Source organism: Solea solea, chromosome 12 (assembly GCF_958295425.1).
Source record: "Solea solea chromosome 12, fSolSol10.1, whole genome shotgun sequence".
NCBI classification, from domain to species: domain Eukaryota; kingdom Metazoa; phylum Chordata; class Actinopteri; order Pleuronectiformes; family Soleidae; genus Solea; species Solea solea.
In genome coordinates this window covers 13,017,151-13,300,168 of record NC_081145.1, presented here as the reverse complement: position 1 = coordinate 13,300,168, position 283,018 = coordinate 13,017,151, and the positions used below count along the sequence as shown (strand labels likewise).

At 41.1% G+C, this 283,018-nt stretch overlaps 21 protein-coding genes and 2 long non-coding RNA genes across 52 annotated transcripts; 15 read left to right on the top strand and 8 right to left on the bottom strand.

Moving 5' to 3' along the window:
• Nucleotides 1–6,691: 6,691 nt before the first annotated feature.
• pidd1 (p53-induced death domain protein 1) lies at nt 6,692–13,822 on the bottom strand. The gene is made up of 15 exons (XM_058644315.1): nt 12,837–13,822; nt 12,236–12,646; nt 11,896–12,048; nt 11,744–11,795; nt 11,438–11,639; nt 11,190–11,339; nt 10,913–11,086; nt 10,545–10,692; nt 10,325–10,460; nt 10,087–10,237; nt 9,667–9,790; nt 9,444–9,559; nt 8,840–8,947; nt 8,432–8,628; nt 6,692–7,708 (listed from the first exon to the last, which is right to left on the bottom strand). Exons 1-15 carry the CDS (start codon nt 13,465–13,467, stop codon nt 7,462–7,464), a joined length of 3,000 nt encoding a protein of 999 aa, XP_058500298.1. The 5' UTR covers nt 13,468–13,822; the 3' UTR covers nt 6,692–7,461.
• Nucleotides 13,823–16,193: 2,371 nt separating this feature from the next.
• On the top strand, nt 16,194–24,924 carry pnpla2 (patatin-like phospholipase domain containing 2). Its single transcript, XM_058646472.1, has 9 exons — nt 16,194–16,691; nt 18,542–18,774; nt 19,359–19,424; nt 20,785–20,994; nt 21,378–21,438; nt 21,799–21,978; nt 22,522–22,654; nt 22,878–23,009; nt 23,315–24,924. The coding sequence occupies exons 1-9, from the start codon at nt 16,505–16,507 to the stop codon at nt 23,628–23,630; spliced, it is 1,518 nt and encodes a 505-aa protein (XP_058502455.1). The 5' UTR covers nt 16,194–16,504; the 3' UTR covers nt 23,631–24,924.
• Nucleotides 24,925–26,405: 1,481 nt separating this feature from the next.
• zmp:0000001167 (protein phosphatase 1 regulatory subunit 12A) lies at nt 26,406–41,460 on the top strand. 6 transcript variants are annotated; one of them, XM_058646593.1, is made up of 25 exons: nt 26,406–26,756; nt 30,602–30,732; nt 30,849–30,967; nt 31,864–32,020; nt 32,179–32,323; nt 32,421–32,495; nt 32,619–32,698; nt 34,051–34,256; nt 34,394–34,503; nt 34,602–34,796; nt 35,227–35,309; nt 35,432–35,521; nt 35,675–35,776; nt 35,883–35,984; nt 36,266–36,356; nt 36,467–36,598; nt 36,690–36,792; nt 36,902–36,996; nt 37,110–37,169; nt 37,246–37,268; nt 37,378–37,441; nt 37,571–37,675; nt 38,580–38,630; nt 38,832–38,882; nt 40,161–41,460. In XM_058646593.1, the coding sequence occupies exons 1-25, from the start codon at nt 26,481–26,483 to the stop codon at nt 40,245–40,247; spliced, it is 2,733 nt and encodes a 910-aa protein (XP_058502576.1). In that variant the 5' UTR covers nt 26,406–26,480; the 3' UTR covers nt 40,248–41,460. The 6 variants fall into 6 exon arrangements, with proteins under 6 accessions (XP_058502576.1, XP_058502578.1, XP_058502579.1 ...); XM_058646595.1 differs by lacking the exon at nt 38,832–38,882 and adding an exon at nt 39,147–39,192 and having other exon boundaries at nt 34,599–34,796; XM_058646594.1 differs by having other exon boundaries at nt 26,407–26,756; nt 34,075–34,256; nt 34,599–34,796.
• A 2,040-nt stretch (nt 41,461–43,500) lies between these two features.
• Nucleotides 43,501–49,831, top strand: pgghg (protein-glucosylgalactosylhydroxylysine glucosidase). Of its 3 annotated transcripts, none has more exons than XM_058646604.1 (14): nt 43,501–43,716; nt 44,596–44,879; nt 44,950–45,160; nt 45,245–45,680; nt 45,785–45,904; nt 46,595–46,726; nt 46,805–46,916; nt 47,218–47,290; nt 47,377–47,513; nt 47,605–47,738; nt 48,509–48,604; nt 48,704–48,801; nt 48,884–49,107; nt 49,580–49,831. In XM_058646604.1, the coding sequence occupies exons 2-14, from the start codon at nt 44,636–44,638 to the stop codon at nt 49,654–49,656; spliced, it is 2,094 nt and encodes a 697-aa protein (XP_058502587.1). In that variant the 5' UTR covers nt 43,501–43,716; nt 44,596–44,635; the 3' UTR covers nt 49,657–49,831. The 3 variants fall into 3 exon arrangements, with proteins under 3 accessions (XP_058502587.1, XP_058502585.1, XP_058502586.1); XM_058646602.1 differs by having other exon boundaries at nt 44,578–44,879; XM_058646603.1 differs by having other exon boundaries at nt 43,501–44,525.
• Nucleotides 49,832–50,678: 847 nt separating this feature from the next.
• On the top strand, nt 50,679–61,129 carry incenp (inner centromere protein). Of its 3 annotated transcripts, none has more exons than XM_058646600.1 (21): nt 50,679–50,875; nt 52,057–52,205; nt 52,326–52,436; nt 52,522–53,135; nt 53,248–53,290; nt 53,613–53,682; nt 53,785–53,911; nt 54,021–54,060; nt 54,207–54,294; nt 54,432–54,572; nt 55,251–55,268; nt 57,346–57,455; nt 57,566–57,686; nt 57,897–58,007; nt 58,113–58,267; nt 58,404–58,524; nt 58,673–58,759; nt 59,278–59,316; nt 59,461–59,520; nt 59,822–59,975; nt 60,592–61,129. In XM_058646600.1, the coding sequence occupies exons 2-21, from the start codon at nt 52,066–52,068 to the stop codon at nt 60,765–60,767; spliced, it is 2,526 nt and encodes an 841-aa protein (XP_058502583.1). In that variant the 5' UTR covers nt 50,679–50,875; nt 52,057–52,065; the 3' UTR covers nt 60,768–61,129. The 3 variants fall into 3 exon arrangements, with proteins under 3 accessions (XP_058502583.1, XP_058502582.1, XP_058502584.1); XM_058646599.1 differs by having other exon boundaries at nt 50,680–50,875; nt 59,458–59,520; XM_058646601.1 differs by lacking the exon at nt 55,251–55,268 and having other exon boundaries at nt 50,681–50,875; nt 59,458–59,520.
• A 587-nt stretch (nt 61,130–61,716) lies between these two features.
• fth1b (ferritin, heavy polypeptide 1b) lies at nt 61,717–63,187 on the top strand. The gene is made up of 4 exons (XM_058644340.1): nt 61,717–61,910; nt 62,004–62,150; nt 62,361–62,486; nt 62,650–63,187. Exons 1-4 carry the CDS (start codon nt 61,809–61,811, stop codon nt 62,806–62,808), a joined length of 534 nt encoding a protein of 177 aa, XP_058500323.1. The 5' UTR covers nt 61,717–61,808; the 3' UTR covers nt 62,809–63,187.
• Nucleotides 63,188–63,379: 192 nt separating this feature from the next.
• best1 (bestrophin 1) lies at nt 63,380–67,179 on the bottom strand. The gene is made up of 10 exons (XM_058644339.1): nt 67,112–67,179; nt 66,587–66,887; nt 66,415–66,509; nt 66,090–66,323; nt 65,660–65,814; nt 65,467–65,544; nt 65,182–65,334; nt 65,000–65,080; nt 64,762–64,913; nt 63,380–64,670 (listed from the first exon to the last, which is right to left on the bottom strand). The coding sequence occupies exons 2-10, from the start codon at nt 66,736–66,738 to the stop codon at nt 63,611–63,613; spliced, it is 2,160 nt and encodes a 719-aa protein (XP_058500322.1). The 5' UTR covers nt 66,739–66,887; nt 67,112–67,179; the 3' UTR covers nt 63,380–63,610.
• Nucleotides 67,180–67,636: 457 nt separating this feature from the next.
• On the top strand, nt 67,637–77,696 carry rab3il1 (RAB3A interacting protein (rabin3)-like 1). Of its 5 annotated transcripts, XM_058644944.1 has the most exons (13): nt 67,637–67,742; nt 67,978–68,307; nt 72,091–72,268; nt 72,390–72,485; nt 73,436–73,513; nt 73,725–73,961; nt 74,157–74,276; nt 75,342–75,470; nt 75,555–75,667; nt 75,900–75,923; nt 76,244–76,343; nt 76,431–76,497; nt 76,638–77,696. In XM_058644944.1, the coding sequence occupies exons 2-13, from the start codon at nt 68,090–68,092 to the stop codon at nt 76,721–76,723; spliced, it is 1,446 nt and encodes a 481-aa protein (XP_058500927.1). In that variant the 5' UTR covers nt 67,637–67,742; nt 67,978–68,089; the 3' UTR covers nt 76,724–77,696. The 5 variants fall into 5 exon arrangements, with proteins under 5 accessions (XP_058500927.1, XP_058500928.1, XP_058500929.1 ...); XM_058644945.1 differs by lacking the exon at nt 75,900–75,923; XM_058644946.1 differs by lacking the exon at nt 74,157–74,276 and having other exon boundaries at nt 67,639–67,742.
• Nucleotides 77,697–78,170: 474 nt separating this feature from the next.
• epx (eosinophil peroxidase) lies at nt 78,171–84,437 on the bottom strand. The gene is made up of 17 exons (XM_058644921.1): nt 84,220–84,437; nt 84,052–84,145; nt 83,878–83,968; nt 83,609–83,784; nt 83,201–83,333; nt 82,979–83,108; nt 82,698–82,904; nt 82,160–82,526; nt 81,688–81,848; nt 81,339–81,597; nt 80,910–81,080; nt 80,091–80,328; nt 79,596–79,807; nt 79,348–79,512; nt 78,845–78,928; nt 78,617–78,713; nt 78,171–78,328 (listed from the first exon to the last, which is right to left on the bottom strand). The coding sequence occupies exons 1-17, from the start codon at nt 84,235–84,237 to the stop codon at nt 78,271–78,273; spliced, it is 2,661 nt and encodes an 886-aa protein (XP_058500904.1). The 5' UTR covers nt 84,238–84,437; the 3' UTR covers nt 78,171–78,270.
• Nucleotides 84,438–86,359: 1,922 nt separating this feature from the next.
• On the top strand, nt 86,360–89,334 carry LOC131469707 (uncharacterized). Its single transcript, XR_009241828.1, has 3 exons — nt 86,360–86,776; nt 88,106–88,179; nt 88,641–89,334. It is a non-coding gene; the product is annotated as an uncharacterized LOC131469707 (long non-coding RNA).
• Nucleotides 89,335–90,422: 1,088 nt separating this feature from the next.
• Nucleotides 90,423–97,365, top strand: LOC131469706 (uncharacterized). Its single transcript, XR_009241827.1, has 6 exons — nt 90,423–92,125; nt 92,229–93,009; nt 93,733–93,810; nt 94,323–96,718; nt 96,818–96,999; nt 97,092–97,365. It is a non-coding gene; the product is annotated as an uncharacterized LOC131469706 (long non-coding RNA).
• A 1,086-nt stretch (nt 97,366–98,451) lies between these two features.
• hps5 (HPS5 biogenesis of lysosomal organelles complex 2 subunit 2) lies at nt 98,452–110,204 on the bottom strand. Its single transcript, XM_058644909.1, has 23 exons — nt 110,007–110,204; nt 108,384–108,513; nt 107,559–107,669; nt 107,366–107,430; nt 106,994–107,186; nt 106,467–106,597; nt 105,904–106,122; nt 105,747–105,818; nt 105,538–105,626; nt 105,214–105,392; nt 104,942–105,100; nt 104,081–104,240; nt 103,222–103,339; nt 102,741–102,881; nt 102,247–102,315; nt 101,587–102,155; nt 101,314–101,434; nt 101,081–101,230; nt 100,874–100,993; nt 100,476–100,589; nt 100,260–100,366; nt 99,559–99,850; nt 98,452–98,834 (listed from the first exon to the last, which is right to left on the bottom strand). The coding sequence occupies exons 2-23, from the start codon at nt 108,489–108,491 to the stop codon at nt 98,774–98,776; spliced, it is 3,348 nt and encodes a 1,115-aa protein (XP_058500892.1). The 5' UTR covers nt 108,492–108,513; nt 110,007–110,204; the 3' UTR covers nt 98,452–98,773.
• Nucleotides 110,205–110,706: 502 nt separating this feature from the next.
• gtf2h1 (general transcription factor IIH, polypeptide 1) lies at nt 110,707–116,242 on the bottom strand. Its single transcript, XM_058644941.1, has 15 exons — nt 116,053–116,242; nt 115,503–115,671; nt 115,205–115,397; nt 114,289–114,454; nt 114,063–114,156; nt 113,753–113,902; nt 113,563–113,642; nt 113,324–113,457; nt 113,152–113,239; nt 112,974–113,062; nt 112,681–112,798; nt 112,388–112,478; nt 112,032–112,147; nt 111,545–111,637; nt 110,707–111,458 (listed from the first exon to the last, which is right to left on the bottom strand). Exons 2-15 carry the CDS (start codon nt 115,654–115,656, stop codon nt 111,372–111,374), a joined length of 1,653 nt encoding a protein of 550 aa, XP_058500924.1. The 5' UTR covers nt 115,657–115,671; nt 116,053–116,242; the 3' UTR covers nt 110,707–111,371.
• A 1,293-nt stretch (nt 116,243–117,535) lies between these two features.
• On the top strand, nt 117,536–122,945 carry saal1 (serum amyloid A-like 1). 2 transcript variants are annotated; one of them, XM_058644952.1, is made up of 13 exons: nt 117,536–117,695; nt 118,812–119,008; nt 119,111–119,212; nt 119,766–119,849; nt 119,975–120,054; nt 120,150–120,209; nt 120,284–120,399; nt 120,518–120,680; nt 121,177–121,259; nt 121,355–121,540; nt 121,818–121,969; nt 122,073–122,165; nt 122,657–122,945. In XM_058644952.1, the coding sequence occupies exons 1-13, from the start codon at nt 117,692–117,694 to the stop codon at nt 122,729–122,731; spliced, it is 1,395 nt and encodes a 464-aa protein (XP_058500935.1). In that variant the 5' UTR covers nt 117,536–117,691; the 3' UTR covers nt 122,732–122,945. The 2 variants fall into 2 exon arrangements, with proteins under 2 accessions (XP_058500935.1, XP_058500936.1); XM_058644953.1 differs by lacking the exon at nt 117,536–117,695 and having other exon boundaries at nt 118,879–119,012.
• Nucleotides 122,946–131,628: 8,683 nt separating this feature from the next.
• tph1a (tryptophan hydroxylase 1 (tryptophan 5-monooxygenase) a) lies at nt 131,629–137,533 on the top strand. 3 transcript variants are annotated; one of them, XM_058644949.1, is made up of 11 exons: nt 131,629–131,788; nt 134,033–134,161; nt 134,298–134,481; nt 134,574–134,674; nt 134,772–134,839; nt 134,940–135,136; nt 135,509–135,644; nt 135,737–135,863; nt 135,960–136,055; nt 136,316–136,449; nt 136,561–137,533. In XM_058644949.1, exons 1-11 carry the CDS (start codon nt 131,699–131,701, stop codon nt 136,733–136,735), a joined length of 1,437 nt encoding a protein of 478 aa, XP_058500932.1. In that variant the 5' UTR covers nt 131,629–131,698; the 3' UTR covers nt 136,736–137,533. The 3 variants fall into 3 exon arrangements, with proteins under 3 accessions (XP_058500932.1, XP_058500934.1, XP_058500933.1); XM_058644950.1 differs by lacking the exon at nt 131,629–131,788 and adding an exon at nt 132,549–132,858; XM_058644951.1 differs by lacking the exon at nt 134,033–134,161.
• Nucleotides 137,534–137,920: 387 nt separating this feature from the next.
• On the top strand, nt 137,921–146,959 carry sergef (secretion regulating guanine nucleotide exchange factor). 2 transcript variants are annotated; one of them, XM_058644954.1, is made up of 11 exons: nt 137,921–138,013; nt 138,251–138,389; nt 139,126–139,278; nt 140,226–140,320; nt 140,422–140,482; nt 140,565–140,678; nt 140,766–140,828; nt 141,299–141,457; nt 141,681–141,847; nt 143,688–143,724; nt 145,918–146,959. In XM_058644954.1, exons 1-11 carry the CDS (start codon nt 137,972–137,974, stop codon nt 146,070–146,072), a joined length of 1,185 nt encoding a protein of 394 aa, XP_058500937.1. In that variant the 5' UTR covers nt 137,921–137,971; the 3' UTR covers nt 146,073–146,959. The 2 variants fall into 2 exon arrangements, with proteins under 2 accessions (XP_058500937.1, XP_058500938.1); XM_058644955.1 differs by having other exon boundaries at nt 137,938–138,013; nt 138,135–138,389.
• Nucleotides 146,960–148,448: 1,489 nt separating this feature from the next.
• kcnc1b (potassium voltage-gated channel, Shaw-related subfamily, member 1b) lies at nt 148,449–158,585 on the bottom strand. Of its 4 annotated transcripts, XM_058644937.1 has the most exons (5): nt 158,497–158,585; nt 157,697–158,407; nt 152,816–153,731; nt 152,207–152,380; nt 149,045–151,158 (listed from the first exon to the last, which is right to left on the bottom strand). In XM_058644937.1, the coding sequence occupies exons 2-5, from the start codon at nt 158,255–158,257 to the stop codon at nt 151,019–151,021; spliced, it is 1,791 nt and encodes a 596-aa protein (XP_058500920.1). In that variant the 5' UTR covers nt 158,258–158,407; nt 158,497–158,585; the 3' UTR covers nt 149,045–151,018. The 4 variants fall into 4 exon arrangements, with proteins under 4 accessions (XP_058500921.1, XP_058500920.1, XP_058500919.1 ...); XM_058644938.1 differs by lacking the exon at nt 149,045–151,158 and adding an exon at nt 148,449–148,558 and having other exon boundaries at nt 157,697–158,525; XM_058644936.1 differs by having other exon boundaries at nt 157,697–158,525.
• On the top strand, nt 156,494–169,930 carry LOC131469696 (CD81 antigen-like). Of its 2 annotated transcripts, none has more exons than XM_058644965.1 (8): nt 156,494–156,517; nt 162,214–162,328; nt 167,087–167,184; nt 167,303–167,377; nt 167,722–167,835; nt 168,023–168,121; nt 168,832–168,915; nt 169,064–169,930. In XM_058644965.1, the coding sequence occupies exons 1-8, from the start codon at nt 156,512–156,514 to the stop codon at nt 169,127–169,129; spliced, it is 657 nt and encodes a 218-aa protein (XP_058500948.1). In that variant the 5' UTR covers nt 156,494–156,511; the 3' UTR covers nt 169,130–169,930. The 2 variants fall into 2 exon arrangements, with proteins under 2 accessions (XP_058500948.1, XP_058500947.1); XM_058644964.1 differs by lacking the exon at nt 156,494–156,517 and adding an exon at nt 160,342–160,539.
• A 5,697-nt stretch (nt 169,931–175,627) lies between these two features.
• pkp3a (plakophilin 3a) lies at nt 175,628–188,833 on the top strand. The gene is made up of 13 exons (XM_058644922.1): nt 175,628–175,956; nt 179,434–179,525; nt 179,929–180,662; nt 181,698–181,821; nt 182,597–182,801; nt 184,011–184,185; nt 184,486–184,603; nt 184,712–184,876; nt 184,987–185,169; nt 185,260–185,413; nt 186,090–186,285; nt 186,476–186,563; nt 187,699–188,833. Exons 1-13 carry the CDS (start codon nt 175,734–175,736, stop codon nt 187,738–187,740), a joined length of 2,499 nt encoding a protein of 832 aa, XP_058500905.1. The 5' UTR covers nt 175,628–175,733; the 3' UTR covers nt 187,741–188,833.
• Nucleotides 188,834–189,329: 496 nt separating this feature from the next.
• On the bottom strand, nt 189,330–195,269 carry sigirr (single immunoglobulin and toll-interleukin 1 receptor (TIR) domain). Its single transcript, XM_058644942.1, has 10 exons — nt 195,017–195,269; nt 193,369–193,641; nt 192,541–192,748; nt 192,309–192,436; nt 191,924–192,064; nt 191,678–191,821; nt 191,399–191,501; nt 191,114–191,264; nt 190,433–190,610; nt 189,330–189,769 (listed from the first exon to the last, which is right to left on the bottom strand). The coding sequence occupies exons 1-10, from the start codon at nt 195,087–195,089 to the stop codon at nt 189,600–189,602; spliced, it is 1,569 nt and encodes a 522-aa protein (XP_058500925.1). The 5' UTR covers nt 195,090–195,269; the 3' UTR covers nt 189,330–189,599.
• A 947-nt stretch (nt 195,270–196,216) lies between these two features.
• Nucleotides 196,217–209,036, bottom strand: LOC131469677 (anoctamin-9). Of its 3 annotated transcripts, XM_058644925.1 has the most exons (25): nt 208,819–209,036; nt 208,549–208,619; nt 207,782–207,856; nt 207,553–207,675; nt 207,319–207,455; nt 206,952–207,001; nt 205,963–206,021; nt 205,431–205,510; nt 204,689–204,823; nt 204,508–204,601; nt 204,360–204,420; nt 203,404–203,486; nt 203,186–203,290; nt 202,898–203,062; nt 202,787–202,823; nt 200,838–200,949; nt 200,134–200,191; nt 199,913–200,010; nt 199,609–199,805; nt 199,377–199,529; nt 198,820–198,967; nt 198,610–198,732; nt 198,410–198,503; nt 198,182–198,294; nt 196,217–196,780 (listed from the first exon to the last, which is right to left on the bottom strand). In XM_058644925.1, the coding sequence occupies exons 2-25, from the start codon at nt 208,567–208,569 to the stop codon at nt 196,765–196,767; spliced, it is 2,337 nt and encodes a 778-aa protein (XP_058500908.1). In that variant the 5' UTR covers nt 208,570–208,619; nt 208,819–209,036; the 3' UTR covers nt 196,217–196,764. The 3 variants fall into 3 exon arrangements, with proteins under 3 accessions (XP_058500908.1, XP_058500906.1, XP_058500909.1); XM_058644923.1 differs by having other exon boundaries at nt 208,549–209,036; XM_058644926.1 differs by lacking the exons at nt 207,553–207,675; nt 207,782–207,856 and having other exon boundaries at nt 207,319–207,507; nt 208,549–209,035.
• A 2,681-nt stretch (nt 209,037–211,717) lies between these two features.
• Nucleotides 211,718–230,221, top strand: ano5a (anoctamin 5a). 7 transcript variants are annotated; one of them, XM_058644916.1, is made up of 22 exons: nt 211,718–211,970; nt 215,112–215,179; nt 216,140–216,247; nt 216,466–216,507; nt 219,523–219,630; nt 220,525–220,593; nt 220,708–220,992; nt 221,205–221,324; nt 221,506–221,621; nt 221,712–221,846; nt 221,946–222,051; nt 222,176–222,236; nt 222,525–222,676; nt 222,948–223,028; nt 224,486–224,714; nt 224,859–225,037; nt 225,156–225,253; nt 225,786–225,916; nt 226,496–226,701; nt 226,799–226,998; nt 227,425–227,530; nt 228,308–230,221. In XM_058644916.1, the coding sequence occupies exons 1-22, from the start codon at nt 211,901–211,903 to the stop codon at nt 228,536–228,538; spliced, it is 2,901 nt and encodes a 966-aa protein (XP_058500899.1). In that variant the 5' UTR covers nt 211,718–211,900; the 3' UTR covers nt 228,539–230,221. The 7 variants fall into 7 exon arrangements, with proteins under 7 accessions (XP_058500899.1, XP_058500898.1, XP_058500897.1 ...); XM_058644915.1 differs by lacking the exon at nt 222,948–223,028 and adding an exon at nt 223,410–223,484 and having other exon boundaries at nt 216,110–216,247; XM_058644914.1 differs by having other exon boundaries at nt 216,110–216,247.
• A 4,920-nt stretch (nt 230,222–235,141) lies between these two features.
• Nucleotides 235,142–282,767, top strand: LOC131469996 (mucin-2-like). The gene is made up of 50 exons (XM_058645478.1): nt 235,142–235,217; nt 235,320–235,575; nt 235,680–235,794; nt 236,152–236,242; nt 236,325–236,458; nt 236,559–236,772; nt 236,986–237,111; nt 237,193–237,307; nt 237,397–237,538; nt 237,653–237,766; nt 237,859–237,931; nt 238,041–238,178; nt 238,624–238,788; nt 239,562–239,656; nt 239,747–239,873; nt 239,995–240,250; nt 240,409–240,562; nt 240,774–240,925; nt 241,044–241,182; nt 241,611–241,721; nt 241,851–242,030; nt 242,214–242,450; nt 242,534–242,690; nt 242,939–243,067; nt 244,962–245,533; nt 252,977–253,027; nt 262,490–262,867; nt 266,810–266,947; nt 271,457–271,744; nt 273,290–274,627; nt 275,333–275,380; nt 277,289–278,189; nt 278,285–278,475; nt 278,581–278,755; nt 278,862–279,109; nt 279,297–279,480; nt 279,565–279,781; nt 279,884–280,059; nt 280,209–280,278; nt 280,432–280,532; nt 280,621–280,652; nt 280,745–280,922; nt 281,045–281,149; nt 281,233–281,273; nt 281,365–281,487; nt 281,639–281,737; nt 281,821–281,949; nt 282,036–282,075; nt 282,169–282,292; nt 282,426–282,767. Exons 1-50 carry the CDS (start codon nt 235,142–235,144, stop codon nt 282,634–282,636), a joined length of 9,654 nt encoding a protein of 3,217 aa, XP_058501461.1. The 3' UTR covers nt 282,637–282,767.
• Nucleotides 282,768–283,018: the final 251 nt, after the last annotated feature.

The window sequence follows — 283,018 nt, the reverse complement described above, 5'->3', positions numbered from 1 at the left end:
ATGACAAGGTTCAATATCGAAAGAAATGGTACACTACGTTAAATACACCGCAGAAGCAAGCCAATATTTACACCCGAATAAGTCGGATCAGATGGTTAGAACCACGACTGCAGATTTTTTTTAAATTCTGATTTTTGTCAATAACTTCTTGGTCTATAAAATACCAGAAAACAGTGGATTGTTTGTCCTATTCACTGCCGTACATGTTGCATAAGAGTACGTTTTTTTTAGTGTGACTTATGAAGTGCAGTCAGAAAACTGCTGTGACACCAACTTTGGTGGTGAGTTCACTCCCCCCACTGTGGAACCTACATATTATAGAAACTGATCAAAACTCCAGGGTATACATCTAAAACATGCTGGTAAGTGTAGTGTATATAGGGCAAAACTGTCATGTAAGTTTACTGATGGTTGGGGTCTATGAGAAAACTGAGTTAGTAGCCCTGCAGGTCAACAGCATTTGTCTCATAACCAACACTAAACTCAGAGACCTTCAGATTACGAGCATCACGTGACACAAATTACAAGCAGCAAAAAAACTCATAAATCCTGGAATGAGGGAATGTCAATGATTTAAGTTTTGACAAAATGAATCAGGCTGACAGATGCTTATCAGAAAATGCCTGTCAATTATTGATAGGGATGTATGCAGACAATACATTGGCCTTAGAAAACCACATTCATCATGGTTAGGCAACATCTATCTCCCTTAAAACAGAGCTTTAGCCATCACTGTAGAAGGATAACATTCTACATCACAGATCTATAATCGCCTGCAACATCTGTGTGCCACATGTGTCCTTCATGTTTTATGCATAACCTCTTTCAGACTGGGACTGGAATCATTCTCCTTTCTGCCGTACGCTAAAACAACAAATTAGTGCAAAAAAGACGCAACCTATTTTTGGTACAGTAAAAAAAATGCCTTCAGAAAGAGAAGATGCTTCCCATTTCCCCTTTCACTCTCTCCACCCCCTCCCTCCACCAATCACAACCTGCCTCTGCGTGTGCAACCTGCCTCCTCCTCTCTTCTCCTCGCCAGCCCTCCCCCATCACTTCCCACAGTCACGAGTCACGACTCACAAACACAGCTTTTCCTCCTCAGGTCTTTGCTGACTGGTGTTTTTTTTTTTTTTTCCCTGGTGAAGTGAATATGCGTACATTCACGTGACACCAATGTCACAAAATCCTCGGCTTCAAAAAGAATGCACAGCGTGCGCAGGATTCAAAGAACTGTGTTTGGGCAGGAATACAGCTGTGGGCTGGTGTGTTTGGTTTGGATGGCCCTTGCTGGCTGCTCCAGCGGTGCAGGAGGAGAGAGGGCGTCAGAGCAGCGAGCCGCCTCTCTTCTCACCTCGCAGCTCACCTCCATTTCTCATCTCCCCCTGACTGTTCCTCGACCTTGCTGTTTTTTTCACCGAGCAGAAACCCTGAGCACACATATTCATATTGCCGCACGTTTCCCTATTTCCTGTTGCTGACTTCCTTTTGAAAATGCACTGAACACGTTGCTAACACCACAGTCAGCAACCTCTATTCTCTTTAAACCACAGTCTACAAAATTAATAAATGTAATGTAATTATTTCAGTCCATTTACACCATACAAATGTGTCTTCTCAGGGAGATTTGTTTCACCATCAGTCACAGCTTGACTGCAGTGACTCGTCATGATAAATGTGTCCTGGTGAGTAATGTCCACAGCATAGTGGCATCACTTATCAGCCAAGTTTTCAAACTCCAGATCAAAGTGACAACTAGAGCTGCAACTAACGATTATTTTCATAATTGATTAATCTGTCGATTATTTTCTCGATTCATCTGTGAATCGTTCGGGGCATAAAATATCAGAAAACCTTAAAAAACATTGATCGGTGTTGGTCAAACCTGGAAATGATGATGTTCTCAAATGTCTTGTTTTGTCCACAAACCAAAGTGATTCACTTTTAATGAGATCTTTTTTATCTAGAGCAAAGAAATATTCACATTTAAGAAGCTTAAACAATCAGAAATCTTGTTTTAATCATGAAAAAAACTTGAAAAATTGTTTCAGCTCTAGTGACAACACTTAGAATCAGAAAACATCTTTCAGCATCTGTTGGTGCTTAAATGAGAGATTCTTTCCAGATATAAAGACATTATGAACAACAGGTTTCTACAGCTATTCTTCTTAGGACACTGCACTGACTTCCTTTCATTTCGACAGCCAAAAAAAAGCATTATCCTGAACCTCAGCCATCACTAGTTCATGTCTAACCCTTACATTAGCTAGTCAATGTTTTGGTCCCCAGTACTGGTCCTGGGTTAATGCCAGAAAAGAGGTAACAAATACGAGTACACACAACACACACACACACACACACACACAGTGTGTACCTTTAAAGCAGATAAGGACAGATGAGTAAACAATAGACATGGTGATTGTGAAACGTGTCTGACACGAGGAACCTTGACCCCAAAACGTGAACCAGCCAATGGATTCACTTGATTAAAGATATGTCTAAGTCCGGACACCAGCGCGCAGATAACAGCTCTGTTCTGACCCTTGTTCATCATTACAACTTGAACAACAGCGCAATGAACGCACACTGACACCATGTCACTGAGCTACATACACATACTCTACGTGTACTCGCACAAAGTTGGGACAGAGGGTTCACAGAAGTAAGATTTACAATGTAACAAACACAAGAAGATGAAACTGTTCTTTGCTATCTTGTTTTTGTAGCGAGTAAATATTCAGTTTATTTTAAACTATATATGAGGGATATGAGGGATTTTTAGACTCACAAACACACACATTAAGTACACATCCTGCATTTAGTAACATTTGCCTTTTCAACTTCTTCTATCAATAAATAGAGAAATATTAGTCTGTCTTTTTGCAGTGCGAAGGATTCTGTATTACCCTGATTTGCACGGGGATGAGGATTTTATTATTATTACTCTTTCATGACATATATTACAGGTTATGACAACACACAACACATGTTGCTTTGTGCGGTTATCCCCACAGACCATTACTTGCTGACTAAACTAAGCTAAACTACACTTGACTATCAAGAGGCACATTTTGAACGGGCACTGCACTACAACTTGTACGTAACTTGTAATTTTTCGCTGTTATGTACAGTTAGTCGGGATGTTCTCTAAAACAAAGCCTCAAACAAATAAATTATTCAAATCTAAAATACGAAACACCTGTAGACAGATCCACACTACAACAATATGCAAACCCCATCCCTTCATTGAAATCCGCCAGAGAAAATTTGACCTTGTCCATCACAACTTCCTGGCAGCCTCTGCCCTTGAGTGCCAAACAGAGTACACTGAGTTTGGTGACTGGACAGAGGAGGACACGATTTAGGGGGACAGCACAGTGAGAGTGCACTGTGGTTGCACTCAACTCACATGACTGTGGCTGTTTTTACCATCTGTGTCACATGAAATGGTTTGATAAACACACCACGAACTGATCACCGAGTGTTGTCTTTGAGCTGCAAGAGCACAGAGACTAGTTCTGTCCACTGGTGATTACGTCCTAGATCCATTATCCACACAAATTGATTGTCCTCGTGATTTTGTTGCATCTGGGTTTTAAATAGTTCTCTCCACTCGCAGTAGTATGTGTGCTCGCAACATTCCCAACAGCTGCTGTGGAACTCTCATTTTGTCCCCTTTTAAAATCACGCATCATAAGATGCGGTTTATTTTAGGATTTTTACAGCAGGGCGGAAACAAGGGATGAAATTTGTGGTGTCGCACATAAATCTGATTACTATTCCCTCTTCCCTACAGCATCTGGATTATAAACCTAATACCTATTTATGAAAGCTCACTCAGAATATCCATTTACAACAACTCGAGTGAGAGTTATGCTCTAGATACAGCAGCTTTTCCACTACAGGGGCTAAACTCTAGAGTTGATATTCTGTACACAGAGGTGGTGTAGAGTTTAGTCCCTCCTCTGACACCACAATTATCCCCGATGGCCCAGTTACTTAAGTCACCTGGGGTTTTTTTCTTTTGTATTTCCGTCTTTGCTTTCCTACACCCATGATAAGCGAATAATACGGCCACTGTATTTGACATTCCCTTTGAGAAACAGCCAAATGTAGCATTAAGGCATTTAGTTACAGTTTCGCACAGCATCTAGCTAGCAGCAAAGGTTATACGACCTTTTAAATCCAGCTAACGTGTGCCAGCGACATTTTGCAGTCCTTGCCTCTGGGATTTTTAGCTATGTGTCTGCTGTCCGATATGCAAAATGAGGATGCTTTTTCCCAATCTAAAGTAGAGCAATATTTTCAGCGTTACAGCAAGGTACAACATTTCAGCTGGAAAGCACCAGAAGAGATACCTTACACCCAAGAATAGTTCACCTCATCAATTATTTCAAGGCTGCAGGAATGCTTTATTGTATTCACTGCTTGGCCTAATAATGGCCTACATTCTATACACTAATGTGACTGTGGAAAAAGAAAACACTTCAGTTCAACGTCCCCTTTTTGTGCGCTTTAAAGCAGAAACCGGGTCCAGACTCACAGATGGGCCCAACAAGAGATTGAGGGTTTGATTGTTTGGGAAACACCTCTTTTAGCAGTGGGGGAAAGATAAAATAAATATCCTCTAATTAGCATAAGCAAGACAAGAGGTGTCTCTTTTGCATGTTCAGCAGTAGTGAACTGCACATGTGAGTCATTTTAATGAATGAAAAGGGAAGTTGGTGCAGTCCAGAGGGTTTACACTCCACAACCATGATGGTGACAACTACACTGAGCGGTCATGAGTATGAGTTACACAATGATTCCTTTATTCTATTGTGTTCTTAACTATTTGTATTAACTAACAGTTGAATGGGAGTTGTACCTAATAAAGTGGCCGATGAGTAAACAGCCTCAATGCTGAGCCTATACAGAACACCGGCAGGAGGCGGCTGCTGTGTCCGCTCACAGGTCTGGAGGAAATGATGTATCGCATATTGCGATAACTAACAGAAACAATGATACATTTCTAACGCAGACAGTCACATATATAAGATACTTATATAGTGATATAAGATACAAGAACACATTATTGAAAATGTTTCCCTACCGGCGCGCGCGACTGTTTTGCGGCGATATGACAAACCATACTGACGACACGTAGAACGGCTTTTCATTCGTGAATCCAGCCGTGATTACATCACATTTCCACTCACATTATCTGTCAGGCCTGTGCGTTAAAACACGTTCACATAACGGAACTTGAATGTGTCGCCTCCCTCACAACCGTCTCTCACGAGCATCATTTCGTTTCATGTCACCTCAATAACATTTCCATTTCTTTTCCTTTTTTTTTATCTCCAACAGAAATGAAACCCGATGTGTCGCTTTCATGCACAATAACGCATTTACTACATCCCGTTATGTTACATACCACACAGAGGCGTCTCCGCTGCTGTCTGTCCTGGTGAGGCTGAAGAGTCAAATCAAAGCCGTTACTCTGTGCGTGCGTGAGTGAGTGAGTGAGTGTGTATCTGTGTGACAGCAGTAGCTAACCTACCGGCGTTACTAGCAGCAGAGTCCAGTGGAGGGAGGCAGAGGAGGTGAGGGTGACGAAAGACGAGAGGAGGGAAGGAGGGGGGGAGAGAGAGCCTGGCTGGCAATGGGTGAGGGAAAAAAAAAGTATAACACATTAGAGAAAGGAGGCCACTAGTGGTAAGTAGTAGAAGTGCAGAAATATCTTTGAGCAGTGGCTGTCTAGGGGGCGGGGCTTAAGAGGCACGTCATCGTGACGATTCATCTCAACACTATGACCTTGAATTTTGAACATCATTCTAAGCTATAGTGGCTGCTGCTCACTGCTGTATGGATCTATTTTATGAGAGCAGATTGTTGTGCGTATCTGCAATTATCTCTGAAATACATTTTCCAATTTTGGAATCAAGAAAGAACCTACATTTTTTTATTACAGTTTTTGTGCAGCTTGTGTATGAAACTGAAAATGTATTAACACAATGTTTTTTAAAAGACCTTGAACATACACGCGTAATTTAATCAATAATATTGACGTTCCAATTAATCTCTAATAATGATAATATTGACCAGTGGTTCCCAAAGATTTCAGTCCCATTTCCCTTCAGACAACCGACCTCCAGCCATGCACCCTCCAAGGTTATTATAGTTAAACTAAATGAAATAACAAAAACTGAAATAAAAACTAAAAACTCCTCCTTAAAAATAAAGCGATAATTTACTGAAACTAAATTGTGTGTTTACAAAATTAACTAAATTTGTTGTAAAAATGTGCTTAGTTTTTGTCTATTTATTTCATATATAAGGCTTTTGGGTTCATATGAAGTGTATTTATTATTTTTAGCTGTATATTATTGCCGCGGCAATTTACCAAGGGTGCACCTGCGGCACAGATCTGTGCTGTGTGAGTACTAAGAAAATGGCATCTTCTGTTGGGTTTTTATGACAATACTAATTGTATGACCTTTCTAAATCTTGCACCTGGCAAATACTCCATATTTAAAAAAAAAACTAAAATAGCAACTAACTCATTTTAAAAACAAAAACCTATTATAACACTGGTATCCCCTACTCCCACAAACTTGTGCCTGTTGTCCTGCATGGCACCTTAAAGACTGCTTTACAGAGTTTGGTTTAAAAAAAAAAAACAGGAACTTAATCAAACACAGGAAAAAAATAAACTTTTTCACATCGGTTTTACTCTATAGACAGATTCATACAATGAAATAAAGAGACATCATGTGTCACTGAGTTGGTGCTGCAGCTAAACTGGTTGCTCAGTGACCACAGGCGCGCAAGGAAGAAATTTAATAAACCATTATTAAGACTGTCACACAGTTTCCAGTGTTCTGCTCTATCTCTTCCCGGTCCTGAATCAATATGCATGAATTAAAGGGAGGCTATTTTGCACGGAAATGTTGAATTGTGGATAAAATCTTTATGTTAGAAATAAATAGGATTGATGGTTTATTAATGGACAACTGATGATCTAATTGATTAAACTAAAAAGAAATGCTGGTAAGTCAACATTTCCCTTGCTATGTCTCAGCCTTGTCTTGATTATGAGCTACTCAATAAAACTAAAGTATGATACAGTCACCTGCTATCTCCTACATTTGGCTTGCCTTCAGTATTTTAATAAAACATTATGTCACATAATTATTTCTGCTCCTGGCAGAAATACGCTGCTACATTTTGGTCTTACATACAAAGATAATACAAAAAACGTGTAAAGAGGGGAACGGAGTGACAGGATATCATCCTCAGATGTCCGTCCATTTTTCTTGTTGTTCTCCAGGTTTATGAAAGGTGCTGCCAGCTGGTAGCTGACAATCATAACTACAGAGTTTTGTATTCCCAGACAGTTGTTGCAACAGCAGGATGAAATGATGGGGCGCATTCTAAACAAACGGATCGCTCAAGTGTAAGACAGCCATCTGTAACCAGCTACGGCTCAGCTGCTGCCGAGTTTTCTTCGAGGGATGAGCTCTCTGCTTCCAGGCCCAGTCTCCGCAGAGACTGCGAGTACTTTCTCCGTCCTATACTGACTATATCCTCAATCTCATCCGCAATGTCTCTCCTGCCACTCTCCATCATAGCGGCCACCAGCTTTGATACTACCCCAGGTCCCGTATTACTTTGTCCCCGAGCCCAGTGGAACAGCATGTCCAGCACCAACGCTGCCAGGTTGTCCCTAGTGGGAGAGTGAAGGACATACACAAGACATTTTACCACACGTCTCCAGCTGCAGTGATCAACAAAACCTGCAAAACAGATTATATACACATAGATTTTTACATGATGCATCACTTCTCCTTCTCCTCCATGATGAGTAACGAGAGGTTTTCTGAGCATTAGGAGAAGGGGGAGGGACACATGAGCATCAGTCTGTGTGTAATCTCCTGCAGTGTCCCAGATGGCTTAGTGATGGCTGACAGTGCAGATTAAAACAATCAAAATTATCCACCAATTCTCTCCCACTGCAGGTTTGTTTTCCTTCTGTCACGCATCTCTCTCCCTGTGGTTCCTGAGAGGCTTTGGCTGTGCCAACACGTGTGCATGCACTGATTACATCATTTACTCATGTAGACGCCCTCTGCTGCCGTTAGACACATGTCACACTCCCCTGGGTATTGTTTTATTCATGTTCACTCGCGTTTTCCCTCTTAGGAGGATCATGTTTCACATAAGTTGTTCAAAATCCTCTTTATTTAATCTCTGAATTTAAAGAAACCATATATGCATGGTTCCATTTGATATCATGGATCCACGTGATAGTTTGTCAGTGTGGTGAATTAATCTTAAATGTAACTCATATTATGATACAATGTGAAAAAACAATTACAAATGAACCCATAGGGTTGTTGAGTTCGGTTGTGGAATTTTGACTGAACACAATGCAGTTTGTCATGCCAACCTGTGCTTATACTGAATGCGGTCCAACTCCTGGTAGCTTAAGCCAAGGTTCATGCCAATAACACGCCAGTCCTGTCCTATCTGAAGAGAAATTGACAGCAGGTTGGCTTCTGTCAGATAGCCGCTCTCCGGGTCACCCAGGTTCAGAGGAGGATGCTGGAGCTCTTCGGTGCAGTAGCTATTGTCCAAGTTTAAGGCCTATGACAAAAACAGAAGAAAGATAATATATGTCAGTTTTGGTGTTATTTAGAGGTAGGGGTTCAACAAATCCTATTCTGAAACTGTAGGGATATGAATTAATATGTAATGGCAAGGTATACAACTGCTCCATTCTGATTTATACTGTATGTTGTTCAAAAAGACAAAAATATCTCAGATATCACGTGAAATGTGGGGGGATTCCACTAACAGGAAGTCTTAGTGGTAAAGTTGCAAGCCACTGGCTATCATTTCCTTTCCTCTTTCGCACCACTTCCTCTGGCAGGTGGCTGGGAATCTCCCCTCTATAAAATGATACCTGTAACAGAGGTACAGTACATGGCATATTGTCACTGTGCCATTCAAACAAACTGAACTGATACATGGGAGGAAAATAAGAACTGGCTGTGAGCCTGACAGCCATTGAGAACACTGAGTTTACAGAGTAACCGCAGACAGATATATCTACTGAATGGCACACAATGCAATACATTGCTGTTCACTGAAGTATTGTATTGATAGCTGTTTTATTATTATTAGACATAAAAATCTAACAAACACTGTCTGTGTATAATGCATACAATTCAAATTAACTTCTGGGAATTCTCTAAAATGTGATATGGAATGAAGCAACACATGTCTAAATTTGTAACCAACAATTATATATGAATAATATGAATATGCATTTCTGTACAAAGATGTGCAATATGAACAGTCTATAGCTTGTTTTTACCCTAGCACGTTGTCCTTATATCACGAATATCTAAGATTCACAATATGAACAAAAAAAAACATTTTCTGCTGAATATACTTACTTGTCCCCTCACTGGTCCCTTCTGTCCTTCTGTTGGACAGATGTACACTTCCTTCAGGTTCTTCAGACTGGAGTAAAACATGAAACAAAGTCGTCCCTGCACACAGTCTGGTCTGTCTGGAGAAACCAGTTGAATTTGATCATAAGATTCGCATTACAAATCAAAATGATGATGATAAATCACACAACAGGCACAAGAGGAAATCCCATAGAGGACGTCAGACCTGTGCTGATGTCTAGGCCCCTTTCAAAGCCGGCAAAGAACTGTTCTCCTTCGAGTAAGTCACAGAGTTCTGAAGGCTGAGGTCCATCATACTGCTCTGACAAAGACTGTATTCTGCCTTCCACCTAGGCAGAAATAATAGTGCTCAAAGTCAGGGGGAGATTATTTTTTATATTGACAAATTTACTTAACACTTAATGCAAATGCTTTTTTAGAATGTATAGTCTTCTTGAAATAAAAAAGATACAAATACCAATTGTTTTTAAGGGTCAATACTGATACTTAATTACCTTTTTTTTTACATGTTAACCACTAGATGTCATAGCATTACCATGAAGCATCAAGAAATTAACCTTTTTGTAAACCTTTCAGCATCTCACTTACACTACAAATCCCAGCAATAAGAAGGGGAAATGCCAACCTTGTTAACAGGTAAACACTGCAGCAAAACCTGTGAAGGGTCAGTTTTCCGCTGGAGGACAAGAAACTGGACTTTAAACTGCTTCAGTCTTTGATAGACCTTCCTGGCCACCCCACTAACATAGCACCGAGTGGTGTACCACAGCCAGTACCTGCAATGGTTGACACAAAGCTGTGATGATGCAAGTCTGAATATATGAATCCAACGTATATTGTGAGGCTGTGGAACTGAAACTCACCAGGAGAAATGTGTTATATAGAAAATGGCATACACATGGGTGATGTGGAGTGACACCTGTGTTGTGATGTCAGTCCAGGTTTGGGCAGTGGGGTCTCCATGAAGCAGATGCAAACAGGTCATATCAACTGTATGGCCTGCAAAAGCATCAGACTGTTATTAATACATGCTGATATTTCCCTTTCATACATTTGTAGAAAAATAAAGATGGTGTAGTGAACCTGTGACTCCAGGTGGCAAAGGAATCTGGACTTTGACAGGCTGCAGGAAATGTGTGTTGGGAGACTGGGAGAGGCAGAGGAGAGGGCTGACTCTGGCCTGAGGATCACCACACAGTGTTTGTACCTCTGACACAGACACCTCCAGCACCTGCAGAAAGGACGACAACATGAAGAATCAGAATCTCTTTATTGACATTGCTCAATACATAAATCAAATAAAATACATAGAGGTATTGTTACGATCAGCCATGTATTGCACAGCATAGAATCATGGGAGTTCCTATAAAATGTACTAGGTTTTAAGCCTTTAAGACCAATGATCCCATGCTGACAAACCAATGTGAACCTACTCTACTCATCGTGCCTACCTGTAAATTTATGGTGCGTGTCTGCACTGTGCAGTCTGGAGGAAAATGGAGCTTGACTCCAGGGTCAGAGCTGGAAACCAGCAGGGCTCCAGTAGGTGTAACTGAGCAAGTGTCCTTCACGAGACGGGATACTGCCATAAACCAGGAGAACTGGCTTACGGAGCAGCACGCCAGCTACAGGAGTAACAGGTGATTTATTTTTAAAATGTACATTCGCAAAGCCAACGGGTAAAAACTTGATGATGCAGACTGTAATAGTATGTTGTTGTTTTTTTACCCTGGCGAGATGACCTCCAGGGTGACTGCTATGGCTCTCGCTCCCCCTCCTGAGATTAGTGGGCAGAGTGATCCATGAATGTCCATCAAACTTGCGCACAACCACCTCTTTTCTTTTTGTTCGATGGTATGGCACACAAACCTCCACAGGCTGTTGGGGGTTTTAAGTTTGAGTAAATTTACATTATGCACAGGCAGAAAAAAAACAGTGTGCTTATAGATGTGAATATGCCATTAATGTGAACGCACCATAAGAAATTTGATTCCATGTGGCCGAAGCTCAAGAGGACGACTCAGTAGGATGTCATGCTCCTCCAACCACACCCACTTTCTCTCTGGCCTTTTCTCAATCCATTCCAGTCTTGTGGTTGTCACCACACAGCCTGGGGGGAACAGCAGCTCAGCCCCCCCTGGGAGAAACACATGACATCCAGCAGACGATACACAGAAACTAAAGAGCAAAAGAAGAACATCTTTAGTCTAAACCTAATCAAAATGCACCAACTAACAATACACTGACGAGAATGACAAGATATTTTGTTAGTGGCACTGTACCTGTGTTGATTAAATCCAAGGTGCAACTCTGGGATTGATGTTTCAGGTCGATCTGGTAAGAAAACCAATAATGTAACTGAGACTAAATCACATACAGCATTTATAGAATGACTTTACAATAAAAATTATTTGAACAGTTTGTCTCTACTCACCAGGTGTAGGAGACAAAGGTGGAGGGGTTCGCGGTTGTCCCAAAGGATTGTCACGCTTATCGATTTTCAGCCGAGGCAGTTCGTTTAGGCAGTCTGGGATCAGACGGAGTTCATTGCTGTAGATAACAAGCTCTCTGAGCGAAAGGAGAGAACCTGGGCAACAATAATGCATTAATAATGTTCACTTCAAACAAGAACTCAAATGAAGTTATTCCAACATTATGTTGTTGTTATCTATTCTTGAGTGTATTGACACTGAGAGAAACTGAGAAGCCTTGGCAGAGATTCTCTAGTTGTCACTTGTTTTTCCTGAAACACCAACAAACCCCATCATCCTTACCCATGGTCTCTGGCAGCTGTTTCAACTTGTTGTAGGACAGTTCTAGCTTAACAAGCTCCACCAGGGAACCGATTTCATCCGGTAGATGCTGGAGGCAATTATGTGAAACATCCAGAGTGTGAAGTGCTTTCAGCTGACCCACACTTGCAGGCAGAGAAACAAGCTCATTTCCCAGGAGGGAGAGGTAGCTGAGAGAGGGGAACAGGCCTATATCAGGAGGCAGAGCTGTGAGGCGGTTGTGACAGAGGAGCAAGGATGTCAGCGTGGAAATGCTGAGCAGGGAGGATGGCAGACAGGTGAGCTGGTTGAAGGAGAGATCCAGGTGCACGAGATGAGAAAGGGAGGAAAAATCTCTGGGCAAAGTGGTGAGTAAGCCAGGCAGAGGATCACCTCTGTCGTAAAAGCAGTGTCCTTTAAAGAGAGAGAAAAGTTAAGTCAGGAGCAAACCAAAACACAGAGATGAATACCAGATTATCACATATTCAACATGTACTGCAACAAACTTTTTATTGTGAAATATTTAATTGCTAACAACAACAACAAAAAAACACATTTCTACCAACAATCATCTGATACCACTGTAAATTAATGGGAAAAATACCCCTTATAGCCAGTGAGCGCAGCTCTGTCAGATGAGGCAGAACATCCAGGGCACCGTCCAGCCCTGCTTTATCTTCAGAGCCCAGTCTCAGGTACTGGAGGCTGCTCAGCTGCTCTGGGATGGATGTCCACAGCAGGGACAGTGCAGCTGCTCCTCCCAGGTACACATCCAGGGACAGCCTGGTGTCAGTCAACACAGCTGAGAGCTCCACAGAGGGAGGCAAGGGAGGAGTTAGGGATAAGACAGAAGAAGAGGACGAAGATGAGGAAACATTGTTACGATGGTGGTTGGAAGATAAGTATGAGGCAGAGGAGAGGCTGGATATGGAGGGCGCACAGGTGTCCATGAGGCTGATGGGAGACACAGATGGAGCAGGTGAGGTCTCCTCCATCTCTGGACCCAGGACCTCCATTCTGCCTTCAGCTATCACATCACCTAGTTCAGTCTTCTTCTTTAGTTTGTCCTGATCCTGATGAAGTTCTGTACAGAAACTCACAACCAAAGTGTCCACAGAAGTCTCTGGCACTCCAGCATGGGATGTTGGCATTTCCACCTCTTCATCCTCGGACCCGTCTGCCTGTTCTCCATCCTCTTCATCAGGGACTGTTCCTTTAGCTCTGCTTCTGTCCATTGAAGCCACTGTTTCTCACCGTCACCTGCTGCGGGTCCACGAATGTCCGAAAGCTTCTCTTTCCGCATGGTTTGTCTAAAACATTCTGTCAATATACGTTCACTATCACTACAGCCAGACAGAGTTAAAAACAGATAAGAAAACTACAATAGCTATTAGCGAACCAAAACTATGACATGGCCTCGCCATTTATGTAAACGTTAGTTATTTAATTACATATCTGGACTGTGCGGTTCAATTACTATCACTACTCCGTGACTAGTTTTAATGACAAGCTACTGGAATAACTTAAAACGAGTACTATTGACCTGTCTCTCCCTCCTCTGTGTTACTTCCTGACTGATTTTGAAGAAAAACGTTTGCGTCACAATTGCTCGTTTGCTTTTCTCACAGCGTCCACCGGTTCAAGACGGGCGGAGTCTAATCCCCCATTATATCACGTTTAAACAAAACAAGCCCCGCCTGCCTGGCTGTTGTTTTGTGTAAGACCGAGCGATACGATGCTCGCGCCGCCAAAATTTCAATTTAGGGCGGGACCGTTGTGCTGAACGTGTCACTGATGTCAGTCCCTGATCGGCCACTTAGCGGCGCTGTTTACACTAACATTATTACAACCAAGAGCAGTTATGTGTGATATTGTATAATTTTCACTTTTCTTATCTTTTAGACACCGCCTTTTGAAGTTGAACCGCATATTGGTATATTTACTCATTGATCGTGGTTTTTTTTGATTGTCTTTTACTCAGATTAAGGCAATGACAGGGGTTCTATGGAATAAATTAAATTGTGATTGTAATCCTGATTCTGATTGTATTTGTACTTGGGCTTTCTGACAGAGGAACATTAAATAAAAGGATTAAGAAAAAAATTGATAAGGACATTATTTGTCCTTATTCCATATGTATGTATGAATGAATTAATGTATGTATGTATGTATGTATTTTTTCCTCATTATTTAGAACCTCTAATTATAATTTTGAATACATTCTTGCCTCAAAGCCACATTTATGGTCACTGAGTATCTTGGAATTTTGGAGAATTTTGTCACTTAATGAGCTTGTATTTGTCACTGAATGTCAGTGTGTCATGGTATAGAATAGACGCAAAAAAGACAAGTTGTTTTGACAGATGAGCTCTTTGAGGACTCGTATTGTGTCACAGCTAATAACTGCAGAATGTGACCGCTTGCTTTTCAATTCTGTGAAGAGCTTATTCGTGGAAGACATTCATAAAAACATGTTCTTGTTATTGTTGAATGCTTTACACACAAGAGACTCAGCGATTGCATCACTATTTCTTGATAAAAAGCTACAAATAAGCCAGAAATGTACATCTTTGTTTATATCAGGACATATTTCCCCCTTTATTAATCAGTTTCTCAAATCTACAATGGTACAGGCTCGTTCTAGGAAAACGTTGCAAGACCAGAACAATAAGTCAGCCAGTGTTGCAGAGTTGGAAAATCTATTGTGAGTCCCAATAGGGCCTAGTTTAGTACAGCCTATTACAGTATGTAGGGTATTAAGAGACCCTACACACTGTATTAACTGCATCTGTCTCTAAATTTAGAATGACTTTATTAGTATTTAACAGTTCTTTACACGATTGCACATTAAAAGTGGCTTATGTTGGTCCAAGCATGCACTGCTTTTGAGAGTTAAATAATAAAAGCTTCTGGTTCATGGGTACATGGCACTTTTCACAGTATGGGTGCCAGCTGTTTCAACATTTAATGAGCTAAATTGTAATGTACATGTAGTACAGATAATATACAACATTCACTTCTTAGCAAAATGACATTTTCACATATCCACAGTCATTTTCCCTCCATTACTGTGTTTCTTATAGCAGATGTCTTTAACTCAGCTGTAGATATACACAACTAAATTATTACTAATTAAATTCTGAATGTCATAATTCCAGGAGATTTCATGACATCACATCATGTCGACATGTTATAATCAAAGGTCGAAGCATCTGCTGCCAATAGTTATTTGATTAGTCCATAAACTGAACACACTTTTTGACTCTACTGCATTCAGAACTCACCACCGTCTGCTTTATTCTCAGGTCAAATGTCCTTTTCCCCACTCGTTGTAGTATTCATTGGTTTACACTCATCTATAAAACTCTCCTCTGACATTATATCTTATAAAACATATATCTTAGTCTACTGCTGCATCCTGTATAGCACACGGTCTTCACACTATCAAACTACACATCCCAAAACCAAGTCTTGCTTTGGACAAAAATCCTTTTTATGACAAAAAACACTGAAACTGGATGGGTTTTTCTTATTTTTTTTATCTCTTTTTTCTTTATCTGTTTTTATCTCTTTTTGTCTCTGCTTTTAAATGTTGTCTAAAGGCTTAATGACATATGTAACGGTTTAACCACAATTTGACACTGTTTTAAGTTTCTAAAGACTTAATATACATGTGAGTCACTGTTTTAACGTGTTAAATAAACATACATGGAATTGTTACTAGTTATACTTTAGATTGAATTATCTGTAAAGACAAACACTAATGTTGTTAGATGTTTTTATTGTTGACCAAAGGAGTCACTGGATAGTGACAGATATCGGCCATAGGTGGCGCTCATTGACTTTATATAGTTGTTTCTCAGCGTCGCCTCTTGAGATTGGTCACGTCATCAACTTCTTCCTTTCTGATTGGTCAATGTATTCAACGACGTTGACTGTGTTTGGTTAAATGTGTGTAACTCTGCGCCTCCTCCAGCACACCACGGGGAAGTGTGTAAAACAACAACAACAACCCACAGTTTGGTTTCACCTCGAGGTCATTTCCGTATTGTTATGTAATTCAAGCGACTTTAACCTGCAGCGAAAAACGTCACTTGTGCCGTTAGCTTCAACCTAAAACAGCTAGCACGAAACGTTATAGAGACAGTCATGTAGAGAGAGACTACACCGGAGATAACGTGAAGTGAAACGTGGTTAGCTGTAGTCGTAAATACAGAGTTCGTGATACATCGATAACCCACGCGTTCACATTATCTGCGGACTGTCACCGGTATGTTTCCGTTAGACTCGCCGTGGAACATCTCCTTTGCGGGATGCGGCTTCCTGGGGATCTACCACGTCGGTGTGGCCAGCTGTCTGCTGGAGCAGGCTCCCTTTCTGGTGCACCATGCCAGGCACATCTACGGAGCATCAGCTGGAGCTCTTACTGCCACTGCTTTGGTCACCGGAGTCTGTCTCGGTTTGTACTTTTTAATGTCCTCTGGGTGTGTGTGTGCGCGCGCGCGTTCTTGTATGTATCTTTGTCAAGACCAAAAAACCTAGAAACGTTATGGACTGAGGACATTTTGGGAAAGAGATGACATTTTGTCTGGTCCTCACGCTCTGTCAGCCTTAAAGGGTTTTAGGGTTAGGGTTAGGTATTTAGCTCTGATGGTTAAGGTAAGGGTTAGGCATTTAGTTGTGATGGTTAAGGTAAGGTTGTCTTATTGTGTCTAAGACCTCTCTACGAATGTGTGTGTTCCAATAGTCAAGTCACGTCATATTTATTTATGTTGCATAATTATTTAAAACTACAGGGGTTGAGCTTCTGTCCTTTATAAAAGCAAATAGGCAAAAATGAGACTAAAGTTAAGACAATGTACAATTTAACACATTTAAAACTGTGACATACGATCAGATCAGCCTCTAGATTAACAGCAAGATGTCAGGAGCAGACACAGGGGCTGAATATGGGGATAAGAGATCAGGAAAATATTAATATGTAAACAAAACTATTTAGTGCTTTTAAGTGCTATAATTTTGGATTAAACTCTATACATGACTGGCAACAAGTGCAACTGTCTGGCTGCATTTTGAACCATTGGTAATGTGGAGATGGTTTAAATCAGGGGTCACCAACCTTTTTGAGACCGAGAGCTACCTGAAGGGTAGAGAATAATATGGAGGGCTACCATATTAACATTTTATGCAATTTACCATTGAAATTATGAATATTATGCATTTAATTGCATACACATTAAATCCAGTGCTTACTCCTAATGATTATCACAGTTTTTATAAATAATATCAACACATTTTACTCAGTGATCATTTGGATACATGCAAGTGAGGTGAAGTGAAATGAGCCCACGGGCACCTCGCTGGCTGCTCGCGGGCTACCAAGTGCCCGCGGGCACCACGTTGGTGACCACTGGTTTAAATCATACACCAAGAGTTGCAATAATCAGACCTAGAGGAGATGTTTTCTTTTAGGTAAATAATGTCTTTGATTTGGCTTTATTCTTAACTGATGAAAGCTACAATTCACAACACAAGAAACCAGTTTATCAAAACTGAGAGTCAAGGAGAGTTGTTGAGAGTTATTATAGAGGGGATAAACTGAAAATCATTAAGACTAACACGGCTTATACTGTACATCTGCAAGATGTTCGCCGTCTGCATCTTGATTTTTAGGTGTATCTATTTTATCACGTATTTTGCATTGTATTCACTTTATTCACTTATTAAACCGAGTAATGTCAGTTGCAGTGCAGAGAATAAACAAAATAGAGTAAAATGTACTGAAAACCTGGTCATTGTTCATCCTCTGGTGTTTACATAAACCATTTTGACCCAGGTTTATGTCGCTCTTCAAAATGATAACCAGCTTTTTCTCATGAAATAATGCTGCTTTAAACTAGAGCTGCCCAGCATGGAGAAAAAAAACAAAAAGCATAATGTGATTATTTTTGACACATTTTTTTTACATTTTACCTTCATTGTCATTTTCACAGAAATAAATCTAAATGATGATGAACAAACAACATGTTGCCTGATTTGAGGGTCAAGATTTTGGCTCCTGGGGAAACCTCTGCAACACCGCAGTTACCTTTTCATAATTCTGATTTGTACACACATATATTCATTTAATAGTGTCTCTTAATTTGGATATTGCACCTGATCACACTGCAGTTTCAAGTACTTTGTGATTAGTTGTGCAGCCTTACTTTAAACAGGCAACATTCTTCTATCCTCTGGATTACAATGTAACAGAAACAGTGTAGCCGATTGAAATAATTTCACACTGACTGATACTTAGTGTTTTTACAGGAGAGGCTGGTGCCAGCATCATCGATGTTTCCAAGGAGGCAAGAAAGAGATTCCTTGGACCCATGCATCCCTCCTTCAATCTGGTGAAGATTGTGCGTCACATGCTGCGCCGCACTCTGCCGGCTGATTGTCACCAACGGGCCAGTGGGAGGTTAGGGATCTCTCTCACTCGTGTGGCAGATGGAGAAAATGTCCTGGTATCTCATTACAACAACAAGGAGGAGCTAGTACAGGTGTGCACTATGCTCTATATTTTTCACAGTGCAGAGGAAGACAGGCTTGTACCAGACTTGTATTTATACCAGAACACTACTAATATGATAAAAAATGATAAAACGGTGATAAAACGTTTAGAAAAAATAATTGTGATGATGAAGGATATGATTGATGATTATAAAACAAAAACAAATTGTTAATTATTTGGCTGAAAGCAAGAAAAACCCCACCTCCAAATCAGTGGAGTTTGAACAACAACAAAGTTTGGAAGATAAAAATATGGGTTGGGGGAAAAAGAAGTATTTTCTGACAATGTCATTATTATGTATTTACTTACTTGAAAAATTAACTTTGCAATTGGTAGAATAAAAACTTTATTTACAATAATGTAACCATATTGACCAGCCATAATATGTGATTATATTGTGTCATTCAATTTTAATGTTTACAGGGTGATTGTTTTCATTTCACTCTTTTCCTTGTTTATGTCTTTATTCAGTATTTTTTTCACAACGTTTGAGCTTAATTCCATGTATGAGAGCTGTATATTATGTCATTAAATGATCTTATATTATTATTCATTTTCTTTTTTCTTAAACAGGCGTGTGTCTGCAGTGCCTACATCCCGGTGTATTGTGGCTTTATACCTCCTACTTTGCAAGGAGTGGTGAGTACATTTACTACGATTCCAGCTTTGCTCTACTGAATGTTCTCCATTTTTTTTTGTTTTGTTGATGTTACTTCTGGCTATTTGTTTCTGTATCTGCCCCTGTCAGAGCCCTCCCTTCCTCAAGAACATGTTTGTTCTTAATGGAACATGTGGAAACGATAAATTATACAATTCCTCTAGACAATTCCTCAGTGTTTGCCTGAGGTCTCACACTAAAGAAGGAAGTAGCACTTGTGTACTTTGCTGGACATGTTTCTAGCACAAAGGTTTTCTGGGTAATGTCATTGGGCAACACCAGCTCTCCCACCCTTCCTCTGTGCCCTTTGTGATGGGTTTTAACAGTTCACTTGTGTTTGTGTGTATGTAGGGCATGTGACCAAAATTTAAGAGGGCAGATCCAGTTGGGACCATGTTGGCTCACGCTTTAAAGTTGTTTTGTCCACGTCTGTCATCAGTGGCTTTAATTCCAAAAAAACCTCTGTTTTGTTTGTTTTCACACTGTGTGCTTCCACATACTGGGTGTAAAAGTTCAGAAGCTCCAATAAGAACGAACACTTATCGATATGGAGGACATGATGTCATGTTTCAAAGGATTGACTGTCAATATTTAGCAAACAAAACAAAATCCATTGGAACTTTTAATGATTTGGGGTGATGCATGCTTTATCTCAACCTGTTTGTTTTAAAACAAATAAGTTGGGAAATGGCCCTGGAATGTTCTCAACACTAGATCCGATGTAGGTTATCAGTCATTAGTGACAAAATGTTTAGACCCACCAGTAAATATAAGGCACACAAAAACCAAAATATGAAGACTATAATCCAGCCAGGTTTTTGATTAAAGTTAACCAGTCAGTTGATTCACTTGATTATTAGGGAAGGTACAACACCACTGATACTCATTACCTCTGACTAATTTATTACTAACAACAAAATAAGTCAAGGAATCATCAATTCAATTTTCATATTTTGTTTTTAGTGCTACATTTGTTAAAAATCGGTTCTATTTACTAGTTTATTTGTTTTAGATGACTGTAATGCCCTCTGTGCTGACATTAACCAGATTTATCTTGCTCGCTTGCAGCTTGTTCAAAGCACAGCTACAAGAAACAATATGCAGGAACACATTTACCCCCATTCTGGCCTCCTTCCACTGGCTTCTATTCCACTCTAGAATTATTTTGAACATTTTATTGTTTGTTTTTAATAGTTTTTAAATGGTTTAGCACCTCAGTGCCTCTTTGCACCTTTTACCTCCTCAACGTAATCGAGGTCAGCTGCATCTGTTAGTCCCAGAGGCGATGGTGCCTTTTCAGTAGTAGCTTGTTTTAATATTTACTTTTCTTTTATCATTCAGCGGTATGTCGATGGAGGGATCTCGGACAACCTGCCTCAGTATGAGCTGAAGAACACCATCACTGTGTCCCCTTTCTGCGGAGAGAGCGACATCTGTCCCCGAGACACTTCGACCAACATACACGAGCTGCGATTCACCAACACGAGCATCCAGTTCACTCTCTCAAACCTCTACAGAATCTCCAGAGCACTGTTCCCCCCAGATCCAATGGTAGGTTTACAACACACACACACACATACAGAGAGTCTTGTTTCCATGACTTCAGAGGACATTACATTGACTTAACCAACCTTAACCATAACTTCTAGTGGCCTAACCCTAATTCATCCACAACATGTCTTCATCTTAAAATTTTATAAAAAATGTGTCCCCATAAGAAAGACCGGTCCACATAATATGACTGTGTAGACAGATGTAGGTCCCCATAGCATAAGTAATACTTGGAACACACACACACACACACACACACACACACACACACAGACAGACACACACGGAGAGAGAGACAAATTGATTAGCTCAGTTAAACTGGAGTGAACTCTGTGGACTCCTCTGACTCATGACAGATGAATTGTGGCTTGTTTTGAATGCAGGTTATGAAGTCCATGTGTAAACAAGGATACAAAGATGCTCTGCACTTTTTGAAGAAAAACGGTAAGGACCTGTGGTTTGTTGTTTATGTTCTAACCTTCTCCAGTGTTCTCTTTAGGAAAAAACCTGGTCAATGTTAACCTAAATTGTTTTTCCAACCACTGGCTGGAAAATATTCCTGCTAGTGAATCACACTGATATGCTATCAGAACACGATAGTGTGTAACCAGATCAATACATTTCTTTAGATTAGGCTTGTATTCTTCCTAATCCTTAATCTTGTTGGTGATGTGTCTGTTTTTTAAACTTCTTGTTATGGCTTTATTTCAGTATTTTCAATACTAAGCTCTTCATTGGCATGTAATAGCAAACTGTGTTATAACTAATTTCACATTTAAAAGAACATATTTGCTTTCTTTGCAGGTTTAGTTAATTTCAATGGACCCCTCAGAGACAGAGCTCTGCTTGGTAGTAGAGAAGAAAATGATTTAAAAGAGGAGAAGGAAGCAGACGACACAAGTGACAAAGAGGAAGACGAGACCAGTTCCAGTTCCTCCGTAGAGGATCATTTCTTTGACCGCCTCCCACCAACCCTGCACAAAGGTAAAAGCAGACAGAACATCATTAGCATAAATAAAGCAACATTTAAGAGCTAATCAAGGAATTTATGAACATGATCACAGTGACCACAAGAAGTGCTTTGTCACACATGACATGTTTGAAAGGTCAAACGATTTGACACAACAGATCATTTTAAAGTGTACTTCACCAGTATAATCATCATAGGCATCATAATGATAAGCTTACAAGCAATAACCTCTGACTTCTGTCTATAAATGCAAGTCTGTTGGTCTGTTTACTGCAGAAATACCCAACAAGCTTAGAAATGCAAGAGAACGTGTGCTGGTGCTGCACTAGAGATGTTCAATGGTTTAATTTGTGTTCTCATTCAAATCATTTGAGAGTTTTTTTCCCCCACTTCCTACTAAAACTATTTTTCTTTTTCTTTTTCTTTTATTTGAATTAACGCATAATCAACTTGATATGTTGCACCAGTTTCTGTTTTAGTTTTGAATAGTTCTGCTTGGAAAACCTGTCAGTAGTTATGGTAACTGCCTCTAAGATAGTTTCTGCTTCCCTCTGTAGCTCTGGTTGAGGCCTGCATGGAGAGGAGAAGCCTAATGGAGTCGCTAAGCAACCTGCTTCCCGTTAGGATGGCCTCAGCCATGATGCTCCCCTACACTCTCCCTCTGGAGTCTGCTCTGTCCTTGACTGTCAGGTGACTATATATCTATACATATATCTATACAATTATGTCATATATATATATATATATATATATATGACATAATTTCCCACGTACATACTTTGAGATGCACTCCAAAAGTATTGCATCATAGTGATAGCATTACAACCTAGCTGACTAAACTGCACTGGAATTTGCAATTAGGTAATTCAAATGGCACAAAATACTGACTTGCAGCTGTGTATCTCATGTGTAGACTTCTGGAGTGGCTGCCAGACGTTCAAGATGATGTCGGATGGATTCGAGAGCAGCTATTGAAAGTCCTGCAACATCTTCTTCGCCAGGCTTCCCAAAGCATTTCTCAGAACGTCTTTGTTGAGATGAAATGGTATGAGAGTTTCACTTCTTGATTGTGACTAGCAAAAGCAGACAGTACTGGTACACAGACTTAAATCATTTCATCATATATGCATCCACATAACTAACTGAAGTTGTGAGAAACGCCTAAGATGTCCTTTACTGTGAACCTCTAAATGGAAATCACAATTTCACCTATATATATTTAGGCTGTCACTACACTTGACTTGTTTAGGTCACAGTCACACTCTCTCTGCTATAATAATAATTAGGGCTAATTAAGAATTATAATTAGTTGCTGTTTCAATAATAATCACCGATGTTTTTTTCCTCCAGGTTTTCCTGTCAGTTGGAGCTGCGACGTAACCAATCCCTTCCATCCAGCTTTAGCTCCACCAGCCTGTTTCCCACCTGGGTGAATAGGAGAAGTCCTTCTGTCCAGAATATCCTCACGTATCTCGACCAGTACAGGAACCAGCTGACGTCAGGAGTTCTGTGTATAAACACGGACCTGCAAAGCTTCTTGACAAACAGTTCGATGTTAACATGTAAGAGTTCTCCCATGCTCTCCACAGAGGGCCGCACAATGCAAGGAGGTCGTTTCAGTGTCCCACTTGCTGCTGCTGACGCAGAAGATGTCATCAGCTTTTAAGGGCTTTTTTTAAGGGCTTTTCATGGGTTTCTGCTGCAAATGCTTTATCTCTGAGGTTGAGGTTCAGATCCAAGAAGTACTCAAATCTCCCAAGACAAATTCGGAACTCTAATAAGTCATTTTGTACAGTATACAGAAATGGTAGTTATTTACCATATTAATTAGTGTATAAAGTATTTTCTTAAGCTTTTTGCGTTATCATTTAACTACAGTAAAATCAGTAGGTCTACAGAAGAGCGGTTACATTTAGCAGATGGACTCATGTAGAGTCATGTACAAACTTGAATTACTAACAAAAATGTGCACTGCAAGCAGCATGTTTCAAACATTAGTGTGAATGTTTTTAGTGGAATGTAGTCAGACGTCAGACATGTAGTTAAACAGCGTCTCTGCTCCCGCTGGTTATGAACCTCTCAAGTCAGGAAGTGAAGGATTATGTTTGTTACAGGTAGTTACTCACTAGTGTTACTCACTATCCCACTCATCTTTTACTGGTGCCAATCCCTGCTCCCAGCTGGCAGGTGATTGGTGCACCCTGCACAGGTCACCGTCCATCACAGGGCCACATAGAGACAAACAACCATCCACTCTCACACCTATGGTGAATTTAGAGTGTCCAATTTGCCAAATCCCCAAATCTGCATGTTTTTGAGCCGTGGGATGAAACCGGAGAACCCGGAGAAAACCCGTGCACACACATGGAGAACATGCAAACTCCATGCAGGGTCGTGAACCCAGAGTGCCAACCACTACACCAACCGTGTGGCCAAATTATTCCATGTATTATTATGCACATTTCAATGCATTTTGTGAACACTGTCTAAATGTTTTCAGGTTTGTACTGAATGTGTGCATTGTTGCACTTATTTATATTAGAAACACAAGCTTGTTTTCTTCTTTTCTCCTCAATCATTGAAATGTGTTTCTATTATCTTGATTCACTTGTATGCAAGTTCCAGTGCTTTCAGTTTTATATTTAAAAAAATATATAAATATAACATTTTATTGTACAATCATTTTGATGTAATTACATATTAGTTTGTAATTACGGAATGTGCGATTCTTTTTATTGATCAACGATTGATCAGTTTAATCTCACTTTGACTTTTGTTCGGAGTCACTGTATGACTTCAGACAAGTTGAACTATTGTTGTTGTACTTTGTACAGAAGAAATTTTGACTATATGATAAAGCTCCAACTTGTGCCTTATATGAAACATTTGCTAAGTTAATTTAAAACGTTATTGCTGGCAGTGTTTATTTGATAATTAAATAAAATTACAGTTGAAATGCAGCTTCTGGGTGTTCTTTTATTGCAGTGTATTCCCAGAGATTAGTTATAGTCCTCACATTACCTAGAAAAACAGTGACTTACAATGGAAAGAGCACACAGGACAGACAACAGTACACACGCTTAAACAGTGATCAAACTGTGCAGTCTATTGTCTAATATCCACGGTTGATTTCTGAGTCATTTAGAACACACATAATGCTGCAGGATACAGATGGGACACTAACAAAACTGAATTGTAATATGTTAGTATGTTAATTTTATTTTTGGAAAGCCCTTTGTCAAAACACTGTGATGAGATGAAACAATTTCTACAATAATCCCAATCATGGATCTTTGATGTGTCTAATCACTTAATGTGTTGATACATATATAGAAGATACAGACTGAGCAGCACAGCAAGAGCTTCATATGCATCGTTTTATTTAGGTCACTTTTGACTCAATTTTGCACCCATATTTTCATCTCTCTCTCTCTCCTCTTTATGTATTTATTTATTTCTTGAAGTGTTGTTTTGGAGAGCATGTTTGTTAGTTTTTTTACTTAGCTCCTGAAGGTTAGATACTATGTGGGCTACTATAAATATTTAAAAGATGATGTTATGCACTCTGTTTGTTTGTTTGCTTATCTTGTAAATTGCTTATAGTGTAGTTTATGACTGACATTAAATAGTATAAATATATGCTAAAGAGACACATCCCTCCCATTTGTAAATGTATTTTTTAAATTTCAAAATTGCATTGAAATGTCTATAAATCAAATTTTAATACACAGGACAAGGTGGTATATGACCCTAGAAGGTTTTCAGTTGCTGGTATTTGCAGGTGACAGGGATCACGACCAAATGTTTACACCCACCATATTTGGCAAACATCAAGGACAAACCAAAATATTGGGCCTGGCCTATTTTTTAAAGAACATAATCTTTTGACTAAGGTTTAACAGTCAGTTCATTTTACTGATTATTCCTTTGCTTTGTTTTCAGAGATACACTTGCCAACTGTTCCATTCACTAGTTTATTTGCTCAATAATTATTTGTATAATTATTAATAAAATATAATAATTATTTATTTATTAATCAACTTTAATGATCAGTTTAGTGGGTACTTTTATTGTTTTATTGTGATAATTCCTAACACTAGAAGTTAAATTAGATACTAGAAATATTATACTTTCTAACACACAACAAAGAACATAAGTACAAAACAAACAAACTTCAAAGCATTGGTTGCAAGTGCTCATGTTATTATTATTTTATATATATTTTTTATTCTTTTTTGTTATTTTATTGCAAATGTGGTGTTTCCCTATGCATACAAAACTACTATGTGTTTTAAATAATTAATTAAATAAAAACATAAATAAGAACTATGCCTGCCTCTGAAAGGAAAATGTCCGAGCAGCACTTGAAGTGCTCAGTTAAAGGTTCTCTCTGAAGTTCACTGCTTCCGTGTGTCTCCACCAGGGGGCGCAGCAGGGGGGAGAGGCTCAATCCAAACCTCAGACCCTGCCTCTCTTCGCACCATGAGCTGAGTCTGTCCGGGACAGACCAGGGAAGATGGCGGCCACTGACCATTCCCGGTCCGAAGCTGCCAAACAGCGACGGCAGGATCAGCTGCAGCGATGGTTTGGCTCGGACACGGATCGGACGGAATCGGAGGCCCGGGAACACTCGAGCGGCCCCGCGACGCGGCGGACGAAAGTCCGCTTCGCTCAAGGAGCCGTGTTTATGGCCGCCTGCTCGTCTGGCGACCGGGAGGAGGTGGCAGCGCTGCTGCGGCAGGGAGCTGACATCAACCACGCCAACATAGACGGACTGACAGCGCTGCACCAGGTAAACACTTCAACTTACATTTGTACTTAGCAACTGTGTTAAATAGTTGAACGATAAACTTGGGAGTTAACCGTTGAGTTGCTGCTCACTCAAACTAGCGGCAGAAAATGTCCCCGACGGTGTAGACGAGTAGTTAATGTGAGCGTTCCCGCTGCTTTTAACGGAGCTGCTTCTGTGGATGAAGCCGAACTTAATAATGAAGCTGAGGGAGCTGCAGTAGACCGTGTGTGTGTGGTCAGTCTGTGCGGGGTTTTTAAGTCTGTTTGCAGGGGAACTTTCTTCTCTCAGCAGCAGCAGCAGCAGACGACAGTGAAGGCATCACCTCAGCGTCTGTGTGTCATTTTTAAACTTGGATGTAGAAAGTGCTTGGCAGGCCCGTGACACAGTCTCCGGTTTGGAGACGCAGAAAAACACTTGGTCATTGATTTCGGGGAGTTTTTTTTCTTTCTTTTCTTTTTAACGTCTGATCACCAAGTTTTGTAATTTTGGATCTCGTGGAGGAGAAGAAAATGGATCGCGCAGACATCTACCAGTATGAACAGAAAAAAAACAACTGTCACAAAGACCGATTCATCTCAGGTTTTTTTAATTGCAGTTTATGCCCCAAATAGGCTGCACTCCAGAGCATGATGTAGCCTTAATGCACCTCCCTCTCCTTCACTTTAAAGTCATAACACAGTGGAGCAGCAGTCTGGACAACATCACTGTCACACAAGCCCTCAGTGATGCACTGTTTCCTTTGCTTTTATGATACTGCCACGTAGGGATGGGCCGATGCAATATTCAGTCTTGGTATCAGACCGATGCTGATCAAAAAAAAGAAAGTAAAATCGAATGTCATCCAAAGTCCTTAAATATCATCTCAACAAGTGGCAACTGCATTTAGTAGTAGTTTCCTGGAAACATCATCATCAGGGGTGGGTCAAAATATCTATTTGGTGATGTATCATTGTCCTCCCTCGTGCAATACGATAATCATATACGCCAGGGAAAATATCGAGGTTTTTAACTAATGAATTAAGGCACTCTAAAGTTAACAGTCCCTGCCAGATTCACTCGCTGGACGTCGCTACTTTCATGTGTCCTGACGGTGGTGATGCTCAAATGAATCGGGGAAACTTGGATAGAAGTTGCATGGCTGAAAAAGAGGGAGTTTACGGCGGGATAATACTGGAGAAAGATACGTTAAGAGATGCCCCATCCACGTTCAATACATAGATTCTCTATGTTGTGAATAAATCAAGAAATCTTGACGTTTTGTTTTCTTCAGTTAGACCGATGTATTGTGATATTATTGGTATCGTGGACCATGTATCGTGTATCATATCGTGAGGCACCCTGTGACTCCCACCCCTAATAGATCATCGTGTCTTGAAGAAGACCTAAAACTAGAGATTGAGACCATTAACGTCTCAGGAAAATATGAACTGACTTCATGAATCAAGTGAGAAGTAGCGTCATTTTCGCATAGACTAAAGGGAATTATTTTTGCAACTTGTGGACTTGCCCCCTAGTGGTTATTGAATATATTTTAATTTTAGTATCAGACATGATGAATCGGTATCAAACCTTCCTTACTGTTTTAGGACTGATCCAACACTGACATCTAAGGATACTTGTCGTGTCGACATAAAAGACATTGAGTTAATCATTTTCCAGTCCAGTGGAGCTGAATGGCGGCTGCACTGATCAGAGATCATGCTCAAAGATGGTTGGTGTTTTCCTCCTAATTGAAGCTAAGTCAGTGTGTCAGTTGAAGTTTCTTTCCCATGACCAGTTCAGATGAGTGAGTAAGCGCGTTCCTGCCTGGATGTAGATGATAAATGTGTCCTCCTCTGGTCCATCCATGTGTTGGATCATGCACCCAGTGTGGTCTCTCTCCTGCCCTCCATCCCTCTCTCCCCTGTTGCTCGTTGGTTGCCTGGTAACCAGAATTAAATATAGGCCCACACTCTCCAAACTTTCCATCCTCTGCATCCAAAGCCCTTTTGTCTTCGCCACTACTCTTTCTCTCTCCTTGGCCCCTCCTCCTCCTCTTCCTCTTCCCTGCATCTCTCCTTCTCCTTCTCCTTCTCCTTGCCAATTCCCAATGGAGGGGACTTTAGGGATTTTGGATGAAGAAATGGAAAACATTCCTCAAACAGCACAAACTGCTGTTTGTCAAAGGGCATTTCCACAATGAGTCATTGATGACCCAGTGAAGCAGTCTGCTGGGAGGCTGTATGTGCACCCTGTTAGCGCACTGGGTGCAAGCAATGCCCTCTGTTCATTCATTCATCAGCATGGAGCACCCACTTGTTTCAAAGAGCTCCCCCTTTCGCTGAGAGTGAAGCCCCGCTTTTTTTGACTTGCGCCTACCAGCTTCATCTCTGGCTCTTACGATGACAGTGCTTTTGTTGTTGTTGTTGTTGTTGTTGTTGTTAAGACCTCACTTCCTGACTAATTACCTCACATTATGAAGGAGGAAGGAGACTCGCAGCAGCTTTGAGATTAGTTCATTTAGCCCAAAAGTAAAGCTTCTTAAGTGGCTGAAGACAGACCTGATGGTCAGGGTTCTGTGCACAGTGTGCAGGTATAAGCACTCGCTGCTGTGACGTCCTATGATATGATAATGACTCATGACTGTTTAGAAAATAACAGTATGTTAATGACATACAACAAAATAAATAGTGAGTCATCCGTGTTCTTGCTTATGCCAGCACAAACTAAGCTTTGTTGTGTGTAAAAATGAACATGTAAGTAAGCTGAAAAATCTCGTCAGTCGTCAGTCTGTCGATCAGCTGGTCCACCATTTTGGTCCCGGCTGTACGAATGGCCATGTGTTTATTTTTAAATGATTAATTTATTTGCGGAGCAAAAATCGAGGGCTGCAAGAGTTAATCGATTAGTAATGGAGTAAGCGTACTCTTTTGACAGTGGTTTCTCAAAATATAAAACTTTTCTTTCACTGTCCTAAATGTGAATATTTTGTGTTTGCCTTGCTCCAATGAGAGTAAACTGAATGTTTTTGGTTTGTGGTCGTCATTTTGAGGTTTTTGGAAAGACCAATCGGCATTTTTAACCATTTGCTGACAGTTGTAGACTAACATATCAAGTGGTTGTTTGAGAAAATAATCAATTAATTAATTCACACTAAACGTATCCATTTGCTGCAGCTATAGAATAAGTGGCTTTGGTAATATTCTTATTTTTTGTTTTTTGGTTATTTGTGGTTTTGAATGACAAGTCTCAGCAACCCTTATTTCCCATTACTTTATTTACTTTATTTATTTATTTTCTGGTTCCATCTGCATGTTAGTATATCACTTTGTGCAATACTTTGGTTGTGTATGTGTTGTATTGTCAATATTTGTTATTCATACAGCTGCTAACTGTAACTGTTTTTTTTAACTACTGCAGAGATCATCTGGCAACCTTTTTTTTTTATTTTTTAATATCATTGTCTTCCATTCACAATATGATGGTAACGTAATGCAGATGATGTTTTTTTTTTTTCCCCCTCATAAATGTATGTTTATATTAAAGCAGCATATAGTGCCTTGAGGTTCTCATGGAACTCATTTTGGATCACGTCGAGGTCTTTGCGACACCAGCCTCAGGACAAGCAGTTAAACAGATGACTGTTCACTCACACCACAAAAACAACTGTTTTGGAAAGCACTGGAGGGCCTTTTGTAGCCCAATTAACAGCAGGAGCTTATAACAAGTAGACACAGTAGTCATTGTCTTTTTTTTTTTCTTTCTTTTTATTGTACACTAACTGGACAAGTCTGGTGTCTAGTGGAGGCTCTCCTCACTAATGCCAAACAGCAAACAGAGCAATATCATGCTGTGTCCCTCTGCAGGCCTGCATTGATGAAAATGCAGAGATGGTCCAGTTTCTGGTGGAGAACGGAAGTGACATCAATAGAGGAGACAACGAGGGTTGGACTCCTCTGCACGCTGCAGCGTCCTGTGGCTTCATCCAGATCACGAAGTGAGTGTTGACCGTCACTGACGTCACGATGTATATGCCCAGTATAGTGTGTGTCTGTGTGGTTTTCTGGTTTTACAGCTGCCACCTGACCACGTCGCTTGTTATTCTCTTTGTAGATACCTGATAGAGCACGGCGCTCACGTTGGAGCAGTGAACAGTGAAGGTGAGCTTCCTCTAGATGTGGCCACAGAAGACGTCATGGAGAGACTTCTCAAAGGCGAAATCAAAAAACAAGGTGAGGACTTGCTGTGTTCCCCACACTCACATCATCTCTCCAGCCTACAATTCCACATAGCGTCTTGTCTAGGTAGCAGAGATGAAACTATGGTCTTTATAATATGATAATTACAACATATAACATGTCGTCATCATCATAACTGTGAGAATATTACAGCATTCAAGGCTGAAGATTGAACTAATTTTCTTATGTTACCCACAGGTTTTCTTTTTTTATATGGTTATACATCAATATTTCTGGCTTTTGATGGTATCTAGGGTTTGGGGTATCGATGGTTCAAAGTATTTAAATATGTCACCATTGGCACAAGAAAAACAAGAATGTTTTTAATGTTTACATCTATAGAAAAGAAGCAATTACTGTACTAGGAGGCCGAGGAACCAGCATTTAGTAGTAGTTCTCTTCAACTTTGCCACAATAACACAAGGAGCCTCATGCATCAATAGTGTATAAACACAAAAATGCTGCGTATGCTTACTCTCACGCACGCGACAAGATGTACAAAAATTGGTGAAACTTTGTGGACCGCAGCGCAAACTCTCGAGCTGCCGTGTGAAGTTGTGGAGCAATCTCTTCTCTGGCTCTGGCAGGTGATGACGCTGCCATATTAAGCTCTGAAACTCATCTCAGTGTTTCAAAAATAAGATTTTCAATCTGATACACCATGTAGGTTTGATCATATGTGGTAAAGCAGCAGAGAGTTTGACTTTGAAATAAATTACACAGTGATGTTAATAGACACACACATGTATCTCCCTTTGAGAATTAAGAACATGATAATAAAGGAGTTATCATCACAATGTCTTTCAACAAACGTGAAGACAGTTGCCAAAATAAAGTTATGGAATAATAGCTGCACACTCACCCACTGTGTGTTCATGTGTGTGGCGCAGGTATCGACGTGGACAAGGCCAGAAAGGAGGAGGAGAGGATCATGCTCCAGGATGCCATGGTGATGCTGGACAGAGGTGGTACTCTCACACCTCACCCAAACACCAAGGCAACCGCTCTGCACGTCTCTGCGGCCAAAGGCTACATTGAAGTCCTGAAGTGAGCTTCGGTCCACACACACTGCAGTGGCAGCTTGTTAGCTTTTGTTATACATTCACCTGTGAGTGTTTTTTTTTTTGGTGCCACATGAAGTCAAAGAAGCATCATTCATCCCCTCTCTCTGTCCTCCTCTCTTCCCCACATATGTCATTGTTCAGGGTGCTGTTACAGTGTAGGGTTGACGTGGACAGCAGGGACACTGATGGCTGGACACCCCTCCATGCAGCGGCTCACTGGGGGCAGGAGGAGGTGTGCGCCCTGCTCGCTGACCACTTCTGTGACATGGGTGCCGTCAACAATGTGGTGAGCGGGAGACAAAGGACCTTTCCTTGGCATTACGCCTGTGACTGATACCGTTGCTTGTGCCATGACTGAAAATACAATGCAAATGTCCTTGTAGGGCCAAACACCTCTAGATGTTGCCGATGAGAACCTCGTGGACGCTCTGGAGGAGCTTCAGAAGAAACAGAATGCTGTGAGTCTGCCTCCACACACAGGCACCTCAACAATTTCCCTCCGTTAGATAAACCTGATGTGATTGATCGCGTTACAGTGGCAAACGTTCTCTGTGTTTATGTGTGTTTATATTCTTCTTCAGTTACGCAGCGAGAAGGAGAAGCAGGCTCCTGTTATTGAGACCAGCCCACCGATCTCCATGGTACCAGTTCGTCCGCGCAGGTCAGTGCCAGTGTGTTGGGGTGTTTGTGTGTGTGTGTGTGTGTGTTTGGGCACAAGCAATGCTGTTCCTCAGCTGATTCCCAGCAATCCCATTTGTCTGCATGCAGTTTTGATGTTAACAGTCCCCGGTAAAATCCACAGTCAAGCTGGGTATGTTTAAAATATCTAAAAGCTTAGCACGCTGTTGGCCAAATGGTTACAGTGCATGCCAGATAACTGCAACGTCCAAGGTTCGATTCGTGCTCTGAACCGATGCTATATGTTGTACCCGTCATCGCTCCCCTTGTTTTGTCTTTAATTATACCAAAATATCCTAAAAATATATAAACGTTTTCCTCAGAATAAAGTAAGGCGGGTATTTACTTGAGGGGTACTCAAGTAAATACTTGATAAATTAAATTAAATTAAATTCAACCCAAACCAAATATTGCTATAAATCAGACCAGCTCGGTGATATAAAATATTTTTCTACATAAGTCACAGTGGCTTGATACAACAAGACCAGCAACAGTAACCACATAATGATAATGTGAGTTCCAACTTTAATTAATTTATTTTAGGCTTTTGAGTTTACTGTGTGTTCAAAACAAGATAAATTAAAAACATGCAGTGAGCAAACAAACATACATTTTTGAGGGCATATTCAAAGTACATATAACGCAATACGTCATAAAATGTGAAGATAATGATCAAGTACAGAATATATTGCATGCATTGAGTACATGGTATAGAATGTGGGCACAGCAATTGTATTCTGCTTGTGTGGGTGCTGCTGCTATTTTATCCCTGTGGTTTTTTTTTTGCGTCGCCACATGTGAAGACGAGACTGTTGGAGCTGTAAAACTAAGGCTACATCCACATTACTCAGTTTCATTGGAAATGCATAAATTCTGTCCACATTTACCATGACAGGAAAAAAAAAATGTTTGCAATGACGACACAGTTTCACCTCCTAATAGGCCATGACTGGACTGTAAAGGAAAAGCTTAAAACTGCCGCAGTTTCGCCTCGTCGTTGGTCTAGTAACATAAGCGTAGCAACACTACGCAAATAACTGCAGAGTAGAGAGTCAACTGTACCTAAAAGTGACATTAATGGATGCAATGGTCATCTTGTCATTTACAAATAAAAACTGAGTAGTATGGATGCAGCCTAAATGATCTAGACAGAACCTGTTTAGTGTTAGGTGTGATAAAGCAGCAGTTCAACACATGGCATCACACCCCACTGATGCATTGATTGTTGCATGCTGGCTCTAATTGGCTGCACATGGAATGATTGCCCTCCACTGATCAGCTCCCTGCATGCCACCTGTTGTTCCACCCCCCACCACCTTGGCCCCGCCCCTGCAGGACTTCTATCTCTCGTATGAGCAGTAAGGAGAAGATCTGCCTCCATGAGCGGGAGAAGCACCCTCCCCCTGCCCTGCAGAGCAGTCCAGCTGAGGACGAGGAGGAGGAAGGCCAGACGGGTCCGAATCAACCTCAGAGCCAGCCGAAGGCCTCCAGCAGCTCCAGCTCAGAGGAGGAGAGTGAATCTGAGAGTGATGCCGAGTCAGGTGAGAGGAGCTGCCGCACCTTCTAATACAGAGAGGACATCTGCGTTGTTGCTGCTCATCAAGATCCGAGAAGCAACATGCTGTAAGACCTCGTGGTTGGATTTCCTTGATTTCTCAAAGCTTTTGTGCGTTTGCAGAGAAAGCAAAAAACCGAGAGATCATAAACAACTTGAACAACAAACGCAACACCACCAGCCTGCTTCCTACCTCCATGTCAACGAGCACCACTTCAGGCCAAGTGAAAAAGGTCATATCAAGAGAGATGTTACGAAGAAAAATGTCTGTATTTGTTCCATAAGAATAGAGGACAACAAAGGTGCTGACTTATTATTGGCTGTGTAGCAGGAACCAAGCAAACCCGCAGTCACCGAGGCCCCGGTCTCCTGGAGAACATCTCTGAGGAAGGCAGGCAGCTCGGTGACTCTCGGCTCAGCTGGACTGTCCGACCCCATCCAGGACCCCAGCAGACCTGCAGAGGTGGGACTGGGCATGACCCGCTCAGCCTCCAGTCCTCGCCTCAGCTCTGTGGTGGACACCAAGGTACAAACCGCAGGCGCTTACATTTAAGCTCTATATGAATCTAGCTTCAAGTACAGTCTACATTAACTGGGTGAGCCTTGGTCCACATCCCCAGAGATTTGCTTTGTATTTCAGCATGTGTGTACAATCTCTCATTCCATTTTAGTCGTTTGGATGTCCTTGTTTTCTATGAACACAGTTGTAGATGTTTGGGTACCAGTGGACTTCCTCACATAACCTCAAGCAAGTTTCCATGGTTACCTTCTTGGAAAGTATTGTGTCAAAGGGAGCATATGATTCGCACATTCGACTGTTTAACTTTACTACTCTACAGCACCTCCAATAAATTGGATTGGCTTTTTCAGTCATCTGCAGAAATTGGTCGCATGTACGACCTCTACGGACACTGTGACCCGGCCCTAAATGAACTAAGCGCACCATTTGCTTTCAGGAGCCGAGGCTCGCTCGGGTGCCACCAATTCCATCCCGGAGACTGTTTAGTATTCCGGACAGCAGTCCTGACAACTCCAACAGGTGGGCCTGTGCTTCATCATGTACTTGTGCACTTCTTGTGAAACCAGAATCTGTTTTGTGCTGCACTGCACTTGTGCTCCCATCACCCTGTGTGTGTGTGTGTGTGTCTTTCTCCCACTCAGTTGGCTAAGCCGTAGCTCCTCTTACACTCGGCGGCTTCATAGTCAAACAGGAAATGATCTCAGTAGCTCCACCCCTTATTTGCTTCACAGGTCAGTCATGCTGCTCACTGCTTGTCTTGTATGTGTTTGCACTGCTGTTTTTGCAGCATCATAGTTTAGTCAATTCCCCTCCCGAGCTGTGAATACTAATCGTGTGGTTGTGAAAAAAGCCTTTTCTTTTAAGTTCTTTTTTCTTGTTTCTAGCTCATCGTATGGAAAGAGACTGGATGACCCCACCTTGACCTCATCTAGCATAGGAACAAGTTCTGCGGGACTTAGCCGTTTAAATAACATCCTGGCACAGAGGTGCGTCATTTTTCTATCCTACACTTTTAGGAAAGTTTGTCTGGAACATTTTCCTCATTAATTTAATAGATCTGATAACCAGCTCTCTCTTCTCTTTGTCTTAAAGACATCCTCAGGACCAGACAGAAAAGAAGGATCAGTCTGCCGTCACCGTGTCCAACTCTCAGAGCACGACCACAAGTGAACAGGAGACCAAACAGAGGCGCAAGTAAGCTTTCAGTATTTGGTATATTTAGTATACTTATGTATTACTGAAGGGGTGATGTTTAAAAGCCTAAGCTTTATTATATTACACACTGAGTCTTTTACATTGAAGTATGTCTTATTTATGTTGGATGCTTCTTTTGACATGTTTTGAATACATTTTTAAGAGAACTGTTTTGGCAGACTGCAGAAATCATAGTTCTTTCTTTTCAGCCGTTAATGTATCTTGTTGAAAGGTTAATTTTGTGTAGTTTTGTGGCTCAGACTTTGATTTGACTCCTGCAGGTCTTATCTGACACCAGTGCGGGATGAAGAAGCAGAGGCGCAGAGAAAGGCTCGTTCCCGACACGCGAGGCAATCTCGCCGCTCGACTCAGGTACAAACATCACCTGCTCACGAGGAGGAAGCTTCCTGCTCTCAAGTCTTCTAATGCTGTTCGTCAAGCGCCGTCCTTGAAACGCTCTCTCCTTTTCCCTTTCTGTGAAGGGGGTGACCCTAACAGACCTGCAGGAAGCAGAGAAGACGATGAATACCATGAAGACGGACAACAAAGGGAGAGAGAAGAAGGAGGAGGAAGAGAAGGAGAAGGAAGCAAAAGCCAAGAAGGCAGAGGAGGGGGTGAGGGCCATGTTTTCAGTTACAGCCCCATCTTGGTTGTGCTTATATAATGTCACATGACATCACATAGCAGATGCTACTTCATTCACAGGAAGTGAGCTGGAGGTCCCGTATCGCCAGCCTACAGAAGTCGGACCTGCTGGGACTCACACAGCCCGCTGGCACTCCTCGGCCTCAGGCGTCCGACAGGAGAGGCACGTGCCACCACTTGCACTTTATCTTATTGCACTAAAATGAAATGTAGAACTCGTCAGTGTCGTGGCGGTTGAAGTATTTGACTTGTGCTGTCTGCCGTCGTTGCAGATGTTGAGGTGGAGAGTGAGACCATGCGATGGGCCAGAGAGCGCAGGGAGAAGAGGCAAGCTCGGGCCAGGAGGAAGGCACAGAGAACCGGGGAGGTAAACACTGAAGAGAAAATCTGTAGCGATAAAAGGAGTAGCAGATGAACAAGAACAAAGTTGGGAGGAAAAACAAAACCAGCTAAATTGTAACTCTTATGTTCTGCTTGCAGAGTGATGACAACGATCCCAGTGGAGAGGAAGAGTTCTCAGGCAGTGGACTGGATCCACAGGTGTGTGAATCTAATGCAAGTTTATGTCAAATCTCTAAAAACGTGACCTGTAACTGTGTGTTGTTTTCGTTTACAGATAGACCAGCACTTGAGTTCCAGGTATGAATCCGGCCTTTGACCCATTTGACTCACCACCTTTTTTTTCATTCTGTCAGCACAGTTTGTGTGATAGCAGTATCTCTGACCTTTGAACTCCTCATCCACTCAGGTCGGTTGCATCCTGCAATGACCGCACCCAGAGAGGAGAATCCGAGACCAAGGATTTTAAGAAGGTTGGCAGACAGACGGGGGTTGTTGTTGTTGTTGTTGTTGTTGTTGTTGTTGTTGTTGTTGAGGTCCCGGTCTGTTACTTTGTCCCAGTTATTTATTGCTTTTGTGTTGTTTTTTTTGTGCCGTGTCAGTTGTTTGAGGAGGTTTCCAGGGAAAACAACCAGCTCCAGTCTCAGCTGCAGGACACCCAGCGGGTCATCAGTCAGACCAGGTTGGACCTGGAAAAGGCTACACAGGTGACATTACACTAGGAGGCACTGAGTGAAACACACACACACACGTACAGACAAAAGGAGGAGTTTTTAAATGGTCACTTTAAAGGTTCTGTTGCTGTGTGGCATCTGTTCTTCTGCTCACTTGTCAGATTATCAACCCAAACCCTGTTCTATTCCTCAATACTGTCTTTGAAGACTTATTGTAAGTCTCTTTGGGTAAAAGCGTCTGCCAAATGACATGTAATGTGATGAAGATTCCCACCTCCAGATGAAAGATGTTTGCTAACATCTGCCACGACTTGATCTCCTTTTAAAGCAACACTGTATAACGTTTGCAGCAGCAACACAATGAGCCCATTTGTGATGACTTCTTAGTTGGTGCTTTGTTCCCACTTCATATCCACCGAATGACACCACAGCTCAGAGCGCGGCTCAGGCTGCATTTTTCTGTTCTCACCTGAGCCAAACCCAACCTGTCCTGAATTCTTGGCTTGAGCCTGAAAACCAAACGCGACACAGTTAGAGTACGCCGAAGCCTCGTCTGTCACAGTGGTTGTAGCCCATGTTTAAAGCGCCAAACGTTATCGTTACCTCCAGAAGGAAAGCAAGAGAACAAACCCGACTTAGATCAGTATCATCAGTCCAACGAGGTCTGATATGAGCCGAGGGTATTTTTAGCAAACTACTAACACAGTGTACCATTGCTAACCTTATTAACTATTTGTGCTGCTGTTACTGTGTTTGTAATAATACGATTGTGAGAGATGAGCAAAGGTTTTTCAGAGCAAAACATACACAGATCCATATCACAGGTTGTGTTATCGATTGTTCGCGTACACGCCTTTTTTAGTTCTAATTGAATCCTGTTGCTGTGGTGACAATGTTGACAGTAGTTGTAATAATTTTGTTTTGTTCCGTCCAATAGAGACAGGAGCGTTTCACTGACTGTTCAGCCCTGCTGGAGCTGGAGAGAAAGGTAACACTTCTCTGCCGATGATGTTCTTTTGAAGCTTCACCTGCCTCACGACTGCCACTTCTGCTGTGTGTTGAGGCTCTCTCCTCCCACACGCTCTCTCCTCACATGTGTGTCACTCAACTGTTGTGGTCTTTTCACTCTTCTTCTTCTTCTTCTTCTCCTGTCTGCTCCCCACCCTCCCTCACGTTTCCCTGGCATCAGGACCGGAGGATGTTGGAGCGGCGAATGGCAGAGCTGGAGGAGGAGCTAAAGGTGAGAAGAAGTAGTGAACGAATCGTCACGGCCACAGACACTGTGCATGTCTCCCGCTTGATTAGCTTGGCTGTAGCTTGTGCAGATCAGCGTTGTGGTCCAGGCAGATCCTGAGAGCGTTTTTTTTAACAGCAGTACATCCTCCCCACTGTATCATCTTCATTACATCCATTAAGATAATTTCTCTGCTGTCAAAGCATGTTTTCTGCCCAACAAGACGCATAACTATTTCAAACGTTATTGTTATTATTGTTTTTACTCTAGGTCAAGCATGTCCAAAGTCCGGCCCGCGGGCCAATCACGGCCCTCGGTGAGATTTTTTTACGGCCCGCAGCTTCGGTTTTATAATGTATTATTTATGGTCAGGGAGGGACACAAAATCTGCCTCGGTCATGTGTCGCCCCCATTAGCTCAGCTGGGAAGGAGTTGCGAAACCAGAGTCCCGGGTTTGAAACCCACCTGTGACAGACAGATACATTGACTCATCTCATATTATGTTATTTGACTAGAGATGTGAAAGAAAGGCAAATCTGGCCCTCGTTTAAAAAAGGTTTGGACACCCCTGCTCTTGATAATAGTTATGGTAATGAGAGCAAGTAGGTCGTATCAGGATCAGATTTTCAGTTCAGTGATTCAAATTTAGATTCAAGAAGCTCTGTAAAAGGGGCACTGGACGTAACAAATGAATTCTCTTCTATGTGCTTTGTTTTTGTATTGTTTTTTTAACATCTCACCAAAGAGAGAGATGCTGTCTAAAGGTCCAGTGTGCAAGAATGAATAAATATTAGTGTTAAAGCCTGTGTTCCATTCACAAGTCCTGATTACGTTCTGTAATATACATATATATATATATATATATATAGAGAGAGAGAGAGATAGATATATATGTGTGTATGTGTATATATGTATATACGTATGTGTGTATATATATATATATATATGTATATGTGTATATATATATATATATAAACGTGTGTGTATATATGTATATATATATACGTGTGTGTGTGTGTGTATATATATGTATGTGTGTATATATATATGTATGTATGTATATATATATATATGTATGTGTATATGTGTATGTATATATATATGTATGTGTATATGTATATGTATATATATATAGTGTATGTGTATATATATATATATATATAGTGTATGTGTATATATATATATATATTTAAAATTCTAGAACGCAACACAAGTTCTTAATTGAACTTACTTCTGCTTTTATGTGTTGACACGTTGTAATGTGAACTTAACTTTTACCACCAGGTTCTGGTGGACCTGAGGGCAGACAACCAGCGTCTCAAAGATGAAAATGGAGCACTGATCCGTGTCATCAGTAAACTCTCCAAATAGATGTGGCGAGGGTGAGCGAGAGAGAGAGAGAGAGAGAGAGAGCGAGAGACGAGAAGAGCAGGGAACCCCCCTCCCCCTTCCCCATCCCTCCCTCCTTTCACACATTCCTCCTAGTGCCAAAGAGTGAGAGGGGGGAGAGGAGCAGCAGAACGTTTATGAGCACCACGAGTTGACTTGGATTGTGATGCCTCTCTGTGAACAGCTGGAGTGGCCTTTGTGTGCCTTAATGCCCGTTTGCCACGGGAAGACAAGGCTCCAAGGCGCTCGGCTTTGGACAGAGGCTCCAACAGCAGCAGCATGAGATTTGAAAACAGCCAAAATACCCACAGCTGGTGGAACACACACAAAAAAACCCACATCATCTACTACGACTATGCATCAGGGGAACCCAAACATGCACACACATTCCTATGCGTGCATCACATACTTCCTCAATGCACATTCCACTGAGCGCACAAGGCAGCTTGGGCCTTAAAGCTCCCACTTTGTGTTTGTTGTTTTGTTTTTCTTGTGATCACACTCAAGTCTCACACTCACAAATTTACCCCACTCACAGTCCAAAGCGAGTGTGTCGAGCAGTGAGGGTGTTGGAGTATCGTTTTAAAAACTCAGCTCTGATTCATGTCTCGCTCCTGGCGTTCGGTGTCATCGCGGCGCGTCATCACAAGTCCATGAAGCTCTGTTGGGTTGTTTTATTTCCACATGCAAGTGTTTGAACCCACCTACCTCTCCACCTATGCACTTCCCCACATACTTTTTTAATGTTTGTGACCACAGACACACTCCATGCTCTTAGGTCATGTGACCTCAGCACTTTACTCTCTGCAAAGCAATAACAGATCGGCGGGGCTTTGCCCGTCCTCCAGACAAACGAGGTCAGAGCAGCACCTTCTCACTTGGTAAAAGTTACCCAGAGCCGAACGGTTTAAAAGTCATTGCACAATTATAAAATTAGCTGTTCTGTCAAAGCCTATTATGCTCTGAATGGTTTTTTTTCTTAATTATCATTGATAAGATATTATTTTTCATACTTTTTTCATTGTCAGTTCCTCTTGCAATGAAGTATAGATATATATTACACATGTATAAATGTTAGTCTTGAATAATAACCCTAATGAAGTAAAGTTCCATGTAGCCTTTTTTCCACATGTTGGGTTTCTAATATATTAAATGGATGTCTGCACCCCAATAAAAAAAAAAATGTGTGTTTGTAGCTTGAATGGCTGGTTACTAAGGAAATGTTATCCACTTAAGTCATATTGGTTCTTTTAAGATACCAAACTAATGTCATATCCATCCTCACCACTGACGCTTGCTCAGGTTTCTGGCTTCTTAGTAACATGTGGCGACTGATGGAGTCATCAAATTGCTCACTTGTGTGATGTCTTGGTTTTTTCTGCCTCGTCCTCACTCTGTTGCACAGTATACTGTCAGTAGTGTAGTGTAGTGTAGTCAGTCGCTCTATTTTCTGGTAGCCAGATGTTTTGCATCACAGGGGAAAGAGGACGAGAACAGCTGCTACACTGAGATGCTCACACAGAGGAAACGGGGCAACACAAATGTATTAACAGTATGTTTGGACTGTAACATGATCTGCTGCTGCTCCCAGGTGGACTGTACATCACGAGTGGTTTGACTGATATATTTGCCCTTACATATGTGGGATGAGTGTTCAGTGGGCGTCTGTCTGTAGGAATTCTGGAGCCGTCTGAGCTCCTGACCAGTTGAACTCAAGTTAACACCAGTCATCCATCTGTTTGTCTCATCTGAGAGAAGAGAGATGGACCACTGTCCTGCAGTGGAGAAGCACTGACAACAAGCTGAGCTCCTAATAAGGAAGGGCAGGCTGACGGAGGCACTCTCTCTGTAAATATCCCTTAGGTCTGAGAAAGACAGAGGAAGGGAGCTGGGGAGGAAGAGGGAAGCGGATGGATTGCAGCCTTATATGGACAAAGCACTGCTTTTCCCAAGGTTTGTGGCTCTGACCCACAGTATGACGCCAGATGCTGAACAACCAGCTCCTCAGCACCACCAAGAGGTGAAACGAAAGTAATGCCACGGTTTTAGTGAAACTCTGGTCTCTCTCCATTACTGTTATTTTCCTCATATTTATAAGTACAAGTTTTTTTTAAAAAAACACAAAACAAACTTCAGACAATATTCCTGTAATCAGAGCTGCTCAAATCTGGATTACCAACAAGTAGAAATCTGCTCAAGAGCCCTGGATCCTCAGGAGACCAACACACTCTATGTGTCTTATTACTTTGTGGTTCAATTCAATTCAATTCAATTCAATTAATTAAATGATCAATTGAAATTTTGTTGTTAATAAGCACTTAAATACAACAAATACTGACCCTGTGACATCATTAAAGTGGTATTTTGTTTTCAGTATAACAGTTGGCATGCCAACACAATACAAATGTATTTATTTTCAAACTATATATTGTATATAATTAAAGTGTTGGGGGGGGGGTTCATACTAAAGCAGCACATTATTACAAAAGAACAGAATTTTAAGCAAAGAATAGTAATCAAAAAATAAAATATGTATGTTTTAAGTCTGTTATTATTTCTCCAGCTCAGAAATGCATAGTTCTGTGATACTGTAATTAATAGTGTTAGGGGTTTTGACTGAAGTAAATAAGGACTTTGTTGCACAATGAACATTTTATTTCAGGTTGGATTAAAGAAAACACTTTCTGCTGTCTGGTCTGCCTCCTGAACACTCTGAAAGTTAAACCCCAAACATCTGTGGCCAGAATAATGTTGCGCATTATTCATTTGATCATTTATCATCAACTACTGGCACACTCTCTCTGCCTCTTGTGTTGTATAATCTACAAAATCAAGATGCCCTGTCATTTTAATTCCTCCTGTGTGAACGCACAAAGCAACTGGTGAGCAGACGACAGATGACATGATTTAGGTTGGAGAGAATGACGTGATATTTCTTGGAAAGTGAGGATGAACATGTAAACACTCTCACTGTGACCTGCAGAGTATTTTAACTGTCTCGGCCAAAGTGTTCCAGGTATTTAACCACATTCATAATGATAAAAAAATAAACCTTAAATCTAGAGTTGACACCACTGACGTCACACGTACAGTAATGTGCTTCATATTTCACTAAAACCATGTGTGCTTCATGGAAGTGGCTTAGTCTACTGATCTGATTTATATTGACTTAATCTATGCCATGTTTTACAGCAGACCAAGAATCCAACCCGGTTTTTCTGTGCAGCACAGGATTTTGGGACCTCCTCCTCCTTCTGTTTTTCGATCAAACGTGACTACTCTTGTAGAAAAACTTTGACTTTGATTAAATATGAAGTGAAATAAAGTCGAGAACATGAGATAGTCTTTACAGGCTTAACTGTAAAGAAAAGGCGGTTTGGGGACTCCTGCTGACTGTGTTTTTTTCCAGCATTTCTCTTTGAGGCAGAAACTGATGATTCTTCCTGCTCATGTGAGGGTGAAACATTCCCATTAGTGTCCGACTGTGTGTCCGACTTCTAATTCTGTACATTAATGTATTATTTAAGCCAATGAATGCTTTAAAGTTACTCAGTAAATTGAGACATTGTTAATTCGCAACGGGTTTCAGTCCATTAACTTTCTTTTTCCTGCTCTTGTGTATTTTTGTTCAGTGACTGGTTCAGGGTTGGGTTTGTTGTTATTTGCAATTTGCAGTAGGATGGCACAAAAGTGTTAAAGTACACAATCTACTAATAATCTTACCAGCAACATGTGAATAGAGTGAGTGTGTGTGTGTGTGTGTACACGTCTTTAGTAGCCTGTGTGGACCAATTGTCAAGTAAGCCTATCTTTGTGAGGACACTTTGGTCCACACAATTTAACACACTTTTTGAGGATTAACGCCTGGTTTTAGGGTTAGGTTTAGAACTGGGTAAAGTTAGGGTTAGGGTTAGGCATTCAGTTGTGATGGTTAAAGTTTAGGTTGAGGTAAGGGGCTAGGGAAGGCATTGAGTGGCCACACAAAGAATGCAAAACCAGCATGTGTGTGTGTGTGTGTCATTCCAAAGTAATCTAAAATCTGTCAGCAGAGCATGATGTTGTACAAAACAACAACATCAGGAAACGCTCTCGGGAGAGTGCAAACCTCAGGCGCGGCCGCTGGAATCCCAAATCCTGAATCCTGAATCCGGGTCTGGATCCTGGTCAACAGAATGTTTCCCTTTGCCACAACATTTAGATTTACGCTGCTCACAATCACACAGACAAACATGGGGCAAAAACACAACCTCCTTGGGGGAGGTAAATATCGTTTGAACCTGCTTTAAAGTTGTAAATGTTTTCACCCGTACAGTGAGCAATATAATTGCAGCTTCAGCTGACAGAGCTCCTGGGACCCTCCTCTCCTCATCATGTCCCGTGATGCAGACCCTTACATCTTCTCCAGTGACACCCTACCCAGTGACCTGCGCTTCCTCCCTCCTCTGGCCAATGGGCTCCTGGGCTGGAGGGTGTACGACAATATCATGCACATGGGTGGTGTGTATAATGGCGAGGCAGGACGTTGTCACAGAGCAGACGTCCCCTGTCCTCTGGCTGCTAAAATGGAGTCAAAGGATCCTGCTCAACATGCCTACAGCTTGGACACACACACAGGTGATCTCTTTGTTGCTGCTGATGTGCCGTAAACCAGCATGGATGTTGACTGTCTCCTCCTCTCATCCAGGCATTTTTACACACACTCTGAGCTCAGCCGCTGTAACTGCCACACAGACTTTGTATTCCCATCGCTACTACCCCAACCTGATGGTGATGGAGATTTTGCTGGTGCGGCAGATGACAGCAACAGAGCCAGTAACTGTAAACCTGGTCAGTGCATTCACACCTGAGAGCAAAGACATTGCTTTTGAGTCTGGTCCTGATTACAGAGGAGGGAGGTATGGTTAATAAAACACAGGGGAAATGCTTACATTTTTGAAGCTACTTAGTGCAAGTGTGATGTTTTACATCTTCACCCTTAGGTACATCAAAGGTCAGGCAGCCTCTGCTGAGTACCCTGGTGGATTATGTCCCACAGTACACCTTATCTGGATCCCCATACCTGAGACTCTGACTCTGCTACCAGAACGGAGCCAGTCTCGCTGGGGCTTCATCCTGATTGCAGACAATAGTTTTGACTCTGCAAAGGCCAAATTTGATGAGGCACTGAATCTGATGGACACTGGCAACATGCTTCTGTCTCACGAGAAGGCCTGGAAGGAGCTGTGGCTCCAGAGCAAGGTGGAGGTGACAGGGTCAGACAGCCTCTGCAGGGCTCTGATTGGCTGCCTCTTCTACCTCCTCAGTGCCTTCCCCTCCATACATGACACATCCAGCAGTTTTGGTGGGGTCAGTCCTGGTGGGCTGTCTAACGGTGGAGATGGCCAGGACTACTGGGGCCATGTTTTCTGGGACCAGGTAAGGCTGGTGGCAGTTTTATCTCTTTAAGCATACAGCATGTTTTTGTTTTTCACACATATGATGATAATGTACCACACAATGCCTCTGCTGCCCTGTGACAGGACATATGGATGTATCCTGGAATAGCCCTTTTCTACCCCAAGTTAGCCCGGGCTGTGCTGGAGTACAGGGTGCGGACCATAGATGGTGCAAAAGACAATGCCCAAAAGCAGGGATACAAGGTATAAAGACCTGTGGTACACTCCTGTGTCCACATCATAGCATTTAGTATTAGATGCACATATTTCTTTTAAACAAAAACATTCATTTTAATGTGTGTAGAAACACATTTTCAGTTCACAGTGTCGATTTTGAAACTGTTACATTTAAAAAAAAACGAGCAAATAAATATTTATTATTATTATTATCAGTATGTACAATAAGTGTCCCAGCAACATGATCATACCATAAGCAGACTATGCAATACAAGTACAAATCACTGTTCTGTATATTTTAAACCAAAAGTAATTCAGCAGTTACCTGTAATGTTGTATAAACAGCACATTTGCCTCAATGGGCTCTCATTTTGACAGGTTACAGAATCAATAATCACAGGTGTAAATAATCAAGTTAATGATGTCTGAGTTCTGTTGTTTGTGTGTGTGTGTGTGTGTACTTGTATTTGTTACCTCTTGAGGACCATTTCTACCATGAACACTGAACTTATCAGAACCAGTAGTCAGAGACCAGACCCAGAATTTCTGGGGAACTGGTTAAGTTAGGGAAAAGATTTGAATTGTGGTTAGATTAAGGTTAGGCATTAACTGGTGTGTGTGTGTGTGTGTGTGTGTGTGTGTGTGTGTGTGTGTGTGTGTGTGTGTGTTCTTATAGATTATATCAATAACAATGAAAGTGTATCTGTGTCTTTACAGGGATTAAAGTTCCCATGGGAAAGTGCTGTGTCAGGGAGGGAGGTGTGTCCAGAGGACATTTATGGAAATCAGGAGATTCACATTAATGGAGATGTCACCCTGGCTTTTCAGCACTATCTCTACCTCACTGAGGTATACTCCTTTCTCCTCTTTCACCATTGTAGTACGTCACAAAGTACGGTGATATGATAACCGAGCCTTTTGTTGCAGGACCTGTCCATGTTTAGAGAAGGACATGGCAGCGATGTGATATATGGCGTGGCAGATTACTGGGTTTCTCGAGCAACATGGAAACCTGAGGACCAGAAATATCACCTACTAGGTGAAAAGTGTTATTAGTAAGACAGTCAATACACAGAATTTATTCAGGTGGACATTGTTGACATTGAAACATGTGCTGTATTTACCTGTGGTAAAAATCACCATATTTCATTGTCATTTAAGATATAAAGATTTTTTTTTTAATAAATTAATTTTATTTTTTAACTTGATTTTATCCATGTTTCAAATACCTTAAGACATTACATCATTTGTTGTTAGCTTAGAAGCAAAACTGCTGATCATAGTCACATTGATATTATCTGTAAAATATGATGAAGCATTTTCACTTTTGTGCTTTTCAGGTGTAATGCCGCCTGATGAGTATTATTACAACGTCGACAACTCTGTGTACACTAACACGGTGGCCAAATTCAGGTACGAGTACTGGAATGTTTCCCAACAGTGCATATTAATCCCTGAATATTAGGTTTACAAAAAGTTCCATAAGCTATATTTGTCAGTCTGCAGTTTGCTGGCGAGTTGGCCGATCTCCTTCAACACACTGCACCAAAGGAATGGAAAGAAGTGGCAGAACACATGAAGATACCATTTGACCAAGAATCTGAGTATCACCCCGAGTTTGACGGCTATATTAAAGGTTACATTCTGTATCTTTTTGGCACTGGTCTACAGAACTTAACGAAAGTGCTCCTGGCTTCATGACAGTCTGTCTTTTGGATCCCTCACAGGTCATCCAGTGAAGCAGGCAGACACAGTAATGTTGGGCTACCCTCTTGGATTGCAAATGTCTAAACAAGTCAGAAGAAATGATCTTGAGGCGTACGAGCCAGTGACAGACCCTCAAGGACCGGCGATGACATGGGTAAGAGACAGCATGTCGTGTGGTTTGCAAAAAACTGATGTAAACCTCAACGAGAGGTTTACTGTGCTGTCAAAATACACTTTAAGTTATACAATTATCTTGGGAAATGGTATTTTACGTATAAAAAATTGATAAGCAATAGAAGCCTTGCTCTGTTTAATACTGTTATGGTTTTACTAACATAACCCTACTCAGTTACTCAGCTATAGTAGGATATTGCATGAATTATTTTGACATCATGGATACAAACTGCTGATACATCACATTATAAGTGACACCTGTGGCCACAGAGACATACACCGATCTTGCCTTAAATCAAATGTATGAAAAGTAAATACACTTGTTTTGAAGCGAATTTGTCTCTACTAATGTCAGAGATGTTTGTGATAAAGAGGAAGCTGTTGTGTATCCATTATAACACTTTTCATATTCTCACCAAGGCTTTTTTTGTTTGTTTTAAATTGAACCTGTAACCGGTATCTTTAAATGTGGTGAGACTTCAGCATTACTTACATCAATGTAGAGAAGCATGAAATGAAAATGAAACACCTTTGAATTTGTACATTTACACTGAGTAAATGTTCTCATTTCCTTTCCTTCAACGTTAGTGGGTGAAATAATAATTAAAAACATAAGGCGCCTTATTATTTACTTATTGCTAATGGTACAGATAATTAGCTTTATTTTACACTGGTTATGAAGGCCTGGTGTTGCTTATTTATTAATTAGTATGTGTTTGCACCAATGCTTTTACATCTTTCCACTGTAAGGGTATGTTTGCGATCGGCTGGCTGGAGCTGGGGGAGGCAGAGAGAGCTCAACTCTTACTGAAGAAGTGCTTCAGCAACATCCAGGGCCCATTCCAGGTATTCCTGTGACTGTCACACCCATAGACATCACTTATACAATAACTGGCTTTATTGAAGAGTCAGTGAATGTGTGAGTACCTGTCCCTCTCCTCACAGGTATGGAGTGAATCATCTGATGGCTCTGGTGCAGTCAACTTTCTCACTGGTATGGGAGGATTCTTGCAAGCTGTGCTGTTTGGTTACACTGGCTTCAGGTCAGTCGTCAGTTTGTCCGTTCCTCCACAGCATGTAAGCAGAGAGGCAAAGTTTGACCATCCATTCTTCTTCTTGTTGTAGAGTTCAAAAAGAATGCCTGGCCTTTTCTGCAATTCTTCCCAATGACATTTCTGAGCTCTGCGTTCGTGGTGTCAACTACCTGGGCAGCCAGATGGACTGGCTGTTGAGGAAGGATGAAGTTTGTATCATACTGAGAGAACAGACGAGAAGTGACGGCAGTGCTAAACCCTACGACCTTCAGGTTGTCCTGACAGCATCTGGGACTGAGATCCCTCTCACACCAGGTAACACACAGGACAATATACACTTTGGAGTGATAACGGGGCCATTTCACACAAAATGTAATTTAATTTCTAGATATAAATGTGTTATTTGATCATCAGACAGTAGATCTGCGATACAGTCCCATGACAACAGAGGAAGTTGGGATTGAAAATAAATAAATAAATAAAATTGACAAAAAGTCCATGTCAAATTCACTTCCTTCAAAAAAATAAAATAAAAGCCCTACACTACTCTTTACTGTGTTTCTGTCAAGTTTAATGAGTAAAAGGTCTGAAAAACAAACAAACAAAAACTGGTCAAATTTGGTTGAATTAAACAGTTAAATAAGTTATGATTGAAAAAAATCACAAGCTGCATGTGTGTAATTGTTTTCCAATCCCAGAAACATTTGTAGCATATATTCCTATAATTCCTTATGTATTATCATGGTGCACTATGGCATATTTTCACTCATGCATCTGTATTTTTCAGGGCAGCAAGTGACTTTTAAACGGGAACCTGGGTGTGTTCGTAAACTGGAATCTACATCTTTCTGCTGGTCTTTGTGAAACAAGAGCCCCTGCACTCCTCGACATTCTCATTATGTATTATTAAAAATGTACTTTGCAAGTTATTTTACATCTACACACCTTTTATGTTGTATCCCAGGCTTGCTTTCACTTGACTGACTGTGGACAAAATATTTGATGCTTAATAAAGAAGAACAGCATGAATTCTAAGTCATTCTTTACTGGAGTTTTGTCTCAGACCAAATAAGCACACAAGTATTTATAAAAAATGTAAGTGCATTATAGATTTTATGAAAGGAAAATGCAGAAGAAATTAAATTTTACACGTTAATGCTTATTTGATTTATGACACCTGATTACCTATTTCATAATCCACAACACATGTTTTGCATCTAGGTCTATTATTATTATAATAATATTATTATTGCTTTTAATAAAGACAATGGTCCATAGCACATGTAAAACATTATATACAGATTAAAGAATAGAAACAGTGAATACATAATACGTAATACATATACATATACATATGTACCTTTGTACATAAATAAGTGTTCTCACTATTGCAAAATACAGATTTAAAAAGTTAATTTGACCTTGATTGGCCATGTTATTAATGTTGTCTTCAACCTCTCAAAATCTTTGTTTCTGTGGAGAAAGGCAGAGACTGACAGTGCACTCTGGGGGGAATGGAGGTGTATTTAAATCCACTTGCAACAAACCAACAAGGGCCAATCATGTGGCACTGTTGGTCTCTGATCATGTGTTGCCTGGTATGTTATTATATTTGTATTACTCATTTGGGCGGGGCTGAGGATATCCTGCCACACATCGAGTGGTTGATTTAAATCTGGGCAGCGCTCTAACACCGCCCAGAACTTCTGTGGGTTTGCACGATTTTTCATACGTGTAGGCCGTTTTACGCACTCCTCTCCACCTCCTTCTTTTGTATTCCCAAACGACAGTCTCCACCTCCTTGGTCAACTTCTATTCACAAATCGAGCGCTCCTCTGGTCATGGAGCTCTATGATTGGCTAGTGAGGTTTTGAAATAGTTAAACGGTTTCAGCGGGTGAGTAGAAGTGCTGTTAGAGTCCGGGACAGTCAGGTTGTGAAGATTCCAAACCTGAACTTTAAATCAAAGTGGATGCTATTTCACTTTAATCCGTTTATTTGCACGTCACTATGCGATAGAGACAGTTTTTTTAAGTTAGCAGGGTACAAGCATCGGATTCCTTCTTTGTCAACGCGGTTAAAAGGTAAGGGCAACAGAGATGACATTAGCGTGAGCTAGCTGACGGCTACATTTTACTCGCAGCAAGAACCGTTGCTTAGCAATTAAAGCATACATATTACTCTTTATACTGTGTAACCCCAAAATTTACAGAGTAACATCTAACTTTACTTGTTGTTGGTGTCGCTCTGGTGTAGATTTTGGTGAAGTTAGTCAGTTAAACTCATTAGTTTCACTGACACGCTGTTGGCTAACTCAGTTTGTCTTTGAAAACACGTCGGTTTTTTTGCTTCGGCTCATGCGATGTTTGTTTTCAGCGCCACAGAGAAAGTGATACCATAGTTTGTCGCATTTGTTTTCAAAATGCCGTCCATACTAACTGATTGTGATATCATGACACTGCGCATGTGCTGACCACGTACAAAGACAATGGAGGTGCAAAATGGACCCTTCAAAGTACAGTACCTGATACATATGTGGAAGTTACCGCATTAATACTGCACTTTCTCTTGGCTTTCTACTAGATTGTTTATTCGCTTAATGAGGAATTTTTGTCTTAGAGATGGACTGATTCACTGTCTTTATGTTGTTGTTTTGTTTTAATTTTGTGTCGTATTTATTGCTCCTAATTTATATTTTTTGCCCAGATCAGAAAAATAATGTCCTGCTTCAGCTATACTACAACGTTACGTTTTTATTATTAAAAAAAAAAAGAAAATTGTGTAAAATTTGTTGCATTTTATGTTCTTCAAAGTTGCAGCAATGTGTTCAATCATTTAGTGGGAAGATGCATTCAAAATTTATGAGAGAATTAGGGCAACTTTGGAAAGTTATTACCGGTTTCATACAATATCAGACTGGATTTGGAATCTGTGACATCAGTGAAATAAGTTAGGACAATTTCAGATGTCAAGTTTAGGTCCACACAGCTGTCTTACTTTTGAAAAGTCAAAATATTACCTACCCTGAGTGATGATCATTGTTGTTGCATAAAGTGACCCATAGGTGTCTTTTTCATACAAGCTCAGATGTTTTGATTTTTACTGTGACTTTACTGTCACTGGTGAGGTTCATGTAATTACACTGAATGGGGAGTGGTATCAAAACAAAACAGAATGGTAAATCTCTTTAATATCATCTCTTTGTGTCTCCAAGTGACATTTTTTGTAAATATCCTCTCGCCTGCTGTCTCCAACTTTGCCCCAGGCCATCACCATGAACTCTGTACTGTCATCGGTGCGTTCTCTCATGCAAACGTTTGATGGAAAAGCAAAGGAATTCATCAGTGACATTGATAATGTCCATGTGGTTTGGCTTGAGGAGATCCAACAAGAAGCCAAGCGCATGTTCTCAAGGTAGGCTTGTAAATGCTATTTTCACAGCTTTACTTCCTCTGAAATGTGCTGAGTCCACAACTCTTTTCTGGAATTGTTTGTCAGGTTATCAAAATTGAAGCCGGTTCTTTTTGTTAACAGGGATTTCAATGCTGAACCCGAATTGATGCCAAAAACACCATCGCAAAAAAAGAATAGTCGAAGGAAGCGTGTTTCTGTGGGTCGTCAGGAAGAAAATCAAACAAGGCGAAGGTTTGTTGCTTGCATTGCTTTTTTTTGAGCGCTAGATTTCTTTACACATTACTTTTTAAACACTAAATTTTACTTCAATGTTCAGGTTTTCAAAAGGAAAGCGTAGTAACCTTCGTGGCTCCTCTGTCAAATCGCTAAACCTTATTGCTGAAGAGGAAGCCATTTCTGAGGCTTGTACCTCAGAGGCCAGCCCCACCACACTGCCCAAACGCACTACCCGTCAAAACCAACAGACTGAGCCAGAGGTATTGGAGGATGTGAGCTACTCGTCTCATGGCAGCTGTGACGAGGTGCAAAACACGAAGCCTGAGCTGGTAGAGGAAGAAAAACTGGATATAAATAACAAAGCAAACCATCCAGAAGTATCACCTGATTATACATGTAGTGATGCCCAGTCTCCACCCAAGATGCCCTCACCCAAGGTTGTTGTCAGGATCTCCTCAGCAGACCGCTTGTCTGCTGAGCTCGCCAAGGGTCTGGAACCTTCTCCTGGCCGCACAGCTTCTAAGATCACAATAGCTGAAGCTGCTCGACGCTCTCGCCGGAGCTCTGTGCGGTGCTCCCTCAAGCTACGTCATTCTCTGGCTGGTCTGCGACACAGTATGACACAGGAGTCCATTCGCCGCGCCTCTCGTCGCTCCATGCTCAAGAGGAAGACGGGTCGCACAGGCAACTCTTCATGCAGCAGCAATATCACTGGTGAGACAGGAGCCACAGTTTTTAGTGTGAAGTGTGTGAAATGCAACACATTTGTTAAATTCTGGTGCACTTTAATTCTTGTTGTGTTACATCTGACTTTATGTGATTGTAGAGGATTTGAGCATGGACTCTGCAGAGGAAGAGGATAAGGAAGTGTAAGTAAAAAAAAATTTGTATCCCGCAAGTACCAGTATATGAATAAACGAAGGCCACCATTTTGGACCACCATGCTTTTACAACAGACAAACTAGACATATTTTGAGTTTTAATGTAACCGAGGGCTACATAGGTTTTCCAACACACTTGGGAAAGGAGGGGTGATGTGAGGGATATTCAGCCACAACATGCACCTTCAACAATGTGTGTTGGGAAATTGTACACACTAGAACTTTAGTCAAATTGTTATGGTGACTGGTAAATTTATCAGCTTTCACTTTAACCGGTTTCTTGACCATATAAATGTGTTCACATCTACAGCATGTCAGACGATGTACCTGTAGACACTGAGGGTGCTGCTGCAGCAGAGGGATCTTTGGAAACGGAAGTGGTATGAATACGTGTTTATCTATTAAGTGCCAAAGAAATATAATTTATTAACCAGCTGATGTTTTAGTGTTGCATTAATTATATCAAATGTATTTATATTCAGCTTAATTGGAGCGCTCATCCATCTATTGGACGTGTTACCCGCTCTGTGGCTGCACACTCTCCCACACTGGCTCCCCCATCGCTGTTTATTGCAGAGCAGAGAGTGGGCACACCAGACAAGAGGATGGGTATAGAAGCTCTCCATTTTATTCATTTGATTTTAATTCATTAAATTTTATTTCATATTTCTTGGTGAACCTATTTATGTGTTGATGTCTGATTTAATTTGTGTTGCAGTTGTAAATGAGAAGCAACAAACCTCCCAGTCGGGCAGAAAGTGAGTGCTTCCTTAATCTCTCTCCCTTGATGAGAACATGATGAGAGATTGCCTTGTTCTTGTTACTCCCACCTATTATCTCAAATGACATGATAATACTCGGAAGGTTGTTGAATATATTGTGTCATGTGTTTCTGTTCCTCCAGGTCTCGTCGAAGTACCAAACGTAAAGCGCCAGACACTGTGGAGGAAAGTCCCACTAAGCGGCTCTCTCCACCCAAGAAAAGTCATAGTGTAAGATGCAAAACTTTTTTATCAAGTGTTAATAATTAAAAAAATGGCAAATTTTACATAAAACTATGAATGGGTTTCTCAATCAAACAATGAAGTTTTTGAATTGATTCTCTTATATTTTTTTTTTTAATGCACAGGCGATGAAGCCCCACATGAAATCTTTTTTCCACACTGTGCAGAAGAATCAGATGCTAATGATGACTCCAAATTCCCTTGGCCGCTCAGGTGTTGTCAAGTCCTTCATTAAAAACACCACTCCGATGAAGACTGATCCCAAGGTAACTCGCAGCAAAGATGCAGTGTTCTGTGTTCTCAGGGGTTCATGTGCTGTGGTGGCTGGGGCAACAGAGGCATTTCAAATAAGTGCATTTTTATGTCATTGTGGTACAATGCAATATTTAAAAAAAAGACACAATAGTAAAACAACTATGCCAACTAGTAAGTGTCCTGAGGAAATTCTTCAGTTTTGTGAGGGATCCCACTGTACATGCACACAAAACCAATTCAAATCAGTGGATTTAGTTCTATAATAATCTCATATCCATCTAGCTGCTCTCAGATATGCACTGAACTCTGCAGAATGTTATGTGTGTGAATACAAATGGGCCGTGTGGGAACGCAGCAGGAGAACCTCTGTAGAATCCATAGCGAGTTAAAGGCCTAGTGTCTTGCTTCCTTCTTAATCCAAGTGTCAGATTCTGCTGCATCTTTGGCTGTTGAAGAGTTTTTCTCTCACTGTACAAAATACTTACTGGCCAAAAAATGATGCAGTATACACTTTATTTGACATCTTAAAAGTTCAACTTGGCTTTTCCCTTAAGGTGTTGTACTTTAACAAAATTTAGTAGCTCATAACATGAGGAGAAATGTAATATTTGGAAAGTTTGTGACTAATTTATTGAGTTTTGAAACTTTAATTCTCTTATATGGATGTTTTTTTTTTCTCCCCTCATCAGTTGAGTATTGGTTTCGTGGTAAGTGTGATAACGACGCACTCACTGTATGTTTGTGGGTTTTTGATGTCCAAATTCCCACCGTAACTGGGTTGAATATCTCTTTTTTCCACTTTACAGTTCTAGCATGACTCGACTTTTTTTTCTTTTGCCTAATTTTGCTTTACCATTAGTGATAGTACCTGGTATCTAGTATCTTAGTAGTCCGATGTATTTATGGGCCACTGCTTTCAGTTCAGTGACTATATCAGAGTCTGTTCTCTGGTCATGCAGGAAGTGCTGAACGATTCACTGTGAACTTTCTAAGTGAATCTTTTTTAACTCACTCACACTGAAAAGAACTGCTTGTTGCTAGTTTATGTATGTTCCATATAAAACAACGTCACGTGGTTTCATGCTGCTGTGCTATGATGGCCCCGCCCACGATGAGGAACAACATGAAAATGACATGCCTGACCTGATATCAAACAGAGTTGAGTCATGCTGGAACTATATAGTGGAAAAGCACCATTGGCACGCCCCTTTACACGAGCCCCTTTCCCACTTTAACACATTTATTTACATCACAGCTGAAATTACTATCTATGGCAGTTGGAGAGATTTGTGTTAAATGCAGGCTCTTGAGCAAGACTGCCCAAAGTTGGCCTGCTAGACTTCTATTTCATAAAAGTAAATAATACAGTGTTTCCCATACATTGACTAAAGACTCTTGGGCCACCACAGAATCAACGTTGACTGCCACAAATCCCATGTATGTAGGTGTGTACGTGTGTACGTGTGTACGTATGTAGGTGTGTACGTACGTACGTACGTACGTACGTACACATACACCCGTGTGTGTGTCCGTCCATGTATCACTCTCGTTGTCACTGATATTGCAGTTGGTCATTTAGTGGGAGTTAGAAAATAAGCAGTGAATTCTTATGTGCTTCTGAGTTACTTGCACATACATTTCATACATAAGTGAAATGTTATGTAATGGAGGCACATTTACAAAAAATAAGGTTTTGTGGGTACAAAACAAAGTTCATATTCATTTACGTTTGAAGCTAAAAGAAAATTCAGTGAAGGCACCTGGGATGCCGGTACTCGCTTGCGTCTTATAACCATACAACACAATAGGTGTTGGCCTGATGCCCTTTTTCAATTTGTAGACCTCCAATTGGAAAAAGGTTTGGACATCCCTTCTCTATAGAAAACAGTTGAGCAGCATTTCAGGCAAAAAGATGAAAATCGGAAAGTGCAATAAGATGGATTATACTCTAAATAACCAAATGTCATTCACTCATTCCATTGGTCACTAATGCTCATGTTATGCAGTTGTTTAGAATCTAACAAGCCTTCAAACAACCTAGTACAGTTTTGGTGACTTCACATTTTTTTGATCGGAACTAAAGGAAAAATCCATCTTAACCAGAATCCATGTTAATTAACATAATCATGAGTTTAATCTTTTATTGTTTTGATGACAAGTAAAACTGGTCTGTGTGCCTCAGTCGAGTAAGCTACACTGAGGGTGGAGATCGATCAAGTATATGACTATAGTTCTACATATAACTGCGCTAATCTTTTGCATTGGTTTGAAGGCTTCAGGCTTTACCTTGTCTTACCTGACATGCCCTTCTCTGTAGATTTGTTCATATAGCCAATTATTAAATAATTTTAACAGGGGTAATGTTCCCATTCAGCTGAGAAATACTAACAGGAGTATAGTGTAAATGTCAATAAATTCATCATGTAATTGTTTTTGTTTTCCACCGTTCCACGAGTAATGTGTAATATTTAATTGCCTTCTGTTTGGTATTAAAAGGGTCTCAAAATAGTTTGAACCTGACAAGAATTTGCTCTTACCAAGCACAGAAATTCAGAGACCAATTTATCACAAGTCAGCAGTAAATCTCCATCACATCATGTGACCCTGTTGTTCAGCTCTTAAAGAGCCACACAGTAGAAGTCTGGTTGGATGGATTTTTGCTTTTGGTGTCTATTCTGGGAGGTGAACGTTTTCTGCATGAAAGCACTCCATTTGCCCTTTTGCATTATTTAGAGTTGTTGGTGTTTATTTATTAATATATATTGTTTTCTTGTACATGTATAGACAAAAGAGCGTTTCAAACTGGAAGCACTGAAAAAGAAGCAAGAGCAAGAAGATGAAAGGATGAAAAAAATGGAGGAGGACAAGAAACGGAAACAAGATGAACTTAAAAGGTTGGTACTCAGTCTTTCACATTTTATACTCTAATGGCGTTTATTCCTGAAACTATTTTTATGGCTATGGATTATAGAATGTATCCTAATGTTCATAATCTGTGTTCCAGGAAGAGGGATGAGAGGCTAAGACGGGTGTTTGAGGCCAAAGTAAAAGAAGAGCAGAGGGAGGAAGAAAAGAAAAAGAAGATTGAGCAGAAAATGGCACATATCGACGAGAAAAATGATAAGGTACAGTAACAACATTCAACCCTGTTTTCTCATTTCTCTCATAGGACTTTTGACTGACTGAAATGATTCAAAACAAGCTAACTCTAACCCAAACCTGCCTGCTGCCTCCAGATGTGTTTTCATTTAAACGAAGTTTAAAAACGAAGTTTTAAACAAAGTTTGCACAGTGGTTTGTACACCCCCCATCTCATATTGTGCTTCTACAACCAGCGACAGGCGGATGAGAAGGCCAAGCGGAAGGTGGCCCTGAAACGTCTGGAGGAGCTTGAGCAGAAGAAGAAGTTGGAAGAAGAGGCTAGGAGGAAGAAGATTCAGCAAGTGGTAAGATTATAGGGTTTTTTCCCTCCTACGTTTTATTGTTATAGTTGACTATTGTAGCTTTGAATCCTTGCACTCAAAAAAACGTACCATCTGTTTGCATGTAAGGAGGAAGAGAAGCGGCAGCAGGAGTTACTCGCGAAAAAGAAGCTGGAAGAGGAAGAACAGCGAGCTCGCAAACTGGCTGAAGCTCGCAAAGCACTGGAGCTGAAGAGGGAGCAGGAGCGAGAAAGGGAGCGAGAGCAGCAAGCTGCTGCTGAAAGGTTATTTATTGCCCTTACTTTTCTTTCAATAGGTTATATTGAGGAGTATTGTACTGTAGAAGAAATTAGATGAACGTTTACTCCAGTTTGATTTACAGGCTGGTTGTCTAATTTTTTTTTATATATTTTATTTCAGGGAGCGACTTGAAAAAGAGAAAGCTCTCGCTCTGCAGCGTGAACTGGAGAAGGCTGCGAGAGAGAAGGAGAGGAGAGAACTGGAGGAGAAAAAAAGAGCACTTGAGGAAAAGCGAAAACAGGTAAGACACAAAATCAAAACGACGTTTCTTCGTTATAGATTTCCCCCTTGACCTTTTTTTTTTTTTATGTGAAGTGTAGCTCAAATCATAATTAATAATTGATTTGAAACAAATGACAATATAAATGTTAATGTGCTTTTTATTCCAGCAGGAGGAGGAGCTGAGGTTTGCTGCAGAGAAAGCTGCTAAGGAGAGAGAGGCAGCAAAGCAAAGAGAGGCTGCTGCTAAGAAACAGGTAAACTAGGAAATTGTTATATTATGAAATTATTGTTATGATATATTTAAAATTTTCCTCATGTTAAGAATTCATTCCATGTCGGAGACCTTTTTTAAAATGGGTGTTCTATGAACTGTCCTACAGAAGTCACACCAACAAAGTAAAAACCAATCAGTATTGCGTTAGATGTTTTCACATTATAATGTGCTAGTTTCTTTTTTATAATATACATGTATAGTTGGGATAAACCCCTCTATATTGTTCTAACATAATGTGAAATTACTATTGTTTTAACAATTTTCCCGTTATAACGTCGTGATACTGATCTGTTTTATGTTGCTGGTGTGCCGTCTATCATTTGTTTACATGAAGTATTTGAACTTGAAAACATGGCCTATGAAATATTACAGTCTGAAGTAATTATCTTTTTTTTTTCCTAATTAAGATATCAAGTAATGTCCTGAAGTAATCACACATTAAATTTACTACTGTAGTTACTGATAATGCCTCTCACTTCCTGTGTGTCCTGTATAAAGAAACCTGCTGCTGCCCTCAATGTGACTGTGGATATGGAGGTAAGACTTATGTTATTTCATTGACTACATTTTAATGGATTTAAGTGATTTGATTTAAGTGATTTATATTTCACCTGAATGTTGAAAGGTTTCTGTGTTGGTTAAGTTGTCATTAAATTGCATTCATATTTTTCTCTGCAGCAGTCTGTGATGAGAACACCAGTTGGAAAAGGTGGAGGGCTCAATGTGACTGTGGATATCGAGGTAAATATTTAATTATATTCTGGTATTTCAAAGGTTTCAAGGTTTCAAGGTTTTTTGTTTTTTTTTGAATGAGGAAAAATCAGTTCATCTGAGAGAACTAGACTTCAGCCTTGGAGAAATGTCAGCAATCTGTGATGTAGCATTACTGCCTTTATCCTACTGCCCTTATCCTTCATGAATCATGTCCTTTTAATCAGAAAGGATTGGTCACACTGGAGCACCATGCCAAGTATTTCTATCTGTGGCAGGACTGATTTGTCATCAGAGTAAAGTCTCCATGTGTGTTTTTTATCCTGTGCAGAAATCTCCACAGTCGTACTCCATCACTCCAAAGGGTGGCAACAAACCCCTGATGAAGTCCAAAAATGGAGACGATTATGGGATGGACCAAAACAGTGATGACTCTACTGATGATGAGTCTGCCCCAAAGAAACCTATTCCATCCTGGGCAGAAGGTATGTACTGTATTATTGTATTAGTTTAGAAGCAAGTGTAGATTCGTATAAATGTATAACGATGATATTCAGTAGCTTATTCCTCCCAAAATGTGGCTGTGTGTAATTTGTTCAGGTTGGTTTGTCTGTTTCTAATTGGTCAATGTGACATTTCTACCCACAGCTTAGTAACCATATCTAGTCAATGCATGCCTGTAAATCAATCGGTGATTATCTGACAAAATATCACGGAAAGATGGCACAACAGGTCATCAATGATACTTTGTTACCTGTTAATATACTTGAAAGAATGCATATGTTGCGTTTTTATTTTATAAAGCATTTCATTCTAACCAATTCATTGGTTAACAAATGTGGGGCAAATACTTCAGAATTATATAGTAGTGTATTATTATTATTATTATTATTATTATTATTATTATTATAATTATAATAATAACAACAACATTGACCTTGTAACCAAAAAAAACCCAGAAACTGATAAAATGATTTAAAACGAGCATAAATAAGGCTGGTGCCTCTAAATGAACAATAATGTGTGTAACCATTAAATACTCCCAACATTGTGAACCTGTTCGTATGGGTTGTGATGTCTGTCTAATGTTTTCTGCCCTAGGTCCCAACCTGCAGCAGATAATTATGAAGCAGTACTTCAACCCTCCTGATTTTGACTCATTCTTTGGAGAAATCGAACCACCAAGACTGGAGAACATCTTTTACAAGAGCAAGCCTCGCTATTTTAAACGCACCAGCTCCGCTGTGTGGCACTCCCCTCCAATTGGATCCAAGTAATGTCTGTGCACTGTACAGATGTACACTGCTGTATAAAGTTTATTTTTTTTCTGTAGTCTGTTTCCAATAAAGTAACATGCTTCCTTTTTCTATTATATTATATTGTTCTTCTTAGGGGTCAACATTTTGTGCAATGTTGCTAGATTGTAAAATATCAGTGACTTATTTTATGGGATACATGTGAGATGACATCTGTATAATAACACACAGGAATCTGGATGTTTGAAAGTTTTTGCTGATTCATAAAAAAAACCGTCTTTCATTTGTATGTACTGAATGTAAATGATAGAATCACTATCTTTGGGATTTTTAAAGTGCATTAAAGGTATTTCTTGCACAACGTATTAAAAAATTACATCTAATCTGTTATGTTTTCTGGTCTTTTAGCAACATGTTTGACAAAGAAGAGACCAGTGTCATCACTGATGGTTCTGCTCAGCTCAGCAGGAGCTGCCTCATTTACAGTGTAATGCTTATTTACTGACACTTCAATACATATACCAGTGATGAGGTTGGTGCTTGAAACTGGCCTCATTTTATCTACTGAGGAAGATCCAGTCCATTATGATTCAATGTGTCAGAACAAAGGTGTTTCCAGGTCAAATGGAATCACTGTTGGAATATTGTCATTAAATGCAGGCACTTTATTTAAAGAGATGATGTGATCACTGATGACAACCTGAAAATTAAAATGTGCACAAGTTAGACGTCATGCACTAAAAGCAGTCACACACTTACAAGAATACTATTACTGACTTGACAAATTTGTTGAAAAAAGAATAACCTTTGTGAGAATATCTATTATATAAGGGTTTTTTTTGGCCAAGTAAAGGCTAATCCAGCATTAGGGCCTGAACTGTGGAGGGCAGCATCACACTTGTGAAGAAGAAGAATGGGAATTGCTGATGTAACATGAGTTGTGTGGGTTACACCGCCTCGTTTCACACCCTGCCTGACTTCCGTCTCCTCCTGAGGATCCAGCCTTAGAGTTGAGACACAGCCTCAGCTATATTGGTTTGTCTATATAGTATCTTTACAGATATGAGTTCACAGGTTCGACAGAACTTCCACCAGGACTGTGAGGCTGCCGTTAACAGACAGATCAACCTGGAGCTGTACGCCTCATATGTGTATCTCTCTATGGTAAGTGACACTTTCAGGCCATTAATTCAATATGCATATTTTCTGCTCAGTGCTTCTTGTGACTCGGCATCTTTCCTTTTGATTGATTTGCAGGCTTACTACTTTGAAAGGGACGATAAATCCCTGCCAAATTTTGCAAAGTTCTTCCACACTCAGTCCAGAGAGGAGCGAGAGCATGCAGACAAGCTGATGAATCTGCAGAATAAGAGGGGAGGCAGGATTTTTCTGCAGGAGATCAGCGTATGTTTTATAATACTTTTATATTTCAACATTATAAGATGCGTTTGCTTTAAACACAGCTGGGTAATTTAAAGGAACACTGTTGATTCACAAAGTCAATGTTCTCTTTATCAATGCCTTTCAGTGACATTTCTTTAATGCTTGCCAAGTTACTGCGAAACCAGAACATAATGGTTATTGATTGTCTTGAATTATTAATGTTGGTTTTAGAAACCAGATAGAGATGAGTGGGGGAGCGGCTTGGAGGCTTTAGAGTGTGCTCTGCAGCTGGAGAAAAGTGTTAACCAATCACTGCTGGACCTGCATAAGACAGCGACTGAACACAGTGATTCTCATGTAAGTATCAGACTGAGAGGCCAATGTGTACAGCAGTGATTCCTAAAGGTCATTCATTCATTCATTCATTCATTCGTCGTCTACCTCTTAATGAAATGTCATTAAATATACATTTTTGTGAGCAATGTTTTGAAATGCAATGTCTTTGTCTTGTTTTTAACAGACGTGTTACTTCATAGAAACAGAGTTTCTGGATGAGCAGGTAAAATCTATCAAACAACTCACTGACTGGATCTCAAACCTGCGACGCATGGGAGCCGATCACTCTGGCATGGCCGAGTACCTCTTTGACAAATACACCATGGCTAAAGAGAGGAGATAAACTGTATACTGTGACACTGATCCCCTGTCCCGCTCACCTCCATATGCTGGCTGATCCTCTCTCTGACAAACACTGCAAAACCTACAAAACACTGCTAAAGCCCCGGATCATAACTATATCCCCGGAACTATAACTATTACACTTTACAAAATGAGGTGCCTGCTTTTGCTAATCATATCATGTGTTGTTTGTGCTTTCAAGGTATGGTGGTTAATCCCTACTTTCTATTGGTGAAGTTGTCGATTGAAAAGGTCAGATTGGTTGTTTGTTTTGAGCTGCTGTAGAAACATGGAGGTGCTTTGTGCAAGGCTCCGCGGTATAAAACTGCTCACTGTGTAGATATTCACTCTAAGCTAAAATAAAAAAAGTGTGTGTTAATATTGTTTTTGAGCTGTGAATGTATGGTGTTATTTGTGGGCTAAATGTGTTATTTACAGTATATAATAATATTTGTAGTTCATTTAATGTTACATACGGAATCCTTATATGACTGGAAAATAAAGTGGTACACACATATAATTCATTTCTTTATTGGAAAAAAAGAAGAGGAAAGATGAATGATCGTGACAAGTAATAGTTTAGGAATGCACATGAAAGCAATGCTGAGTTTAAGAATATATACTTTTTTTGGTTTCTTGTCACTTAGAGTCAGAAGAAACTGTGCATTTTCATAAGGTGCTTTTTTTTTCTTTTGTTCTGTTGGTTTGTCTCGGGAAGTAGAAATGAATCCAGAATTTGCAACATACCCCTTTTTCAGTTGTGTGGCTGAAATATTTTAAAAACCAAAGATATTAGGATGGAGTCAATCCTGCTCCCTCCCTCCTGCCGCCTTGTTCACCCCACCATCCACCAGAACACTCAGCAGGTCTCCATCAGCCAGTGAGATTCCGGAATCTTTGGGTGAGTTGAGCTGATTGGTTTCTTGTTGTGATAAAGCTGAAGTGGAAACTGCGTTATTGCTGAGCCCACCGTTGCTTGCCCTGAAGTTGGCACTGAAGTTCCCATGGTTACTAAAATTAGTGTGACTTGTACCATTGCAGAGACTCCCTGCTGTGCCTGCGCCGTTGGTGCTTGTTGCGTTTATGCTACCAGAGCTGCTGTTGGGATTACTGGGATTTGCAGTGGCTGTTCGAGATGGAGGAGTGAACGAGAACACCCGTTCTCCTCCGCTTCCTGCAGCTCGAGCGCTCGCAGGTCCGGGCTGGCTCTCAGATGAGGGGAGGTTGTCCAGAATAAGGCGAGGAGGGGGAGGTCGGCGAGACAGCAGGCCGTGCCCTGGTCTGAGTTTAGATATTGCACAGAGTTCAGGTGGAGGGTCAGGGAAGGAGAAGGTAGGGGCATGCTGCATCTCACCATCCTCACTTAACCAGGGGAAAGCAGAGGATGGCGGTTGGGGGACATGGCTGGGGGTGTCAGGAGAGGGCAGCTGTGAGCCGACCATTGGCTGGGCGAGGGAGCTGCAGCTGCGATCCCACTCATTTTGGGTTCTCCTGGCAGGACGAGGGCGAGGCACAGCAGGGGGCACACAGTGGATGGGTGTTTGTGGGCAGCTATAGAAACCTGGTCTCTCATACATGGGCATGGTGGAGAAGGCATAGTCTGGATCTCGCTCCTGGTTTAATGGCTGGCGAACTTGACTTGGAGTTAATGGAGCTGCAGGGTGCAGGTAAAGAGGGAAGCGGCTTAGTGGAGCTCCAGGGCGGCGACGCAGCAAAGGAACCCTGGTGGAGCGAGGGAAGTTAGGGGACTGGACGCCAAGAAAACGACCCAGTCCTCCAAGCAGTGGGGTGGAGTAGTTGGCTTCTTCATTTTCTTTGATCTGCTCCAGATTTGACTGAAACTCCATCTCCTCCTTAGGAACACTAGTTTAGATAGATTTAGATTACATAGATGGTTAAATGACAGTGTTTAAGAATAATGTGCCAGGAAATATAACTGAATATATTACTGAACCTGATATCCAGGGCTGAGCCCATAAAGGAGGGTTTGCGGTGTTCAGCGCTGGCTGCAGTGTAAGGAGGCTGAGGTTCAGACTCATTCCAGTACATGTCCTTCTCAACCAGTGGCACGCTGTCATACATCTCATCCACAGACAACAAAGACACCTGGGACATAAAGAAAACCATCGCAGGTTGAAGACGACAGCAGCAAAAAAACAAAACTGAAAACAGCGACAGAAATAGAGCCACACCTGTAAATTGCGATCGACAAGCAAGTTGGTTTCAAAGTCATCGTCATCTTCTCCGAAAGGATTTATGAGCTGCTCGGCCACCTGAGACCAGTGAAGAGAGGAAGGCATCAGTGATACAGCTGAACAACTCCAATAAAACTTGCTTAGTTAATGGGATCCAAAAAAAGCTGATGTTTCCTCACCTTCAGCCAACCAACGTAGAAGAAAAACTGCAGCAGGGTAAACACGGGCAAATAGAAGTCCAAATCATGACCTGGGTAGCTCTGAGCTGGATCCAAGAACTGACGGCCAATCAGACAAGCCAGGAAAAAACTGTAGACAGCAATGGTCGCCACCTAATGGCAGGCAGCATTTTCACAGCAACGTCAGAGAATTGTCATTTCAAATCTTCAAAAAAACAGTATGATTGTTCTCCCACAAAGTTATCTGCGATATGTATTTCATTATAAACGTTTGAAAAAACAAACCTGAGTATAGACAAGAGGCAGGCTGATCCAGTCATAACCATACAGTTTCATACACTTTGCCCGTAAACTATTCAACTCCTGAACAGAGGAGAAAATAAAGACACGCATAACTGACTTGAAGAAAATGCCTCCAAGCAAATATTTGATGCTACTACAGTCTCTTGGCCTGAACAGATTTAATAGCAACACCTACAGTCAGGATGGCTGTGAGGGCCACGTCGTCACCGATGCGACCCTCAGACCGAGCTCTCAAAGCCAGACTGACGAACCACATGCAGGGAACCCAGAACTTGTTATGAGGAGAGGGCAAGTTCTCCAGATGCCTCAGTTCCTCTGGTGTTATCAAACCTGAAAGACAAAGAAAGCATTTAGGAAGTTTGGTTCTGTGTGATCAGTCCTTAGCAGCCCTCAACTCAGTTCATAATCTCAGCTGCTACACCACCACATTGTAACATGGTGCATACAAACAATTTAAATACAAATTTTAAACTTTTCCTAGAGGGAACCAACTAGTGGAAATGGCAACATGAAGGGCATGAAGAACATGTAGTCGTCTTCACGCCCAAGTGTTTGGTGCCAATTTGGACATCTCCAGGAAGTCCAGAAGAACTGTTTGATCCTACCTGCTTGCACCAGATGCTGCATGGTGGGAAACCTCTTGTAGACAGCTGTGCTGACAGAGCGATAGATGAGAACACCAGACAGGTTGGCGTATCGCATCAGAGTTCGGCGAGTCAGCCTGGACACCTCATCAGCCCCGCGGACATGACCGCCAACTAATGCTGCCAAGCGGTCTGGCAAAGGGATGTTTTCAAACTGGCCCCACCAGCGTGACACGACCAAGGTCACATAGAAACCTGGTTAGAAATGTCAAATGAGATGATGGTGCTGCTGAACCAAAGTGAGACATGGAGGAACAGAGGAGAGCATACATCAGGCCCAACTCACCAAGCACAAAGGACACAGGGATGAGCTCTGCATAGCGGTCACAGTATATCGACAGTTTCTCAAACAGCCTCTTCTGGTCGTTATTTAACACAAACCTGGTGGAGGAAACATCTGGAGTCACTCACTACGACGATGACAGAGTGATGTAAATATCAAATAGCAGTATCAGTACCTGTAAACAATACTCAAGAAGTAGTAGAACACAGTGAAGATGATGAGCTCTCTGTAGAGCAGTTTATAAATGCTGCCTCTCCATCGCAGGAGCAGGTGAAAGAAGGTTCCCAGACCTGCATCAGCAACCCTCCGAGAGTATGTGACTGTCATTGCTGCTGCTGCTGCTGCTGCTGCTGCGTGCCGGCCAATCTGCTGGCTGACTGTGGCCTGACATGAAGGAAACCACTGTGGTGGTGTTCTCTTTTCTTCGTCTTAGCTCAATATCATGGATCAGCCTGGAAACCAGCGTGGTCACACATCTACAGATTTTTTATAACGAAACAAGAAGGTTAAGTCCCATACTAAATCAACTGAAATTGGCTTTTCACTTCCTACATGCTTCAACACTCAATCAAACCTTCCTAATTTACACAACTAAAACAAATACATTTGAAGAGACAACAGACTTTTAAACAACAACAACAACATTGTCGAGCCAAAAAAAGGTCAAATTTGCAGTCTATTTGTGGTTGTGGTTACATACCACTGAATATGTCCATCGTACTTGCTGTGGGTCGAGCTGTTGGTCGGCAGCTTCCAAGAGAATGTTTGAGAAAGGAAAACCGTGAAAGAAAAAGAGAGCAAGGGACTCCTACACCTCCGGTCACTTGATGTTTTAATCTGTTGGAGCAACAAAGCTGCATTGTGAGGCCGGGTCCTGTTAATCTGAACAAAGCTGAAAACAGCAGAGCAGCCCCACTGCCACGGAAAGGCTGGCTGAACACGCAAATGCTGTGTAGTTGGGTTTAGATTTGGGACATATGACTTTTTCAAACCAAATTTCAGCCACTGCACAGAGCATTATCTGATATTTTTTTTAATGTTTCAGTAAACTTAGTGATTTTCCATCGAAGCATCTTTACAGCATTTGATATAACTCAGGTTAGACTGTGGAAACTCAGGTTTCCCTGCTGGTAGAAATGCGCACAGCTCACTTGTTACTGGTCAGAATGTGTTAGTGATTAACCCTTCCTCTTCAAACAGGTGACTAGACGCAGGGTGAGGTTCAGACAAGGTTCACCTTCTCAGACTCTGCATCTGGACAGCACTTAAAGTATGTTTTACAGATTTTTGTTGTACCGGCAGCAACGAATTAATGGGGTTTGAGCATTTTGGTGAGTATGCTGCGATGCAGTGTGTGGAATTTGTGTCTTTGATTTGTGTGAAAATATTATTTCCTACCTTTACAAATGTTTACACAAGATAACTGAAAGAAACAAATTCCTTTTGCATGACAGTGTGTGTGAGCTGGAGAGGTCATGTCCTCTGGAAGTCTTTTTGAATATGAAACTCTTAGTTTCCTTGTCATTGTGAAGTTGCAGCATGTAACTTTTCCTCTCCATATTTTAGGGGTTTGACACTCGCAGACACCAGGGTCATCATATGTCGGTTGAACGGTCGTACACGTCATATCTGCTCTGGAGAGGTCTTCCAGTTTGAGATGAGTCTTTGAGAAAGACACATGGATGTCTTTGAAGGAATCCACAAGGTCCAGATTTCCTCGTCTCCACCTTCTTCAGCTCCATCCAGCCAGGGGTATGAAGTCCTCGAGGTGAAGGGATCTGGAATATCAGTATACTCCGCTGCAGTCTTCTTCGGGACGCCTAATGTGCTGCAACAGCCTGGGTCAAGACAAAAGGCCAGCAGAAAAGCTGAGGAGGAAGGCTGTGTTGTTGGACGGTAAGCGGTGAATCCTAAAACCTCACATGACGTGAACAGAACAATGATCACTGTTAAAAAAAAGAAACGTGGCCAGAATGTGGAAAAAGGACATTAACATGATATAAGATGGTTGTTTGGCTATTATGCACAGCCTGTAAAACAATCCATCTTTCAATCTAATGATTAACTTTCCTAAAGTAGAGGCCGTTCTGTAAGCTCTGTAATGTGCAACCAACTCTGTCACAGCTTCTACCCTCTGTCATGACTCACTCAGACTGATCATGGTTAAGTCTGTGACAATTACACAAAGCTAGGAGCAGTGTGTAGGTCATCAGGTCACGTGACGTGCAAACTAGTAGGTTTAAGTATATCTAGTGAAGAAAGTGCTTAAACAGAATAACACTGGTTGACAACAAGAGAGGAAATGATTGTAGAGAGTAAAGTATGTGGTGGATCTCAAACCAGCAGTCAGTGTCTTAAACTCCTCAGTTAACATGGATGAACTCACTCCAAACTAATTTTCAGTTGAAAGAATTTTGCTCTCTGGTGGACAAACTATGTACTGCTACGTTATTGGACAGTAACGTGACTACTTCTTTCAGTGTTGATAATGCCAGAAATGATCACACTTCAGATTTGTAGCCAAATAGTAAAGATAGAAGGAAACATAAATGTTGGAAGTGGAAAACTGCTCTGAGATGTTTGCCCTTTGTCATTTTGGGTATCCAAATGAAATGAATCCCAGACACACCATCATACAGTATCTGCATCTTGTAGTGATGATTAACTATGCAACTGGAGTGTTGAGTGCATCTCTGTGTTCTGCCTGTAGTTGTGTTGATTTATTTCAGCTTTGTGTTCATTCATTCACCTAAAGTGTGCAGAGACTCCCTGAGTGGTGTTGTCCCACTAAAACAAGAGCTTGTATGAAATGCCAGAGAAGAGTGAAAAATACCCCTCCTTTCCCCCTGAAAATCAAGTTGACATGTAAGAATGAATATTTGGCAGTACTGCAAGAAATGTTTATTCAAAACGTTACTCAACAATTTCCTGTCAGTCCACTTATCGTATTGCTACTCCAGGCCCAGATATGGTTTCTTGGAAGTCTGGGGATAAAAATATATCATGATATTGGAGTCAAAATGGGACAAAGAGATTTGACCCAGAGTCCTCCTTATGGGGTCACTCTCACTCTCAAACGACCGATTGACTCGGCTGATTAGATAAAGAAAGGACTGTGCACGTCAGTGTTCTCTAATCTTTTATACTGTATGTGTTTTGTGTTTCGTGTGTGCAAAATTACCAACTCTAGTGTGGTTACCATTTTTTAATAAGCCAAGCATCAATTCCTTATGGCTGGCTACTAAATCAAGGATTATTATGACAGAGATTGTAACTGGGGTATAGAAGGAACAACCTCCCTCGTGTGGCTCAGTGGAGTTTTGGAGATTTGACTCTAAATGAATTGGCCCAGACTCTGTGCCGATGGTGTAAATGTTGGATGTGGAGGTCAGGGACAAGGAAGGTGCTGCTGGATCTGCCTCTGGACTTTGTTGGAGAACATGGTGGGGAGGCTGGGAGTGGATGCGCTGTCATGTGACCTGAGAGAGTAGGCACAGGCGCGCGCACACACGTCCTCAGAGAAGAGAGGGAGAGACTCTTTAACTGCCTGGAAATAAGAACACGGTCATGTCAGAGAGCCACTGAATGGTGTTACCGGCGAATTGTTAACTGCACTCGGAGTTTTCTTTCTTTCTTTTTTATTTATTTTTTAAACTTGAGCCTGCTTTGTGACCGTTGTTGTTGTTGTTTGTTGTCGAGTCTCTACGTCAGCGTCCGCATTCCTCCACTGGCTGAGATTTAAAACGGCTCAGATTAGTTTCACTGAAACGAGCTCACCTCGGTTCACTTTACACGCCATTTGTTACTTTAACAACAACAGCAGCAGCAGCAGCAGCAGCAGCAGCCGAAGGACAGACAGAGAGACAGACACGGAGACCCAGAGACCCAGAGAGCGGGTGGAGGTTTATCTGCTGTCCCGGACACTGACACTGGGGTAAGGGCGGACGCTGAGGGGAAACATCTCTGTTTGTAAAAGTTGTAGCTAACGACAAGCAGCTGGTTCAAAGTGCTGTTTTATGTGTGTGCGGAGTGTGGAGCTGATGTGTATTCATTCACTTTATATGACTTTAAATACAGGGGCTTTAATGAAAATGTAGCTAGATTCTGCCTGAGGTTTTCCAATGAGTGGCCCGCGGTCTCTCACGTGGGCTTTAGCTCCGACGTGCCCCGGGAGTGACACTCATCACATGTGATTGTTCCTTTGTAGTGGAGAAAAGTGATGCAGTGATCTGTGAGATGCTCTTACAACTTTGTTTCCTGTCAGGGATGATGATCAGTCTGATACTGGTCAAAGTCACTAGATCATATCTGATCCAGAAATACTACATATGCATGCTTCACTATACAAATAGACTTTAAGAACGTAGATAAAAAAAATCAGCAAAAGCATTTAAGCTGAGTTGGGGTGTTTATTTTCTTCTTTTTTGGGAGAACAATGTTTGTGACACAGTTGGAGAATTGTGTCTTTGGAATGACTCAGCACAAATGTTGTTAACCGCTTCCCAGCTCGTAAATGCTCTAAAATGACTGTATCAGGCTAATATTGGTATCGGACACAATAAATTGGTATAGCCCTTCATCCCTATTTTCTATGAGTGTCCTTTCACTCAAGTTCTCTACTGTCCCTATATGACAGTGTCCTAAAGAGTGTCCTCAGAGGAAATGACTTTCAGTGCTGTATAGAAAATTTCCATCTCGTTGATAGAAAGTGATGATTGTGCTGTAGAGGATGTCCTTGTATACCTGTGTGACAATGTGGGAAATTATATAATCGTAACGCCTGCCCCACTGATGCGCAGTTGGTGCCCTTTTAATTTAATTATCTGTGCATGCCACTGCCTTAGTTCATGTGATGCCACTCACCAACAATAATGTAGGAAATGTGCATTTCTGGCAGAAAATAATGTATAAGTGGCAAGTATTTACTCACCAGGCAGCACTTATAAAGAATGTGATTGATAAATAATTGAAATCAATAACGTGGACCAATGTTTCTATTATTATTTTGTACCTCATCCGATCACTTACTACTCCCACAGTAGATTTTGCCCATTAAGGTTGTGAAATGTTAGGCTCATCAGTGATAGCTAGGCTTGTATACAGCTTCTTGAAACTCCTCATAGTTTTTGAAAATGTTTGTCTTTTTCTGCCTTTTTTTAACCATTGTAAATGAATGGAGACAGACGCCACCCTCACCTTTGATCTGTGATTGGCAGATCAAGTGTGGATCAAAGGCAATGACGTGAGGCAAACACTCAGCATTCCCGCAGCATTTTCTGCCTCAAATGCTTGTTTTGTGGTAGCTGGGAATGAGAGTAGAAGAGCACTCTCTGCTGTGGAACACCAGAGTGTAGGAGAGAGAGAAACAAACACTGAGAGAAGATGAAAAGGAAAGAGAAGAAGTAATGGATGATGAGGCAGTAATGCATTATTATAGATACCAACGGCCATTTAACTCTACTTCTATCACAGCATTCACACAACATTTTCTGCCATAAATTCACCCTTTTTAACTGGGAAATATATATATATTTATTTTTAATTACAGCCATGTTTGCATCTTAATTCTTGACATATGCAGCTATTTGACAGTTTATCCAAACACCTAGGTAAATGGTCATCTTCAGCATTTATAATTATTATTATTATTGATTATTTATTGTTTGTTGCACTGTAAAGGTTGGTAGATCTGGATCCAGAGCCAGAGTCCAGACTGGAGGGAGGAGGCCCGGCCACCTCAAACAGAGACCATGGCAACCTCTCCCGGCTCCGCAGCTCCTCGCTGGAGATCAGAGAAAAAGAAATCCGAGAAAAAGGCTCGGAGATCCTCAGGGAACAGCTGGATGCTGCAAAGAGGGTGTTGTAACCTACTTCATTTCTAACACACACAGACAGACAAAGCATAGCGTGACCAAAAAGACAAACGTTGACAATGCATATGTGCTTCCTTTCTTAAATGTGATTATGACACATTTCAGGAACTGAAACTGAAAGACAAGGAGTGCGAGCGTCTGTCGCAGGTCAGGAATCAGCTGGAGCAGGAGCTGGAGGAGCTGACGGCCAGTCTGTTCCAGGTCAGCGGCAGTCATTGCTCTTTTTTACACTTTGACACAAGCCTGAGGCCTTGATGATGAGGGAAGTGATGCAGCACAAGCCCCAAAGTTTAAAGTTTTCCCGGTAGTAAAGTTATTTGTTGTAAGTTTTTGTAGTTTTTTTTTTATAACTCAGCAAGAACAACAGTTCAATTCTGCAGCGAGTAGCTAGCATCAGTTGTTCATCACTTCATCCTGGGCAGTGTACAGGCAGTTTCACTTCAACTTTTTCCTCTAACAACAATTGGCTGCAAACAACATGAATGAGAGCAAAGATTATTTAACAAAACGGTGACGTCAAAGGACGCTGGAAAATTGTGAAATGCTGAACAGGACAGAGGGAAAACTGCAGAGTTAGAGGAAAAAGTCATTTATCAGCAGAAGTTAATTTGTGGTTATGAACAGATGCTTTGGTTGTGACAGGAATACACACACACAAGCTGTGTAGTCAGAAGCTGGCAACTGTTTATGTTTATGTTTGGATGAGAAATCAGGACCATGCTCTGTGTCAGGGGTCTGCAAACTTTACCCTCACACCCAATTAATTCATCTGAAGCTGCTCAACCAATTTATAAGAAAATGAAGATAATAAAGCTTAAAGGTAAACTGTTGACATTTCATTGCTGGTTTTACCTTTTATAACAAAGAGAAACACTAAACCCTATAAATTAGGGAGGAAAAACACTCACGGGCAAGTGCAGTTTTGAAGTAAGACACAGAAGGACTTTTTGAGTTTTTCCCTTATTTGTGGAAAGAATTATAAAATAAAAAGTAACATTTATCTTCATGCTCGAGAAAATCTGCTGAAGATGGACAAGCCTCCAAAAGCCTACTGACTATATACTATAAAATAATGCAGCATTCACAGATTTCCTTTCTAACATTGAACAGACTGCAGAGATCTTCAACTTTCATTTAATCTACCACAACAGGAAGCTCACAAGATGGTGAATGAAGCGAACGTCAAACAAGCAGGAGCAGAAAAACAACTCAAAGAGGCTCAGGGGAAGGTGAGTGAAGAGTTGTTTCATTGTACTGTCAGTATAGACTTGACAATGTGGTGCTTTATGAGTGTATTTATTTACGGCGCAGTGAAATTGCTCACTTTGATTTGTCTTTGATTAATAAAAAGAAGCCAAAAATAACGCAGTGTGGATGTCCCAGATTTCAGCTCCGTCACATCAGACGACATAACCTTTTCCATTTTTATCACGATCCCAGATTGATGTTCTGCAAGCAGAAGTGACCGCTCTGAAGACTCTTGTGTTGACATCCACGCCTTCTTCACCAAACCGCCAGCTGCATCCACAGCTGCAGCCTTCAGGAGCGAGGGGAGCGTACAAACATGTCGGGGGACACACCCGTAACAAGAGCGCGAGCGGTGCCTTTCCATCCTCGCATGGAAGCGAAAACCCGTCTTCAGTGTCCATTCACCCTGTGGCTAAAGAGGACAGAGAGGTAGCCTAAATGAAACTGAAGATATGTCCCTCTTTTTTTTCCCCTTAAAATATGGTTCTGCATCTTTGGACTCTTTTCCTATCACTTGTGCTTGTTTCTAGCTGTCACAAGCTTATTGCTTTTCGACTTTTCCTTTCTCTCAGTACTAACTTCCGCCTCTTTCTTCCTCTTTCTCTCTGATGTCTCCTCTCTCAGCCTGCTGTTCCTGCTCTCCTCTCTCTGATTCTCTGCCTCGTTCCTGGACAGTCTTTCAGTATGACCTGTGACTCTTACTGGCAGGAGCGGGGGCGGGGACTAGACACTGATAGCAGACAGGTAACTGCACCTGTCCAATCAGGCCTGATGGAGTTTTAACTTAGTGTTTTGCCTCAACTGGACAGGACAGCTTAGCGTGAAGGAGGTGGGGAAAATCAAACCCAGGTCGCTGCAGGTACCCTTGGCCCATGGAGCACCAGCTCTGCCACCTGAGATCTCCAGCACCCCTGGATCTGCTCTTTTTGGAAAGAGGGACTCAGTTATATTTTTAAATTGGTCACTAATCTCTTTTTAAATGCAGTGTTTACCAGTTTCAAATAGTTTTCTAACTGGTGAGGAGCTGTAAAATATCTACACCAAGAAAACCGAGCTTGCATGTTCCTTCTGAGTGCTCATGGGTTTTGTCTGGGTACTCTGGCTTCCTCACACTGTGCAGAGACACTGCACATTCAGGCGAGTTTGACTCCAACTCCTTCGGTGACCCTCGCAGGACAAGCCGTAGAGAATAAATGAATGAATGTTTTACTTCCGCCAGTGATTGAGTTAAATTTGGGACTAATAATAATAATAATATGCTAAACCCATGCTGCTCAGATGATTCCACTCATAATGTGGGACATCTTTCCTGCCAAATGCGCACGCAAAAGACAATGCATACTCTCGTCATGCATCATTCACTAAGTGAATAATGAACCCAGCCCTGTGTGCCTAATATTTTTGACACGCCCTGTGTGTCTTCAGACGGCAGTGTTGGCTCTGACATTTTGTACAAATAAAACTTGTTTATTTATTATAAAGACAAGGAAAGGCAGTGTGTTACATGACAGCCAAGTGAGAATGAGAGGCAAAGTAAAGTGCTTTGTCCATTAGATAAGTACAGTCCACACATAACCACTATGCACTTTACTTGATAGATTACAATGATATTCAGTACACACATTAATGTTATTATGTCAGGATGACTGGTAATAATTACAGCTGTCACTTTTTAGCAGCATCACTCGCTCGTCATTTCAGTATGAACACTGTACTGACTTCTGAGCTCGTCCCGTGTCGTGTAGCTGCATGTAAACAGAACATCATACAGGTTTTCTGCGTGAGTGACTGATTGTTTTCTGTCTGCAGATGGACTCGGTTCTGTATGCAGAGTTTTTAATGTGGAAGGAGCACCCGAGTTTAGACCACTCCTCCGCCTTCCTGAGTCGCATCTACAGAGAAGACATTGGACCGTGTCTCTCCTTCACAAGATCCGAGGTCAAACTCTCACTGGCAGGAAGATTATGTCCTCTACATTTGTTTGACATTACGCTAACATGATTTGGATCCTTTGCTCCACAGCTGTCCCAGCTGGTGCAGAGCGCCGTGGAAAACAACTCCCTGACTATCGAGCCTGTGGCCATGTCAGCGCTACCAATGGTTAAAGCCTCAGCGATAGAGTGTGGAGGCCCCAAGTGAGTCTGTCACGTCTACATAGAGACTATCATCCTCTGCCCTCTGTCACCATTCACTGCTCAACAATGGCCAGATCAACACCGAAAATTCACTCTTCATTTGGTTTTGGTTTCTCCACTGATGATTTATGGTCATAGGCTTTTTCACTGTTTTACTCTGCTGTCTCTGAGAGGTGTTCAATCGACGGGCACATTTCTAATCACGGTCTGACTTAAAACTTTTCTTTTCCAGTGGCTTTAGGGCAGCGATAGAGACGTAAGTCCTCCCAAGAAATAATAACCCACCACGCTAACACACACACAGCCATCTTAGGTTGTAAATCTTAAAGGTTGCAAACAAAATCTGTAAATAAATGACTCAGTGCATGTGTCTGGTTGAACATTAACATAACTTACAACCATCTACTAATTTGAGTGACTAACTGACTTGTGCACCTCTGTCTGTGCTGTCTGCTAAACTGTATTGCTACCCGGAGTATGTACAGCATTTACTGTGATGAAGCAGTGGCCGTGTGTGTGTGTGTGTCATGGCGCTGTGTTTGTTTTTTTTGCCCGCTGATGTTTCTCTACTTGTAGGAAATGTGCATTAAGTGGCATGTCGCGGCTCTGCCGACATCGCATCAAACTCGGCGACAAGGGGAGCTACTATTACATCTCTCCCTCCAGCCGAGCTCGGGTACCTATCACTTCTCCCCAACCTTTAGTCCAGACACTGATGTCGAGTGCTGCTACACGTCACCTTGTCCTTATCTGACCTTTCCAGATCACAGCAGTTTGCAACTTTTTTACCTACATCCGCTACATCCAGCAGGGTCTGGTGAGAAACGATGGTGAGCAACATGAGTTCACATTTTTAACAGCATGGCATTTGTCATAATTTGGGAAAGTTTTGCCTCCTTTTGCTTCTTGCTTTATGTGTTTTATTTAGCAAAGTGACTAAAATGTTATCTCTCATCGTTGTGTCTTCTAGTGGAGCAGATGTTCTGGGAGGTGATGCGTCTCCGCAGAGAAATGACTGTGGCCAAATTAGGTTTCTACCTCACTGACCAAGGCTAGGAGTAGCGTGATCCCAGGACCTTGATTATTCAGATACATTCTGAGTTTAACTGTGGTAGCAAAAAGATCTGCTTAGATCAGTTTTTGTAGCAGAGGCTGTACAGAGTTGAAACGCCGCAGCACAGGTCAACCAACAAGGGAAGAGGAAAATGCTCTGGTGCCACTTTTGGATATCTCATGAGAAAATTTTAATTGAACCACAGCTAAATACATTTTTTTTGGAAAAAAAACAAACAACAAACAAAAAAAACAGTGTTACTTCAAGAAATGCACACTATATTATTCTGTTTTACTGCAGGGCTTCGTTATTTCTCTCCACTAGTGCTGGAAGTTGTTTTTCATCTTGTGAATCTTACAATATTATAAAAAAAATTGAGATGGATAGTTGGTTTTTACATTAATACAGAACAGATACACAAGCATCTGTAGCTGCTCTCAGTTCTGGGCTCAAACACCGGAGCCGAGATGTCTAAGTATTTCACTTTCACTGAGCTGATGCACCCTTGCACCACCTGTTTGTTCTAGAGGCCTTGTGTGGACAACTCAAATGAAACAAGACACAGTTCATGCCTGTACGTTATCAGATATGTTATTATTGAAGTATTATTCCACATTCAAAACAGCGTTACATGAACAAGCTTTAATACATTATCACGGTATACACACTACTGCAATGAACTGTAGTGTGTACATGACAGCGTAAGCCATAAATGACTATGCATGAATGCAGTACTTAACCATACTATGCGTATATTGTATTTTAGTTGTATCTTGCCATAAAGTGTCATAAGTATGAATCCGTTTTTACAAAAAAAGAAACCGCTTTTTGAAAGTTAAAATGAAGACTATTTTATCAGGAAGTGCAATAATCGCCTCATCAATGGCTCTGAGGTTCTTATCCTGGAAATAACCTGTGTCATCCATTCATTCTGCATCCATATCAACACTCCATTAAAAACAAGCCTTTATACCATGTGTGAGTTACTGGTCGTGTTTGCATAAAGTTGCAGTAAAGCAGTAAAATAGACTAGACAGTGTAGGGACTGATGACTCATCACTGTTAATCATTGCAAAGCAGTACAATTACATGACACAAAAAACTATTACACTTGGAACATTTCTTTTTTTTTTCAATGACGATAAAAGTGCTCTGAGACACTCCCTGACTCACTCATGGAAAACCTTTAGAGCAAACATTCCAGTAAGATTTGTTTGTTTTCAGATTGAAAGGACTCTTGTGTTTCCAAGGCCTCTTCAGTCTGATTACAGCAGACTTTAATAAATAATTGAACCTGTTGATAATGAATGGGTGCTGTCAGGCAGGTCAGAGTGACACTATGTGTAATCCCATGTTATGTGTTCAACAACAGACATAATTATAATCGTCATGTACAACGTTTTTTTGTTCAGCCTTAGTGCGATTATAATTTAACAAGAGAAATGTAGACATTTAAATACATAAAGACGATTCAGAAGTCCACAAATAAATATTTAGGAAGTCAAGTGAAACAGCACAATTTGGCCAAAGTCTCACAAATACGAGTCCTTTAACTTTTCTCTTGGCATCGTCCAGGACTGGTAAACTCTTCTTTCCTGGGGAAACGTCTGCAAGAGAGTAATACACCTATTTAGAATGACAATTATACTATGTTTATTATGTCTATTATGTGTCAGGAATACATTATTTAGAGCTAATATTTCTACCTCATTGAATAGATAAACATGACATGTAAAAAACATTTTACAAGGCAGAGGTTTGTGTGTCTCCGGACTTTGTGGGGAAGCTGGACACGTCTTGTTGTGAGGCGACAGTCTGATCCGCTGATTCACATCCTTAAGTGTGACGCCCTAAAACAGCTAAATATGGTCGAGTCAACACCAGCAGGGACTTACCTTTGATAACAGATGAGGATCATCACCAGCAGGGCCACACCACCAATTACTACTATCACTGCAGCGACTGTGGCGGCGGCAGACAGTGAGGAGGGCTCTGGATTAGTGCACACACACACACACACACACACACACACACAAAAGTGATGTAACAATGTGATGTATTTAGCGCAGACGTAAATGAGCAGAGAAATGTGCCAGAGTGAGCACAGCAGCATCAGGACCAACCTGAGCAAACAAAGGAGCCCGCTGTGTTGAAGCACTCGTGGCTTTGTGGACAAGGAGAATTCTGTTCCTCACATTCATTAATGTCTGTGTCAGTCAGAAACAGTGATTTCTTTTTTAATATGAATATTATTTCCTGTAGTGTCAAAAATATTTCTAAAATAGATGAGTGTTAAAAAAACAACACACATTTTCTCATCTCAAATGAATGCTGTAGAGTTAATTCTTGATCTTACACATAGTGACACTGTTATGTTGATTAATGTTTCCCACAAAAGGTAAGTTTCTAGTTTTAAACCAGCATGGATAAAATGACCTGACACAGTAACAATTTATTCAACAGCTGTTTCCAGGGTAAAGAATTATCGGTCAGTGTCAATGTTGAAGTAAAATCAACATTTCTAGAGTTTTTGTTCAGCTATTCAGCGACTCACATGAACTAACATTACCACGTCAAAAAACATGAGTTCTGAAATAAACATCTACTATAGTCGTGCTTTTTGTACCTTGACATATTGGAGGTGCAGAGTTCCATTGGTGGCTGTTTGTGTCACAGCTCACAGATGAAGGTCCCAGCAACTTGAAGCCCAAATGACACTGATACACAATCACAGAGTCACAGAGCAGCGAGTAGCCAAACTGGATCCTGGGTATTGGACCGCAGCTGGTATCTGAGAGACGGAGAAGTCAGAGGTATATACAACGCACGTCTGACATCGCCCTGTACATCATTTCTCTGTCCTCAGATCCTCACCCGTGTCTGGTTCTTTCCAGGGGCTGAGGTCAAGGCGGGGGATGAGTGGGTGAGAACACGGCAGCATGTCCTCTGGGCTCCCAGTGCGTGAGAATGGGTCAGCAGGGACAGAGGTGATGTGGCTGTTATCACAAATAATGCGGGACAGAGAGACAGGGCGGAGGTGTCTCCTCTGGCTGCTGGTAAACACTCCCTCCCTCTCCCACCAGAACCTTAGAGGACAGAGACAGATTTAAAACTTCTGTAGCCAAAACCCTGTAAGCCTGCAGGGCATCCTGAAAGTACGACTCCAGTTCCATATTCCAACCGTTCTCTTAACCTCTTATTGTAGCTGTTATGCTTCTGCCTTCTCTCCATTAGTCGAGGTGCAAAACAAATCACTCTGTGTCACCACAGACACACAAACACTGCCAGGTTACAGAGACTACAGTCTCACCTACAATGCTCATTCATGTCGTGAGATCAGTGAAAGATCAGCAGCGGGTTTAATGATACCTGTCTCCATCTCTTAGGGCTCTGAACTGCCTGGCCAGTAGACAGGCCAGGAGTGGACCAACCCGGCCTCCGGGCAGAGTGGGCTCCGAAATGGCTCCCACCCACACGTCGATATTGTGGGGCGTCCCATACAGTAGCTGAAATTTGTGAGCCAAAACTGAACTATTGAGGATTTCTGCCAAATCAGCTGTGGAGTTGGGAACAGAGAGGCCGCAGAAACTCCGCCACGAGCCGTATCCTGAAGGAGCGAGGAGAGACAGATAGCAGGAGATTAAAGGTCTGGTAGGAGAAGTGAAACACTGAGGTTAAGATGCGCCAAACAGCCGAAACTTAGTAAGTTTGGTTAAGTTTTATCTAGATGTAAACAGGTTATGACCAGGCCGAAAACATAAAGAAATAACTGTAACAAACAACAGCAAAAAAAATGAATAAACAAATCTATGACACTTTGAGATTTGATCTGAAGCTGCTTCACCATCAAGATGTGATGACACATTCAAAACCCAGGCACTATTAAAATTATTAGTTTAGAATTCACTGCAAATTAGGCTTCACAAGTTTCTAAATATTTAATGTCACCTTTTTTGTTATCCAAGAAAATTATGTTTCCTCGCCACCTGAAATGTATCTAAACCGGCAAAAAGGCCCTGGCTCTGTACCAGATGTTTCTTCATTACTATTATTTTTATTAAGGAAATTGAGAAATACTGAAATAATTCTGATTTAATTAAGTCAAACACAACATACTGATTATGTTATACAGTTAAAAAGTATAACATTAACATTTCGGTGAGAATGAAGAGCAAAGAAAGCTGGTACCAGGCAAACCGTGGTCTCGACCCCTCTGAAGGTTCAGGGCCCCGAGGTCCAGAGGCATCCCTCCCTGTGCCTGAAACAGCCTCTCAGTCAGCTCCTCCACCATCATCTGACCTGGAGTCTGTAGCTTGGCTGGAGACAACAACAGGCCACGCAGCACAGGGTCTATACCACCTGAACAACAAAGAAGGACACAGATTAGGATTAGAATTTGAAATTAGTGATAGTGAAATTGACCTCTGCATTTAACCCATGATGACCCAGGCACAGGAGCAGTGGGCAGCACTTATCTGTGCCCGGGGAGCAATGGTGGTTAGATACCTTGCTCAGGGGCACCCCAGCCCTTGACTTATCCAGGATTTGAACTGGCAACTCTCCGGTTACAAGCCTAAAACCCTTCCACTCATAAAATGTTCTTTGGTTGTTCTTTACCTTCCTGCACTACCCTCCAAGAGGCGAACAGTGAATGATGCAGAGGCAGCGGAGGGTGCTGGGAGTTGGTGGTGTATCCTGGCCCCAGCCTGCTCACCACTGGCTGCACCGTCACATGAGCGAAACGAAACGCAGCAGCTGCGAAGACGTTTGCGATGCTTGGATCCATGTCGGGATTATAACCCTCATAGGGAGGCATCAGACTTGACATGGCGACATCACCGAGGACCTGCGGGAGGTAGTGGTCCCAAGTCAGGATCTGAGATAAGAAGGGGAAGCTGGTCAGAGTGCTGGGAGTGTGCTCGTGTGTGGAGATGAGTGGATGTTAGGGTGAAACTGTGAGTCCCACCTGATGAACGGCTCCTATGATCTTGCGAGCCTCCTGATAGAGGGTGTCTGGGCTCCAGTGAGGGTTGAGCAGGTGCAGCTCATCGACCAGGCGGTTGTGCTCTCTCAGAAAGAGTGTGTGCAGCGCTATCATTCCCAGATGTTCATTGGCTCTTGAATCTCCTGTGGAAAAAACATGTGATGAACAGCCTTCACACCACAGGCAAAATATGTAAAACACTTCTGGTTTTCTGAATGAGGCCAACCAGGAAGTTAAAAAGACATTTTCAAACAGTATTTATGAACGGAAATCTATGGAAATATGAGCCTACTTCTTTCTTAACAATTTCCTGAACTCATCTGCTAGTTTCAGTGTCTTCTGCAATAGCACATGATATAAATGATGTTCCAATTTAGGGGCCACACCGTTGGTGTAGTGGTTAGCACTGTTGCCTTTGCAGCAAGAGAACAGACAGGTCCTGTCATTAACTCACCAGCTTGAAAGCAGGATGTGTTGTTCTCCCTGTGCATGGCTCTGTCTGATGTTCCTGAGGTGGTGGCATTTCGAGGACCACAGGGATCCAGGTGCGACCTCTGGGGAGGCAGGAAGGGCATGTAGGGCAGCCCCTGGTCCGAGTGCTGGGAGTTGATGGCCATAGAGCCCAGCGGAGAGGAGTGGTTTCTCAGAGCTGATGCTACACCGGCGGAGCTGCCGTATACCATGCTGGCGTCGACAAAGGAGGTGATGGCATTGAGCTGCTCTCTGTGGCGATGAGGGAGGACTCCTGCACCACAGCTGGGAGCTGAGCGGAAGAAAGGCATGCAGCTCTGGATGCCATGACGACGATCAGACAGAGGGATCTGGTAGAGAAAGTGACATTTTTTATTTTATTTTACATTTATTTTTTTTTACACTGTCATTGATTGTTTTCCTGACTTGGTCTTCTCTATATTGCAGTCTCTACAGTTCATTTCTCCACATTTTCCCCTGCAAAGATCTTTGTGTTTCAGCTGACAGCTATGAATGTGCACCTGTATGGGGAAGCAGGGAGTTTCCCGGCTGCAGGTGTGTGTACAGTCAGCGCCGGTCTTGAAAGCAGCTGTGCTGGGACTCTGAGGTGTCAGCACCACATCATGGTCGATCCACTGACCCCACTCCACCAGCAGGTGAGACAGAGTGGAGTCCAGTGAAATGTTGTCATTGTGGGTGAACAGCACCTCCTGAGAAACCAGCCGCACCTGGACGACAAACAGAGTGAGGAGTGATGGAGTTTCAGCAGCTGATAGGACAGAGGTGGACTGTGGACCCTTACTGGAGGCAGGCTGACGTTGTGGTAGGTCTGATCTGGGTCCCAGCCTCTGGGCTTCCCCCATATGTCCTCATACTCAGGAGGCAGCCAACGGGAATAAGGGATGTTTGCAGCTCCCCATCTGGGGTGCTGTCTGAAGAGAACACACAAAAAGTCATTTAAAGACAACATATGTATGTATGTATGTATGTATGTGTGTGTGTGTGTGTGTGTGTGTGCTCTGACCTGCTGTTGCACTCTCCTGTAATGGATCGGTAGCGCTCGGACTGACAGTCGCTCTGACAGCTGGGTCTCTGCAGCTCAGCAGAGCAGCCCGTCAACTGCAGCAGATTCTCCACATCTGCTTCACTCAGCAGCTCTACAGGAAATACAGTTAACACTGTTAAACTCCCTGTTTGTATACGACTTACTTTATATTAACTTAACTGTTGATACTTAACTTAAGTGGTTGATCCAATTATTTGTTGTTCCCTTATACAAGAACCCAACCATTATTTTAGTTTTTTTGGAATATAATAGAATAGAATAGAACTTTATTTTCACCCAAGGTGCAGGTTAAAATAGGATGAGATGGTCGCAAAAAACAAGAGCCAATTGTCTGTGAAAGAATAAAACCGTGCTGCTGATCAGTACCATGAGAGCTGGGCTGCACCATAGTGTGAGTGTAGACCATCTCTCTGATCAGCTCGACTGTGTTGTCCAGGAGTTCTGCAGCTCGGATGTGAGTCCTGGTTCTGGCTTCTGTGTGTTTGAAGTGAGCGAGCAGGTCACTGGGTTTCAGTGTGCCTTCAGACAAGGATTTCTTTCCTCTGGAAACAAGAGCGTTTTAGGTAAGTTTTATGGTTCACAGTGGCTCAGCTTTGATTGAATTAATATCTCCACAGCTTCCCAGCATGTGTGACCTTTCATTTGTGTGAGCATATGCAGCATCAGTCAGCTCGGTCGCCCTCTGAAGTGCCTCCTTCACAAACACAGAGCCAGGAAACACAGCTCCTGAGATGAACACAGAGCGAAAATACACATGCTGTTAAAAAAGGAACCTGTTCCTCGAAGTGATAATCAAAAAGACATTCTACCTGAGGTGTTTTCAAATGTTTGGTTCAGTGAAGCATGCTCAGGAAAGGAGAAAAGGACAAGAGCCAGACCAAGCAGAGAGCAGGACACCTGGAACTAAAGGACACATTTAACTCATCTAAAAAAAGAGAGAAGACATTACAATAGACGTTTAAGAAAGACAAACTCACCATGAGTGATCTGTCCATCTAAAGTATAAAACAGCGGAGTCTGTGGGGAGAAGGATTTACTCAGGCAGACTGAATCGTAGTGCGACTCATCTTTAGAGCCAACAGGTGTGAGTGTGCGTCTGAATCGGTGTCTCCTGCTCCGTTAATCGAGATTCCATTTATACACTCGCAGCACGGCCAACAGGTATGTGCAGAATCCCCTTATCTGTCCCTCTGGTGACAGGAAGGCAACATCAAACAACCAGACTCACTGCCTCGACCTAATAACCTATCAAATCAAATTTATCCCTCTCCTTCTCTCCTATGATGAAAACCTTCTGTCATATTTGGATTATTTCATATAAATCCCCTTCAGGGCAACAGGGAATGCAGCAGGGGGCAACAATCACAACGAGAGAAGACAGAAAACACAGGTTTCTTTGTGCTTGAGCAAAAAAAAGAGCTAGATTTCACAAGTAGAGTTTCCTGGAATTGTTTTTTATTAAATGCACATCTGTGACGTTGTCTCATGCCAGTTCAGTTTGATAATTAACCTCTGTACCTGGTACATAGATAGATGAACAAGGAAAGATTCGGATGAAATGAAAACAAACCAAGGATGAGACTGAAAATAAAATTTAGGATCAGATGGAAAAGTCAAGACTGTCTCCACTATGAGACATTAACATGAAGTAGTTTCATTCAGCCTACTCTCTCACTTCCCTTTGATGTTCCAGGTGTGTGATACCATCAAGTGAGTCATGAGTCCCATTTCATTACATTATTAATATTATCTTTGCTGACCCACATAACCCATCTTCCAATGTTCTTGCCTTTGAGGAGGTTTGAAATGTAGAAATTCTTTTGTTCTCAAAAATGTCTCATTACAAGAAAAACGCAGACCTGAAATACTTCTAGAAAAGGCTTATATTACTCAAATCATGGCTGGTTTTAAAAGTTACATTTTATAACTAGTACCGCAAGCAGTTCTGAACGGGATCGAGCCTCTAGCTCATCTCCCATTCATTCACCGCTTTCGGTACTAGTTATTTTTAGTCCTTCCTTATTTTCCGGACTGTCATCAATCATAGCAAGTTTGGTTGGGATCGGACCTTCCATCCCGAAGTTATAAGAGTGTTGTTTTCTGTCGTAAAAAATCAGAATTTGCGCCAAATTTGGCGCCCCCTATCTCGTACGCCATGCTGCATTTTAAAAAACTTTCAGCAACTTAAGCTCGTCAACTTGTCCACAGTGACTGCACCAAGTCTGAAGGTGATCACACAAGGTGATCACACAAAAGCTGTAGGACAAGTTCGTTCAAATACCATTGGTGCAAAATGGCCAAATGTGCTTTTTTTTTCAATTCAATTCAATATTTAACATATAAAATGTTATGAGAACTAATATGTTTATGGATACCAGCACACATCGGGGTTAAAGGGAATGAAATAGCAGACAAGGTGGCAAAAGCAGCAACAGGACATAATAATATAGATTTAGCAATACAATTAAGCAAAACGGAAATGAACAGCATCATTAAACAAAAACTAAAGGAGAGATGGCAAAAACAATGGGAGGAGGAGAGGAAAGGAAGATGGTTTTACAGTATCCAAAGAAAAGTGGGAGTACTAGGCACACGGAAAGAAGCAGGAAAGAGGAAAATATAATATCAAGGATCAGATTTGGCCTTACAGGCTTGAACAACACATTATTTCTCATCAATAAACACAATACAGACAGATGTGATCACTGTGGGCGGGAGAAATCCATTCATCATATTATAACATACTGTCAGAAATACCAAAGGGAGAGAGAAGTAATGATTAAAAAGTTGAGAGACATTGATGAGGAATTGGAGTTGGTAGATGTTGCGGAAGAACCGGAGTGAGTGTTACATCATATTACTTCAGTTTCTTAAAACCACAAAGGTGATTGGAGGGATATAGGGTGTGTGTGTGTGTATATGAATAGGTGTATGTATATGTATGCATATATAGGTTGTTGTTTTTTGTGTTTTGTAGTATGTATATATATATATATATGTATATAATTATTATATACTATATATTATATATTATATTATTAATTGTTATTTTATCTTTTTACTTTTTAAGTAATAGTTCAACATTTCGATCCACACTCCATACCAGATGGTGGCGGTAATGCACCAAATCGTTGTTCGTCTTCACGCAGGTGTTTTTCAATCAGCTGATGACCGCTGATTGCTTCCTCCTCCTCTCCTAATTTAAGCTTCCTCCAGGCAAAAGTCCCGTGATGTTACTTTGAAGAGAAGCTGCACGAGCCGTGGAACGAAAAAAAAAAAGAAGCGAAAAACGTGTCGCTGCTTAACTACTGAAACTGTTCCGGGAGGAGGGAACTTGTGGCGGTAATGCACCAACCGCCCTAAAACCTCAAAAAAGAAAGAGGGAACTTTAAAAAAAAAAGAAGCGAAAAAAGGAAAACTACCGCGGCGTGACGTCAGACGCCGAAAAGGTGGTCGGATGCTGTATACAAATGCAGCAAGGCGCTCCAGGATGGCGTGTTCGACCTGGTCCAGATTGGTGGCCCGTCCAGAATGGTAAGTAACTTTTGTCAAGTTATCTTAATGGTAGTGGTGGGTAAGTGAAGCCTGATGAAGCGCTGAGGCTTTCCTAACAATTATGTCGAAAAAGATTCGAAGCCTCAACGCGTCAGTGATGGTGACATCTGGTGGACAACTGAAGCCATAACAACCTCCCAAGAGCACGACTGAAGCACTGACACTGTTTCAATCCCATGTCAGCTATAAAAGTTTAGAAAAGACTGCGTGGTCATTCAAGTGTTTTGTTCATTCATACTTGCCCATACTGTAAAACATCCCAGATTAAGCCAAATAATAAATCTAAATGATATGAAAGGTTAAATGTTGGTTAAGGGTTTAATTAAATTATTACGGTTTAATTAATTAAACTGTACTAATGTCCATAACAGGGTAAGAGATCCTTCTTACAAATGATCATGGTATTTGTACTCAGAAAGATAATTTGTGTTAAGTGTTTTACTCCAGTGTCCAGATAATAGTTTGTCATTGGAGGACTTATATGGTTGAGGAGTAATGTTTATTCACAGAAGTAGACAGGTTATTTGTATTCATAGGTTTTTATTTATTTAGAATAGTATTTTTTCCACTGTGGCAGGCTACAAGTAGTTGTACATTTGAGACCCATTTAAAAATGAAAAAATCAAATTCAATAATGGAAACATAGAATGTCAGCCATGAACTGCATTATACCTTATTTGGTGGTATAAGATCAAAAATGATCCCAAATTTTTAACGCCGCTTTTTGCGTGTACTCGCCATAACAATCACTCTCCAAATCTCTAGATCTTCTCTCACTCTCCAAATCTCCTCACAACCCCATTTTGAGCAGTAATGATGCGTGTTTATAGCTTTTATAGAGCCAAACCACTCAAATCTGCCATTTTGTCTGGTTACAGCAGTTAAATCATTGGTTTAAATGGGGCTGCAACTCATTTCTATTTTCATTAACCTGTGATTTATTTTCATGTTTGGTCCATAAAATGTTAAATGTGGTTCACCGTTTGTAAATTCAGTTATATTCTTAAATTATTTGGTTTCAATGATTGCTTAAATAGAGCAAAGAAATTAGGAAATATTCACATTTAACAAAAAAAACACTTAAACCAATCCATTATCCAATAGACAAAACAAGACTAAAAACAAGTTAAAATGGCTGCTGTGCTATGTGAATTCACTGTAATGGTCATTACTATTGAGTTTTTCACTGGAAAGACTTATTTGTTTTTTTTATGTTAAATATTTAAAAACAGATTCAGGGTTATACATGTCTTTTATAATTCTAAACTTTTAATGCAGTCATTAAAATACAAACTTTTTTTTTTAAAGGAACAACCTGCTTCCTGCTCACGGAGACCTGGTCGGACCCGCCATATACAAAAGCCTGAGGCTGTCAAAAAAAGGTGAGTGACACCTTTAGAGATAATTTACTACATCATTCAAAATGTTATGGCTAATTTCCATAATGTATTTAACTGATGGCAATATATGATATTAATTTAGTCACACATGTATAATATACGTTTTTTGTGTTTTTAAAGAGTGTGGCTATATGAGGGACTGACCTTTCTATACTTGAATTTAAAAGGCATATCTTAAATCTTAATCAACTTTATTCTACATCACTTGTGATAATGTTAATTTCTTTGTTTCACTGTTAGAATAGAATTTGTGCTGGCAGCAATGTTTTCACTGAAAGTGAGTCTTTATATCTCAGGCTGGGTGAACCATGTCTGTACCTCATACAAACACATTGTAGAACACCTTACCTAGTTATTTGACACCTGTAACAATATGAACTTGAACATTGTCAAGGCTGGAGACTGGACTCAAACATTTTTTTGTTTGTTTTTTTTCCCCCCAGATTGATCTCCATGAAGATATTCAAATAGTAGGTGTCCTGATTTAATTCTGGGTGGCCGCTGTGTCCCCACTCTTTCTTGGCCGCCGTGCCTACATCTCTCTGCATTGTCCAACATGGCCACGTTCTTTCTATTCTCCTGCTTTCCATCTGTCAAATAGCTGACGGTTGTACATGGAGCATTTGCCACAGGTTGGTTTTGTATGTTCCTGTCCACTTTATTGGGTGGTCTGATCTGGTCCTTGTTAGTTATATTTTTGGGGAACTGCTGAGCGAGTGATTTGAAAGAATGAGGTGACTGATGGAGTGTTTAAAATTCTCTCTCTGAATGAACGGGTTGTGTGTGACTGAGATGCCTGGATTGAATAGTTAAGATGGTCTGAGAATATGATTATGTTCAGCAGTTCACATTAAAGTAGATATGGTGTCTTGAAGGGCTTAGATGCTTGATAAGTTATAATGCACTAACATTTCCTTTTTAGGTCCGTCTACAAAGGGTGAGTCCATATTTTTTTATTCCTTCTCTGGGGGCTACGTTCTTGGCCTCCATGTGTGGTAGGGTTTGCAGAGTAGGGGAATAAACAAAAGAAAACTTGTGTGTTGTGTTTTTGTGAAAGTGAAGGTACTTAGGTGTTGGCAACTGACTTGCTAGTCTAGCTGCCCACAGCTAACTACCAAGTCACACTGATAATTTACATAAAAACACGCCTCTCTATGGAGGCGTTTTCTTGCCTTGCCACTCTGCCCTTAAACACTTTTTCTTTCCAACTGATTCTTAAGACGGTAAGTTACACGCAGGCCGCGGGCCATCGCTCTTCCGGCCGCTGTGTCGATCCGTCGTGGCTCTCTTGCCTTTCCTAACTTCTAAAAGGAAAAACAAATATCAACTTGAACTGTTTTCTTTAGCACTAAAATATAGTGATGTTGGAGGACCAGATCTTAAATGAGGTTTAAATGGATGTTGGTGTACAGTTAAAGCTAGATGGTAGGAATAAAATTAATGTTGTGCCTTGTACACTCTGTCACAAGGCTTAGACTTCTTGGCCGCTGTGCCTTTTTTTTTTTCCTCTTTTCCATCGTGGCCATTAATCTACCGTTAGCCCTAGAACGTTAAAATAGATCCTGGTGATCTACAAACGCAGTACCTGGCTTGGATGGCAGCCCTGCCATTGCCTTTGTATGGCCATACGTCCCTTAATGCAAGTAGGCCATGATCGCTAACTGTGCCCGCGCCTTCGTGGTCTACTTGTGTCATTGTACGTGTGGCCTTGCGCGTATAGTCATTTTACATAGGCAAACATGGGTGCCTTCCGCGTCCATGCACAGTAAGTGAACTAACCTGTACTTTTCTTCTAGCATCAGTCAAGAGGAGCACCGACATCACTGCATGTCCACCCTAATTAGATCGCGTTTTAGTTTAGCTAAAATTTCAAATGGTGAGTGCAGTTTTTCTTTGTTGCTTGGCCGCTGTGCCATTACTATACCTGCTCTGACCTGTCTCTTGATTCTTCATGGCCACTCTGTCATGACTGTACTTGGTCTTGGTGCCAGTCTATAATTTCTGATCTGTTTTTCCGACTAAGTTTTCGTGTGCGTGTGTGTGGTCTCTGTCTGTCTTGTGTGTCTGGTCTCCGTCTGTCTGTCCTGTGTGTCAGATTTAGTCACTTTTTTAGTTTCAACTTAAATGGATGATTTTAAAGTTGATTAGTCTTGAGGCGTCTGATTTCTGAAGGAAATTCTGGTACCTTTATTTAAATTTAATTTTCTATTTAATAATCTTGAATCTCAGTTATCATAGTTGCAACTTGGACTGTTGACAAACATGGAAGCTGATGAATCATGTAGTAAATACATGAAAGTTTACTGTAGCTTGTCTAAAGTTCTTTCAAAGTGCTGTAAAAATTTAATTGATTATGAGGAGCTAGACCAGGTCTTCCTTTATTCTCAACTGGTAATTACTTTGATAAGATAACTGGTTCCTGATTTGATTATGAAGCTAAACAGTTGATTTATATGCAAGTGTAGTCACATTAGATTGTAGATGTTATTCAGCCCATGGATAATGATGATGACCAGGTCTTCCTTAATTCTCAACTAGTAATAGCTTTGATAAGATAACTGGTTCCTGATTTGATTATGAAGCTAAACATTTGATTTATATGCAAGTGTAGTCACATTAGATTGTAGGTGTTATTCAGCCCATGGATAATGTTATGATATTCCACAATTTAGGCAGCTTGTAGAGTCATTAGGAAGATGCTTAATCCCAATGTCTTGGTTGCATGAGAAACTGCTATCGCTTAGATGTGTTGGCGAAGTTCCTCCTCTGATTTTTGTAGACTTGCCCGAAAGTTGCTCTCTGCTTCAACTCTTGTTGAGCTATGCATTAAATGATTCCTCCAACTTGTCTCCATATCACTTTTTTCTCCCTGCAGCCTTCCACCACCCACTGCTGCTGTTGCATCTGCTAAAGGTAGCCGTATCCTGATTCACTGCGTCTTCATGTGTTGGGTAAGAAGTGTCATTAGACTACTGACAATGTAAACACCTTTTAAATGCTTGATCTAATTTACCCAAATGGTTCATCAGTTTAGGGCAAAACATCATTGAATTTGACATTCTTGGGGTCAGTAACCTGACCTCTAAATGTTTGGGAAACCATGCAAAAGATCGCAAGCTCTCTGCATGACCCAACAGCACTGATGTTTGAGTGATTTAAGTGCTCAGTTTTTAAATCAGTCAAGATTTTATGAGCTGGGTCTTCTTCACACAACAGAGAACAAGGTAAATTGAGTCGACTCGTAACATGGTAAGGCATATTGTCCTTCCCCTTCTTCTCTTTGTGTGAGGAAATCTGGCCACAGATCCTGACTGAGTGGCATACCATGGCTGTGCAGCTTCCAAAATCAGACAAGGATCCATCTGATTTTGTGACTCAGCCTGTCATGATATGCATTTATCTTCCTCCAAAACAAAGGATTGGAATGGACATGTTTGTAGTGTAAGTCACATCACATCACTTGTAGATGGTGAAGCATTTGTTTAAATTGGAGTCAAGCATTTTCAGGTGTCTGCTTTGTCAATACTCTGGTGCCACGTCTTGCTAAACACATGAGAAGCTCTGAATTGTGAAACTGCTGCCTCTTGCAGATGTTACAACAGCAATGGCTGTTGAAAGGCTGCAGGGAGAGAAAAGGAGATCTGAGGACAGGAAAGTGGAATTGATTTCATGCTTAGCAAAATGAGGGTTTCAGCAGAGGACCTTTTTGTGGCGAGGCTACAGAATCAGAAGGAACGTTTGTCTGGGCAACTGGGAGATTTACAGTTTTTCATGCAGCCAACCAAGACATTGGGGTTAGCATCATCCCAAATGGCTGGCAACGATTGCTTGTAACTGTCAGTGTAGGACAGGAAAGGCAGGCATAGGTTAGGGAGGGCATCCATCGGTGAGCTCTGACTGGATGTGAGGACCTATCACACTTGACCTGGTGAGCTACCTGAGGATTTGTCATTTGTTTACTTTTTTAAAAAAATGTTTTTATTTTTTTATATTTCCTTTTGTGACTTATCAAATTCTTCCTTGTTTTGAAGAGATGAAGGCTGCAGCACATTCCTGGATCATAGGACTCAATGTTGGACACCACGACCTGGAGAAGTCCCGTCCTGGATGGCTGCGGTGATGACCTCGCCCAAGATGAACCGACCCTTCTACGACGAGGACTTTGCCCAAGATGAACCGACCCTTCTAAGACGAGGACTTCGCTCAAGATGAACCGACCCTTCTAAGACGAGGACTTCCCTCAAGATGAACCGACCCTTCTACGACGAGGACTTCGCCCAAGATGAACCGACCCTTCTTAGACGAGGACTTCCCTCAAGATGAACCGACCCTTCTAAGACGAGGACTTCGCCCAAGATGAACCGACCCTTCTAAGACGAGGACTTCGCCCAAGATGAACCGACCCTTCTTAGACGAGGACTTCCCTCAAGATCAACCGACCCTTCTAAGACGAGGACTTCGCCCAAGATGAACCGACCCTTCTAAGACGAGGACTTCCCTCAAGATGAACCGACCCTTCTACGACGAGGACTTCGCCCAAGATGAACCGACCCTTCTTAGACGAGGACTTCCCTCAAGATGAACCGACCCTTCTAAGACGAGGACTTCGCCCAAGATGAACCGACCCTTCTAAGACGAGGACTTCGCCCAAGATGAACCGACCCTTCTTAGACGAGGACTTCCCTCAAGATCAACCGACCCTTCTAAGACGAGGACTTCGCCCAAGATGAACCGACCCTTCTAAGACGAGGACTTCGCCCAAGATGAACAGACCCTTCTACGATGACGCCTCTTTTCCATGGAAGTCTTCAGGTACGTTCTTCATGTTACTCAATATGTTTAATCCATATTTACTTAATACTAAAGTATGCTGACTCTTATTAATTTATTTTTTTGTTAGATGGGTTTGCCAAACTGTACACATGCCTCAATGGCTGCTACGTCACTCTGCCCAACAGGACATGGTCAATTTTGGCTTATTGTTAGCTTAATTATTTGCTCAAAATTAGCCTTACCTCAATATTCAAGCTGTGCTTCATTGTCAGCCAGTTATCTGAATTGGCAGCTGTTTTGTCTGGTAACAGCAGTTAAATCATTGGTTTAAATGGGGCTACAACTAATTTCTATTTTCATTAAACTGTGATTTATTTTTGTTTGGTCCATAAAATGTTAAATGTTGTTCACTGTTTCTAAATTCAGTTATATTCCTCTAAAATTATTTTTTCAATGATCGCTTGAATAGAGCAAAGAAATTAGGAAATATTCACATTTAACAAAATAAAAAAAATCTGAAACTCAAACACTTAAACCAATCCATTATCAAAATAGACAAAACAAGAGTAAAAACAAGTTAAAATGGCTGCTGTGCTATGTTAACTCACTGTTCCACTCCTGGTCATTACTATTGAGTTTTTCACTGGAAAGACTTATTTGTTTTTTTATGTTAAATGTATAAAAATATATTCAGGGTTATACATGTCGTTTATAATTCTAAACTTTTAATGCAGTCATTAAAATACAAATGTTTCTTTAAAGGAACAACCTGCTTCCTGCTCACGGAGACCTGGTCGGACCCGCCATATACAAAAGCCTGAGGCTGTCAAAAAAAAAAAGGTGAGTGACACCTTTAGAGATAATTTACTACATCATTCAAAATGTTATGGCTCATTTTCATAATTTATTTAACTGATGTATATATCATATTAATTTAATCACACATGTATAATATAAGTTTGTTGTGTTTTTAAAGAGTGTGGCTGTATGAGGGACTGACATTTCTATACTTGAACTTAAAAGGCATTCCTTAAATCTTAATCAACTTTATTCTACATCACTTGTGATTATGTTTATTTCTTTGTTTCACTGTTAGAATAGAATTTGTGCTGGCAGCAATGTTTTCACTGAAAGTGAGTCTTTATATCTCAGGCTGGGTGAACCATGTCTGTACCTCATACAAACACATTCTAGAACACCTTACCTAGTTATTTGACACCTGTAACAATATGAACTTGAACATTGTCAGATTTAGTCCCTTTCTTGCTGTCTCTCTGACTGTCTCATCGGTCTGTCTGTCCTGTGTGTCTCTGTCTCTCTTGCTGTCTGTCTGTCCTGTGTGTCGGATTTAGTCACTTTTTTAGTCTCAATTTAAATGGATGATTTTAAAGTTGATTAGTTTTGAGGCGTCTGATTTCTGCAGGAAATTCTGGTACCTTATTTAAATCAAAGTTTACTGTAGCTTGTTTAAAGTTCTTTCAAAGTGCTGTAAAGATGTAGTAATTGATTATGATGAGCTAGACCAGGTCTTCCTTTATTCTCAACTAGTAATAGCTTTGATAAGATAACTGGTTCCTGATTTGATTATGAAGCTAAACATTTGATTTATATGCAAGCGTAGTCACATTAGATTGTAGGTGTTATTCAGCCCATGAATAATGTTATGATATACTTTAAATCTGGCATTTGTTGCCACATTTTGATATCCATTGAAGTCTTAAACTTTATGCACTGCCATCAGCCTTTGTCGTCGCTAACTGAAATATAATTCAATATTAATGCTGACTTGTCTCACTCTGCCAAGTTTATTTCCCTCTAAAGGAGTTGAACCTTTTTGTGTTCATAGTCTTTTTGCGCGTCATGTTGGGAGGCCTCCCAGCAGGGGATTTTTATCTTCCCCTGCAAAACTATGCGTTACTCGCCTTAGGGATGCAGGGCTATCCTGCATAGTTTCTTTCAAGAATTAGATTGTAGGTTGCAGGATTAGAGCGCGTTTCTTTTCTTTAGGAGGACACAAACCTGGCAGAGAGACAACTCAGTTTATTTAAATGAAAGTTGCGCCAAATGTTCTAACTTTATATCTTTTGATACGACGACTTGAAATAAAACTTATTCTGTTGGCTGAATTCAGACAGAAATCAGACAGAATTTGGCTTCATGTTAAAGACTGTTGTGCAAGTACCCTCTTATGGCAGGAGTGAGCAGCTGCAGCTTTTTAATTTATTTTTTGTTATTTGATTTGTTTCTTGGATTGACTTGGTGTCTGGAGCTTTGTGGTTAACAGTGATTATGTAAACGTGTAAACACAAATGGTCTTTTGCCTCTTATTTGCGAAGCTGGCAGCTGGTTGATATGATAGGACATTATGGCTTGCCCAAAGTAGGATTTTTGATAAAGCATAGGGTTAACACCTCACCATGCACTAGCTATTTCAGCGAAGTGTCTGTAGTCCGTAATTACCCATGACTTTCTTTCAAATTCCACAATGTAGGCAGCTTGTAGAGTCTTAAGGAAGATGTTTAATACCAATGTCTTGGTTGCGTAAGAAACTGCTATCGCTTAGATGTGTTGGCGAAGTTCCTCCTCTGATTTTTGTAGACTTGCCCTAATGTTTCTCTCCGCTTTAACTCTTGTTGAGCTATGCATTAAATGATTCCTCCAACTTGTCTCCATATCACTTTTTTCTCCCTGCAGCCTTCCACCACCCACTGCTGCTGTTGCATCTGCTAAAGGTAGCCGTATCCTGATTCACTGCGTCTTCATGTGTTGGGTAAGAAGTGTCATTAGACTACTGACAATGTAAACACCTTTTAAATGCTTGATCTAATTTACCCAAATGGTTCATCAGTTTAGGGCAAAACATCATTGAATTTGACATTCTTGGGGTCAGTAACCTGACCTCTAAATGTTTGGGAAACCATGCAAAAGATCGCCAGCTCTCTGCATGACCCAACAGCATCGATGTTTGAGTGATTTAAGTGCTCAGTTTTTAAATCAGTCAAGATTTTATGAGCTGGGTCTTCTTCACACAACAGAGAACAAGGTAAATTGAGTCGACTCGCAACATGGTAAGGCATATTGTCCTTCCCCTTCTTCTCTGTGTGTGTGAGGAAATCTGGCCACGGATCCTGACTGAGTGGCATACCATGGCTGTGCAGCTTCCAAAATCAGACAAGGATCCATCTGATTTTGTGACTCAGCCTGTCATGATATGCATTTATCTTCCTCCGAAACAAAGATTGGAATGGACATGTTTGTAGTGTAAGTCACATCACATCACTTGTAGATGGTGAAGCATTTGTTTAAATTGGAGTCAAGCATTTTCAGGTGTCTGCTTTGTCAATACTCTGGTGCTACGTCTTGCTAAACACATGAGAAGCTCTGAATTGTGAAACTGCTGCCTCTTGCAGATGTTACAACAGCAATGGCTGTTGAAAGGCTGCAGGGAGAGAAAAGGAGATCTGAGGACAGGAAAGTGGAATTGATTTCATGCTTAGCAAAATGAGGGTTTCAGCAGAGGACCTTTTTGTGGCGAGGCTACAGAATCAGAAGGAACGTTTGTCTGGGCAACTGGGAGATTTACAGTTTTTCATGCAGCCAACCAAGACATTGGGGTTAGCATCATCCCAAATGGCTGGAAAAGATTGCTTGTAACTGTCAGTGTAGGACAGGAAAGGCAGGTACAGGTTAGGGAGGGCATCCATCGGTGAGCTCTGACTGGATGTGAGGACCTGTCACACTTGATCAGGTGAGCTACCTGAAGATTTGTCATTTGTTTACTTCTTTTTTTTTTTTTTTTTTTTTTTTTTTTTTCTTGTGACTGATCAAATTCTTCTTTGTTTTGAAGAGATGAAGGCTGCAGCACATTCCTGGATCAGAGGACTCCATGTTGGACACCACAGCCTGGAGAAGTCCCGTCCTAGATGGCTGCGGTGATGACCTAGCCCAAGATGAACCGACCCTTCTACGACGAGGACTTCGCCCAATATGAACCAACCTTTTCCGCCTCTTTTCCACGGAAGTCTTCAGGTACGTTCTTTCAGATGGTACTCAACATGATTAATCCATATTTACTCAATATAAAGTGTGCTGACTCTTATTTTTTATTTTTTTTTTGTTAGATGTTGGACCTTGCCAAACTGGTCACATGCCTCAATGGCTGCTACGTCACTCTGCCCAACAGGACATGGTCACCGAGATTTTTTTATTTTTTTTAAATGGACTTTAACCCCCCTGTCCCCACTGACCCACAACCACACATGACAAAACACTTTACATGTGATGCATCACCAGAATCACTAAAATACAGACAGTGCTACTTTCAGCCTGTAGTGTTTCACATTAAACACTTGCATTTATTGCCTTCTTTATATCAAGTAAAACTTTTGTTCTGAACTTTATGGTTGACTTGTATTTGTTCAGTGATTCTGTGATGAGTGTTATTTTGACAAGTTAGTGCTTTGAACTTAAAGATGTGGAATTCTTTTAAAATGAATTGCACTGATCTGTTACTGTAGACTTGGCACCTTTTGACACTGCTCCAAGTGTTCCGTTAATCTTAACCAGAAAACTCGAACCCTATATGGATTTGTACAAGGTTTTAAAGGGAATATAATAAATTGGTCTCTAAAGCATGGAATGCTACAGTGGATGGTGATGCTGCTACTTGCCCCATCTCACAACTTCCTTACTTCTAGCCACTAACACTAAATATGGCTAATGCATAAAAATATGCCACTGAACATTAGACTACTTTTCTTTAAAATGCCTTATTTTCACTACAGATGTATTTTATTTCATCTGGCTTTTAATTTTGTCTTTTAATTCTGTCTTTACCAGTTTATGCTTAAAGGTTTCATTTTTCTACTATGGAAAGCACTTTTAAAAGTACTATTCAAATAGTTATTTGAACAGTGTTGCGGTACCATTAACACCAGCAGCAATATGAGCAGCCACACATGCAACGCTAATATTTCTAAAATTCTCAGCCTCAGGTAGGTGATGTGATGAATCACAGCCAGATAACGCTCCACACATTAGTTAGTTAAATGAAACACCAAAGTGTGAGGCACAGATGTACAAGATGTTTCTCCAGTTCATTCACCGCTTGCGGTACTAGTTATTTTCAGCGGCGTAACGTTAGAGGGTACTTCCTGTTTAAAATGGCCGACTTCCTGTTGGGTGTAAGGCGTGTCCGTAAACGTGTTCAGGGAAGGTCCCTTGACTCAGATATCAAGTTTCGTGCAGATCGGACAATGTTAGACTTTACTTCCTGTTTTGGGCGTTCTACTTCCTGTAGGGAGGTCATCTTTTACAGACATGTTCAGGACGGTCTGGGGTCTCACATATCAAGTTTCAATAGGGTTCTACGCACCTTATGCTTGAGCCCTAATGATTAACATTTGGGCATATGTGTGTAGCTCCACAGAGCTGAACATGAGATGTGATTGTAGTGAAAAAAAAACAACCTATAAAATGACATGATGCTTCACATTACAGTTTTATTCATATTATATTATCTGGTTTGGAACACTTAATTATTTACAGTTCTTTTTTTTCACAGCAGGACATAACATATTTGACATGTACATATTGAACAATAATTTGACAAGACAACACATTGGTTGAAAATGTCAGGCAACTGGAATTAAATATAAGTTAATACTAGAAGTACTTTCATTTGAATTAGGAAGCTTTTGATCAATATCACAGTGCACAAATTAAGCCTCAAGGGCTAACCCTTACCCTAAATAATACAGTATAAGTTGATCTTGTTTGGTTTAGAGAAGCTGCTGATCTGGAGTCAGGCGTGCTGAGACCACAGGAACCGATCACAGCGCTCGAGCATCATCTGGATCATCGCCCTGAAACCACAAAAACGGCAGTGGATGTTATTGCGCTGACAATCAAATCGTTACTGAGCTGTCACTCCAAACTTAAAAATACAGTATATAAGATTTTGTTATCTAAGAACGCTTCATAGCTCTGGTGAGGCTGCTCAGAGAAACTCCTCTATCTTGCAACATCCTGAATCTCATGACCAAAATCTAATCATTTCTTCTGTGGCTTCATCACAAACAGTACTGCACAAAGCCTCAGGGCCCCACCAGCTTTGTAGTTTTTATGTCTGTCAAATGCTGCGAACACTGGCATTTAGACTGCAATGACGTGACTGACTTTAACTCAAACATGTTTTGAATAAACCTGGTGTTTTTCACAGCAGATATTTGTTGACATTAAACAGTAGGACAAACACAGATTTGACCGCTAACATTAATTCGGGTTCCACTCCAGTGTAAGGGTTTGTCACAGTAAACACCATCAAGATCTGATCACAGTTGTCAGTATGTGTGTTTACAAAAGACTGAAGGATGTTTAAAGAGTGGAGCCAGTAGCTAATGAGTCAATCAATAACAAAGAAAATATTGTGTCTTGGTGTGTCCCTTCCCACCTGAACCTGGAGATTTGGGAAAAGAAGCAGTGAGCAGAGGAGTCAGGTCCTCTGTTTGTTACAGTCGCACCATTAGATTGTCCGTTGTCTTTAAATACTGTATTAACATAAAGAAATTCTGGTTCCGGTTCACCCACCTCTGTCTCTTCTCAGTGACTCTGAGGAGCTCACAGACCAGTTTGGATTGAGGGGAAAGGACCAACGGCACACCGCATTCCTCCAGGGTGGTCACCGCTCGGTCGGGTCCAACTTTCCGAGCCAGCATCAGGGTCAGGTTCTCCAAAGTGATCTTCCCTCCACAGCCCGCTGAGCCGTTTGACCAGCTGCCCCCGTTTACACCTGGGGTCTGCTCTGTGTCGACCACACTGCTGCACTGCTGAGACAAGCGGATCAAGAGCTTCCACTCATCCAAGGACTGGGGCTCAACTCCTGGAGAACAACAGATGCAGTACAGAGATGAACATTCAAATTCTGCTCTTCTTTCTCACCTTCTTTTCTACTTAATTTCCTCATCTTTAGGAATTTTAGGAAAAGTGGCAGAGCTTTTCTATGTGTTTTAACATTGAAAGAAAATGCACTTGCAGGACAAATACATCTGGGGTAGGCCCTAGTGTGGGAGCAGGTGTAGTTACTCACAAGTGAACGGTAAACCGCTGATAAAGCTGTTTTTATATTGTTAACAGCATTTACTGTCTATGTCTAAACCATCTACGGCTCCATCAAGTCATATTTTTTAGACACTAAAACCAACTCTCCTATCATAGTTGTCATTCAAAGCCAAATGAGTGACAGGATAATATATATATATATATATTTTTTTTTTAAAAAGCCGTTTTACCCTCAGGTTCCTCCAGCAGGCTGATGTCATCCAGCTGACAGATGGTGGAGAAGGCGTCTGTGTGACGCTGCAGCTCACAGCAGAGGTGCAGGTAGCCTGTCCAGTACCTGTATTTGAACACATTATCCCAAAGGTACTGTAAAGTCACAACCAAACGCTCCCATTAACAACATAAGATGACTTTTTCTCACACACAATAATATACATATGAGGTACCCGTGACTGCGGCATGCGTCAGCCATCTTCTGTTTGGAGGACACGTCTGCAGGGAGACGAATCAGCAGAGACAGGAGGCGTCCGTAACCCCAGCTGAAACAATGTGAATGCCACCTGCAGCAGAGGTCACAGGGCTTACAATCGTTCTCATGCTAAACTCTAGCATCAGTACTTTTTTTCTAACCTTAGATTTCTACATTCAATCAAACAGGACTTGGAGTAAATATTACAAAATGCTGAGGAGTAATAGTTTGGCTGCATTTGTTTGTTTGTGAGTAACATAACTAAGTTGTTAGATTTTGGTGGTGATCTGGACATGGACCCAGATCCAGGATTTCTTTTTTCTTTTTCCTCATAACAGTTGTGTGTATTATTTTCCCACATTAACAGAACCAGACCTGGGCTGTCCATCAGGGGTAACTGTATCACAGCATTGAGGAGCATCATGGGTAAGTGCAAGCTGCAGCCAATCCTGTCTCAGTGACTCTGGCTCAAGTAGGGATTGCAAAAATGACAACCTGTCAAGAGAAATGAATAAACAATTCAGCAACTACAGTCGACCTCTTTTGTAGTCGTTGGTTTTAACAAAACAATCAAAGATGTACCTGTGCTCCTCAGTTTGTGACAGGACAAGATTATCAAGGTAGGCCAGGAAGTGGCTTTGCTGAGCCATGTTCATCACGTCAGCAGGAGTAATTGTGGGATAAAACTGGGAAAACGAGCGTACGGCCGCCTCTCCATGCTTCTCATACAGCCTGGACAGTAACAGAGAGAACTTCATAGGATCTGACAGTCAACTTGAGTATTATGTGAAGTGAAGAGAAATGCGGGTACTGACCTGTGTAAGTGAGCGAGGAGTAGCGGTGCGCTCCAGGGCTGCAGCTCTCTCAGACTGCGCAGTGATCTCAGCAAATCACCTTTCTGAATAACCTCCACCACCTTAGAGGACTGAGTGAGTTCTATGGAGGGATAGGCTGGGCATGATTTACAAGGACTGAGCCATACATTTGCATGTTGCATGCTTTAAAATAAATTATCTTCATTGAAGATTAAATAATTACACATAAGTCACATTACTGTATGAACTGTTGAACACAGAGAAGCTTCTGACCTAGTATGGCCTCCATGAAGGAGTGCTGCGCCTCGGCCCGCTCCTGGTAACATAACAGACACATTCTTCTCACACGCTCTTGATCCAGCAGAAAGAAGTAACGGCGCAGAAAAATTGTGCATCCCAAAGTAAGTTCATTCTCCTGTTTTTTGAAGCAGCTCATCTCCGTGTATAATGTGGCCAGCTGGGTGAGAGTAGCCAGGAGGTCTGATGGTACAGGTTTGGGGGACACAACTCGCACAGGCTCTGAAAGGTTTCCATTTGAAACGTCAGACTTCATCTTCGTGGATTCACACGGCTCCTCTTGTTGTCTGAGCTCAGGCGACTCCTCTTTATTCTCTGTAAGACGCTCAGGTGAGCAGGAGGACTGCTCTGGCTGCTCTGTGCAGGGGTTCAGATAATCTATCTCCCATCGCTTCTCTCCTGGTCCATCAATGTTTGAGTCACTGGCGGCAGCTGAGCCCAGGTCTGCAGGTCCGAGTACTCGCTCCAGCACCGGCAGCCACTCCAGCAGTGTTTCTCCGAGGCAGACTGGATCTAGTAGCACCAAAGGGTCCTGGATCTGGGATCTGATGTTTGGAAAAGTATTTTTAACATTTTAACAACAGTAAATGGATTCATTGTGGCGAAATCCTGCAGCAGATACTGGGCAGTACTTACATAGTTCGCTCTGTTGCTGATCGAAGTTCCTGCATGTCGGCCTCTGCGTTAGGCATTTCATCATAAACTCTTTGAGAGTGAGACAAATACAATTCACTGATTATCTATGACTTTCTTTCAATTGTCTGGGCAAAACAAAGGTAAAGGGTAATGGCTATAAATGTGGCCAAAGAAGAAATGACTAATTTTATTTATGTAAAGCTCCAGTGCATAATTTCTATTGTCACTCGTGGACTTTTAAGTAAATATCAAATAAACTTGGTCTCTCTGATCTACTTTTGCCTCCTCGATTTTAGGGAGTACTTGATTTGATTTTCATTGTGATGAGGATAATTGTGAGAAGCATATTTTACTCTTTGTCGTTTTTGTCTCTCCTGCCCATCAGTAACCAGTGTGCATTGAAATTGGATGTGCTTCCTTTGCACAAGTTCGGTTTTCATTTATTTCTCATAACTAACTTCAAGATCAACCCCACATCTGTTCTGTGTACTCACTCATTCTCCATTTCTTCTGAATATGTGGCTGCGGACACTTCAGGGTGTCCTCCTTCTCTCGATTCAGGGCGCTGCCAGAGTTCAGAGTTCATCTGGAGGGTGTTGATCTTCTCCGTTGTTTTCTTAACAAAACTGGAAACACTGTGGAAAGGAAAATTAAAGTCAAACACAGCAGTGAAAATGAACCTTTGCGTAGTAATGGAAAATGACAGAGTATAATACATAACAAGCCACATATGGATACACAGATGCACATTTAAAAAAGTAGATCTGGGTGTTCTGTGGAAAAGGGAAGTAATCTTTCTAAAATCATCACTTAACTTCAAAATAGGTTCCCTGTAAAACCTTCAATCTTCTTAAAACCACGAAAGAGAGACACACAACGACAAACTGTTATTATTTAAAATGATAGACTACATGGCGTGACACACTCTGTTTAAAGCGGTTCACATGTCTGTCCTTTCTCTTTCTGGATGTTCACCTGTCTTTGACGGCCTGCAGTGCTATGCGAGGAGGTTTGGGGCGGAATGAGAGCGGGAGGTGGAAGTGCATTCCTTGCTCTGATCGCTCAGCATCGTGGCGCTCAGTGCTCTGTGGATCTGAATAAAGATGGGGGCAAAAGCCAGAGGAAAAACACAGATGGATGGAGTACTGGAGGGGAAGGATGACGGGGACAGTGGAGAATGCAAGTCGATGGTGCAAAGTTGCCGGGCACCAGTATAGAGCCAACATAAATCAAATGCTGCACAGTACAGAAAAAAAAAAAATACATGATATATGTGTGATAGAAAGAAACACACAGGAAACTTGGTATTAATAATCAGACAAAGTCCTGTGAGGCAACATGTTGATGATTTTATGTATTATTCAAGCAAAAAGCTACTAAATACAGATTTAATCGATTGACAAGACAACAGAGATAAGTCAAAGAGTAAAATGATTATCAGTCGCATGTAAATATTCACAACCCTTTCTATAAAAAGCTATAGGTGCTTTGTTTTTTGTTTAATTATTTGGGTTGTTTATTTTCAAATGTAGACTTAAAACTGAAAATAACTTCACTCTCTTTTCACATTGAATTAAGGAGAAGCAGAGACACTTGATCCTGACACACAAAGAAATCATGTAGAGATCACATACATGTAAAAAATAAATAAAAAAAAGACAGATCAAAGAGAACAGGAAAAGAGTTAGACAGAAAACATTAAACATGTGTCATCCCTACTAAGTGTTTAAAATAGACCTGATTTTCTTCCTATTTGTTTTTGTCTTTCCTGTCATCTGTCAGCTCATGATTAAGTATCACACAGTAACAAACACAAACAACATCTGTCTCTTACCTTGATCCACCTGATCTTCATCCTGGACAAAACTGAACTCTTTGAGCCTCTCCTCCTCTGACATGGAGTGATTGATGAGTGAGCTCGTCTCCTCATCTGACTGACTTCCTCTGCGGCTGATCACGCGGTAAATTCCACAATCGAGAACGTTGAAGCTCTCCTGGATAAAAACATATCACTGATATCAGTACACTCACTGTTTTCACGTCAGTAACAACAGAGGCGTATTATAAATAATTATTGTTCATGACAGTGTTTTACTGTTACTGTAGTGTGTAAAATGAACAGAGGAGGAAATAATTCAACCATGATATATAAATAGTTTACCATACATTTAACGGGTTAATGTTCACTTATCTACACATGTAAATTTAATCCCACTGCTGAAACCAGCTAAGCCTCGCCCACTTTTCCTTCATTAATAACACATATAGCAGTATGATTTAATGTGTTCAAGGTAAAAAATGTTGCACCTATTTTGTAATTAAGCTTCAAATCACCTTAACTTCACTAAAGTTGCTTTTGCAAATTGCTGCGTTCATGTGGATGGGTTATTAAGGACCATTTACTGTACTTACCCTTACGGGTTAGGGTTAGGGTAACTAGGGTTAGGGTACCCTAGGGTTACTTACCCTTACCATAAATATGCAGAAGCCAGATTATAGTGTTAAATATTATTTCCTGCCAGTTTATGAAATAAATAATATATATGGAGATGCTTAGTCCTATAGTGCTGTGTGTTGATCAGAGTTGTGATTATTGTGGGCCAGAACTGCTGAAAATAACCCATGCAATCTTACATTTTGGAATGGCTTCTCTAAAGTGGAATTATCTAAAGTTAAAAGATAAAGTTTAACTCACGTGTGAGGAGATGCTGCTTCTACGGCTGCTAGAGGCGGAATCCAGAGGCTCTAGCTTAGCAATGACATCCTCCAGCTGACCAATCAGCTCTGGGTGTGTGGTGGAGTTGAGCTGGGACCTGAGATGTTCAAGGCGGTCAATAGGAATGGATTTCCTGGCCTGAAATAAGAATTAAGATCTTGAATTAAATTCTACTCAGGTGACAAGCACAATGAAGCCTTGACTATTTAAAGACTTTAGTTCATAATTGAACACACTTTACATTATCTTACCCTGCTGATGATGATTGCGTTCTGAAACATACTGCAGACGGCAGCAGCCAGAAGCCAGGACTCCCTACGCAGGAGACGCTCAACACACCGCTCTGCAGATAACAGGGAGAGGTGGGACAGACGTCCACTGCCATGGAGACAGAAGAGCTCGCTGCGGTAGACCGAGATGTCAACCAAGTCTGTAGAACCAAAACACAAGTGGTGAACAGTGTGATCACACAGTTACTACAGATCAACTGTGCAACCTTTGAAGGAACAAAAATATAAACAAAAAAATGTTTTGAGGTGTCAACTTTTAGATTGCGGTGAGGCAGCAAAACACACCTTTGACCTCAGTCCACAGAAGCAGCTGTCCATTCTGAGGTGTGAAAATATAAATGGCTGAATCTGTCCAGGTCAGCAGGTTTTGGTCTCTAAATGAATGAAGTGAAGTCACATTTTTTTAATGATAATGTCTGATGCAAATTGTATATTTGAGCCTTGATTCAGTATTCCTTTGTAGGATGATAAAATACACAAGTATGTTACTTTACCCCAAATAAAGCAGTTTAGGAAAGACAAGTGACTGTGGACTCTTCTGCACTGGGTTGTAATGAGGATCATTTCTGAAGGTAACAAATAGGAAATTATTATTATTAATTAGATTAACATTTTACAGAAGACAACATAAAAGCCACGAACAAGGAGTACCTAAACGTGATGAGAGGTAGAGGAGGACAGCCTAGCAGCTGTTTGAACTGATGCGTGCTCAGAACTTCACCATGAAAACTGGCCTCCCATATTCGAGACCCTGGGCGGGCACAGTACAGCAGGGGTGGCTGACCAACTAATAATCCCTTATTCTGAGGGAAAAAACAGGCTCCGTACTCCCCATCACGCTCCTTATTCCCAACTCGCCAAAACTTCTCCCTAAAAGCACGTAAAAAGACAACACGAAACAAACACATTGAAAGATTGTAAATTTGACAGATGTCTTCAACCACCAATTTCTCAATTTTTTAATTATCCAAATGAATATAGATTGACATGAGCCGTTCTGCATGGAGTTTGCATGTTCTCCCCGTGTGTGTGTGGGGGGGTTTTCTCTGGGTTCTCTGGTTTCCTACCACAGCCCAAAAACATGCAATATTATTTGGTGTACCCCGTCTTCGTCCTAAAAACTGATGTCATTTAAAAAATATGTCTACTCATTTTTCTATGTCTCCTGAAGGACAGATAGTCACATGCCACAACAGATGCAAGCATGTCATTACCTCTCTGTGTCACAGAGGTAGCAGCGGCTGAGCGAAGACACGAGCAGGCGGCCATCTTGGTAGCCAAGCTGAACCACTTTGGAGTCAACAGTGGTGATGGTCTGCACAGGGAACATTACGAATGCTGAACCCTGGACAAAACAAAAATAAACAAGGCTTTGGCATGAACAATGACATATCAACGCATACAGTATGACGTATGCTTAGTGTATTGTGTGTACATTTTAATTGTATGTTGTACAGTCTAATAGCTTTTTTAATTGAATCTGCCTTCAATTATTTTATTGATCCTGAACCTTATTTAATCTTATTTTCTTGTCACCAAAATGAAATCTTTGTGTGGAGATAGCTACTTAGCAATAACATTAATTGTGAAAGCAGTAGACAATGGATAAATGAATCTAAGACCTGCTGATTGAATTAAAATCTGAGACAATGCCAAACAAAAAGAGAAACTGCAAACTGCTTACATCATTTAAATCTTCTTCATACTGAGGAAATGCATATCTTTTACTGTAAATCAATACCTTGCGCAGTTTGGTGGATCCTGCACGCAGAAAGGACACTTTGCCTCCAGAGTCACCAACAAAAACTCTGAGTGTGCTTGTGTCCCAGCAGAGAGCAGTGATGGCCTGACCTTTGTGTTCCCAGGACACACTGACTCTTTCTGGTCGGCCCCGCCGCTCCAGCTGCAGCTCCCACACCACCACCAGACCCTGACTGGAACAGTGACAAACACAGTTGACAATGTGAACAACACAAGCACCACAAACTAACACACACACTTTCGATGTGTGTCATATGAGAAAAAAGAGGAAGGTTACAATGACAATAGGTTATTATGGCTGAGGTGAATGATGAATTTAAAACATTTATTTTCTCCATGAACAGACACCAACCTTGTTGCAACAGCAATAAAATCTTCATCGTGAGGGCAACATGCCACCTGAGTGATGGATCCCTCCTGAAAAAGAGCACACGGTGGATGTAGAGTTTAAAAAAAAATGACAGGAAATAATACACTGCACTGCAACAATGCATTCCTTAAAAAGTGGTAGTTAACAAGAGAACAAGTGCTGAGTCACATTTTACCTTGTGAGTGAGGATGATCCTTTGTTTCCAGCCCTCCTTCTGAATCAGGTGTAAGCCCCCTGCTGATGTTCCTAATGCCAGCCATTTCCTCGACACTGATAAACATGTGCACTGGAACACAACAGAATCTTCTTCAGCAATTTCATGGTCGCAGGTCCATAGCTTTTTAAATTTCTAGATATCACGGTAATGAAAAGTACACATGCCAAACCCTGTCGGCTGGGTTTGTTGAACAGTATAATTCATTTTGGGTGCATTTATTTGCGTTTGCAGTCATACTCCAACCTGTTTGCAGCCGTCTAGCTTTACTAAACCGAGGCTGCAGTTGCCTCTATCTGTCTTTTAAAACTAATCATGTCCTGTAAGCAGCAAAGGAATGTATCAGGACTGTATAAACTCACTTCACAATATTTGAAAGTAACAGTTTCTCTAAAGTGAGGCTATTTCAGTAGTTTCTTAATCTAAACTGCTATAAAGACTGGAGCTTGTCAATACAACAGTAACAATATACTTTTCTTTAATAGAAACATGTATTGATATGATGTTTATGCATTGTTCAAACACACTTTGAGATATAACATATCATGCCTTGAAAAGTTTTACCTCATTTTTGGGAAATGTGTATCTGTTTGCAAAAAGTGATGTGAACATCAGTATTGAGTTTAGCACGATCATTTGTAATCGCTGATTCGAACGTATTTATTGTGATATCATGTAGGTCAGGTTGCCCAAAAAAATACTTAAATTGAGATACTAATACGCAGTAAACTAACTATGTGTGATTTCATGAAATAACTAATTCTGAGATGTGATGATGAAACCTACCTTGAGCCTGCCAGAGTCTAAGCGTAGAGCAGACAGAAGTGGATCGAGGCAGTCAAACTCTGCCAGCACATGAGTGTGGCTCTCTGGTTCAACTGGTGTCAGTGACATCTTCCCCAGTGATGCTCCAAAACTGAGAAAGAATGAGGGGTTTAGTCAAGTATCCTTCGTCACTCTCTTGCATGCCAGAGCACTGAGCCATGTGGCACCACATGACTTAAGTAAACTGACAAGTCATGACTCCACTTAGTTTGAGAGTTTGTCAAAAGTGCCTCCAGCTGAGTGAACATCCCCCCAACAGACTTTAACAAACCTCACTCTACTAACTAACCCTTTTCATCACTGTCACTAAATGATGTCTTTACTTCAAACATACCTGAATGAAATTCTGTTTTACCCTGAGATTTACATTCAAATAATAGTATTCGTCTTTTAGTGTGAGCAAACATTTCTGTTCCAGAGGCTTTTGGGATTCTTTGTCAGAACAAAAGCGCAATACTGTTCACAGTCAATACTGGCGTTCACATTGAGGGTATTGGAGTGTGAATGCAACAAGAAATGTTGGCAAATGAAAGCATCTCAGTAATAATGCACCAAGACAAGCACTTCAGAGGGAGGTGAGAGAAAAGTCAACTCTGACCTTTGACCTTCTACTTGCTGTCACTCCAGTGTTATGAGAATGCATTTCAGATTTGTTCTCGTGTCAAAAGTAGAGGCCTTTTTTTTCTGTCTCTCTGTGACACTACTGAGTTACCATTCTGATACATTATGATTTATTATTATTATGATGTGCTTGGCTCAGTCATCATTGCATTATTGTGTAAATTATATTTTTGTCTAGTCAAGGTTACATAGAGTTGATTACAAAACTAAGAAACGTCCCTTTGACTGTATACAGAGACATGAAATGGAAATACCAAAGGAAAGTACCTGCATTTCACAAGTCAGTACATAGTGCATAAAATTACATCTTATCTTATCTTATCTTCGCAGTATTTCGCGTGTTGTGTCGAATTCTGTTTCTCTGGCGAGATGTTATGTTGTCCAGTGTCTGGGAAAGGTTGGTTAAGAATAAAGTAGGGAACACATTAACTAAAGGGTGAATTAGATGAAGACACAATAGCGGTGTAATGTGAACTATTGCACACTGTCAGCACAGTCACAGGCAGCTGAATTGCAACTACCAGTAACTTGACGCCTTACTTGCACTTCTGCTTTATTATCGACCCGCACACGGTTCAACGAGATGAAAACCATTCCGCTGGACGGGTTGGTTTGGATTAAAATGTGATAAAATTGGTCTCAGTGAACCAGTTCTCTGCTGAGTGAGAGTGAGGCTGGGACAAATGTGATTCACAACAAATCACGAGACCAGTCTGCTGACACTGATGCTAACGTTTTCTGTGAAAACTAGCAGGACAAACAGAGTCTAAACACAAACAGACAAACACGCCTTTATCAAGACAAACCGTGTAAACGTTTATTTAGGCCACGGTATATTTTTTTTACATTTTGAGTCATTCCGACATCTCGCTCCTCTTGTGTTGAGGTATTTCAATCACAGTTTAGCACATGATGCTAGCTGCACTCCACAGTGATGTTGTCATTCACTCGCTTTAAACTCACCCGACACCGCGAATCACCCTCGTAGACACCTACAAATCCACAGCAGCATCAGTCCAGTTGTGGTACTTTCATTCCCGAGTTTGTTTTTGTTCAGTGTTGTTTTAAAGGAGAAAGCCAGCGGTTTGTCGCTGTCACACCTCTCACTGACTGACTGCAGCCAGCTGAGCTGTCACTGCGCCGCTGTGAGGACGCTTCCTGAATGCGCCACACACACACACACAAAACAAAACAAAAACTGTCTCCCAATGTTATGCAGTGCAGCTACACATAATAAAACACAGCGCATTATCGCTATCACATGCCCTCACACTAACTGGATAGTGGTAAATTCCGGTTAGATGTAGATGTGAAAGGGATAACACTGCAAAAAATGAAAATATGTACTTGTGTATTTGACTTGAATTCAGTGTATTTATCTAATCACACAATTGTTTGGATATATTTACTATTTAAGTCAAATACTTAACATAATTGGATTTGTTTCAAGGTATTTTTTCTTTGTGCCATTTTCTTGCTGCACTGGCAGATCATTTTACTTGGAAGAAGTAGTTTTCCCCTAATAGTGGTTATATTTTCTTGTTTTTTTAGAGACATTTTTTGTATAGAAATCAATTTTGAGAAAATTGTCATATCATGTTTCATGCCTACTCCTGATGCTGTCATTCAAAGATGAATGAAAAAAACACAAGCACAGACTTGATGAAATACTACAGCTTTACACCTCACTTTATTTCACTTACATTTTTTCTCTCCAGTGCAGACAGAAGGTGCAGACGTTACAAACCAGTGACAGCAAGATTTGAGTCACACACACACACATACTAATGCACTAAAGTTTGAAATGTCTTTACAGTATTGCTAATTTCACTTCCACCTTTACTGCGGATTTCCTGGAACGTTGTTCCACAAATGGAGCCAGCGCTAAGACAGGCTTCTATTGTCCTCATCACGTCCGAGCAGTTTCTCTGCTCTGTGCACTGATGAAACACGTTGACCATCCTCTGCTTGCATCTCAGGCCTCAGCTTGTTGTCCTGAGAGTCATTTACTAATTTCCATTGGAAGTTTTGGTCATGTTACACCATTTTTTAAGTCTCTTTGAACTGTTACCAGTCACAGTCTCTGAACCATGGAAGAAACAAAATAAGGAGGAAAAAACTAATAACCACTGTAACGCAGTTGCAGTTATTTTATAGAGCATTTGGGGGTGTAGCAGTATCCACTTATATCTCTATCATTAAGCCCCTCTGGAATATGTCCTATCAGGCTCTGGTCTCTTTACAGCAGTCTGGAGGTCCTTCTTAGGACACTAGTCCATATACTTTAAGGTTGTTGTTGTCGTCCTATTTTTGACAAAACATTGGATCTCAGGTTTTCCTCATCATCCGACGGGTTTGCCAGACATGGAACTTGTTGTAGGCCGTTTGCAGCATGTCCTCTAAGTGCCCAGTGAGCTGTAGGAATTTAAGAGAGATTTAATACATAGAAAGTACTACTTTGTAGAAGTCACTGTGCCAATATAAAAGCTTTCAAGACATACATTTGTACTTAAATACTGGCGCTGAATCTTCTCCTGAAAAGGACGAAGCTTGCTCATCTGAAATCTCTCGAGGTTTGACTTCATTTTCAATACCTGTGTGAAATCAAGACAAATAATATGAGGAAACACTGAATAAGCTAACCACTTATGGACAGCCAGTTGCAGTGTCTAACCTTAATCAAAATGAAATGCATATAATGGAAAAAAGCCCTAATTTTGACATAAAGCTTGACTGACATATTCTGCGGTTCAGTGTCATAAAACATTGAATCATTTGAAAAACATCTGAAGGGCATGAATATATATAATTGACTTGTTATGCTGATTAGTATATATGAAATATCTGTTGACTATACTGTTAAGGACAAATGTGTTTTAGATTGTACCACTTACAAATGCTAATAATTCATGTGTAATAGGAAGACACATTTGAGAGACTATACTGTATTCATTTTACTTTATTCAAATGACGACAGATATAAGTCACCTTTTCCTCTAAAAACGGCGTGTTTACAGGAAAACAGGACCAGAAGTGTCTCAATAACTCTCCAGCAGCTACATAAAGATGCTTCAATTCTCCTTGAACCTCAGTGGGTATCATCTCTGAAAAAGAAGAGCGAAAACTCAAATTATACACAAATCAACCAATGGTTCAGAAGAACATGTCTAAAATATGTCCACTTTGCTATAAAGAATCCATACTTCCATTTACAATACACCCAGAAAGCAGCAGGGGGCAACTGGTTGTCCATTGTGTTACTTGATTGTATGGCAGATGTGCTAAAGGCTCTCACTGGTAACAATCTTTCACAGCCATTAAAATTAATATAATTGAATGCTTACGATTTATGGCTTGCTGTGCTCCTGCCTGCATGAGGACACCGCCTGGAGAAAGTGCTGCTATGGCAGAACTGGCAGCTGTGCTGGACAACACCTGCAGAGAGTTGAACTGCTGTTAAACATTTCATTTCAAAGTTCCTAACAATTTACATATTCCTAACATTTTAGCTAGACCTGGATAAACTGTGGAATAACTATTTCCTATGTCACATGAAAATGCCTGAACAAAATAATCATGTCAGAATAACCTTCAATCACATTTACAGCTCAAAGAAGTTTTACATCTGTGATCTCACCTGAGTGAGGTTGGGTTTGTAATTGGCCATCTCATGGCGGATGTAGTTGACAGAATTGATGATATCCTGACTTGTTGCATACTGCTGGGACTGAAGTGGCACAGGACCATGAGCATATCTGGTAAATAAAGAGGAGAGGGTAACACAGGTGAACATATTCAAAAGTAAATATGGTTGTTTTATCAGTCTCAAATATGAACCGCAAAAGAGAAAGCGTTAATCCCAGTCATTTGGAGTTGCCCAGTAAGGGACAACCAAGAAAAAAATACTTTCATAATGTAAACTAACTGTACCTGTCAGACTTCTTGAGGTTCAGTGGGACTGTTTTTGGTCTGTTCTCCCTCTGGAGATCATCATATTCTGTTGCTTCTTGTAATTTAACCTAGGAAAGTTTCCCAAGAAAGAAAAACAGTTCCTTAAAGCAAAACTAATTTTTTTGAAAATATCAGTGCAGCTGCAGAACCACTGTACCTTTTTTACAGGAGGTTGAAAGAAGTCTGAATCTCTAGAGTTGCCATCGGTGCTGCTGGTCTCACTAGCTTGGTCAGTTGCCGTTTCGCTGTAAACAAAAATAAAATACAGTTAGCGGAAAGAAGAACACACTAAGCATTTGGTACAGTCAAAAAGTCTGTATTCTCTGTACCCCTTGCGTGAACCTGCTGCCAGCACCATGGCACTGTGATGGTTGAAGCGCTTTATAATGGCAGAGTTGCTGCTCTCCTTCAAAGTTCTGTTTGCACTGGAAGTTGAGGGAAGACTTGTGGAAACTCCATAACCCTGTTTCACAGAAATAATACCAATGCTTTGAGTTTGAGGGAGGGAGCAGGAGTAAACTTTTCAAAAAGCATAATGTAGCTGGCTAATTATTTCACTAAATCGCACCTCATCTAATGTTTTGTCATCTAATGACAGGAGGTCAACCAAAGGATTCTTCACTCCTTGAACCACCATCGACTTTAACCCTGCATGAGACAGATATAAAAATGTAATTTATGAGTACAGACTTGTGACTCAGCAGTTTTCTTTGTGGAAATTATGTAACACATGTCCTGTCACATCAACAGAATCCTACCCTTCTCATCCTGCTTGGCACACTCTGAGAAGATATCCTGTGTTCCTGTGTTGATGCGGTCTCTGTGAAAGTAATGGGACTGGAAAAAGCGGGTCCAGAACTCCTTCTCCGTCAGGTTATGAGGCACATTTTCACTATACTTCTGCTTCACTGCAAATACAATGCAAGTTGGTATAAACATATTATCTTTGATGTATCAGATCATGAACACCAGTTGCACATTTATTCATCAATAACTGAGGTGGTGGCTCACCTATTTTTATTTTTACAATAATTGGGTTAACTTCAATGTGGAGATGTAATTGTTTACCTGCAGGATATGTTCTAAAGATGGATTCAATAATGTCCGCTGTCAGATTATATCTCAAGCCATTGCAACCATCTGTCTGGGGTCTAATGTCTGCCTGTAATGTACAAAAATATTAATTTGTTAATAATGAAACATTGTTTATGCCAAAGTTCTCAATTATTAAATCAGTGATGAAATATAAAGGTGAGGTTTTGTAAGGAAAAAGTGATGGATGTGGTCAACTCACCAGAAAGGCTCCAGAAATACCGACTTCCTGTTTGTTGTTGCATAGTGCAGGGTCTGTGTTGTTTACGCCCCCTAACCTGTTGGCCCAGAATTCCTCAGCACTAATCACCTGGCTCACCACGAGATCTTTATACAACTGGAAAAGTACTGGATCGTCTTGAAGCATTCTACAGGAAAAAAAAAAAAAGATCATCCAAAAGTTACATCCAAACATTGCCATAATACCCTATAGTAATCTAAATATGATAATTAGAAAAACAACCTTATTAATTGAAAGGAGAAAGACATATTCTAAATATATAGTTGAATAAAAAAAAAAAAAGACAATTTTTGTAGATAATAACAATCATGGCAGCAACAGACAAGCAAACTTGAAGCTATACATACGTATATTCAATTTGTACAAATAAATATTCCTAAATGTCACACACTGGACATTTATTCTAACACAACAATGAGTCCCACCAAAACAGATGTAATGTATAACCATGTTTGTAGCAAAACTGTGATAGAGAAATGTTTAACTTTAAAAAATTAAAATTAAATCAGCTTAGCTAGGCTGAATGAAACACAAACTACAGCCACCAAAAAGGACCATCTCAATTTCTTGTACATCAAACAACTTCTTCTTAAGAACTTCAACAAATTGCACAAAATTTGATACCTCTAAGTTTGGGTCTTTTTGTGCAATTTGTTAAATAAATTGGACACTCTAAATTGACCATAGGTGTGAGTGAGAGTGTATGGTTATTTATCTCTATGTGGCCCTATGATGGACTGGTGACCTGTCCAGGGGTGTACCCCGCCTTTCACTTTATATCAGCTGTAATCGGGACAGTGCCCCACGACCCTCATGTATAGGATAAAGTGGTAGAAGATGGATGGATTATTGAATATTATCGGACTAATTCTCTCACCTGTTTTTCTCCTCTAGTTCCTTGTTGGCTTTCTTCTTGAACTTGGGCAGTAGCTGCTGCAGCAGTTCCTTGGCAGCTTCTCTGTCTTTGACTGCACTACTCTCATTGGCAAAGTGGAATGTGGTGCTCTCTCCGGTGTGGAGGACAAGCTGGAGCTGAACTTTGGCTTTACCATCTGGGCTGATCTTCTGACCTGTGCAGAGAAGGCATAATAAAATGTGCAGCTTCAGAACACAACCACCCTCAAGTACATTATAATCACAGCAGTGGATGTGACCTGGTGGTATCTAATACTCACAGCGAATATCTGCATAGAGGTGGCTGACTGTGAAGCGGTCCTTGCCCTCTGGACCCCAGGCTATACGTTCAGCCATCAGATAAAGTGTGCCATCCTGCTTCCTCTGGCGAACTTTCTTCACAACCAGCAGCACCTCCTCTGACAATGATGCCATCACCCAACAGAAAAACTAGGCAAACACATTAACTGTAAATAAGTATCATCGATGACCATTATTTGTATATACAGGACACAGATACGCAGATAAAAAAAGATAGTCAGGACAGGTCTAGTAATTATATAGTAAACGCTATGATAATTTAACTGTTTATAAATCGGACTGATGCACATTACACACATATAGCACTTCTTAGCTGTTGGCATGACAACTCCCATGAATGGATGTCTTCTTTTATACTACGCATTCGTCCTCTAAGAGGTTATAAAGCCATCTGAGCACATATCAGTCCCTTTTGTGTTGATGGTTTTAACATATCAACTTGGCTAACCAGTTAGCTCCCGTTAACAGTAACAAGAAAATGCCAGAGGGAGAAGTCGCCAGTAAACTTACTTTATCTCAAAATAAACCAACGCTGCAGCGAACAACCTCGCCTTCCTTCAACACATACTCTTCGAATGCTGCATACGTGGTTGTAAATGTGTCAGAATGTGTTATTTCAAAGAGAATTTTAACTACCCCGACACTTCAGCGCCGACATGACTGCCGAGCTGAGCGCCACAGTACAAATGCTCCGGCGACACAGAGCGGTAGAGAAAATGTTCCGGTCTTGTCTTTCCGGTAGACTCTTGTGGTATGGCGCCTCTCGTGATAACAGTCCTTAATGTCCACATTTTATTTTGCTTCACACGTAAGTTTAAAACACCACATTTATCACAATGAAACAAAAAGATAATACACACACACATACATACAGGTTTGTCCAGCTATTCTTCTTCGTACACTGCATTGACTCGATTTATTTGCACAGCCTAAACAAAGTGTTATCCTAACCATAACCAGCCAGTGCCTAACGCTAACCTTAACCTAGCCACAATTTAATTATGCCTGATTAGGACCAGATGTTGGGCTTCATGAGGTCCTAAAGAGGTAACAAAGACAAGAGCAAACTCTCATAATGTGAATTAATCACATTGCATTTGGAACAAAATACTATCTTTTCGATGTTCTTGGGGGCTATAGCTGCCATATAAAGCCTTTAAGGTTTTTATTTTTAATTGAGGATGAACATGTTCATTCACAATTTATTTCCCTCTTTGTTTCACCTGCAGTTTATATACACATCCTTGTTGCGTCTGCTTTCTCCCAATGATTTTACAGACCAGGCTTATTTGTGCTCTTAGCATTCCATACCACCCATCAAAATTCAAAACCTTTTCAACAAGGCATCTGTAAACCATAGCTAAAACATTCTTACTTATATCACATGAGTCCAGTTTCCTAATGAGATACAGGTGCTTTTTAAAAATTCAAATATGTGTTCCATGATTTTTAAAGTGAAAGTGCAATCATAGACAATTCCTAAATATTTAAACTCCTTTACAACTTCAAAAGGCAGATCATTGATCAAAACAGATGGGAAGTTAAACAATCACTGGGGTGATTAATGAGACCACCTTCTAGGGCTGAATGTGTTTAAATAAATATCTTATTGTGATTATCTTGACTGAAATTGCGATTGCGATATGAGTATGGTACTTACATAATTATTCTCATTTTCATTTGAATAAATAACATGTTTAAAAAAATATTACTGTGTGATATTTGTGCAGATCTGTGAAAAAGAAAGACAGAAAGATGTTTTCTTCAGCCTGTAGAATATGATATGTATAGGCCAAGACATGTGGAAGAAAGACCTTCTTGTTATATTTTCAATAACTTATAATTTTTTTTATATTTATAGTAACTTGTGTGCACAAACTTGGCCTACAAAGTTGATTCTGATTCTGATTCTGATTCTTCGAGCTAACACGATGTCATTCTCCTTGTGTCCTGCAGGTGGAGGCAGTTTAATTTTACCTTGAGGTGGGTGAGCACACGAGGAAGTGGATACAGCTTCCGCGCATGCGCAAATTGCGGCTTCTCAGAAATGGAGGCTTTTTGAAATGGTTTGTCGATTGACGAGAAAAAACAGTTATTGTATGAACAAAAGTATTCAGCGTGTTGTCACGTTTACAGACAACGATCACTTATGGGTGAGTAGACAAGAGGTTAAAGTGTGTGACAGTTATATGGCAACAGCGATGACTGCGACATTTGTAGCTGCTAGCTAAGTTATTACAACGAAAGTTATGAGGTGCTAAATTAAATGTGTATCTGCTCTAGAACTGAACTTCACTTGTAGCAGAAGCACATCTAATTATTTACTTGGGCTGCAACTAACGGTTATTTCTGTAATGAATTTATCTGTGGATTAGTTTCTCGTTTAATCGAGTACTATTTGGTCCGTAAAATATCAGAAAATATTGAAAACTGTTAATTATTTCTCAAACCTGGAAATTATGATGTTCTCAAATGGTTTGTTTTCTCCACAAACCAAACAGTATTCAGTTTTAATTATGTATTTGTTATATGGGGCAAATAAACTAGAACATTTTCGTATTTAAGAAGCTGATAAATCAGAGAAATTGTTTTTATTCTTTAAAAATCACACAAACTGATTCATTGATTATCAAAATAGTTGACTATTGAATAATTTGTTAATTGAGTAATTGTTTAAGCGCTATTATTTACATCTGCTTTTACTGTCACTTTGCTCCAATTTACTAGTTAAGAAGAAAAAAAGGAAAGTATATTGTCATTGCAACAAACAGTATGATGAGATTTACCTAAAAGCTCTATAAATGCATACACCCACACTTATTCACACACAATTATTTAGATTTAGATATTACTGCATCAACATCATCTGTTTATCATTCTTCCTAAAAATTAGTAATTTCACTCTTGGTACTTAATTACAGTTAAATAATATGTTTCTTTAATACTGCTGTAATGTAAAAATCGTTTAACTGCAAGGCTTTTACTTTTTTCACATTATTGAATTTGTATTCAAATGACGCACTGCAATTTCAAGTAATACAGCTTAAATGGAGGTATTATTTATCACATGCATTAGACCATTTAGTTGTAAATAATAAACAACAAAGTATAAATATGTTCTGGAAGTAATTTAAAACGTATGTAAAAAGGGTCAGATTGGATGACTACGCCAATAAATACCTATTTCATCATGTCATTGTTGCCCAAATGATATTACATTCAATACTTAGAAACATCAGTTCCTCTCCAATCTGTATCACTGCTTCTAGATTCGAATGTTGATGGTATAGAGGAGATGGAGAAAGAGAGGTCAACGTCTCCAGCTGCGCAGTCGCCTGTCATGCACCGTAACCCATCACCACCCCCAGAAAGTGCTGAGGGAGAGGAAGGTGAAGATGTGGATGCGATTGGAGACACTGTGTACAGCAAGCACTGGCTTTTCAGCACCCTGACGCGTCTCATCCATGTAGGTAGCTGATGCTATTTTTGGTATTGTCCTTTCTCTGCTGCACTTTTTTTTACGACAGCTCACATGTCGTAATGTTTGTTAAATGTTCATGTCTTGCAGATGGTCACTGAGCATTCAGAGAAAGACTCTGAAGGTCCAGTGCAGATCAGTGATGATGAAGAGGAAGATTTATGCAGAGTCTGGGATATGGTAATGGATAAGGTAGAGTTCTTAACTTCTGCTTCATTGACCTCACATTATACCTGGTTACAGCTGATTTTATTCACTGGGATTATTTTTGTTCTGTCATACATTTATCACCAACTTAGTGGAACTTGTCAAGAACAGTTTATGTTTATGAAGGTTATTGCAACCCAACTAAAAAGAGAAAGTGATCAATACTTTTTTTAAATTTTGGATTGTAATGTTCTAATAAAATTACTATGCACGCATCTTTTGTTGTAAAAATTAGGAAATGGGAACTTGGACCTTGGTACAAGAAGTTGTCCTACCAGTGAACTAAACTAAACTCAGTTACCATTTTATTAGGTATAGCGATCTTATATTAATGTAGTCTCATACAGTAGTCCTGCACTAAATCCTCTCTACTTGAAGGTTCGATTGTTAAAGGGAGGATTCATGAAATTGCCACATAACATTGCGTTATACTGACTGTCCACTTTCATGCACATGCTTTAATTAGATTTGAACATGAACTCATCTAAAGGTTTAAGTACTAATTATCTATGATTATTTATTTACTGACTGTCCGCAGGATGTGGCTAGTTTTCTGCAGGAATTTAAAGCTACCGATATCCTTCTTGGGGTCATATCCAAATCTCGATGTCCACGTCTTACAGTAAGTCAACCTTAACTCCAGTTTCCCAAATACAGTACATTGTGTTGTGTTTAGTTTTAGGTGGTATGTCTCAGGATTGTGAGAATTCCCAAGACCAGTCACAGATTCTTCTTGTGCCTCTGTAGGAAATTTGCGTGGGAATCCTTGGGAACATGGCTTGTTTTCCTGACGCTTGTCTGACCCTCAGTCAAAATGAAGACTTAGGGTGGGTAGAAGTCGTCATCCGTCATCATTATTTAATAGATTTTGTACACTTCTGTGGTTTGATCTAACTAATGCAACGCTGATGTGTGTCCACAGTGTGGTGCTGTTGCTTCTTCTCGGAGATACAGATCCCCCAACCCTTCTGGAAACAAGCAGGTGATATTTGCGTTTCCTGTGGACATATGAGAGACTGGGGGAGAAGTAATAATTTCTTCCTGCAATGTTTGCAGATTGATGCTGACCTGTCTATCTCAGAAAGATATTAGTTCCCTGTGGCTTCAACGATTACGCCAGCAGACATCTGTGCAATCCAACCTCTGTTTCATTATGAGCAGCTCTACCAACAGTACTTTGTTTTTACTTTTTACTTGCATGTGAAAAAAAGGTCTTACAATTTGTGTCATCAAGACTATTTTTAACACATGTATCTGCTTTCTAACTGAGGTACATACTCTGTTTTATAGTGGACCTGCTTGAGAAGGTTGGAGAGCTAGTTGACAAACTGTTTGACCTGGATGAAGAGCTGATGAAGAGCTGGATCACAGCTCAGCCAAGTGACGAGGAAGATGGTCATGAAAGCCGCCTGGATCTGGTCTCGTGCCTTGTTGAGGCCTCCAAGCAGCTTAGGTGGGAATCTGAAATGTTAATTCAGGAGAATGGGAGTGATGTTTTCGTGTGTAGGTTTTTTCAGTGGGAATAAAAAAAAATCATTAAAAATGAAGGTAAAGTAATTCACCAGCTTATGAGTTTATATGCATAAACTGCTGGTATTTAATTTTTTAATTTAAGTCCCAACACTTTGTACATGTACGCTACTGGAGGACACATTAATACTATGTGATGAGTTTATAGTAACTGCTGCACAGTTTCTGTATTGACATAATATGGAAGTTTTATAATTCAAGGCACTTGCCATTGACATTATATTAAGGGTATTTACATTGGCTTGTTCTTAGGAATTTGTTTGTTTGTGAATAAGATGGTAACAGACTTGGAATATTTTTATATTTACTTATATTTATTATATTATAAAACAGATATTTATTATTATTCAGTTTAAAAAAATTAAAAACTGATGTCCCTCAACACCCTCAACACTAACAAGATTGACTTTTCTTTACAGACCAGATAGTCCAAATGGTTTAGAGGTTTACCTTCACATCCTCCAGCTCCTCACAACCACAGATGAGGGTATTCGGGCTTTTGGTAAGATGGACTTCAGCTGTCAGCCAGCACTCTTACAATAACTCTTACATAATTAAGTGTACAAGACAAGAAATTGTTTTTATTGTGTCTCCTAGCTTCCCCTGATGGATCTGGCCAAGCAGTGTGGGACTTTATCTGTGAGTTGGTATGTGAGGACTTTTGCCATTCGACTGACCCTTCAGTCATCCTGCAGGAGCACAAGAGCCTTTTGGTCCTGTCCTTTTCAGTCCTTCAGGCTTTGTATGGATGCCAGGATCAGTGGACCAGCAAAGGCGACATCAGTACGTTTTGTACCGGCTCCACTGTTCTTTGTTTCAATGTGTTACGTACTTTATGCCTGTTTGAAGTGGTTACCTGGCCAACAAGCATCCAAATGCTCAGCAACTGACACCCCTCTCAGTGTAAATAAAAAACAAAACGGGAACAAATAGTAGTGTATCTTTTAGTGTCGTAGTGTAATAATAAATGTGCTTAGACTCTACTACTTGTTTGCTTTTGACAGTGAATAAGCAAACAATTAATAATTCAAGTTGTTGTGTAAATATCTTTTGTTTCTAGGCCTGGACCTTATTGCAAACATTTTGCAGGTGCTCCAGCAGCACAGTGAACACACAGATCATAGCACCAGCAATGAAGACACACAACAGTTGCAAACTCTGGCAGAGATTGCAACTGAGTTTCTAGCAGATATCTGCAACCAGATAACCAAGGTAAGTCCACCAATTTTTTTCATTTGTTTTACATTTGTTTCGCATAGATTTCAAAATGCTTTTAAAACATAGAAACACTTAATGGGTCGTTTGTTCCTCGCAGGACACAGTGGCAGATTTGGTGAAGAAAGGTTTCCTGACAGAGAAGACTTGTCTCACAGCTGCAGGAAGTTTACTTCCCCATTTTAAGGATTCAGTAAGTGCTTTGTCAAAGAGATTATGCATGTATTACTTTCAGTTATGAACATATACAGTAAAATATTATAGATAAAGATGATATGATACCAAATGTTTCACACTTAAAAGGTTTTCAGTTACTGTACAATAAAGCAAAACTCCAGTTTTAACTGTTTGAGTTGAATATTAATTATCTAACCTCCATTATTGCTCAACATGTTATCTAAAATTAGATTGTATAATACAGTATTTACTTTTGTTTGTGCTAAAATGATTAAAATGAAAAATACTGCACAACTACAGTTCATTATTGTTGGTGTAGTAACAATTTAAGTAACAGCATTTTTTGTGCACACTTTCGGAAGTAAATCATACATGCAAACTGCCTCTATTGTTTGACATAAAGGATTTATTTTTAGAGCGGGTGTCAGGGTGGGACATGTGAGGAACCACCAGCTCCTGTGGAAAATAAAACATCAAGTTTCCACCTGACCCTTCTTTCTTTTCCAGCTTCAGCACCTGCAGGTCATGTTGTCAGAGGTTGATCCCCAGTTGGCAGACGTGGTCGGGAAACAGTTTTCCTGACTGAGACGGTATTCAACACTCATCCAGACTCTCAACACTTTTTACAGTGGACCTTTATTTCCCCAAGTCAGTCAATTTACATTTCCACTCTGAAGACTCGCATGCCATTATTATTGTGAGTCACTCTCAGTGGAAGTCTGTAACAGTAACAATGTGCTTATCTTGTTGTAGTTGTTTCACAATGTCTTTTTATTAAAAACAATTTATGATCATCTTTTACTGAAATCATAATTTTTTTTAGCTGTAAGGAACCAAACAAATATGATAATAACATTAATAGAAACAAATGGTCTTCGTTCGACTATTTCTGAACTCCATTAATCAAACATTTAATGGACATACTGCATGTATGATGTACCTATTTTCTGAAAATAACCACTTTACAGATTCACTTTGATAATGCATATTTTACCCTTATCTATGGTGTAACCTAATTTTTCAAAAAAAGAAAGGATGATGAGTCTTCACTGCTGTTTGGCACTAGAGCCATTTTAACAAAAACATGAACAAAACCCTTTCTGTTCATTTGTTTATGTTCATCACAGTGTCTGTTTTGTTTTTACAAAGCCCTTCATTTTTATATATGATGAAAATATGTTTCTATACAAGGGGAAACGGCACCGAGTGTGAATTGCGTCACCTTTTCAAGCATATGAGTAATGGTGCTAATGCTGATGACAACATCAAGTGTTTACCAGAGGGTGACAGTCACTCCGTAAGGACAATAAATTAGATGAAAGGCTTGAGCCAGGCAACAATGAACTCATTTGGTTTCCAAATGCACCGTTTCGCCCACTCATGGAGAAGAGCAGGACAGCCTGTGCATTTTCAGTGAGCTTACGAAGGCTCTGTGAATATAGCAGCTTTTTAATTAAAGCTTGGATTGATATGGAGAACACTCTTTCTAATGGAAATTCCGAGGTGGTCACAGAGGGTGCGTGAGACGGAGATCACCCTATGGGGAAAACCTGTCTTTTTAATGCTGCTGTCTCTGGACAGGGTCTGAACGTTGACTAGACCCGTGATGTTCATAGGTGGCTTGTGCCTTAATGTGCAAGTCATATTCTGTTTGTGTTGTAAATGGCTACATTGATGTAGATGTGATCATGCTTGGCCTTTCAAGATCGCTTGTGGCCAGTGACTTGCACTATGCCGGCTCTGACCTGTGGCCTCGCTCGCAGGCATGTTCTGTCACAGAGATCTGGCTGATGCCCGGATGTTTACTGCCGCCCTGCCAAACTTCATTGTCAGTCTGCTGCTCTTCACAGCAGCTTGATATGATCTGACTCCGTGAACACGGCGCATCAGGTCGTTCTTCATTCGACTGGTGCTTTGTGCACATCAGTGGCGCGAGGCATTTCCGGCCCATCTGATGCTGATGCTGGATGTCATTGAATTATTTTTCTGTTTCCCTCTGCCCATACAGCCAACTTACTGTTCTCTTAAGTGACCTGACATTTTGCCTTCAAGTAAAATCAGTTCTATTTTAATCTCACATCCGTGTGAAAATTCACATCCGTTCAAAGTCCTGACATACCCCAGAAAGACTACAACGCTACCCTTCACTTTACATGAAGTAGGTGCTTATTTTTGATTTGTAACATTTCATATAGGTTATTTTGGGGGCTAATAAAACAGCTTCTCTACAAGAAGTGGGCTTTAGCATGTAATGAGAAATGGGATTAGCATATTTAAACTGAGCTCTCACGACGGAAGGCGGTCAGAGGATTATTTTTTTCTTGAAATTTGTTGACTAATTATGTAGTGCCTTGAGTCTCTTGACTGATCTGTCCTGGAGGACAACAATAATGCACCCATTATAGGATGTAGGCTCTTGTCAAGGTTGTATCCGTCACTTGTACATGTTGCTGGGTGAGCGGGGGCATAATGAAGGGATGAAGAATGCGTGCACAGTGTCACGTTCCCACTCCTTTGATTCCAAGGCCTGGCCTATTCACAACCACCTGGTCAAGGCGTGTGTGCATAAAGACACATGATGCTGTTTGGTGCAATCAAAGCCTCCTCCAGCTCATTTCCTGACATCCCTGGCTTTCTATCTCGTGTCAACAGAATGACAACAAAACTTTCCTCTTCGTGATCCCTGAATATCAAAGACGATGACGTTTCCTTGTCGCAAAAGGTGTTTTGGTGACGTCCGTGTTTGCGTTTGTCTCCCTCTTCTTCTGCTTTAACTAATCTCTTGGGATATTGTAACGATAAACCAGACAGCAGGGATGCTTTACAGTGTGTCACAATTGTACGGAACAAGCGTAATCATAATGCTCTGAGGGTTAGCTCTGAACATGAAAGATGTACATAAAATATAAGTGACAATTAAACATTCGATTAATCACTAATCTAAATTATACATAGGGAGTGGGAAGAACTCAAAATTGATCAGGCCCCTCTCCCTGCACCAATAATTTATGTGGCTATTTCATTTTATGTATATATTATACTCCATTAAACACATTATAATTGTCATTATTTAGACATATTAACTTTATCAATATCTCCAAATACACAAAAATCCTGATCATTAATAACAATAATAATACGTATATAATATAATACTTTCCATTTTTACTATATTATCATTATTGGTAATAATATCATTATATTTGTTTGATTATAATGATATTAAGCATTGGTGAAAACATACTGTTTCTACCACCAACACTCTTGAAAATCAAGCAGAGGAGTAACTTCCACTTCTGTTCATTTTCACTTGAAGGGTTCATCATATGCATCACAGTGTATCAAATAACCCAAAAAAAAACATTAGAGTTGACAAAACAAAAATAAAACACCAGTGTCAAATGCTTATGTCGCACTAAATCAACTTTTTCCTGTTTGAGTGCCTTTTTGTAATTATCAAATAAACTCAATAATTCATAAGTCAGTTTCATCCATATCTTATTCTAAACATAAGGGCTTAAAATATCAATCATCAGGCTACCATTTTACTAAAATAACACACCTGGTGCATGATATGAACATATATACGATTAGACATATTTAAAAATATTAAAATTCAAACTGATATATAGATAATTGTATGATACCTTCTGTAACCCCCCCTTTTTTTTCTTTTTTAATTGAATTTCTTTGTCTCCACATAATGTATGACATGTTGATTATGAATGTGGCAGGTGTTTATAGGCGCAGCTCGGTCCTGTCCTCTCCTTGTGCACACAAACGCCTGTCACCAAGTGGCATATGTTGCTGTTTGTTCTGCAATGAAAGAATTGGAGCTAATTAAAGAGACACAGTCCTGCCACAGGAAGTGCACGCAGGCAGACCATTCACTGTTCAGATTAGTTAGTTGTTCAAACAGGGCTCAGGGTCAGATGAAAGAGGAACTCTCATTCATTAAGTGCTATTAGACCTTGACTTTTCTGGAGATTCAAATAACAGGCTTCTGGAGTGGAAAAGCTGCCTCAACACCCTACACTACCACTTGTATGTACTATATAAAAATCTGTACAGAAAATTGTTTTTAAGTGGGGACTCGCATTTTAAAGATGACAAACCAATAACTTGTGCAAAATATTACCATTACTATTTTTGTAACACCTAATGTAATATATATGTAGGTAAATCAGCCATTTTCAACAGAAATATGCATGTTTAAAAGTAGTAAAAGTAGTAAATGACAGATGGTGATCCAAAATAAATCCTCCAAAACCAGTCTGTGGATTCCCACACAGTGAATGAATGATCAGGACAGGTGAATGATTGGGACAGGTGAATGATGAGGACAGGTGAATTAGCACTAATTAAGGTCCCTGAGTGATAAAGTTTTGACCGTTTTGACTGATAAATTATGTGTTTACATATTTTATTTTGCCAGCACTTTAATTTCTGGAGGTTTGCCTTTAATTAAAAACAATTGATGTGAGATTTGTGTCCTTCTTTCCCTTTTGCATAACACAAGAAAGAAACCCAACCTTGTTAAAAAAGTTACTAAGTAACTTTTACTCTGAATACATTTTAAACAAGCTACTTTTTTACTTTAACCTGAGTACATTTTTAGACCAGTACTTTTACATGAATAGTATAGTTCAGTACTCGTTCCACCTCTGCATACATATGAAAAAAGGTAACTGTGATTATACTGTTTATATCTATAGAAAACATTTCTAAATGTCTGTTAACTAAATGGGTAAAAACTGCTCTCATGGTTTTAGGCGGTTAGGTTAATTTCTCTGCACAACAATCACAAACAAATGTCAAATTACTATTGCAGAATATTGATTTTGATGTTTGGGTTTGTTTTTTTCTGCATTATATTTCATAATAAAGTTTTCTCCACATGCTCAGTGAAATGTGGCGCACCTTTAATGCCCAGGTTGTGATTGCTACTTAGTATTGGAGAGATTAGCCAGAGAGATCCCTCACAGCTTGATGCTCAGACACTGTGAGTAAATCCCTCTGATTGAAGTGAACAGAACTGGGACAGAGTGGCCTCAGCGCAGCTCTCACACACTGAAACACATCTGTAACCAAACTCCCAAGAGTGATCAGGACCCAGAGACAAGACAAAAGATCTTCAGAATAACAGACAGACAGACAGACAGACGACTTTATTGACACACTTCCTGTACAGATTGCAGATGGCGGGTTTCTGTAAATGTTAGGTTATGTTTCAGCACTGATGAGATGAGTTGGAGCCAAACCCAGGTGATCAATCACATCACATTAATTATTTGTAGTCGGCAACAACGGTTTGAATCTAATTTGATTCAACAAAAGATACTCTCAGAGTGAATGTATTCATAATCACAGTTTAAATGTTTGTGAACTGGATGTGGTGTGAAATATAATGACTCTAGGAATATGAGATTAAGTAAAGCAGATCTGCTCCAGGACCTTTCAAGACACAAGGAGATCAAAGACGTGAAGCAGGGCAACTGCAGCATGACAGTGATGCTGTGAAAATGTAGTTATAAGTAGATTTGGATGTGCTTGGTCCTTCTCTGTTGGAGGCCAGCTCACTGTTTGGACTTCATGAAAGGAACAGTTCATTAGTGGACAAAGACATGGTCATACTATTCTAGAGGCTTTGTCCTTTTCCTGTGTTTTCTTTTCTCGTTATGAAGATGCAAGCCTCACTACCTACTCCAGGAAAAAAAAAACTACCCCTCTGTCCATATTAGTCATAGTTCACATGTATATAAGGTCCACAGTGCTCTTTGTTTGGCTTTAGGCAGCAGCAGCAGCAGCCGCCTGGTTATTGTGACGCTCGCTGACGTATGGTTGTGTCAATGGATGAGTGCATTTTAACTGTCAACTTTCCTTCACACAAGCTGAGGACAACGATGAGTAATAGTTTATGTTGTAGAGGACGTCACAACCATATCATGTTTGTTTTATCCACATAAACAAAAAGTGGCAAAAGTGAATCCGCGGTTTGCTTAAGTCGGGCATCGGCGTCTTTGAAATGTCTGGTTTCCACAGGTCAAGTTTGATCACTGATTAAAATCTCTTCATTTCCACAATCATTAGCACTTTTCAACACATCTTTGTACTGCTCTTGAAATTCTTATATAGTTTACATCCTTTTAGTTGGCCATTTTCTCAGTGGATCTGTTATAAGATGTATACATTAAAGGTTGTTTTTTGCACACACACCAATTAGTGATAGTGAATTTGTCCTCTGCATTTAATCCATCCTTATTACACACCAGTGAACACACACAAGCTGGTTGCAGGAGCAGTGGGCAGCACTCAGGGGCACCCCCATTTCTTGGCCTCAACAACAACCTTCCGGTTATGAGCCCAAATCCTTTCCTCTTGGCTGTGCCATTATTTCTTGTGATTCCTGGGTCAACTTTTCACACTGCTTGATATATCTGCTCAACAGTCGAAGACATTACATTTACAATTGTATTGCAATAGAGAAATGTCTAATCACATTTTAAAAGATTGAACTAAGAAATATTTAGTCCAATGTATACATTTCAGATTATCAAAAGCATTTTAGATTAAACTGATGTTAAAAAATTTCATTTTGATGGACTCATGCTAATCATATTTTAGCTGTTACTAAGAGTATGATATTATTTCTATCACACTGGCATCGAAATAAGACAGTCAGTAATCCAGCCTACTATCTGGATAATATAATCTGTGCTTTATTTGCTGTGGTTATTATTTATAATGTGACTAAGACGACTAATAAGCAGAGGAAACATGGGGGTGTGGTACAGTTTTGTGGCTCAGGCTGCGGTTGTGTTTGCGCATTTAAGCAGAGACTGTCGCCCTCTATGTGGACGTGATAAGGAGCTTAAGCAAACAGCTCAGTATCAAGTTGTGCGTGCATGTGTGTGTGTGCGCGCGTGTGTTGGAGTTTGTTCCTGAAAACCTTATGAGCCAAACACAGTGAAGGAGACCACTGGCTCCTCTGTCAGTGTATGAGTGATGCCAGATTCAATGTTTGACTGGCGCCTCACACTCATAATTAGTGCTGAATTATAACTTGGAATCTCTCTCTCTCTCTCCCTCTCTCCCAAATGCTTTTCCATTCGGAAACATGAATGGATAAAGATATATTGTCTTGTCTGCTGCTCTGCCTATAACGGCCTGTGAGAGTAAATCTGGCTTCAGCTCCTGAGAAGAGGAAGTTCCCTCCACTGCTTCGGTGGTTGTGTAAAGCCTCTGTCAGTGTCACGAGTGAAACAGGCCAGGACCACCTGAGACGAAAGGCATGTACATCAGACACGTGTGTCTTTGCTGAAATGAGCTCAAAGTAACAGCTAACAAACAAAGACACTTCAGCAGCAGCAGCAGCAGCAGCAGCAGCCTGGTTATTGTGACACTCGCTGACGTATGGTTGTCTCACTGGATGAGTGCATTTTCCTTCACACAAGCTGAGGACAACAGAGAAGACGTCACAACCATATCATGTTTGTTTTATCCACATAAACAAAAAGTGGCAAAAGTGAATCCACGGTTTGCCCAACTTGAGCAAACTGTGTCCTATTTCGTAAGCTTAGACGACACATTGTGTTATCTATTTAAAGTAATCTGGTCTGGTAGGTCCAGTGGTCCCTCGTCTCCAAGGCCTTTCCCACTGATTGTCTTGATCTTATTAAATGGCTCATGGTGTTAAAGAAGGGAAAACATGCAGATTATTTCTGCCCTGTGCACCAGAACCCAGAGGTGCTTACAGTGCAGAGGAGTGGATTTTGAAAAGGGGGCCAGGGTTTGTTTGGCTCCCGACACAATAAAGATTGGTGGGCTACATCTGAATCCGCTTATACCTTGACCTCTTCTTAGTCTCAAGGTTTTAACTAACAATAATGGGTCAAGGTGAAATCCATGGCTTATACACAAAGTGGTCTTAATAACCTGTTTTGTTTAAAGCTGCAGTGTGTAACTTTTGGTGATCTTATTATTATTATTGTTGGTGATGATGTTATTATTCTGCCTCTGTTTTTTTGTGATGTTTGTGAGCCGCACTCATCTGAAAACAGACCCTGTCAAGCAAAACTATCAGACCTGAGGGAGCGTTTCAAAAAATGCACACGCAGAGCGGGGCTGCCAGACCTGCAGCACAATAATAACCTACAAAAAGGTGAATTGTATTAGAGCTGAAACAATTAATCGATGAATCGATTATTAATCGATTACTAAATGAATCGACAACTATTTTGAATCGACAACTATTTTTGAATCGGTTTGAAGCTTTTTTCATGATTAAGACAAGGTTTCCGATTGTTTAAGCTTCTTAAATGTGAGTATTTTCTTCATTTCTTTACTCTGGATTACAAAGAAATCATTAAAAGTTAATCATTTTGGTTTGTGGACAAAACAAGACATTTGAGAACATCATCATTTTTCAGGTTTGACGAACACCGATCAACATTTGTTAAGGTTTTGTGATATTTTATAGACCAAACGACTAATTGATTAATCGAGAAAATAATCGACAGATTACTCGTTAGTTGTAGCAAATGAGTGTTTTTAATGAAAACGACAGTCGTCTCCACTTTTTATTTGCCATAACAAATTACATGAGTGCATTTCTGTCATACGTGCACATTTTTAAGTGGTTCTTTGGAAATCCCAGCTCTTTTGTAGTGGGTTTATATGCATCACGTAGACTACACATCAGCAGAATTCACCTCCGATGGTTTTCAGTCATACGCCAAACTGTTTGCAGCCGTCTCGCTTTACAAGTGCCTCCGTCTGTCTTGATATAAAATGAATCACTTCCTGTGTGTGGAATGGGAATGTTGCCAGGCGACATGAGATCTCATTACCTCTGTGTACTGAGAAACACACAGAGCGTTGTGTGGAGTACTGTGTCATCGGCACTGAAAGTCACACACTACAGCTTTAACCAGTATGCTGTCTACATATTATTCTTCACTGATGGAGATTTTCTAATTTCCATTAAGACCTTATTCAAGAATGTGTTTTGTGGCTGCATCGGGCAGTGATGTGTCTGCATGATGTACTCAAGTCTGATTTTTACGAGAAATCATGATTTTTTTTTTTTTTTTTGCAATGTCTGTCAAATCTATACTGAGCAGTGAAGTGCACCCGAACTAAACATTCAATGTTTGTCCCATTTTCCATATTTTACTTAAATGTGTTGTTCTGACAAATGCTGCACAGAGAACTGTCTTGGATTCACTGAAACGAGAGTGATCTTATCTTAAAAGCAGTTAAATCAGTTGGTTTTATTATTTCAGTAAAATCTGAATTTGTGATTGATTGATTTTCTTCTGGTTCTGGTCCTGGACGAAATTAAAGAAACACATGTTTCCCCGGTGACGTCAGCGCCGCTGCTCTTTTTCCATTTGCTGCTGTGGGTGAGATTATTGCCCCCCCTGTTTCTCTCTGTGATTAAATAGCAAAGCGCGCAACTTCCCGGACTAGACAGACTAAACTTTACATAGCGGAGATTATTCAGATAAACCAGCATCGAGGGCGACATATAAAAAAGACAACTTTAACATGTACTCAAACAAAATCGATGGACCACGTAGAGGCAGATCCTTTGACTCCATGAACATTGGCTTTGAAGAAAAACTGCTAAACAATGAGGTAAGGATTTAAACATTTGTCAGCAGAATTATTGCTTTTTCCTGTTATAATTTGTTCCCTAATATAACAGCACGGGTTCTCAGAGGTTTTCTTCAATGTGACTTTTTTTTGGGACAGTGGTTTTAGTGGATCATCTCAAAGAATAAGCCTTTAGTTTGTCGTCAGCGCAGACTAATTGAAGCCGTTTTGTTATAGTGTAATTTACGTCAAAGACCTAAGGTTACTTTGGGATTCCTTTCTCATTTTCATCCAGTAATGAAGTTGTTATTGGACACTCATGCGTAAAGATAAGTGTCGAGCTCAGTATTAATATTAAGCGCATGGAAAGCACTTGCTTACTTATTTGATATCATGAATGCAGACATTTAAAAAAAAAACACAATTCATTATTCTTCAATCGTCTCTTTCAGGTTATCTCTCAAAATAATGTTCAGTTACGGTTGAAAATGTTCAACAAACAGAAGAAACAACACAGCAATTTGTCAAATATATGAATCGTGTCGAGCAGTGAATTGTTGCATGAACCTGTGACTAAATTCACGTGACTCTGGCAGCAAATCCGATTGTCTGCGACCTTCAGCTATAAGCCTTTACGCACAACCACACGCTAAACGCATTGTGAGGACGCGCAAAACAAATGCTGTTTGAAAACTGATTTAGAATAAACAGTGAAGCGACAACATGTGTTCTACAAGGGAAAAGAAAAAAAAAATCACAATAATAATTGTGCATGACGCATTCGTGGTTTTAAGAAAGGGAAAACGCTTTGATGGGAAACATCTGTGCGTAAAACTGCTCCACTCCGCGCGCCACAACCTGCGCACTTTCATTCAGTCCGCAGGGAGTCAATAATAGGCTTTATCACCGTCTAAATGAGATTGCACTAAGACGATTCTTCGACACAGAGACACGTTCATCTTCATTAAACCGAGACACAAAAAAGAGTTGACCTCGCTCAGCGTCCTGATCCAGATCCAGACTCCCTGCTGCTGTCAGGGATGCGCACCACGAGACTCCACCGAAAACTGCTGTGCCGCGCGGTTTACACAATGCTGGAAGGGCGAAATATGGTAGGAAGGAGTGACTTGATTTCCTCCAGACACCAGTCACTTATATGCGTTAGACTGTGTGGATATTATATCTCTAAAGCAAATGATGATGAATGCTGCAAATATATTGTGAGAAAATATTTAGTTGAAACAAGAGGAGATTATTCATTTTTGTGCTGATGTTGTGGCTGCATGTTGGATACTATAAAAAAAATCTGATGTGGGATAACTTGAATTTTTTGTCTGGTGCGAGCAGCGCGTGCACGCCAGCGTCAACGACCGCTGTCCAAGGTGCTGAAAAAGACAAGAGGGTCGGTGGTCACTGCTGTTACACAGCTGCAGGGGGCTCGAATACAAGAAGGGAACCCCCACCCCCCGCTCTCATAATTAATAATTGGAAATTAAACCAAACCATTACATGATAGATTGATGCTTTTGGGATACAGACCAGTAAACCACAATAGAACATATGTTTCACCAAACTATTTATGGTGTTAGAGGATAAAGTGGTAGAAGATGGATGGATGGAGGCGCAATTCTTGTTCAAATGTATTTATTTCAACACAGAAATGACAGTTTACAGCTATTTATGCTGTGGGCCACAAAGAAAATATCTAGGGCGGAGGACACCACCTGGGGTGTTTTTGTAGAGAGTCACCGTTTTCTGTAGATCAACATGTTTATAGGACTTAGGTGAAGTAGTACCCTCACCTGTACTGGGCTATGTTTTACTCAAGAGGATGATTATCTGGATGAGTCTATTTTCTCTGTCTACTGTAAACTCTTTATTTTTGGAATATTTCCAAAACGGTAGAATCCTAACACATTTCCTTGGGTGAGATTAAATAATTACACATGCTTTAATAGGTTTGATAAATAGTGGCATATAAAGGTACAGTGGAACATTCATCTGCTTACATACACATTTATTTATTTTATTATTTTATTAATTTATTAATTTTATTTTCTACAAAATTACTATATAAAAATGCCTGCTGTCTCACAAAAATCATGAAAAAATGAATAAAAAATGTCTTTCAAGTGCTTGAGCACCACCTGGGATCCATCTGTGTAAGTTTGTGTTAATAAATGTTAGATATCTCAGAAGAGAACAAATGTTCATTGTTGAATGGTGATGATGACATCTTGCTATTATGCAAATTAAAAATCTATCTACTTTTATTATTGTTCGTAGATAAACAAATCAACCTTCACCAAAATTGAAGAAAACACTGAAAAGAAATCAGAGAAAGGGAGAGCAACAATCATCTTTTCCCTCAAGAATGAAGTGGGCGGACTTGTAAAGGCCCTCAAACTATTCCAAGTATGCACAATTTATAATGTTTACACAATCTACCTATTAGTAGTGTCTCCTTTTAACTATTTTTTCCCTTGAATGTGGTTAGATGGAAAATAAGTTAACTCAGAGTTGATGAAATTGTACTTACTGTTTCTTGCAGGAAAACCACGTCAACCTTGTGCACATAGAATCCAGGAAATCTAAAAGGCGCAACTCAGAATTTGAGATATTCGTGGATTGCGACAGCAACCACGAACAACTGAACGAAATCATCCAGCTGCTCCGGAAACATGTGAATGTGGTGGATATGGAGCCTCCAGATAACTCCTGTATACACGAGGAAGGTGGGACAGCAGCTAAATAAAATGCTGCAGATTTACAGTATCTGAATAAATCTATTTAATAGTAAACATGTTTTTCTGTTTTCACCACTCAGATATGGAAGATGTTCCTTGGTTTCCAAAGAAAATTTCAGACTTGGACAAATGTGCTAACCGTGTCCTGATGTATGGCTCTGATCTGGATGCCGATCACCCTGTATGTATGGTCCAAATATGTCAGTATGCATGACTTAAAATTGTCAATTCATTAAATAAGGAACACTCTAATATCACTGTTCTCTCCTCTTCATCAGGGTTTCAAGGACAATGTGTACCGGAAAAGGAGAAAGTACTTTGCAGATCTTGCCATGGCCTACAGACAGTAAGTGAACACAAACCAGGAACAATTTCATTTCCATTTATTTTTTAAATCTAAAAAAGATGTCACTGGATACTACAAGGTTTTTGCTTTCTAATTCCAGCGGGGACCCCATTCCTCGTATTGAGTTCACAGAAGAGGAGGTGAAGACATGGGGTGTTGTGTATAGGGAGCTCAACAAGTTGTACCCCACCCATGCGTGCCGTGAATACTTAAAGAACCTGCCACTGCTGTCCAAATACTGCGAATGTCGGGAGGACAACATTCCTCAGCTGGAAGATGTCTCACGCTTCCTGAGAGGTGAGCTGTCATTTTTTATTCCCTCCACCAAGGAAATGCATTGTTTTGTTTGTCTGTGAGCCGCATTACCCAAAACGTAAAAGTCTGATTTTTTCTTTATAAACATTTATAAAATAACAATCAGAGGAGAATATGAAGGAAAAAAAAGAGAGAGAAAATTACTCATATGGGGCAAAGTCTCTCATCAGATCACTTATAGGGGGTGCATTGAAAGAGAGGATCCCTGAGTGGCTTTGGAGGATGTTGATGATGTTCTCTGATTGATTTCTCTACTTTCATGTGAAACATTATTCTTTTGCTTCAAACACAAAATTGAAAATGATTCTCTTTTGACCTTCAGTTGCTCATTTGTATTTTTAAACATCTCCTCAGAACGTACTGGATTCACCATCAGGCCTGTGGCAGGTTATCTGTCCCCACGCGATTTCCTTGCTGGTTTGGCCTTTCGTGTTTTCCACTGTACCCAGTATGTGCGGCACAGCTCCGATCCCTTATACACACCAGAGCCGTGAGTAATATGCAGCACTTGACTATTAAAATTGGTACTTATGTACATTTATGGCTAATGGGACTAATATTCTATTGTCTTTTGTTGTCCAGGGACACATGCCATGAGCTGCTGGGTCATGTCCCTCTGCTAGCAGAGCCCAGCTTTGCTCAGTTTTCACAGGAGATCGGACTCAGCTCACTTGGGGCCTCGGATGATTCAGTTCAGAAACTGGCCACAGTGAGTGACACTCATTCAGGGGAATGTAATCAAATGAACTAAATGCAGAATAACTTTAATAACCACCTCTTTTCTTAATCCACTCCTCTGTTACAGTGCTATTTCTTCACAGTGGAGTTTGGCCTATGCAAACAAGAAGGGAAGCTGCGAGCATATGGAGCAGGACTGCTGTCATCTATTAGTGAGCTTAAGGTAAAGGCAGTTATCATGGACCACAAGTTTTTATGAAATAAACTCATATTATTCTTCATACTATTGTATATACAGTATATACTGTAAAAAACAAAATGCCCCAAGAGCTAAAATGTCTTCTAAAACCAGACAGAAACGAATGAAATAGCAGAATAAAACATATATATGTCAATAAACATTTTAATTTGAATAACAACAGATTGGAGCTACTTTATTTTGTCTTGTAAAATGACTCATGTTACTGTATTTCCGTCTTACAGCATGCACTCTCCGGAAAAGCAAGGATAATGCCTTTTGATCCCAAAGTCACATCCAAACAAGAATGCATCATCACAACATTTCAGGACGTATACTTTGTGTCAGACAGCTTTGAGGAGGCCAAAGTGAAGATGAGGTGAGGAATTCAACACAAGACATGTGTAATTATATACCAACATGTTTGTTGGGGGTGTCATTAAATGCCAGCATCAAACTGTGATAATTATTCAGTTTATTCTATTTTTAGGGAGTTTGCCAAGACCATCAAGCGTCCCTTCACAGTGCGATACAACCCTTACACCCAGAGTGTAGATGTGTTAAAGGACACTCCCAGCATCAACAGCGTCGTAGAGGAGCTTCGGCACGACCTTGATATTGTGGGTGATGCTCTCAACCGGCTGAATAAACAGCTGGGTGTCTGACTGCCCACGTACATTAATCACCACTTAACCAACAGTGCATCAGTGATCACAATGTCACCCCCCCCCCCCCCCCCAGCTTCGCTGTAGAGATACTGGTTGTGTGTTGCCCTTTTGTCATTTCAATGAATGCGCACTGCTTTTGGCAAAATGCTCTGTGTTTCCCATTGCATGATATACGTCATATACAACGTACAGAGGCATGTTTAGCCACTGATATCATTACATTACACAAACCCAAAGAGCTACTTAACAAGATACCCTATTTCACTTCCTTTGTTCTTGGCTGACTGGGCGTCTGTGTTGCAAACAGTTAATGTGCTCTCATCTCAAGATAGTCTCCTTTAAAAGCATGCCCAGCTGTTACAAACACAGATGACGTTTCATCCTCCTATTGTTAACCCCATGTGATCATGTTAATTATTTTGTAATTTTATTCTTCACATTTAATCTTTCTCACGTCAGTGATTTGTATAACATGTACCTTGTTTGTATTAATTTGGTGTATGTATCATGCTTGTTGTTTTTGTGCGTGCTGCTGTCGAGGGAAATTATAATATAAGTGAAACACAGTGTTAAAGAATGTTTTCATGACTGATTATGATGGATTTGGCCCATGTACCCTGACCTATTTTATTTTGCAGTGATGTTTTTGAATACACCCCCTTAAAGTGAATATAATTGTAGCACTCCTGAAATCAAAGCATTATTTTTCTACTGTAAAGAAATATAGGAATTACGAGTAAGCTCTGTATCAAAGCATTGAAAAAAAAATAAAGACAAATGTTCATTGTGTCCTCACTCTGTCCATTGGTTTGTTGGTTTATTGGTTTATTACCATTTCGTGTCCTCAAGGTGTAATGTAGAAGATCCTAGAGATGCAGAATGCAGAATTATGACAAAAAAAAGATAATTGTTATCATGCAGTGTTTAGACTCTGTGTGACTCTTTGACAATGATGATGTTTTTGCACCTTAAAATGGTTAAAAACAATTGCTGTGGAACTTTTACTTTTTTGTCCACCGAGTCCCACAAATGGACGGCTGACATTGATCAAAATTACTGCACAATTGTCTGTTTTGTGACAAATGCATTTGTTTCTGTGTCATATGTTAATTGTGGTGTGTTTTTTAAACAATGCGGTCATTTTAAAAATGTGTGTGTGTGTCTGTGTGTGTTTTGTTTTGACACCCGGAGCGGCTCAACGTGGGACTAGCTTGCTTTACGACAGTGTCGTAAATGGAAGCGAGGTGGCGGTCAGAGTTTTGTTTACTCTCTTGGGTAAGTTCGTCTTCTTCGCCGTTTAACTGATAGGTCAGAGTTACACGAGTGTGTTTGTACTCTCGTGTATTTAGTAATGGATTCATTAAAATAGTCGCCTAACTGTCTTCAAAATACACAGCACGGCGAAGTACGGCGAAAACAAACGCCTGTGAAATGTGAACATGGTCTCGAGTGTGTCACGTGTCCCGAGTCCTGACCTGTCAGTGACTGTAGTCGTTAATGTTAACGTTAAAGGGAGCCAACAGTTACGGACAGCTGGGACAGGGACATGCGGAGGACCAGTGTGTGCCCCGGTTCTCTGACACCGCTGCTCTGCATAGCAAGACTGTCCGGGCTGTGGCTGGAGGCGGTGGACACTCGGTGTTCATCACCGGTAAGTTACCTTTTTCCCCTGGGCCATAACCTACTGTACATCCCACATTTCATCGAACTCCTTTTGAAAAAGTCCTTCACATCATCAACTTATGCTCACAGACAAATAGCCAACACTGCCAAGCTCATAACCTCCTCAGTGTAGGTAAAAATGAAGCATGAACATCAACCTAAATTGTATTATTATTATTATTTTTTTTAACTTTTGGTAAATGAGGGAGTGCAATTTTATACTGCTAAGACATAGCACATGTTAGCTTTCTCTATGTAACCTCTGAACCTCTGTTTCATATCCAGCTTAGTGTTTTGTGCTTTTGTACTTAAATCATCCATATTTGTTCTTAGCTATGCAAACATTTGCTTGGTTTTAAATAGGGATGGGACATATCACTTTTTTGTGTCCGATACCAATACCAATATCACAAACTACCAAGACCAATATTAGTTTGATAACAGTAATTTCAGAGCATTTATGAACTATGAAGCTGTTAACGTCACATTTGTGCTGAGTCATTTCAAATACATAATTCTCCAATGTGTGTTGTTCTCACAATAAGAAGAAACAGCCCAAACATGACTAAAATGCTTTTGCTGATTTTGATTTACATTTTTACAGTATGTGCATAGTGAAGCATGCGACATATAGAATTTTTTGTATCAGATTCTGCATTGACAGATACTGATTCTCATCCCATCCCTAGTTTTTAAATTTGTATATTGTATTTTTGTTTTGGCAGAGAATGGCGAGGTATATGTGTGTGGACAGAATCACAGAGGCCAGCTTGGACTTCACCAAAGTGCAGACTTCTCAACTCTTCAGCTCTGCCCCACCTTAGATCAGAAGATCACAAATGTAGCCTGTGGTTGGGATTTTACTCTCTTTCTCACTGGTGAGCAGCATTTCACACTAGATACAATAGTTACACTCTTTTTGTACTTAAGGTTGAAAATAATTAAGGTTGATATTTTTAAAAGTGTAAAATAAGCCTTTCCCACAGGTGGTCCTTGGCACATATGTTTGATTGGATAAGATGTAGAATAGAAGAATACTTTGGGTCTAATAGTAGACACAACATAAATGAAAAAGAGTGAACATGGGGGAAAATGGCTATAATAAGCAGTTTTGGATTAGTAAATAAAAAGTTATAATATAGCATTTGTAATTACAATCAGGAAACCTCAAAATCAAAAGACCCCTCACATCAAGTCCATGTTAAGAGATAATTAAAGTGAAATGTTCATACTGAATACAATTTCTATAAAACTCCAACAGAAATACATTAGAATGACTTAAAATGTTTCTTGAGTTAAGATTATTAGTTAAATTTGTGATGAAAAACCAAGGTGGTGTTTGTGGAGTCTCAGACTGAATGTGGTGGGTTGTCAGTGATTGGGTGGATCAGCCTTCAGTTGTAGACTTTCTCTGCCCTTTTCTATAGTGACAAGTACCAGCACAGTATTACAAATTCTCTGCTCTGTAAGTGTTTGTTTGTATTGTGAGCCAAAATTAAACCAGATCATTTTTTTTATTCACGATGTACCTCTTTAAGATCATTGTCAAATCAATCAGGACAAACATTTTCATGTTGCTCTGGAGGTGCTGTATTTGTGAAATTAATTGTCCACAGAAATGTGCAGAGAATTTCCCTCCAGCTGAGGTCAAGTGAGAATGCAGCAGTCTGCAATCAGACTGGGTTTTAAAGATGTTACACAACATTCATAGTCATAATAGAGTAGGGATAATAGAGATACCTTTAACCTGACATTCATTTTTTTTTAATATTTCAGTGTTTTTTTTTTTTTTTAAAGTCATGTTCCTTTTGTATCATATATACAGACTATGGTCAAATACTGGCATGTGGCTCCAATTCATTTGGACAACTGGGTGTTGGAGAGATGGTCACACACTCTGCAGATCTACTGTTTGTTAAGGTGAGCACAAATATTGAGTGTCAGGTCATACGTCAGCCTTGCAATATGATCGGTTTGATCTGTTTTTTTGAAGCTTGTGCAAATGCAATGTTTATTCTTAGTGTTTGAAGGATCCGGTGGTGAGTGTAGCAGCAGGTCTCAGACACTCACTCGCTGTAACAGGTAAGCACTGTACACTGTACTCAGTAATATGTTGTCTTTGGGCTGTTAATCCACAAATCTTAATGCTGTGTTTGTCCTTTAGACTCAGGCTGTGTGTATCAGTGGGGAACTGGCCTTTTCACACATGCCAAGAGAGCTCTCAGTCCACACCCTGTCCCATCACACCTCAGCTCTAAAGTTCCCTGTCTGGTGCCAGGTACATGCACTAAACTGAAATACAGAAAAAATATTTTAAGGCCTCAGGTAATTTACAGTGATTCTGATTTTCATACTCGTGTTGTAGGTCTGGATCAGAAAATATCACGCCAGATAGCAGCAGGATCAACGCACTGTGTGTGCCTTACAGGTATGATGCCAGCATAAATGGTCATACTAATAACAATATCAATAATAGTAATGATAATACATTTTGTAATAATAATAATAATAATAATAATAATAATAATAATAATAATAATAATAAATGTGTGGACTCAAATTTTCCCTACCACTAAAAAAAGGTGTGCTTTATTTTGCTATTTCATTTTACATGTAAGCATTTACGTGAAATGTAAACAAGGTTGGGATCTCTGTGCTTTAAAAAAAATAAGACAAATGTTAGTTTTCACTAGAAGTGTACAATAAAAACATTAGATTTCACACATTAAAGAGCAAAATACAAGTGTAAGTCACATAATTTAAAAGATAGTGAATTTCATGCTGGTCTCTCTTGTGTTTAGCTGATCTGCTCTTCTTATTTACTTCTTATTTACTCTGCCTTTGTGTTGTTGCCTTGTCTTGATAACAAATAGTATTTTCGTCTCGTTTGCACTGCAGGAGATGGTGAATTGTTTCTGTGGGGCAGCAACAAGTATGGTCAGCTGACTGCCACAGAGTCCTTCGTGTCCTCGCCATGCCTTCTGAAGCGCTCACTGCTGGATGGAGAGAAAGCCATACATGTGTGGAGCGGCTGGACACACATTGTTGCTCAAACAGGTAAATCGTTGTTCACATACAGTATTGTAAGTCTATCGCCTGTTTCCACCAAGTGATGCAGTTCTGTTTAGTTTGGTATGTTAAGCGATAGTTTTTGTCTAATGTCACAGGTTGATACCTAATGTAGCTACAGTATCACCATCCAAGATCAAGGTTTACCTTTCCAAACTGTACTAGTGAATGAACAGTTGCCTTATCTGAATCAGGTCTTAATTCATTTCAGAGAGTGGCAGAGTGTTCACATGGGGCAGAGCAAATTATGGACAGCTGGGTCGACGAGCATCCGCCAGTCAGAACCCAGAGCACCAGTCAGCTGGTCCTTTAACCAAGGGTGCAAACCAGGAGGTGTGCCTCCCTTCAGAGGTTAAAGTCCTCTGTGGGGCAACACAGGTAAGACATATCAGTATTTGACACTGCTGCATACTCAGATGTCCACAGGGCAAACGTCAACAACAATGAAGTGTGTTATTCCTATGGCCCATGATACCTTACGTGAATTATGGAATTATGACTTCTGCCGCTTCCTGTCACTATAGCAGAGCTGGCGAGTTAAATTGACTCTTTTTGAGTTACTTTAACACTGCTAGACTGCTTTACTGTGTGTAGATATCACATTAGAACAATGCAAGGCAGCATTTTCTCTATTATCCAAATAATAATAAGTGTAAAAAAATAAATCTACTCCGTTACTACAGATGTTGAAGCTATGAACAATGTGAAAAGCTCTGAGGCGTATCAGTATTTACATAGCAATAAAGTCACATTTTTTTTAAGGAGGTGAGACAGTCTTATTTATTTAAAGGCAGACATGTTTTACCACTGGAAAAAACTGTACTAAGTGTACTGCTGCTTCTATTTCATTTATCAAACTTGTGTAGAAACTTGTTCAGGTTCAGGTGTCACCTTACACCAAGTCTCATGTGTGCTTCATGAAACGTGCATATGCCACCTGATCAGCCTTTGATAAATGCGGCGGCTTTATTTATTTTCATTAATTTTATTAATTTTTATAACACGCCCCCATATATTCATGGCTTTGAGACTTCGTCCCCCTGAGTTAACCACACTGAAATGCAGAATATGACTACTGGAAGAGACACGTCAGAGGCTGAAAATGAGCATCATAGCATCAGGATTTTAAAATAACAAGGTGGTTCTGTTTATCCAGTAGCATCTCCAGGAATAAGGTAGTTTGGCTCTTGTTATATTATGTTTGTTGAGCATTATGTGTTTCAAAACTTGTAAATCCAGCAGGGGGCAGCAGACAACCACACATAAAACCAAAGAATATTGTTTAGTGTAAGGTGAAACCCATTGCCACTGATTGAGAGCCCAGCACACCCGGAGAAGGTTCTGTAATGATTTGCTTCATAATATCTATCCTGAAGAATGACACACTCTCATATACACTGCCATTATCTTCCTCTCGGGGAGGAACCTCTTACAATAAATGAAGGCAGAGGTCTCTTCTCCCAGAAGGACAATTATGTGTGAGCATCACAGGATTGCAGCAGTTAACCTGCGCTCTGAATGGCAGCTATATGGTTGTAGATTGTTGCCAGTTAAGTGGATGTCAGGGACGGGCTTTGCATCGTTCTCCTACTGTGCATTGATCATTGCTGCAGAGCTATGAATCTCTCAGCCTACCCGAACCTGTTAGTCCTCCTATAAAGGTAGACGATTTGTCAGGACCAGAAACATTGCTGAAGTAAATTATAATCTGTCATTGCTTCAGGAATCTGTGGCTGTTTTTGACACAGTGAATTTGAATGTAATTTTTGTTAAATGTAACTATGTTTTTCAGCTCACAAAGAACTTTAAAATCACAAGTGATTGACGTTTAACTCAAAAATCTATCTGAAATGTATCGCTAAAGTGATTGATATTGACTGATATGCACATCTGCAGTGTGATATTCGTGCCCTGGTAACAATTTTGGTTATACTGTATCACTCAGCACTGCTGACACTTTTACAGCTTGATTTTGTACAATGTGGGATTTTATTCTGAAAAGAAATCACCCCTCCTCATCACCACCCACGTGGTGGATAGTTTTGAAAAAAGTTGAATAACTGCATCTGCAACATTTTAATTTATTTTATTTTTTTAAGCAGGTTTGGTTTCATAGTATCATGCTGACATAACATTTCTCAGATATTTTAATCTTGAAATCATCAGCCTGATTTATACGCATGCTTCTTGTAAGCAGTTAATTTTCTTTTCTCTGCAGGTTGCATGCGGATCTGAACATAACCTTGCCATTGTAGGTGAGTGTATTCTCTCAAAAATGTCCTATATAAATGTCCATTTAGCACAAATAGTGATTCTCTTGTGATTTTCTTTTTATATACCACTATCAAAAACGGCCACATCTGACAATATGTTTGTCAATAGAACAATCAACAGGAAAGCAACATTATGCAACTGCACAGACATAATTCCTGACATGACTCTGGCTCCTACAACACAAGATAACACAGAATACTCATAGGTGAGGCTAAACTCTGCCAAGTTCTTATTCTGTTCTGAACCAAAGAATTGGTAAGGGAGATTTCTAATACGTCTCAGTTTAACATCAGTATGAATTATTATAATTATCCTTCTGGGAATGCTGCTGAAGATTTCAGAGGTCAGCTCATTGCTCTGTGGCCTTTCCATCAGGAAGTAATTACAACATGGATACATGGGCGTCACTGAGAGAAGCAATTATCCACACAAGCCTGTAAAGGAGCTGAATTAACCACACACCCATTTAGAGGTATGGTTTTATGTCGAGCATTGGAAGAGCAGCCTCCTTATTCTCACAAGAGCAGAACACGGATACAGCAGTCACAAACATCCTTTAACGATCCTAAACGCACTGTCAATTTAATTTCTAATGGGATTAACAAAGAAATTACATGCACATGTATGTTTTTTAAAAAGCACTTCTTAGTTCTCTTCGAAGTTCAGGTTTGTCATTAGAAAGCAGGAAAAGTAAAGGGAGAACCTCCTGCACCGCGCTCCTCTGCTCACCCACGCGCTCCCCCTTTTCTCCTCGTGTCTCGAGCGCGATGACAAGGAGCTAAAAAATAGCAAAACAGGTTTGGAAGGAGAGACCTGACTGCTGCTATTTCTGGTGTTGAAGTAGGTCAGGCAGACAGGAACGGAAAGAATCGCATGCTGCTCATGATATCTGTCGCCTGCTCAGCCTTTGCCCGTTTGCACCTGAGGAAGTGCGCCTCACGTATGAAACTCCTCAGTGGTCAGTGAGGGGAGACAGGCCAAAGATGCTGTGGCCGTGGCTCATCCAATCTGAGGAAAGATCTTTGTTAATTTTCAACAAACACTTTTAACATAAACGTAGAGGGATGAACACCTTAGATCAGATGCTATTTGAAAGTGTACCTGAAGTGTCATCTGAGTTGAGCTAGAATCCAGCAGATTGTGTCACTGATGTTTGTCGTTTGTTGTAAAAATTTTAATTTGTCAAAGACAAAAAAATGTGTTTTCAAAGAAATAGCTTATTGGATTATGTGTTGTGATTTTTATCCTTTTGTTGTGAAGGAGATTGTGCATGCACTTTGTTGCCCTGGAAACACTGATGTGCCGTACACCATTCAACAAATTAATTTACCAAAACTGTTTATAATAACTTTTTTTTACTCAATAACCTTAATCAAAGATTAGAGAGAGATTCTGTGAAGTTTGAAATACATGCAGTATCTTTTAGAAAAGACCACATGTGTTTGTATTGCATAAGCCATTTCTGGCAGACTGTCACACTGACATAAGCTGCTGGCATGATATCTCGGCCTGTTAATTGGCAAAAGCATATGTGTCTGTTGGCAAATCCAAATCTTTGATGGTCCCTATTTTCAGAGAAACACGCAGAAACAAGCGCAAAGACAAAGAAGCGTCTTGGTGACATAAACGAGGAAAAAGAGAAATGGCATGAAAGACACACAACTGCAGGGTAGGGAAGGCTTGAAGATGTGTTACCCTTGAGAAAGCTAACTCGTTTCTGTTGCCATGGCAATGGAGCCTATTAGGTAACTATGTTGCCATGGCACGTGTCTCCTTGGTGATGCAGACCTGGCCACACCCACCAACAAGCTCACCAGCTGTGAAGAGCAGGGAGGCTTTAGTACTAGGCAAGTGTCAGCTTTGGGAATAGAGGCCGTGTGTGTGTGTGTTATATAATGTAAACAATTATATTATAGAGACTTGTCTTCCATAGGGGTACAACAGTTCCTCCAAAATAAAATTATATAATTTTGAGGTAAAGACATGATTATGGGTCTCCAGGAAATGAATGTAAGTCAGATTTGGTCTGTGTGTGTGTGTGAGACAGAGCGACATTGCATGCTTTTTGTTCTTTGCATACAGTCTTGGCTGCTAATTTTAGCCTCCATGGTACCGGGCTAGATCCCCTTTGTCTCCTGTTAGCTCCACTGACCCGAGACCCCTCTCCTTTTTAGGAGGGAGTCTCTTTTCCTGGGGCTGGAACGAACATGGGATGTGTGGAGACGGTTCACAGACGGACGTGGTTCAGCCTCAGCTCATATCTGGTCTCAGACCCCGTCTCATTGGCTGCGGAGCTGGACATTCAGTGGCAGTGTGCTGCAGTGTGTGACTACTGGCTTAAGACGAAGCTGCAGCGACTCCAACAGGGACAACTCATTCACCATGGAACAGTCAGATGAGATAAACAGCGTGACTTGAATGACAACATTTCAGACTGATACAGCGACGTATGACACAGTGTCTTTGAATAACAGCAACTTTCATCTTCTAAAAGACTCCCTGAGCTGTTTGAAGAGGTCACATAAATATGACAATGTGGTTGGACATGGGCTGAGGTATGTTTCATGTGGACGGAGGCCATCATTTCCCTGAGCCGCCCGTCACTTTGACAGACATGACATGGGCGTGTCTAAAGCCCCTGCTCATCTTCACACGCTTTCCTGAAGGAAGCTGTGAAAGATTGCGTGAGGGATGGGATAAACTGTTGCTATAGCTCTCTCTTCCCATGTCAGGGGTTTTATTGCTGTCATCTTCAGTGTCAGGAGGCAGTCAATCTCTGCACTCACAAACAGGACAGTAGGCTATTTCTTCTTTTCTAACTGGCCATCACTCTTTTATGTTCTTGTCAATTTGTGTGACATTTGTCAGTATTACATGGTTGTTTTTTTGGGGATTTCATACTGAACGGATTTCCCTTGGGAGAAACTTGTCCACTGCCTACTTATTTATATGCTTTGGGCTACTGCAGTGCAGCGTCGAGAATTAGCTGCTGCTTTTAAGCCAGTGTCTTGGTCAAAGGCGATGACGAGACTCAATAAAAATCAGGGATAACCTGATTATGATTATTGAATTGATTATGAAATGATTATTTCTTTTTGGATTTTTAGATTATAGTTGATGCAAATTAACTGTGGAAACCATCATTGTTAGTTAAATAAAATAGCTTTTATCGCATTAGTTTGAAGAAAAAATAAAATCAACACTCGGTGAAAATGATCATATCTCTGTTTTTTATTTTTTTCACTATTTATTGTACAAGCCTGGACTGTACTGGTCAAAAAAAGACACAAAAAAATCCCTAAACAACAAACCAATCAAAATTATCACTGATTACCTTGTTGAAATGTCTAACCACAAAAAGCACGGTGTTCAAAACACACACACATTCTGAAGTCTCACTAAACGCCACACATTAGTTGCCCTTTTGTTGCATTATTAATGCCATTAATGAAAACAGCTGCTGGTTGTTTTTCCTTTTTTTAAACCGTTAGAAAATGATCAGCACACTGTCCCTCGATTTTGCTCACATATTTTGGCAGATCCAGATTGGCTGCATCTGACTGCACACAGTTGTCAGTAAATTGTTGGCAGTGTTTTTGCAGTAGTTTGGTAAAAAGTTGGTCCCTTTTTTGCAAACTTTCCACACAGATGACTAATCTGCACAGTTGAATACTGATGTTTATTAGGTATTCTCACTGCTTGCCTTTAGAAACTGATCCATATGGGGACCCTGAATGTATGCTGTGTGCTTTTTATTTTTTTATTTGTTTATTTTTTTTTATTTTATAAAAAAAAAAAAAAATAGTAATAAAATAAAAATTAGAACTGAGTTAATGTGTTTTCAATGAGCTGAGCGGGTAATTCAAAACAAACATGAACAATAGTTTATCATCTTGATTAAGCTATGTATCCTGAATGGTAAGAATAATTTATATAACAGAGGCACTTGTCCAGTATGAGGCATATGATGATTTGGCAAATATATGCTAATACATATTTTTATGGATGTGTGCAAAAAATATTAATCCAATTCAACATGATTGTCATAATGACACAATGTCTTGGCTGTGATGTCTTTGCTAATCAAAGAGCAGCAACAAATGAACATACATGAATATCAACATTGAATTAATGCTCAATGGTATTGGTCATCTCTGAGCAAATCATTTAGCAAATCCTACTAGCGCACCACTCCTCACTAGGTTAAGAGAGGTATTTTTTTGTCTCTTTGACGCCTGACCACATATCAAAAGAATAAAAAAGATTTCACTGGTGCAAAAACTGTGCAAAAAAGTCTACTAAGATGTGACCATGACAGTGCAAAATGGATTTGTTTCCAACTGTTCAGTCTGGTTGACATGACAAGTGACATGTTTTGTACTGGAGGCGGTGGAGTGGGGTTTTAAATTGGAGCAACATTTTTTTTTCTTTGAACAGAAGAAGCAGCACACAAATATTGGATGATCACTCAAAAACATTGGTACACACAACTTCAGCACACAGAAAAGCGTATTTACAGCACCGGCACACACTAATAGGCACACAAAATACAACACAGTAACCAGTCACAGATACTGAGCTATATAAGGCTTGACAACAAAACTTCGTCAGTGCTACATCTACGCTGAGTTTGTGATGTACAGGTTGTCACTGTCACACCCATTTAAAAATACTAAGTAATACACACAACAATGCTACAGCACTATCAGGTGGGTGATGGGCCGTTATGGGTCATACACATAGTGGTTGGTACACCATGGTTCATAACACAAACAGATTCTGTTGGTTGTCTGCTCCGGTGCTGTCGCTGGGTCTCTATAAACATATAAAAAAAACAATAACACAAAGAAATTATTACACAAAGTATGTATAATGGTGGTAATGATGGTGGTGGAGATGGATAGCTCTGCGGTGAAAAATGACACTAGCTTGAAGAGTAAAGAAAATGTGCTCCGTTAGTTCCTCATGGTAAACGACAGGTTTACCATGTGATTCCCATGCTTAGCCAAGGCATCAGACAACAGTATACTGTGTGCCGTCTGTGTGCAGAGGTTTGACTCGGAGTTGGTTAATAAACATGCCCAATCATGCGGCGCTTTGCGGGTTTATGTACAGTAGTTCAGTCATTGTCATGCACGTGTCTACTTTGCGTCATGCTCTCACAGTCACCTTGTTATTTTAATGCTCTCTTTGACCCGAACACAGGTAGACAGAGGGGTCAAACACGAGCCCTTAGCTCGTGAGAAAGGAACATTGTTATGTATGCACATGTGCTGCTGAATAAAAACGGAGGCTAAACACTTGTTGTGTATAAAATTTATTTCATGCAAGGACTTGTATTTACATATTTTACTTGAATACTTTTCTTTTGCATAACTGTAAAATACATGCATTTACCTTTCCCCAAGTAGACCCACATCCCATACTGGTGTTTTGTTGTTGTTGTTTTGTTGTTGTTGGTTTTTTTTTTCTCACTTGAATTGCATGAGCATATAATTCACCTGTATCTCTTCACATCAAATCTTCACAAGTTGTTTTTATTTTGTTTGTTTTCTTCAATATATAACGTCCATCAATTACCACAAGAGACATAACTTGAAACGTAAAACTGTGCTCACTTAGAATAAAAACAAAACTTAGATGAGTTGCTATACTTATATCTTCTTTTTCTTCTTCTATAAATGTGTTTAATTTATTTTTTGATTGGTCATCATAAAATTTAGTAAAGTGCCCTGAAAAATTGTGCATAAGTACTGGGACAGTATCAATACATGTAACAGTAATATTAGTAATTTTTAAAACCAATAGACATACATAATAACTTGATATATTTTGGCCCTGTTAAGTTGCCTGGTCCCCTTTTAGTAAAATGTTGTGCTTTATGTTTGCAAGTTCTTGAGTAATAAGCTATTAAATCAGTGTTTTTAGGTAGTTTTTTTGCTTGAAGTTATAAACCCTCCAGAGGTCAAGTCCTGCTATGGATTGTGTAACACTAAAAGCCAAAAGGGCATTTTCTAACTGTGATTAAGGGTATGAGGGTGGTGTAAACCTTGTAAAGTAAAGCTTTCATTACACTGTTATGAGCATGGTATAAAGTGTATTCATGCTACAATGGGAGCTATATGTAATATCATGTCAATTCATTACTCACTTTTACTTTGCCTCACTGGGTATGAAGGCACAATTTAATAATCCTTGAATATTTGCTTTAATTTAAGCATCGCAGCAGTTGTTAAAGTTGCTGCAGACTACAGTATACAGACACTTTATAAACTTGTAACTATCAGTAAGTCTATTTTATATAAAAACCAGTGATGTTCATGACAGCATTAGTTGGCTTTTATGACAGATTGTTCGTTAAATCACACTATTTTACTCCTTAGTCAAATAGGCAAAATAAATATATGAATTTGGGGAAAGGCAAAAAATGGCAGCTACATAAAATCTCTGCTATGACTGAGTCTCTTGTAAAGCTGTCTGAAAATGCATAAAATATGACAAAGCTTTTTGAAGCTTTTTAAAGAAAAAAATGTCATTTTTTTCTGACAAGTACTGCAACACAATTAGCTTCTCGTTGAACATAATTTTTCATGCAGGTCATGCAAATGAACAAACAGTTTCTTTTGACAGTAGGTGTTTTCATCACTAGTATCATAGGAATTGTCATCATCTCCGTATTGCATCGGACATCGTGAACATCATGTTGAAACATTTAATTTGTGTGGATTGCACTTTCAGAATGGTAACGTCTCTACTTTGCAACGTACAAAGCACTTTAGAGGAGTTCCCTTAACAGCTGGCAATGTTAAAAAAAAAGCCATGTATTGTAAATGTCCAGCACGTTAGGCTGTTAGCAGGGGTTACATCTTATGAAAATTTCTTTCACAAAATTGTAAAAAGCAGATGAGAAAAAAGTTACTGGCAGAAAAGTGTGTTGAGATCAAAAGCAACAGAGCAACAGGCAATGATGTAAACACAGGAAAAGATTGGGGTTAGCCTGTGGTGGAAATACAACAGTGCTTTGTCTGCAACTGAGGTGACCCATGCAGAGTGGCATGTGCCAATGTTTTCTTGTCTAGGATATGATGACACACCCAAGGAGAACACTTGGGAAGTTTGATTATCAGCACAATTAAGATACACTTTTCCAGAAAATAAAGAAATAAAAAAAAAATGAAGAAAGCAGCAGTGTAAAAACAAAATCTGACAAGAAAAGATAAGGAGGAGGAGTGTGGATTTGCCTTCCAATGGCATTGTGTCTGCTACTCAACCATGCTACATAATGGATGGGATGGGAGAATGTGAGTGCTGCATTAGACAGGGTGGGCTGCAGGGCAGGGCGGACACTGAGGACACTCCAGAGGCATCCCCGCTCATGCCAGACATGCTGTTAAGGCTCCAAGGCTTTTCATAACCTTCAGTTGAAAAACAGAGAACGTTCTGAGTACACTGTAGCGCTGGATCCATGACAAGATATTTTGGTGTTCCTCACTGGTAGTACTACACCTGTTGCTTTCTTGTTTTTGTCTCCAAAGAAACAGGTCAACACAGACTTGAGACACATTATTATTCTCCATGCATTGAGTGCATCAGGAGTACAACAGCATGCACCGGGTGGTACTGGAATGGTTTGGAGTATAACACGATACAAGACTTGAAAAGATAGGCACCTCAGGCAGGGAATGTGTTCTCAGCTACAGGCAGAATTTTGTGCTGTATGCCCTCTACAGCTGAAGAGTAGTGTGGTTTTCTCAGGAATGTTTCAGTTATTGAAATTAGATCAATAAAAATAAGCAAAGAGCTTAACCCTGGTTTTAAATTGTGTAAAAAAAAAATCATGGAGGGAGAATTTGGCTCTCAGTAACATTTATAGTAATATTAGACTTTTAGCCTTCCTCCATTTGTGTTGTGCTCCTTCACCATACTGATAGCACCCATCAGCAAGACACTTCATGCACCTTTATGATCGAGAGCAATGTACTCGTAAGTCACCTTCCCGCATGGTATTTATCATTAAAAACACATACACATAACATGGTACACATAAAGCACATACATACTTTCTTAAACTTGTAAGACAACACGTTCTAGATCATATAAATCTCAAAAAATAGCTTTCTTACTGGTAAATAAATAGGGGTATTACATTATGCATGGTATCAAAAAATAAATTATGTAGATGTGAACAGTTATTATTGACATTTGTGGTGATTGTGCTTGGCCTGAACATATGCTATTATGACCTGGAATATTTACATTTCCCAAAGGGATGATTGAGGTGAAGCAGCTGCTGTGAAGGCTGTGTGTAGTTGTGAATGTGTGTGTGTGTGTGTGGGTTTGTATACCTGTGTAAAAACTGATAGGAAACACTCAGCACAGATGGATAAAGGAGAGTGTCCTGTCTATGGTCAGTAAGGTGTCAATGTTTTGCGGGGGCCTGTGATTGGCTGTTACTGTACGTACCCCTCCTCACTCTGCCCCCTGTGTGGTTGGGGCGTTCAGCAGTGGTGACCAGGAAGCAGGGCCGCTCTCTCTCACTGGGGCTGAAGATTTCCTCTGGAGATATTGCCTGGTCTATATGCGGACAGTCTTCGTTGGCCAGAGCTGCGTTAGCTGCCTCACCGTTCAGCTTGGAGTCTTAACAATAACCAAGAAAATAAAGAGAGTTTTATATTTAGCCGAGTGCTATATTTGTCACATATTTGCTATAACGTGTACAACACTGTCTTTATAGCTATGGCATCTAATAGTTATCTTGCACCGTCCCCTTGTTCCATGTGTTTGAGTACATTTGATTTAAAAGGACCCAAGAGACTTAAGTGTCTATTTATGTGTTTTTGATATAACAAATACAGAGAGGAGATCTGAAGTGGTGCTTTAATTAAGTGCAAAATCAATAGTGAGATTACTCACTACCGATTCAGTCTTTGTTTTCTTCTTTTCAGAATCAAATATGCCTTTAATTACATCTTTTATTGTGGGAAATTATCATCTGACTGAAATGTGAAATGGAAAAAGTGAAACAGCTGTGTCATGGATAGAGTTAGAATGTTCATCACATTTGTCGCTCACCTTGAAACTTTATCTCAAAAACGTCGTCATGGGCAATGGGGCTCTGATGTTGGGAGCTGATGCTTGACTTGCAGAAGTTAGGAGAACCTGGTTGAGGAGCACGAGGGATATGCCTATTCTTTTTCTTTGGTAGTTTCTGTTTTGCCATGGCCAGCGAGTAATACATTCCAAAGTTGTTGACAATCACGGGGACGGGCATGGCAATGGTGAGCACACCTGCCAGGGCACAGAGGGCTCCGACGAGCATACCAGAGGTCGTCTGAGGGTACATGTCCCCGTAGCCGAGGGTCGTCATGGTTACCACAGCCCACCAAAATCCAACTGGGATGTTCCTGAAGTGCGTGTGATCACTGGCTCGAGGGTCGTTGGGGTTTGCGCCTATCCGTTCAGCGTAGTAGATCATGGTTGCAAAGATGAGCACACCGAGTGCGAGGAAGATGATGAGGAGCAGGAACTCGTTCGTACTGGCTCTTAATGTGTGGCCCAGCACACGCAGGCCCACAAAGTGACGTGTCAGTTTGAAGATACGCAGGATCCTCACAAAGCGCACGACTCTTAGGAATCCCAGCACATCCTTAGCTGCCTTGGAGGAGAGCCCACTGAGACCCACCTCCAGGTAGAAGGGCAGGATGGCCACAAAGTCGATGATGTTCAGGGCGTTCCGAATGAAGTCAAACTTATTGGGGCAGAAAGTTATTCGCATTAGAAATTCAAAAGTGAACCACACTACACAGACACCCTCTATGTAGGTGAGGTAGGCCGCAGTCTCAGTCTCTTGGTAGATGTGCTCCACCGTGACGTTGTCCACTATCTCCACCTCTGTGCGATTGATAATGGGGTTGAAGGCCTCATGGGTCTCCAGACAGAAGGTGGTGATGGACACCAGAATAAAGAACAGCGAGGCCAGAGCTATCCACTGAGCAGGAAGTAGATATATATGTATATACAGGATGCAGGAAAAGAGGAGAGGGAGAAGGGGAGAAGGACAGAGGATAATGAGCACAGTAATACATGCAGGTAATCAAGCTCCATGGCTGAGCAGCCAATCTTAGCACAGCACAACACAATTCAATCTGAGACCATACCAACTGGTTTGACACACCCCCCATCCTGTTCTCTGGCTCTCTGTATGTCTTGATTCACAAGTGCCATTGTAAAAGGAACAATCAATGTTCTTTCCTCCCATCCCTCTGCTGTATCTCAAGGTCATGGCATTTTCAAGGGTATGCTACATGTTGAATTACAAAGAGCCAGCAGCAGCAGCAGCAGCAGCAGCAGCAACAGCAACAGGGACATTAGTGTCAACCCCCATGACTAAATTTAGCTCGGGCTGCTCCCTTCAGCAGCATCCGTGTGGTAGGTTTCCCAATACAAGGTCATGCTGTCCAGATGACCAACTCTTGGGAATTGTTTGGAGCTGAGAGGCTCACCGAGATGACGACTGACTTTTATGAGAAACCTTAATGGCAATAGAATACTTAAGCCTGCATTGTGTATCGACTGGATGATCACATTTCATCACATTTATGTTCTGATATTTCTGGTGCATACTACATAGTTGTAACAGATACGCTATCCTCTCCTGGGTATTTGTGGCATCTCTCTTCTTGTGTTATCCCCTCTACTATCACCCTCCTGATTTACAGTATGTGTTTCCGCTCATGTACTTTCCTGTCGTTTCAATGAATAGAAAGCAGCATTATCTTCTCTGGGCTCTCTCCTACAGATCATAGTTCTTGGAAAGAGAAGCAGACAGGGAGGGAGGATAATCTACTTAATCATTCTATACATCACAAAAAGTTGGATCAATAGAAGTTTGTTCATGCATGAAGATGGTTTTACAAGAGTCAATGGGCTCTGCAGTGCTTCTCACACTAATGCATAGCATTGTTAAGTAGCTAGGAGGAATAATGGCATCAGGAAGGAGGTAAGTTAGAGCAGGGCACGTCTGGGCATGAGACAGTCATATACTTTATTTCAGTGTTCAGAGCAAACTCAGCATCTTAGTCAGTCATGTCCATTCATAGTGTGTCAGGGAGGCAGGCACACAGCAGGAGATTGAAAACAGGCCCCCCCATCATCGCATCTCATCACTGGCAATTCATCACATTCTACTGAGGAAATCACTACTGCTGATGAATGTCTGGTTCCCTTCCATCTTAGTGTGGTGCTACAGAGGAAAAGTGTCTCACCACTGACTCCAGAACACTGACTCCTTCCTCTCTTTGCTCAGACACACACTATCATCCAAAACTTGCAGCTCAATCATCAGTCTGCACTGTCATTTGTGGAGAGTGGACAAAAAGCAAAATGCAGCAATGAGAGAGAGAGAGAGAGAGATTCTGTGTCCTTTTTTTTAAGTAGTAGTATGTGGTGTTCTTTTATCAGATTGTATAATGTTGTTTTGTCCGCCCACTCTATAATATGTGCTGTGCAAAATAACACATGGCATAACAAGTACACATTCAGCAAAACTATGATCTCATTAAATAACTCTATTACCTGCCCTTGGTGCATATTCATTAAACATTTAGGTAAAACTTAAGTGCCTTTGGACTTGAAGAAAATGGAAGTTAAATATTTATTCAGTTAATCGATTAACCACACAATAACCCCCCCCCCCCCCCCCACACACACACACAATAATTAGCTCTAGCATCACTGCCAGCATCCTCTAATTAGGGATGAACAATGAGGGGAAGATCCGACCTCTCAAACTGTTAAACAAATGATCCAGCTTATGTGCCAGCTTATCAGGCAGTCGCCTAAATAACGTGTCTGTTTTGGTGACAGTTAGGAACAGTCTGCCGTGAAGATAGGGTGACAAGTGAGGATTGTTTTTTTTTTTTTGGTTGTTATTGGCTAATTCTCACTGTTGCTGCTAAACTAAAGCCCACAGTGACATACAATGACAAGGACTTTCCACTGATGTATCCACTGTGAATAGAGTATGTAATTAACTCTGAGGCTCACTTCTAATTAATCATCTTGCCAGACTCGATGGAGCTCTGTCAGTCTTCACTCTTCTTTTCTCCTGCTCGTTGACAAATGTGGGACACTTACAGTACGAGGAGTTGTACGCTTTGGGAAGGAATGTGAAAGAATGTGTGTAAAAGATGGTTAAATCACTTCCCCCTAATGCTGTAACACTGACGTGTCAATACAGTTTACACTTGCTGGATAAGGTAAGGCAAGTAATTACACCACTCAGGCTGTGAGAGCTGTTAAAGCAGCATGCAACACAGCGGTGTTTGTGGAAGAAATAAATATAAGGTGCAAAGTTGATTCCTTCCTTGTGCCCAGATGGAAACATGCCCATGGCAAGGACCAAAAATGTCACATCTAACAGCAACCCATTTTTGTCTGGAGGTGAGCCACTAATTCCAGTGGTGCCAAAGATCTGGCTTCCTAACATGGAGCTGACCTACTTTTAACCAAAGAGTCAGGGACCCTCATGTCCTGGAAATATCAATCCAGAGACATGGGAGAGTCCAAATCACTCTCTTTATCTCCTACTGTCAGACAGAGGAGGTTGTGAGAAATTATTTGCACATAAATGGTTTTGATGGATGAGGTTGATTTTTTTTCTCTCTCATGCTCTCTCTTTGTGCAGTCACATCCCTGCTGTGGAAACCCAGGAGAGAGTAACTCCAAGGTCATCAAAAGCTTCTCAGATCCATCAGTTGTTGCCTCAACATGAAGGTACAGAGATAAATAAGATAAATAAAGTGCACAATAGATTCCTCTACATTAGGGCAGCGGAATGAAAGTGCAATGTGCAAATCAAAAACACTGCAATTATTTTAATAAGATCGAATCAACAAAACAGCATCATAATCAAATTCTCTAGTGCTGCAAACATTCACTGATCCAAATATCTTTCTATTTAGATGATAAATGTCAAATCATCATGATTCAGATCTTTAAAATGAATCATGACAGGATTATTTGCACTCAGAATAATATAGGTTTTAAAATAACCTTTAATTAATAACTATTATTAAATGACTTGGCCAATTGTTAGACATCACACAGAAACTGTATTTGACAAAGTTGTGTTTTTTTGATGACGTTTGTCATGTATATAATATTTAGTTTATAAGTCATTTGTATTCAAAATTGATGACAAATTGCAGATTGTAGACAGGCTCTGTAAGTTTTGTTCATCACTGACTTTTTAAGTCAATGAACATTGTGTATCATTTGTAACCATGAAATTTTTATATTTTATCAAATCGGCATCACACATCGGCCAGTGGCTGCACTGATGTATAATCGGCATCGACTATCCCCAAATCCAGAGCTGGCCCAAGGCATAAGCGAAATAAGCAGCTGCTTGGGGCCTCCCTGATTACCATGGGAGCCCCAATAGTGAGTGGAGAAATTTATTTTTTAATATGTTAAAGAAATCTAGATATCTTTAGATAGATTTGGATATCTAAATAGTGTTGAGCTCAAGTTGTTTGGTTTTATGTTGTAGTTGTAGCTGTTATAAGTTTTAAAAACCAAAGTCATTAAACTGGTTTACTAATTGAATTGAAGTTCAGTATCACCAAACTTAGTGCTTCACTTTGAGTATTATTATTATAAAGTGCACATTATTGATTTTCCTGCCTTCTAAGGTTAGAATGTTAAAAAAAAAAAACACGACACAGCTATAACACAACTATAACTAATGCAATTCATAGTGTTACATTTGTATGAATAATTGTCAAGCACCGGCTCCTCTGAGGTGGTGGGAGGGGGCCCCAAAAACAAATTCAGCCTAGGGCCCCATAACGGCTTGGTCCGGCCCTGCCCAAATCTGAAGTAAAATAGTAAGGGGGAAATAACATAGCTTAATACAAGTAATAATCTTATGAAGCGCAAAGCGCAACTCACCCTTGCATATTTAGAGGAGTAGGGGTCCTCAAACAGGGCCCACACATGTTTCTGCCACCGGCTCCACAGGCCCCTCCTGCTGTCAGCGGAGTCTCCCTGCGCCAGCCTCCGTGTCATCTCATCCACATCATCCTCAGCATGCTCATGCTCTGGCTCTGCGTCGTCGTTCCCCAGGTTTAACAGACCCCCCCCGCCGAAACTATCAAGGGCCTCCTCTGCCTCCCGGTGCTGGCGATATGTCATCCAGCAGCATGGCTCCACGTCAGTCTCATCAATACCCCAGAAGGCCAGTTCTTCCTCATAGAGGGGCCCGCAGACATCAGCTGGGCAGTGCAGTTTACCTGTCCTGTAGTAATTAAGGATGTGTGAAAAGACGCCAGGGTGGCGGTCGAAGAAAAACTCGTCGATCTTGGCGTCATAGTCAAAATGGTTGGGTGCATCAGGTTCGGCCAGCCAGGACAAGCGTGTGCCAGGTACAGTGCGCAGGGTGCTGCGGTATGTCTGATGTCTGATCCCTCCCACGTTTATCACAATGCGATCCGTGTCGTCGCTCAGGCCCATTGCGTCCCTTAGGCATTTCTCCAATAAGTTCCCTTCATCTCAAATATTTAAGCGCACCGTGCGACCATGCACGGCAGTGGTGACACACTCACGGAAACAATCACACCAAGAAAGCAAGAGCGCGCGCGGCGAGCCGTCCTTTCTCACCAACTACATGAAAGAAATCAGGATTGAAGTGAGAAACACTGAGCGTCATATACTCTCTCTCGAGTCTAAACCCTGTGTTTTTCTGCACGCACCTGTCTCATACAGCTGGAGGATCACAACAGCCTCAGACTCACTCTGGAAGGTAGAGAATGAAAATCCAAAAATGCTTTGCAGCCAATGGCATCACATTAAGAATAGACGTCACATCACTGGTGTGCCCAAGATGTCGAGATGAGAGGACAGACGCTGGCAGTTTCCATCCCCAGCAGCAGCAGCAGCAGCAGCAGCAGCAGAATAAGTCCTGCTCATTGATCGGAGCAGGTTTATGACTTTCACAGCAAGGTGACTGCGGTGGTGATGCTGGTGCTGAGCGGACAGCGCCTGTCCGGCTGCTCCTTCCCCTGATGGAGGCTGCTGCTTCAGTTCCTCCTCCTCCTCCTCCTCCTCTTCCTCTGTTGCTGCCTACATTCACCTCCTTCACACCGACGCTCACTGGCCACAGTCACAGCAACAGCAGCAGCGGCAGCAGCAGCTCTTTGTCTCAGCACGCAGTCACTCGCCCTTTCCCACATGCATCACGGAGAATAAACTATCAACACACCTGTACTGAAACTATTATTATTGTTATTACAGGAGGAAAATCAGAGATGAAACAATCCTTATAATAATAACAATAATAATAATTCAAAAAAAAAACAAAAACAAAACGCCCAAATTGACTGTTATTCACACCCTGATCTTGTCGCCTCTCACATCACATGGATCATGCCCAGTGAGCGGAGGAGACTGCATTTGTTACCACGCGCTGTCAACTTCCCCAATCAGGGCTGTTCAAATTGTCATCGCTCTCGTTTAACGTCGTCGCTCGGGGGTTACGGTCGGTCAGCGACTCTAACAGTCAGCGGGGACTCATTTATTGTGTTGATGCACAACTCGCTCTCGCTCTCTCTCTCTCGCTCTCTCTCTCTCTCTCTCTCCCCCTCTCTCTCTCTCACACACACACACAGGCAGGCAGGCTGTTGCTCGGAGAAGGTGTGACCCTGGAGCCGCCAGCGGCGCGCGCTGATCCGCCCATATGATCAACAAGAGTCAGATCATGCAGCTTCATATAGTGTCATGATTTACGGGTTTTAGGACACCAGCCTGAGGTCAGTCTGCTGTCAACTGTCCAGACACTGAAGATGTTTTATCTAAGGGAAGAATAGAACACTTATTTTTAGGGGCCGACTAAACGTGCTTCACTTTTTAAATAGGATCTAATCATCATCATCATCGTAATCACTCGACAGGGTCTTTGTATGTGTTTAACATAACAGCAGAGGGCGCCACTAGTCACAGCAAACACAAAAACAACTTAATTGGTCCTGTCATCATTTTTTACAAGTACAGCAAGAAAAAAGGAGAAAGAGGAAAGGGAATAACTGATAAGGAGAAGAGAAAGTTGTACATAAAATAAACAATGCAGTGCAATGTTTGAGCTGTTGTTTTTCTTATAAGACTGCAGCTCTGTTGCACTTTGTTCTCCTATGATATGAGGTGTAGAATCTGTATGACAAATACACTCACTGACCACTTTATTAGGTACACAGTGGCACCCAGTGTGGTCTTCTTCATGTGCTTCAAGGTTCAGAGATGCTCGTCTGCATTTAAGAGTGAGGGGAGAGAGAGAAGACACGCAGTGAATGAGTAGTTTTACTGCAGGTGAGGAAGGAAACATCAGTTAATCACAATTTTCTTTGAGAACTCTATCCTTTCTTTCTTACTTTCTTTCTTTCTTTCTTTCTTTCTTTCTTTCTTTCTTTCTTTCTTTCTTTCCTCAAACCACAGTTGTTCCCTCAGCCTCCCTCTCTCCTCCCGTTCCCTTCTCTCGGTGGGCTGTTCCTCGTCTCGGTTTTCACTCATGATTATAAAGGAGGAGTTTCCAGCATTGAAACACATATACCCCAACTGGCCTGAATATAGTCTTTTGGCAAAGACTGCGTGATCCTGGACTGGCCTCACAGAGTGTGCGATTTAGGAAAAGGGACGAGCTGGTAAAAAAAAAAAATACCCCAGAAAACATAGGCAACATGGCTGTGGCTGGCTGCACGAAATGCATAAAATATATGTTATTCTTCTTTAATTTCATTTTCTGGGTGAGTTGAATGTATTTTTTAAAATTGTTATTGTTTAAATTTAGATTTTGCGCCTTTGATGTTAAAGTGATGTTGGATAGACCATGTTTGCTCTTCCTTTTCAAGTGGCCTAACAGTTGTGAATGTACACATCTGTATTGATCTGTGCTGAAGGACATTCAGAGAGTTTCCCACGCTGCTCTGTGTGAGGCTGTTTGGTTTAGTTAGAGAGAGGAGCAGCCACAATGGACAGGCTGGTTGGACGTCCCACAGCTTTGTCAATCTCAAAGTTGGCTTCAAACTTCAGACAATATAGTACAAAATAATTATATTGTGATTATTTGTGACGGATATTGTGATAGTGATATGATTCATAATTGGTACGACTTGCTACGATCAAATTCATAAAGATTTGACAAACAAAACATTTTCTCATCTAAAGAGCAGATTATTTTTTGCCATTGACATTTCAAGTAATTTGAGTTGTTCATATGTATGAATTTGGATATTGCACTTGGTCGTGTTTTGTGATTAATTGTGCAGCCTGACTCAGCAGTGGGGGACTCACTGCTGTTTAGAACTCCCTCTAATTTAAAACCTCCAGGGAAGAGAATAAACAGAGCTAATGACTTTCAAGGGAGAGGAAAGAGGTTTCCCTGTGACATTTACTTTCTTCCAACTTAGTTACCAGATTGTTCAAAGAAATCAGGAAACCCCTCATGTGTCGGTGCAGTTTTTATTCAATTACTATCTGTCCCTGAGATTCCCTCTGAAAACTGAGCCGTTCTCATGTCCATCGTGGTATTTCAGTAAAAAGGGACTTGCCACAGTAAAGCCCACTTGCCTAATGCATCTGTCTGCCTTTTAAGCTTCATTACATCCATTCAGACTTCCTGCATATGTGTCATACCCTTACAGTATCACTGATCACTTGTTTGTGAATTGCTTTGTGGCTCAGTCTGTTGTGAAGAGTAATCTTTTTTGCACAGAGTCACCATATCCTACACCCTCTGCCTGTGATTGAGTGCTTCCTCTGTCAGTTTTGCCGCTGTCCCTATTGTGGCGACAATGCTGAGCCCTCTCTTCCTCATTTCGCTATTTTTCAAGTCAAGGATTCGGTTTCCTGTTTCTCGGGGAACAATGGAGTTCAGTCGTCGTACTAAAATGTGCAGATATCTTGATATAAATGTTGGCATAAGCAAGCGATTAGTAAGCGAACAACTCACAGCACTGGATGTGATCCTTCAGTAGTTATTGTCCCTCATTTGTGCATCAAGGAATGAAGAGTAGAGGAGCGATCGAGTTGCACAACAAAGTTGTTGTGTTGGCTTTTAACAATGATGTAGAGGCATGGCAGAGCAGAGGTCACTGAGGTGTCAGGATATCCTCTCTTCGCTCCTCTAAAGGTCAGTGGACAGTTCACTGCTTCACAGCAGAGCTGCAGAAACGGGTGAAGAAATGTTACAGCAGAAAGGTTTGGACACGGATTAGAGCGGCTCTCTGGCATCTGAAAACAGTAGATGATGGGTCTTGAAAATCTCCTAAAAATGTATAAGAGCAGGTTTGGTTTAATATTCATGGCACCATGTTTCCTGAAATCAAATGTTTAAATTGGCTGTGAGCCCTCACAGCGTCGAACCAAAGTACAGAAACATGAAAAGAGAATAATGAAAAGCTTTTTCTCTTTCGGCACAGCTGGCCGGAGGAGTGATCCTGGGAGTGGCCCTGTGGCTCCGCCATGACAGTCAAACTGCCAACCTCCTCATACTGCAGTTTGAAGGCCATCAAGCACCAGGCACTTTCTATATCAGTGAGTATACACCACCCTTAATGTGAGAGCTCCCCAATTACACCAGTATTACTGTAATAAAACCGAAAAAGGGATTGTTTCCTCACACTGAGCTAATGTGAGTCTTCCTCTTTGGGCTGTTTCTACATCACATGTAAATGCTACATGTCCACTGACCGCGGTGACCATAGATTAAATATAAGTTATTACAACAATACAACAAACCCTCAGGATAAAATGCTTTTATGTGTTTTAAAAGATGCCATGCCACTACAATTAAAAATGTGATATTGTTTAAAGGTTTCTGTTCAATTGCTCACAAAAACACACAACACTTTTTTTTCTTTGTTTGCTCCTTGGTGTCATTCTTCTTCACATGACAGGAAGCGCACAGTTAACACTGTGCTGGACGCTAACTAAGTCAGTGGAGTACCTGTCTTTCAAGCTCAGCCGGGGACCTGTGAGTAATAATGTCCTAAAATAGTAGGAGCAGAACATGACCTCTAAGAAAAGATCAGGAAACAGGAAATACGTCAATCCGCAGCATGACTTAAGAGTGGCACAGTCGGTGCCTGCGCCTAGTGTTTTTGCTCAGCTGTCATTCCGAAACATACAGGTGCTGATTTCTGAATCGGATAAATGTTTATTGAAAGTTCCAGCCCTGAGTTTATTTAGAGAGAGAGCTGATGCTCCAGACAGATGTTGAGACATGCTGTGCAGATGGGGGCTCTGAGAAAACTAACGTCCCGTGAGAAAAATAAAGTCATCATGTTGCTTAAATTTCCTGGAGATTTGTGTGAATGCAGCACAGCAAAAGCCTCAGAGGTTAAACTGAATCCCAGAATCAGGAGAATATCCCTCAGGTTGTGCTCGGTGTAAGAACTAGAGTCATCATGTCTCCTTCACTGCCCTCAGTAGTCCAGGGATTGGCACCAAAACCTACAATACATGATATGTTTGAAACTTTTCAAAGGTCCATCCTCTCAGTTTGTTGTGGTCGTGAACTTCAGTGAGCCCATTAATTTAGATCTGGGCTCCCGGTTCTCTCCCATACTTACTCCTCAGTAAGTATACAGAGCGATGGCGAGCTCATGCTTTTTATAGAGGAGAGGCCCGCTTGTGATTTTAAAGGCGGTGCGAAGAGGCCCACCCAGGCAAGATCAAGGGAATGTTTCTTTTTTTTTCCCCTCCCATGAACATACGCCCTTGCATAATTCAAATAACCTTGTCCATCTGCACTTCACTCAAATTAGAGTTTGGAGTGGATGTTTTTAGCATGTTGGCACACCAAAGGGGTATTTATCTCGGGCTGAAAATACACAGTCTCGTCCCTCTTAACCAGTGCCTCAAATCATTATTGGTGGCTGTTGTCTGTCGTCTGGTTTGGTTGGTGCGACAGTTTTTGTTAAACAAGTTTAATATAGCCCGAATACTGTAGCTGCACATTTACATGAGTCTGTGGAGGAAGGCAATAATAATGGTGACGTGAAAGTGCATGTGTGCATCTTTGTACACAGCGGGAAAGCCGTTATCCGATCTCTCCCATGCTGGTGATAATTTATTATTTATTTTATTTGTTTTATTAAGAGAATTAGTTTTTGAGAACTCAGTTTGGTGTATTAGTCAGTAATAACCCTGTTTATTAAAATTCTAATCAATACTTACATCAAGCTCTGACCGAATATGATTTAGCTTAGTCTGCTCTTTATCTTAATAATGAACACATTTGAATCTATTTAATGTTTTTAATTTAAAATGAGGGGCTGGTAAGATGATTGCATCGCACTGATTCTATTTTATTTCATAACGTTTATTCTGCCTTTCCTACTTCATTTCCTGTTGTTAGCTGGTTCCAGGTAAAACTAGCCTGATTCTGATGTAATTATTGTAATTCAACGTGGTAATTAGTCTTCTGTTAGGTTGTGTTTGAACAAAGCCCGACCTAATTGTTTACCTGTTTCTGTATTTATGCTAATTTAACTCACTCCCTAGTTTAGCATTATATGTGTGTACAGATATAATAACAGTGGCATTAACCATTTCATTAAACATTCAGCAATAGAGTGAAGATATAATATCATGTTATTTCCCATAATCACAGAACAGGGCAAACAAATGCCTGTCAGCTTTAGAGCATAATTGTGTGAACAAGATGAGAAAAGGTTAACCCCCCTAAAAGCAACAACAAAAATAATTGGCCTCCCATCATTGTTTATTTCATGCACATAATAAGACAAATGGAAATTGCATGAACCCCTAACTTCATATTTTATTGCACAACCATTAACAGCAATCACTGCAAACAAACGACTTCTGTAACTCATGATGAAACTCGTGGGTCGTTTGGTCCGGAGCAGACTGCACTTGCTGTCTTAGGTTTGAATGGTTTTTCATTAGATGTTCATTAAGACCAGGACTCATAGAGGATCATTTCAGAATAGTTTTTATGAGCCATTTTTATGGGCCGTACTAGCTGTGTGTTTTGGGTCATTATCCTGTTGGATGAACTGCGACTGAGACTGACCTTTCCGACACTAATCTTGAGATTGTCATGTGCTCTGCACAGATTCAAGGCACACCCATGCAAAATATAGCAAAGCAGCCCCAAAACATATCCAAGCCCCCTCCATGTTTGACAGTAGGTATGATGTTAGCTTTGCAATTCTCTCCATGAACATAGAGCTGAGGTGATGATGTAAAATGTATGTAATGTATGTAAAATCTAAAATGTTCCAGTTTTGTCTCATCAGTACAAAGAATATTATCCTAGCAGCTTTGCAGCTTGGCAACATGCAAATTTAAGTCTGAATTTTATATTCGTCTATCTAATTTAATTTATTGGTGTCTGGCAGTGTGGAAACAGTTTGTAGCTTTTGGTTGGTTGTTAAAAATGGACGAGCAGAACAGGGAGAAGTCCAAGTCGGGCTTTTAGCTGGTCATCACCTTTCTTTTTTGCCCCTCAGGAGATTACACACACACAGACAAGGAATAAATGAACTTCCCCTGTGGTAAAATTGCCTGTCACCCTTACAGTCTCAATAGCCTTCAACACTTAAAGGGTGTTGTCATAGTAATGGAAAGCAGTGGAAATAATGTCTCCTTTGCTGCATTGCCAGGTTACTGGCACTGGTAGCCATTTCTCACTACAACAAAGAAATCAAGTCCTGAAAGAGAAGGCGAGATGGAGGGAGGGAAGGAGGCAGGGAGGGAGGGAGGGAGGAGGAGGCCGAGCTGAAACACAGAAAAGAGAAGAAAGCGAGTGATGTAAATGAAAGAAGGCCTGTGCATGATACCGTGTTTGAGGTGTTGAAGGCTCGCAGACGCAGCAGCGTCAGAGTCTCTTACTCTCTGTTCATTTCCGACCGCCGTGTCAGCCCACATTACAGGCTGCGTGTGTTTTGTTCACATTTGTGTAAGAATAGAAAAGCCTGAAGCAGACTGCTCCCAGACCATCTCACATCCTTTATTTATGTAAGAGTGCCACCAAACTACTGGGTATAATGTTGTTTTAGGCCCCTCAATTCAGAGGGTGATATTCTGTGATATTCTTCAGTTAATTATTACTTTACGTGTGGAAAAACAGACCGTTTACCTCTTGAGGCTTTAAAAGTTTATTTTATTGTAGACATTTAAAGTATTTATTAGTGGTTCATTGTTCTTGAGCTTTCACTCATATCATTTGATTTATATCATGTAAAAGAAAGATAAGTAATACCTATAGTGCTTTGGAAATTTCTAATTTGTACATAAATTGCAGTGTCACGCATTGATAAACTTGAACGAAATATGATAAGAGTTCATGTTTTGTCAGTGGCTTTATGTAGATTTTCTGTTCAAGAATGCAAGTAAATAACTATATTTGACCTCTTAATCAATAAATAATAATGTGCTTTACTATTTTTTCCAGTTTGAAAATGAATGGATAACAATAATAATCATATTTAAGCATTAAAAATGAAATTTCAAGCTTCTACATACTTTACCGTTACAGAGACATAAAAAAAGTGATTTTGATAATAACCAATGCTATTGATGTACGGCAGCAGTGGCTTTGGCTTTGGGTGGTGGTCTAATATGTATACATATATATATATATATACAGAATATATGTATATATATATATATATACATATATTCTGTATATATGTATTACAGATAGCAAATGTCTAATCTACCAGTGTTCTTTTTGTCCTCGAAATTAAACTCACAATACAACTAATGCAGCACAATGTTACTGTGTCCCGAGCTTCTTCTTTTTAATTTTTTATATGCATTAAACGCAACTTAGGTTTCTTCTATGTCTGGAGCTTTTCATGGATAATAATAGCCAAACATACATTTTTCGGAGTGGAAATATTTTTAGAGCTCTGGTAATTATAGTCTTCTGTTTATCAGTGTGATCACACAAAGATGTGCGTGTATAAGTGGGTGAGAGACTGTGTATTCACATAGTTCCCCCTGTTTCCTGGGGAAGGATAATGCTTGGGGTCTAAGGTTATTGCAGAGGGCGTGGGTTAGTGGGGGGGTTGGGAGTGTCTGGAAGGCATTTCCTGGCCTGGCAGTGGCATAGAGTCAGTTCCACTTCTCTCTTTCTCTCTCTCTCTCTCTCTCTCACACACACATGGATCTGGGAGCAGTTTCGGATGTCAATAATGTCATGTCATCCTTCAGGGAGGTGGAGGAACATCCAGGCGGCACACTGCTCTGCGCTGACACTGCTGCTCTCTAGTGGTGTTTATGAGTAAGTGACCAGCTTTCATGTCGCCTCTGTGTTTACAGGTGTGTACATACTGATCGCTGTAGGAGCTGTGATGATGCTTGTTGGCTTCCTGGGATGTTACGGTGCCATTCAGGAATCTCAGTGTCTGCTGGGGACAGTGAGTGTTTGTTTGTTTTTTGCTTGGCAGGAAGTATTTTGTACATTAAAATAAAAATAACATTAATTGTATTATGTTAGAGACTTTGAAAACACTCACACTGTTTTTCTCTCTTAAGTTTTTCTTCTTTTTGGTGATCCTCTTTGCCTGTGAAGTGGCTGCAGCAATCTGGGGTTTCATGAACAGGGACACAGTAAGTAATGCGCATGCACACACACCCACCCACACACACACACACACCTTAACCGTCACAATTAAATGACTAACTAAACCTACCTCATTCTAACCCTAAGTCTTAACCCTCAAAAACCCCTTTAAAGTTGTGATGTCCAGCCAAAATGTTCCCACTTTACCAAAACATCCCCACTTCCTGTGGTTTCTCTGTTTTCTTTGGTCCTCACAAACATATATACACTCACACAGCTCGCCATAGTCCTGGCCGTGTTTGATCTTTGCATAGATTTTTCCCACTCCTGTTCCGGTCTGTTTGCGCTTGTGTCTCTAAATTAAAAACGTCTGACTCCCTGCTGTCCTCAGATCTCCAAAGAACTGATCAACTTCTATGACTCTGCATACATCAAGGCTGTGGACGTCTCTGGGTCTCCCAGTAAAGACGCTGCTGTCAAGGTCCTGGATGTTTTCCACAGTACGGTACTGTGCCACTTTATATGGAACTGATATCATACAACATTTATTTGGTTATGTGTTAAAAGTCAATTTAAACGTTTTTTTTCTTACTCTTATGGAGGTTTATACACATCACGTATAGTTAAATAAAATAAACTACCTTAGATTAGAATGACTGAGTGAGAGAGTGAGAGTTGATTCTCTTTTTCAGCTCGACTGCTGTGGTAAAGGAGATGACACAGCACTCTTCAAACAAGTTGCCACGGCGTTGTGTCCAAGAAAGTCTGCAGAAGATTTTCTGAAATCTCAGGTAACATGAATCCTCCTAACAAGTCCAGGCATTTCTGTCTATCACCCCATGTTATGTAAAAATGTAAATGTAATGTAAAATCCATGTTTTATAGAATTATAACTTGACTGTAGCCTCCTCTTTGCCCTAGTTTGGATTGTTTAATAACAGCCTTTGAAACACTGCATTTATTTGTTTTAATAAGAAGAAGCTTGACCGTCTGCAGACTGTCCAGAATTCAGCAGCTAGACTTTTAACTCACACCGGCAAAAGAGCACATACTGTATTTCCCCTATTCTAGCATCACTTCACTGCTTACCAGTTCATTTTAGAATACATTTTTAAGTCCTTGTGACTACTTTTAGAGCTTTAAATGGTCAGGCTCCTTCATACATCGCTGATCTGCTGCACCTTTACTCCCCAAGACGTAATCTCAGGTCAAAGTACAAAACTAGAGGAGACTGTTCCTTCCAGGTAGCAGCACCTAGACTTTGGAATGCTTCACCGCTTACATAGCGCTGCATAACGTGTGTCCACTCTTTCAAAAAGCAGCTCAACGCCTGGCTTTATAAATAAGCTTTGACTTGAACGAGGGTTTTAAATGATTGTCTGTGTTTATGTTTTATGTTTAGTACTTTGACTTTATATCTGTGAAAGATGCTATATAAATGAAATGTACTTATTTACTTCCTGTGGTCCATGTCTTCCTTTTGCTTCTGTCTCCTCCGCAGAGCTGTCACGATAAACTGATCGAGCTGTTTTCAGAGAAGCTTCACCTGATTGGTCTGGCTGCCTTGGTGGTTGCTGTCATCATGGTGAGTGTCAGACTGAGGATGTAGACGTATACGCTTCGTTCACACGGCCGTGAAAACGCTTTTAAACCATTGCTTTTATCAGCCGTGACACTGATGCGAGTGCTGGAGTCGAGGCCGATTGAATTACACTCTTCTGTTTCCCATTTAGATCTTTGAGATGATCTTCACCATGGTGCTCTGCTGTGGGATCCGTAACAGCCCTGGAGTGTACTAGGAGTCCAGCCAACAAGCAGCAACAGTACACATCCAAAATCTAATGGAATTAGTTTACCATGTGCCAGCTCTTTTTTCCTTTTGATTATAACACATGTCTTGATAGATATCTCTCCTTTTTGTTTTAGATTAGAAATAATAAATTGTTGTGTTTTTTTTTTGTTATCACTTAATCTATCATCGCTCTGTTTTCTTACACAGAAATGTCGCGTCTGTTTGTCAGAGTCTTTATTTATCATACAAACCTTCAGGAATCTTCGATATTTACAGTATGTGCGTGTGAAATGTTTTCTCTCATTGAACTTAAAGCTGTTGGATGTATAAATTGTATAAATATATAAATATGTACTACATTTGTACTGTTCAATATCTCCCGATTGTGTGTGTGTGTGTGTATCACAGTATAATTTAAGCAGCAGGGTTTTGTGATCTAAGGTTCTGTCTTACTTTGTACTCAAACATCGCGTATTGTTTTGTGCTTCATTAACATGTGAAATAGCCCTTTAATTGTGACAGTGCTACATTTAATCACTTATCCTGTTTTTATATATAAATATATATATATATATATATATATACATATGTATTAATGCTAAGAAATGATCATGATGTCACTTTGCTTGTACTGCTACAACCTTCTCTTCATTTGTGATACTTTAAGAGGAAGAAAACGGTGTCGTGTCTTCACGTTTTCAAAACAAAATTGTGACTTTATATATTCATTACTTTTAGAGGCTTCTTTATTTTCCAAAGTAAGAAGTAAATAAAAAGATACAGAAAATAAACATTTTGTGTATCAGAAGATATCGTTTGTGCAATACTTTCATGTCCTTTTAGCTTCTATATATTTTCTTTTACATCAAAATAATCCAAATCTTGTTTCCTCTCAGAGATCAAATGGTTTGAGGAACTAATTAGTGTGTATGTTTGCCTCAATCTCTGACAAGTTATTTACTGTACACACCTGCAGTATGTGCCTTGTGTCACCACAGGGGGGCAGTGTAATAAAAACGCCTCTCTTGCTCAATCAGCCCTCCCACTCTCCCGCTGCAACTAATCTGAATACATTCAAAAAGTGAACCGACCTGTATTTCTGGCACAGTGGCAGCCGCAGCAGCAGCAGCAGCAGCAGCCACACCTGTCTGAACCTCCCACAAGGTTCATCTCCTCTTTAACACTGAATGCACTTCACATGTTACACATAAAAGTATCATTCAGGAAGCAACACGTGTTTTATGATGGACACATGTTTTATAAACCAAACTTAAATCAATTCCACTGCAAATCAAATGCCACGCATGTGAGTGATATGTCACACAGAGATAAGCTTAAAATGTGCTGATGTGAAGCTTTCCACAATATGTTTGAAGGAATCTTTTTACAGATTTACAGACATACATGTCATTTACATACAAAGAAACAATACTTTTATTTTCTCTGTGTGTATTTTTTATGTTAGCAGATTGTATTTAGAAGTACAACCTTTTCAAATTAATGTTTCTTGTGTTTGGGTTACCTTAAAAGCTTTATATTTATCATTTCCCTGTGAAGTGTAACAGTTGTAAATTGTTCTTTGTAACGGGCAAAGAGTCCTCCTTGGGTGATTTACTGTATTTTTTTTAAAATTGTAAAAAAAAAAATACATAGAAGAAAAATATTTTGCATTTTAAATCACAGTTAAGCAAAAGAAAATGAATAAAATGTAGGAAAATACACTCAAAAGTATCATAAGTTGACTTCTCTATACTCAAATATATCACTTTATAACACTGTTTTCATTCATGATATAACATTATTTTGTGACTGAGTGGTACAGCGAGTTGTCTCTCCACTGCAGGGTCGAGTGTTCGATTCCCGGCTCTGCTACTTTACCGTACATGTGGATGTCTCCCTGGGCAAGACACTCAACCCCAAGTGGCTCCTGACGTCTGTGGCAGCAGAGTGTGGGAACAGCTATGAGAGAAAAAGCCCTGCACATGGTGTGAGCGAATGAGTGAATGGTAAAAACTGTAGCTGTAAACTGTAGATTTTCAGTGATCATATTATCATTTCATCACGGATTGATTGAAGTTGTAAATCAATGAGTTGTTTGGTCTGTAGAATGTGCAAAAATATTACAGTTGTATTCAGTTTATTATCACATAATAGAGAAAATTGTCCCAATTTAAATGTTTTGGCACATTTATGGCTGGGAACTTATTGAAGAATTAAAATAAAAGTAGTTTTTTTTTTGTTAGTTTTCCTTTTCAGAACTGACTAAATACTGGAGTTATTTGAAAGCAAGAGCAGAAGTGTTGTACCTGTTCGTCTAACCAGGTCTGATGTGGTGGAGCATTAGAAAGTCTTTAAAGTTTTAAAAAGTTCCCACGTCAGGTGAAATGACAGCAGCACAAACCCTCAAACATTTTAGCCCTGCACTGTGATCCGAAGACAAGTGGTCGAGTTGTGACGCACAAGACAGCAGACAGAGCAAGGGTGTCACCTCTGTCATGCAGTGACTTTCTCTGATACACGCACACGCACACGTGCACACACACACACAGAGCTCTGAGTCATCCCATTTAGCTGTTTTGTCTCCTGACATGACATCTCAGTAGAACAGCTGCTCTCATGGATCCTTTCCATTGAATCATCGATAAAATGTCGCAACAAGGTAGAAGAAGAAGGAGAAACAAATCCACACCGAAAACTAATCACAGACAGTGTCATGAAATTCTGAAAAAGAAAACTACCCCTCTTCTGTAACACACCCCATGGTGTCACGGTCTTGACTCATCTCTTTTGTTTTGTGTGCGTCCCACACAACTTTAATCTTCAGGGAGGCGACTGTTAAAAACTTTTTAAACTTTCTCATACTGCACCACATCAGACACCCTGGTTAGACGAACAGGTACAACGCTTCAGAGAGAAGACAATCGACACACCCCAGTGGTAATGGTAAGTCAAAATTGATTGATTTATTTTTTTTTTTAGAACAATTTATTGTCTTTTTGTAATAAATATATTTACAGTATATCAATCAATCATGAATTAAATTTGATTTCACTCAGGACATTTGTTAACCATGTCACTGAGCAGCAGTGTGGTTTTACTGAAATGAGAAAAACCGGATTATTATTTCTGTCCTCACACAAACTCTCTGCTGTGACAGTGAAGGTAAAGTCGTCTTCACATTTTTATGGCTTTTAAATTGAATCCAAATTCATTTGTGTGAATCATGTGACTTTAACCTGCTTTGGCTAAATGGAACACATGTTTGTGTCCTTAAAGGCTGATTGCATAAACATTAGACAGAAGGAAATGTGCTTGTTTTCCTTAAGGTTTTTCTTAATTAAGGTGTTTAAGAATCCAGGGGACAAATAATCTACTGACATTTATTTGATCCTGTCAGATAATTTATTCAGCTCCAGTCATGATTCACCTCCAATTCCAAGAAAGAAAGAAAAAAAAAGTAGAAAGAAAAAAAATCAGCCTGGTGCAGATCACAGATAAACTTCTCTATGGGCGACAGTGACTCATAGTTGCTAGGCTCAAATAAAACAACCAGATAAAAGTTAGGTGTGGCTCTGACTTAATAGAGTGAGAGTGCCACACCTTGTAACAGTCCTCCAGTCAGACATGCTTTCATTTACAAGATGGAACTTGATATTTGGGATCATTTGAATAGACGTCGTACACAAAGACCTCAAAGGCTTTCCTCTGCTGCATTCAAAGTTTATATGTACACATGTTCAGCTAATTAAAACATCAGCATATATAGAGCCACATCACAGACCAGAGTATGGTTACATTTGTTTCTACAAGAGAGCAGAAATAAAGGTGGACGTTTGTGTGTCGGCTGACAACAAATTGTGATCACACTGTGACACATTTTAAGGTGGTTAAACCTTTAAACATTTTCCATTACTATGTTTAAACATACAGTATATACAGAGGGTATAAGAATGGGCAATATGGAGTGTCTTATGTCCTTTTTTTCAGCACAACCTAAGCAATGTGATGAAAAAAAAAAATCATTTTCACCAACTATATTAACACACCTGAGCAAAAGGTACTCAAAAGGTTTAAAATTGTCTATTTTGTGACTTTTGCACAATTATTGCTACTTTATATCACTACTAAAAAGACGATATAAAATGAATCATAACTTTGACTTAACAACACATAAGAAGGCATTTTTAAAGCCTGAATATGTGACCTGTGACATTGTCCAATACATCAATGTGGAAGTGGAAATAAAAGTGCAAATGCTTTACATGACTCTTCCGTGCCTTGGTGATTGAGGAATAGAGACAGTACATACGAGTCAAGTCCAACTTTGAGTGGCTTTAAATTAAGTTGAAATTCCCGACTACAGAAAGGTTTTACTTCTAAACTGACAAACATTTGTTGAATGAAAAGCTGTCACTTTTGAAGACTTAATAACTGCAAAAATCATCATAAGTGGTGTTTCAGATTACTTATTACTACACTGTAAATATATATATATATATAAATGTATTCAGGACCCACTTAGGTTCTGTATAAAATTCACATCCACATGTTAGTTACAGGGGACTTGCAGTAAATACTCACATAAATATTCAAACATTTTTGACACAGTATTATTGCAATGGGCTGCTCTCTCTCTCTCTCTCTCTCTCTCTCTCTCTCTCTCTCTCTCTCTCTCTCTCTCTCTCTCTCTCTCCTCTCTGTGAGTGTGAGTGTGTGTGTGTGTGTGGGTGAGAGTGGATTTTTCACACCAGATGTGTCACTGAGCTGTTGATGTAAAATTAAATGATACGTAACATGCGAGATATCTCTAACACACTGGATAACACGTGGTATCGTGATGTTAATGAATTAGACCTTCATGTCTCCACACACATTATTCATGTAACTATGACTCTACTGACAGTGACAGTTAGATGGCACTGACTGACTGACTGATTATTTAACCAGGTCAAAAAACAGTAGCTTGTGTGTTAATAATTATAAAAATAATTTTTTTTTGCCACATTGAAAATGAGCAAAATGTATGTATACTGTATGTCCTGAGTAAGCATAAGCTGTAGGAATAAAGTGCTGTAAAAGTACCTTAACTCAAATACTTTGTTGCTGTATACATCTAGTCCTTTAGTATTTTATGTGGCAGCTGATAATCATATCAATACTATATAAAACATATGATCACTTCGCAAAAAATTGTCATCAATATTTTAACTATAAGTTCTTTAAATGATCTCTGAACTCTGACAACATCAAAAAATCCCCAATGATCACGCAATGTTATTTCATTATTATACAGATAATGTTTTTTTAAAAAGCATTTTTTTCATAGTGAGTACTTTTACCTTAAAATCCTTTTTTCAGCTAGTTCCTCTGTACTTTTACTGTCATGTAACACAGTACTTACTGTGACATTGTCATTAGCTCAGTGTGACCTCTGTGTACTTCACTAAATGTATCCAGTTTTATTCTGATATTATTTGAACATGAAATGCAGGTTGTGTGAAGGTGATAATCAAGCAAACAAACATGCACAAACAGACTAACACAACACAACTCAATGCAACACATTTCAACTTAACGCTATGCAAAACAACACATTATTTTTTTATTGAGTTGTAAATGATCACAACTCAATAAAAAAAACTCAACACAACACAACACCACACGCCTCAACACTATCCAACACAATGCAATTTAACACAACACGGCACAATGCAAACAACTCAACACAACATAGCACAACTTGGTGCAACACAACTCAACTTAATACAACCCAGCGCAACGCAACGTAACACAACACAGTGTTAAACAATGTTACACAACACACCACAATGTAACACAACTTAACACAACACAATGTAACACAACGCAACACAACACAGTGTTACACAACAAAACACATTGTAACACAACACAACACAATGTCACACAACGCAACACAACGCAACACAACACAGTGTTACACAACAAAACACATTGTAACACAACACAACACATTGTAACACAACACAACACAATGTAACACAACGTAACACAACACAGTGTTAAACAACAAAACACAACGCAACACAACACATTGTAACGCAACACAACACAATGCAACACAACGCAACACAACACAGTGTTACACAACAAAACACATTGTAACACAACACAACACATTGTAACACAACACAACACAATGTAACACAACACAGTGTTACACAACAAAACACAACGCAACACAACGTAACACAATGTAACACAACACAACACAACACAGTGTTACACAACAAAACACAATGTAATGGCTGTTTATTCCACTGGTCTTTGGTCTTAGTGGGTCATTTATAAGTCCACACAGACTGTTTCACAATAGGAAGCAGTCGCAGGTGAGTCACTGCTTTATCTGATCCGTATCTAAAAGCAGACATATCTCACCTGTAAAGTGTTTTTAGGCCCCGCCCTGTGCCGCTGCTCTCTCTCTCTCTCTTTCTCTCTCTCTCTCCCCCTCTCTCTCTCACCTCCATTCAGCGCGGACTGCAGCGACGCAAACAAACTTGTTCCCAGCAGTGTTCGGTTCACTCCGGACGCCATTCCAGCGTCGACGCTTCTAAACTTTTTTTTTTTTGACCATGAGTGTCGTGGCCTCTGACACCGCGTTCTTCTCCGCTCTACAGCCCAGCACCTCGGTCACCACCTACGGACTTCCGTCTGACAGCCAGCTGGAGAATGGAGGCTCCGTGTCGGACGAGATGGCGCGGTCGGTGCGCGTCCAGCAGCAGGTCAAAATGAGACTGGCGGAGAAGTCCACACTTCCGCGACAGAATGGATCGGCGTCACATTACGCCATGTCAGGTAAACATCTATACTTCTCTAGAAAAAAAACATTGGGACACACTGAGACTTAGATGTGTCCTCGGCTGCGAGCTGACCTGGGACTCAGTGTAGGAATTAAAGGGTAAACCCACCAAAAACCTCACCGCACAGGTGCAGGTGCAGCAGCCTTTGTCTGACCATAAAGCTCAGCCTGTGTCTGTGTTATAAGGAAGTAGAGCTGATCTCAGGTCACGCAGCTGTAACCATGTTTTCTTCTGCATGAACTCCAAATAACTGACACAAAAGTGATGTTATATAAGAGCAGGTTATTTGATTTGATCCGTGCCAAGAAGAGCAAACACATGTGCCAAAAGTGCTGTGGCCAAAAAAACAGATTCAACTGTTTTCAGCGTCATACTACACAGGTATAACTGTGTCATAGACATATGGGATGAGATATGATGTGAATATGTATCTATATGTAAGCAAACCAGAATATATTCACATTTATGAAGCAGGAACCAATGACATGTTGCAAGTTATCCTTAAAAAACATCTAATCCAGGTTTAAGGGAGTCTCTGTTTCTGTATCAGAAGGTAATTAAAAATGTCTTAGCACGACACAAATCAGAGGTTTCTCTCATGTTCGTGTGTGGTTGCCTGTGCTGCTCATGTGAATTTGATTGCCATGGAAGAATTTGTCTATTCAGCTGCTTTGCTGGTTTGTAGGAGATGAGCGGCAGCTTCACGCAGCAGAGAGTTTACAGTAAACTGAGTATGTGTGTGTGAGAAAGGGTTAATATGTAACAGGTCCAAACAAGTGCTGCTTTCATGATCCACACCAGATAGCAGACTAAAGGTGAAAGCCTCTCTGTGTGGGGTTGGGTTTATAACACTGCTTTATTGAGCAAAGGCACTTGACGGGAGTTTTGTGAACGAAACACAAAAACAAGATGTCACAAAAATGTGTCCTCGTCTTGGTGCACAGTCGTGGAAGAATTTTTTTTTCCAGCTTCTGTCACCACGAGCAGCCAAGTAAACGTACTGCCACGTCATATTCATTATCTTTTGAATCTTGGACTAGAAGGAATGAGGAGCTCTTCACAATGCAGCAGGGGAATGCTGGGGTTGCAGTGGTTTGTGGCTTTAGAGAAGTTCACCGCAAGTGCATGCATCGATTCTCACCAGCAGAACACTCAGACTCTTCTGAATGCGGCCTTAATGTTGCAACAACTGTCTCTTTATGACAGTGATAATTACTGTTCAGTGTCAACAGAGAGGGAGAGTGGAGGAAGAATACATGTATCTACACACACGTGTGTGTGTGTGTGTGTGTGTGTGTGTGTGGTGTTGTATTGAGGAGCAGAGTGCACTTTTCAAATGATGCACTGAAGTGTTCAAAGGAATGGGTGTGTTTCCTCAGCGTGTTGTAAAAACTCTGGATGTCAGGTGTGCTGGGCGTGGCTGCAGTTGAGCTGAGGGATGTGCCAGTCAAATGTTTTCAGGATCTACAGAAATCCAGCGTGACAGCAAATCTCTTTGGCAGGCTCAGCACATGTAGAGGTCCATGCACAGGAATCTGCATTTATATAAATATATAAACAACTACTAATTTTTCTTTATATCTTGAAACAGTCTCGCTTCATTCAATGTCTGGACTTCTTCAATGCAAGATTTCTTTTGTTTTGAGGCCTGGAATACTACTATTACTACTACTACCACTACTACTACTACTACTACTACTACTACTACTACTACTACTACAACAATAATAATAATAAATGAAAGCCCTTATCTTTATGCACAGAAAGGCCCTTTAAAGGCTTTCTCTGTTGCATGCAAACGTTTATGATATATACACGTTCAGCTAATTTGTACATTTCCAAAATAACTTTTTCAACACAAACAATCAGAGAAATAACAGCACTCATAGTATAATTAGATATGTTTCTACAAAACAGCAGAACTTAAGCCAATGTTCATTTCAAGATGGTTAAACACCTGCTGCCTGAGCTTGATGGTACATATTGTTTCAAACAGAACTTAAAAACTGACACTATTTAAATTAAATGCTAACCAATTGGATACAATTCATAATTGATCAAGACAATTTCAGAACTGAAAATGTATTTAAGACTTAATATATATATGTATATATATATCAATATATATATATATATAAAATGTCCAGAAATCATATTGATAAGTGGTATTTAAAGTAAGACATTACTTAACATAACTTTTACAGCATATTTATAATGTAGCAGTGTCGTCAAAGTGATATTCTTGACCCACTTAACAACATTCTATATGTATAATCCACATTTTTGACACATATACAAAATTCATAAATAACATTGTCTTACATTAAATCCTAAAAGAAGAGGATAATAAAAAAAGAAAGCCTGATTATGGGTTTAGACACGGGTGCATACTGTGTAGTTAACGTTTAGTCTACTTTCAGTTGACCCAGATTTGTTAGTGAGCTGCGTCTCAAGGCTCCCGCTGTTGTAAATGTAATTTGGCTGCACACCTGCTTTTATACTGACCTGACAGGTAACTATTATCCATAATGACGGCAAAACAGTCTCACGCTTTATGCTGACAGTGACTGATTATGTATGCGTGTCAGATATATAGCGATGTGAGCGGTAACAGGAGACATCGGACCTAGTGACCACTCGGGTCCTTTGGTTACAGACTGCGTGCAATCGGACCTTCAGTTGTCGTTGCAACGCGACACTTGCTATTCATTTCAGCAGGTATGACACCTTGGTGAGACCAAGGGGTTTAATCTTTACTGTGATCTTTTCATAGTTCATAGTCTTTTGGGTTTTTTTTTCCCCCCACGTTTTTGTATTCACTTGAATCATTGATCAAGGTAAAAGCAATAAAGGATCAAACTGTAAGGGATGATTTAATGCTGCATTATTTATACACGCAGCAAAGCTCAATGATCAGTTGATACAACAAACGCCAGTGAGTGTGTGTGTGTGTGTGTGTGTGCCTTATTCTCATGGGGGAGGCATTTGCAGGAAGTACAGTCACAACAAATGTGCAAGAACAGAAAAGACAATGTGTCACTTTTTCTGTACGGCCTTAGTCGTTGGTTCGGGAACAGAAACAGCTGAGTCAGCCTGAGTCTGCTTCCAGGTTAAAGAACTCCTTACTTGCAAGAAGATGAAAATCATTGGCTGACAGTTGCAGTTGCAATTTTGAAGTATTGCAATCCAAATCAAACTTTTTGAGGGACTAATCCCATGGAAATAGGTTGATCTATGAGGAACTACGTTTAATTTACAGCCTACGATTTGCAGGCCGTAAATTACAATTAGAATTGTGAAAATACTGGATGCACAACATTTCAACATGTTTCCTCCATCTCTGATGACATGATCATTACAGTGCCCTAAATAGTCTTTAAGTATAGTATTTTGCTACACTTGTGTCACCACTCTGCTCACATGTGCCATATATAGTAATCACGTGTTACTCTGTTTTGTTTGTGTATTTCAGATTACGGCGGTTCTTCGACAATGAAATATCAAAGCTACAATCCAGGTTATAGCTCAAAGTCGTCCTACATGTACACAGGCTCCAAAACAATGGTGAGTAGTGTACAACAGCATTATCTCACTGCTGCAGTATGTATTCACCACTGGCCCTGTGCTGTTGTCACGCTGGGTCACCCAGGACACAGCATGTGTGGTATTTCACAGTAGCCTGTGATGGGATCAGCTCAGGGTTTTCAAGTCCACCCTCTAGATTCTTCAGACACTGGCTCTATGCCATAGATGTTTGAGCTGTGAACCCAATAGCTAAAGTTACACTGATGATTTCTAAATCCTGTCCTTCCACCCCTAAACAAACAAATTCAATTTGATGAAATTTAGAAGCCAGTGAGGTGATGATGGGCCGTGACTTTTCACAAGTTCACCCACTCCTACGGTCACAATGAGTAACTCTCCGTGAACACTTGATTCTAACAGTTACTCATGTCTTTATCCTCAGGGCCCGCGTGTGTCTCAGAGGACTAATTACAGCTGCCAGTCTGCTGGCCCGGATCTGGCCCAGCTCCACCATATCAGTGTTGGAGGTGGTGGTGTAGCTGGTGGTGGTGGTGGTGGTGGCGGCGGCGGCGGTTTTTACAGAGAAGACATGCGCATGGGCGGCTACCAAGGGGGGACCACCGGACGTCAGAGCCGACTGGACTCAGACTACTCTATACATTCGATGCGACAGCAGGCCGTACCCGTGAATCCATGGGTGATCGATAACAGCGATGCCGGCAGCTTACTCTCTGACCGTGATGCCGCCTACGGCCGCCAGTATGCCCAGAGCGCAGTCAATGGCTACTCCACCCAAATAAGGCAAGGTGGAGGTGCTATGACCCTAGTACCGACCATGCAACGCTCTCTCAGTAGCACTCTTTCCCGTGGTGGCGGGATGACGGCAGGAGACGTAGAAATGATCCAGCAACATTCCTTCAAAGGCCCGGCTCACCGCACGATCAGCAGGATCACAAACCGTAACCGGATGCCTGGGAGCGGCTACGTTCGAGGGGGGGACACAGTGGACAGAGGGTTCATCACATGCGGAGTGTCCTCTGGCTCCCAGGGGAACTTGCAGCGCCTGGGCACCATTTCCCGCGCAATGTCCACCAAAAGCATGCAAAGTGTCGGCAGGGGCGGGGACATCTACATGGGGCAGATGGAGAGAGGAATGAGCATCGGCAACCTCAGCGGGTGAGAAGCTCACAGGCTCTTATTTGTGTACTAGCACATGTCGATGTTGTGTGACACGTGGAGATAAGATAAGATAAGATAAGATAGCTTTATTTATCTCACAGTGGAGAGAAAACAGCAGCTCAACAATAGATAAAAAACAAACAAACAATATACAAGTAAGTAATACAAGTAGGAAATTATTTACATATATATAAATATAAATATAAGTATAAATATACATATGTAATAAGGTGCAGGGTATCACGAGATTATGACTCGTGTTATAGTCTGTAACTTTCAAACTGCTCTCAAGTCGTCAAAGTAGGTGAAGAGTGAGGTTTGTTGAACCTATTATTGCATTTTGGGAAGTAATGTATGAAACTCAATATGTGAGTGTTCTCAAGCTTAATGTCATCAGTAGGAGTGGATGACTTCAGAAATGAGACCCACAGTCAGAAGATATTGAGACATGCAAAATCCATGTGGGTTAAGCTCTTTTCATTTTGATTTACGCACCGTTAATGAAGTATCATTTTTATTGCCAGTGAATCCCAGTATAACCATCCATTATTCTTTAATTACTTTATAATACTAAACGGCAGCTGACTCTGTTTTGTGTATTTCATTTCAAATGTCAGTGACAGCCAAGTGAATGAAAGTTAGGCAACACAACAACCATGTGTCAGGAGGTTTTAGTGAGGGAGTGCGTGAGGTGTACAGTGCATCTACTAAGTGCTGTGGATTGGGAGGTGGCTCAATAGTGGCAGAACTGGTTTTGGGTGTAGCAGCTTAGTTTCAGTCCTTGCATTTCACACATCCCACAGCGTGTGGTTCACAGAGCGGGTTTGCAGACCGCTGTGTGATTTGGAAGAAAATCAGCAGTCTAATTATTTCAGACAAGAAATAAATTACTGTATTTACTGTGGCCACACTGTTGCTTTCCGTTCATAACACAACACAAGACACGCAGTATTTTGCGCTACCAAACATAACAACTGTGCAATACTGAAATGACAGTGTTGGCTTGAATTTGTTGATTTGCTCCTTGGGTAGGATCAATTCCTTGGACATGCCCACAGCTGTGCAACACCTGAGGGAGCCCGACCACGATCTGCAGGTCCTGGGCGCAGCCTACATTCAACACGAGTGTTACAATGACAGCGATGCCAAACAGGAGGTACTAAAAACAATGGTTGCAATTCCTCTGTCCTCTGTTTACTCTGAGATCCCTATTGACAAACTCTGCCCGCCATGAACATTGTTCCAGTGTGGACATCTGAAATGGTGGATGTTTCTTCATTTCTGGTGACATGTTTTGCTGCTGTGGCGCAGTTGTTTTTATCACTGCTGTAAAGTGGACTTTGCTCCATACAGGTGGTGAATGGCAGACATGTTGTAAACTCTTCTCTGTGCCTTAGTTTGACTTAGTTTGAAATGCTTTTTTTTGTTTAGGTTATGTGCAGTAATGTGGTTTTAAATGGAAAAAGAACAGTGTGATATTTTGGGAAACGCATACATTCAGCAAAACGAGCTCAGCGTAAAAACAAGATAAACGTCTCGTCAAACAATATTAATCAGCTCCTTTTAAAAAGTGATTTACAGCAGACATGAGAGCGGATATTATTTTCTCTCTTACGCTCTGCAAAAAAAAAAAAAAAGTTTTAATTTTATTAATCCCCTTAGGGAAAGTATTCCTCTGCATTTGACCCATCCTAGAATTAGGAGCAGTGGGCTGCCACACTGAGTAGCGCCCGGGGAGCATTGGGGGTTGGGTACCTTGCTCAGGGGTACCCCAGCCCTTGTAACCCTCCGGTTACAAGTCAAGTTCCCTTTCCACATGGCCACGGGCTTCCCAAAAAAAGTGACACATTGATGCCACAAGGATAACATGCCCCCGCGTGAAACGGTATACACACACACACAAACTCACACTAATAGACATTTTTCTCCAGGTGCGTCGCCTGAAAGGCATTGGTGATCTGGTGAAGCTGTTCAACAGCGACAGCCAGGAAGTGCAGCGCTACGCCACCGGTGCCGCGCGTAACCTCATCTATGAGAACATGGACAATAAAGTGGCCCTGATCGAGGAGGACGGCATCTCACAGTTGATCGAGGCACTTAAGGACTCGGACGACGAGCTCCACAAAAACATCACAGGTCGGTTAAAGAGACGAACGCGCGACACAACATGAAGAAGGGATCTTTTGCTTCAAGCAATATGCAAATGATCTAATTCTTGGCAGTGGTGTCAATGAATAGTAATGTGAGCAAACACTAGGCTTTGAAATATTATCCCATGCCAGACCAAGGAGGAGGATATCAGGAGGACTCAGACTGTCTAGTATTTTTTGTTTTTGTTTGGTTGTTTTTAAAGAGGAAATGGTCAGACGTACTGTACTTTATATCAGTAGTCTTTGGTTGAGTTAGTGTGCAGGTATTTCATCTGTGCTTGACATTTAAGGTCCCTTATTGGCCGCATTACCCATAACATACTCATACACATGTTTGTCTAAGTGTATAATGGTTTAAAATGAAATAAGATGTGGTTTCCGTAGAATAAGCCTTCTATTTTTCACTTTAGACACCGGCCTTGCTTTACTGAGGCTGCCATTTTGCACTGGCATGTTGGTACAGCAGTCAGACATGTTTGGAAGCGGAAGCTTAATACACAAACGAAAAAGAACCTCAATCATTTGCAGTCTCCCTTGACCTAAACATCTGTTTACAGTTGTGGACACAGCCTTCAGCCTTGAGTCTTTCTGCCGTCTGCGTCTCCACAAATGTCTGTTGTCACCAGAGCTGAAATGGATGATTTATTTTCTAAATTGCGTCTTGAAAAAAACCAAAGAGATGGACGCCACAGCGCCAAGTCCATAGTATGGAGATCCGTCAGGAATGTAGTGTGTACACAGAGAGCAAAAGGTGGAGCTGCTCTCTTTTATGTAAGGTGTGTGAGGAGGGGTAAAGGGGAGCGTGAGGGAGTTTTCAAGCGAATCTGTCAGATCTCAGACAAGCTCATGTTCGTGTCACATGTACAGAAAGAAACAGGCAAAAACAAATCTGCCTCTGGATGTTGGTGCCCGGATTTGATCAAAGATCTCACCAACTAACGTTAACATTCTCTGAAGTGTAGTTCCTGTCGTCGGATAAGGAGTGGTTCAGCAATGTGCAAAGTACACCGTTTGATATCTGTCCAGCAGGTTTGACTCACTCTTGTGTATATATGGGAACATATGAAAATTGCAGCTTCTCTTCTCACCTTAAAAAAATAATAAGACGTCTCTGACATCCGTGTTCAGAATCGAAACACATACGAGATAAAAGCGACTGGCAAAATGAGAAATAAATGTTGAATGTTGTGTGCAGGCATCCTGTGGAACCTTTCATCCAAGGACAATCTGAAGCAGAAACTGGCCAGGGAAACGCTTCCTGATCTGACTGAGAAGATCCTCATCCCTCTGTCTGGCAGTGGAGACTCTGAGGACCTCCATCAGTCCGCCTCTCAGTCAGAAATCTTCTACAACACCACAGGATGCCTTAGGTGCATTTAATTTCCCTGCGTCATCACTCTGTTGCTGCAACATGCAAGTTTCCATTCGGTGTGCCTATTCTGTTCTGGTTCACGTGCTCGTGCCTTTTCTCACACGATGGCATTTACATTTGGCAGACGTGTTCTGGCAGCACACTTCAGTGTTCATGTGTCAGCTGATTCTCGCCACACCTATCACTTCTTCACCGTTGTTTTCCAAACCTGCATCACTCCGGCTTCCATTTATTACACTAATAAAATACACGGAGTAACTGTCTGACCTCCGTCTCTCTTGGCTCTGTGTGTCCTTAGGAACCTAAGCTCTGTGAACGAGAAGACCCGTCAGCAAATGAGAGAGACACACGGACTGGTGGACTCTTTAGTCAACTACATCAAGGCCTCCCTTGAACAGAACAAGGCAGAAGACAAGGTGAGAAGAGACAGAGCTTAATCGAAACTGCTCTTTTTCTTTACTTGTACTTATACTTGTCTCACCTTTATTGTGTGCATTCATTTATCTGCACGTGTGTGTTGTTAGGGGGTGGAAAATGCAGTGTGTGTCTTGAGGAACCTCTCCTACCAACTCTACTCTGAGATGCCTCCATCTGCTATGATGCGCTTGGAAGGACCAACCAGAGATCAGGACTCGGGGAAGGGTGACGCCATTGGTTGCTTCACGCCCCAGAGCAGGAAAGCCAAAAATGTATGTACAGTACAAGTTCTAATGTATTCACCTGCAGGCTGTTTGTGTGCATAGACCACGCATCCATCCATCCATCTCACTACTCTTCCAATGTCGCCATTCTCTAACAGAGCAAGAACCAGGATCTCTCCACTTTCACCGAGGTCGCTCGAGTGCCAAAGGGTACGGAGTGGTTGTGGCACCCTCAGATCGTCGGGTTATACAACCGCTTGCTGCGTCAGTGTGAAATTAACTCCACCACCCGTGAAGCGGCCGCTGGAGCTCTGCAGAACATCACCGCCGGCGATAAGAGAGTGAGCAGCCCGTTTGTTGGTTTCCCCTTGAAAAACATTCAAATCTCAGTTTGTTTCATGTATGAATTGTTTTCCTTGTTGTTGCTCCAGTGGGCGTCAGTTCTGAGCCGTGTGGCTCTGGAGCAGGAGCGCGTTCTGCCTGTGGTGCTGGACCTGATGCGTACCAACAGTGACCTGGAGATGCGTTCCCTCACAGGCTTCCTCAGAAACCTCTCCCGCCACACCAGAGACAAGGGAGACATGGGTTAGTCTTTTCTTTTCCTTTCATGTTTTTCATGAAAAAAAATGTGATACTATCTGTCTATAATGTTAAAATATTTAATAATCAAGGTTTGATGAAAAATAGGGGCGTGGCCACTGTAATTCTGGGAGACCATAGTGAAAGGCGCTGCAAGCTTTTATACTGACTGACCATGTTTGTGGAGGAGTTGAGCTAACTGTGACTCCTGTGCGTCATGAAGCCATATTTTTAGACACGCCTAAAAAAAACTTTGAAAATCCTACTGGAGAGACAGTTTTTAACTCCATAATTCTTTTCTCGGCCACTATTTTCTAACATACATATTGTGTGAAGAGAAGAATTTGCTTTATAGGGATCTTTAAACATTAAATGGCTCAGGAATTCAGTTATTTTCGGTAATCATAATTGTGTGTGTGGGGGGGGGGGGTTGTTTTGTCATATGTGATTTACAGCCTGTTAAAGTAAGCGTGCAACACCGCAAGTCTGATTAAATCTCTGTCGAAATGTTAGTAAATCTTTATCAGTGCAGAAAAAGTCAACTCCAACCGTTTCCATTTCCCAACCAGTGACTTAGCATAAAGAACACCAGAAAGGGTCTCTTGTGACTCTCCGTGTGAGAACAGGTTTTCAGGTCGTTTTTAAACGTACAGTGTAATACTAATATTACATATTTGTTCAGCAACAAAGGTGGTAAACAACCTGGTGACTAAACTGCCAGTGGATGGACACCAGAAGGAGCCCTCCAGTGACGTGGTGGTCAACATCTGTGGTGTTCTCAACAACTTGGTGACCAGCAGCTCTTTAGCTGCCAGAGACATCAACTACTTTGGCGGACTAACGAAACTGGTCGGCATTAAGAACTCAGGTGACAGCAGGTGAGCGGTCTGGAACAGCTATTGTGATTCAATGCGAGTTTACATGAGCCCTGATGCAGACATTTGCACTGTCATAAGACAACTGATGCACAATGTTACACAACACATTACAGCTTATCTTCTCAAATAAAATGCTTTGCATAAAGTGTCAACCTTGGATGAACTTTTATTTCTTTTTTTATTTTCCCAGCCCTGGGAGGATGAAAGCAGCGAAAGCAGCAGCCACAGTTCTCAGCAACATGTTCCAGTACAAGAAGCTGCACAAACAGTACAAACAGGTAAATAACGATAATAATGCAGACAAAATCAGTAATATATCAGCGATGTTGTGTCACACAAGCTTTTTTTCCCCCCTGAATCATTAGGTGAGCTGATCTTGTTAGATCGGTTTAACCATTGGTGCACAGGTAAAGTCAATTATGTGAATGACAGGGTGTGTCACAGCTGCTAGAACAGGTACAACCTTTATAAACCAGTCTTGAAAGTTTTTTCCCAAAACCTTTTTTTTTTTTTAACTGCAGAAAGCTCCGCTACATTTATTTCTTTCTGTTGTCTTTCAGCTTAGTTTGTACTCACACAGTATATATGTAGTTAAGTCATAATGATGTAAAAAACACACGTGTTTCACACTTCAAAAATATTGAACAGAAATATTTAGTCACTGCCATTTTAGTCCCGATTTATGGTTCTTTTTTTTAATGACAGTCATTCTGTTCAACCAAAAACTGCTGTTTTCTAAAAGACGGAACAAGTTAGATTCCACATACTCACTTCTCCCCTAACGGGGCCCCACCCTCATTCTTATAGCTGTGTGTGTGTGTGTGTGTGTCTGTCTGTCTGTCAAAGTGGGAAAAATTGTGAGAGTGAAAGATTGTTTATGTGAAAGGTGACATTCCAGGCTTTCTGCAGTCAAATGGTTCATTTTCAGAGCTTGTATCACTGGCTGTTCACACTGTTGCTCTTTCAACACACACTCTCTCTCTCACACACACACACACACACACACAGACAGACACACCCTGTCAAGCGGGTCCTCATCTCGTACAGCAGCATGAATGCTTAGTGCCTTCTGCAGATCATGACTTGCCCCTCCCAAGGGTGTGGTGCTGAGTGTATTTCCTAATGAACAAGTCACAACAGAGCAAAAATGTGTTATTGCATGTCTTACACTTTTGATTTAATACCCAGAAACTGCATTTGTACTACACACACACACACACACACACACACACACACGCAAAAAGGTTGACATGTGCAAATATAAAACTATTTAAACAGTGAATTGTGCAACCGTGCAGTGGAATGTATTGTGTGCTCAGTCTGTCCAGGGCAAAATTCAACTTATATCAACGCTTCATTCTCCTCAGTCATTGCACGGTGTTTCATATCCTTTTTGTCTTCTTCTCTTTACAGAATGGGTTTACAAGAGTGGATTTTGCAGATACTACGATGTAAAATGATGGTATTGTAGTTCTCTTCTATAACAGCAATCATCCTGCACACTGCCAGCACCTGACAGGACAAATCTCTTCAGGTGTGCAGGGGCACATAGACTATTCATACTATTCAAAGGTAACTAATCCTAATCTGCCATAATTTGTAATAAGAACATAGACACACATGTCATAGAGGATGCACTCGATGGAGAATGTTTTTTTTTTTTATTTACAACTCGATGGACATCTGCAAGAATTGTGGTTCAGCGAAGTTGGACTAATAATAGACTCTTGATACAGATAAGTGCACCAGGGATTTATTCTTTTTTCAAAAACATGTATCCACATAAATCCGCATCTGTTATTCTGCCATTCATAAACATTGTCCGGTTAATGGACAGTATGGTGCCTTATGATTGTCTCTTAATTCACTGCATTAATGCAACAGCGTTGGTACTGACATGGCTGGTTTTTGTAAATATTGTTTTCTCTTTTTCATAGAAAATCAAATTGAATGTTTAATATACTGTAGCTCTGTACTTTTTGTAGTTTCGGATAACTAAATGTGTTTATAAGTGGAAAAGATTATAATATGTAGTCAAAACTGACTGTATACAGAGGAGATATTTAGAAATACTGGTAATCTGGATTATAATTTGATATATAGATTTTGGGATAAATATTCTGCCTCCAAAGTTAACTTTTGTATTTACTTGTGGGTTTTTCTAAGTTGCATCATCTGTTTCTGTATTTAGCACTCACCTTAACTCATAAAACACAGTTGGAATTGGACAACTGTTTATTCTTCGACATGCCTCATGTTTGTGTAATGTATTATAGTGTGTGTGAAACACCGGGGTGAAAGAATATGGTCTGAACGTTGTTGTCAAAACAAATGCAATATTTGTTTTGTATTTGAGGCCAATTGCAACATTGAACAGGTGGCAAGTTGAACACTTTTGAATTTACTTGTGTCATTTATAACATCAGTGTGTCTGTGTTAGTGCTTTCAATGAAATTGTATTTTATATTTGCCTTTGTTTTGTATAAAGGAAATATATCATCTGGATTTTTTTCAGCTAATAAAGAGAAATGTCATTCCTTCAACATTTCATGAGTGTGTGTGTGTGTGTGTACACACAATACAACATTTATTGATGTAGCTGTAAAAGACCAAATTGGTGAAATGTCAGCCGCTCCCTGTACTTTTATGTGATCCTGTTTACATATTTGATCCTGCTCAGACAGGAACAATGCTAGGTCTTCCCTGCTGCACCCGTATTTAGGCTCTTACAGGTCGTCATTTCAAGGACGCAGATTACCAGTCAGCGTTTAGAAAAAGGGAGAAATAGCCTGGTTTTATGTCAAAATGCCCAATTAGCTTGAGCACCATGTTATCAAGGTCAGTTGACATCCAAAAACAAAGCAGAAATGCCAAGAACGGTTGTGTTTCTCAGTCCTGCATATTCTGCTCTTTCAAATGACTGGAGTGCAAACACATTTTTGAAGTTCAAATATGACAGTCACGTAACATTTTCCCCTGTCAATCCAAACCATCTGTGTAGTGTTTGCTGATACTTAGAAAAAATAAACAAACCAAAACCAAGATTCCTGCAGGTTATCAGACTCTACTCTGCCCTCTGCTGGATGACAGAAAGAGGCTGTATTTATTACATTTTTTTATATCCATAAATTATTTCCCTAATAAAATAGAGGTTTTTACTTGATCAGTTTTCTATAAAACATTTTACACAACAACCCAACTTTACGATTTCAACTAAACACAGGAGACGAGTGTCCATGAAAGACAAGAAACACGAATGAATACAGTAAAAAAGCCATTTTAAAGGGGATTGGCAAAGCTGACGGGAATGTGGCTTAAATGTCCTCAGTGACTAAACAGTAGAAGTCTGAACGTGTTCCGTAGTTGCGGGATCCCAAGTCTGATACGTCGACATCCAAGGGTTTGGGCTCAGTGGCTGTGACGGGAGCAGAGGGGAAGATCGGAGCTTTACGGGCCAGAGTCCTGTACACAGGGAGGCGAATCCCTGCAATGCAAAAAAAAAAAAAAAAAAGGAAGAATTAAAATGAAATAGATGCAAACACACTTGTAATGAAATAAATCCTTCATACAAAGCATGTTTCATGAAGATAATACAGTAGATGGACTTTTGGGAACTGCAAATAGACTGATAATGTTCTGTAATCAGTCAGACAGATTAATCAACAGCCAGGAATCACTGCACTTAATTTAGCAAACTGAAAGCAGGGGGAAAGAGATAATCTGGTATAATCCAAAGGTAACAAAGGTGCTGTCTTCATTTATTCTAATTAAAAATAAACACATTACAACATGTCTCAGGGTAAAAAGGTTTCAAAAAAGTAATTCCATTTGGATTAAAAACAGTCAGGCACCTGACCCCATGGGATTCTCTCATATCAAAGTTAAACATTCACAGCAGTAAGGTCTTTGTTAGTTCAAACTCGTTCCAGTAAAATTGTACTGAATCTAATTCCATGAATCTTAGTTATGGTGGCTTTGTTCAACATGAATATACTTGTGCCAGTATGGTGTTGAAACTTTTATACAAATACTGTATGTGCAAGATATTACAAGTGCATTATATTTCTTATATTGACATGTTAATATTGTGATTTTAGAGAATAAAGTCAGGTCAGGTCACTTCTAATCCAGTGACTGCTGCTTTTACCCAGATCTCCAGCAGGGTCTGTGTCTGAGTGGCAGTTCAAGTAGTCGGGTTCGAGGGTCAGCATGGGGTCTTTGTCGTCCTGCAGCACTATCTGTGGGTCGCCGGCGTACTCAGAGTGGAAGATGAGCAGGCGAGGCATCGCTAAGGCCAGTTCCTTCCAGAAGACTGAGGACGGAGTCTGTGGAGACCAAACACATTACACATTAAACACATAGATACACTAACATCATGCTGTCACGAGTCAGAAGTGTTAAATTACTGATTACTAATTTCAATACAGAGTACACAAATGACATAATAAAATAAGCAAATAACTGTACAGTTTGTTGCTGTAAAATGTTTTATCACAAAAGTCTTTTTCTTTTCTTTTCTTTAGAACCTTCAGTCACCTATTTAAAAAAGCGCTTTCCTAACTTGCCAAGCAGGTGTTCATAAGCATTTTGTGTTTATATGAAAACACTGTTAGCCAGCGACTTCCCTTATCTATCACATCTCTTTTACTACATTGTACACTGCCTTGTGGTTTTGAGCATATTATGGCTGTTTGTGGGGTAAGTAGGGTCTGATAAGGTCTGTGCTGCGGTGCCTCAAACAAGTGCAAACAAGGCTAATGGTGTTTAAAATGACTCTCTCAATATTTTAGTTGTAGGTGTGCTCATAAACTATTGAAGCAGATCTTACCACAGAGTTGTGTTTCCAGGTTAGTATAGTGAGGCAGTGCTGATGCTCTTTGAGCTGCTGCTTGACCTCAGGCCTCATACATTTGGACTGACCCTCCAACATGATGAGGATGGGTTGATGACATAACTCCAGCAGGTACAGGAGACCCTGTCTGAAGACACACAGCTACGATATGTCATGACAGCAGAGAGACACTGCAGTACATACAGTATGTAGCTGCAACAGTGACCTCAAGTGGTGTATAGGGTTGCTACCGCCTGTGTGTTCAATGTTGTTCGGTCTGACCTGAAGTTAGTACAGCACCAGTCCTGCTCGAGGTAAGCATGAGAGAGCAACACGATGAGACGCCGAGAGCGACTAATGTTCATTAGCAGCTCTGCAGAAGGTTCTGGAAAAAACATTGTGTATTGTTCAATGTAATTAATAACTGGCAACCCAAAGCATTAGTTAATAAAAATTGCGAAATGTCCCTTTAGTAGATACACATGAAAGATGACAGGCAGAGTGTGTTAAAGACAATTTATGAACGTTCCTCCTCGTGAAATTGTGTGAAAATAAACTTACGTCCACCAGGGAGGACGTCATTTTGGTTGAGATGCACTTTGTGTCCAGTTTTACTTTCCAGGTGAGGTTTGAGAATAAAGTTGACAAACTTTCTGTCATGATCATTGTTTACATAGGAGATATAGGCGTCATACAATTTTCCATCTGAGAACACAGATAAACACAAAACATAGTAATGAATTCACTGCTTCATTGTCATTATAACATGTTTATAGCTACAGCGTGTCTCTAGTACAGCAGTCTTACCATTTAGCTCATAGTCTCCAAAAGAGTTCTTGTACCAGAGTTTGATGTTCAGGTGACACCTGGAGTACACAACGGCAGCTACAGACAGAAACAGCAGCAGGATGATGGCTGCAATAACAGCAGCTGTGTGGCTGGGTCTGTCTGAGCACATGCAGAAACAATTTAAAAAAGCAGATGGATTTCAATGATTTGTTTTGTAATGCAGGTTGTGGCCCAATAAAAACATTTTGGTGGTGATTTGATACTGAAACTTTAGCGGCATTGGCAGAGATTCCAATATACAGTTATTATATTGTCTGAGCAATAAAACATTTTACAGATAAAAAATACATTCTTGATACTAAATAATTTACAGATGATTTGTTAGTTTGTGTTTTTTTCTTACTTGAATTTTGTAGGCTGAAATCCAATGACACATTCCTCACTGTGCAACTGTAGAGCCCAAAATCTTCCTGCTCCTTGAGTGTAACCACCAAAAGACTATTAACCACCAGCTGGCCGGCAATGGGAGACCTGGAAAAAAAATTAATAAATAAAATAGAATTGATCTTACATTCACACTCAAACACTTGTATTGAAGCATGGAGATGATGAAAGTTGTATAAGCTTAAAATCACCATGAGGAGGTATTGTGCATGTAAAGTGTGAGGTTGGTGAGGGATTGACCGTCTTTACTCCACTGAAGCTTGGTGTCACATTGCTCCTCATTTTGGTCCGTGAAAAGCAGAGCAGTGCAGTTCAGTTTCACAGAGGATCCCACATTCCTCCACAGTGTGTCCGGGCCTCTGTTAGGTTGAAATTCTGGGGGTTTGGAGCACTGGGACTCTGTATAAAGACATAGCATTGTTATCGGTGGTCACTGCAAGACCTCTAAATAAAGGAGGCCTTCTTTGCCAGGTGGTGACTGCTGAAAGGCACTGTTTGGTGCATCTGTGTGGGTGTGTCTGTGTAGGTGTGTCTGTCCCCGATTGACTCTCCACCCCCTGCCCTGCACACAGGAGTCTTGGGTTAGTAATCAGTGGAGGTGAATAAAAGGAGGGTGAAACGCCTCTCCGGCCTCTCTTGGTGAGCTGAGTGGAGCTGCTGCAGTTTGGTGAGACTGTGACAGTTGTGATACTCTTTTATGTAGAAAGGAGGGTGTTTTAGTAGGGCTTTTACCTTGCTGTACTGTGTTGTATGTTTTCTCCTTCCAGTTGTCATGTGTAGTAACCTGGTTCTTTTGTTCCCTTTTGTTTTAAAACCAGCGCTTTAATTTTTAACTGCCTCTGTTGCCCTTCTTTTTCCCCCCTGGGTCATTATTTTTATTTGTTTGTCCCTTTCTCCCCTGAGCCAAAGCCAGGGACGTAACAGGCACGCTGAAACAAATTGGCTCCAACACAATTACATGACCAGGTTTTTAATGACTTCATTCAACTTACACTATCACACTTTTCTATAAAACATACCTTTAACTATAAGACGGACAGTGAATGAGGTGGAACTGTTGCCTTGTTGCATACATGTGTAATTGCCTTGGTCTTCAAGTTTGAGGCTGGTAAACTCCAGAGAGACTTTCCCATCTTGATTGTGGAGCCGCTGACAGTCTTTCTGCCAGGTCAGTTGTATGGATTGCTGGGGCTGAATAGTTTCTAGAGGGCAGTTCAGGTGAAATGGGGGCTTCTGCTCCCCCTCATTAAGCACCTGCTCCTTCAACTTGCTCTCATCCACACAGGTCTGAGCTACAAATACAAACAGAGGACATTAATACACAAGTCCTATGTATAGCAAGGATGCAGTAATTCAACTTTTCCTGCCCTGAAAGTGATTCTTCAACTTAGGAAACCAAGTATTAACCACATACCAGGACCTGCTTCTTGTCAAATTTCTTTAAATAATTTATTTAAGGTATTATCATTACACATAAGTATATAAGGGTTTATTTATTGTCTGCTGCTGCCTTAAAATTATCCAAGATTCCTTGATGGTCATTTTTCATTCTATTCTTTATGGACATATATCCAGAATCTAGGGCACAGTTTTCTTAATCAGGAGCTAATTGGTGTATTTGTGTTCTCCAACAGAAATAAATGTGCTGGGAATTAAAGTTCTAATGACATTGCTCTCCATGTTATTTCAGGTTAAAATAAGCTGCGAGTGAGGAGGGTCTTGTGGCCACATTGATATTGATATGTAAACATGGCAGTACTAGATGGAAGCCTCCATAGAGCAAGGCCTTGCCTAATATATTCACTTATCTCAACATATTTATGGGTAGTATATTACATTTTTGCTTGCAAACCTTCCTACATGATACACACAGGACATTTCATTTTTATAACAGGGGAAATACTTGATCCAGCTGTGCAGCATTTGTGCAGATGCCTTATTTATGAAATTATCACATTTTTGTGCATTATTAACATTCCTCAGTAATGGTTTGGCTTCCTTCTGAAGAAAACACTTTTCACACAGGAAAACAGTGACTCTCCACTAGAGCATGGAGACCTTGTTTACTCTTTCACGCTGGCAGACTCTGAACAAACAGACGTTTTGCAGACTTTGAGATAAAGGTTTTAGGTCAATATGATAATGCAAACATCACAATTGCCAGATTGTTTACCCGCACATAATTGAAATGTATACACTAAACTGAAACTGCCGCAAGAGAACTGCCCTAAAAAAATCTGGACAGTCCCATCCGGACCTGTTCTTCAACATACTCGGCGCATGCTCACAACGTGACCAAAACCTACAACCTGCACAACTGCCCTCTCTGGTTCCTCTAACTTTGCATTAAGTTTGTTTTACTCCTCATTAAAAAAACGTCTAACCATGACAGAGTCAGGGACACATCCGGGTCAAAAGTCCGGGTCTAACAAATGTTGCCAGGCAACAGCACATGACTGCGCGACTGTGAACCTGTGCACACTGAACTGTTTCACCATCCAGCATCACGTTAGGTTATAATGACAAACAAGTTAGTCACAAAACATGTAGCTGAATGTCACAGTTACGAAAAATAAATTAGAATAAATAAATAAGTCTGGAACTTCCATATAAAGTGTGTAGTTGTTCTATTTCAGGGAAGGAACAGTAAACGTGTTCAGTCCTTACCGACAGTGAGGGAGGTCTGGCTCCATGATGAGACCGACAACATTAGCATGAATGCGGCTAAAGTCACAGCCATGACCCGCAGGAGTTCGTCTTTCCCTTCTCTTTTTTTTCTTCCTCGCGTGGACAAAAACACGACAGTGGGATGTTTACTGCTTTTACATCACAGCTTATTACGGTTTAGTAACATGGATGTGGAACCAACAGCGCAGACCTGCGTCTTCCGCCTCATCAACTGCACCTGTGTGGTTGGTAAACCGAAAACTCTCCTATTGGCTCCGCGCGGTCACGTGTCGTTTGCACTAACTCGCACCTGCGGTTGCATTAAAACTTTTTATGTAACGCAATTGTTATATTATTCACGTTTATTATTATTATTTCACGTAATAATAAGCAACATTTTTGTAAAAGACTGTTAGGAAGCTCTCTGTTTTTATAACCTCAACCTGTGGAACAAACATAACCTTTTCCTTGCGTCTTAGAGGAGATATATTTTTAAGATGATATAAGATTGATCTTTTTATTAAGGCAGCCTGACTATGTACCATTGTTTTATTCTATTGTGACCTGAATTGATTGGAATATTATTTTTTATTATTTTATTTATATTTCTCTAGAAATACAGATTATTTTTATTATTGTTATGATTAAATGACTAATCACAACTTTCAATCTCTTGTTGTAGAATGTAAAATAAATTAAAACTTAATGTAAAACAAAAAACTCCCGAATAGAAAGGGGAAGAACACCTAGTGCACTAATGTTACTGAAAACCTCTGAACTACACCCAACAGAGCAAAATCCTTATTTGAGTAGTATCTCCTTTTCTTTTTCTGTCTGTTAGTTTTGTTTGTTTTTTAAGTTTATGACCTTGTTCTGACAGGTTTTTGTTGCTCTTGCCATGTCTGTCCATGTCCTGAGTTTATGTTTGCAAGTTTTTATTTGTATACACAGTAAATTGGTGAATAAATAAATAAATGTAATTTACTCCAGAGTAAACACCGTCGTTTCACTCTAAACACCTTAAAATTAATTTAAAAGTCATTCACTTTGTGTGGTGTGGTACCTACTTTCTGTACTTATGTATGATGTAAGCACCTGTAAATAAAATGTATTATTACTATTAGTAGTAGTAAAAAGGCAGATTAATAGCAACAAAGACCCATTTTTCAACTGACAAAATTGAATTTAAAAGACAGTTAATCAGGACAAAGGTTTCCTTATTTATTCATTATTACAAAGTCATAATGCAAAACATTGTTGTGCCTGATTTACAAAAGACACCATAAGATTATAAGTGCAATAATGCAACAATCATCACAGCAATTTTTTTTGACAATATAAGGCAACAATATAACACACAATCGATGCTGTATTTGCAGTAGCAGTATAAATTATCATTAGGCTTTTAATAAAAACACTTGCATACAACGCACAAATAAAGAGATCCAACAGAAAGTTGTCAGTGCATTCTTAAAATAGAATAAGAATAGTTTCATGAATGATATGGTCAGTAAAATCTGTTTCTGTAAACTTCTGTCTTCAAAGTCCATGTCATGGATGAGAAAGCAGAAAGCCAGCACTTCACATCAAAACATATACAAAAGAAAGTGAAAGGCCTCTGTCTGAACTATTTATGATTAATGTCTTTGAAATTGACTCAACACTGATAGTCTGGACATTTAAATAAACAAAACACTGGGTTTGTGATCTCTGGGAAAAATGTCTTTCTTTTACGTGTTCAAATGCTGTCACACATCATATGACCTGTAACAAAGAAATGCAAGAATTGGTTAGATGCAATAGCTCTGTCAAGGAACCTAAATAGTAAGGTACAATGACTTTTCACTTTCAATAAAATTGCTCATGAGATCTTACATTAACAGTATTTAAGCAGCTCATACAGTATTTCAGATAGGGGTGCATTAATGCACACATTTTCTCTCTTGAAACCAACTCTGATCAACTCTGACATGTATAAACCCTTTCTCAAAATGCAATAACAACTTAAAGCTGTAATTATTTAAATCACTTAGTTGAACCTTTGTTTAATAATCAGGAACTAGGGAAAAGAGATAACATCACTCCAGTGCTGGGCTCATTACACTGGCTCCCTGTTTAATTCAGTGTAGAATATAAAATCCTAATCTGAACAAGTTTAATCTGGTTATGAACCAAACTGAGATTATAACTGAAACCCTGACGGGCACTCTCTCTCTAGCTTGACTCCTCTCTGTTAATCCGTCATTCTCTCTTTCTCTCTCTCTCCTTCTGTCTCCCTTTCCCTTCTCAGCACTCACTCTTTAGCTCTGTTTTCTTGCCCTCGCCGTAGTTCAGGGGTCTGCAATCTGCAGCTCCAGAGCCACATGTGGCTCTTCAGCCCCTCTGCAGTGGCTTCCTGTCGCTTGTCTTTCAGAGTGAACGCCTCTTATTTAGAGATCAAGGTTAGAATAGAATATCGCGTCACACCCTCTGTCAAGCGTGATATTTAAAAAAACCTCGACAAGCTCAACAGGCCTGTGTTTGAAATATGGAAAGCCATTCCCAACACTTAAATGATGTCATGTGTACATGAAGAATTACACAGAATTATTGGATCCACGTACTTATGCCAGCAGGTTTTCTCAAGCATGAGCGACATAACATCCAAACGTTATTTTATTTATTTATAAGTGGGTCACTTTTTATTTTTTTTATCAATTTTCCACAAATATGTCAACAATGTTCTGTGTTTTATTTAAAAATAGGCCAACACATGCACATGCCAACAGTGTTTTTTTGTGTGTTTTCCGTTTGTCAACAGCTATGAAATGTCAACAGTTTTCTTTTTTCTAGTTCTTAAATTTCACAAATGTTATTATACTGTATTTATATGTAAACCTTTATACATGATGTCATCTTCATTTTATGGGTCAAATAGGTTTTGCGGCTCCAGATTATAACTATATCTGTGTCTATGACACACGCTGATGCTTTTACACAAATGAAGTTCCTAACGGAAAACAAACTGAATTGCTTCCTGTGGTAATTACTAATTATTTTAGCGGTAACATGGGAGATGAGGTAAGAGGTTGGCCAAAGATGACAGTTATGTTGTGTGACGTTGCATTACGACAGTGTGAGAACCAGCTGCCATGCCGGTCAAACCACATTCCACCTGACACTCACCTGAGTTCCTCTTTTAGCCTGTTAAGCTTGTCAAATAGTCTGTCATTCTTGACCTGCATGGGAGCACTCGGTACAAACCAGGCTGCAACAAATTTGCATATGACAACAACATGCTGCAAAGAGAGGGGGGTAAATGTTAGGAATGCGGTCTACCTTTCCATTTACGAAAGTAGCATCATTCTGTGACAATGAGATTTTATTTCTTTGTTCAGGTGTTGAGTGTCTTACCTCAAAGAGGATGACAAAAGCAAAGCGCACAGCTAATATTAACCAGAACTGTGGGGTAAAACTGTAATCTTCAGGGCTCCTGTAGTCTTTATAGCTGTGACGTGGAACAGACCAGAAAAGTATGTCATCTCCGTCATCAGTCATTTTTTGAAGAATATTATGTGATAAAAAAAAAAAAAAAAAATTCAAATAGAACAAACCTGCAGTGAGTTGCATTTACACCACTAGGAGTTTGGATCTGATAAAGAGAAAACTCATTATTCAGGTTCTTGTCGTCCATTCTTGCAACGGAGAGAGAGTTGTTGATATAGCCGACCATGCAGCTGGAGAAGATAAAACAGGAATCTATTTTAAGACACTGTTGTGCACAACATGGGACAAAGCAATTCAAGTCAAATACACTTTCTCACTCAATGCCAGTATCTGTGCCATTGGCACATGGTCCATAGTGGAAACGGTACACCAGTCGGGGGATGAAGTCTGAGGATATGCCAATGACCAGTCCATTAGCAATGACAGCTAAGACACCGATAGCCTCCAACACATCTATCCACACACCTGAGGGAGAACAACAGTGATGTGAAGAGTGAACATGCACACAAGACTTATCACAAATTATAACAGAACAAATCATTTAAAACGTTTAAATCAATTTTCGAACAACTTGCTTCTTTCATCCTCTTTTGAGTCAAACAAAGCTCACAGTTTAAGAATAAAGTTGTTCAGAGAAATGTTATTATTTTCCTCAAGGGAATAGAGAAATAACTGACCCCACTTTGGAAAGGATTAAAAACTTGATTACAAACCATAAAATGTGATTTGATGAAGAAAGAATAAGAGTGTGGAAAAATGTGGAAATATTGACTGTATCGTATTCAGAGCCTTAGCCACTCAAAAAAAACAAAAAAACATACATATTATTTAGTGCCATATTGACAGCTAAACATAGTTCATCATTGGTTCTCACCAATATCGTTGGTTTTCTTGGGAACCAGTCTGCGCTCCAGAGTGACCATCTTAATGGCATCCAAGCGTATCTCAATGACATTGTTAATAAGCGCTAAGAGAGGAGCGAGAGGAAATGCTGCCACAAAGATGGTGGTGAAGCTGAACTGGATCACTGAGGAGAGAGCAAAGAAAAACATTACATCTATTTTATCGACTATTTTTGTCTTTAAAGCATTCTGCAGACTACATACCCATTTCCAGAAACTCGTTGAACAAGCTGAAGGAATCGACATCATTGAGGCGGTAGTTGTTAAGCCAGTCTCGAAGCTTGCAGTTATCACACAATTCAGCTCCATGCTTGTCCTCTGACTCATTTTTCAGGTAACAGTGGGCACATTTCCTCCGTAGCTTCGGAGTTCTTCTCCTTCTCAACCACCTGCAGAACCAACTGATTCAAACAAGAGACAGCTTTCACCAGCCTGGGATCAAAAGTCAGGAGAGCGGATCGTACACTGGATATGTACTTTATGTACCAGAAATCTGTTTTGTACTCACGGGCCAGTGAACTCAAAGACATTGCTGATGGTTTGCTTGAGTACCATTATAATTGCCATTTGGATGAACAGGTCTGTGAGACATCCACTCGGGTGACACTGAAGAAATGAGAATCAAATGTTTGAAATAATATCAGACACTTTTTTTTCTGGTCCAAAAATAGTCACAAAATGTAATAGTTACTCCAAAATATTGACAATTATAAATAGACGATCACTCACTTCCTCCAGCCTCCATTTCCCTGCAATTCGTACATACCCGCCAGGATGACCATTTATTCTGCCAATGATGTAATAATAAAAAGAAAAGATGATTAGGCTGTTGTAACTCAGGAAAACATTGAAACAACACCTGACTATTATTGTGTCACCAAAATGTCATTGGCCTCCAATAGAGTTACAATTTTATTTTCAGTGACATATTAGACCTTACAAAGTCTGTTAATTGGGATATCCATAATCAATATTACATACTAAGGCTTTCTTTAAAAGATGACAAACATTGCTACAAAATGCAACTTGAATTTGACTAATTAAACCATAATGTGTGGATGTCCACATAAACAACGCACAAGCACTCAGCTCTACACATGATATACACACAAGAAAAGATGACTCATCAGACCAGCCTTCACTCCATGACTGTTCACCGGTTTGATATTCTTAGATTACTTTTGGTGACCTGCTGTTTAGATGCTCTGACCCAGTTGTATAGCCAGAGTTGAGCCCTTGTCAAAGTCACTCAGATCCAAACAGCTGCACATTCTCTACTTCCAACATGCACACTGCAAGAACTCCCTTGCTGCCTCATATATCACCAATCATTTTTTTTCCTCCAATTGTCAGTGGGTTTTGAGTCAATTGTGTCTGATCATCCATAACTTCCATAAAACAATTGGCCAACTCTGTCTGAGTGAAGCCCTTACCTGCCAAGAAAAAAGGCCACGTAGAAGAGTGAGGAGAAGTAAGTGAAGAACTGGAAGGTGAACATCTTTACGGTGAAACTCTTTTCTGTAGCAGCAAATGATCTCGTTTCCTCTGGACAGATAGAGACAGATAGGTATTATGTCAGTGAGCGTTAGTGTGCCTGCATTTAATTATTTGGCCAGTAGATGGCACAGTCTCACACATTAAGCCCCAGAAGCCCAATTATATATATATATATAAGTTTAATTGTTTACAAAACGTGTATTTATAGCTTTCAGTGAGTAACTCTTGTAATTAAACCAGTCTGTGCTGTGATATGCATGTTGTGGTCTCATTTTCTTGCAGCTCTTTTGTTGTGACAAGTCAAAATATCAAATGGGACTCTGGCAAGACGTTCCATGCAACACAACCAAATGGCAAGGATAGATTAAATAATAATACAAAGCCTCAGCCTGCCTTTCTCACGGTCTCTACAATCATTGTTGACTTTCTGGAATAGCTTAGACTCTGCAACATCTACTCTGTTGCTGCCCTGGGTGTGTTTCCTTCCTACAAACATCACCTGACCTATTACACGTCTGCACCAATACACTGATAAGGTGGTGCAGGTCCAATGTCCCTCAGGAGCAAAGCTGTCATACTACAAAAATAAAGACACTGGTTAGGGCTCTTCTTAGGGTGACATTTTTGTTTTGTTAGTTTGAGTCTTTCACATCATTTATGTTGTCAAGCTCCTGTAATTTGTTATACTCTTAGCTGCCTGTAGGATGTATTCATTTGTATTCAACCTTCATTTAACCAGGAAAAAGTCCCACTGTGATTAACAACCACTTTTTCAAGGGAGACCTGGGCAAGACAAATAAAACCTCCTGTTGCATACATAAAAGGCATAATGGGTTACTTCGAAAACTCAGTATTTTCTCAGGTGGTACTCGGTATAAAAGGTTTTGAGAACCGCTGCTAGATAGGGATAACGTACAGTGATGTGTCAGAGCTTTAGAATTTGTAGTAAACCTCAGAAAAGTGCGGTAAACTGTGTCAAGCATATGGAGAAACGGTGCTGTGCAGAGAACCTCAGGAGGAAAGAGTGTAAGTTCAGGAAGGAAAGTGCAGGTATACAGAGTGCTCAAGACAAGTTTGGGTTAGTTGGTTGGTGGTGGTGTCAAGAGATTTTAGTTAGAAGGTTTTCTTGAGAGAGATGAGTCTTCTAGAGTTTCTTGACGATAGAGAACGACTCTACAGGTCAACAGTCCACCATCGGGGAACCACAATGAGAACAATCTGGTCTAAGGTTGCCCTTGTGTGCAGGGAGGGCAGAGAGAGAGACTGCTCTCATTGACAGAATGTAGAGGTTAAAAATGAGCATGAGCCTGAATAGTTCAAGTACATGGGTGCACACGCAGACAGCTCCCTGGAGGCAAAGGTCAGGGACTTGAATGTGGCCGAGGAGCAGCAGAGTGACATGTGTTAGGCAGTTTAACTGTACATGAAGGGAGACCTGCCAGAAGGGTGTTGCAGTACTTGAGACAGGAAATACAGTAACCATGGCCTGTACTAAGAGTCGGTTGACATACTGAGTCAAGTAAGATATTTCTGATGTTGTGGTCATCAAGCATGACACCCAGGATTCTTGCAACTTCGGCTGGTAAATGAGGAAATGCTTAGCTGCAAAGACCAAGACCTCAGTCTTAAAGAGGTTTAGCTAAAGGTGGTGTCCCTTCATCCATGTAGCTATACCTACAAGACAAGCTGAGATTCATGCAGACTGTGGAATCGTCTGGCAGAAATGAGAGATAAACTTGGGTGTCATCAGCGTAGCAGAGCAGATGATTGGACCCAAGAGAAAAGGTGTCGATTGATTACTTGTCTTCCTGTTGCAGCTCTCTAATTATAAATTATAATCTCTTAATTATAAATCAAAACATGTAGAAAGAGTAGGTAGACAAACCTATTTCACAAAGCTTCATGGCGACAATCCTGTTAATCTGCAAAGACAAGGTCAGAGTCAAAAAGGAGTTTGACGACAAGGACGCGCATGCACATTTAGAGACCTGTGTACCCGTGTCATAACAGTGATGATGAAGTAATGGAGGACAGCCCCCAGCATCATTGCTCCACTGTAAGAGTTGTTGCTCAGGAACTCCCATGATCCTTCAGCAAAGAGTACAGCTGCAATAACCCTGAACACCACCAAGGCATGTGTCAGGCCTATGATCACCAGTATCTGTGGAAACACAGTATCAGTCGTTTATCTCACACAGTCATATTGTGACCTTATTCCAATGATTATTCTTCTTCTAAGTTTAAAAACTGGTTTCTGTATGAGCCCTTTACATATGTGACCCACCATGGCAGTGACACAGATCAAAACCAACGTGGTGCGCAGGTAAGAGTGCTTGTATTTCTTGGGTTCACAGTCTGCATTGTTTACAATCTCCAGGATTAGTTCCTCCTGCAATTGAATTGGAAATAAAACAACGACAACACATAGCTATGCATTTTACAGTAGTAAAGTATTGACCTGATATCACTAAAATGGCTCATCGTGTGTAAAACTGATCTTACCTCTTCTTCACACCAATCAGATACTTTCCACTCACACACATAGGAAGCTCGGTGCCGCTTCCAGAATTCCAAAAACAGGGTTGCTGTAAAAAATAGTTATTGTTTTTAAATTCTAATGGTTTAATCATGTTGAATTGTATTAGATTACACTGATATAATATTACGAGAAAACAGTGCTGAAACAGCGTGGACGTGGAGTTACAGTAAAACTGAGGCTTGGTTTGGCTGTAGAAGTTATAAAAGTAATACTTTAGATAAAAATGCAAAACTGAGTGACAGTAGAAACTGAGCTCTTCTTCTATGGTCTGACTGTAATCTGATTTCAACATGCGAGTGTTGAATTTCTTTTAAAAGATGTGACATTGAGGGTATTCAGTTTCACAGCTATACCTAAAAAGTGTCATTTCATACATTCATGCTATTTATTTAACCTTATTTAGTAGGAAGTCGCATTGAGATTCAAATCTCTTTTACAAGTGAGACCCAGATCACACCCAGACATCATCATTGCCCCATATATACATATATTTTTTTCCTTAAGGAGGTATGAAATTGACGTGAGAATAGGTGGGAAAACAGAATGTCATCATTTAAAAACCTACCAAACACAGCCTTCAGAGTAACGTGTCCTTATATAAAAATTGTGACCACCTCCACTGCCAGATGGCCAGGGCTGATAGATACGAGTCGCCAGGACAAGGAGGTTGTCAGTGATGTGGCATCTTTTTGGCAGAACATGTCTCAGTGTTCATAAAACCTCCAGGCAGTTGGATAAAATATAATTCAAGGCGAATAATAGACTTGTGTGCTCAATCTGCACTCTGATTTAATTATTTATTTGATTTATTGAGTTAATTTTGCTGCATGGTGTTTGGTGGCTGCAAAAATCAACTTGACTGGATATACTTATTACAATCCATCATCAATTTAACAAGAGCAAATGAGAGAAAACTCACCCCACACTGCCATGAACATTGCAAATAGCACTGTGCCATTATTGTCAAACAGCTGGCTCACCTGTTGACAGACCGTACATGACCATCAGTGAGCACCAACAGTCGGGAGCATCATTCGACTGTTCTAACAGTAAATGCACTGACGTACCTTGGCGTATGTGCATGTGTCGGAGAGCTGCCAGACTTTGCATCTCTTGTCACAGAGTGGACACATGATGGTGTCGGCCTCACAGACCTCCTTTCTACAACACAGTAAACACTTACTTCACAGTGTGGATGCTCTACTGTACATCAACACAGAACACTGTGGAGCAGGGGGAGACACTTACATGAGCGGTGAGCTGTTGAAGAAGGCGAGGCCATACAGGAAAACGATGACCCCGATCAGAGCAGGCGGGATGAGCAGATACGTGTACCAGCCCAACCACAGGTAATACAACGCCACCTTCTCCCCAAAGTAGTTCCTGACATCAGCAAGTCCACATGCAAAAGAATCAGTGATGATATGTGTTTTTTTTTTTACACATATTATAGATACAAATTATTTCCAGTACACAGCCCTAATAATCTTTTATTTTACATTTTAGTAAATCTAACATACAGTATGTTCTAAGTCCATAAGAACCGAATTATATCCAAAAATACTGTCAAGGTATAACGCCTAAAATCTGCATTACATTTTCAATCAATGATGATTCTGTGGGCATTTTCTATTTAAAACAGCACGACAGATGAGAACTGAGTCATTATTTCTGTTCACTGTGGTATATTCTGTTAATATGTGGACGTGTGAATGACATACGCTTTGTCTCCTGCTCTTTCTCACTATAGCTACGATTCAAAGGACAAAAGGCAGCTCTTAACGGTACCAGCCTTACTGTAAGTACTGCACATTCTGAACGATGAGTCTGAACAATACCCGCAAAATATGTGAGCGGGGGCGGCACTTTGCGCAATTAACCCTTGAACCTACGTCTCAGTAAAGATGGCATGGTAAACAATGGATTCTGCAATATCTACAGCTGTACACAAAGCAGAATAATGAACAGGCAGTTGTGTTGCAGTCCAAACCTCACGGCAGTTATGGGTTGCCCTTGGAGACAGGCTGTCCATCGTGCCCAGCTCTCCTTCAGCTCTCTCTGTTTCCTTTTCTGAGAGCGGGAGTGGGAAAAAAAAGAAGAAAGGAAAAAACACCAAACGTGAAGAGCCTCATACGGCGAACACGATGCTCTCACGTTAAATACCGTATGTAGCGATGCATAGTATGTTCCCCCTCACATATGCAGCTGATGACTCATCACGTTAACATGACTCTAATTAGAACTCTGAACAAATTATCTTTTGGCAGCAATGTATTGTTTTGGAAGGCTACTGCCAAGTTTCACTTTAACAGACAAACACTTTAGCAGCATGTGAAAAGCAGTGGTGTACCAACAGACAACAGTGCACACCTAGGATTAGGAAATGACAGTCTCACAGAAGGATTATTATGTATTTATATCGGCTGTGTGCTATAAAACCGTTTGGTGTTAGTATTGTATCTGTAACATTTAGAGGTTAAACCCTGATGCTGTGTGTGTCTTTGTCGAACACGTCGTTTTACCTCGTGTAGGCAGAACTTCGCTTCAAAAACCTTCATCTTCATGAGATCCCGCAGGCCCTCTGGGGAGATCAATCGGTAAAACAATCTTTAATCAATTTAATGCGGAACTACTCAATCATATGGCAGAATTTGTAAGATGAGAACCATTCTTTATGGAAAACACAACTTTTCTTTAACATTAAATGGGATTCAAATCAAATTATAAAGCATCACAGAAAAGCAAAATTATAATGGCAATATAGAAAATACTGAGATGAGTTCTGTTTTTTTAGCTTTTATACCCTTGGTTCTTCACACTTTAGCAGAGTCAGGAGATTGTGCCCCATAGGCTTTGTAGACTTCTCCCCAAACATAGTGTGTATGTTTTTGACCTTAAAGTTCAATTTTATTCTCATCATTCCATATGACTTTATTGCAGAAGTCATGAGAGTTGTCTAGATGCTGTTTGATGCAGTGTCAGACTTTTTCCTGAGAAGTAAACTGAGTTCACAATCTGTAAGCAGAACTGAAACCTGAGTTTCTTGAGCATTTTCTTGACATTGTGACCAAACAGTTGCAGCTGAAATCTCTTCTCTCTCTGACGTGACTGTGTCTCCTTATCAACAAGACTTTAGACTTTTCCACTTCTTTATCTACTGATGTATCTACTACATTTTCGCTTTTTTAGATTAATAAGTGTTAACTCCTTTTTGTCAGAGGACCTTTAATAGTTCTGTTGACTGTTTACACAGAGACAATAAAGCTTGGAGGAAGGTGTGGGAATTACCCCAAACTGCCTTTTAAACTTGTGTGTCAACTTAAGTGTTTATTAGTCGAGGGCATGTACACTTTAAAACGGGGCCAGTTCGGATGATTTTTGAATGCGCACACACAACAATCGAATAACCACTACACCTAAGAAGAAATATGTTTCTTGCATGAGCAGTATTTTTCAAATTCTGCCAAGAGTAAGTACATTTACGAGCACTGTAACTGTAAGGCTTCCTCACCTCCTGAAGGGATAGGGGTGTGATTCAAAATGAAGTGGACAATCCTTATCCTGAAAATAGAATGTATCACATGTGTAAAAACAAACAATGAATGTGGTCGAACGTTGACGAGCCTTTAAAATACATGTTTCGGCTTTAAGACAGAACAAGAGCATAAAGTTCACACACACACAATACAATCTTCAGATCACATAGTTTTAAAACAGAGACGCACTGTCTAAATGTGTGAGCTTCCCAGATCATTATGTCAGGACAAGCAGCCTACAGTTGTAAGTAATGATAAGATCAAAATGAAAAGCATAAACAAACATGAACGCTGCAAATAGCATCTGTGAATGACAAAAATAGAGACGGTGACACGGTTTACCTGGTGCTGAGGGGCACAGCATTCTGATCCGCGCTCCAGTTACAGGCATCAGATACTTTGAGCAGATACCTGTACTTCTCAAACATTTCTTTAGGCGCTTGAATCCCATAAAAGACAAGATCGTCGTCTATGATTTTCTGAGAGGACCGTAAAAGGAACAAAGATTGAATGAAAAAGTCCACGTAGCCTCTGTAAAAGAACAATAGACACGTTAGCGTATTATCAAAGACTTACTGTGACCCTCATGTTCTTCTTTTTCAGTTCTTCAATGTATTCAATTTGCTTCTTGAAAGCTGCTCTCTCCTGGTTTTCACTCATTTTGGCAACCAGGACGTAGTCATATGATAACGGAGTTTGCTGTGCGACACAAAAAAAACATTTGCAAAAATCACACCTGGCTCAAATGTCATTTGGTAAATTGAGGTAAATTGAGGTGACCACCAAAAATCTTAAATGGTTTTACCACAGGAGGAAGTGAAGTCAGTTCATTGCCATTCTCTCGTACTATCCCCATTAACTCCAGTAGTTCAATACTGGGCTATTAAATAAAACAAATGCAGTAAAAGAAAATACGAGATGTCACTCATGCAGTGCTAGACAGAGCTGGTATGGTTTGCTTAAATCACAGAGACACTCACACACACGCATATAGGTGTAAGTACAACGTATTGACGATATTAATGTTGTTATTGCCGTTCATTTGCAACAATAAAACATGTTTAAAGGTTATTATGTACAAAAGAATCCTGTCCAACTATAATATGGGGGTGTGTCAGTGAATGCCACTGTTCTGAGTGAGACAGAGAGAGAGAGAAACCTGTGGTGATCCTGACTCACTGTGGAAGACTGTGTGCGAGGAGGTTTCATTTGAAATGTCTGAACAATAAGATCTGCTGTTAGACTATACGCTGTTACATTTAGGGCCAACAACTGTCAAGGTGTGGCACAGTTAGAAACCCAGTCTGTACGTCTGTCAGATATAAATATATATATATATATATATATATATATATATATATATATATATATAAAATCATATGTATTCTTGATTTGTGTAAGGGTGCGTCTTGTGTTGCAGCTATTGCCAGAGTAGGTGCAGGTTTATCAGGCATGTTACTACACACAGCTGGTCTACGGCAACTCAACACAAAAGCTGGCCTGATAATAGCTATTTACATTATACAGGCTTCGTACAGTAGAGATCATATCTGGATGTACAGGATCACCTACCTGCCTCTTGTGGACTGGCATGATAAGAATGGTAGTCAGTGCAGATGCCACTTCTTTGACTGGGGCTGGGGCTGGGGGGGGGGGGAATAAAGAAGCTTCAGTCCTTAATCAATGATCCCACGGCCGCTCAGTCATGTCACCGACATGTCAAACTGTTACATGACATGATGGCTCTTCTTGAAAAGGGACTGGGCTACTTCCGTACTTCCTCCAGGAACTACAGCAGCGTGTTGTCGTCTTACAAGCTGAGGAATGTAAAAGCGACTCTACCTGTTGCTGGTGGTGTCACAGCGGGTTATTGTCCCGGCAGCCTCCACCTACTCATTCCCTCATCCGCCCAGCCAGCGTCAGTGGTGACAAATAAATCATTACAACCGAAATAATGAATGCATTCAAAATAAAAGTCCCGCGCGTGTTTCCACGGCTGCATTCACACAGAGCAGAGCGACATCGACATGGTTTGTCAGGTGCAAATGGAATGGCATGTTCAACAATGTTGCCTCCTCCTCCTCCTCCTCCTCCTCCTCACTGATGGACGAATGCCACTTATCCACCGCTAGATGGAGCCAAACACTGACTCCAGACACCTGTAAATAAATCACTGCCTTTGGCTCTGACTGAATCATCCTACACACATTGGTCATCACACTCTGACTCACTCATTACTCTTTTTTTCCCCCCACTTTAAAACACTGCTGAGCAGGTTCCGCTGCCCGGCAGCTCCATTGTCAACATCTGCGATTATATTGTGTTTATAAAAACACTATAACACACATTATTCTCAGGAGTAACCGTCCATTAGAGCTGGAACTTCTTGCCACAGAGTTTTGTATCAGTCATTACTGAACAGTGGCACTTCAAGAATGGATATCTTTTAAATATGAACAAATAATGTAATGTGTGTTTCAATGAATGCTATAAATCCAAGGACTACCGATGGGCCACAGCGCACCCCTGAGGGCGCACTGATTTACTGCATTTACATCTACACTAGTAAATGTCCTTTAATAATAACACAGATAATTGGACATCAGGATTTACATATCACCACAAAAGCCTAGTAAACTATAGTCTCACTTCAGCACACTCACTTGTGGGTTTTTAAAGACAGCCTTCATTCATTAATGTCTGCGGTGCAATTCTTCAGTGCATTCACATCTGAACAACACCTTTGTAAACACAACTATATCATTTTAAATAATAATGAATGCAGAGTTGCTTTGCAGAAATGCACCATTACTGAGATCAATATTTTTGTTAATAGATACTAAATAGGGTCATAAAAATCTATTATAAATATTAGATGTAATAACATATTTTGTCATCATTTTTGATTCAAATAACCAAAGCCTGCTGAAAAAGGCTGGATTTATAAGCTATACTGTATCATCTTAACCTGATCCATGCAGGATTGCCACAAAATTATTCATCCATCCAGTCATTGTCTACCACTTTATCCTCCACATGGGTCATGGGGGGCTGCCGGTGCCAATCCCAGCTGACATAGGGTGAAAGTTATAGGGGTACACCTTCGACAGGTCACCAGTCCATCACAGGGACACACAGAGACAAAAAAACCCTGCCACAAAATTAATAAAAAGTAATATTTATTTGTTAAACTCGCCTTATTAGACGATATCTTGTGGCATTACATCGAAAATGTAAATCTTATTCCCCTCTAACACTGTGTTACATGAGCTTCACTTCAGTCCCACTTCCACATCAAACAGAGTCATAAAAAAGCTTCTTCACTGTAATCTGTGTAATTTTCAGTGGTGGAAGCCATACTTCCATTTCTCTGTGTCTGATCAACCATTTCATACTTGAACTCCACTCCATTACATTAAAAACAAGCAGTGGGATAAGGCCGACCTCATACGTTTGTGAGCTAATTATTTGATTTCCCATCATAGAATCCCCAGCATGTGAATTCTACTGCACTGACCTATTTCTGTTACTCATCCTTTCTCTTTGACGGTGAAAAGAAAGAAAAACTAACATGTCAGACGGGTGGCCCACCGTGCCCTGTTATTAAACCTGATTTTTTACCATTAGTCTTGGAGCCCTTGGAAAGGCGTGCACACCCAGGAGGAGAGGACCCACATGTCAGGAGCAGGAGCAGAGGTGATATGAGACTGAAGAAAAAGTGGTCAGGAAAATAAGCGCCTGTATTTCTGTACTTGGCCACACCCCGCAGTGGAGGACAACATACAGTAATTACACCAGTGCAGGATTGTGTAAACCACATGAAGGGTGACAGAGGAGGCTGCTACTAAATTTGACTAGAGCTTGAAGTACAGAGTGAGGAGGTGACTGGGAGGAGCAAAGAAAAGCTGCTGACAGACCCTTTACTGGACTCCCTGTCCCATGGAGGAACAGACATAAAAACTGTGTTAATGAATGAGAGGAAGATGGAGAAGAAAGAGGTTGATTTTAAAACAACACCCTGAACGAAACAACCAAACACTGCCAAATGATCCATTAGAGTCCATGATCTTCGGTCTGATTTCTCTCTAAAAATCCCAAAGGAATATACTCATAAACCTTTTAAAAATGCATTTATTGTAGAATCCTTGATAAGACTCAGTTTGAGAAAGGCACGAGTTAACAGGCTAATGTGGTTGCAGCTCCTGGAGGCACTCACTCTGGACATTTTGCTAAACAAATTGAATTTATACGTAAGCAAATGACTTATCTAAGGGACACAGAGCATCTTATCTAATTCAAATGAGTATCTTTTATTTGTACTGACACAGAAAATTGGCTGACCTGCCTCTTTACCCATGAATTATATGTTTTGGGGTAACAGTTCAACATTTTTAATTAATGTTCATACAAAATCGACACAAAATAAATGTATTTCTCAGACTTGGAAATGATGATGTTCTCAAATGTCTTGTTTTGTCCACAAATTAAAATGATTCAGTTTAATGATTTCTTTGGTACATGGAGCAAATAAACCAAAACATTTTTATCAGAAAGTTTGTTTTGAACCGATTAATCGATGGTCAAAAAAGTGACGATTAATCGAATAATCGCTGCAGCGCTAATTACGAGCTACTGTAACATGTTTTTTTAGGAGTGCATGTAGACGTGTGTGTGTGTGTGTGTGTGTGTGTGTGAGAGGAACCGTTGGTCCGCAGAGTGGAGCAGCCACTCCCATCACTGAACTCCCTGAGCTGCAGAACTGATGCAGCCGCAGTCCACGCTGTGACTGTCTGTGGGTGAAGGAGAGCCACTGTGAGCCGGTCTGAGCTCAGGCGGGACAGAAATAGTCCTAATAGCTCGGGAGTTTTTCCACGCTGTCGATGACGACAGGTCGGCACGGCTTGACTACAACTTTACACTCAACATGCATCGAATAACGGGCAAAGCGGGAGGAGACAGTCTGATTGAAATGAGCCCCACAGAGTCTTTCAACGGTGAGTAAAACAAACCACCTTCATTAGAAAAAAACAAACAACAACATAATGCGGCGCCTGTGAAGTAAACAAGTTCATTTGTGTTCAGAAATTGGCGAATATATAAAATGAATTCCGACATAAATGTAAGGTTGGCATACGACAAATATTGAAATAACATGTAAACTCTTTAAATGTCAGCATTCACAAGCTTCAAGAACTGAAATACCACAACATTAACAACATGTGAACTGTTCCTTAGACATACAGTAGGTAGGACGTTTAAAACTTTATTTTGGTGCCGTTTACTCCACTATTTAAAGTTTAAAAAAAACTTTCCACTGTGTCCATTCCCCCCTGTGACCACGTCACAGTCTGTATTTCTTGTTGGTTGAAGTGAGACCGTGGCTGGCTGCTGGCCTTCTCACTGGAAACACTCAGTCACTGTAGGCTGCCACTACTACCCTTCTCTGCTCCTGCATGGTTCCGTTTGAAGTTTGAAACATGTGTTTGGACAGAGGCTTGAGTTTTGACCATCTATGGTGTTTGCTGAATGCAGCATGAATCAGCCTGGATGCTCTCCAGTGAAAAATGAGTATCAGTATAAATTGGATTAAAAGGTGTAGTATTTCATCTGGGGCATGGACTGAAATGTTTTGGAGTGTGAGAGTGGAGGTAAATAATCTGTACGGGATCATAGACTGTATTATTCTAATTCTAATGTGTTTATGGTGTCTTAAAATAGTTATCAGTCGAAGCATTTTCACACATCACACTCACGACTACATTAACAGCTAATGGCCATTATTTGGAGGTAGAGATCATACAGTGGTGACTGCGGATGGAAAACAGCTTGCTCCTGTATTACCATTGTATGTGAAACATTTGTTTAGCCTGGTGCTACCAAACATACATTTTAAGAATGTAAATACTCAAAAAGTCATATTAACTATGTATTGTCTAGTGTAGATAACCGATTCAGACTTGAAATAGACAAACAACATAGAGTTTAATCTGAGCCGAAAGCCATAACAAGGGCACGACTGAAGGTCTCAGTGTGCTCACAATCTCTCTGTACTGTATTTACATAGAGATGCCGTCTACACTGAATATACTGCTAATTATCTGTGGTTCATCCAAACAGAACAAGTCATAATTGGATTGTTTGCTCGCTGTACTGTCTTGACATGTGACCCGGTCTGTTAAAGCAGGTGTATATTGTACATCTGCTCCTCAAACTGGCCTCTCTAACATGAGGGAGGATGGATGACTTCCTGCCACAGGAAATCAGACAAAACCCACCCACTGTGTTAATTTACAAAGTAATTAAAGTGAGACTACTAAATTTTCTCTGCCCGGCCTCGGAACATGGCAGTGGTTACATTAAAAATAAGGGATATCAGTGATATTTGCAATTTATTATCAGTATAACTGATGTAGCTTTTTTCCGTGAATAATAAATAATGCACTTGAGGGATACTGTGGTTAGTAAAAACAGGAGACAGCAGCAGCAGCGGCAGCGGCCTTGTGGCACTTCCACTGTGATCAGCTGCTCCTTTAGAAACAAAGCCTCAACTGTGGAGTCCACTCAGTAAGAAAAGACTCCTGGCAACAGCTGAGTGGCAAATAGTGAGAGATGAGTGTAATGCTGTGACCAACTGTGCAAAAATATGCCTAACTGTTGGAGAGGCATTCTCATATGTTATGAAAGAAAGCCATAACAGAGTTTGTCTCATAACAGTTCCTGTGAAAACATTTTTACTGTCTCGCATAAAGAGAATATACATGTTTCAAGTGCTTTCGCTGTACTGCATTATATCAAAGGAGGAAGTGGATAATCAGCCGTCTCCACTGCATTTCCATTCTGTCACATCTCAAACAATGTTAGAATACAGTGTCTACAAATGAAAATAATCATTGCATATTGGATGGTGTTTTTAAATCAGTTTTTTTAAAGAGACAGGGGTACACGGTGGAGCACTGGTTTACATCCCGGCTCAGGCCTTTCTGTGTGTGCTTTTATGAAAATAATCATTAGTTGCAGCGCTAGTGGGATTCTCTGATTTCCTACCACAGTCTAAAAACATGCAGGTTAACTGGAAACTCTAAATTGACCATAGATGTGAACGTTTGTTCTTCTCAGTGTGTTTGTCCTGAAATGGACAGGCGACCTGTCCATGGTGTACCTCGCATTTCACCTTATGTCAGCTGGAATGAACATCGATAAAGTCTATGAATACAAATAAATCAGTAAATATGAGTAAATATGTCCGATATTAAGTATACCTAGCCAATTTATGTTTAATTCTTCCAATGTCTTCATTCATGCTTGCGTTTCCTCCAGCTGTTACATTTTAGTCTGTGAGACATTATCAGAAGTCCAACTAAATAACCACTGGAGAAACCGTCAAGCCACAGTATATAAAGTTGATATAAAAAGTCAAGCCACAGCACATTCCAGTTTTGCTGCTTCTATAGAAGATATTCCTCCATCGTTGTTGACTTGGTCTGTTGTAATATATAGATGGAAAACGTTGTAGGCTTGAATGTTCATTTCAAGTCTGGTTAAGTGCATTCTCTGTGTTGAGCCCAGACTAAATATAACCTCAGAGAGACTTTCATTAAAGTGCTTGCATTTCTATTTAAAAACACTGACACGCAAGCTGAAACAAGCTTTTGCCTCCTATTTTTTGTTTTTTATTATACTTTTTATTGATAATGCCTTTGTCCTCTACTCTGCCATTTGTGTATGCAAATGCTTGAATGTACACTGGACAGTTAAAAGTTATTTGAACAGGCAAAAGAAGATCTTTATCACAGTTAATGCCATGTTTCATCTCACACTTTCATTCCCAAACTTATCTGGGAGGAACATTCGACTTCACAATGTCAGTCCCGCTGTGGTAGAACTGCACCACAGCAACATGGCTGTGTTTGTGTTCTTTCCCAGTGATCTTGTTAAGTCATGGTGTCTGGCCTGTGGGTGCAGGGCCACAAAAAGCTGCTGTACAAATATAGACCACGACATTCTCTTAACACAGGCAGCTGTTCACATACATGAAACTCACCTCAAACTCACCTGCAAGTGTCTACAGATTTTTACAGTGGTCATAAATAACATGTATTTATGTTTCATGTGGCCTTTATGTTATTGTCTTGCAGATGATATAAATGGCTACCACCAACACGCCTCATCCAGCTCAGGATCGCTGCAGCAGGGACAAGCAGCGGTAAACAGCAAACTCACTGCTTGCTTTCATTTGCTCAGCACTGTCACACACTCATTCATGTTATGCTCCTCATTCTGATTATTCTGCATATTTTTTGATGTTGTGAACATACTGTGTATCAGCAACCTAAATATGTGAAGACATGACCTTCCTAAACAGCTTCCCATGAATAATAAACAATAGGTCTCTGTTCGGCACTTATCGTAGCTTCATTTCCACCTCACCTCCTGTTCACATCTTAGCAGGAAGGTCATTGTGCATGTGCCAGGAGTTGAACTTAGACTTTCTCCCTCCCTTGCCTTCCTCCACTTTAGAGTTTAGTCGTATCATTTGAAACAATTTAAACAATTAATATTCCAATTAACTGTGGAATACTTGTTTGAAACAATTTATATCTTTAAGTCCTCAACCTTGCATTAGAATATTATTTTATCACATCATGTCCAGTGTGTAGAATTTCTGGGACTCTACTGTAACAACAGAAAATTAAAAGCAGTCACGTTTTCAATAGCTGGTTGCAATATATAATTTCACCCCTAGGTGTCACTAAATCCCACATCCTGGTCTTGTTAATGTTTTGATGGTTTTGTGTACAATAAATCCATTACATGAAAGTACAATAGCACTTTATAGTTTGGCGTAATTGAAGCACTTACTTACTTGTTTGTACCCAAATGTTGAAATGCCCTTTGGATAAAAGCGCCTGCTAATGACATGTCATGTAATGTAATGTAACAATAACCTGAAGCAGACAAAATTATATCACAAATTAGTCGAAATTGCAATAGCATTTCACTGGAATCGGATAAACAAGAGTTTAGCTTGTTCACACCACAATGAATAGTCTCAGTTTTGAGAGAAAAATGTGTTTTTATAATTCCACATAACAGTTTTAAACCTGTCAGAGATAACTCTTATGCTTCTGTCCAGTCCTCTTTAACGCCTGATGTGTGTTTTGAGACCTGTGAGTCTCTCTGCAGCAGCCTGGCCTCCCTGGCCCAGTCTGACCACAGCGACAGTCTCCAGACTGAGGCTGAGACGTTAGAGCGAATCAGTACTTTGACCGGGGTAAGACGCCAGTCAGGGGCACAGATGCATGTTGCTGTGTCAGTGTCTGTCTGACTGAAAATATTCACTGGTTTCCTGAGTGAAGTGTATGAGAATAATCCATATCTAAACACAACATAAGTGTGGAGTGTCTGACACTGCTTCAGTTTTAGGTATATGTTGTTGAATTTGTCACGTTTTTTCGACTTTTCCTCACTCTCCACTCAATTCTTCCACAGCTGTGGAGGAAGCGGGCTCTCTTTCTGAAGTTTCGTTCCAGGGTATGGCATGGTAAAAGAGGCTTGTGATGTGATGCTTCTTTATGCAAATGTCTGCCTGCCAGGCTTTACTGCCCTCTTGAAAAAACAAAAGTTTGTCCAGTGCAATGAATCCTCAGAAATCCCAGCTTGGATATTGGAGCTGAAATCAATATGCACATCTAGGCAGAGAGCAGATAGTGGTTTCAGGGGGGAGCATGTTGTTTTCTGCAGAGAGTAATGGAAAACATGCTGGCATGAGCTATACTCAGTGTTGGTGTGTCATGAGAGTTCATTAAATATGGAAAAGGCCTTTTCACTTGCTTTACTCTCACCTGTGATAATCTTCTGCTTCAGTGAAGACAGAGCAATGGCCTTGTTGTATTACGGTGTAATTAGAACACACACAGGCGTGCACATGCTTTGTACACTGTAGTTGCCGTTTGCCTGACTGTATTTGTATATGCTTTTGTGTGTGTGTGTGTGTGTGTGTGTGTGTGTGTGCTTACACAGTATACAGTCTATACTGTAATCATGACTCTGCCTTGAGCTCAGGACAGGACAGACTTTTGCTGTGGTTAACCACATACTGTACTGAAGGGCTTATTTTTATTTCATAAAACATGGTCTTGCTTAAACAGTGTGTACCCCCCATTTTAATGAAAAGTCTAATCATTACCCTTTCTAACAGTGGCTAATCTTAAAAGAAAATAAAAGCCCTGCAATCAGCATTTCCAGTAATCTGGCTCCCTCAACTAAAGGCTACATCAATGCTCAGTAGAAGATCACATCAAGGGGTTTTCAAGGAGAGGCAGCTTCACGTCCATAAATTGTCTCTGTGATCAAGCGGACTGTATAATCCTCCTCCCAAAAGACATGGGAGTGTACACGTCTTGTTTCTTTACAAAATCACAACTCGCAACTGTGTGTGTTGATTTTTCATGTGTATTTTTAGACACTCTTGACGAACCAGATACAGTTTTCCTCAAATCCTGAACATAGGAGTGTCCAGTCTTCACTTTTAACTCGACAGAAAAACACTCTTCTCTTTGTTAAGCCACATTTTGAAGATCGTAATGATTGTAACATAGTGAAGCGCTAGCAGTGTAATACTCTACCACATACTTGGAGAAAAGCATATATAGAGATGCTAGATTTGAAAACCACCCTGCCTGCGACTGAAAGCCTCCATATGTTACACCATGTTCTACATCTGCCCTTCCTACATGAGATAAAATGGAAATGTCAAACGCCCAGTAGTTATGGGTTAGTTAGTGAATGTATAGGGGTCTGTGGCCTCTACCAGCTTTACTTAGCAGAGGCTGCTCCGTGCATATGCACTGATTCCATATGGCTGATCTGTAATTACGGCAAATGAGAGAGTCTCTGCAGCAACGTCCCATTTAAAGACAGCACCCAACCTGCCATGGTCAACATGGTTCAATCTAGGGAGGTAATGCAGACCAGTGGTTAGAGCATATTTATAACTTGGGCTAAGAAAAAGGAAAGAAAGGAACACATAGACAAAGAAGCTTAGGAGAGTTAATACAGTAGGAACCATGTATGTAGAGAGTTTCATGAACGATCATTTGCATTCATAGTATTTATTGGCAGGTAAAACATAAAGGACAACCAAAATGCAACAAACAAACAAATACACAAATAGAAAGAGGCAAATCAAATCAAATTTTAGATCAAAACTGCAGTTTGAAAAAATTGCAAATTGCAAAGGCCACAATTGAATTATTCTACTTTAGATTGTTCTATGCTCTGTGTCAGTTTAAATACGTAACATAAGAGTAAGAAACAATTGATGTTTCTTCACCCGTATACTTTAATTTATTAAGTTCTCATTCTTGCTTTAGAGTATAGTAGTAAATATTTTGTGATATCGCAGTAAATATGGAGCTAGAGCTTGACTTCATAATCAAATTGTGATGATTAGCAGTCATTTTAGAGAAGATCTCAGCAGCAGCTGGTGGCTGCCATTCCTCCACCATGCTGATGTCATCTATAGGAGTCTCCTTTCTCCTGCCCTGTGCTCCCTCCTCGTCTCCATCTTTTTTCTTTTTTTTTTGTCTGGATGTCTGAGCAAGTGAGGGCTTGTGGTGGGAGGTGAGTGGATTGGCTGCAGCTCCTCTGACTGCGGGATCAGAGCAGGGAGAGTGAGAGGAGCAGTGCTTTCAGAGCCGGTTTCAGAGCTCTGATCCCTGAAGAAAGGCACTTTCCTGTTGGTTGTTCTATTGATGCATCATAACCATAAAGGGAATGGAATATGGAGGTAAAGTGATCTTCCTTTCCTCCCCCATAAGCATTAGACTGACAGATCTGTTCAGTCAGAACTGCAGTGCAGTATAGGAGGGTCGTTGTAGTTTTTGTTAAATGTGTGAGTCACCAGCGCTCCTGTGTAGGTTGTTTCTGTTGTGATGTGTTATGATGACAGTTGGGTTGCATGGGTTATTTTTAGCTTTGTGGACAGCTGAAGCAGAGAGTCAGGGCTTCCCGTCCTGCCGTAAAGCATTTCCCTGCAGTTCATTTCTCCTCAAGCCTGCAGCCGTTAGCATTAGCTCATGCTTGGAATTTCTTGAGTCACCATTACAAGTGCTTTCACTGAGGGTTTCATAGAGAAGCACTGGCAAATCAAGCCATTATCTACTGCATAGTGTGGGCGTGTCGTCCTGTACAGATCCTTTCACATATAATCTTCTGTTAAACTAGTTGACAGATCTAAAATCAAAGCATTCTGGATATGCTATGATACAAAATACAGTTTTAAAATATGTTATGTCATTCTGTATAAAGAGCAACATGACACACCTGAGCCATGTCCGATTCCCTTCATTTATCTCATGCTGCGTTTGGAGTGAATTTATGATGATTGTGTTTTTGTGGTGTGGACGCCTTGTTTTGGGGTTTTGCCACTGACATAATTGTTTGGCCCATTGGTCGATTGCGGTGAATGCATCCATCTGTTGAGCTGATGCTGCACCAGTTCATGTTTTAAATGTGGTGACGTCTCCCCTGTCTGTTTTTGAACAGATTGACAAACATCAGCAAAGTAAAGACTCTGTATTCTTCCGCGATGGGTTACGTAGGATAGATTTTGTCCTGTCCTACGTCGATGACAAAGACGGCGAGAAGAAACTGGTAAGAAATAACTTAATAATAACTAACTAACTACTTTTTCCCAATTCATTGACTGGAAAAAAACATAATGCTTCACAATCAGAATCACTAGCTATTAGAAGTAGCTAATTAACATTCAAGGAATGCACTCACAGCCCACAGTGTGTCTCATAGCATACCCTAAATACCACAACACGGATAAAACGCGATAATCTGTTTCCTCAGATTGTATCAGTTGTTTTCTCAGTGAATAATTTTAGGAGTCTCACTGCTACACTGACATAGATACGCAGACACATTTTCTTTGATAATCAATTTCAAGCTATTTCCATGGCATCTGTAGTCACATGGTTGTGTGGCTCTGTCAGGAAATAAAGACTTGCTGAAAGACTTTAAGTGTTTAAAGCTTAGCTGTTACTCTTCTCATGTGGATGTTACCACTCTTCAGGTATGTGGGAGTATGTCACAGCTGACTCAGATGTTGGCTTCTGCTTCATCAGCCAGTCAACACGTTGACCTCTAGCCTGGTCAGGAAGAACTCATTTTTTCCAGTGACTGAGGAAGGCCAAGCAGGAGGCCACTTCCTGTGATTTATCCCTGTGTTGTGTAACCGGGGTTGCATATTTTAGATTAGATTTCATGACAGTTTATACTATAACAACATGGACAAGTAACCTTACTCATTTTAATTTAGGAGTTAAAGCAGTGTGAATCTTGTAAATAAGTGTGATTTACTGTAGTTGTTCCTTTAATTTTTCTGAGAAGTATATCTTATATTATTATATTAACCTTTTTAGTTTTAAGTAAGTGTTGTTATTTTAAATGTGTAGACTTTATTTCAGTTTTGTACATATTGTGTCTGTATGTCTCATAATGTAAATACTGTTATATTATCTATTTTATTTTATTTTGAAGGAGAGGAGGAAGTATTATGAGGACAATTTGGTAAAGGTTGGTCTGGAGCTTGAGACAGAAGATAAATCGGTAAGACATACTATATTTACTTATCACATATTTATGTTTTTCACTTGCTTGTGCTATTTTCTCACATCACTTTGTGACATTAATTGTGTACATTTTCTCATCGCTGATCATCAGGAGTCAGAGGATGGAAAGACTTATTTTGTGAAGGTCCACGCGCCATGGGAAGTGTTGGCCACCTACGCAGACGTACTGAAGATCAAGGTTCCGTTCAAGGTCAACGACATCCCCGACAACAGCGAGATGCCCATGAACTGGCTGTCCACCCCCTTTCGTCTGCCGGAGCAGATCATGCATCCTGAGCCAGACTTTTTCACAGCTCCTTTCAACAAGAGCAAGTCTGACTTCTTCCTCATCGATGACAAAGACACATTCTTTCCACCATCCACTCGCAACAGGATAGTAAGAATGCTTTTCACTCATGGCTCTCTTATCTTGTTTAAAACCTTGAAGTTGAATTTATTTGCAGGAATTTTGGAAGTAAGGTTAGGAAGTGGAATAACTATTAAATTAAGTTACTCCTATTTATTGCAAAGAATGTAAGGTCAATGTTCTTCAAACGTTTGTGAATAGAGAAGCAGTTTCTTATGCTCTGTTTCTCTCTCCCCACTCAGGTCTACTATATCCTTTCCCGCTGTTCATACTTGAGGGATGAATGTGCAGATAAAGACAAGAAGGGAATCAAGAGGTTACTCAACAATGGCACCTACACTGCTGCCTTTCCCCTGCATGATGTGAGCCTCTTTTTATGGTGAACCTTTGATTCGTTGTCACTGGAGAAAGAGAAGTTTTCACTGGGATGTGTGCTCTTCGACATCTGACAGTAACATCCTGTTGGAGGCAGTGTTACGTGTCACAATGCATGGATGAATAATGCACCAAATGTGGTAGTGACCGGTGTTTCTGTGCCTGCAGTGTCGATACTGGACAAAATCGAAGGATCCCAACTGTGAAAGTGAGAGAAACAATCTCTACAAACACTGGGCAGGATTTATCTCTTTCTTCAAGGAGCAGCCCCTCAATCTCATCAGGCAAGATCTGAAAACGAAGATGTCATGTCTGATCTCATGTGTACTCACTCATCATTTGACGTTGTTTTTTGTCCTTTTTCCCTTCAACAGGAAGTATTATGGGGAAAAGATTGGCATTTATTTTGCGTGGCTAGGTTTCTACACGGAGATGCTTTTGTTTGCTGCAGTTGTGGGGACAATTTGTTTCATCTACGGACTCCTCACTTACGACGACAATGAGTGGAGGTGAGTTTCACAAGTCACACTAGCCTGTTATGTAACTGTGTCATTAGGAGTGGATCTACTGCTCCTTTGTAAATAAACACAACCCTCATGTCTCATCAGTAAAGAAATATGTAGTGAGGAGATTGGAGGCCATATTGTCATGTGTCCACTGTGTGATAAGAAATGTGGCTACTGGAAACTCAACACAACGTGCCACTCCTCATGGGTGAGACTTGTTTATATTCATGCATTCATTTTCTGCCTTCGTTTGTGACATTAAAAAACAAACAAAATGTAAACAAGTCTGGTTTTCATTACCTGATCGTTTGTTAATCATGCTCTCCTTTCAGCAATCACACCTGTTTGACAATGTGGGAACGGTGTTCTTTGCCATATTCATGGGGATTTGGGGTGAGTTAAAATGTCCCCTCTTTGCATTATTTTTAAACCAGTGCACCACCTAGTGGGAGCTGTTGAAGAATTAGCAGTCATCATTTTGTTTTCAAGGAACCAGTTCAGTCATTGACAAATGACAAAATAGCATCTTGTCTTATTTGCTGAGGTTTTTACAATCTGACACTCATATATGTCAATATAATAGTGTTAAGTGGGGTCAATGTAGAGTAACTAATAAATCAAGGTTGTTTTTGTTTGCTTGTTTTGTTACGATGCATCTGTTCTTGTTGAATTTATTTTCAGTGACTCTATTTCTGGAGTTCTGGAAGAGACGGCAGGCCCGACTCGAGTACGAGTGGGATCTGGTGGACTTTGAGGAGGAGCAACAGCAGCTGCAGCTTCGGCCCGAGTATGAGACCAAGTGCACCAACCGCAAGATGAACCGCATCACGCAGGTGTTTGTGTTCTCATGAAATATACGAATATACTGTGTTATACGTGTCCATAAGGCTTTACCAGACAGTATACCTTCATAAATCTACTGTATAGAATGTAATGCAGTTAAAGGATCTGTTGTATTCATTCAATGTAGGTTCTTCAGGATTGGTTGCATCCAGTCATTAGTGCAGTCCCTGTGTAAAATGTTGGTTTGTGGCAGACACAGACGTGAAACAAATACAAACCGGGTGCTGTAATTTGCTGTGACTGCATTCACCTCATCTTTAGGAATCAGAGTGGGTTCTTAACAGGACTGCTACAGACATAATGGGGAAATTGTGTCTGTGCTGGGCCACCGTGATGCTCTGGGTAAGGGAGGAACTTATGTGGAATGTCGCTGTTGGTGAGGGAGAGGTTTTGGTGTGGTGCATTTGCGTGGATAACAAACATATCTGGAAAGACTTTGGGGCACAAATTTCCCTCTCCACTGCATTACAGTTTGTCTGGTTGGTCGGTGTCTTTTAAATAAAGCATAACTTCACTGGGAGAATGCTACTGTAGATGAAAGAAATTGACTCGGGCTAAAATGTCTACATGCAAACACAAAGTCTGATTGGGCTACTTTTTTTTTTTTTTTTCTCTTATCTGAGGTTAGTGGTTATTAAAGGAACCTGGCCTAAAGCTGTCTTTTCAGGATATAACAAGTGGTTACTGACAACTGTGTCCATGCTTTGCTTGCTTATGATGTAGGAAATGGAGCCATACTTACCTATAACAAGCAAGTGTGCACGCTTATGTCTGTCTGGAGCCACTGTCATTTTCTGGGTGAGCATTGTGTCTTTGGTACACTTCTATTATAATTTTTTTTAATTTTCTATCTTCCACCCAATGTTGTTTGTGTTTCCCATCATACTGTTCATTATCATCATCATCATCATCATCGTAATTACAGTGAACAGTATCATGTGATCAGAGCCAGTATGTGTAAACCTAAGAAACACAGGTCACTTCACTAAAGCTGCTATCAGTGATCCTTTCTCTAACCTCATGTCTGTTGCTGTGATCAGGATTCTCCTCTCTCCTACTGTATCTATGTCACCCCATGAATGCACGTCAACAAACTGCCTAAGGCTACATCGATACTACTATATTGTCATTTTAAAATAAGATGAGTGTTTTAGCTCAAAATCAGGAGAGAGAGCAGAGCTTGGCATTCACAACTGATAGTCCAGTTGTTAAGATAGTCAAGATCCTGGCAGAAAGTGAACATGGATAATTGTGTCCTCATCCAAATGTCTGCTTTAGTGATCATAATTAATGTATTTCTTATAAAAAAATGGAGTAATGACGATGTAGCCTAACCAGAAGGGCACAGATGATCTGACTCGATTGTGAAATTGTGAAAACTAGATGAGATGAGAGACCACAGTGATAGAAATATAATATATATAATATAAAGAGTTATTTAAAATTTTGAAAAAAGGATTTCACTGACGGCAACTTTAAAAGTGGGGACCAAGTCACGTGTCAAATATTTGTGCTTGGTTTTTACACTGAATTCAAATAACAATGTTTAAATTCCAATTTTTTGAACTATGATCCATTAAGACCTGCAGTTTTACACACACCAGCTCAGAATCTGTTGATGATGGATGGTTATATGTACTGTTTTTTTGGGGCATGCGTGTACAGCTCAGGCTTCACCTTGTTGATGAATATGTCTTCATATGGTTGTGTGTGATGTTCTCACTTCTTACTCGTTGCCTTGTGACTCGCTCTGCCGTGCAGTTGTCTTTCATGTTGCCACTGTTGTCTCTGTCCTGAAGATCTCATTGATCATTGCCTGCATCATTGGGGTGATAGCGTACCGCCTGGCAGTGTACGCGGCCTTTGCCAGCATCATGAAGGACAGCCCCACCACCAAGGTGCAGGTGGTCGGCGCCTATATCACGCCACAGCTGGCCACCTCTGTCACCGCCTCCTGCATCAACTTTGTCATCATCATGATCCTCAACCTCATGTATGAGAGAGTGGCTGTTTGGATCACTGACATGGGTGAGGGCCAGAGTGGGAGAATGTATCCAAAATGACTGCATGTATCCACACATCAATGTGTGCAGTGCTGGTGAAAATATGTTGTTCTGTGTATTTAAAGTCTTTCATTTATTATTATTATAATTTTTTTTTACTATGTGGCAGAGATTCCAAAGACACACCTGGAGTATGAGAACAAACTGACAGTGAAGATGTTCCTCTTCCAGTTCGTCAACTACTACTCCTCCTGCTTCTACGTGGCCTTCTTTAAGGGCAAGTTTGTTGGCTATCCTGGAAATTATGCTTATATGTTTGGCGAGTGGAGCCAACTGAGGAACGAAGAGGTACCAGATATAACTACATACAACATAAGCGTTGGTTATTCAGCCTGAGCATATGTTTGAGTTAATTTTTTTTTTTTTTAATTCCTCTGATCCCTGTTCCATCTCAACCTGAATTCAGTGTGACCCTGGTGGCTGCCTGATTGAGTTGACCACGCAGCTGGTGATAGTGATGACTGGTAAACAGGTGTGGGGCAACATACAGGAGGCACTGGTCCCGTGAGTACTGCGACTGACTGTCATCTCTTCATAGCCACTGTTAACAGTTAAAAGTGCTTTATGTAGGAAATGTTGCAGGCTGAAAACTGATTTGGTGTTCTGGTCTGTAGCGCCACCCACCGCCGACCTCCCAATATCACAGCTTGCAGCGCTTCAACATGCAGAAGGCCAGCAGCTATGAGTCAGACATGCTGAATGTCACCAAACTTAAAATGTCACTCACTCTCCCTCCCACAGACACCTTAAACATAGAAAAGCAACATGAGGGTGTGCAATATAGATGTGTAAAATATAAGCAAAGAGGAATTTTAAGACATTATGCCGATGAGGACAATATTCTCATGGACAGGAAAGCAAAACAAGACGGAACAGAAAACTAATATGTGCACTGCTTTTAAACAGTGTGACATGATATATGATATGTGATATGTGGCATATTTTACATACGCCACCTTTAAGTGCTGCTGTATTTTAGTTGACAGAGGATGTTAAATGCTGCCTAAAAAGCTCTCTATCACCCCAATTGCCTCAGGTGGCTGATGAACTGGTGGGGCAGCAGGAGGTCACGAAACCACCCAGAAAGTCTTTACAGCCGCTGGGAGCAGGACCATGATCTGCAGAGCTTCGGACAGTTGGGTCTCTTTGACGAGTACCTGGAAATGGGTAAACATTTATCACTAAATCGATCTGTTTTGAGGAAAAACGTGTAACTTAGGCTGCAATCGAGTCCACTTTAGTGGAGTCAAAATTACAACACCAGGTTTAGTTGTCAAGTAGTTAAACTTATAGAGGCTTTTTAAATGCACAGTATGTCATTTCTGCCTCTAAAATGTAATTAATTCAGGAAGCAGTGTGGTATCATTCATTCATTCATATTTTGGTCTCTTTTGGTTCCCCTGTGTATTTGTGCTTTGCAAAGAGAGCTCATGGAAATGAGTAGTCATGATCAATTAGTAAGAGAAACACACACAATTATTAACTGTCTGTTACCTTGAACAGAAATCAGTTTTCTTGAATGCAGAATAACATATTATATCTTTAATTTTACATATATAGATTATCAAATGAAATACTTTAAATCATACGACTTGGATTACAGTAGCAGCATTGTTATTACCAATGTAATATCATTTGATGTAATGTGTAAGTAAATTGGTTAATAGCTGCAGTGTCCTGAGATCCTGCAGATGGTGCTGTTTCCATCAAACTCTCACACTAACCTTTCCCTTCTCTGTGTCCCAGTTATCCAGTTTGGTTTCATCACACTGTTTGTTGCCTCCTTCCCGCTGGCGCCACTGCTGGCACTTATCAACAACATCATTGAGGTGAGAGTGGATGCCTGGAAGCTCACCACTCAGTTCAGACGTCCAGTGGCAGCCAAGGCCCACAGCATCGGAGCCTGGGAGGAAATCCTCAGTGGGATAGCGGTCCTCTCTGTTGTCACAAATGTCAGTACAAGACGACGTGTTTGCTGCTCATTTGCTAGCCATATATTCAGCTTTATCTGTGGTTTTCCTTCAACTGTTTTGTTTCCTGGCTTTCTAGGCATTCATTGTGGCCTTTACCTCGGACATGATTCCTCGGCTTGTGTACATGTACGCGTACAACGCGGAGAATGAGATGAATATGAAAGGCTACATCAACAACAGCCTGTCCGTGTTTAATATTTCTGGGATCCCTTTGGAGAACAGACCTGAGGAAGGAGAGAGCCCACTGTGGTTCAACAGCTCCATCACTACCTGCAGGTGTGTGTGTGTGTGTGTTTTTATGCGAGACAGAGATATTGTGGATATAAAATGTTATGTGCTATTATATGTGTGGCAAGAAATACTCTGATCATATATTGAAGTAAATGAATTGACACAGTGTTGACATATTATGTTACAAGTAAGGGAGATTAATATTTGAATTCATGTACATCCATGCTAGCAAAGTGTAGTATTTGTTTACAGAACTCTTCATGTACAAAGATATATTACACCAGGTTTATTTAAGACATGCTTGAGCATCACATACACGTGTTGTACGAGTTAATAGTATATAAGATAAAATACAACCTGAATACCTATGATGATTGGCTTTTGCACGAAAAATTCACATTAAGCAACCTTGAATTTGACGCTGTTATGTTTAGAAATCCGCAGACAAATCTGTTCTTTCTTTTTTTACAGGTATCGTGATTACCGCTATCCCTCTGGCCATGAGAAGGAATACTCCCACACCATGCAGTTTTGGCATATTCTGGCTGCCAAACTTGCTTTCATTATCATCATGGAGGTAAGTCTAGGCCTCAGTTTCCTCACAGCACCAGCAACACTTACTGACCACTTCAATGTGTTGAAAATAATAGTTTGCAAGTTGCATTGGGAATTGATGTCGAACTTTTCTCATTCAGCCGGGATTTTGAAAAACAATGGTGCGTTTCCACTGAAATTATCTGGAAAAAAAACTTTCCCTCGACTTCAAACTTTCACTCAAAGAAGTTCCTACTTGCAACAGTTACAGATTACCAGGAACTCTAGAGGGGCTGTGTGCTGAAGAATGCTGATCGGTGGAACACATTAAACAGTCGCAACATTTTTGCGCCTGTTTAAGCCAGTTTGACTGCAATCCACCTTTGAACAAGACCATTCAAAGAAGATGAAGAAAGGAGAACTTCAGGCAAAAGAAAAGACATTCTCGTTCGCAATTGTCTTTGCGAATAACTGTCACACAATTTATGATGCTTGTTCGGCCTTCAACTTCTTCTTCTTACCGCCACCTACTGGACTAAAGATGTAATGTACTGTAGTTTTATTTATAAAGTTGAATTTATTTTTAATTTCAATACATTTTCCATAACTTTGAGGTGTGGTGGAAACGCAAACCACACAGATTACCCAGAATTCTTTTCCTCAGGTAAATTAGTTCCTGGTAATAAAAGTTCCTGGAAATATTGGTGGAAAAGGGGCCCTGCATCATGATGTTGTGTGGAATCAAAAATCAAATCATTGACATGACATTCACATTTAATAATATGCAATACAAATCATGTCGTGTTCTGTTCTTCTACAGCATGTTGCGTTCATGGTCAAGTTCTTTGTAGCCTGGATGATCCCAGATGTTCCTTCTGACGTGAGGGCTCGGGTAAAGAGAGAGCGCTACCTGGTTCAGGAGTATCTTCATAACTACGAAGTGGAGAAGCTGAAGATCCAGCTGAGCCAACAAAGCAACAATGACTGTTCCTGTGAACCCACAATCTATCCACATTTATCTCGACATGAGGTGCTGTCCGAGTGTCTCTAGCCCAACTGACAGTCAGCTGGACACGACAGGATGACACTCTGATATAGTTTGCCCTGCTGGTTTATTATAACACTGACCATCACTTTGCTGTAGTGCCTGTGCTGTTTGTGCAGAACACACACAGACAACATTTCTAAAAGAGCTACGTGGACATCATTCTACTAATCTGCTGATTGTGGAAGTACACACAGGTAAAAGACCAAGTTTCCTTGCATGCTGAACGCTGTCTCATACTTATAGCTTGTCATTCTCTGTGTTGTAGTTAAAGGTAATAAATATATGAGGATACATTCGCTGCAAGGAAAGAAAGAAAACACCAAATAACTTTACCGGTCTTCTTATGACTGGATGCCTTATTTTGAAACCCATTTACCACTGATATCATTTATCTGCTGGTGAAATAACTTTAGGTTTGAAAATGTGTTTGTATGTTCAGCCATATGAAGGGTTCAACTGTCATTTACAGTAAGTTCTACTTGGTTTATTTTTGTTTTTACTTTAAAAAATGCGACTTTTGTCTACTGTGGTCATCACAAGAATGCCTCACACTTTTACCAAATAATTTTTCAGGATAGACTGGCAGTTGAAAGGCCTGGTCTCCTTTTGCTGTGATCTTTTAACAGCCCAACAGTAGCTCTGAACGTTACTTGACATGTGAAGTAGGTTTTGATGAAGACAAATGTGTGCTGCTGTTATTACTGTGAGTAAGGGCAGATCGTGTCCTGCAAGGGCCAGTTGTGGAGCAGTCGTAGCAGCAGCAGCTGTTCACTGTTGACAGTGAGTTTGTGTGTCTGGAGAGAGAAGCAAAAGCTCAGAGAGAGAGTGAAGAGATCCCTTTTTAATGTGCCTCTGTTTACCAACAGATTGGAGCTAATGAAAGCCTGCCCCCCTGTCTACTCAGCTATGTTTGCTTCTAAACACAAAGCACATCAGCCATCGTCTAGTTCTTGTGCCTCTGGTTTCCTCTCTATAGTGAAGGAAAGATACACTTTTTTTTGCACAAAGCACTTAAAAAAACTCACTCCTAAGTGTCTTTGTTGTCCTGAGACAATCTGTCGAAATATTTTTATTTAACTGCAACTGTAATAGTTTTACTGTTGTAAGTTTGTTAGTAGGTAGTAAGTTGTAAGTTGTAAGTTTCGCCTTCTGATTTTATTTATATCAAAGTTGAATGCCAACCTAACTTCTTCTTCTTTTTTTTTTTTAAACTAAATAAAATATATATGTCATATTTATTAGGCTGCACACACATTCAAGTATGGAGAAGATTTTAAGTATTTGAATTTAAATGTAAAGTAGCCAAATGGCTGTGCTTTAAATAAACTCAGGCATCTAAATTGTGTTTGTTTGATGTATGCAGTATATGAAACCACTGTAGCTGAGAGCAATGTTGGACAGTTATTGTTTGCCTTTTGTTTCCATGCCGTGCACTTTGCTAAAATACAAATGCCTGTTGATGCCTTAATAAATCCGGTAAGTCCATTTTCTATTGAACTTCTTTAAATTCACTTTTTCTCATGTCTATGTTACTATCACCATAAATGAAAAGGGTGAACCTGTTTACTGTATGCTTTAAACCTATACATTTAATGTTATCATTTGTTTTTCAGTAATTCTTTTGTAACGTCCCATATAATATTGTGTAATGTAACAAAGACAAAATAAAGAACTTGTTCAACTTCAGTAGTTTGAAATGTTTGGATCGGTTCTAAACACACAAAACCTTCTTGCAGAGGAGAGGAAAGTTTCTGTTCACATAACAGATGGAAATTGAAAAAAACCCCGCTGATAATGTAGTGTTTGCTCACACTCATGGTGGGTGGGATTTATGCCAAAATATGGCATACACACAGTAAACCGCAAACCACACAGCAACATTAAGATAGGAGTCAAGTATCAAGGAGTAAAAGAGGTCATATTAAAAAGAAAACTAAGCAATAAGAGAAAAGGGCAAAACAGTGATGAAAATCCAGTTACCACTGTTGTTATTTATGACAACAACAACTCTGTTACAAATACAGTAATTACAGTAATTACAGCTGTACCATCAACACCTGATTACAGACATTACAGAGAAACCCTCGAGTGAAAAGCAAGAACCAGCTCATCAGAAACAACACAAAAACCTCATTACTGCAAATGAACCTGAATCCACTGTCTAGTTGTCACTAGTTTTGTTTACCTAGTTAAACACCTACACTACAGTATATGACACCCTTTTTTGTAACTAGTGACACTTGAAAAATGTGTTCGCAAAAAGGTCACACAAGTTACCCCAGTGACCCAAGAAACAATGTAAATATTTAAGATTTTTCTGATGTCACCTGTGATTTAGTTTCAAAAAGCCCAAACTAGATAAGGAAACCGTATACCTTATCAGGGATATGCTCCAAATATTAACCAACATGAGAATCAGAATAAAGTTTATTGCTTGTAGATATTAACAAACATGGCATTTTCTTTGGTATTTTGGTGCAGAACAAAAACAGTAACAAGAAAACAGAATAAAGGTTAAAAAAGCAGAAAGGAAAATAAATTACTTTACAAGTGTAACCCACATGGTTAAATAAACCCATTTTTGGAAGACATACCGTGGTATGACTTTTTTTTCACATTTTGGACGACACACCAAAGTAGTGGTTACCATGCCTCACCACAAGGTGGCGCACCAGCCCTTTAGCCACTGTCAAGTGTATGCCCTCTCTGACCCAATAGCTAACTCGAGAGACCCCAGTAGTGATTGACCTGATTAAACATCTGAAAGAAAAACAACTAAGAGTTTGAAACCCATGATTTATCACACCAAAGCACTATCTCATAAGTCTTTCGCTTATTAGGAACGAGTCTTGTGTTTTATGTTGGATGAGGGGAGCCGTTTCGCCGTGTGAGCCCTCTAAGAGAACGCCGGTAAGCATGGCTGTTACATGCTAAGAGGCTAAACCTCGTTGTTGGCTTGTGATGTAGTTGTTGTGTGAAATGCCTTTCACTTTCACTTAAACCAGTCGGAGCTACATGAATGTGTCCTACGGTTTGAACCCACCGTGGTACTCTCTGTATCACTATGAACAGTGTAAACCTACTCTGAAAAGATCGCTAGCTAAGTTAGCACGATATTAACGCTAATAGCGAGTGGCGCTACTGCTACGTTAGCGCAGGCATTCACTGTAAAATGTAACGTGAGCGCTAACAGCGTGGCTAAGTATGCTAACCTGCCACTACTGTAGGTAAATCAGAGCGAGAAACAACATACGATGCATATTTGTGTTGATACGATGCCTGGTTGTAATAGTTATTGTTCTTTGATAACTGAGGTACAGTATGTGTTGTATTGCACTGAAGCTGTTGAAATATTAATTTATGGTTTAAAAAAGTTAAAATATAAGTAGTGCTTTATGAAGGTTTATAAATGGATTTATGTTGAAATATAAGTTCATGAAGGATAATTATCTTGGTTAAAATCGGTCGCAGCTGGTGAGTTTTTCTTTTTGGGGGGGATGTGCAATCGGCAAGTCAGTTTTTCACAGACTGTGGTTATATAGCCCAGTGGTGATATGCAGTATCACTACTGGGACACGCCAAAACACCATTCTAATGCCTGATACCATTATTTAAAAAGATTCACTTAAATGTAAATACAAATACACAACAAATATTTTTTTAATATAATGTTGTTGTGTATTTTCAGGCATTTGAATTTTGCCCATCTCTACATGCAAGCTTCTCTATCACTCTTGTTTGCATAGCATTGTCCATATGTATCCTTGTCTGTGTTTTTTTGCTCTTTCAGAGAAATCTTTTAAGCCTGTAATACCTGGCTGAATCCAGGTTTGTTCAGTGTCTGGCATCTGAAAGAGGAGGCAGGGAAAACAAAACATGGCACTGGTCTGAGGGCAACCAGTTAGCCAGTCCTTCTTCTCATACCAGCTCCCAGAGAAAGAACAAGTGTAATTCCTTCCCTCTGTCTTTCGTTTGCTGCTTTATGGCAACCTTCGGCTGATCGGGTCAGAGTTCTATAAGCCGAAGCTTTTCTTCTATGAAATGGCTTATTTTGCAGCAAGGGAAAGGTGTTTTTCTGCACTATGTGTAGATTGGTTTATTTGCTGGATTATAGATTGATTCAGATTCTGAACCTGTGGATGTTCAGTGGCAAGCCAGGAAGGACGATCGATTGGACGGAACAGTGCATGGTGTGGCCAGCCATGGGATCCACTCCGGAGAACCCCAGACATCGTCTCATTCCGCTTAGTAACACAAATAAGGAAATAATACACAGAAATCTACACAAATCTACCTGGCTAGTCATAGGAAAAGAAGAGGAAAGAAGGGACCATTTTACTACAATAATTATTTGTGTGTGACAATAAATTGTCAAAGTTTAACTGTATGTCCTGTTATTTGAATATTTCAGGGGTCCATCTCTCCGAGCCTAGGAAAAGTGTAGGTGTCAGTAGTGTGTTTTTTCCAGTCAGGCTAAGGGCGCTACACAAGAATTGGCAAAATGGAGGGACATTGCACTCACACACATTGGAAATTATACTAGTGTTGTTTAACAATATCATGTCATGTATTACAACATAACGCTTCCTTGGAGACAGAACTTTTGTTGAGGTAATTAGGTGATTACGTGTTGCCTACTGTCCTGGATGAATCAGCACTGACATTTGCTGTTGTACATGAGTGACTATACACTCTCTTCATCATACAGCTGTCTTCCACTGGGAGTGGTCCATAGCCTTATTTGCACTTGGAGGTGCTGCAGTTGAATTCAAGACCATGCTGAACCTCACGTCATACAGAATGGGTCTCCAGGATATAACCAAAGATAAGACAAATGAGTAAACAACTCCTGTAAATGATAAAGATGGCGAGATCAACTCACCAGCTGGAGTAATTGATAACCTCTTACACTGTATAACTGCTTTGTTTCCTCTTGCACCAATGTCAACTTTCACTGTGATGGTATGAGACTTCAGGTACAGAGGAATCCTTTATTTGACCAGGTAAAGACTTGTTCAGTTTCAATTAAAGTCACAACAATGATACAAACAAATTCAACTATCACACGCTGAAAATAAACATGAACATGCAGTAAAAATAATAAAATAAGGTAAAGTATTAAACACAAACTGTAATATGACATCAGTCTGAATGGAACTTTTTTCTTTGTTCTTAAAAGCTTTTTTTCCTAGTTCTGCTCTGACTTTGAAGACTGACATTTGACATTTCAGACCCAGAAGAGTTTTGTAGACAAAAGTCATCCAGTCATTAAATCTGCAATGTTGGCCTCATATTGTCACCTGCATATGATTTTTCCTTGTTCCAAAAAAACCACAAATGAAACCTCATTCTCCTAAAATCTTAACTTTTTAAAACCTAATGGGACAAAGATTTAAACCTCATTGTCATTCTTAATATTGGACAATTAAAGTTTCACATTACTTAATGTCTTCTTCATAATGAAACTATATTTCCTTTTCCAGTTAAGTCAATGGTTAATGATTACATTTTAATTTCTGAAACTGTTCAAAGATTATTTAATCTTTTTAAATGGTCCTGTTGTGTATCCTTCAATATGAAAACTAATAGATTATAATTACTTATGCCACAGAGGTTTATTTATTTTGAGTGTTTTCTCTGGTTGAGTTTAAACATTTTAGTGATTAATGCCACATTCTATTTCCCTAACAAACGACCATGTTAAATGATTTTACAGGGTGGAGTGGCTCAGTGGCTTCATGGTCGCAAGTTCAACTCCACCCCTGGCAGGTTGTACTCAATTCCCTCGTAAATTGCTTTGGATAAAAGCGTCTGCTAAATGACATGTAATGATATTTGTGTAATTCCAACAATCCCTCTTTTCTGAACAAAATGATTGACAGTTAGTGTACCAATTTACTTAACAGTGTCTCAAAATCTAAGCTTGTAGATCATTAAAATTATTGATTAGTGATGAATTATTGAATGCAATTTTATAAATAACTTTTTAAGTTACAGATTTTCAGGTCAGGTTTTTTTTTATATGCAAACGACACATTGTCATAAAATGTACAACCTGTTAAAATGTGTTAGGGACATATGCAGACAATTTCGGGGCATAAATCTGAACAGTGGCATCGGAAAAAAAATATTGTGAACAGCCTCAATTATTTTGCCATGTTTTACTATGTCAAAATAAATCTTATTCCCATAAAAATATTGTTGAGTTTTTTTCTATGTATTTTGTTACAGTTTTACAACAATATTGTTATTCTGATTATTAAATAATCGGAAATGTGTCACGTCATTACATCCTCAACAGCTGATATTTTGGAGCACACCAGCCTTTTTTTTTTTTTAATTGATGCCTGATTATGTAGAAACTGCAATTGAAGTGCAGACATATTTGTTTTAATTGAGAGATAAGGAGGGTGTAGAGGGGATTATACTGGGTGAGTAAAAGGCGTTGGACATTGTTTCAGTACATATTTGTCCTAGCAATAAAACTTCAGTTTGTACTAAGATAGAAGGTGGGAGGAATGAAAAAAAATGCCATCTCAATATAAAGAGATGCTCAGAGCAGTTTTGAATGTAACCTGCTTTGGCAAAAGCAGCACACTCGCGAGAATGAGGTGGAGATGTGTGTGGTTGAGTTTCCTTGCTTTGTCTGTCGATATCGTCACAAATGTACAAGCCAGGCTGGGTGAGATACTTTTCTCTATGGTTTGGTTATTTTACTTAATTAAGTATTCTGGGAACGTACTCTGAATGTACTGTTTTCTACTTGTACATTTTTTTTCCTCAGTTCGCAACCATGTCAGCAGCATCTGCAGCACATGGGGCAGAAACCACTTCAAGACATTTGACGGTGACATGTACGAGTTCCCCACCATGTGTGAATACAACCTGGTCTCTGACTGCCACGATTCCTTCCAGGAGTTCTCTGTGCACATGAGGAGGAAAGAGACTGATGGGAACCCGACAGTCAGTTATGTGGTGGTTACTATCAGTGACCTCTCATTCCACATCAGCAAGAGTGTGGTCACTGTCAATGCTCAGCTGTAAAAAAAGTAAAAAGCCAGAGTATGTAACTTATAAGAGAAGCTCTGCTCTTTTTTTCTGACATTTGTTCATAATAATAAAAATTGCATGCCCTTGTTCCCAGTGTTGAAATGCCATACTACAACGCAGGAGTACAAGTGGAAAAAAATGCGGTGTACATCAAACTCCAGTCAAAAGTTGGCATCAACGTCATGTGGAATGGTGACGATGCAGTCATGGTAATAACTTAAAATACAATTCTTCGGATATATTTTAAATTGTTGTTCATTCAAGGGACATCAAAGCTCTTGTGATATGATGCACTGACAGCTCTGTACAATTCATAGAAAATTGACCCAAAACAAAGAGATTAAGAGAATAATTGCAGTGATAGTCTTTGTCACTTACTCTTAACAGGTAAGAATAAGCCTCTTGGCTAATAACTAATTCTAATTAATAAAATAAATTGACTTGGCACCTGAAAATAAGCAATAGTAGTGTATTCAGCTCTCCTTATGAAACAATAATGATTCACTGGTGTTTGCGTTCCAGTATTTTACGCTCAAATAATCTCTCTTTGTGTTGCTCTGACGTAGGTGGAACTGGATCATGACTACGCTAATCGAACTTGTGGACTTTGTGGAGACTTCAACGGTGTTTTGCTCCACAATGAGTTCATACATCATGGTATGAGGTTGCCGTTCACTTTGTGTACATTTTTATATATAATGTTCCTTGTGTATGACACAGAGAATATATTTAAATGCAGGTCGCAAAATAAGCCCATTTGAGTTTGGCAACAGACACAGGGTCCATCGTCCAAATGATGATTGTGAGAATCCCAGTGAAGAGGAAGATGAAGCACTGGCTGCTGAACAATTGTCAGATTCATGCACCCAGTTTGTGAGTTTATGATCCACTACCCTTTTTCACTGGTGAAATGCAGTGATGTGTGTTTTCAACAGAATAACTTTTTTTTTTTCTATCTCTTCCCTTTCTATAGCAACCCTTTTGTACGCAGATGTTGAGTTCAGGGTCTTGGAGCTCCTGCACCAGTCTAATTGACCCTGAACCTTACATCCAGGCCTGTGTGCAGGACATGTGTGGCTGCAACGTCACAAATGACTTCTGTGTCTGCAGCACGCTGTCCGAGTTCTCTCGACTATGTTCCCATGCAGGAGGGCAGCCTCCTAACTGGAGGTCGCCTCACTTCTGCGGTAATATATGCTTTCTCCTCTTTGTTTAATACAGAGAGAGCAACAAGAGCAAATAATTTAAACTGTTTGATAAAAAGTACTGTAATTGTTTTGACCATTTTATGTTGCTTTAAAGTTGAGATTATATGTTTACATCTATGTAGCTAAAGAAACATAAATGAAAGTAAAACAAACACATAAAAATCTAATTTCTATTGTCCCATGTCTTCACAGATAAACAGTGTCCATTCAACATGGTCTACCAAGAGAGTGGTTCTCCTTGCATGGACACTTGCTCATATCGGGACACAAGTTCACTGTGTGAGGACCACAAAATGGACGGCTGCTTCTGTCCTCCTGGTTAGTGCACTTTACGTGCTTCTTACTGCACAGCACAATGCTTCGCTCATTCTTTAAACATTAATAAACTGTCTGCTGCAGGAACTGTGTTTGATGATATCTCTGAGAGAGGGTGCATCAGTCAGTCTGAATGTCAGTGCAAAGACGACAAAATCTATAACTCCGGTGAGGTTAACCGCCAGGGCCAAACTGAATGGTAAGTCACGTGTTGAACTGTGTAAAAATAATGCACCACTTGCGATGTGTTAGTGTTTTTTCTATCTAAAATTCCTTGGGTTATTTCAGTACATGTGTGATGGGAAGCTGGTCTTGTAAGAAACAGCTTGAAATGCCTGCTACATGTGCAGTCGAGGAGGGTTCACATGTAACGACCTTTGATGGGAAAACCTTCACCTTCCATGGAGAATGTCACTACACTCTAGCCAAGGTGCAAAGCAAGGTGAGTCACTTATTGTCTTGTATAATTCAATTGGAGAATTTTCTTTATCCACAGATGTAGAATGATTTTTAAAATGATGATAATCATTTTTGTATATTTCAGGATGACAAAAGTCCAAAATTTACCATCCTGGTCCAGCTGATACCTTGTGTAAACCAGGAGTACGACACGTGTCTTAAAACTCTCAAGCTTTTGCTGAACAATGACAAACACAATGTGAGTAGAATCCTGTCAGTAAAGAAGACTGTAGTCATGCACAAGCTCACACTAATATCTGCAACACTCAATCGATCAATTCTGTTTTTTAGGTATTAACGTTCACTTCAGATGGAAAAGTGAAGCAAAACTCACAGATAATGAGTTTGCCATATCAGGTACAAGGTGAGTGACACAATAAAATCTCTGAATAGAACATTGTATTATCTTTAATTATTTATACCTTATTTGAAGTGGCAAACAAGTTCACTGTTTACTATTCCTTAATTCAAAGGTGTCCTCTACATATTTCGTGCCTCATCCTTCCACATCTTGCTCCAGACCAGTTTTGGGTTGCAAATTCAGATTCAGCATGTGCCAATGATGCAAGTCTATGTCAGCCTGGAGCACAGCTACAGGGCAAAGACACAAGGTCAGTTTTACATTTGTCATAACATCATTACTGGAATACATTTAGACATAGGCATTACACATCCGATAATGATGACAGCAATGCTAATTTAAGAATAATATTTGTCATATGCAGCCCTGAAAAAAATACAACCAACAGATTGAACTGAAATAAACCAGTTTTGTGAGACTCTACTGTCCACAGTGAACCATGAAACACTCGTAGTGTCCCAAGACATTCAACTTAATTCATGTGTTAGAGTAACAATTGACAACTTTCCCCCATAGAGATTCCAAAAAGACACCAATTTTGATCAACTCCATGATGATTTTTTTTTTTTTTTTACCTCTCACTCCATTTTGAGAGGCTGTCGCAAGAAAATATGTTCACTGAACACTGACACTGAATCGCCTGTTTATGGCAGCTTAAAATCTAATCAAAGTCTAATGTGTTTGTTTTCCTTCAGGTTTGTGTGGGAACTACAACATGGTCCTGGCTGACGACATGAAGACACCTCAGGGAATTGTGGAGGGAACAGCAGTAACTTTTAGCAACTCGTGGAAGGCTAACCACATGTGTCAAGACAGGACGGAAAGGCTTGATGACCCCTGTTCTCTTAGTGTGGAGAATGGTAAACAAGTGCTTTTTTTTTTGCATGTGTTGCTGACAGCAAAATACTTCAGTTATAATCTGTGTTTTATAGGATTAAACACTGTACTTGACGGACCTAGAGAGTTTTCTCAGTGACATGAGGATCTTTTAGGTGTCTGACAGTAAATGAAAGGGAAACTATTACAGAATCTAATCTAACAATCTAACACTTTCCCACCGGCCAGCACCAACGTGGTTCCTACTCGGGCTCTAGTTCTGTTCCAAACCATTGTGCTCTAAACCAACCAGCATGTGTTCGCACCAATTAAGTGGAACCAAAGCTCCTCTGTATTATGTCATTAACAGTGGGCAGGAAAGTAAATGTGACTGTGTGCAAGCTTGCCTTCTGCTAATTCTCCTGGAATTCAGGAGGGATGCTCAAATCACCACCAAACATGCTGTCACTACATTGTTGTTTCCTTTGCCATTGCCAGGAAAAAGCAAGTATTGGGAACCAACTTAGCTTCCAAATTGATTTATTTTCACTGGTTGATTCAGAATTTGGTTTGGGAAGTGAAGCTGTGCCAGGGCCACACTGGTTTGAAAGATGACCCTGCTCTGCTTGTGATGTTAGGCTATTTGTCCATGAATAAACTCCCCCTGACTAAACATGTTCATGAGGACAATGAGGAGGTTAACTGCAGCACCAGAAAGGAAGTCAGCCAATAGATGACTTTAAAATAAATGGACAGTCTATAACTCACATAATTGTATACACTGGAAATTTAAGAGTCACCTTTTGCTCATTCTCAGAGAAGTATGCCCAGCACTGGTGTGCTTTGCTGCTAAAGACAAACACTACATTTGCACAGTGTCATTCAGTGGTGGATCCTGAGCTGTATCACAAGGTATGGTAAAAATCTGTCTTTTATTTAATAAGGCTGTGATGGGACAGAAGCTCTGTATGATTTTTTTTTTTTTTTATCTCTCCTCTGCAGAGGTGCACCTATGCAAGCTGTAACTGTGAGAAGAGCGAGGCCTGCCTGTGTGCTGTCTTGTCATCTTATGCACGGGCATGTGCATCAAAGGGAGTGTTTTTGACAGACTGGAGAGACAATGTGTGTGGTAAGTATTTCTTTAATTATGTTAAGTGAGGTGATGCTTTCTGCGGATACATTAATATTTACCTTTTCCTTTGATAGTCTTCAACTAATTATTAAACGTTTCTCACATTCTGCACAAACAGATAAATACATGAGGAACTGCCCGATGTCTCAGACCTTCTCTTACAAACATCAGAGATGCCAGTTGACTTGCAGATCTCTGAGCTCAAAGCAGCAGAGCTGCATCACTGACTTCTTGCCTGTGGATGGCTTCTCCTGCTCTGAGGGTCTCTATCTGAATGAAAATGACATATGTGTCCCCATGGCCAAGTGTCCATGCTACTATAATGAAGTGCAAATCAAGCCTGGGAAGTCCATCAACATCAAAGATGAGCACTGGTGAGTCTGTTGTCCCCTATTTAGTGACATTTAACATCAAATGAATTATCCTACACTCAAGTTGATTTAGTGCCGCTGTAAAGAATGTAGCAAATAAATAAATGGCACTTTTAAAGTACTTTTGTGTTGCATCCTGTGTCTCTGGTGTCTTTTTCTAGTGTTTGTTCAAATGGAGTGCTTCGTTGTAATTCTTGGAGAGCCCGTTCAGTGTGCCCTTTTCCAAAAGTTTTCATCGACTGTTCCACTCCTGGCATAGCAGAGCGTGGAGTCCAGTGTGCTCGAACTTGTTTAAATCTGGACAACGATGATTGTGTGAGCTGTTTTTATTAAGTTGTTAGTCCCGAAACTAAGATATCATGTATATATTCTGGAGTTTAAGGGTGGAATACTAAATATGTAATTCACATTGTGCAGTTACACTATAGTTTATGAAGTTTGAAGACAGCTTTGGACAACTTTTTCCCATAGTATTATTAAAATGTTCTCTCTTTTTTTAACCACTGTGGTGTTTCTATCTTCCCAGGACTCCACAGAGTGTGAATCTGGCTGTTATTGTCCCAGTGGCCTCATTGATGATGGAAAAGGTTTCTGTGTAAAAGAAAGCCAATGTCCTTGTCAACATAATGGGCGTCTATATGCACCAGGAACACAAATTCCGAACCAGTGTAACACTTGGTAAGACAATGTTTTTAATTAGTTATGATAAACGAATATTGTCTTATTTGTTTGTGTGTTTCTCTTCCTTTAAATACTCAAAACCTGTATTACATTTAACCATTTCTCATACATCTAGCACCTGCAGAAGTGGAAGGTGGGAGTGTACAGAGAAAAAATGTCCAGGAACATGCATTATTTATGGAAGTGGTCACTACAAGACATTTGATCAGCGAATGTATGCCTTTAATGGACAATGCGAATATGTTGCTGTCAAGGTAAACATCAACCACATGTTTGAAATCTCCTCATCACCTCATTCACTACCCCATATAGTGGACAGTTAGTAGCTTTAAACTCAGGATTCATTTTCATTTGACACCATCACTGTCATCTATGAGATGCAGCACACTGTAGAGATACTGTATAAGATTGCACACTCGTGAATCTTAAATGTAGTGCACTATATAGGAAAAAAGTATAGCCATAACTTCTGTAAAGACAACCTTTGTCATAAAAATTCACATATATTTAATGCAACAATGCAATGATCTTATTCTCCTGAGTACGTCCATCTTACAACTCTTTGTAGCTTTTCTTTAATAACCTTGAACCTTGCAAAACAAAGTAAAGGTCAAGGTAAGGTTTGGTTTGGTTTGATCAGTAGTCACTGTACTTAAGAAATGCAAAATGTCTCTCTTTTAAGAACAAATGTGGCAATAAAACGGTACAGGAGAACTTTGGAGTTATCACAGAAAATGCACCATGTGGAACTACAGGCACCACATGCTCCAAAATCGTCAGAGTCCTACTTGGGGTAAGATCACACAACAGTGCCTTTGATGTGGCCTTGCTTGACGTTTTGAAAACAACTCAATAACTAAGTTCTGTATCAAACTGCAGTTTTTGTGAAATGAAAGCAAATTAAATCTCCCATTATCTACAGCGAATGGAAATTAAACTGTCAAAGGGGAAACATGAAGAGCAGGACTTGGGACATGGCCCTCAGATTCAATACAGAATAAGTAAAGTTGGCTTATATCTGGTGATAGAATCTGCCATTGGTCTGACAGTGATGTGGGATCGCAAAACAACTGTTCGCATCCTCCTGGAACCACAGCACAGTGTGAGTCACAGTGTGAAATCAACTAGTCTTACTGAAAATGACAGTGGAACAACAGTGGTATTGCTATACTCTAGCAATTCTCTGATAGTAGTTGCGGCATAATATTCACTTACAAATGAATATTGTAATATGAAAAGTCATGGATTACCATAATATTGTCCCTATGTCATTTGCATTTCATAGGGAGAGGTATGTGGCCTGTGTGGAGATTTTGATGGTGATGGCCACGACTTCATCACTCAGAACCAGATGGTAGTGAGCAGTCCTGTAAAATTTGCAAACAGCTGGAAAGTGTCCAGTGGCTGCAGAGATATGAGAATGAATGTCAATCCTTGTGAAGCTGAACCAAAACGGTATTTGTGGGCAAAAATGACGTGCAGCATTATAACTGGGGAGACTTTCAAAGAGTGCCACAATAAGGTAAAAATAGAGTTGCTTCAAATCACTATGGAGATTTCCATTGCTGGATACCCTTAACACATCAATGTTCATTTACTGAGCAGGTAGAGCCCCATCCATTTTATGACAACTGCGTGACAGACGCATGTGCCTGTGACACTGGAGGAGACTGTGAGTGTTTTTGTACAGCAGTTGCAGCTTATGCTCAAGCTTGTAATGACGCTGGTGTCTGTGTTTCATGGAGGACTCCAAAAATCTGTCGTAAGTAAACAATAATTGTGAGCTTAAGTCACTAAACTGATTTCTATGTCTTTTCTGGGATTTGTAATTTAGAAAAAATTATATGGCTCAGGCCCACAAGTTACAGAATAGTCTGTGAGCATGTATTTAACTTATTTGATGGAGTTCAGGTTTGCATTCTAATTAAATAGGTCAATGTTATGTGGAGCAATATTCCCTTTCTTTACTCAAAATACATGACTAACTTCCCTTACATATTTTCTTCCTAGCTGTCTTTTGTGATTATTACAATGGTCCACAAGAATGCAAGTGGCACTATAACCCTTGTCATACAACCTGCTACAAGACCTGTTTAAATCCTCAAGGAAATTGTAGTGCCACTCTACCCCTCGTGGAAGGTAAGATGTTATTTTTGATTACTTGATTACTTTACAAACCTAATTTTCAGAAGGTCTGGCACCCTTCCGATTTTAGGCTGATTTGATGTGCCTATGTATAATGACAGTGACGTAACGAGGTTTGATTCACTTTCATGACAAAGAGTAGTACATACAGGTACAAGCCCCACTGAATAACAAACGGGACAATAAAATAAAAAGCAAGGCATGCACCATTCACACATAAAGCAATTCAAAGTGCTTTACAAAGGCAATTCGCAAATAACATTAAAACATTGGAATTAAAATACAATTGAAGCAATAAAAGTGTATAACTAGTGTATAGTTAATTTTTTAAAACAGTTGCCACTTTTGCAATATAGTTAGTTTTCATTTATTTATTTTGGACATAATGAAAATGCTCAGACAAGATTTTAATAGGATTTATTATTGTTACTAAATGATGTGAGCATGGTATTAATCTGACAGAACAATCTTTTCGAAGCCTGCTTCCAAATTTTGAAACAAAGCTAAACAAACTGCTCGACAGTTAGCAGGGTTTGGAGCAGACTTGTTCACCAGAAAAGGTTACTATGATACTATGATGGATCGGAACACCCACTTAAATGAGCCAGACTTATCGAAATAAGCAAGACTTTCCCTTAATCCTGCTTCTTGGAATACCCCCTGAGCAGTAATCCAATCTCTGCCCTCCAGGTAAACTGCTGCACAGGAAGGAAAACAGTAGGCCACATAAAACACTAAATACAGTCCAAGGGACAATCACATCTTAGTACATAAAAACCAAGGGCGAGAACTGCTACTGTGATGTACATAGCCACCTTGGCTCGTAAATACGTACAATCACTTTTGCGAAGGCCTCACTAGCTATCCAACCAGCTAAATAGATGTAAAAAAAAAAATTCAAAAAAACTCCACAGCAGAATTATGTACAGCAATTTAGCCAGCCTAAAATTGTTGTACAGGTAAGAGCAAGGGAACAATACTTCAAAATCACCACTAGATGGAAGTAATACTCTATAAACAAAGATGGCATTTTCAACAAATATATTGCACAGGCCACGACTGTCTAACACAGTCCACTGCTGCATCAAGAAATGCAACCTAAAACTGTTATGCAAAGCTGTCCAGGACTGTCTCAGGGCCCAAACTCATCTGAAATGGATTGAAAAACAGTTGAAACATGCTATGTTGTCAGATAATTCCACATTTCAACTTGTTTTTGGAAGTGATCTGCATATGTGAGGGTGCCACTGATGCATTTGCTTCTATTAGAATTTTGCAGAAACATATACTCCTCTCGTATGTTTTCCCCATGTGTGCATGGGTTTTCTCCAGGTTCTCCAGTTTCCTCTGTCCAAAAATTGGGTATCAGGCAAATTGGACACTAAATGTGTCCAATTTGCCTACTGACTATAGGTGTACGTTTGAGAGTGGAGTTAGTTGTCTCTATGTGGCCCTGTGATGGAATGGCAACCTGTCCAGGGTGTACCCCTTTTGCCCTATGTCAGCTGGGAATATTAATGAATGAATTAATGAATGTTCTAACTAACAGGACCTATTTTACCAGAAGCTCTGTGGCTATTTAAGCTGAACAATGCCAGGTTTCATTCTGCAATACATACAACAGTGTTGCTTCATAGATGTTCATTATTATAAGTTTAAATTGGTTTAACAAATAGAATTAGGTGTGTCTTTCTTTCTGCTTGCTTGTTAATATACATTCAAGTGAATTAATAAATTACATTCATATTTTATTTTTCATTATATTTTTAGACTGACTACTTTGCATTTCGGGTTTGTATTTGACAAAGTAACAAAATAATTAAAAAGAATATGTGGCCACTTTCAGTGCTTAAGGTTTTAAATACATATTGCCTTTTTGGTTTCATAGGCTGCTATCCTGTATGCCCTGAAGATAGACCCATATTTGATGAAGATAAGGAGATATGTGTGGACGAATGCTCCGGTTGCTTTTATAATGGAACCAGATATAAGGAAAATGAGGTTGTTTACAATGTGACTGACAACTTGGGGATGTGCTACTATGCAATCTGCATAAATACAACTGTGATACATGAAAATAAAACCTGCACTGCTTCAACTGTTCAACCACCAACATTGACAACAATTTTGACCACTGAATTGCTTACCACACAAACTGTACCGCTCATTACAACTGAAGTGACAACCACATTATTTTCAACTCCACAAACTCAACCTTCCACAACGGTTTCTACAAAAGCAACAACAACCTTGACAACGTTTGAAACTGAAATTACGGAATCCCCAGTTCCATCTACATCACCAAGAACTGAATCTGTTGTCACTGCTACCACTCCACTTCAGACTCTTACTTCAACTCTACAGCCAACAACCACAAAAGAGTCTACACCATTCCCAATCACAACTTTTACAACAACTGCACAGCCAACTTCAACCACAACCCCTTCCACCAAGTTTCCTACTTCAACTCAAGGGCCAACAACCACAACGGAATCTACATCCCTTCCACCCACACCTACTACAGCAACTGCACAGCCAACTACAACAGCAACATCCACAACACCTCACAGTGAGCCTCCAACTTCAACTCTGCAGCCAACAACCAGTACAGAATCGACATCCATTCCAACTACACCTGCTATAACAGGAACAATGCCAACTTCAACCACAAAATCTACAACCCCTTCCACCGAGTTTCCTACTTCAACTCAAGGGCCAACAACCACAACGGAATCTACATCCCTTCCAACCACACCTGCTACAGCAACTGCAGAGCCAACTACAACAGCAACATCGACAACACCTCACAGTGAGCCTCCAACTTCAACTCTGCAGCCAACAACCAGAACAGAAATGACATCCATTCCAACTACACCTGCTATAACAGGAACAATGCCAACTTCAACCACAAAATCTACAACCCCTTCCACCGAGTTTCCTACTTCAACTCAAGGGCCAACAACCACAACGGAATCGACATCCCTTCCACCCACACCTACTACAGCAACTGCACAGCCAACTACAACAGCAACATCGACAACACCTCACAGTGAGCCTCCAACTTCAACTCTTCAGCCAACAACCAGAACAGAATCGACATCCATTCCAACTACACCTGCTATAACAGGAACAATGCCAACTTCAACCACAAAATCTACAACCCCTTCCACCGAGTTTCCTACTTCAACTCAAGGGCCAACAACCACAACGGAATCTACATCCCTTCCAACCACACCTGCTACAGCAACTGCAGAGCCAACTACAACAGCAACATCGACAACACCTCACAGTGAGCCTCCAACTTCAACTCTGCAGCCAACAACCAGAACAGAATCGACATCCATTCCAACTACACCTGCTATAACAGGAACAATGCCAACTTCAACCACAAAATCTACAACCCCTTCCACCGAGTTTCCTACTTCAACTCAAGGGCCAACAACCACAACGGAATCTACATCCCTTCCACCCACACCTACTACAGCAACTGCACAGCCAACTACAACAGCAACATCGACAACACCTCACAGTGAGCCTCCAACTTCAACTCTTCAGCCAACAACCAGAACAGAATCGACATCCATTCCAACTACACCTGCTATAACAGGAACAATGCCAACTTCAACCACAAAATCTACAACCCCTTCCACCGAGTTTCCTACTTCAACTCAAGGGCCAACAACCACAACGGAATCGACATCCCTTCCACCCACACCTACTACAGCAACTGCAGAGCCAACTACAACAGCAACATCGACAACACCTCACAGTGAGCCTCCAACTTCAACTCTTCAGCCAACAACCAGAACAGAATCGACATCCATTCCAACTACACCTGCTACAACAGGAACAATGCCAACTTCAACCACAAAATCTACAACCCCTTCCACCGAGTTTCCTACTTCAACTCAAGGGCCAACAACCACAACGGAATCGACATCCCTTCCACCCACACCTACTACAGCAACTGCACAGCCAACTACAACAGCAACATCCACAACACCTCACAGTGAGCCTCCAACTTCAACTCTTCAGCCAACAACCAGAACAGAATCGACATCCATTCCAACTACACCTGCTATAACAGGAACAATGCCAACTTCAACCACAAAATCTACAACCCCTTCCACCGAGTTTCCTACTTCAACTCAAGGGCCAACAACCACAACGGAATCTACATCCCTTCCAACCACACCTGCTACAGCAACTGCAGAGCCAACTACAACAGCAACATCGACAACACCTCACAGTGGGCCTCCAACTTCAGCTCTGCAGCCAACAACCAGAACAGAATCGACATCCATTCCAACTACACCTGCTATAACAGGAATAATGCCAACTTCAACCACAAAATCTACAACCCCTTCCACCGAGTTTCCTACTTCAACTCAAGGGCCAACAACCACAACGGAATCTACATCCCTTCCAACCACACCTGCTACAGCAACTGCACAGCCAACTACAACAGCAACATCGACAACACCTCACAGTGAGCCTCCAACTTCAACTCTTCAGCCAACAACCAGAACAGAATCGACATCCATTCCAACTACACCTGCTATAACAGGAACAATGCCAACTTCAACCACAAAATCTACAACCCCTTCCACCGAGTTTCCTACTTCAACTCAAGGGCCAACAACCACAACAGAATCTACATCCCTTCCAACCACACCTGCTACAGCAACTGCAGAGCCAACTACAACAGCAACATCGACAACACCTCACAGTGAGCCTCCAACTTCAACTCTTCAGCCAACAACCAGAACAGAATCGACATCCATTCCAACTACACCTGCTATAACAGGAACAATGCCAACTTCAACCACAAAATCTACAACCCCTTCCACCGAGTTTCCTACTTCAACTCAAGGGCCAACAACCACAACGGAATCTACATCCCTTCCAACCACACCTGCTACAGTAACTGCAGAGCCAACTACAACAGCAACATCGAGAACACCTCACAGTGAGCCTCCAACTTCAACTCTTCAGCCAACAACCAGAACAGAATCGACATCCATTCCAACTACACCTGCTATAACAGGAACAATGCCAACTTCAACCACAAAATCTACAACCCCTTCCACCGAGTTTCCTACTTCAACTCAAGGGCCAACAACCACAACGGAATCTACATCCCTTCCACCCACACCTACTACAGCAACTGCACAGCCAACTACAACAGCAACATCCACAACACCTCACAGTGAGCCTCCAACTTCAACTCTTCAGCCAACAACCAGAACAGAATCGACATCCATTCCAACTACACCTGCTATAACAGGAACAATGCCAACTTCAACCACAAAATCTACAACCCCTTCCACCGAGTTTCCTACTTCAACTCAAGGGCCAACAACCACAACGGAATCTACATCCCTTCCACCCACACCTACTACAGCAACTGCACAGCCAACTACAACAGCAACATCCACAACACCTCACAGTGAACCTCCAACTTCAACTCTGCAGCCAACAACCAGAACAGAATCGACATCCATTCCAACTACACCTGCTATAACAGGAACAATGCCAACTTCAACCACAAAATCTACAACCCCTTCCACCGAGTTTCCTACTTCAACTCAAGGGCCAACAACCACAACGGAATCTACATCCCTTCCAACCACACCTGCTACAGCAACTGCAGAGCCAACTACAACAGCAACATCGACAACACCTCACAGTGAGCCTCCTACTTCAACTCTGCAGCCAACAACCAGAACAGAATCGACATCCATTCCAACTACACCTGCTATAACAGGAACAATGCCAACTTCAACCACAAAATCTACAACCCCTTCCACCGAGTTTCCTACTTCAACTCAAGGGCCAACAACCACAACGGAATCTACATCCCTTCCAACCACACCTGCTACAGCAACTGCAGAGCCAACTACAACAGCAACATCGACAACACCTCACAGTGAGCCTCCTACTTCAACTCTGCAGCCAACAACCAGAACAGAATCGACATCCATTCCAACTACACCTGCTATAACAGGAACAATGCCAACTTCAACCACAAAATCTACAACCCCTTCCACCGAGTTTCCTACTTCAACTCAAGGGCCAACAACCACAACGGAATCTACATCCCTTCCAACCACACCTGCTACAGCAACTGCAGAGCCAACTACAACAGCAACATCGACAACACCTCACAGTGAGCCTCCAACTTCAACTCTTCAGCCAACAACCAGAACAGAATCGACATCCATTCCAACTACACCTGCTATAACAGGAACAATGCCAACTTCAACCACAAAATCTACAACCCCTTCCACCGAGTTTCCTACTTCAACTCAAGGGCCAACAACCACAACGGAATCTACATCCCTTCCAACCACACCTGCTACAGCAACTGCAGAGCCAACTACAACAGCAACATCGACAACACCTCACAGTGAGCCTCCTACTTCAACTCTGCAGCCAACAACCAGAACAGAATCGACATCCATTCCAACTACACCTGCTATAACAGGAACAATGCCAACTTCAACCACAAAATCTACAACCCCTTCCACCGAGTTTCCTACTTCAACTCAAGGGCCAACAACCACAACGGAATCTACATCCCTTCCACCCACACCTACTACAGCAACTGCACAGCCAACTACAACAGCAACATCGACAACACCTCACAGTGAGCCTCCAACTTCAACTCGTCAGCCAACAACCAGAACAGAATCGACATCCATTCCAACTACACCTGCTATAACAGGAACAATGCCAACTTCAACCACAAAATCTACAACCCCTTCCACCGAGTTTCCTACTTCAACTCAAGGGCCAACAACCACAACGGAATCTACATCCCTTCCAACCACACCTGCTACAGCAACTGCAGAGCCAACTACAACAGCAACATCGACAACACCTCACAGTGAGCCTCCAACTTCAACTCTGCAGCCAACAACCAGAACAGAATCGACATCCATTCCAACTACACCTGCTATAACAGGAACAATGCCAACTTCAACCACAAAATCTACAACCCCTTCCACCGAGTTTCCTACTTCAACTCAAGGGCCAACAACCACAACGGAATCTACATCCCTTCCACCCACACCTACTACAGCAACTGCACAGCCAACTACAACAGCAACATCGACAACACCTCACAGTGAGCCTCCAACTTCAACTCTTCAGCCAACAACCAGAACAGAATCGACATCCATTCCAACTACACCTGCTATAACAGGAACAATGCCAACTTCAACCACAAAATCTACAACCCCTTCCACCGAGTTTCCTACTTCAACTCAAGGGCCAACAACCACAACGGAATCTACATCCCTTCCACCCACACCTACTACAGCAACTGCACAGCCAACTACAACAGCAACATCCACAACACCTCACAGTGAGCCTCCAACTTCAACTCTTCAGCCAACAACCAGAACAGAATCGACATCCATTCCAACTACATCTGCTATAACAGGAACAATGCCAACTTCAACCACAAAATCTACAACCCCTTCCACCGAGTTTCCTACTTCAACTCAAGGGCCAACAACCACAACGGAATCTACATCCCTTCCACCCACATCTGCTACAGCAACTGCACAGCCAACTACAACAGCAACATCCACAACACCTCACAGTGAGCCTCCAACTTCAACTCTGCAGCCAACAACCAGAACAGAATCGACATCCATTCCAACTACACCTGCTATAACAGGAACAATGCCAACTTCAACCACAAAATCTACAACCCCTTCCACCGAGTTTCCTACTTCAACTCAAGGGCCAACAACCACAACGGAATCTACATCCCTTCCAACCACACCTGCTACAGCAACTGCAGAGCCAACTACAACAGCAACATCGACAACACCTCACAGTGAGCCTCCAACTTCAACTCTTCAGCCAACAACCAGAACAGAATCGACATCCATTCCAACTACACCTGCTATAACAGGAACAATGCCAACTTCAACCACAAAATCTACAACCCCTTCCACTGAGTTTCCTACTTCAACTCAAGGGCCAACAACCACAACGGAATCTACATCCCTTCCAACCACACCTGCTACAGCAACTGCAGAGCCAACTACAACAGCAACATCCACAACACCTCACAGTGAGCCTCCAACTTCAACTCTTCAGCCAACAACCAGAACAGAATCGACATCCATTCCAACTACACCTGCTATAACAGGAACAATGCCAACTTCAACCACAAAATCTACAACCCCTTCCACCGAGTTTCCTACTTCAACTCAAGGGCCAACAACCACAACGGAATCTACATCCCTTCCACCCACACCTACTACAGCAACTGCACAGCCAACTACAACAGCAACATCGACAACACCTCACAGTGAGCCTCCTACTTCAACTCTGCAGCCAACAACCAGAACAGAATCAACATCCATTCCAACTACACCTGCTATAACAGGAACAATGCCAACTTCAACCACAAAATCTACAACCCCTTCCACCGAGTTTCCTACTTCAACTCAAGGGCCAACAACCACAACGGAATCTACATCCCTTCCACCCACACCTACTACAGCAACTGCACAGCCAACTACAACAGCAACATCGACAACACCTCACAGTGAGCCTCCTACTTCAACTCTGCAGCCAACAACCAGAACAGAATCGACATCCATTCCAACTACACCTGCTATTACAGGAACAATGCCAACTTCAACCACAAAATCTACAACCCCTTCCACCGAGTTTCCTACCTCATCTCAAGGGCCAACAACCACAACGGAATCTACATCCCTTCCAACCACACCTGCTACAGCAACTGCACAGCCAACTACAACAGCAACATCCACAACACCTCACAGTGAGCCTCCTACTTCAACTCTGCAGCCAACAACCAGAACAGAATCGACATCCATTCCAACTACACCTGCTATAACAGGAACAATGCCAACTTCAACCACAAAATCTACAACCCCTTCCACCGAGTTTCCTACTTCAACTCAAGGGCCAACAACCACAACGGAATCTACATCCCTTCCACCCACACCTACTACAGCAACTGCACAACCAACTACAACAGCAACATCCACAACACCTCACAGTGAGCCTCCAACTTCAACTCTTCAGCCAACAACCAGAACAGAATCGACATCCATTCCAACTACATCTGCTATAACAGGAACAATGCCAACTTCAACCACAAAATCTACAACCCCGTCCACCGAGTTTCCTACTTCAACTCAAGGGCCAACAACCACAACGGAATCTACATCCCTTCCACCCACATCTGCTACAGCAACTGCACAGCCAACTACAACAGCAACATCCACAACACCTCACAGTGAGCCTCCAACTTCAACTCTTCAGCCAACAACCAGAACAGAATCGACATCCATTCCAACTACACCTGCTATAACAGGAACAATGCCAACTTCAACCACAAAATCTACAACCCCTTCCACCGAGTTTCCTACTTCAACTCAAGGGCCAACAACCACAACGGAATCTACATCCCTTCCACCCACACCTACTACAGCAACTGCACAGCCAACTACAACAGCAACATCCACAACACCTCACAGTGAGCCTCCTACTTCAACTCTGCAGCCAACAACCAGAACAGAATCGACATCCATTCCAACTACACCTGCTATAACAGGAACAATGCCAACTTCAACCACAAAATCTACAACCCCTTCCACCGAGTTTCCTACTTCAACTCAAGGGCCAACAACCACAACAGAATCTACATCCCTTCCAACCACACCTGCTACAGCAACTGCAGAGCCAACTACAACAGCAACATCCACAACACCTCACAGTGAGCCTCCAACTTCAACTCTTCAGCCAACAACCAGAACAGAATCGACATCCATTCCAACTACACCTGCTATAACAGGAACAATGCCAACTTCAACCACAAAATCTGCAACCCCTTCCACCGAGTTTCCTACTTCAACTCAAGGGCCAACAACCACAACGGAATCTACATCCCTTCCACCCACACCTACTACAGCAACTGCACAGCCAACTACAACAGCAACATCGACAACACCTCACAGTGAGCCTCCTACTTCAACTCTGCAGCCAACAACCAGAACAGAATCGACATCCATTCCAACTACACCTGCTATAACAGGAACAATGCCAACTTCAACCACAAAATCTACAACCCCTTCCACCGAGTTTCCTACCTCAACTCAAGGGCCAACAACCACAACGGAATCTACATCCCTTCCAACCACACCTGCTACAGCAACTGCACAGCCAACTACAACAGCAACATCGACAACACCTCACAGTGAGCCTCCAACTTCAACTCTGCAGCCAACAACCAGAACAGAATCGACATCCATTCCAACTACACCTGCTATAACAGGAACAATGCCAACTTCAACCACAAAATCTACAACCCCTTCCACCGAGTTTCCTACTTCAACTCAAGGGCCAACAACCACAACGGAATCTACATCCCTTCCAACCACACCTGCTACAGCAACTGCAGAGCCAACTACAACAGCAACATCGACAACACCTCACAGTGAGCCTCCAACTTCAACTCTTCAGCCAACAACCAGAACAGAATCGACATCCATTCCAACTACACCTGCTATAACAGGAACAATGCCAACTTCAACCTCAAAATCTACAACCCCTTCCACCGAGTTTCCTACTTCAACTCAAGGGCCAACAACCACAACGGAATCTACATCCCTTCCACCCACACCTACTACAGCAACTGCACAGCCAACTACAACAGCAACATCCACAACACCTCACAGTGAGCCTCCTACTTCAACTCTGCAGCCAACAACCAGAACAGAATCGACATCCATTCCAACTACACCTGCTATAACAGGAACAATGCCAACTTCAACCACAAAATCTACAACCCCTTCCACCGAGTTTCCTACCTCAACTCAAGGGCCAACAACCACAACGGAATCTACATCCCTTCCAACCACACCTGCTACAGCAACTGCAGAGCCAACTACAACAGCAACATCGACAACACCTCACAGTGAGCCTCCAACTTCAACTCGTCAGCCAACAACCAGAACAGAATCGACATCCATTCCAACTACACCTGCTATAACAGGAACAATGCCAACTTCAACCACAAAATCTACAACCCCTTCCACCGAGTTTCCTACTTCAACTCAAGGGCCAACAACCACAACGGAATCTACATCCCTTCCAACCACACCTGCTACAGCAACTGCAGAGCCAACTACAACAGCAACATCGACAACACCTCACAGTGAGCCTCCAACTTCAACTCTGCAGCCAACAACCAGAACAGAATCGACATCCATTCCAACTACACCTGCTATAACAGGAACAATGCCAACTTCAACCACAAAATCTACAACCCCTTCCACCGAGTTTCCTACTTCAACTCAAGGGCCAACAACCACAACGGAATCTACATCCCTTCCACCCACACCTACTACAGCAACTGCACAGCCAACTACAACAGCAACATCGACAACACCTCACAGTGAGCCTCCAAATTCAACTCTTCAGCCAACAACCAGAACAGAATCGACATCCATTCCAACTACACCTGCTATAACAGGAACAATGCCAACTTCAACCACAAAATCTACAACCCCTTCCACTGAGTTTCCTACTTCAACTCAAGGGCCAACAACCACAACGGAATCTACATCCCTTCCAACCACACCTGCTACAGCAACTGCAGAGCCAACTACAACAGCAACATCCACAACACCTCACAGTGAGCCTCCTACTTCAACTCTGCAGCCAACAACCAGAACAGAATCGACATCCATTCCAACTACACCTGCTATAACAGGAACAATGCCAACTTCAACCACAAAATCTACAACCCCTTCCACCGAGTTTCCTACTTCAACTCAAGGGCCAACAACCACAACAGAATCTACATCCCTTCCAACCACACCTGCTACAGCAACTGCAGAGCCAACTACAACAGCAACATCCACAACACCTCACAGTGAGCCTCCAACTTCAACTCTTCAGCCAACAACCAGAACAGAATCGACATCCATTCCAACTACACCTGCTATAACAGGAACAATGCCAACTTCAACCACAAAATCTGCAACCCCTTCCACCGAGTTTCCTACTTCAACTCAAGGGCCAACAACCACAACGGAATCTACATCCCTTCCACCCACACCTACTACAGCAACTGCACAGCCAACTACAACAGCAACATCGACAACACCTCACAGTGAGCCTCCTACTTCAACTCTGCAGCCAACAACCAGAACAGAATCGACATCCATTCCAACTACACCTGCTATAACAGGAACAATGCCAACTTCAACCACAAAATCTACAACCCCTTCCACCGAGTTTCCTACCTCAACTCAAGGGCCAACAACCACAACGGAATCTACATCCCTTCCAACCACACCTGCTACAGCAACTGCACAGCCAACTACAACAGCAACATCGACAACACCTCACAGTGAGCCTCCAACTTCAACTCTGCAGCCAACAACCAGAACAGAATCGACATCCATTCCAACTACACCTGCTATAACAGGAACAATGCCAACTTCAACCACAAAATCTACAACCCCTTCCACCGAGTTTCCTACTTCAACTCAAGGGCCAACAACCACAACGGAATCTACATCCCTTCCAACCACACCTGCTACAGCAACTGCAGAGCCAACTACAACAGCAACATCGACAACACCTCACAGTGAGCCTCCAACTTCAACTCTTCAGCCAACAACCAGAACAGAATCGACATCCATTCCAACTACACCTGCTATAACAGGAACAATGCCAACTTCAACCTCAAAATCTACAACCCCTTCCACCGAGTTTCCTACTTCAACTCAAGGGCCAACAACCACAACGGAATCTACATCCCTTCCACCCACACCTACTACAGCAACTGCACAGCCAACTACAACAGCAACATCCACAACACCTCACAGTGAGCCTCCTACTTCAACTCTGCAGCCAACAACCAGAACAGAATCGACATCCATTCCAACTACACCTGCTATAACAGGAACAATGCCAACTTCAACCACAAAATCTACAACCCCTTCCACCGAGTTTCCTACCTCAACTCAAGGGCCAACAACCACAACGGAATCTACATCCCTTCCAACCACACCTGCTACAGCAACTGCAGAGCCAACTACAACAGCAACATCGACAACACCTCACAGTGAGCCTCCAACTTCAACTCGTCAGCCAACAACCAGAACAGAATCGACATCCATTCCAACTACACCTGCTATAACAGGAACAATGCCAACTTCAACCACAAAATCTACAACCCCTTCCACCGAGTTTCCTACTTCAACTCAAGGGCCAACAACCACAACGGAATCTACATCCCTTCCAACCACACCTGCTACAGCAACTGCAGAGCCAACTACAACAGCAACATCGACAACACCTCACAGTGAGCCTCCAACTTCAACTCTGCAGCCAACAACCAGAACAGAATCGACATCCATTCCAACTACACCTGCTATAACAGGAACAATGCCAACTTCAACCACAAAATCTACAACCCCTTCCACCGAGTTTCCTACTTCAACTCAAGGGCCAACAACCACAACGGAATCTACATCCCTTCCACCCACACCTACTACAGCAACTGCACAGCCAACTACAACAGCAACATCGACAACACCTCACAGTGAGCCTCCAAATTCAACTCTTCAGCCAACAACCAGAACAGAATCGACATCCATTCCAACTACACCTGCTATAACAGGAACAATGCCAACTTCAACCACAAAATCTACAACCCCTTCCACCGAGTTTCCTACTTCAACTCAAGGGCCAACAACCACAACGGAATCTACATCCCTTCCACCCACACCTACTACAGCAACTGCACAGCCAACTACAACAGCAACATCCACAACACCTCACAGTGAGCCTCCAACTTCAACTCTTCAGCCAACAACCAGAACAGAATCGACATCCATTCCAACTACATCTGCTATAACAGGAACAATGCCAACTTCAACCACAAAATCTACAACCCCTTCCACCGAGTTTCCTACTTCAACTCAAGGGCCAACAACCACAACGGAATCTACATCCCTTCCACCCACACCTACTACAGCAACTGCACAGCCAACTACAACAGCAACATCGACAACACCTCACAGTGAGCCTCCAAATTCAACTCTTCAGCCAACAACCAGAACAGAATCGACATCCATTCCAACTACACCTGCTATAACAGGAACAATGCCAACTTCAACCACAAAATCTACAACCCCTTCCACCGAGTTTCCTACTTCAACTCAAGGGCCAACAACCACAACGGAATCTACATCCCTTCCACCCACACCTACTACAGCAACTGCACAGCCAACTACAACAGCAACATCCACAACACCTCACAGTGAGCCTCCAACTTCAACTCTTCAGCCAACAACCAGAACAGAATCGACATCCATTCCAACTACATCTGCTATAACAGGAACAATGCCAACTTCAACCACAAAATCTACAACCCCTTCCACCGAGTTTCCTACTTCAACTCAAGGGCCAACAACCACAACGGAATCTACATCCCTTCCACCCACATCTGCTACAGCAACTGCACAGCCAACTACAACAGCAACATCCACAACACCTCACAGTGAGCCTCCAACTTCAACTCTGCAGCCAACAACCAGAACAGAATCGACATCCATTCCAACTACACCTGCTATAACAGGAACAATGCCAACTTCAACCACAAAATCTACAACCCCTTCCACCGAGTTTCCTACTTCAACTCAAGGGCCAACAACCACAACGGAATCTACATCCCTTCCAACCACACCTGCTACAGCAACTGCAGAGCCAACTACAACAGCAACATCGACAACACCTCACAGTGAGCCTCCAACTTCAACTCTTCAGCCAACAACCAGAACAGAATCGACATCCATTCCAACTACACCTGCTATAACAGGAACAATGCCAACTTCAACCACAAAATCTACAACCCCTTCCACTGAGTTTCCTACTTCAACTCAAGGGCCAACAACCACAACGGAATCTACATCCCTTCCAACCACACCTGCTACAGCAACTGCAGAGCCAACTACAACAGCAACATCCACAACACCTCACAGTGAGCCTCCAACTTCAACTCTTCAGCCAACAACCAGAACAGAATCGACATCCATTCCAACTACACCTGCTATAACAGGAACAATGCCAACTTCAACCACAAAATCTACAACCCCTTCCACCGAGTTTCCTACTTCAACTCAAGGGCCAACAACCACAACGGAATCTACATCCCTTCCACCCACACCTACTACAGCAACTGCACAGCCAACTACAACAGCAACATCGACAACACCTCACAGTGAGCCTCCTACTTCAACTCTGCAGCCAACAACCAGAACAGAATCAACATCCATTCCAACTACACCTGCTATAACAGGAACAATGCCAACTTCAACCACAAAATCTACAACCCCTTCCACCGAGTTTCCTACTTCAACTCAAGGGCCAACAACCACAACGGAATCTACATCCCTTCCACCCACACCTACTACAGCAACTGCACAGCCAACTACAACAGCAACATCGACAACACCTCACAGTGAGCCTCCTACTTCAACTCTGCAGCCAACAACCAGAACAGAATCGACATCCATTCCAACTACACCTGCTATTACAGGAACAATGCCAACTTCAACCACAAAATCTACAACCCCTTCCACCGAGTTTCCTACCTCATCTCAAGGGCCAACAACCACAACGGAATCTACATCCCTTCCAACCACACCTGCTACAGCAACTGCACAGCCAACTACAACAGCAACATCCACAACACCTCACAGTGAGCCTCCTACTTCAACTCTGCAGCCAACAACCAGAACAGAATCGACATCCATTCCAACTACACCTGCTATAACAGGAACAATGCCAACTTCAACCACAAAATCTACAACCCCTTCCACCGAGTTTCCTACTTCAACTCAAGGGCCAACAACCACAACGGAATCTACATCCCTTCCACCCACACCTACTACAGCAACTGCACAACCAACTACAACAGCAACATCCACAACACCTCACAGTGAGCCTCCAACTTCAACTCTTCAGCCAACAACCAGAACAGAATCGACATCCATTCCAACTACATCTGCTATAACAGGAACAATGCCAACTTCAACCACAAAATCTACAACCCCGTCCACCGAGTTTCCTACTTCAACTCAAGGGCCAACAACCACAACGGAATCTACATCCCTTCCACCCACATCTGCTACAGCAACTGCACAGCCAACTACAACAGCAACATCCACAACACCTCACAGTGAGCCTCCAACTTCAACTCTTCAGCCAACAACCAGAACAGAATCGACATCCATTCCAACTACACCTGCTATAACAGGAACAATGCCAACTTCAACCACAAAATCTACAACCCCTTCCACCGAGTTTCCTACTTCAACTCAAGGGCCAACAACCACAACGGAATCTACATCCCTTCCACCCACACCTACTACAGCAACTGCACAGCCAACTACAACAGCAACATCCACAACACCTCACAGTGAGCCTCCTACTTCAACTCTGCAGCCAACAACCAGAACAGAATCGACATCCATTCCAACTACACCTGCTATAACAGGAACAATGCCAACTTCAACCACAAAATCTACAACCCCTTCCACCGAGTTTCCTACTTCAACTCAAGGGCCAACAACCACAACGGAATCTACATCCCTTCCAACCACACCTGCTACAGCAACTGCAGAGCCAACTACAACAGCAACATCCACAACACCTCACAGTGAGCCTCCAACTTCAACTCTTCAGCCAACAACCAGAACAGAATCGACATCCATTCCAACTACACCTGCTATAACAGGAACAATGCCAACTTCAACCACAAAATCTGCAACCCCTTCCACCGAGTTTCCTACTTCAACTCAAGGGCCAACAACCACAACGGAATCTACATCCCTTCCACCCACACCTACTACAGCAACTGCACAGCCAACTACAACAGCAACATCGACAACACCTCACAGTGAGCCTCCTACTTCAACTCTGCAGCCAACAACCAGAACAGAATCGACATCCATTCCAACTACACCTGCTATAACAGGAACAATGCCAACTTCAACCACAAAATCTACAACCCCTTCCACCGAGTTTCCTACCTCAACTCAAGGGCCAACAACCACAACGGAATCTACATCCCTTCCAACCACACCTGCTACAGCAACTGCACAGCCAACTACAACAGCAACATCGACAACACCTCACAGTGAGCCTCCAACTTCAACTCTGCAGCCAACAACCAGAACAGAATCGACATCCATTCCAACTACACCTGCTATAACAGGAACAATGCCAACTTCAACCACAAAATCTACAACCCCTTCCACCGAGTTTCCTACTTCAACTCAAGGGCCAACAACCACAACGGAATCTACATCCCTTCCAACCACACCTGCTACAGCAACTGCAGAGCCAACTACAACAGCAACATCGACAACACCTCACAGTGAGCCTCCAACTTCAACTCTTCAGCCAACAACCAGAACAGAATCGACATCCATTCCAACTACACCTGCTATAACAGGAACAATGCCAACTTCAACCTCAAAATCTACAACCCCTTCCACCGAGTTTCCTACTTCAACTCAAGGGCCAACAACCACAACGGAATCTACATCCCTTCCACCCACACCTACTACAGCAACTGCACAGCCAACTACAACAGCAACATCCACAACACCTCACAGTGAGCCTCCTACTTCAACTCTGCAGCCAACAACCAGAACAGAATCGACATCCATTCCAACTACACCTGCTATAACAGGAACAATGCCAACTTCAACCACAAAATCTACAACCCCTTCCACCGAGTTTCCTACCTCAACTCAAGGGCCAACAACCACAACGGAATCTACATCCCTTCCAACCACACCTGCTACAGCAACTGCAGAGCCAACTACAACAGCAACATCAACAACACCTCACAGTGAGCCTCCAACTTCAACTCTTCAGCCAACAACCAGAACAGAATCGACATCCATTCCAACTACATCTGCTATAACAGGAACAATGCCAACTTCAACCACAAAATCTACAACCCCTTCCACCGAGTTTCCTACTTCAACTCAAGGGCCAACAACCACAACGGAATCTACATCCCTTCCACCCACATCTGCTACAGAAACTGCACAGCCAACTACAACAGCAACATCCACAACACCTCACAGTGAGCCTCCAACTTCAACTCTGCAGCCAACAACCAGAACAGAATCGACATCCATTCCAACTACACCTGCTATAACAGGAACAATGCCAACTTCAACCACAAAATCTACAACCCCTTCCACCGAGTTTCCTACTTCAACTCAAGGGCCAACAACCACAACGGAATCTACATCCCTTCCAACCACATCTGCTACAGCAACTGCAGAGCCATCTACAACAGCAACATCGACAACACCTCACAGTGAGCCTCCAACTTCAACTCTTCAGCCAACAACCAGAACAGAATCGACATCCATTCCAACTACACCTGCTATAACAGGAACAATGCCAACTTCAACCACAAAATCTACAACCCCTTCCACCGAGTTTCCTACTTCAACTCAAGGGCCAACAACCACAACGGAATCTACATCCCTTCCACCCACACCTACTACAGCAACTGCACAGCCAACTACAACAGCAACATCCACAACACCTCACAGTGAGCCTCCAACTTCAACTCTGCAGCCAACAACCAGAACAGAATCGACATCCATTCCAACTACACCTGCTATAACAGGAACAATGCCAACTTCAACCACAAAATCTACAACCCCTTCCACCGAGTTTCCTACTTCAACTCAAGGGCCAACAACCACAACGGAATCTACATCCCTTCCACCCACACCTACTACAGCAACTGCACAGCCAACTACAACAGCAACATCCACAACACCTCACAGTGAGCCTCCAACTTCAACTCTGCAGCCAACAACCAGAACAGAATCGACATCCATTCCAACTACACCTGCTATAACAGGAACAATGCCAACTTCAACCACAAAATCTACAACCCCTTCCACCGAGTTTCCTACTTCAACTCAAGGGCCAACAACCACAACGGAATCTACATCCCTTCCAACCACACCTGCTACAGCAACTGCACAGCCAACTACAACAGCAACATCGACAACACCTCACAGTGAGCCTCCTACTTCAACTCTGCAGCCAACAACCAGAACAGAATCGACATCCATTCCAACTACACCTGCTATAACAGGAACAATGCCAACTTCAACCACAAAATCTACAACCCCTTCCACCGAGTTTCCTACTTCAACTCAAGGGCCAACAACCACAACGGAATCTACATCCCTTCCAACCACACCTGCTACAGCAACTGCAGAGCCAACTACAACAGCAACATCGACAACACCTCACAGTGAGCCTCCAACTTCAACTCTTCAGCCAACAACCAGAACAGAATCGACATCCATTCCAACTACACCTGCTATAACAGGAACAATGCCAACTTCAACCACAAAATCTACAACCCCTTCCACCGAGTTCCCTACTTCAACTCAAGGGCCAACAACCACAACGGAATCTACATCCCTTCCACCCACACCTACTACAGCAACTGCACAGCCAACTACAACAGCAACATCCACAACACCTCACAGTGAGCCTCCAACTTCAACTCTGCAGCCAACAACCAGAACAGAATCGACATCCATTCCAACTACACCTGCTATAACAGGAACAATGCCGACTTCAACCACAAAATCTACAACCCCTTCCACCGAGTTTCCTACTTCAACTCAAGGGCCAACAACCACAACGGAATCTACATCCCTTCCACCCACACCTACTACAGCAACTGCACAGCCAACTACAACAGCAACATCCACAACACCTCACAGTGAGCCTCCAACTTCAACTCTGCAGCCAACAACCAGAACAGAATCGACATCCATTCCAACTACACCTGCTATAACAGGAACAATGCCAACTTCAACCACAAAATCTACAACCCCTTCCACCGAGTTTCCTACTTCAACTCAAGGGCCAACAACCACAACGGAATCTACATCCCTTCCACCCACACCTACTACAGCAACTGCACAGCCAACTACAACAGCAACATCCACAACACCTCACAGTGAGCCTCCAACTTCAACTCTGCAGCCAACAACCAGAACAGAATCGACATCCATTCCAACTACACCTGCTATAACAGGAACAATGCCAACTTCAACCACAAAATCTACAACCCCTTCCACCGAGTTTCCTACTTCAACTCAAGGGCCAACAACCACAACGGAATCTACATCCCTTCCAACCACATCTGCTACAGCAACTGCAGAGCCATCTACAACAGCAACATCGACAACACCTCACAGTGAGCCTCCAACTTCAACTCTTCAGCCAACAACCAGAACAGAATCGACATCCATTCCAACTACACCTGCTATAACAGGAACAATGCCAACTTCAACCACAAAATCTACAACCCCTTCCACCGAGTTTCCTACTTCAACTCAAGGGCCAACAACCACAACGGAATCTACATCCCTTCCACCCACACCTACTACAGCAACTGCACAGCCAACTACAACAGCAACATCCACAACACCTCACAGTGAGCCTCCAACTTCAACTCTGCAGCCAACAACCAGAACAGAATCGACATCCATTCCAACTACACCTGCTATAACAGGAACAATGCCAACTTCAACCACAAAATCTACAACCCCTTCCACCGAGTTTCCTACTTCAACTCAAGGGCCAACAACCACAACGGAATCTACATCCCTTCCAACCACACCTGCTACAGCAACTGCACAGCCAACTACAACAGCAACATCGACAACACCTCACAGTGAGCCTCCTACTTCAACTCTGCAGCCAACAACCAGAACAGAATCGACATCCATTCCAACTACACCTGCTATAACAGGAACAATGCCAACTTCAACCACAAAATCTACAACCCCTTCCACCGAGTTTCCTACTTCAACTCAAGGGCCAACCACCACAACGGAATCTACATCCCTTCCAACCACACCTGCTACAGCAACTGCAGAGCCAACTACAACAGCAACATCGACAACACCTCACAGTGAGCCTCCAACTTCAACTCTTCAGCCAACAACCAGAACAGAATCGACATCCATTCCAACTACACCTGCTATAACAGGAACAATGCCAACTTCAACCACAAAATCTACAACCCCTTCCACCGAGTTCCCTACTTCAACTCAAGGGCCAACAACCACAACGGAATCTACATCCCTTCCACCCACACCTACTACAGCAACTGCACAGCCAACTACAACAGCAACATCGACAACACCTCACAGTGAGCCTCCTACTTCAACTCTGCAGCCAACAACCAGAACAGAATCGACATCCATTCCAACTACACCTGCTATAACAGGAACAATGCCAACTTCAACCACAAAATCTACAACCCCTTCCACCGAGTTTCCTACCTCAACTCAAGGGCCAACAACCACAACGGAATCTACATCCCTTCCAACCACACCTGCTACAGCAACTGCACAGCCAACTACAACAGCAACATCGACAACACCTCACAGTGAGCCTCCAACTTCAACTCTGCAGCCAACAACCAGAACAGAATCGACATCCATTCCAACTACACCTGCTATAACAGGAACAATGCCAACTTCAACCACAAAATCTACAACCCCTTCCACCGAGTTTCCTACTTCAACTCAAGGGCCAACAACCACAACGGAATCTACATCCCTTCCAACCACACCTGCTACAGCAACTGCAGAGCCAACTACAACAGCAACATCGACAACACCTCACAGTGAGCCTCCAACTTCAACTCTTCAGCCAACAACCAGAACAGAATCGACATCCATTCCAACTACACCTGCTATAACAGGAACAATGCCAACTTCAACCTCAAAATCTACAACCCCTTCCACCGAGTTTCCTACTTCAACTCAAGGGCCAACAACCACAACGGAATCTACATCCCTTCCACCCACACCTACTACAGCAACTGCACAGCCAACTACAACAGCAACATCCACAACACCTCACAGTGAGCCTCCTACTTCAACTCTGCAGCCAACAACCAGAACAGAATCGACATCCATTCCAACTACACCTGCTATAACAGGAACAATGCCAACTTCAACCACAAAATCTACAACCCCTTCCACCGAGTTTCCTACCTCAACTCAAGGGCCAACAACCACAACGGAATCTACATCCCTTCCAACCACACCTGCTACAGCAACTGCAGAGCCAACTACAACAGCAACATCAACAACACCTCACAGTGAGCCTCCAACTTCAACTCTTCAGCCAACAACCAGAACAGAATCGACATCCATTCCAACTACATCTGCTATAACAGGAACAATGCCAACTTCAACCACAAAATCTACAACCCCTTCCACCGAGTTTCCTACTTCAACTCAAGGGCCAACAACCACAACGGAATCTACATCCCTTCCACCCACATCTGCTACAGAAACTGCACAGCCAACTACAACAGCAACATCCACAACACCTCACAGTGAGCCTCCAACTTCAACTCTGCAGCCAACAACCAGAACAGAATCGACATCCATTCCAACTACACCTGCTATAACAGGAACAATGCCAACTTCAACCACAAAATCTACAACCCCTTCCACCGAGTTTCCTACTTCAACTCAAGGGCCAACAACCACAACGGAATCTACATCCCTTCCAACCACATCTGCTACAGCAACTGCAGAGCCATCTACAACAGCAACATCGACAACACCTCACAGTGAGCCTCCAACTTCAACTCTTCAGCCAACAACCAGAACAGAATCGACATCCATTCCAACTACACCTGCTATAACAGGAACAATGCCAACTTCAACCACAAAATCTACAACCCCTTCCACCGAGTTTCCTACTTCAACTCAAGGGCCAACAACCACAACGGAATCTACATCCCTTCCACCCACACCTACTACAGCAACTGCACAGCCAACTACAACAGCAACATCCACAACACCTCACAGTGAGCCTCCAACTTCAACTCTGCAGCCAACAACCAGAACAGAATCGACATCCATTCCAACTACACCTGCTATAACAGGAACAATGCCAACTTCAACCACAAAATCTACAACCCCTTCCACCGAGTTTCCTACTTCAACTCAAGGGCCAACAACCACAACGGAATCTACATCCCTTCCACCCACACCTACTACAGCAACTGCACAGCCAACTACAACAGCAACATCCACAACACCTCACAGTGAGCCTCCAACTTCAACTCTGCAGCCAACAACCAGAACAGAATCGACATCCATTCCAACTACACCTGCTATAACAGGAACAATGCCAACTTCAACCACAAAATCTACAACCCCTTCCACCGAGTTTCCTACTTCAACTCAAGGGCCAACAACCACAACGGAATCTACATCCCTTCCAACCACACCTGCTACAGCAACTGCACAGCCAACTACAACAGCAACATCGACAACACCTCACAGTGAGCCTCCTACTTCAACTCTGCAGCCAACAACCAGAACAGAATCGACATCCATTCCAACTACACCTGCTATAACAGGAACAATGCCAACTTCAACCACAAAATCTACAACCCCTTCCACCGAGTTTCCTACTTCAACTCAAGGGCCAACAACCACAACGGAATCTACATCCCTTCCAACCACACCTGCTACAGCAACTGCAGAGCCAACTACAACAGCAACATCGACAACACCTCACAGTGAGCCTCCAACTTCAACTCTTCAGCCAACAACCAGAACAGAATCGACATCCATTCCAACTACACCTGCTATAACAGGAACAATGCCAACTTCAACCACAAAATCTACAACCCCTTCCACCGAGTTCCCTACTTCAACTCAAGGGCCAACAACCACAACGGAATCTACATCCCTTCCACCCACACCTACTACAGCAACTGCACAGCCAACTACAACAGCAACATCCACAACACCTCACAGTGAGCCTCCAACTTCAACTCTGCAGCCAACAACCAGAACAGAATCGACATCCATTCCAACTACACCTGCTATAACAGGAACAATGCCGACTTCAACCACAAAATCTACAACCCCTTCCACCGAGTTTCCTACTTCAACTCAAGGGCCAACAACCACAACGGAATCTACATCCCTTCCACCCACACCTACTACAGCAACTGCACAGCCAACTACAACAGCAACATCCACAACACCTCACAGTGAGCCTCCAACTTCAACTCTGCAGCCAACAACCAGAACAGAATCGACATCCATTCCAACTACACCTGCTATAACAGGAACAATGCCAACTTCAACCACAAAATCTACAACCCCTTCCACCGAGTTTCCTACTTCAACTCAAGGGCCAACAACCACAACGGAATCTACATCCCTTCCACCCACACCTACTACAGCAACTGCACAGCCAACTACAACAGCAACATCCACAACACCTCACAGTGAGCCTCCAACTTCAACTCTGCAGCCAACAACCAGAACAGAATCGACATCCATTCCAACTACACCTGCTATAACAGGAACAATGCCAACTTCAACCACAAAATCTACAACCCCTTCCACCGAGTTTCCTACTTCAACTCAAGGGCCAACAACCACAACGGAATCTACATCCCTTCCAACCACATCTGCTACAGCAACTGCAGAGCCATCTACAACAGCAACATCGACAACACCTCACAGTGAGCCTCCAACTTCAACTCTTCAGCCAACAACCAGAACAGAATCGACATCCATTCCAACTACACCTGCTATAACAGGAACAATGCCAACTTCAACCACAAAATCTACAACCCCTTCCACCGAGTTTCCTACTTCAACTCAAGGGCCAACAACCACAACGGAATCTACATCCCTTCCACCCACACCTACTACAGCAACTGCACAGCCAACTACAACAGCAACATCCACAACACCTCACAGTGAGCCTCCAACTTCAACTCTGCAGCCAACAACCAGAACAGAATCGACATCCATTCCAACTACACCTGCTATAACAGGAACAATGCCAACTTCAACCACAAAATCTACAACCCCTTCCACCGAGTTTCCTACTTCAACTCAAGGGCCAACAACCACAACGGAATCTACATCCCTTCCAACCACACCTGCTACAGCAACTGCACAGCCAACTACAACAGCAACATCGACAACACCTCACAGTGAGCCTCCTACTTCAACTCTGCAGCCAACAACCAGAACAGAATCGACATCCATTCCAACTACACCTGCTATAACAGGAACAATGCCAACTTCAACCACAAAATCTACAACCCCTTCCACCGAGTTTCCTACTTCAACTCAAGGGCCAACCACCACAACGGAATCTACATCCCTTCCAACCACACCTGCTACAGCAACTGCAGAGCCAACTACAACAGCAACATCGACAACACCTCACAGTGAGCCTCCAACTTCAACTCTTCAGCCAACAACCAGAACAGAATCGACATCCATTCCAACTACACCTGCTATAACAGGAACAATGCCAACTTCAACCACAAAATCTACAACCCCTTCCACCGAGTTCCCTACTTCAACTCAAGGGCCAACAACCACAACGGAATCTACATCCCTTCCACCCACACCTACTACAGCAACTGCACAGCCAACTACAACAGCAACATCCACAACACCTCACAGTGAGCCTCCAACTTCAACTCTGCAGCCAACAACCAGAACAGAATCGACATCCATTCCAACTACACCTGCTATAACAGGAACAATGCCAACTTCAACCACAAAATCTACAACCCCTTCCACCGAGTTTCCTACTTCAACTCAAGGGCCAACAACCACAACGGAATCTACATCCCTTCCACCCACACCTACTACAGCAACTGCAGAGCCAACTACAACAGCAACATCGACAACACCTCACAGTGAGCCTCCAACTTCAACTCTGCAGCCAACAACCAGAACAGAATCGACATCCATTCCAACTACACCTGCTATAACAGGAACAATGCCAACTTCAACCACAAAATCTACAACCCCTTCCACCGAGTTTCCTACTTCAACTCAAGGGCCAACAACCACAACGGAATCTACATCCCTTCCACCCACACCTACTACAGCAACTGCACAGCCTACTACAACAGCAACATCCACAACACCTCACAGTGAGCCTCCAACTTCAACTCTGCAGCCAACAACCAGAACAGAATCGACATCCATTCCAACTACACCTGCTATAACAGGAACAATGCCAACTTCAACCACAAAATCTACAACCCCTTCCACCGAGTTTCCTACCTCAACTCAAGGGCCAACAACCACAACGGAATCTACATCCCTTCCAACCACACCTGCTACAGCAACTGCAGAGCCAACTACAACAGCAACATCGACAACACCTCACAGTGAGCCTCCATCTTCAACTCTTCAGCCAACAACCAGAACAGAATCGACATCCATTCCAACTACACCTGCTATAACAGGAACAATGCCAACTTCAACCACAAAATCTACAACCCCTTCCACCGAGTTTCCTACTTCAACTCAAGGGCCAACAACCACAACGGAATCTACATCCCTTCCACCCACACCTACTACAGCAACTGCACAGCCAACTACAACAGCAACATCCACAACACCTCACAGTGAGCCTCCAACTTCAACTCTGCAGCCAACAACCAGAACAGAATCGACATCCATTCCAACTACACCTGCTATAACAGGAACAATGCCAACTTCAACCACAAAATCTACAACCCCTTCCACCGAGTTTCCTACTTCAACTCAAGGGCCAACAACCACAACGGAATCTACATCCCTTCCACCCACACCTGCTACAGCAACTGCACAGCCAACTACAACAGCAACATCCACAACACCTCACAGTGAGCCTCCTACTTCAACTCTGCAGCCAACAACCAGAACAGAATCGACATCCATTCCAACTACACCTGCTATAACAGGAACAATGCCAACTTCAACCACAAAATCTACAACCCCTTCCACCGAGTTTCCTACTTCAACTCAAGGGCCAACAACCACAACGGAATCTACATCCCTTCCACCCACACCTACTACAGCAACTGCAGAGCCAACTACAACAGCAACATCCACAACACCTCACAGTGAGCCTCCAACTTCAACTCTGCAGCCAACAACCAGAACAGAATCGACATCCATTCCAACTACACCTGCTATAACAGGAACAATGCCAACTTCAACCACAAAATCTACAACCCCTTCCACCGAGTTTCCTACTTCAACTCAAGGGCCAACCACCACAACGGAATCTACATCCCTTCCAACCACACCTGCTACAGCAACTGCAGAGCCAACTACAACAGCAACATCGACAACACCTCACAGTGAGCCTCCAACTTCAACTCTTCAGCCAACAACCAGAACAGAATCGACATCCATTCCAACTACACCTGCTATAACAGGAACAATGCCAACTTCAACCACAAAATCTACAACCCCTTCCACCGAGTTCCCTACTTCAACTCAAGGGCCAACAACCACAACGGAATCTACATCCCTTCCACCCACACCTACTACAGCAACTGCACAGCCAACTACAACAGCAACATCCACAACACCTCACAGTGAGCCTCCAACTTCAACTCTGCAGCCAACAACCAGAACAGAATCGACATCCATTCCAACTACACCTGCTATAACAGGAACAATGCCAACTTCAACCACAAAATCTACAACCCCTTCCACCGAGTTTCCTACTTCAACTCAAGGGCCAACAACCACAACGGAATCTACATCCCTTCCACCCACACCTACTACAGCAACTGCAGAGCCAACTACAACAGCAACATCGACAACACCTCACAGTGAGCCTCCAACTTCAACTCTGCAGCCAACAACCAGAACAGAATCGACATCCATTCCAACTACACCTGCTATAACAGGAACAATGCCAACTTCAACCACAAAATCTACAACCCCTTCCACCGAGTTTCCTACTTCAACTCAAGGGCCAACAACCACAACGGAATCTACATCCCTTCCACCCACACCTACTACAGCAACTGCACAGCCTACTACAACAGCAACATCCACAACACCTCACAGTGAGCCTCCAACTTCAACTCTGCAGCCAACAACCAGAACAGAATCGACATCCATTCCAACTACACCTGCTATAACAGGAACAATGCCAACTTCAACCACAAAATCTACAACCCCTTCCACCGAGTTTCCTACCTCAACTCAAGGGCCAACAACCACAACGGAATCTACATCCCTTCCAACCACACCTGCTACAGCAACTGCAGAGCCAACTACAACAGCAACATCGACAACACCTCACAGTGAGCCTCCATCTTCAACTCTTCAGCCAACAACCAGAACAGAATCGACATCCATTCCAACTACACCTGCTATAACAGGAACAATGCCAACTTCAACCACAAAATCTACAACCCCTTCCACCGAGTTTCCTACTTCAACTCAAGGGCCAACAACCACAACGGAATCTACATCCCTTCCACCCACACCTACTACAGCAACTGCACAGCCAACTACAACAGCAACATCCACAACACCTCACAGTGAGCCTCCAACTTCAACTCTGCAGCCAACAACCAGAACAGAATCGACATCCATTCCAACTACACCTGCTATAACAGGAACAATGCCAACTTCAACCACAAAATCTACAACCCCTTCCACCGAGTTTCCTACTTCAACTCAAGGGCCAACAACCACAACGGAATCTACATCCCTTCCACCCACACCTGCTACAGCAACTGCACAGCCAACTACAACAGCAACATCCACAACACCTCACAGTGAGCCTCCTACTTCAACTCTGCAGCCAACAACCAGAACAGAATCGACATCCATTCCAACTACACCTGCTATAACAGGAACAATGCCAACTTCAACCACAAAATCTACAACCCCTTCCACCGAGTTTCCTACTTCAACTCAAGGGCCAACAACCACAACGGAATCTACATCCCTTCCACCCACACCTACTACAGCAACTGCAGAGCCAACTACAACAGCAACATCCACAACACCTCACAGTGAGCCTCCAACTTCAACTCTGCAGCCAACAACCAGAACAGAATCGACATCCATTCCAACTACACCTGCTATAACAGGAACAATGCCAACTTCAACCACAAAATCTACAACCCCTTCCACCGAGTTTCCTACTTCAACTCAAGGGCCAACAACCACAACGGAATCTACATCCCTTCCACCCACACCTACTACAGCAACTGCACAGCCAACTACAACAGCAACATCCACAACACCTCACAGTGAGCCTCCAACTTCAACTCTGCAGCCAACAACCAGAACAGAATCGACATCCATTCCAACTACACCTGCTATAACAGGAACAATGCCAACTTCAACCACAAAATCTACAACCGCTTCCACCGAGTTTCCTACTTCAACTCAAGGGCCAACAACCACAACGGAATCTACATCCCTTCCAACCACATCTGCTACAGCAACTGCAGAGCCATCTACAACAGCAACATCGACAACACCTCACAGTGAGCCTCCAACTTCAACTCTTCAGCCAACAACCAGAACAGAATCGACATCCATTCCAACTACACCTGCTATAACAGGAACAATGCCAACTTCAACCACAAAATCTACAACCCCTTCCACCGAGTTTCCTACTTCAACTCAAGGGCCAACAACCACAACGGAATCTACATCCCTTCCACCCACACCTACTACAGCAACTGCACAGCCAACTACAACAGCAACATCCACAACACCTCACAGTGAGCCTCCAACTTCAACTCTGCAGCCAACAACCAGAACAGAATCGACATCCATTCCAACTACACCTGCTATAACAGGAACAATGCCAACTTCAACCACAAAATCTACAACCCCTTCCACCGAGTTTCCTACTTCAACTCAAGGGCCAACAACCACAACGGAATCTACATCCCTTCCAACCACACCTGCTACAGCAACTGCACAGCCAACTACAACAGCAACATCGACAACACCTCACAGTGAGCCTCCTACTTCAACTCTGCAGCCAACAACCAGAACAGAATCGACATCCATTCCAACTACACCTGCTATAACAGGAACAATGCCAACTTCAACCACAAAATCTACAACCCCTTCCACCGAGTTTCCTACTTCAACTCAAGGGCCAACCACCACAACGGAATCTACATCCCTTCCAACCACACCTGCTACAGCAACTGCAGAGCCAACTACAACAGCAACATCGACAACACCTCACAGTGAGCCTCCAACTTCAACTCTTCAGCCAACAACCAGAACAGAATCGACATCCATTCCAACTACACCTGCTATAACAGGAACAATGCCAACTTCAACCACAAAATCTACAACCCCTTCCACCGAGTTCCCTACTTCAACTCAAGGGCCAACAACCACAACGGAATCTACATCCCTTCCACCCACACCTACTACAGCAACTGCACAGCCAACTACAACAGCAACATCCACAACACCTCACAGTGAGCCTCCAACTTCAACTCTGCAGCCAACAACCAGAACAGAATCGACATCCATTCCAACTACACCTGCTATAACAGGAACAATGCCAACTTCAACCACAAAATCTACAACCCCTTCCACCGAGTTTCCTACTTCAACTCAAGGGCCAACAACCACAACGGAATCTACATCCCTTCCACCCACACCTACTACAGCAACTGCAGAGCCAACTACAACAGCAACATCGACAACACCTCACAGTGAGCCTCCAACTTCAACTCTGCAGCCAACAACCAGAACAGAATCGACATCCATTCCAACTACACCTGCTATAACAGGAACAATGCCAACTTCAACCACAAAATCTACAACCCCTTCCACCGAGTTTCCTACTTCAACTCAAGGGCCAACAACCACAACGGAATCTACATCCCTTCCACCCACACCTACTACAGCAACTGCAGAGCCAACTACAACAGCAACATCGACAACACCTCACAGTGAGCCTCCATCTTCAACTCTTCAGCCAACAACCAGAACAGAATCGACATCCATTCCAACTACACCTGCTATAACAGGAACAATGCCAACTTCAACCACAAAATCTACAACCCCTTCCACCGAGTTTCCTACTTCAACTCAAGGGCCAACAACCACAACGGAATCTACATCCCTTCCACCCACACCTACTACAGCAACTGCACAGCCAACTACAACAGCAACATCCACAACACCTCACAGTGAGCCTCCAACTTCAACTCTGCAGCCAACAACCAGAACAGAATCGACATCCATTCCAACTACACCTGCTATAACAGGAACAATGCCAACTTCAACCACAAAATCTACAACCCCTTCCACCGAGTTTCCTACTTCAACTCAAGGGCCAACAACCACAACGGAATCTACATCCCTTCCACCCACACCTACTACAGCAACTGCACAGCCAACTACAACAGCAACATCCACAACACCTCACAGTGAGCCTCCAACTTCAACTCTTCAGCCAACAACCAGAACAGAATCGACATCCATTCCAACTACACCTGCTATAACAGGAACAATGCCAACTTCAACCACAAAATCTACAACCCCTTCCACCGAGTTTCCTACTTCAACTCAAGGGCCAACAACCACAACGGAATCTACATCCCTTCCACCCACACCTACTACAGCAACTGCACAGCCAACTACAACAGCAACATCCACAACACCTCACAGTGAGCCTCCAACTTCAACTCTGCAGCCAACAACCAGAACAGAATCGACATCCATTCCAACTACACCTGCTATAACAGGAACAATGCCAACTTCAACCACAAAATCTACAACCCCTTCCACCGAGTTTCCTACTTCAACTCAAGGGCCAACAACCACAACGGAATCTACATCCCTTCCAACCACACCTGCTACAGCAACTGCAGAGCCAACTAAAACTGCAACATCGACAACACCTCACAGTGAGCCTCCTACTTCAACTCTTCAGCCAACAACCAGAACAGAATCGACATCCATTCCAACTACACCTGCTATAACAGGAACAATGCCAACTTCAACCACAAAATCTACAACCCCTTCCACCGAGTTTCCTACTTCAACTCAAGGGCCAACAACCACAATGGAATCTACATCCCTTCCACCCACACCTACTACAGCAACTGCACAGCCAACTACAACAGCAACATCCACAACACCTCACAGTGAGCCTCCAACTTCAACTCTGCAGCCAACAACCAGAACAGAATCGACATCCATTCCAACTACACCTGCTATAACAGGAACAATGCCAACTTCAACCACAAAATCTACAACCCCTTCCACCGAGTTTCCTACTTCAACTCAAGGGCCAACAACCACAACGGAATCTACATCCCTTCCAACCACACCTACTACAGCAACTGCACAGCCAACTCCAACAGCAACATCCACAACACCTCACAGTGAGCCTCCAACTTCAACTCTGCAGCCAACAACCAGAACAGAATCGACATCCATTCCAACTACACCTGCTATAACAGGAACAATGCCAACTTCAACCACAAAATCTACAACCCCTTCCACCGAGTTTCCTACTTCAACTCAAGGGCCAACAACCACAACGGAATCTACATCCCTTCCACCCACACCTGCTACAGCAACTGCACAGCCAACTACAACAGCAACATCCACAACACCTCACAGTGAGCCTCCTACTTCAACTCTGCAGCCAACAACCAGAACAGAATCGACATCCATTCCAACTACACCTGCTATAACAGGAACAATGCCAACTTCAACCACAAAATCTACAACCCCTTCCACCGAGTTTCCTACTTCAACTCAAGGGCCAACAACCACAACGGAATCTACATCCCTTCCACCCACACCTACTACAGCAACTGCACAGCCAACTACAACAGCAACATCCACAACACCTCACAGTGAGCCTCCAACTTCAACTCTGCAGCCAACAACCAGAACAGAATCGACATCCATTCCAACTACACCTGCTATAACAGGAACAATGCCAACTTCAACCACAAAATCTACAACCCCTTCCACCGAGTTTCCTACTTCAACTCAAGGGCCAACAACCACAACGGAATCTACATCCCTTCCAACCACACCTGCTACAGCAACTGCAGAGCCAACTACAACAGCAACATCGACAACACCTCACAGTGGGCCTCCAACTTCAACTCTGCAGCCAACAACCAGAACAGAATTGACATCCATCCCAACTACACCTGCTATAACAGGAACAATGCCAACTTCAACCACAAAATCTACAACCCCTTCCACCGAGTTTCCTACTTCAACTCAAGGGCCAACAACCACAACGAAATCGACATCCCTTCCACCCACACCTACTACAGCAACTGCACAGCCAACTACAACAGCAACATCCACAACACCTCACAGTGAGCCTCCAACTTCAACTCTGCAGCCAACAACCAGAACAGAATCGACATCCATTCCAACTACACCTGCTATAACAGGAACAATGCCAACTTCAACCACAAAATCTACAACCCCTTCCACCGAGTTTCCTACTTCAACTCAAGGGCCAACAACCACAACGGAATCTACATCCCTTCCAACCACACCTGCTACAGCAACTGCAGAGCCAACTACAACAGCAACATCGACAACACCTCACAGTGAGCCTCCAACTTCAACTCTTCAGCCAACAACCAGAACAGAATCGACATCCATTCCAACTACACCTGCTATAACAGGAACAATGCCAACTTCAACCACAAAATCTACAACCCCTTCCACCGAGTTTCCTACTTCAACTCAAGGGCCAACAACCACAACGGAATCTACATCCCTTCCACCCACACCTACTACAGCAACTGCACAGCCTACTACAACAGCAACATCCACAACACCTCACAGTGAGCCTCCAACTTCAACTCTGCAGCCAACAACCAGAACAGAATCGACATCCATTCCAACTACACCTGCTATAACAGGAACAATGCCAACTTCAACCACAAAATCTACAACCCCTTCCACCGAGTTTCCTACTTCAACTCAAGGGTCAACAACCACAACGGAATCTACATCCCTTCCACCCACACCTACTACAGCAACTGCACAGCCAACTACAACAGCAACATCCACAACACCTCACAGTGAGCCTCCAACTTCAACTCTGCAGCCAACAACCAGAACAGAATCGACATCCATTCCAACTACACCTGCTATAACAGGAACAATGCCAACTTCAACCACAAAATCTACAACCCCTTCCACCGAGTTTCCTACTTCAACTCAAGGGCCAACAACCACAACGGAATCTACATCCCTTCCAACCACACCTACTACAGCAATTGCCGAGCCAACTACAACAGCAACATCCACAACACCTCACAGTGAGCCTCCAACTTCAACTCTGCAGCCAACTACAACAGCAACATCGACAACACCTCACAGTGAGCCTCCAATTTCAACTCTTCAGCCAACAACCAGAACAGAATCGACATCCATTCCAACTACACCTGCTATAACAGGAACATTGCCAACTTCAACCATAAAATCTACAACCCCTTCCACTGAGTTTCCTACTTCAACTCAAGGGCCAACAACCACAACGGAATCTACATCCTTTCCACCCACACCTACTACAGCAACTGCACAGCCAACTACAACAGCAACATCCACAACACCTCACAGTGAGCCTCCAACTTCAACTACAGTGCCAACCACAACAACAGAGTCTACAGCACTTCCAACTACAACTGCTACAACACCAGAGCGTTCCACAACAATGACATTTTCAACAACTCTTTCCACATTTGAACCTGCAATTACCGAATCTCCTGGGCCATCTTCAACACCACCAAGAACTTTACCCATTGTCTCTATCCAAACTACTATGCCTACACTTCAGACTCCTACATCAACTCTATGGTCATCAACAACAACAACAGAATCTACAACCGTTTCAACCACACTTCCTACAACAACTGCACATCTAACTACAACGACAACATCTGCATCAATACCAACAGAACCTCCAACCATAACCCAGATGGCAAGTACAACCATAAAATCTACATTCACATCAACAGGCCCTCCTTCTACTACAACAAGACAATCTACAACACCACCAACCAAACCACCTGGTACAACTGAGGAACTAACTACAACAAAACCTACAACCCCATCAACAGAATACCCAACTCCAAGTACCACTACACAATGTGTCTGTATAGTTAATGGCACTATCTATAAGCCTGGTAAATACTGTAATTACATATCTCAGTCAGACCATTTCAAATGTTTTAAGTTTTATCCTTGTTTATTCTCAAATTCTTCTTTATTTCACCTGTAGGTGATGTAATATTTGACAGGGAAGACCTTGGATCAAGCATATGTCTCACAATGATATGTTCTGACACGTGTGAGCTTCACAATACAACAGAATCATGCACTACTCCTATGCCTACAGTTACAAGTGCTAGTACTACAACAAGTATAAGTACAACTAAACCTCTACCCGCATGCCCTGATTGGGATGTAGAAGTAAGAACATTTGTATACTTATTCTTATTATTGTTCCCAGTTGAAGCACATTTATAAGACAATTTGTTTGAGCTAAAATTAATAACCCCCCCTCTCTCCCCAAAGCAAAATGAGATCTTCCATCTGTGCAACTGCACCTGGGCTAAATGCATTGAGAATAATACAGTTCAAATATTTAAAAAAGAATGTCCACCCATTGAGAACATCACTTGTAGTAATGGAAAGCCACCAGTTTTTGTTCTTGATGAAGACGGCTGCTGCCAACATCCCGTTTGTGACTGTAAGCTTTTTTTTTTTGTGGTTTAAGTTCTTATTAATTCACTTAAAATTTTCTTAATTTTACCAATTAATAAACAATATATAATTTTTTTCTTTGTTCTTGTCAGGTGTATGCCAAGGCTGGGATTATCCTCATTACATTACATTCGATGGACTATACTACACTTACCAAGGAAATTGTACTTACATTTTAATGAAAGAGATTAATGAACAACGAAAGCTGAAGATTTATATTGACAATGTCTTTTGTGATCCAGCGGAAGTTGTTACTTGTTCACGATCATTAATTATATCATACGAATCACAAATTGTCAAACTCATAAATCATAACCATATGGGAGCACCACAATTGGAGGTAAATCCATATATGTCCATTTTTATTTGTTTTATTTCTTGTTCTGCAAATCTACTTTTGCAATCTTTAAATATAGATTATTACTATGTGTTGCTGACATTAATGATGGTGATCTTTGTATACAGCACAATATATATGATATTTCTGTCTTATTTCCCCCCCCCCCCCCCCCCCCCCACACACACAGGCACTGAAAAATGGAGTACCCCTAAAACTGCCTTATTCACAATATGGTGTTAAAATATTGGATTCTGGCATTAATTTGGTTTTGGAGATCCCCAGCATAAGAGTAGTCATTACATTTGGAATAGCTAGTTTTAGTGTTACTCTTCCATATGAATTGTTTGGCAGAAACACTCAGGGCCATTGTGGTAAGAACATTTCTCCGTCAAGTTAGTAAATCATGAGTACTGAGTTAGAATGTCATTTTAACTTTTTAATGATTCTGTTCTCAGGAACATGCAACAACAATCAGGCAGATGACTGCATGCTGCCTAACAACCAGCTGGTTGAAAGTTGTACAATGGTGGCTGACTATTGGCTTGCAGAAGACATTAATCAACCCAGCTGCGAGAAACCAGCTGTAATGTCCATAAATAAACCTAAAACTTCACCAAACCCAAACCCAATTCCATGCAATTCTGACACTATGTGTGACTTGCTAAAAAGCAGGTAAGCATTCCCTTATCTTGTTTTCTTCTCATAAATCTCCATAATGTTTGGGAAATTGCAATTAAAATTAAAACCTTTGTTAAAACTGTCTTTCATTCACAGTGTCTTTGCCGAGTGCCATCCCTTTGTCTCACCTGAAAATTTCTACAGAGGTTGTATATTTGACGGCTGCCATGTTTCCAACCCAGCAGTAGAGTGCACAAGTTTGCAGACTTATGCTGCTGCCTGTGCCCGGGCTGGGATTTGCATTCACTGGAGGATCCACACCAAACACTGTAGTAAGCAAACCCTCATTAATTACTGTAAATGATTCTGTCACTAAAACACACTTATAAACAGACAACTCTGATACATTTTTCTTACTGAGAGAATGTAGGCATAAAGTACTTTTAAAAAGACCCAATTAAGTTCATCTTTTCACAATCAGAAATTGACTGCCCGTCAAACAAAATTTACAAGCCATGTGGTCCTGCAGAACAGTCAACATGTGAAGACAAGTAAGTTTCTTCAGAAATGGTTCATATTCTTCTGTGCACACCCGCATTTTCTAAGATTTATTGGAGAAAAATCAGAAAATCAACATTTTTATATCAACAACAGCAGATAAATTGAATTAATTCTGTTCCTTCTTTGATGATTCAATTTTATAGTCCTAATGAAATAAATATGAAGTTCATCACCGAAGGCTGCTTTTGTCCAGAAGGGATGACACTCCTCAACAAAGAGTCTGACAAATGTGTCAATAAGTGTGGTAAGTGTGGTGTGTATGTGAAAGTTTTATTGATGATAATTATTTGTATCAGTCACAAAGTCCTATATAAATGTTAATTTTCAAACAGGATGTCTGGATCCTGAGGGCATTCCTCGTGAGGTGAGTCATGTCTTCTACTTAAGCTCACCTAATATCAAAACTTTTTTTCTCAGAAGAGAAAATTAAATCATTACTCTGGTGTATTATTTCAGTATAATGAGACATTTGAATACAAATGCCAAAACTGCATCTGTGAGGAGTCCACCAAGGCTGTGTCTTGCAAGCCAAAGACATGCCAACAACCGCCAACGATGAAATGCACAGGTCCAGGGTTTGCCCTTGTCAAACAAACCGATTCTTCAGACCACTGTTGTTCTGTTTACATTTGCCGTAAGACATTTACCTTCAGTCTGGATTTATCTTTCAAAATGTTCACACATTTAGTGATTGACAGTGATTATTTAGGATGGTCTTCATAAGCTTTACTATCACTGTTTTGTCATTTTTAACAGAATGTCAAAGCAACCTTTGCCCAGTTAACAACATAAACTGTCCAGTTGGATATGTACCAGCTTTCAGCATCCATGAGGGAAAATGCTGTCCAGAACATAGCTGTGGTGAGCTCATCAATTCCTATTTAAATCATACAAAACCTAATGACCACAGACACACTTAAAGTAATTTTCTTATTATTTTCTAGAGCCAAAAAAAGTGTGTGTTCACAAACAGATTGAGTACCAGGTAAATAAATTAAAATGTATCAGAAAGATTTACCTGACAATTTGTCTTTTCATGAGTCAAATTATATACAAGTTTCCCCTTTATCTCCAAGCCTGGCTCTTCAGTTCCTGTGCAAGAATGTCAGAATTGCATCTGTACCAATGAGGTGGACCCCAAGTCTGGTGTATTCAAAATATTCTGTGAGCTTCAGCAATGTCAGCAAGATTGTGAAAGGGTAAGGTCTATTTTACTCATATTTATATATATATATATATATATATATATATATATATACACTTACACATATATATATATATGTATATGTACAATTCAACTTGTTTCCTCAGTTAAGATATGTAGCAACCTAACTGTCCTCATTCATGTAGGGGTATGAATACATGGAAAGTTCTTCAGGTGAATGCTGTGGGGAGTGTGTGCAGACACACTGTGACATCACTGTTAACGGTACCAAGCATCTGTTGATGGTAAGGTGGATCAGATCAGTTTGCTGTTTGCTGCTTAACGTAGTAAAGTTTGAAAGCCTAAATTACCGTGTGTGTCCATCCAGCAAGGACAAACCTGGTCACCACCTGGGAATAAGTGTGACCATTACACCTGTGTCAAGAGCGGTGAAACTTTAACAATGGTCGTGTCACATATTGTGTGCCCCCCTTTCCAACTTAGCAATTGTCAACCTGTAAGTATCATTTTAAATAAATAAATCTGAATAGTATGTGTTTCTGCATAAATGTAAAATATGATGCTGTGTATTTGGCTCTATAGGATACAATTCAGACTGCAGCCAATGGCTGTTGTAAAACTTGTAAGTTTGAATTTTCATTCTCCTTGTGTTTTTTTTGGGGGGGGTGGGGGGGGTTATCTGAAAACACACTCATTGTAAGTCTTTTCTGAGCAGGTGTGGAAAAGGAGAAAGCCTGCAAGTTAGTATCCATGAAAACCCATGTTATGCACAAGGGCTGTCAGTCGTACGAGGAGGTAGATATACCATACTGTGAAGGATCCTGCAATACCTATACCAAGTAAGCACGCAAATGACTCTTCTCTTTCATAGAAAATTCCCAGATTCATTCAATTTTGACTAGCTCAGGTGTATAAATACACTCATACGTGCATATATCTGGTTGATTCATTAATCACCGCGTCTTTCCTCAGGTACTCTGAAGCAGCAGCTATTATGCAGCAGTCTTGCGCCTGCTGTAAGGAGACACGCTTTAGCAAACGCACTGTTGATTTGCACTGCCTGGATGGAGATGTGGTTTCCTACTCATACACACATGTGGAAGAGTGTGGCTGTAGCCACACAGACTGCAACAATGCTGAGGGGCATCAAATACGCAGGAGGCGAAGATTCACATCGGTCTGAAATATCAAAACCACACTACTGAATGTGGATTGACAAAGTTCTTCCCATTCTGGTCGACCAATCACTACACTTTTTACAAAGAAATATGTATCATATGCCATGTATGATGAAATAAAGAAATGCAACTTCGTTCAGTCTGTTTCTCTGTTTGTCAATCCAAATCTTATTGCAGTCAATATCATTAAAATGAGTTGTTGCAATGTCATTTTCAGTTTATTTACAATAAAATATTGCTGGAACATAATTGTAACACTCAGCACAAACTGGCACAACTACTTTGACTTTAATGTTTAGATCAATTCAAATTCAGAACAAAGTATTTGTCCCCAGGGGGCAACAATATTTCCTTATTTGTGTTACAATATGTTAACTGTTAAATGCC

Coding starts and splice junctions, on each gene's coding strand:
- zmp:0000001167 (XM_058646592.1), top strand. CDS start 26,481: ATGGCGGCCACTGACCATTCCCGGTCCGAAGCTGCCAAACAGCGACGG. Junction 35,985..36,265: donor GAGACCAAACAGAGGCGCAA/GTAAGCTTTCAG, acceptor TGACTCCTGCAG/GTCTTATCTGACACCAGTGC. Junction 37,676..38,579: donor ACCTGGAAAAGGCTACACAG/GTGACATTACAC, acceptor TCCGTCCAATAG/AGACAGGAGCGTTTCACTGA.
- pidd1 (XM_058644315.1), bottom strand. CDS start 13,467: ATGGACAGAAGCAGAGCTAAAGGAACAGTCCCTGATGAAGAGGATGGA. Junction 11,340..11,437: donor ATGGAATCAAATTTCTTATG/GTGCGTTCACAT, acceptor AACCCCCAACAG/CCTGTGGAGGTTTGTGTGCC. Junction 10,461..10,544: donor TTTGCCACCTGGAGTCACAG/GTTCACTACACC, acceptor ATGCTTTTGCAG/GCCATACAGTTGATATGACC.
- epx (XM_058644921.1), bottom strand. Junction 82,527..82,697: donor CTCCCTGCTTCCCCATACAG/GTGCACATTCAT, acceptor TTTCTCTACCAG/ATCCCTCTGTCTGATCGTCG. Junction 81,849..82,159: donor CACATCCTGCTTTCAAGCTG/GTGAGTTAATGA, acceptor TTTTTTCCACAG/GAGATTCAAGAGCCAATGAA.
- LOC131469677 (XM_058644923.1), bottom strand. CDS start 208,569: ATGCCAGTCCACAAGAGGCAG. Junction 200,011..200,133: donor GGAAATGGAGGCTGGAGGAA/GTGAGTGATCGT, acceptor TCATTTCTTCAG/TGTCACCCGAGTGGATGTCT. Junction 199,530..199,608: donor CAACGAGTTTCTGGAAATGG/GTATGTAGTCTG, acceptor CTCTCTCCTCAG/TGATCCAGTTCAGCTTCACC.
- best1 (XM_058644339.1), bottom strand. CDS start 66,738: ATGACAGTCACATACTCTCGGAGGGTTGCTGATGCAGGTCTGGGAACC. Junction 65,545..65,659: donor CCCTCACAGCCATCCTGACT/GTAGGTGTTGCT, acceptor TCCTCTGTTCAG/GAGTTGAATAGTTTACGGGC. Junction 64,914..64,999: donor TTGTCGATCGCAATTTACAG/GTGTGGCTCTAT, acceptor TTTATGTCCCAG/GTGTCTTTGTTGTCTGTGGA.
- tph1a (XM_058644949.1), top strand. CDS start 131,699: ATGTACTCAAACAAAATCGATGGACCACGTAGAGGCAGATCCTTTGAC. Junction 134,840..134,939: donor CTTGCCATGGCCTACAGACA/GTAAGTGAACAC, acceptor TTCTAATTCCAG/CGGGGACCCCATTCCTCGTA. Junction 135,137..135,508: donor TGTCTCACGCTTCCTGAGAG/GTGAGCTGTCAT, acceptor ACATCTCCTCAG/AACGTACTGGATTCACCATC.
- ano5a (XM_058644914.1), top strand. CDS start 211,901: ATGCATCGAATAACGGGCAAAGCGGGAGGAGACAGTCTGATTGAAATG. Junction 216,508..219,522: donor TTCTGAAGTTTCGTTCCAGG/GTATGGCATGGT, acceptor GTTTTTGAACAG/ATTGACAAACATCAGCAAAG. Junction 220,594..220,707: donor TTGAGACAGAAGATAAATCG/GTAAGACATACT, acceptor GCTGATCATCAG/GAGTCAGAGGATGGAAAGAC.
- saal1 (XM_058644952.1), top strand. Junction 120,400..120,517: donor TATGAGCAGCTCTACCAACA/GTACTTTGTTTT, acceptor TCTGTTTTATAG/TGGACCTGCTTGAGAAGGTT. Junction 121,541..121,817: donor GACCAGCAAAGGCGACATCA/GTACGTTTTGTA, acceptor TTTTGTTTCTAG/GCCTGGACCTTATTGCAAAC.
- pkp3a (XM_058644922.1), top strand. CDS start 175,734: ATGAGTGTCGTGGCCTCTGACACCGCGTTCTTCTCCGCTCTACAGCCC. Junction 179,526..179,928: donor ACACAGGCTCCAAAACAATG/GTGAGTAGTGTA, acceptor CTTTATCCTCAG/GGCCCGCGTGTGTCTCAGAG. Junction 184,604..184,711: donor AGAACAAGGCAGAAGACAAG/GTGAGAAGAGAC, acceptor GTGTGTTGTTAG/GGGGTGGAAAATGCAGTGTG.
- fth1b (XM_058644340.1), top strand. CDS start 61,809: ATGAGTTCACAGGTTCGACAGAACTTCCACCAGGACTGTGAGGCTGCC. Junction 62,151..62,360: donor TTTTTCTGCAGGAGATCAGC/GTATGTTTTATA, acceptor TGTTGGTTTTAG/AAACCAGATAGAGATGAGTG. Junction 62,487..62,649: donor CTGAACACAGTGATTCTCAT/GTAAGTATCAGA, acceptor TGTTTTTAACAG/ACGTGTTACTTCATAGAAAC.
- kcnc1b (XM_058644937.1), bottom strand. CDS start 158,257: ATGGGCCTGAGCGACGACACGGATCGCATTGTGATAAACGTGGGAGGG. Junction 153,732..157,696: donor ACTCCTCTAAATATGCAAGG/GTGAGTTGCGCT, acceptor CTTCCTGCTCAG/TGGATAGCTCTGGCCTCGCT. Junction 151,159..152,206: donor AGGGGGCAGAGTGAGGAGGG/GTACGTACAGTA, acceptor TTTCAACTGAAG/GTTATGAAAAGCCTTGGAGC.
- LOC131469696 (XM_058644964.1), top strand. CDS start 160,474: ATGGCTGTGGCTGGCTGCACGAAATGCATAAAATATATGTTATTCTTC. Junction 167,836..168,022: donor TGGATGTTTTCCACAGTACG/GTACTGTGCCAC, acceptor TCTCTTTTTCAG/CTCGACTGCTGTGGTAAAGG. Junction 168,122..168,831: donor AAGATTTTCTGAAATCTCAG/GTAACATGAATC, acceptor TCTCCTCCGCAG/AGCTGTCACGATAAACTGAT.
- LOC131469996 (XM_058645478.1), top strand. CDS start 235,142: ATGAGGTGGAGATGTGTGTGGTTGAGTTTCCTTGCTTTGTCTGTCGAT. Junction 240,563..240,773: donor ATCTGGACAACGATGATTGT/GTGAGCTGTTTT, acceptor CTATCTTCCCAG/GACTCCACAGAGTGTGAATC. Junction 253,028..262,489: donor CTACATCCCTTCCACCCACA/CCTACTACAGCA, acceptor AGAACAGAATCG/ACATCCATTCCAACTACACC.
- hps5 (XM_058644909.1), bottom strand. CDS start 108,491: ATGTCACTGACACCAGTTGAACCAGAGAGCCACACTCATGTGCTGGCA. Junction 107,431..107,558: donor GGATCATCCTCACTCACAAG/GTAAAATGTGAC, acceptor GCTCTTTTTCAG/GAGGGATCCATCACTCAGGT. Junction 100,590..100,873: donor ACCCCTGATGGACAGCCCAG/GTCTGGTTCTGT, acceptor CCTCTGCTGCAG/GTGGCATTCACATTGTTTCA.
- sergef (XM_058644954.1), top strand. CDS start 137,972: ATGGAAGCGAGGTGGCGGTCAGAGTTTTGTTTACTCTCTTGG. Junction 139,279..140,225: donor TTTTACTCTCTTTCTCACTG/GTGAGCAGCATT, acceptor TCATATATACAG/ACTATGGTCAAATACTGGCA. Junction 141,848..143,687: donor TCCTCTGTGGGGCAACACAG/GTAAGACATATC, acceptor TTTTCTCTGCAG/GTTGCATGCGGATCTGAACA.
- pnpla2 (XM_058646472.1), top strand. CDS start 16,505: ATGTTTCCGTTAGACTCGCCGTGGAACATCTCCTTTGCGGGATGCGGC. Junction 19,425..20,784: donor CTCCTACTTTGCAAGGAGTG/GTGAGTACATTT, acceptor TTTATCATTCAG/CGGTATGTCGATGGAGGGAT. Junction 23,010..23,314: donor GTCTTTGTTGAGATGAAATG/GTATGAGAGTTT, acceptor TTTTTCCTCCAG/GTTTTCCTGTCAGTTGGAGC.
- incenp (XM_058646599.1), top strand. CDS start 52,066: ATGAACTCTGTACTGTCATCGGTGCGTTCTCTCATGCAAACGTTTGAT. Junction 53,683..53,784: donor GATCTTTGGAAACGGAAGTG/GTATGAATACGT, acceptor ATTTATATTCAG/CTTAATTGGAGCGCTCATCC. Junction 54,061..54,206: donor ACCTCCCAGTCGGGCAGAAA/GTGAGTGCTTCC, acceptor CTGTTCCTCCAG/GTCTCGTCGAAGTACCAAAC.
- pgghg (XM_058646604.1), top strand. CDS start 44,636: ATGTCCCGTGATGCAGACCCTTACATCTTCTCCAGTGACACCCTACCC. Junction 44,880..44,949: donor CAGCTTGGACACACACACAG/GTGATCTCTTTG, acceptor CCTCTCATCCAG/GCATTTTTACACACACTCTG. Junction 46,727..46,804: donor ACTATCTCTACCTCACTGAG/GTATACTCCTTT, acceptor CTTTTGTTGCAG/GACCTGTCCATGTTTAGAGA.
- rab3il1 (XM_058644944.1), top strand. CDS start 68,090: ATGGATGTCTTTGAAGGAATCCACAAGGTCCAGATTTCCTCGTCTCCA. Junction 72,486..73,435: donor TGACGGCCAGTCTGTTCCAG/GTCAGCGGCAGT, acceptor CTACCACAACAG/GAAGCTCACAAGATGGTGAA. Junction 75,668..75,899: donor ATAGAGTGTGGAGGCCCCAA/GTGAGTCTGTCA, acceptor TTTCTTTTCCAG/TGGCTTTAGGGCAGCGATAG.
- sigirr (XM_058644942.1), bottom strand. CDS start 195,089: ATGGCTGTGACTTTAGCCGCATTCATGCTAATGTTGTCGGTCTCATCA. Junction 193,642..195,016: donor CCAGACCTCCCTCACTGTCG/GTAAGGACTGAA, acceptor TTGTATTTGTAG/CTCAGACCTGTGTGGATGAG. Junction 190,611..191,113: donor CCTGGAAACACAACTCTGTG/GTAAGATCTGCT, acceptor TGGTCTCCACAG/ACTCCGTCCTCAGTCTTCTG.
- gtf2h1 (XM_058644941.1), bottom strand. CDS start 115,656: ATGGCATCATTGTCAGAGGAGGTGCTGCTGGTTGTGAAGAAAGTTCGC. Junction 115,398..115,502: donor CCTCTATGCAGATATTCGCT/GTGAGTATTAGA, acceptor TTCTCTGCACAG/GTCAGAAGATCAGCCCAGAT. Junction 113,063..113,151: donor TTCAACCTCCTGTAAAAAAG/GTACAGTGGTTC, acceptor AAACTTTCCTAG/GTTAAATTACAAGAAGCAAC.